Raw genomic sequence first — 288358 nt, 5'->3', positions numbered from 1 at the left:
TAAGTAAACCTCCAATTGAGATGATGCCGCTGGAGGGTAGGCCTGGAGGGTTCGTAACTTAACTTACATAATGTTGCTGCTACCGTCTCCTATGACCGAACAGAGCTTCTAAACATCAGAACTGGGATTGGTCACCTCAAACTGGACAAAGAGTTTTTTTTCAGTGAGTCAGACGTGAGGGATATACTGTTGACACCAGACCAGGCCCCGATCCTAGTGATTCACTGAAGAAGGAAATGTAGATTTGGAGGCAAAAGATCAGGGTGCCTTGTGAGGAAAAGGCGACAGGTGGCTAATCTGCCCTTGCCCCCCCCGTTCTGCTAGCTAACGTTCAATCACTAGAATATAAATGGGACGAACGTATATCCCACCAACTGGACATTAAAAACTGTAATATTTTATGCTTCATTAAGAACATAGAGCTGGCGTGTTCCACACTCTATCGGCAAGACAGAACAGCAGCCTCTGGTAAGACACGGGGTGGGGGCCTATGCATTTATGTAAACAACAGTTGGTGCATGATATCTAAGGAAGTCTTACCCAGAGAGTTTTCATCAGTTTTTTTCGTAGCTGTCCATATACCACCACAGAGCGAGGTTGGAACTAAAACCGCACTAAATGAGCTGTATTCCATCATAAGCAAACAGGAAAACGCTCATCCAGATGCGGTGTTCCTAGTGGCCAGTGACTTTAATAAAGGTAAACTTAACCCTTCCACGTGTGAGTTCCAAATATCTCCAACAGTCGCCCCAGCGTGAGTTTTTTTTAATGCACATGATGTTAGAATGTTCTCTCCATCCAGAATGTGATTGTTACGCAACAGTACATTTAATCCGCGCTGCCCTCAAACCAAGGCAAGCAGCCTGTTTTTATTTATAGGCTGTTTTCAACTTGTCAATTTCTAATTATTTTCTAACAAGTGTTACATTTTCTAAGAACAGTTTAAATTGAGGTGGGTTCCGCCTCATTCATTCACACAACAGTAGTCATTTCTACAACATTTCTATCCTGGACAAAATTCCCCAAACACTTCCCTCATCTCCCGTCCTGCACACACATGTTAATATTTTCCGTCTGTTGCCTGCATCGCAGTCATAGTTGTTTTCGTTACCAATAATAACTTTGGAAAATGTTTGCGTTTCTATCAAAGTAAGTGCCTTATTACATTATAATCGTTTTTGCATGTCATGTCGTTTCTACTGCAGCATAATATTTTTGTGTATATTCCTTATAACTGCGGAAACGTGAGGTAATGTTACTAATTTCATAACCTTTATGGTGTTATACTCAATGCTCAGGTAGCGAGCACGTTATTCTATTAGCTCTGGAAAACAATGCTAATTGCGTCAGAGAAGTATTAGCATATGTTGTATTTTGAAGCTACCCTGGCCTTATGATTCTCAAGTGGTGCAGCTGTCTAAGGCAACGTGTCTAAGTGCTAGAGGCGTCACTACAGACAACCAGGTTCAAATCCAAACTGTGTTTCTATCAAAGAAAGTGCCTTATTACGTTATAAAAGTTTCTGTCGTGTTATACCGTTTCTACTGTAGCTCACTGTGTGTATGGAGCATAATGTATTTGTGTATATTTCTTATAACCGCGGACAAGCAAGGTAACGTTACTCATTTCATAACCTTTATGGTGTTATATTCAATCGTGCTTATGTAGCTAGCTACATTCTTCTATTAGCTCGTTTTCTGAGTGCATTCCACAAAGCTGTTTATCATGTCCGCCTTATCCACTGCCCCAATTTTGAGGTTATAGTCAAGTTCGCAGTCTGGTTTCATTTTTCTCTCTCCCGTCAGATGCTCCACCTTCCCTGTGGCCGACATGGTTGCTGTATTGACAGTGGAGAGGACATGTATGTCTTGTTTGTCATGCCACTTTACTGCCAGCTGTTAACATTTTTTTTTTTGCATTTAGCATGGTGGAAGCATTGTTGATGAAATGCAGTCATCGCAGCACAACTAGGAAGCAGTCTTGGGAAAAGAGGGTGGCGAAGAAAGGAGTAGCAAACATAGGATATGTGCTCAAGTATTCTCTTAGGGAGTTCTTCTTTACTATCCCCATGAGAAGGACTGTCACTCGGAAGGTATACATTTCACTAATTGTGGTTGTCCACCCCACTCCTGGCTCTCTCTTCTCCTGTAGCTCCAAGGCATAGCGATTGGTCTCTGCTATGTCTCCCACCAGCTCCTCTGTCAGAAACAACTTGAAGCACTTGGCCTTAGATGGAAATGGCAAGGGGCGTTGCACTCCAGACTGAGACTCATCAAAGCAAACAGCAGGGCCAGGAGGGGTGGAATGGCTGGCAGCCTTCCAGCTTCCACAGAATTCCTGTACTTCATCAACTGTCGGTCTGCCTCCATCACCACCAGCATTTTCAAAGGGAACTGGGACTTTGTCAGTGGACAAGGGATCCTCAGATTTAGGGTTCTCAATGGCTTGGGGGCAGCTCCTCACTGTCACTGTCAGAATCTGATTTCAGACTCATTGTCAGAATTGTTTTAAATCTCCAGAATTTCCACATTTGTGAGTTGTCTCCGTTTGAAAGACGTTACTTATGCTACAGCTTAGCTCACTAGCTACATACATAAACAACAACACTGAATGGCTCAGAGTGGGAGTGAGGGGTTACGTGATCAACTACCTGCACGTGCCATTTGTATCAATAAATCGCTATCAGAAAATGTTTTGTGTGGTAATTATTGATATATTTACTACTTTATTCACATTTTCAATTACCGGTGATAAATCATGCATTCCGATTCTTGCATAAAATGTAACGGGCACATAGTATTTGTGTAAAATGCTTTTTTGAAGGTTGTACTGATTATGATGAGCTAAGCTAATTCCAGCTATGTGTGGAGCAATGTTTGTTGACATACAATGCATTCTGGGTTTCACGCAATCGTCTGACGGACCAAAGATGCTATAACAAAATGAGGAGGGTAATAGTTCACTCATTTTTTGTTAACTTCAGTAAGTGAATGGTGGGATGTGAACGATGGTAGACGACACACCCCTTCAACATGCATAGTATAAACAAACCAAACTCGTCTAGTCTTCTCTTATTATCTTTGATTTCTGCGAAGAGAAAAAGGCATGGCGGCGCGCTGACACTAATCATCGTCGGATTACTTTCGATTTCTAGAAAGTGTTTTACTCAATTTTTTCGATCCATGGTGAGCTCACCCATGATGTAATTAATTATTCATAGTAATTGCTATTAGCTAATTCATATTGTAGTTCATGTCAGCCGAGATTTATGAAATATAACAGCTTGTGTTGCATCAATCTTTCCTCAGATAGCGCTAGAACAAATGTAGCCAACATTTTTCCGGTTTGGATGATTGTGTTATGCTATAGATACTAGTTGGATACAGGGGGCGCTCTTTTAATTTTTGGATGAAAAACGTTCCCGTTTTAAACAAGATATTTTGTCACAAAAAGATGCTCGACTATGCATATAATTGACTGCTTTGGAAAGAAAACACTCTGGCGTTTCCAAAACTGCAAAGATATTGTCTGTGAGTGCCATAGAACTGATGTTACAGGCGAAACCCAGATAAAAATCCAATCAGGAAGTGCCGCATTTTTTGAAACCGCCTCATGCCAATGACTCCTTATATGGCTGTGAAGGAGCTAGGAGTCAGCTTACATTCTCCACGTTTTCTCCAAGGTGTCTACAGCATTGTGACATCTTTTTAGGCATTTCCATTGGAGAATGGCTGTAAGAGACCATATAGGGTGAGTGGTCGCATGGTGTCTCCCGGAGAAAACCTTGCGTAAAATACTGAGGTAGCCATTTTTCCAATCGTTTCTTATGAGAAACCAACTGCCTCGACGGATATATTATCGAATACATATGTTAAAAACCCCTTGAGGATGGATCCTAAACAACGTTTGCCGTGTGTTTCTGTCGATATTATGGAGTTCATTTTGAAAAAAATTTGCCGTTATAGTTGTAGCATTTTTCGGTCGATTTCTCAACCAAGCAGGATGAACAAACGGGACGTTTTTCACCTACAAAAATAATATTTTTGGAAAAAAGGAACATTTGCTATCTAACTGAAAGCATCTGAAGTTCTTCAAAGGTAAATGATTTAATTTGGTTGCTTTGGTTGCTTTTCTTATTTTTGTGAAAATGCTGCCTGCTGCCAGCAGAGCTAGCATAGCATTATGCCATGATAAACTTACACAAATGCTTGTCTAGCGTTGGCTGTAACGCATATTTTGAAAATCTGAGATCACAGTGTTGTTAACAAAAGGATAAGCTTGTGTTTGAATATATTTATTTCATTTAATTAGCAATTTTCATGAATAGGAAAAGTTGCGTTATGGTAATGCACTTGAGGCTATGATTACGCTCCCAGATACGGGATTGCTCGTTGCTAGAGGTTAATATCTGAACATTGCATCCAAAAATAAACTGCTCCCATTCTGGACATAACTTTGCAAGGACTGTGTAAATAGTTTCTGAAAAAAGTGTGGCCAGCACAAATGCTGATTGTTGGGTCATTCGAAACTAGCCATTATAAATAAGTGTGCTGTGATCATACGCTTTAGGGACCACTGTAGAACGATCACACCCGTGTGATGGTACGTGTGAAAGGGTTAAATCAGTTTTACCAAATTACCAGCAACATGTTAAATGTGCAACCAGAGGTAAATAAAATCTAGACCACCTCTACTCCACACACAGAGATGGGTACAAAGCTCTCCCTCACCCTCCATTTGGCAATTCAAATAACTCTATCCTCTTGATTTCTGCTGACAAGCAAAAATTAAAGCAGGAAGCACCAGTGACTCGGTCAATAAAAAAGTGGTCAGATGAAACTGGTGCTTAACTACAGGACTGTTTTGCTAGCACAGACTGGAATATGTTCCGGGATTCTTCCGATGGCATTGAGTACACCACATCAGTCACTGGCTCAGTCACGAGGACGTCGTCCCCACAGTGACTGTACGTACATACCCCAACCAGAAGCCATGGATTACAGGCAACATTCACACTGAGCTAAAGGGTAGAGCTGCCACTTTCGAGGAGCGGGACTCTAAACCGCCCGGAAGCTAATAAGAAATACCGTTATGCCCTCCGACGAACCATCAAATTGATGGTTTGATGCAAAGCATCAATACTGGACTAAGATCGATTAGTACTACACTGGCTCCGACACTTGTCGGTTGTGGCAGGGCTTACAAAGTATTACGGACTACAAAGGGAAGCAGAGCCAAGAGCTGCCCAGTGACACGAGCCAACCAGACAGATGAAATAACTTCTATGCTCGCTTCGAGGCAAGTAACACTGAATCATGCATGAGAGCATAAACTGTTCCGGATGACTGTGTGATCACGCTCTCCGTAGCCGATGTGGGTAAGACATTTAAGACATCTGCTGGGCCAGAAGGATTGCCAGGAAGTGTACCCCGAGCATGCGCTGACCAACTGACAAGTGTCTTCACTGACATTTTAAACCTCTCCCTCTCAAAGTCTGTAATACCAACATGTTTCAAGCATAGTCTCTGTGTCCAAGAACACGAAGGTAACCTGCCTAAATGACTACCGACCAGTAGCATTGACGTCTGTAGCCATGAAATGCTTTGAAAGGCTTATCATGGCTCACATCAACACCATTATCCCAGAAACTCTAGACCCACTCCAATTTGCGTACCGCACCAACAGATCCACAGATGATGCAATCTCTATTGCACTCCACACTGCCCTTTCCCACCTGGACAAAAGGAACACCTATGTGACAATTCATTGACTACCACTCAGCGTTCAACACCATAGTGCCCTCAAAACTTATAACTAAGCTAAGGACCCTTGGACTAAACAGCTCCCTCTGCAACTGTATCCTAGACTTCCTGACGGGCCGCACCCAGGTGGTAAGGGTAGGTAACAACACATTCGTCACACTGATCCTCAGTACGGGGGCCCCTCAGGGGTGCGTGCTAAGTCCCCTCCAGTACTCCCTGCTCACGCAATACTCCACAGACAGACACAACTCCAACACCATCATTAAGTTGGCTGTTGACAACAGTGGTAGGCCTGATCACCGACAACGATGAGACAGCCTTTAGGGTGGAGGTCAGAGACCTGACCATGTGGTGCCCGGACAACAACCTCTCCCTTAACTTCTTATGGCTGCAGGGGCAGTATTGAGTAGCTTGGATGAAAAGGTGCCCATTGTAAACGGCCAGCTCCTCAGTCTCAGTTGCTAATATATGCACATTATTATTGGTATTGGATAGAAAACACTCTAAAGTTTCCAAAACTGTCAAAATATTGTCTGTGAGTATAACAGAACTGATATTGCAGGCGAAACCCTGAGGAAAATCAAACCAGGAAGTGGCCTCTATTTTTGAAAACTCCATGTTCCATAGCCTCCCTTTGCTCCATTTAAAGGGATATCACCAGAATCATTTTCCTATTGCTTCCTCAAGGTGTCACGAGTCTTCAGACATAGTTTCAGGCTTTTATTTTGAAAAATGAGCCAGAAAGATAACATCGCGTCAAGTGGTAGCATGAGTTTTGCTCGCGCAACAGAGTTTGGACAGCCATTGCTTTTCCCTCTCCTACTGATAAAGACATTTGCGGTTGATATATTATTGAATATATATTTTAAAAACAACCTGAGGAATGATTATTAAAAAATGTTTGACATGTTTCTGTGGACATTCCGGAAACTATTTGGAATTTGTCTGCGTTGTCGTGACCGCTCTTTCCTGTGGATTTCTGAACATAACGCACCAAACAAAGGTATTTTGGATATAAAAATAATCTTTATAGAACAAAAGGAACATTTAGAAGAATGAAAGAATATAAGATGTGCATAGTATTAGTAGATTTGGATAGGAAACACGCTGAAGTTTCTAAAACTGTTAGAATCATGTCTGTGAGAATAACATAACTTATGTAGCAGGCAAAACCCAGAGGACTAACCGTTCAGATTTTTTGTTGTTGAGGTCTGTTCACTGAGGCCTCATTGGCAAATGATATTTCTTAGGAACTTGTTTTCAGTTCCTACCGCTTCCACTGGATGTCACCAGTCTTTGGAATTTGGTTGAGGTTATTCTTTTGTGCAATGAAGAAATAGGGCCAACTAGGAACTGCGTAACACTGCTGAGAGTTGCACAAGACTTGAAAAGTAGCTCGGTTTGTTGTACAGTTCCTCTATTGAACACAGATAGACCAGTCTTCAATTTGATAGATTATTAACTTTTAAAAATACCTAAAGTTGTATTACAAAAGTAGTTTGAAATATTTTGGCAAAGTTTATAGGCAACTTTTGAAATAATTTTTAGTGACGTTGCGCATTTTGGAAGCTGTTTTTTTGTGGATCAAACGGCCCAAATAAATTTACATTTTGGATATATATGGACGGAATTAATCGAACAAAAGGACCAATTGTGATGTTTATGGGACATATTGGAGTGCCATCAAAAGAATCTCGTCAAAGGTAAGGCTTGTTTTATATTTTATTTCTCCGTTTTGTGTAGCGCCTGCAGGGTTGAAATATGATACCCTCTTTGTTTACTGTTGTGGTATCATCAGATAATACCTTCTTATGCTTTCGCCGAAAAGCCTTTTTAAAATCTTTAATTGAGTATCTTACATGTGTGATTTACTGAAATTTTGAAATCAATTTATTTGAATTTGATGCGCTGCATTTTCCCTGGCTTTGGGCCAAGTTGGACGCAAGCGTCCCCTATACCATAAGTATTTAAACAGTTAATCTAATGGCTACCCGGACTATTTGCTTTGTCCCCACCCACAGAGACTACACTGGCATTACCATCATCTCTAGGCTTTGCCGAGTTCAACGAGATGCCCCGCTTGACCGTAGCTTGCTCGGTCTGAGCTCAGCGTCCGTGAAAAAAAATTGTCCCATAATAAAGCCTGGCCCTAAATTTCAGGTGCTTTTGGGGGACAGCGGGAGAACCGTTAGGGTTAGAAGCACAATTTGACCTCTGGAACGTGGTCGAATTGAGGATATGTGCTTACCGGAAGTGCCTTACATTGGGGTCATAGGGGCTGTTTCGAAGGGTTAAAAAGGATCTTTCCAAAACTTCCTATGTGTGATTAGGTAACCCTCATGAACGGTAAATCGGTCATTTCTCCCATCAGATTTCCAAGAAAATCTCACACACACACACAGCAAGCATGAAGTGACACAGAGCCTGCAATAGTTACCTTCATTCAAACTATCAAAGAACCGTCAGACCTAGAGCTCTGAAACTTTAGAAACCTGTTCTCCATCGCTCGTTGTGTTGATTTCATCATGTCCATTTGGTGATGTTTTTTTCACTGTTGAATCTTATTGCAAATGTACTGTCCATTTGCAAAATGTTTTAATGGGCATTTACCATCACGAATTTGACATGCTCCAAAACAACTGCAGTAATTCTAAATTGACTGGCCCGATGAACTCGGGATGGCCGGGCACTGATAGTGGTTCTTCTACATCGCCCGATGGATGACACGAGAGAAGTGGGACTCTGACGTCTGTTAATGATTTTTTGAAAATGTCCAAAATGACCAGGCGCACCCCCTATTGGATGTTCATGGTTGGGGGGTGCTCCCTACCCGACCGTGGACCCCTTGCACCCCCCTAAAGTCATTAAAAAACATTTTTTAGATGTGCTCCTGGTAACCCGTTCCAATCACCAGGCCCCCGGCTGTCCATTTGCAATATGTTTCAATAAGCATTTACCATCACGAATTTGACATACTAAAATAAAACTGCAGGAATGCGAAAATGACTGGCCGGGCAGTGATTCTGGTTCCTCTCCATCGCTCATTGGTGTTGATTTCAGAATGTCAATTTGGTGACAATCTATCACTGTTCAAACATATTGCAAATGGACAAAAGTCAGCCAGCATGTCACCGTCCATCAGTCAATAAGAAATCACTCTGACACCATAATGATATAAACTGTCCCCCACACCCACTTTTTCCAACTCGTTTAGAAGCCAACTATCACATATTTCAGAGCAGGCCCATAATTCACAGAGCCTTCAGTTTAAACCTGTATAGTTGGTTAAACTACATGGTACCTCTAGGGGTACCCTCCCCCACTGCTCAACTGACACAGTGGCGCACAGAACGCAAAAATATTCTTAGAAATATTTAACCTCCACACATTAACAAGTCCAATAGCTCAAATGAAAGATAAACACCTTGTTCATCTAGCCACCAAGTCAGATTTCTAAAATGTTTTACGGCGAAAACATAGCACATATTTATGTCAAACCACCACCAAAGATAGGCTAATTTACATAGCCATTTTGTAGAACAATAGATGCAATCACAAAAGCAGGATTAAAATAAAAATAATTCACTAACCTTTTGAAAATCTTCATCAGATGACAGGAATAGGACATGTTATACAGTACATTTGTTTTTTTCAATAATATGCAATTTATATCCATAAATCACGCTTTACATTGAAGGTCATGGTCAAAAAATGCTACAACAATGCCCGGAGAAATTATGATAACTCTGCCAGATAACAGAAATACACATCATAAACGTTGACTAAATATACATGTTCTACATATAGTTAGAAAGATACACTTCTTAATAAAACAGCTGTGTTACATTTATTTTTAACGTTACAGAATTCGTTCACTTGTCAATAATATGAGACGGCGCTCATAGATTAGCAATATGGCTTCGCTATTTCGGAGTCCACAGAAACACATAATAACCACATAAATATTCCCTTACCTTTGCAGTTGTTCGATCAGAAGTCGTGGAAGAAGTCATACTTACCAAAACCAGCGTTTGCCTTTCAAATGTGTGTCTTTGGGTTATCAAACGAGACTAATTTCGGCTGATAAGCACTCAAAAATCTATGGGTTGCGCATCGAAACTTCAAAATTACATATTATATGTCGACTAAACTGGTCAAACTAAGTTCAGATTCGAGCTAAAACATGTTTTAATCATATATAAAATATATAAGCTCGAAAGGAGAAGCCTACATCGTTTGGTGGATCTTGGAACAAAGAGAGAGAAATTGCAGACGCGCGCACGTATTATTGCGTGACCGGAGGGTTTCGTCCCGCCAAAGGGTGAGGGAGCACGCAATCTTCACAATGACACGCCCCATTGAAAGAGGACATCGCGCTGAAGAGATAGAAACTGTTTCCAGATCTGTAGCTGGTTGGGAAGGGTGGGGGCTATGACGTCAAAGTTGGGCCAACTTTTCTGATGACAGAAAGAGTTTGGAAGAATGGATGCCCTGTGAGTTCTGCTTTACATAGAGACATAATTTGAACGGTTTTAGAAGCTTTAGAGTGTTTTCTATTCAATAATATTTATTATATGCATATATTAGCAATTGTTTTACAGATTTTTTGTCAGTTTACTATGGGCACGCATTTCTCCGTATTCTGCCACAGGTTTTAAGGGCTTGTAAGTAAGCATTTCACACCTGTTGTATTCGGTGCATGTGACAAATACAATTTGATTTGGATGTCAGAATGCACTCACTGTTCCAAAATGTGATTGTTACGCAACAGTACAGTTAACAAGCACTGGCGGCTAATTATACATAGGCTATGTTTCAACTTGTCAATTTCAAATTATTTTCGAATTAATTGTATTTTCTAACAGTTTGAATTGAGGTGTGTTCCGGCTCCTCAGTAATTCAAATAGATGAAGCCCATTTCAGTGTTGCAGACAATTTCTGTTTGGGGCTTTACTGAGCAGAACAAACTTAAATGTAAATTTAAAAAGCTGTGGCTCTCAAGAGGAGCTGTGCATCCCTGCTCTTAGGACACATTAAAGGTTAGATTCTTCCCAAAACAAAGATGGCATCTCCTATGATCCGGAACAGGCATACATAAATTCACATATCGCCAAAGTCTAGCAACTAACACTCACGGTTTCTCTACAAACATTATGTAAATTCGTTTGCATTAAGTGTCTCATCTCAGAACAAAGTATTGTGTCATAGCGGGTCTGCTAACAGTGAGAAACAGCATTTTAATGTGTCACTTGTTATGCCTCAGAGACTTCATTCACACTTGCCAATTACACTGCATCAAGACCATCCTAGTCCAGTGGTGGCAGTGATTCACAGGTTTGACTATATGCACTTTAAGTTGTATAGCAAATGGAAATGTAATGGTTTCCACTAATGCCATGTGCACTAGCTCAGTGTTTCCCAACTCCAGAGTAAATAACTCACGGACACTGGAGAAGCTTAACAAAGTTTAATTCTTCCCAAAGGGTTGATGCTGCAGGATTCAGACAAAAACATGTTTCCACCACCACAAGTATATACTGTATACACTCCACTTTAGGCATTCCTCCTTCTCTCCAATCCTTACATGTTATGGTTTGACTGGAAGAGGGGATCTGACCTGACCTCAACTCCTCCTTCGCCTAAACCACAGATGTCAAGCCACTTCCTCTATAGCAATCCTGTGACTTCCTCCCGTCCACCCAACACATTCCAAAGCCATTTGTCTCCTACAGATAACCATTAACTTCTGATGCAAAAAACAGTCTCTTTCACTCCTTCATATACTATGCTTCTGCGTATAACAATGTTTCAAGTTTCACGCAGACTCTAACAATCCTAAACTCTCTTCCAGTCAGTAATTGACCTATAGCTCTGCAGCTGACTCTATTGTTCTGAACATTATGCTCCAGGTCCTGGAGTGGACAAACATACATTGGAAATAACTGCTCCCACCCACAAAAGAAAAGAGACCCGACACATGAATACATATATACTCATGTACATACTCGTACACAGACGCACACGCACGTAGTAGAGGCAAACAGCCACAAACAGCCTCACATGAGTTTTGTTTTTATAAAGTGTTTTAATTTCCATGATGAAGGGCAGATGAGTGGTAAGTCTCCCTGGATGGGCTGCTCTGAGACGTGTCTTTGTCTGTGTGTGTCTATCAGATGTGGGCTCACCTGAGCGCCGGCACCACCTGTTGCTTTCCTGATTGCAGTGAGCTGAGATTCAGGACTGGGTCACAGAGGACTGACAGAGACCTAAACACTACTGGCAGGCTCTGCCAAAGAAGCAGTCAGCAAGCAGTCAGCCACTCAACAACAAACACAACCACAACAAAAACAACAACAGATACAGTTCATACATCTCTGTCTTTTAAAGACACCATGCTTCGCTATCTTGTGGTTTGATCACTTTTTAGCTATTGAACTTAGCAGTCACGTCTCACCAGCGTCTGAATATTCCTGCCTTTGCCCTCCTCCAAATGAAACTACAGCAGTTGGTCCTGCTAAGGAGGGTGTTACAGTGCGTGGTTTACGGATGGCTGTGACGAATTTGAGGTGTTTAACCTGCTTCATTATTTAAGTATTACCAGTTGACAAAGAACAACTCCATTTTCATTCATAATTGAACATTTGTCTAGGAATAAGTAAGAATAAAACAGTTAAAACTTCTTAGATTTGATGGAGACATTAAACATCTTAGTACCTTATCAATTTAACATTTGTATCAACGTGGACGAGAGACAGGGGTGCAGGAACAAAGTATTTTTGCCGAGTAATGCAACGAAGCTGGATCATTCTGGCAATGATACCAGCACCATCTACACGCTGCAAAGACTCTTCGACATTGTACATGATGGCCCATTGCTCTGAGACTTCCTTTGACCATTCTAAAGCCTGCATGGGGCATCCTTGCCTTAATGATGCTGACTTTCTGGTCTAACTCTTCATCTGACATATCAGAATAGCAGTCCCTGACAGACATATTGTGTTCTGTCATCCTCCTGTAAACAAAGCTAACCGTTACATTGTCATGAAATATGATTATATATCGACTATGAAACAAACACGACATGGCCTTCTTATGAGTTGCATGAAAGAAAGTTTGATTAATTCAACTGAAAATGGCGAGAACAGGCATTCGTAGCGAAATGCTTTTGGTTAGCTTGAGAATAATAATTACATGATGTATCAATCTACGATATGTATTGTCATGACGTTGGCCTGTGGGTGAGGACCCCCCCATAAATACCTTTCTCCCTTCCCTCTCTCTCTGACTCTACTGAAGGACTCTTGAATAGCCTTTGTTAAACATAGAAAATATGGGAACATCAAACAAGTGGGTGGAAAGTATCCATATTTCGGTAATAGAACCAGTTGAAAATATGCGTTGGTACTTAATAAATATGATGTCAGTTTGGTTGTCATCTGAGTTATTATGACTGATGACAGGACAACACAAACTGTACCTAGGATAGTCTACACATTCTAGTTATCAGATTCACATGGAATTGTTGTGCACTTTAAATGTTTGAATATGAAACTATTTGTGAAAAGATTAAATGTAATTTTAGCTTCCAAATTAGAATTGGATTTTCATAAGGTTAGAGCTCTGCTCAATCAGTGGCCCGCCCCTGTGAAGAGACATGGGTTATAAACTATGAAACACACCCTTCTCTCCCTTGACGAAAACATAACCTTCTGTTCCGAGGACGATACCTTAAAAAGGACTAACATGTCAACTACAGAACTAAGCCAACCTTAGCGTGAGCTTTGGTTGTGAATGGTATGAATTTTGAACTATTATTCACTAAAGAAGTGAGACATCCTAGCCGTTGAGTTAGCAACAGCAGCTGTAAACGTGGGCTAGGAAAGGACGGACGACGTATCCAGTCTAACACACAACGAAGATACTACAACGTTATTAATTTACCACCACAGACATTCTTCCGAGGACAGGAAGATCTCTGTTGGCCAACACCTACGAACAACCTACCGAAGCACAGCTCAGAGTAAATATTTATTGCATTTTCCTTTTCCAAATGGGCGGTAATTTAGAATGCATAAGATACTGTATTTACGATAGCATGGCTTCTCCCTTTGTTCCTCAGTCTTCCCGCTCTTTCACTTAAACCCAACCCCCTTTCCTTTGTGTAACCAGAAATTATGTTGGCTCCGTCCACCAGAGACATTTTCTGTATGACATAATTTGCATTCAGTGTATATGTAATTCTGTGTGATTAGTTAGGTATTTAGTAAATAAAGAATTAAACCCAATTTTGCATTGCTGATTCAACTTGTTAGCCAGGGTTCATGAAGACCAAGAATGTACAACGTTTAGATGAGACTGAAATAAGGTGACGATTAATATTGACTGCTATTGATGTAAAATATTACTAGGTATTTAAGGGTTTATTCAGAAGATAACAGCTCTATAAACACTCTTTCATGGGGCCCCGACTTTCCAGTTAATTACATTTACATGATTAGCTCAATCAGGTAATATTAATTACAGAGAAGGGATTTTATAGAATAGCATGTCATATCACTTAGTCCGGCATAGCCAAAGACACGACAGTATGTATCTATGTAATATATTACATTGTTATGAACCAACACTGAATCGTAGGAGCTATGTAAAAGTTGGATGGAAGAATGCCCAGTGCTGCTTACCTGAGATGCCATCATCACACAGTCATTCTTCGTAGGTGTCCGCTATGACTTCCTTTGTGTCTGTCACGACTTCCACCGAAGTTGGCCCTTCTCCTTGTTCGGGTGGTGTTCGGCGGTCGACGTCACCGGCTTTCTAGTCACTACCGATCCATTTAGTTTTGTTTTGTCTGATTACACACACACCTGTTTTACATTCCCTCATTACATTCCCTATTTAACCATCTGACATACATTTCTGTTCTGTCCGTGATTGTTCATGTCGTTAGTGGTTGTGTTAGTGTTAGAGTTGTGATGTATGTTCCTTTTTTGGGGAATTTTGCTTTATTCTTTGAGTAAACTATTTTGGATTACTCTATACCTGTGTCCTGCGCCTGACTCCGCTTTCACTCTGCACCCAATCGCTGACAGTGTCGGAAAGAAAGGCTGACCAGTATTGGTTGTAGCCAAACTGACACTCCAAAAATGGCCAAAATGGGGGGTGGTTGATAGCAAAAATAAATTGGAGTTTTGTTCTCAAATACATTTTTTGTTGTTTAAATATTTTTGGAGAATAACAAGTTTTGCGCTCTATTACAAAATATTTCATTGCGCCTAATTTTTTCTTTCAGAACAATTGTTTTTGACATGAAAATTTTATTTTTTTGCTCTCGACAAAAATACATCCATATGTTGCAGGTTGGGGAGTGGGGCTAATAGCTGAACAACAGATTATTCAACCTACTAAAAAAGAGTCTAATAGCCGAGCTAGGTGTGAAAATCCCCCGTCCTATCACAGACCAGATTTGCCTTAACGACCAAGGGGGAGTTAGAGCGCTGATTATGCGTTTGGGTCCCAATGCACTACTGTCTCTAACTGACAATGAATGGGCAATATAAACCAAATAGTAAACTGATAATTGTGCACGACTTCAAATGAAACAAGTAGGGAGCAGGATTTTAACCCTCAACCTTCTTCCACGAAGTCCAGCGCGCTATCAACAGTGCACCAAAAGCATGCTCAAGCCGCAGAGTCGATAGAGCGTGTCCTCGCGGTAGCTTGCTAATCAATGTAGTAAAGTAATGACTTTTCAAATAAGTTACCTTACACGTTATGTTGACTGACAGTTTGTTAGCTACGCTGTCCTTACGAACCACATAGCAGTTTGTACCGGTATGTTAGCTATCTACCTAACGATAGTAGTTATACATCAAACTAGATAGCCTAGAGTTGATATGCTATCTAACTACCCAACGTTTATTGACTTGATTATTCCTGTCATTCTTAGCTTAGCTACATGGTATAGTTGGTGTGGATATTCGGGTGCTTTCGTAAATTCACTCTGGCTATCTACTCCAATTTCAGAGTACAGAATAATGCATTTAGGAACGCTTAACATTCGTTGAATATGGCCGGTGTCGGTTAAACGTCGGCAAAAAAACGTAATTAAATTGTTTCCCGCAGCACAGTTACAGTCACCAACGCTCTGGTTAAAACGAAAACTGCCTCACCAGCACTGCTAGGGCAGATAAAATGGTCACATTTGTGTCTGGAAGTAGATAGCAAGCCAGCCAACGTTAGCTTGGGTGCTTGACTGCCTCCGCCCAAATGTCCAGTGTGCGCTCCGAGAGCGAAACGGTCTGAATATTTATATTTTCCATTTCATCCTAACAGAAACCCAGAGGGTTTTTGCATTTTTCATGGAATAGAAAAACCATAATATTAATCAAATTAATTAAGCAAGTATCAGTCAAAAGTTTGGGCACACTTACTCATTCAAGGATGTTTGTCACGCCTTGGTCTTAGTATTTTGTGTTTTCTTTAATTATTTGTTCAGGCCAGGGTGTGACATGGGTTATTGTGTTGTCGTATTGGGGGTTATTGTAGGCATTGGGATTGTGGTTGATTAGGGGTGTGTCGAGTGTAGGCTTGGCTGCCTGAGGCGGTTCTCGATCAGAGTCAGGTGATTCTGGTTGTCTCTGATGGGGAACCGTATTTAGGTAGCCTGAGTTTCACTTTGTATTTGGTGGGTGATTGTTCCTGTCTTTGTGTCGTGTTCACCAGATAGGCTGTAATTAGGTTTCACGTTCCGTTTGTTGTTTTGTATTTATTATTAGTTATTTCATGTATCGTCACTTTTCTTCATTAAAGACATGAGTAACCACCACGCTGCATTTCGGTCCTCTCTCTCAACAAACGAAGAACGCCGTTACAGAATCACCCACCACACACGGACCGAGCAGCGTGGTAACAGGCAGCGACGGCAGGAGCAGCGAAAGGAGGACGTTATGGACAGAAATGGCATGGAGTATACGACGTGGGAAGAAATCGACAGGTGGGCGGCCGACCCAGAGAGAGTGCAGGAGCCCGCTTGGGATTCGCTAGAGCAGTGTGAAGAGGGCTATAGGCGAATGGAGTCGAAAAGGAAAACACGGCGGCGCAGAGCGAAACCCGAAAGTCACCCCAAAAAATGTATTGGGGGGGGGGGGGGCTCAGGGAGAGAGTGGCAGAGTCAGGAGTCAGACCTGAGCCAACTCTCCCTGTTAATCATGAGGAGCAGCGATATAAGGACTTCTGGTCTTGGGAGATGATATTAGACGGAAGAGGACCCTGGGCTCAGCCTGGTGAATATCGCTGCCCCAAGGAGGAAGCAGAGGCAGCAGGAGATAGGAGCCGACGATACGAGGGAACACGGTTGGCAAGGAAGCCCGAAAAGCAACCCAAAAAACTTATTGGGGGGGGGCTTACAGGGAGTATGGCTATGCCAGGTAGGAGACCTGCGCAAACTCCCTGTGCTTACCGAGGGGCTAAAGAGACCGGGCAGGCACCGTGTTATGCTAGTGAGCGCACGGTGTCTCCAGTGCGGGTGCATAGCCCGGTACGGTTCATACCAGCCCTTCGTATTGGCCGGGCTAGAGTGGGCATCGAGCCAGGTAAGCTTGGGCAGGCTCGGTGCTCAAGAGCTCCAGTGCGCCTGCACGGTCCGGTCTATCCAGAGCCACCTCCACACACCAGTCCTCCGGTAGCAGCTCCCCGCACCAGGCTTCCTGTGCGTGTCCTCGCTCCAGTATCACCAGTGCCCGCACCACGCATCAGGCCTACAGTGCGCCTCGCCTCTCCTGCGCTGTCGGAGTCTCCCGCCTCTCCAGCGCTGTCGGAGCCTTTCTCCCCTCCTGCGCTGTCGGAGTCTCCCGCCTGTTCAGCACAGCCAGAGCCTTCCTGCCCTCCTGCGCTGTCGGAGTCTCCCGCCTCTCCAGCGCTGTCGGAGCCTTTCTCCTCTCCTGCGCTACCGGAGTCTCCTGTCTGTTCAGCGCTTCCAGAGCCTTCCTTCCCTCCTGCGCTGTCGGAGTCTCCCGTCTGTTCAGCGCTATCAGAGCCTTTCTCCTCTACAGCGCTGCCGGAGCCTCCTGCCTGTTCGGAGCAGCCTGTGCTGCCAGTCTGCAGGGTGCTGTCAGCCTGCATGGAGCAGTCAGAGCTGTCAGTCTGCAAGGAGCTGACAGTCTGCAGGGAGCTGTCAGTCTGCAGGGAGCTGTCAGTATGCATGAAGCAGCCAGAGCTGTCAGTCTGCAAAGAGCTGTCAGTCTGCAAGGAGCTGTCAGTCTGCAAGGAGCTGTCAGCCTGCATGGAGCAGTCAGAGCTGTCAGTCTGCATGAAGCAGCCGGAGATGCCAGTCTGCAGGGAGCTGTCAGTCTGCAAGGAGCTGCCAGTCTGCAGGGAGCTGTCAGTCTGCAAGGAGCTGCCAGTCTGCAGGGAGCTGTCAGTCTGCAAGGAGCTGTCAGTCTGCAAGGAGCTGCCAGTCTGCAGGGTGCTGTCAGCCTGCATGGAGCAGTCAGAGCTGTCAGTCTGCATAGAGCAGCTAGATCCGCCAGTCAGCCATGATCTTCTAGATCTGCCAGTCAACCAGAATCTTCCAGATCAGCCTGTCAACCAGAATCTTCCAGATCTGCTAGTCAACCAGAATCTTCCAGATCTGCTAGTCAACCAGAATCTTCCAGATCTGCTAGTCAACCTGAATCTTCCAGATCTGCTAGTCAACCAGAATCTTCCAGATCTGCTAGTCAACCAGAATTGTCCAGATCTGCTAGTCAACCAGAATCTTCCAGATCTGCTAGTCAACCTGAATCTTCCAGATCCGCCAGCCAGCCAGGATCTACCGGAGCCTACTACCTACCTGAGCTTCATCTCAGTACTGGGCTTCCTCTCAGTACTGGGCTTCCTCTCAGTACTGGGCTTCCCCTCAGTTCCGGGCTGCCCCTCAGTTCCGGGCTGCCTCAGTCCCGAGCTGCCCCTCAGTCCCGAGCTGCCCCTCAGTCCCGAGCTGTCCCTCAGTCCCGAGATGCCCCTCAGTCACGAGCTGCTCCTCAGTTCTGTGGGGTTCTGGGTGAGGACTATTAGGCCATGGTCGGCGGCGAGGGTGGATTATCCCAGGACGCGAAGGGGAGGAACTATGACATTTATGGAGTGGGGTCCACGTCCCGAGCCGGAGCCGCCACCATGGACAGACGCCCACCCGGACCCTCCCTATGGTTTTGAGGTGCGTCCGGGAGTCCGCACCTTGGGGGGGGGGGTTCTGTCACGCCTTGGTCTTAGTATTTTGTGTTTTCTTTAATTATTTGTTCAGGCCAGGGTGTGACATGGGTTATTGTGTTGTCGTATTGTTTTTTTTTGTAGACATTGGGATTGTGGTTGATTAGGGGTGTGTCGAGTGTAGGCTTGGCTGCCTGAGGCGGTTCTCGATCAGAGTCAGGTGATTCTGGTTGTCTCTGATGGGGAACCGTATTTAGGTAGCCTGAGTTTCACTTTGTATTTGGTGGGTGATTGTTCCTGTCTCTGTGTAGTGTTCACCAGATAGGCTGTAATTAGGTTTCACGTTCCGTTTGTTGTTTTGTATTTATTATTAGTTATTTCATGTATCGTCACTTTTCTTCATTAAAGACATGAGTAACCACCACGCTGCATTTCGGTCCTCTCTCTCAACAAACGAAGAACGACGTTACAATGTTTATATATTTTTACTATTTTTGACATTGTAGAATAATAATGAAGACATCACAGCTATGAAATAACACATATGGAATCAGTTAAGAACTCATTCCTATTTACAAGGACAGCCTACTCCTTCCTCTCCATTGGGGGATTGAACCACGGTCTCACGCATATTAGCAATATTGGGGCAGCGGGTATCCTAGTGGTTAGAGTGTTGGACTAGTAACCGGAAGATTGCAAGATCGAATCCCCGAGCTGACAAGGTAAAACTCTGATGTTCTCCCCCTGAACAAGGCAGTCATGCCACTGTTCCAAGGCCATCATTGAAAATAAGAATTTATTCTTAAACTGACTTGCCTAGTTAAATAAAGGTAAAATAGAAAAATATGGAAGACTATAAAATGCTTCTCAAAGATGCCCTCTGGTGGTCAAACTAGCAATAACTTGCAGTAACAGAAAAAATGGCAGAGAATTAAATGACATGCCACAGAATGCTGAGGCAGCATGCAAGGTGCGTTGCAGTATGATGAAACTTTTAAAGGAGGAATCACAGCATAAATACTCTTAGTTGTTGTTGGAAGACTTCACAGGCCCTATTTTGGGTGCCATTTTTTTTTTAAATGACAGTTGAAGTGTTTCAAAGCCTGAGCTTATCACACATTACAAAAATAGCTAATTAAGATTTATTTCATTGAAAATAACTTTAATAATAAGGTAACACAATTACATGATATCAATCAGGGATATGAAAAATACTAGCTTGACGATCAAATTATAATTGATACCCCAATCTTTCTCTCACATAAAATTGGCAAAGTCCTGCATTTCTACCTATTCTAAATGATCAGTTACCGAGTTTAATGTAACACAGTTAGACAGGCAAATTACATTTAAAGGGATACTTTTGGATTTTGGCAACGAGGCCCTTTATCTACTTCCCCAGAGTCAGATGAACTTGTAGATACCATTTCTATGTCTCTGTGTGTAGTTTGAAAAAAATGTGCTCACAAGAGAGTGCATTTGCTAACTAGCGTTAGTGCAATGACTGGAAGTGTATTGTATCAGCTACTATGCTAGTAGATAACATAGACTTTCAGTGTGAAACTACTTCTAACTTCCTTCATACTGCACACAGAAATAAAAAAGACATCCACAAGTTCATCGGACCCTGGGGATGCAGATAAATGGCCTCATTGTCAAAATCCCAAAGTATCCCGTCAATGATGACACCGTTGTATAAAAGTAATCTCATGAAGATATTTCCACTGATTATATTACTAATATTTAACCAATATATTTTAAGGATGACAAAAGCATAATTTGTCTGGAACAAAGACGGATTCTAAGATTGTGACCGTTAAAGTTTGTTATTTCCTGATATTGGGAGGCTGATGTTTTTAAAGCGATGACCCAAACAGAGAAGTGTAGACATCTTTCCATGGTTGAGTGGGTGCATGTCTGAGCAGGATAAAGCTGGTGATTAGCACACTAAAGAGATTTAGCCAGCAAATGATCAGACACAGCTATGGAAGCGTTGCCAGCAGGGCAAGGAAACTGGTAGAAACGTTGATATAAAGCCTATGTCAGCCAGTAATATTTCAACAGTGCTTAGATTGTAGGTCTTGCTTGCTATGAATCCACAAAGAAAACTGGAAAATATTGTTTTGGTTGCGGTCTGTTTGTTTGTGATCTGTCATGAGTGAGTGGAGAGGATGGGAGTGGACTGTTTTGTCCAACCTGGATAAAGTCAGCCTAAACAGTCCTGTGTCTGGAGCTGATGTAGGTGAGGAGACTATATGATTTGGCTGGCAGTAGTGTAGGAGAAGTCCGTGGGAGTGGGGTTATGATTGAGTGAGTAGGTTGAAGGGATGCAGAGCGTTTTTTGGCAGACCTGGGTATGAGGTCTGCTGATAGTGTAGAGTGAAGCTCACCATGCATGCACAGGCAATGGCACAGTCATTATTAAGATGAATGCAGAACTGCACCTCAGTCTCCAGGTGCCTCAGAAAAGGAGAGAGGGGAAAAAGAGGGAGGGAAAGAGTGAGAATATTTCTCTATCAGTTAAACACAGAGTGAATTTTCAAAGCATAATAAGCAGGCATTACAGAATTATTATTTAAGAGAAACAAAATGTGACCATGGTATCTAATCTATATTCAGGCTTTTCAAAATAATACGTTTATTGCCTGTATTATAGTCAAGTTGGTCCTCCATTAATAAAAAAAAGTACAGATTAATGCAGCACTTAATGTATTAAATGCTGCTGTAGGTTTTACAAGTGGGCTTGGATATTCTCACATTTCTATCCACCATAACTCTGTGGTAGAGATGTTAGATCTTGTATGGTTTTTTTCTCACTGCTGGGTGTCTTTGTCCCCCTTTGATTTCATGCTAGCTCTCGCTCAAGAACACACCTTGACATGTATTTCTTAATAGGTTAAACATTTCACTTTTAATTCCAATGTTTTTTTTTCAAGATACAACAGGTAAGTATATTATTTTGTATACATATTGCATATTTCCCATCAACTAATGAACAACCACTATACCAGTCTGGTGTTAAGCTTTCTGTGCTTTATTGACGTATCCTGAAAATGGCATCTGCTCCTTTAGATTGAACGGTTATATCTCAGTTATTGTTTTCATATCTACAAAAAATAAGCAATTTTCTTTACTTACAGAGTGCGAGCTGATTAAGGGGTCGAAAGTGTAGATATTGCCAAAAGTTCACTGTCCGAGGAACAGGCCGTGGGAGCTTTATTGCTGGCAAAAGTGTCCATAACCAGAGGAAATGAAACTGGTCTGTGTTATTTTTCTCTCTTCCTCTGTCTTGTTGTTCATGGAACCTGTCTCACATGCAGTTTGGAGAAAAAAGGATACCTTGACCTGTCGAATTCTATCCACTTCTTCTGTGTGGGATATGTGTTCCTACCTCGTCTGCGGGCAGATCTGCAGCATTTCACAGAGAGTTGGAATAATCACCCTTTAATTTAATGCCATTCAGACTTGAAGTTGATACAACAACTATGATAACGGAGGTTCATAGATTGGTATGAATATTAGTTCAGAACCTAACGTTTTTGGGTCCCTACACAGATCGGCTACATACTGCAGCTAGCTACACATCCATAGGCATACAGTTATTTTTATCCTCCACTACAGAATAAGCGAGTAAATAGTTAGCTAAAGTTAGCTATGTTATTTCAGCTGCACTGGACGGCAAAGCAAGCTTACACAATTGTACATTCAATTTGCTGTAAATGTTTTAGCCAGCTAGGTTCTTTAAATCCACGGTGTCCCAAGATGACAGCCTGGTTTGCTGGTTCTCAGGAGTCCCTAAAACATTAAAACATTAATTACAATATCATACTGTACTCATGTACAGCTCTCATTGAAATTACAGCAATATATGGATGAGTTTTCACTTCCTACGCCTTCCACTAGATGTCAATAGAACTTTGTCTGATGACTAATGTGAAGCGGGGTCGATTGACACAGGAAATAGTCACCACAGCCATGAGTGGACCATGCTTTCACCAGGCGCGTTCACAGGGGAAGGACTTGCATTCCACCGCTCATCTGAAGTAATTCTAATTCTCCGGTTGGAACGTTATTTAAAATATATGTAAACAACATTCTAAAGATTGATTCAGTACATCGTTTGACATGTTTCTACTGACTGTTACGGAACTTTTGGACATTTCGTCACATTATAGTGGACACGCTTTGTGACTTTGGAATTGTTTACCAAACGCGCTAACCAAAGTAGCTAATTGAACATAAATAACGGACATTTTCGAAACAAATCAAGCATTTATTGTGGACCTGGGATTCCTAGGACTGCATTCTGATGACGTTCATCAATTTGGCTACTGTTCTGAGTTCTGTCTCAGATTATTGCATGGGTTGTTTTTTCCGTAAACTTTTTGAAATCTGACACAGCGGTTGCATTAAGGAGAGGTATATCTATAATTCCATGTGTATAACTTGTATTATCATCTACATTTATGATGAGTATTTATGTTGAAACGATGTGGCTATGCAAAATCATGTTTTTGGAACTAGTGAATCTAATACGCCAATGTAAACTCTGATTTTTTTTATATAAATATGGACTTTATCAAACAAAACATGCATGTATTGTGTAACATGAAGTCCTATGAGTGTCATCTGGTGAAGATAATTCAAAGTTAGTGATTAATTTTCTCTCTATTTCTGCTTTTTGTGAATGCTATATTTTGGAAAATGGCTGTGCTTAGTGTGGTTTGGTGGAGACCTAGCATAATCGTTTGTAGTGCTTTTGCTGAAAAGCCTATTTGAAATCGGACACTTTGGTGGGATTAACAACAAGATTAACTTTAAAATGATATAAGACACATGCAAGTTTTAGGAATTGTGAATTTGGCGCCCTCTATTTTCACTGGTAGTTGTCATATCGATCCCGGTAGTGGGATTGCAGCCATAACAAGGTAACTACTTCACAGGGGATCCATTTGAACGGAAACTTTTTTCTCTCCAAAATGCGTTTTTTGGCAGAAATGCCTTCTGGAACATGTAAACTTTCATGTGCCTTAATAACAAACTTGTATGCCATCTGTAAATACGAATACAATTGTTAAATTACAAACCTAGTTGGTAGCCATGAATGGGTGAGATAATGAGTGAGCTTGACATGCCGAGAGATGAGTTCGGATTGGTCTGCCATATAGCACATTTCTGTCTATTTGAGCCGGTCAGTATGTATTGGTAATCCTGTCTAACGTGGCTTTAAAAAATATATATCGCATTGTAGATCTGCATAAGGCAGATCGTTAACCTCTTGCAACAAGCAATCCCGTATCCGGGAGCGTAATCATAGCCTCAAAAGCATTAGCATAATGCAGCGGACATAAATACCCTAAACTTTTCCTATTCATGAAAATCGCAAATGAAAGGAAATAAATATATTCAAACACAAGCTTAGCCTTTTGTTAACAACACTGTCATCTCAGATTTTCAAAATATGCGTTACAGCCAACGCTAGACAAGCATTTGTGTAAGTTTATCAAGGCATAATGCTATGCTAGGCTCTGCTGGCAGCAGGCAACATTTTCACGAAAATAAGAAACCAAATTAAATAATTTACCTTTGAAGAACTTCAGATGCTTTCACTCAGGAGACTCCCAGTTAGATAGCAAATGTTCCTTTTTTCCCAAAATATTATTTTTGTAGGCGAAATAGCTCCCGTTTCTTCATCATGCTTGGCTGAGAAATCGACCGGAAAATGCTACAACTATAACGGCAAACTTTTTTTCTAAATTTGCTCCATAATATCGACAGAAACACGGCAAACGTTGTTTAGGATCCATCCTCAAGGTGTTTTTAACATATATATTCGATAATATATCCGTTGAGGCAATTGGTTTCTCATAAGAAGCAATTGGAAAAAATGGCTACCTCAGTATTTTACACAAGATTTTCTGCGGGAGACACCATGTGACCTCATGCTATATATGGTCCCTTACAGCCATTCTTCAATGGAAATGCCTAAAAAGACGTCACAATGCTGTAGACACCTTGGGGAATACGTGGAAAACCTAAGCTCATTCATAGCGCATTCACAGCCATATAAGGAGTCATTGGCATGAGGCAGTTTTAAAAAATGCGGCAGTTCCTGGTTGGATTTTTATCTGGCTTTCGCCTGTAACCTCAGTTCTATGGCACTCACAGACAATATCTTTGCAGTTTTGGAAACGTCAGAGTGTTTTCTTTCCAAAGCTGTCAATTATATGCATAGTCGAGCATCTTTTCGTGACAAATTATCTTGTTTAAAACGGGAACGTTTTTCATCCAAAAATTTGCGCCACCTAGACCCTATCCATCCCGTTAGCGGGATAATTTTCGTCAGCACCTGCTGAATAGCATAGCACCACAGTCAAATAAGATTACTAATAAATATTCATATTCATTAAATCACAAGTGCAATATTGCAAAACACAGTTTAGCCTTTTGTTAATCCACCTGTCGTCTCAGATTTTGAAATTATGCTTTACAGCGAAAGCAATCCAAGCGTTTGTGTAAGTTTATCAATAGCAAAGCAAAACATTATGTACACTAAGCATTAAGTAGCTAGGTCACGAAAATCAGAAAAGCAATCAAATTAATAGTTTACTTTTGATGTTTGCACTCACGAGACTCCCAGTTACACGACAAATGTTCCTTCTGTTCCATAAAGATTATTTTTATACCCAAAATACCTCCATTTGTTTGTCGCGTTATGTTCAGAAATCCACAGGAAAGAGCGGTCACGACAACGCAGACAAATTCCAAATAATATCCATAATGTCCACAGAAACATGTCAAATGTTTTTTTATAATCAATCCTCATTTTGTTTTTAAAATATATATTCGATCATATATCAACCGGGTGTGTAGGTTTTTCAATAACACCGGGAGAAACAATGGCTGCTTTACTCTGTAGCGCAAAACTCACTCTGAGAGCCCCCACTTACGCAATGTGATCTTTCACGCTCATTTTTCAAAATAAAAGCCTGAAACTATGTCTAAAGACTGTTGACACCTTAGGGAAGCCATAGAAAAGGGAATCTGGTTGATAGGGATGCATAGGAACAGGGAGGTTTGAAAATAAGAGGCACTTCCTGATTGTATTTTCCTCAGGTTTTCGCCTGCAATATCAGCTCTGTTACACTCACATACAATATTTTTACAGTTTTGGAAACGTAGAGTGTTTTCTATCCTCATCTGACAATTATATGCATATTCTAGCATGTGGTCCGGAGAAATAGGCCGTTTACTTTGGGAACGTTATTTTTCCAAACATAAAAATAGTGCCCCCTAGCTTCCTACACGCAAAAGGTTAAGGCTAATCTGAAGATGGTGCTGGCTAAAGCTAAAACTGGCGAGTGTAGAGAGTTTAGAGATATTGTTATCCATGTCGGCACCAACGATGTTAGGATGAAACAGTCAGAGGTCATCAAGTGCAACATAGCTTCAGCGTGTAAATCAGCTAGAAAATGTGTCGGCATCGAGTAATTGTCTCTGGCCCCCTCCCAGTTAGGGGGAGTAATGAGCTCTCTCACAACTCAATCGCTGGTTGAAAACTGTTTTCTGTCCCTCCCAAAATATAGAATTTGTAGAATTTGTAGATAATTGGGACTCACCGACAAACAGCACCAAGCCTGACCTGCTGAGGAGTGACGGACTCCATCCTAGCTGGAGGGGTGCTCTCATATTATCTACCAACATAGACAGGGCTCTAACTCCTCTAGCTCCACAATGAAATAGGGTGCAGGCCAGGCAGCAGGCTGTTAGCCAGCCTGCCAGCTTAGTGGAGTCTGCCACTAGCACAATCAATGTAGTCAGCTCAGCTATCCCCATTGAGACCGTGTCTCTGCCTCGACCTGGGTTGGGCAAAACTAAACATGGCGGTGTTCGCTTTAGCAATCTCACTAGGATAAAGACCTCCTCCATTCCTGTCATTATTGAAAGAGATTGTGATACCTCACATCTCAAAATAGGGCTACTTAATGTTAGATCCCTTACTTCAAAGGAAAAGTTTCTGTCTCCTTTTCCCTCCTGTCTCAGCCTCCAGTATTTATGCTGCAGTAGTTTATGTGTCGGGAGGCTAGGGTCAGTTTGTTATATCTGGAGTACTTCTCCTGTCTTATCCGGTGTCCTGTGTGAATTTAGGTATGCTCTCTCTAATTCTCTCTTTCTCTCTTTCTTTCTCTCTCTCTGAGGACCTGAGCCGTAGGACCATGCCTCAGGACTACCTGCCATGATGACTCCTTGCTGTCCCCAGTCCACCTGGCCGGGTTGCTGCTCCAGTTTCAACTGTCCTGCCTGCGGCTATGGAATCCTGACCTGTTCAACGGACTGTCCCAGGCCTATTATTTGACCATGCTGGTCATTTATGAACATTTGAACATCTTGGCCATGTTCTGTTATAATCTCCACCCGGCACAGCCAGAAGAGGACTGGCCACCCCTCATAGCCTGGTTCCTCTCTAGGTTTCTTCCTAGGTTTGGCCTGTCTAGGCAGTTCTTCCTAGCCAACGTGCTTCAACTCCTGCATTGCTTGCTGTTTGGGGTTTTAGGCTGTGTATCTGTACAGCACTTTGAGATATCAGCTGATGTACGAAGGGCTATATAAATACATTTGATTTGATTTTATAAGTGTTGCTCTCCACGTTTTGGAGGACCGAGTTTTGAAATCAGTGAAATTCGAGAATGATAGCTAAGGAGATGGAGAAAACACCTCCTGATTACATCTTCAAACTAAGGGTAATCATGCCATCCATGACAGGGAGAAGTGTCCATTCCATCTATACGGGGAAGATTGTCTAGCTAGCTACATTTTCAGATATTGCACATTTCTAAATAACTGTAATTTCAAGTTAAAGTGTACCATTAGCTAGCTAGCTAATGTTAGCTGGCTGGCTCACTAGCTAACATTACATGTATGATCTTATTCGTATCTCAGAGCCATTTGCTTTGCTAGTTATAGCCTAATGTTAGCTAGCTAACATTGAACTTGGTTAGTTAGCTACCTGCAGATTCATGCAAGTTAGTAATGCCATTAGTTGGGATTATGGTTCATTGTTTAGTTAGCTAGCTAGCTAGCTACATGTCTTTACAAAAGACACCACTATGCAAGTAACAATTTTAATAGAATGTCGCTGCGACAACTGTTGATAGATGTAGCTGGTAAATTCGCTCTGGCTATTTACTCTAATTCCAGAGCACTCTCTTCTGAGTGTGCCAGAGCACAGAATAACTGACAAATTTACAAATGCTCATTGAATATGGCTGGCGTCAGTAAACGTTGGCAAAAAAGTTCAAATTGTTGCCAGCAGCACAGTTGCAGTCATCAACACTCTGGATAACATAACAGCCAAACCAGCTCTGCAAGGGCAAGGAAAATGGTCAGTGAGCTGTTCTCTCATTTGTGTCTGGAAGTAGCTAGCAAGTTAGCCAGTTAGCTTGGGTGCTTGACTGCAATTGTTACTGCAGAAAGCTCATATCAACCCTTAAAGAGATGGGTGAGCCTATAGCTTACGAGGGTGTTAACGATGCTGAATGGATGTAGACAAAGAAGAGCTCTCTTGTAGGTACCAACACATTCAAAGGCCATTTTCTCAAAGTGAGGTTACAAGTTTATCAGCTTTCAATGCAGAATTACTTTCCCAATGCTCCTCAAATGCAGTGTATAAGCGTTGTATCTCTGCTTTTATTCAATGTAAAAAACTAAATTTCAATTTTTGCTACATAAGACCAAATCAAGTCGGTTGGTCACATATGGTATAAGAGTCCTATAATTTTCACAGTTCCCCAACACATGGACATTTGACAGTGGGCTACAAGGGGTCCACGTGAGTAAAGAATAATTACTCACTTATGCAAATTGATATTCTGAATGTGTGCTGCCATGTAGGACAACAACAACAACTAATTAACCTCACCCGAGAAACAAGAAGTGTCACTTTCAACATCAGTTAGTAAAGCATACCCCAAACAATTAGCTGTATGAGACAGACAGCAAAGCCTCCTATTCTAGAAGGAGATCATACAGTACTAAGAAAGGCACTTGAGTATTCCTTACAGCAATACATGCAATATAGCCGTCATAGATTTAAACTTGCTTATTACTATATTTCTGAATTCAGTATTCTACGATATTCATACCTATTTTAAACCACGTTAATGAGTTATGCCCCAGCTAGCATCTTGCTGTTACATTCTGACAAAGACAAATGTCCATGTGAGATTGAACAGAGAGGTGACTTCTATACTGTATGTTCCTACATATTTTGTGTGCAATGTCCCAAGGTGGGAAGTGGATCGGAACAATAAAATGCGTCAGAGCCTGTCACACTGATGTCACAGGCGTTGCTGTCACGGCAATGCGTTGCGGGACATCAAACAGCGAGAGAGGAAGTGGAGAGGGCATGGTTGTCACTTATTGTCTCAGAAAGGCATAAAGTGTGTTGACGTGCCATCATACTTCATAACGTCAAATGGCGAAGTCCCACAGAATGAGTCAGTGACAATAGATGTACTCAGAGACCGATCGCTTACCTCCCTTTGGTTCTCACATTGATGTCTCTATGGAGCGATTCACATTCCACCCATCTTTCACTTTCCCCAAAGCAACTCTGTGGCTAATCAACAGAGGACAAGCAGCTGTGTATGGAGAATATGCTGCATTAAATTCACCATGAGAGACCATGGAAAACACATTAAAACTATGACAAATCATAAATAGAGCATCAAATTCACAGCTAGATTTATCTCTTATCCAAGGGTGCCATTAGGATGAAAAGTGCTTTTCGGCACCTCAATGCACCACGATTGACATATAAACAACCAATTTACTTGCCTTAGGAAAAGTGATGCTGCAATAAAAACCTGTATTCAAGCTCAACTTTACTCTCTCACAGCAGAGGGGGACAGGAAATCTATCAATGCCAAACACCAGAGAAATCAATGGGTAAAACAAACTAGCAGGCCTCTTAGCAGCTATTCATTATTAATCCAGTGTTTTAAAGCTGAGGACCTGGAGCAGATGCTCAGTTCCCCTGTTTACCTGCTGTGTTAGACTGTGGTGCAAACACACACACTCACGATAACATTATCAAAGCGGCAAAGTGGAAGAAGTTGCATAACACAGTTGTGGCTGGGGCAGCTGGCATCCCTCGTGGGTAGGATAAATCAATGATAGGCTAAAAGCTCATGTGTGCATGTCAATGTCTTTGATTAATCTGAAGTTGGATACTGACACAGTGCTGTTACAAACATCACAATTTGCTGACTTATTATGACAGCACAACAGATTTTAATATTGCAACATCAACAAATATTGCAACATCAACGAAAAGAGATTATACAGTGCGCATAGATGGAACGCAACAAAACATTTAAACCTTGCCATTCTGGCCATTCTGCCGCCCTTGGTGAGATAAAAAAAAATCCTACCCCCCTCAAAACTAGAATAGTGCCAGTAAGCAAAATTACATTACAAAGATGTCTAAAATACATATTTTCCAGATGTTGAAATCAGATTAAATTTAGGTTCTGAAGGAAAGGTGAAAATACGTACTGAGGTGTAGCCTACAGTGTCACCTGACATTTTATTTTAGGAATGCCCATTGATGTGATAAACCTACTGCTTGTAAAACACTAAAAAAAGATGGCCGGTCTGCAGTACCACCAACGTTACCAAAAAAATACTTTGGCGTTGGTCCGCACTTACTGGGGTATAGCTTACAGTACCATTTCAATCAAAATGCAATTTTGAGAATGACAATCCATAGCTACACAATAAGATAGGGTGCAGGCCAGGCAGCAGGCTGTTAGCCACCCTGCCAGCTTAGTGGAGTCTGTCACTAGCACAGTCAGTGTAGTCAGCTCAAATATTGCCATTGAGACCATGCCATTGAGCAAATTTCAATTTACAAAAAGAAAATGACTGTTTGTCTTTTGAGCATCAAAAGTCATGAAATCTATGCAGCCTACTCAATCACATTTTATAGCTGCTGTTCATAGGCATCCTGGGCCGTATACACCATTCCTCACTGAGTTCCCTGAATACCTATCGGATCATGTGAGTTATGACAGATAATATTCTAACTGTTGGTGACTTTAATATTTACATGGAAAAGTCCGCAGACCCACTCCAAAAGTCTTTCAGAGTCATCATCGACTCAGTGGGTTTTGTCCAACATGTCTCCGGGCCTACTCACTGCCATGGTCATACTCTGGACCTAGTTTTGTCCCGTGGAATAAATATTGTGATCCTAATGTTTTTCCTCATAATCCTGGACTATCGGACCAGCATTTTATTACATTTGCAATCGCAACAAATAATCTGCTCAGACCCCAACCAAGGATCATCAAAAGCCGTGCTATAAATTCTCGGACAATCCAAAGATTCCTAGATGCCCTTCCAGACTCCCTCCACCTACGCAAGGACGTCAGAGTACAAAAATCGTAACAACATTTAACCTTGCGTATTACCCTAGATACAGTCGCACCCCTAAAAACAAAAAAACATTTGTCATAAGAAATTAGCTCCCTGGTATACAGGAAATACCCGAGCCATGAAACAAGCTTCAAGAAAACAGAGATTGGGTTACACCAAACTGGAAGTCTTTTGTCTAGCTTGGAAAGACAGGACCGTGCAATATCAAAGAGCCCTCACTGCTGCTCGATCATCTTATTTTTCCAACTTAATTGAGGAGAATAAGAATAATCCTAAATGCATTTTTGATACTGTCGGAAAGCTAACTAAAAATGATCTTTCATAATAAATTGACCCCTATCCACTGGATGAGTACCAAACTCACTAAAAGTGGCAGTTATAAAGCCTCTCTTGAAAAAGCCAAACCCTTTCCCAGAAAATATAAAAACTATCGGCCTAAATCGAATCTCCCATTCCTCTCAAAAATGTTAGAAAAGACAAATAATGTATACAAAACGATTCAGTCTGGTTTTAGGCCTCATCATAGCACTGATATTACACTCATGGTGGTAAATGACCTTTTAATGGCATCAGACCAAGGCTCTGCATCTGTTATCGTGCTCCTAGACCTTAGTGCTGCTTTTGATGCCATTGATCACCACATTCTTTTTGCGAGATTGGAAACCCAAAATGGTCTACACGGACAAGTTCTGGCCTTGTCCGTGTAGAAAAGCAATTCTTTTGAAAATTAAAATATCAAATTGATCAGAAATAAAGTGTATATTAAGTTCTTATTGTTGTAAACGACTATTGTAGCTAGAAACTGCAGATGTTTTTATGGAATATCTACATAGGCCAATATTCAGCAATATTCACTCCTGTGTTACAATGCCACATTGTGTTAGCTAATCCAAGTTTTTCATTTTAAAAGGCTAATTGATCATTAGAAAACCCTTTTCCAATTATGTTAGAATAGCTGAAAACTTGTACTGATTAAAGAAGGAATAGAACTGGCCTTCTTTAGACTAGTTGGGTATCTGGAGCATCAGCAGTTATGGGTTTGATTACAGGCTCAAAATGTCCAGAAACAAAAACCTTTCTTCTGAAACTCATCAGTCTATTCTTGTTCTGAGAAATTAAGGCTATTTCATGCGAGAAATTGCCAAGAAACTGAAAATCTTGTACAACACTGTGTACTACTCCCTTCCCAAAACAGCACAAACTGTCTCTAAGCAGAATAGAAAGAGGAGTGGGAGGCCCCGGTGCAGAACTGAGCAAGAGGACAAGTACATTAGAGTGTCTAGTTTGAGAAACAGACGCCTCACAAATCCTCAACTGGCAGCTTCATTAAATAGTACCCGCAAAACACCAGTCTCAACGTCAACAGTGAGGAAGCGACTCCAGGATAACTAATCCGACTAACTAATCAAGTTGTAGACTAATCAAGGGTGATTAATGGAAAACACCTGAGCAAAATGTTGAGTCTCATAGCAAAGGATCTGAATACGTATGTAAATAAGACATGTTTTTATGTTTAATACATTTGCAAACATTTCTAAAAAACGTGTTTTTGCTTTGTCATTATGGGCTATTGTGTGTAGATTGAGGAAAAAAAATTATTTAATACATTTTAAAATAAGGCTGTAATGTAACAAAAAGGATTTGAATATTTTCCGAATGTGCTTGACATACCATTTTTTTTTCAAATTATATGCTGTCTATGCACACCACATATTTATTTTCAAAATTCTCACATGCTCACTCTAATATCTACTTTGGATTGTTTTCTTGATTTGTTGTATTATTTGTCTATTCGTATTTGAGAGACATTCTACTGCACTGTTGGAGCTAGCAACATAAGCATTCACTGCACCTGCTATAATACCTGCAAATCTGTGTACCTGACCAATAAACTTTGACTTGATTTTAAATGGAAATGTTTTCATTTCACACATGACTAGAAATCATTTCCAATCTTTAGGTGGCATATTGAAATGCCATATAACTGTGAGATTTTGGATGCAGTAAGTGCAGAATTGCAGTTACAGTACCAGTCAAAAGTTTGTACACAGCTACTCATTCAAGGGTTTCTCTATATTTTCACTATTTTATACATTGAGGAATAATAGTGAAGACATCAAAACTATGAAATAACACATTTGGAATCATGTAGTATCCAAAAAAAGTGTTTAAATAAATTAAAATATATTTTATATTCTTCAAAGCAAACTATCCGCCCTCCAGGACACCTACACCACCAAATGTCACAGGATGGCCAAAAAGATCATCAAGGACATCAACCACCCGAGCCATTGCCTGTTCACCCCACTATCATCCAGAAGGTGAGGTCAGTAAAGGTGCATCAAAGCTGGGACAGAGAGACTGAAAAACAGCTTCAATCTCATGTACATCAGACTGTTAAATAGCCATCACTATCACATTAGAGCCTGCTGCCTATAGGCATAGACTAGAAATCACTGGCCACTTTAAGGAATGGAACACTTGTCACTTTAATAATGTTTACGTAGCTGGCATTACTAATCTCATATGTATATACTGTATTTTATACCATCTACTGTCACAGCTGTTTGAAGGAGCGGACCAAGGTGCAGCGTGATGAGCGTACATTTTCTTTATTAATCCAAATGACGCCAAACAAAACAATAAGCACGACAAAAACAAACCATGAAGCTCACAAGCAAAGTGCTCTAAACAAAGTCAACCTCCCACAAACACAGGTGGGAAAAAGGGTACCTAAGTATGGTTCCCAATCAGAGACAACGATAGACAGCTGTCCCTGATTGAGAACCATACTCGGCCAACTACAAAGAAATAGAAAACAGAGCACAAAACATAGAATGCCCACCCTAACTCACTCCCTGACCAAACCAAAATAGAGACATAAAAAGGATCTCTAAGGTCAGGGCGTGACAGTACCCACCCCCCCCCCCCCAAAAGGTGCGGGCTCCGGCCGCAAAACCTAACCCTATAGGGTAGGGCCTGGGTGGGCATCTATCCGTGGTGGCGGCTCTGGTGCGGGACGTGGACCCTCGCCGCCAACCCCGGGCTGGAGGGCGACTCTGGCAGCTCGGGGCAGGTGTGCGACTCTGGCAGCTCCGGGCAGGAGGGCGACTCTGGCAGCTCCGGGCAGGAGGGCGACTCTGGCAGCTCCGGGCAGGAGGCAGGCACAGGACTCACCAGGCTGGGGAGACATACAGGAGACCTGGCTCTGGGAGCAGGCACAGGACTCACCAGGCTGGGGAGACATCCAGGAGGCCTATTCCTTGGCCGAGGCACCGGATACACTGGGCCGTGGAGGCGCACTGGCGGTCTCGAGCGCAGAGCTGGCCCCACCCGTTCTGGCTGGAGGCCAGCTTCCACCCGGCAAATGCGGGACGCTGGCACCGAGTACACCGGCCTGTGAATGCTCCGCCTCGACACCGTGAGCATTACCCCATTGCATGGGGCCTGACCAATCCCATGCTCGCCACGGTAAGCACGGGGAGTTGGCTCAGGTCTACTACCCGACTCTGCCACACTCCCCGTGTGCCCCCCAACATTTTTTTTTTTGGGGGGGGGGGGCTGCCTCTCAGGATACTTGCCAGCCGTTATTGTGTCACCAAATCCACTCTCCGGTATCCCTCCTCGCACTGTTCTAGAGAATCCCAGGCGGGCTCCGGGCACTCTCCCTGGGTCGACCGACCACCTCTCTATCTCCTACCAGGTTGTCTCATACCCCAGATAGCACTGCTCACCTGTCCAGGAGTTCCTTTCACCACGCTGCTTGGTCCTTTGGTGGTGGGAGGTTCTGTCACGGCTGTTGGAAAGAGTGGCCCAAGGTGCAGCCTGGTGAGCGTACATTTTCTTTATTAATCCAAATGACGCCAAACAAAACAATAAGCACTACAAAAACAACCCGTGACGAGCGTCACAAGCAAAGTGATCTCGACAAAGTCAACCTCCCACAAACACAGGTGGGGAAAAAGGGTACCTAAGTATGGTTCCCAATCAGAGACAACGATAGACAGCTGTCCCTGATTGAGAACCATACCCGGCCAACCACAAAGAAATAGAAAACATAGAACACAAAGCATAGAATGTCCACCCCAACTCACGCCCTGACCAAACCAAAATTTAGACATAAAAAGGATCTCTAAGGTCAGGGCGTGACATCTATTGCATCTTGCCTGTGCCGCTCTGCCATTGCTCATCCGTATATTTATATGTACAGTTAAAGTCGGAAGTTTACATACATATTAGCCAAATACATTTACACTCAGTTTTTCGCAATTCCTAACATTTAATCCTAGTAAAAATCCCCTGTCTTAGGTCAGTTTGGATCACCACTTTATTTTAAGAATGTGAAATGTCAGAATAACAGTAGAGATAATGATTTATTTCAGCATTTATTTCAGCTTTTCATCTTTCATCACATTCCCAGTGGGTCAGAAGTTTAAATACACTCAAATAGTATTTGGTAGTACAAAAAAGGTATGTGGACACCCCTTCAAGTGATTGGATTCGACTATTTCAGCTCTACTGTTGCTGACAACTACATAACATCTAGCACACAGCCATGCAATCTCCATAGACAAACATTGGCAGTACATTGTTCTTACTTAAGATCTCAGTGACTTGCAATGTGGCACCGTCATAGGATGCCGCCGTTCCAAACTGCCTCTGTTCATAGGGAGTTTCATGAAATGGGTTCCATGGCCGAGCAGCCACACACAAGCCTAAGATCACCATGCGCAATGGCAAACGTCAGCTGGACTGGTGTCAATCTTGCCACCTTTGGACTCTGGAGTAATGGAAACGGAGTGATGAATCACACTTCCCCATCTGGCAGTCCACGGACAAATCTGGGTTTGGCCGATGTCAGGAGAACACTACCTGCCCCAATGCATAGTGCCAACTCTAAAGTTTAGGGGAGGAGGAATAATGGTCTGGGGCTATTTTTCATGGTCTGGGCTAGGCCCTTTAGTTCCAATGAAGGGAAATGTTAATGCTGCAGCATACAATGACATTCTAGGCAATTCTGTACATCCAACATTGTGGCAACAGTTTGGGGAAGACCCCTTCCTGTTTCAGCATGATAAAGCCACTGTGCAGAAAGCGAGTTCCACACGGAAATGGTTTGTTGAGATCGGTGTGGAAGAACTTGACTGGCCTGCACAGATCCCTGACCTCAACCCCATCTTTGGGATGAATTGGAACGCCAGATGCGAGCCAGGCCTAATCACCCAACATCAGTGCCTACCTAACTAATTATCTTTGGCTGAATGGAAGTAATTCCCTGCAGCAATTTTCCAACATCTAGTGAAAAGCCTTCCCAGAATAGTGGGTCCTGTTATACCAGCAAAGGGGGACTAACTAAGGGCCGTGATTGTGGTATGAGATGTTCGATGAGCAGGTGACCATATACTTTTGGTCATGTAGTGTAGCAGAATTGGTCAGGAGCCTTAAAACAGCTGCTATACATTCCAGCACATTGGTAATTTGCTAGGTTGCTAAACGACAGATTAAAATGCCAATTTATATAATGTTTACATACCCTACATTACTCATCTCATATGTATATACTGTACTCTATACCATCTACTGCATCTTGCCTATGCCGTTTGGCCATCGCTCATTCATATATACTTATGTACATATTCTTATTCATTCCTTCACACTTGTGTATAAGGTAGTTGTTATGAAATTGTTAGATTACTTGTTAGATATTACTGCATGGTCGGAACTAGAAGCACAAGCATTTCGCTACACTCAGATTAACATCTGCTAACCATGTGTATGTGACAAATACAACTTGATTTGATGTTCCTATGGTTTTGGGATTTTCTTGGCTCCAGAAACACAATCCTGTTACTGACTGGACCACGAGCTCCATGCTGGGTTGGAGCCTGTGTTGTCATCCCCCTCAGGACGTTACCCCCTACCACTCCTATCCTCAGCTTTCAAACCTCGCCAGGGGTCCTTCTGAATGCATACCACCTGGTTCGGACACGCGAAGGAGATGGATAGAAGAACGCATTTAAAATCTTCTTCCTATTTGGACTGTGATCCACAAGTTCTTCAGTAAATGTTTCCGATCTGGCAGTAATCCAGACAGTTCTTTCAGTAACATGGTCAAAAAACAGGAAGCACATTTTAACCTGTGGTTTAGCAACCTAGCAAGCTTTACCAGATCATAGCTGGTTATTATTTTTGACCAATTACTGTAGCCTACACAGTCAGCTGGAAGTCCCACAGTCCCACAAACCCACAAAAACAATGTGAATCCAAGCATCAAAACATCAACTTTTTAGAAACTGAGAGATTTTTCTGGAATTGGTTGCAATGCACCATGGTGTTCACCTCTGTTTGGACTAAGTCTTTGTTCAGGACAAAGTGTTCCAACTCCCACAGTGCATCCAAAAAATGTGGAATACTTACAAAAGATAAGATAATAAGGAACAACTGCTGAGGGTAATGTCGACAGTTTCTTATGATTGACTGAAGATAACAGATTGCATGAGTTGTCTGTGACATTTTATTTGAATAAAGTGAAAATTTGTTTTACTGACAATGAGAAGAAAAGTCAACAACAAACACAGTATGAAACTTTCACAAAAGCAGCCCTTTCAAAACACCATGAACTCCCTTTTGTATGGTTGGCAACACTGACGTCTGTGCAAAGAAACATGATCTTGGGGCTTTCTCCCTTACATGCCCTGACACCATCCATCATTATAAAGTTTATTATCAAGATGTTTTCCTGGGCCATCATTAGACCTGGGTAAATTGTGGTGATTGATGTGGCCTGGTGCTGACAACACCGCCGGATGATCCCTGTCATTAATCTACATTTTAGCCTGTGTCATCCCCAGAACCTCTCTTCCTCAAAGTGCATGATAATCGCTCCACCACTCTCAGAATCAGAAAAACAGGTGAGGAAGGCAGTGAAAATGAAGAGGAATTTTGCCTGAATACAATGTGATAAGATATTAAGCTAAACTCAGGCTACTGTGTTACTCTACATGAGTAATGTATGGTGTTTCTTTGTGCATCGTTACAATAACAGTGTATGCTAAAAGGAAACTTTGCAGAGAATCTCAAACAACATTTGGATGGGAAATTTGTCCTCCCTGGCATTGTGCTTTGTGCTCCCTGTACAGTAGCTCTCCTCTGTGTAGCAGCTTGAGTGAAATTTATGTTTTCACTATTTGATTTGACTGTTAATGAAGTGTGAAGGTGTCTGTCAGGCAAGTATGCAGTGTTTAAAGGAGTGATTTTGATCTAAATGGCAAATTACAAAGTTTATCCATTTCGAACTATGATCCTTTAAGATCATAGGCACCTCATTCTAATTGTCATCCCATAAAATGTTTTAGAAATGTCAACAGTCTCTAATTCAATCCACCACCCACCTGTTTTAGACTCCTTTGAATAAATAAAGGCCCTATTGCACATCATGATAAGTAGCAACTCTCTTAGTTAATCATTTATACAGCACACAACTAGATTCAAATACCCATATTCCACCACACAAGAAGATCCATCACAATAAATCTATTTTATGTAAGAATTCAATTTACTGCACACTATGCTCTCCCCCTGTCCTGATCAATACGATTACATAATTATTTTAAAGTCTACACAACAAAATGCCAGGCTTCAATTTGCATCATGGTGCTTATCTTATGATTTCTAAAACTCCAATTAAGATGGAACTGTGATAACAGTCAGGCTGAACATGTCTTAGCAGTGGTTTGTCAATCACCCACAGTTGTCACACCCTGATCTGTTTCACCTGTCCTCGTTATTGTATCCACCCCCTCCAGGTTTCATTTGTCATCCCCAGCGTATTCATCCCTGTGTTTCCTGTTTCTCTGTGACAGTTCGTCTTGTATGTCCAAGCCTACCAGCAGTTTTCCTGTTTTCCTGCTTTGCCTTTTCAAATTTTTCTGGTCCTCCTGGTTTTGATCATTGCCTGTTTCTGGACTCTGTACCTGCCTGCCTGACCACTCTGCCTGCCCTGGCCCAAGGGTAAGAATTAGGATGGCTAGGGAGGAAAAAAACTGTGAAAGATAGTAGCTAGGAAAAACGCTGGTTGACTTCACAAAACAAGACAAACTGGCAAAGAGAGACAGGAAACACAGAGAAAAATATACTGGGGATAATAAGTGACACCTGGAGGAGGGTGGAGACAAGCACAAGTACAGGTGAAACAGATCAGGGCGTGACAGTACCGCCCCCCCTCCAGGGGCGCAACCTGGCATCCTACCTGGGCGCATACCTGTTGACCGGGGTGTCGGCGGTGGAAGTCGACGATGAGTGCTGGATCCAGGATGTCTCTAGCGGGAACCCAGCACCTCTCCTCCGGGCCGTAAACCTCCCAGTCAAACAGGTATGGGAAACCCCTGCCCCATGGTCGAACACCCAGGAGGCATTTCACCGTGTATGCCGGTAGGCCATCGATGACATGGGGAGGAGGGGTGGGCCTGGAGACAGAAGACAAAGGGCTGTGAGACACAGGCTTAATCATAGACATATGGAAGTAGGGTGAATATGGAGGGTACGGGGTAACAAAAGACGGACAGCAGTGAAACTAAGGACTCTAGAGATTGGAAAAGGACCAATGAAACGGAGGGACAGTTTACGGGACTCCAACCGAAGGGGCAGGTCCCGTGTGGAAAGCCATACCCTCTGCCCAACGCGGTAACGGGGAGCTTGAGTCCGGTGGCGGTCCGCTTGTCGACGGTACCTGGAGTTGGTCTTGAGAAGTGCCACCCGAGCTCTTCTCCAGGAATGTCCACAGCGGCGGACAAACATCTGGGGAGAGGGTATGTTGACCTCCTGCTCTTGTCCTGGGAAGAGCAGAGGCTGATACCCCATAGATCACTCAAAAGGAGAGTCCCATGGCTGAACAGGGAAGGGTGTTCCAGGTTGTCGGCTCCAGGTAGTGGGGTTGGTTGAAACCAGGCATCTTAGTGGTTTCCAGGTCCTGGTTAGCTCGCTCCGACTGGCTGTTGGATTGGGGATGGAATCCGGAGGACAGGCTGGCTGACGACCGAAGAAGGGTGCAGATCCTTTTCCAGAACTGAGACGAGAACTGAGGACCCTGGTCAGAGACCATGACCACCGGAAGTCCATGGGATCCGGAAGACGTGCTGCACCATAAGCTGGGCCATCTCCTTGGCAGAGGGTAGTTTGGGGAGAGGGATGAAATGGGCGGCCTTGGAGAACCGATCCACTACTGTCAGAATGACGGTGTTACCATCAGACGGAGGGAGCCCAGTGACAATGTCCAAATAGATATGAGACCAGGGACAATGAGGGACAGGTAGTGGCTGTAGGAGGCCAGAAGGAGCTTGCCATGGAGTCTTGATCTGAGCACACACTGTGCACATGGCGACGAAGGCAGAGACGTCAGTAACCATTGTGGGCCACCAGAAACGTGGTCGGAGGAAGGCTAGGGTATGACGGGAACCTAGATGACAGGTCAGCCTGTAGAAATGAGCCCATTCCAGGACCTGGGACTGGACTGAGTTAGGGACAAACAAACGGTTAGCCGGGCCCCCTTCAGGTTCAGGCTGGGAAAGTTGTACCTTGCGGAACAAGGTTTCAATACCCCAACCCACTGAAGCCGCAAGGCATGAGGTAGGGAGAATGCCACTCCTTTCACTTTTTCAGGATTCATTTGGACATATCTATCAGCGATGACATATCCCAGAAAGGAGATTGTAGAGCGATGGAACTCACACTTCTCTGCTTTCAAGAACAATTGATTTTCCAGGAGGCACTGAAGGACTTTTCTGACATGTTCTTGGGCAGACCGGGAAAAAAACAGGATGTCGTCAAGTTAGATGAACACAAATCGGTTTAACATGCCCAGGACCACATAATTTACCAGAGCCTGGAAGACAGTGGGGGCATTGGTGAGTCCAAACGGCATGACCTGGTACTCATAATGTCCACTGGCTGTGTTAAATGCGTTCTTCTATCCATCTCCTTCGCGTGTCCGAACCAGGTGGTATGCATTCAGAAGAACCCCTGGCGAGGTTTGAAAGCTCAGGATAGGAGAGGTAGGGGGTAACGTCCTGAGGGGGATGACAACACAGGCTGGAACAGGATTGTGTTTCTGGAGCCAAGAAAATCCCAAAACCATAGGAACATCAAATCAAGTTGTATTTGTCACATACACATGGTTAGCAGATGTTAATGTGAGTGTAGCGAAATGCTTGTGCTTCTAGTTCCGACCGTGCAGTAATATCTAACAAGTAATCTAACAATTTCATAACAACTACCTTATACACACAAGTGTGAAGGAATGAATAAGAATATGTACATAAGTATATATGAATGAGCGATGGCCAAACGGCATAGGCAAGATGCAGTAGATGGTATAGAGTACAGTATATACATATGAGATGAGTAATGTAGGGTATGTAAACATTATATAAAGTGGCATTGTTTAAAGTGGCTAGTGATACATTTATTACATCAATTTTTCATTATTAAAGTGGCTAGAGATGAGTCAGTATGTTGGCAGCAGCCACTCAATGTAACTTTTTTCCAAATATCGACAGAAACATGGCAAACGTTGTTTAGAATCAATCCTCAAGGTGTTTTTCACATGTCTATTCGATAATATATCCACCGGGACAATTGGTTTCTCATTAGAAGAGAGGAGCCATTATGTGACCACTTGCTCAATGTGGTCCCTTATGGCTATTCTTCAACATAAATGCGAAAAAATACGTCACAATGCTGAAGACACCTTGGGGAATTACGTAGAAAGCGTACGCTCATTCGTAGCCCATTCACAGCCATATAAGGAGTCATTGGCATGCAGTGCTTTCAAAATATGGGGCACTTCCTGATTGGATTTTTATCTGGGTTTCGCCTGTAACATCAGTTCTGTTGCACTCACAGACAATATCTTTGCAGTTTTGGAAACGTTAGAGTGTTTTCTATCCAAAGCTGTCAATTATATGCATAGTCGAGCATCTTGTCGTGACAAAATATCCCGTTTAAAATGGGAACGTTTTTTATCCAAAAATGAAATACTGCCCCCAGAGTTTCAAGAGCAGTCTTAATTCCTTGAAATATAAGCTTTTTCAGTCTCTCGGTCCCCGCTTTGATGCACCTGTACTGACCTCGCATTCTGGATGATAGCGGGGTGAAAAGGCAGTGGCTCGGGTGGTTGTTGTCCTTGATGATCTTTTTGGCCTTTCTGTGACATCGGGTGGTGTAGGTGTCCTGGAGGGCAGGTAGTTTGCCCCCGGTTATGCGTTGTGCAGACCTCAATAACCTCTGGAGAGCCTTACGGTTGTTGGCGGAGCAGTTGCCGTACCAGGCAGTGATACAGCCCGACAGGATGCTCTCGATTGTGCATCTGTAAAAGTTTGTGAATGTTTTTGGTGACAGGCCGAATTTCTTCAGCCTCCTCAGGTTAAAGAGGCGCTGCTGCGCCTTCTTCACCACGCTGTCTGTGTGGGTGGACCATTTCAGTTTGTCCGTGATGTGTACGCCGATGGTGACAGGGAGTACAGGAGAAGGCTGAGAACGCACCCTTATGAGGCCCCAGTGTTGAGGATCAGTGGGGTGGAGATGTTGTTTCCTATTCTCACCACCTGGGCGTGGCCCGTCAGGAAGTCCAGGACCCAATTGCACAGTGCGGGGTCGAGATTCAGGGTCTTGAGCTTAATGGCGAGTTTGGAGGGCACTATGGTGTTAAATGCTGAGCTGTAGTCGATGAACAGCATTCTTACAAGGTATTCCTCTTCTCCAGATGGGTTAGGGCAGTATGCAGTGTGATTGCGATTGTGTCGTCTGTGGACCTATTGGGGCGGTAAGCAAATTGGAGTGGGTCTAGGGTGTCAGGTAGTGTGGAGGTGATATGGTCCTTGACTCTCAAAGCACTTCATGATGACGGAAGTGAGTGCTACGTGGCGATAGTCATTTAGCTCAGTTAACTTAGCTTTCTTGGGAACATAAATAATGGTGGCCCTTTTGAAGCATGTGGGAACAGCAGACTAAGATAAGGATTGATTGAATATGTCCGTAAACACACCAGCCAGCTGGTCTGCGCATGCTCTGAGGACGCGGCTGGGGATGTCGTCTGGGCCGGCAGCCTTGTGAGGGTTAACACGTTTAAATGTTTTACTTACATTAGCTGCAGTGAAGGAGAGCCCTCAGGTTTTGGTAGAGGGCCGTGTCAGTGGCACTGTATTGTCCTCAAAGTGAGAAAAGAAGTTGATTAGTTTGTCTGGGAGCAAGACATCGTGGTCCACGACAGGGCTGGTTTTCCTTTTGTAGTCCGTGATTGACTGTAGACCCTGCCACATACCTCTTGTGTCTGAGCCGTTGAACTGTGACTCCACTTTGTCTCTGTACTGATGCTTAGCTTGTTTGATTTCCTTGCGAAGGGAATAGCTACACTGTTTGTATTCGGTCATGTTTCCGGTCACCTTGCCCTGATTAAATGCAGTGGTTCACGCTCTCAGTTTTGCGCGAATGCTGCTATCAATCCACGGTTTCTGGTTGGGGAAGGTTTTAATAGTCGCTGTGGGTACAATATCACAGATGTATTTGCTAATAAACTCGCTCACCGAATCAGCGTATTCATCAATGTTATTGTCCGACGCTATGCGAAACATATCCCAGTCCACATGATCGAAGCAATCTTGAAGCGTGGAATCTGATTGGTCGGACCAGCGTTGAACAGACCTGAGCACGGGTGCTTTCTGTTTTAGTTTATGTCTATAGGCTGGGAGCAACAAAATTGAGTTGTGGTCAGATTTTTCAGAAGGAGGGCAGGGGAGGGCTTTGTATACGTTGCGGAAGATAGAATAACAATGATTCAGGGTTTTGCCAGCCCGGGTCGCACATTCGATATGCTGATCAAATTTAGGGAGCCTTGTTTTCAGATTAGCCTTGTTAAAATCCTCAGCTACAATAAACACAGCCTCAATATATGTGGTTTCCAGTTTAAATAGAGTCAAATTAAGTTCCTTCAGGGCCATCGATGTGTCTTCTTTGGGGGGATATACACGACTGTGATGATCGAAGAGAATTCTCTTAGTAGATAATGCGGTCGGCATTTGATTGTAAGGAATTCTATGTCAGGTGAACAAAAGGACTTGAGTTCCTGTATGTTGTTATGATCGCACCACGTCTCGTTAATCATAAGGCATACACTCCCGCCCTCCTTCTTACCAGAGAGATGTTTATTTCTGTCGGCGCGATGCATGAAGAATCCAGCTGGCTGTACCGACTCTGATGACGTATCCCGAATGAGCCATGTTTCCGTGAAACAAAGAATGTTACAATCTTTGATGTCTCTCCGGAAGGCAACCGTTGCTCGGATTTCGTCTACCTTGTTGTCCAGAGACTGGACATTGGTGAGTAGTATGCTCGGGAGTGGTGCTCGATGTGTCCGTCTAGGGAGCCTGACCAGAAGACCGCTCCGTCTGCCCATTCTGCGGCACCATTGTTTTGGGTCGCCATCTGGGATCTGATCCATTGTCCTGGGTGGTGGACAAAACAGAGGATCCGCTTCGGGAAAGTCGTATTCCTGGCCGTAATGTTGGTGAGTTGACGTTGCTCTTATATCCAATAGTTACTCCAGACTGTATGTAATAAAACGTAAGATTTTCTGTTGTAACAATGTAAGAAACAACACATAAAAATAAAAAAATTGGTTCCTAGGAACACGAAGCGAGGTGGCCATCTCTGTCGGCGCCGGAAGTAATAGTAAGAAATTGATGAGGACGAACTGTATGGTATCACTGTGTTTCCTGATACCCATATATGAATGGGCACTGTGCTATGGGTGACTCTTCCAATCGAGCAGCCGTCCAGTGCCCTAGCATCCATGGGGGCAGAGAGAAGTTGAGTGGAAATACCTAATTCAGAAACCATAGTAGCATCCATAAAACTTTCATCAGCTCCAAAGTCAATGAGCACCCGGAGAGACTTAGACTGGTCTCCCCACAGCAGAATCACAAAAAAAGGCGGGTGATGGAATTTAGGGGACTCCCAGTCTGGCTCACCAGAGTACTTGTACCCACTAAAGAAATGGGTTTCTTAACCGGGCAGGTGGCTATATAATGTCCCGCCCCTCCACAATACAGACTGTACAGACCACAGAACAGTTAGAATTCAACCTACGTGAGCGTTCCCCAACCGATAACATGGCTCTTCCCAGTTGCATGGGCTCAGGAGTATCTAACTCTCACTTCGTGATGATTCTCGGGGAACCTTGGGTGTTTTCAGCTTTCCTCAGAAATACAAACTTCTGGGATTTCCGGATTCCTTAAGACATGCGACATAATCAGCAGACGAACGAGTGTTCCAGAGACCCGACCTCCTCTGACACCGGCGTTCCTGTAGGCGCCCATCAATCCTAATCGCCAGGGTGATGAGGGAATCGAGGTCCTGTTGGTATATCTCGAGTTGCGAGCTCATCCTTTATCCACTCTGACAGTCCGTGGAGGAAGGTGTCAAACAGAGCCTCTGGATTCCAGAAACTCTCAGCGGCCAATGGGCAAAAAATCTACTGCGTAGTCTGCCACACTACAGGAATTCTGATGTACCTGCTGTAGCTTGAGCTGCCTCCCTCCCGGGTACTGGAGAATCAAAAACCTTCCTCACTTCTGCCATGAATTCCTCCAGGCTATGGCACACAGCGGATTGCCCAGGAGAGCACCCTTCCGGACATTAGCGTGATTAAATACGCTATCTTTGATCAGTCCACCCGGAAAGAAGAGGGCTTGAGTTCGAAAATGAGGGAGCACTGGGAAAGGAACGTCGGCAGGTACCAGGATCGCCTGCAAAATGCTCCGGAAAAGGTAAGCGAGGTTTTCGGTGAGCTGGGGTAGGTTGAATAAATCCCCTAGTAGTAGAAAGGTTACTGGGTGGTTGGGAGGTCTCAGATATGGCGAGCTGCCTATGAGCTAATTCACAGATTTGCTCCATTTTAGCCTTGAACCCTTGGTCGTGGTGTTCCGTCAGGGAACAAAGCCCTCCCAAAAGGTCCCACATTAGCTCCTCATGCCTTCTAATGGTGGCTCCCTGCAAGGAGACAACATGACGTAGATGGTCCATGTCTGTTATGTCTGTCATGGCCAGTTCATACTATAAGGGCATAAGGCGAGACCCAAATGCAGACACAGGAGGCAGATGGTTGAGCTCCAATATTTATTATAACAAAAGGGGTAGGCAAAAGACAGGTCAGGAACAGGCGAGAGTTCATATGCCAGGTCAGAGTCGAAACAATACCAGGCGATAGGCAGGCTTGAGGTCAGAACAGGCAGAGTGGTCAGGCAATGGTCAGAACCAGGAGGGCTAGGAAAAAACAGGAGCTAGAAAAAATGCTGGTTGACTTGGCAAAACAAGACAAGCACAAGGACAGGTGAAACAGATCAGGGCATGACATTTCCTTTTTCTCTAAAGTAATCAGGGAGATTGCAGCTTCACCCCACTGCCACCATCTTAAATATTCAACAACTGGGCACTTGGAGGGACGAGGAATCAAAATGTGTAATATAATTATATTTAAAGCTTTATGTGGTTAGGAAAAATGATGGGGGAAAAGCATATCCTGGTTCTGCTTTCTGTGTAGAAAACACCCATGGGACTTATGAATAAGGAATGCTTGCAGCTTGGTTTATGCCAGTATCCACCATACTGTACCTTGATAAATAATAAAACTAATCCCTGATTGGCAGGCCGAGCGATTTACATTTCAAGGTGTTAATAGCTTTCCAGCACTTACGGCTAAAGTTAAGAGTAGTGAGATTAAATAGACATTCAGACCTCACTCTGCAATTTAATTTGATCTGTTTCCCTATAGCGGTGCACCAACATCTCACATTTTACTTACTAAGCATGGCCATGGATTATAGCCCTTGTTTTTTATCATGCTTTTTTTTCGAAAGGGAGATGATGTGTTAAATAAATGTGACCTAGTTATGTCTGAAAATATGAAATGGAAAAGGTTTTTCAAAGTTGCCAGAAGATCCATTGAGATGCTTCAGGCCAATCTAGCTTTTCAAGTGGACTTGTAAATAATACAGATACATTTCTATCAGTTGTAATTTTCTCCACATTAAACAGCTCTCAGGATGTGTCTGTGTGAATTTCATGTCAAATGTACAGTCACTATTAAAAGCACACAGGCGAAGCACAGCAGTTTGAGCTTTTGTGGTAAATAAGGACACCTCTTGGAAATGTTGTACAAATTTGAGCTGGTAACTGAATGTTTGAACAGGCATTGACATAAAATAGAGATGAGCTACTTACTTAAATTGACTCCAGAATGAGATGCCTCATTAAGTTATCCTGTTAGGTGCCACAGATTTCCCCTTCTACCAGTTTTACTGGGGCAAGGTCAAACAAGCTGTGACTCTATGGATGGGGATGCTGTTTTATTGGGGGTAAAGAGACATTGGAAAGGGGGATAGGTTATTATAATGTACTGTTAATGTAAAAACTCAACAGTAAATCTAATCTACAATGTTATTTATTCTGTGTGACTGCTATTGAGGACACTTCATTTGTGCTCTGAATGCTCATATCCAGGGCTCGTATCCCTGGTAGAAATAATTCAACAAGGCTGAATTTGAAGTAATGTATTTGACTTAATCTCCAAAGGTGTTTGATTAAACAGCGCAAAAACACATTTCCTCCGTGGAGATTAGTGAACACAGAAGAGGAAGTGTCAATCTTCTGTGCCTGCCACTCTGTTGTCTTGGAAACAGAGGGGATCAGCATCTCTCTGCTATCCAAAGGTGTTACAGTCATTTCTGCTGGGTCATGAGAGGAAAGAGAGGAACCATAACATACTTTATTTACATAAAGGTATGTCTGCTTTCCTTCTCTGATTGGGTGCTATCACAACGCCTGGGTTATAACCTGCTAATTTGGTAGAGGATTTGTGCACATGGTCTTCAAATCACAAACACATGCACAAACACACTCACACATGTAGGCACATGCATACATATCCTTAGCAACTTTGTTAACTTTGTTGTACTCTTTAATTTATTCACACCATAACACCTTGGTTATAATAGGGTAATTGAGCTGAGTTGTCGGCAGCTTCACAACCCATTAGGTTTAAAAGTTTAGTTCTGAGAACCTGAGGGTGGCAGAGTAATGTATTGTACCTTGGAAATGAAGGGTAGAACATGTATCTTTGTTATAATAATGGTTATCTTAAAAGGAAACACTAAACTGGTTTATTAAGGATCTATCATGGTCCACACACAACAACACAGTCGTAAAGAGGGCACGACGACGCCTCTTCTCCCTCAGGATGCTGAAAAGCTTTGGCATGGGCCCTCAGATCCTCAAAATCGTATACAGCTGCACAATTTAGAGCATCTTGACTGGCTCCACCAATCCTTGGTATGGCAACTGCTTGGCATCCGTCCGCAAGGCGCTACAAGGGGAAGTGTGTACATCCCAGTACATCACTGGAGCCGAACTCCCTGCCGTCCAGGACCTCTTTACCAGGAGGTGTCAGGCCCCTAAACATTTTCGAAGACTCCAGCCACCCAAGTTATGTTCTTTCTGATAACGGCAAGTGGTACATATGCACCAAGTCTGGAACCAACAGGGCCCTGAACAGTTTCTACCCACAAGTCATAAGACTGCTAAATACTTAGCCAAATAGCTAGCCAGATTATCTGCATCCACCATTTTTGTACTTTTTTGTCTAATCACATACGCTGCTGCCACTGTTTATTTTATATCAGTTTTTTACTAGTCATATGTATATCTACCTCATTTACCTCGTACACCTGCACATCGACTCGGTACTGGTACCCCGTGTATATAGCCAAGTTATCGTTACTCATTGTGTAATTATTATTACTTAATTATTACGTGTTTTAGTTTTCAATTTTTTCTCTATTTTCTTTCTCAAATCAAATCAAATCAAATTAATTTATATAGCCCTTCGTACATCAGCTGATATCTCAAAGTGCTGTACAGAAACCCAGCCTAAAACCCCAAACAGCAAGCAATGCAGGTGTAGAAGCACGGTGGCTAGGAAAAACTCCCTAGAAAGGCCAATACCTAGGAAGAAACCTAGAGAGGAACCAGGCTATGTGGGGTGGCCAGTCCTCTTCTGGCTGTGCCGGGTGGAGATTATAACAGAACATGGCCAAGATGTTCAAATGTTCATAAATGACCAGCATGGTCGAATAATAATAAGGCAGAACAGTTGAAACTAGAGCAGCAGCACAGTCAGGTGGAAGTTGAAACTGGAGCAGCAGCATGGCCAGGTGGACTGGGGACAGCAAGGAGTCATCATGTCAGGTAGTCCTGGGGCATGGTCCTAGGGCTCAGGTCCTCCGAGAGAGAGAAAGAAAGAGAGAAGGAGAGAATTAGAGAACGCACACTTAGATTCACACAGGACACCGAATAGGACAGGAGAAGTACTCCAGATATAACAAACTGACCCCAGCCCCCCGACACATAAACTACTGCAGCATAAATACTGGAGGCTGAGACAGGAGGGGTCAGGAGACACTGTGGCCCCATCCGAGGACACCCCCGGACAGGGCTCTCTGCATTGTTGGGCAGGGCCCATAAGTAAGGGTTTCACTCTTAGTCTACACCTGTTGAAACGTGACGAATACAATTTGATTTGATGTTTCTTCCTAGGTATTGGCCTTTCTAGGGAGTTTTTCCTAGCCACTGTGCTTCTCCACCTGCATTGCTTGCTGTTTGGGGTTTTAGGCTGGGTTTCTGTACAGCACTTTGAGATATCAGCTGATGTACGAAGGGCTATATAAATAAATTTGATTTGATTTGATTTGATTTGATGTGATTTATAATGCCTTTGACAATCGGAATTGAAAGTCCTGCAAATTTGGTGAAAGCCTAATTTCTATCAGTGGGTAAAATCCACATTTTTGTGGTCCACCTGTGAATATCAGAAAATCGTCTCGGAATGTGTCATAGCTATATCATTATTGTCACTTCAGATAGGGGATTACAAACTATCACATTTCATAACTCTTTTAAAACAATTACCTGTATTCTAGATCGCCAAATCAACCAATAGACGGTATGGCCATACTTTTCTAGAACACATCCATAGACATCCACACATCCATAGACTTCGCTTAGATGTGCTCAATCTAAACAGTACACCAAATGACCTTTGTCATGACTTCTACCGAAGGTAACTCCTCTCCCTGTTCGGCGGCGCTCGGCGCTCAGCGTCGCCGGTTTACTAGCCGCTACCGATCTCTTTTTCTTTTTCTGGTTGTTTTGTCTGTGTTCCTTTTCACACCTGGTTTCAATTGCTTTGATTTCTGTGGGTATATAGGGCACCTGTTACCTGCCGTAATTCGTGCAGGATTAAGTTTGTGAGTATTAGCGTTCAGTATTCTATGCTGTTTATTGTTTTCGCATTGACGTATGTGTAGGTAGTGTCGGAACTGTGGTTGTTCCTCCGTGTACTGACACGAGTTTGCATTCCTTCGAGCGCGTTGTTTGGACATTCATCTGGGCCAATTTTGTATCGGTGGACTATGTGTACAGATCTCTACATTAAACACGCTTCTCAAAAAAATCCCTGCTCTCCTGCGCCTGACTCCTACACCTCTCACCCAGACGCACTTTATCACACACCTCCATGTCACAATACAATAGAAGGCCGATTGGGTCATAAAGCATGGTCAAGATGCAATATTTTTAATGCTAAGTGTGTAAAGTAAGCAGGTGCAGGCGCTAAATTAACGTCTTCACGAGATAAGTTAACGCCTACACCCGTCAAAAAGTGAGTGGAAATGTGCTTGCAAGCGCTCCAACGTGCTAAATAAATGGCTGCAAGTGGTTGTTCACACGTCAAATGAACGTCTAAAGCTGCTAAATATACACCTACACACGCTAAACCGTTCTTTAATATGCACATTTTACCAGGCACTTTCCATAGTTCCTCCTTTCAACCAGATTTCTTTAATTGGTGTACAGTCAGTTTGAAGCAACAACAGCACAGTTGAAGATGGTGAGAAGGAACTTCCTTATCCGCTGCAAACAGACCCTAAATAACTGCACTCGGCTTCTGCTCTCCGATAATCTTGGACTTGATGCCCTTCTGTCCACGTTAACCTGTAGAGTGTAAGGGGCAGTATTTTGATGTTTGGATGAAAAACGCACCCAAATGAAACTGCCTATTTCTCAGGCCCAGAATCTAGAATATGCATATCATTGCCAGATTAGGATAGAAAACACTCTAAAGTTTCCAAAACGGTCAAATATTGTCTGTGAGTATAACAGAACTGATATTCTAGGCGAAAACCTGAGGAAAATCCAAACCGGAAGTGCTGTTTTTCCTGAAAGCTCTCTGTTCCATTGCCTGCCTTCACTCCATTTAAAGGGATATCAACCATATTCCTTTTCCTATGGCTTCCACATGTTATCAACAGTCTTTAGACATAGTTTCAGGCTTTTATTTTGAAAAATGAGCGAGAAAGATCACTTCGCGTCATTGTATGGCTGGGTGGCAGCAGCGTTTTGCATGCGCAACAGTTTGGAGCAGACATATTCTCTCTCTCTCCTATTGAAGAAGGTAGAGTCCAGTTGAAATATTACCGATTATATATTGGAAAAACAACCTGAGGATTGATTATAATTGTTTTTTGACATGTTTCTATGAACTTTACGGATACTATTTGGAATTTTCGTCTGCCCGGTCGTGACCGCTCGAGCCTGTAGATTTCTGAACATAACGCGCCAAACAAATTGAGGTATTTTGGATTTTAAAATAATCTTTATGGATCAAAAGGAACATTTATTGTGTAACTGGGACTCTCGTGAGTGCAAACATCCGAAGATCATCAAAGGTAAGCGATTCATTTGATTGCTTTTCTGACAATCTACTTGGCTGCTAGCTGTTTGTAATGTTTTGTCTGCTGAGAGAGATGTCCTTACATAAATGCTTGGTATGCTTTCGCCGAAAAGCTTTTTTGAAATCTGACACACCAGGTGGATTAACAACAAGCTAAGCTGTGTTTTGCTATATTGCACTTGTGATTTCATGAACATTTTGTTTTTAGAAATTTGAATTTGGCCTTCTGCAATTCAGCGGATGTTGACGAAAATGATCCCGCTAACGGGATGGGTGCATCAAGAAGTTAACCAGTTGATCCTAGGGCTGAATACTGCCCCCTTTGGAGGAAGTGCGTGCCCATAGTAAACAGAATTTTTTTTTCTCCAAAATTGCTAATATATGCATATAATAATTATTATTGAATAGAAAACACTCTGGATTTTTGTTTTAGATTCTGTCTTTCACAGTTGAAGTGTACCTATGATAAAAATTACAGACCTCTACATGCTTTGTAAGTAGGAAAACCTGAAAAATCGGCAGTGTTTCAAATACTTGTTCTCCCCACTGTATATACAGTATATATACTGTATATATGTTTTAATGAATGCTAGTATTTAAATGGCAGGATTGCTAAATTAGTTACTAGTTAGCTTGCTAATGTTCCTTAGCCTCAAACCATGGCCATAACCTTAGTTTTTAGGCAAAACAATAGCTGAAGGTCTAAAACTTCAGGCAGGCAGGCTGGCTAGCTATAATTTAAATGCTATAATGCCATAATTTCAAAACACCGCCTTAGCCGCGCTAGCTTGCGAATAGCATGAAAACATTTACAAAACTCACATAAAGCTCATTTGACTTAGGACAACCCTGTAAAAACACTGATAATATCTACAACATATAGACTTCCAACAGCACAGATATTACTTTTGAATACCCTTTGAAATATTCATATTTCATCTAAGCCTATGATGTAGAAATGAACAACTTCAGACATACACCAAGAACGTTAACGTTACTACTATGGCACTGTTTGAACAGGAATCGCAGTCCCATGGTCTCTCAAAACTGTTGTTTTGCAGAATGGAAACCATGCAGAGGAGCCTTGAGTGTGCTAGGGGGAGGCTGATAAATGTTGCCTCAGGAGATGACCTAATTGATCAATTATCTCAGTTCATTCAGGAGATTCATACCTCTGGCTGGCATGCACAACAAGGTAAGCAGCATTGTAGTGGGTGTGGTTGTGCTTACTGTTGAGCATTCAAACCAGGCAATGTTGATAGGCTGTATATTTTTTTTAATTCTTCATTCTCTTGCTGCCCATTGTATTCATTCTTGTTAAAATCCAATATTATAAAAACATTACTTGGCCACAATTTATGACAATTACTTTAATTTAAAAGTGTTTTTGGAATGAGGGGGGCAGGCGGTGTCACAATACATTAAGTAGCATAAACACAGTTTTGTATTATTGTTACAGCCAGTTCCGGTTTCCTAGCTCCTCGAACTTGGAGAGGAGCTGGAGGTGCACCTTGTTATGCCATCACTCAAGAGCAACTGAGTTTTCTGATGTCCTGTGCTTTCATTGTGCCTCAGATGGCAGATATTCTACATGTGTCCTGATTGACAGTCAAACATTGTCTAAGGTCAGTTGTGCTTGGGAGTAATGCTATAAACTAGATGCATGGTTTCCATTTTCTTAACAATCAAACGATTTAGAATGACTATAATCAAGACAGGACTTTAACATTTCTATGATGATATACATTACCTCATTCCTGGCCATTGTTACTCTTTTTTTTTCTTTTTTTTTTCTACAGACACTTCAATCTGTCACATGCACCGTTATATTCTGACATGTCAGACTTGGCTCTGGAGGAAAGGATTAAGGGCTTGGCCCCACCTCCACCAGTACAACTTCCTGTGTCCCCCCTCCAACTATACGTCTTCCTGTGGCCTCCCCTCCACCATTCTCTGAGGCTTATTGTCCATATTCACCACAATATGTGACCTCCCCTCCACTCTCGTCTGTTGATGTTGGTGATGATGACAATGAGTAAGTCATCCCTGTAAATAATTAAATGTCTTGTTATTGCAGATGCAATGTGGGAAGTATCTGAGGTTTGTCATTCTCAAGTTCTCTTTTTTAGTGTTGACCTCCAAACACTGCTGAAGTTAATGAGCAGCAAGGTTGACTCTGCTTTTGCCCCTGATAACAATCAAATAATCGTGGTGAGGAACAACGTTTATGATTATGCAATGAGAGTCTTTAAGAGAGCACACTTTAAAAATAGACTTGGTTTTTAGGGATGCTGACGGAGTTGGCGAAGGGGCAGCTGATGAGGGTGGTACCTCAAGATAATTTCTCTGGCTGCTAATGAGTGCCATCCATTCCTCTGCACAATTTGAGGAACCTGATTGGCAAAAATGCCTTTCTTGCAACTCTCAAGTTGAGTTACACTTTTATACCAACAAAGCCACGTTTGTTTATGGCAATATGTATATGACTTAAGTAAGACGTGATTTTTGCATGTTATGTAATGTGTTCTTATTTACTGTTTGTCTTCTGCGTGACAGCGCTCTATGATGGCGTATACAATTTTTTCCAGATAGGCTATACATGCAAGTGTGTGGCCTACAACCTTCTGTGCCAGAACTGAAAGAAATTGCGGAATATGACTTCAGAGAGAAGTTGGAGAAAGTAAGTCACTTTATACTGTGATGGATGTTGTTACTGTTAATTTGCACTAAGTAAAACAAAATATTAGAGTTGTAGTTGTTAATAAATATTGGTTTCCTTTTGTTGACAGACAATATTTTTATGGGTAGTGATAAACAGTTTGGTGTTTTGTCCTTAAACACTGTTATTGAACTATCTAAGATCCCGTTAGTACAAACTCTTAATGAGGCACAGGAAGTGGTCATGGAGGTCTCTGAACTAGCTTTCATGTTGGGTTCAGTGCGATTCTTTCGTACATTGGAGGAGAGGGTTGCCCTGGTGGAGTCAGCCACAAAGTTCTACTTAGAAAGTAGGCTATGGGATACTCTTGAGCAGTGAGTATCCATATATCTAATGAATCTCATAAGCTGAGTTAAATTCTTCACAGGAAATTCGTTACGTGACTTTTTTTGCTTTATAGATTCAAAGAGGGTCTGGAGTGTCTAAGTCTCCTGTCTTACATGAATAGACACTCAAGCCTCTTCAGAGAGGTTTTCATCTACGCTGAGAAGCCTCTTTTGGCCAAAGACATAGCTTCTCTCTTCAAAGCACAGCGCTCCCCACCTGGTACCAATCAAAGAGCAATAGAGATCAGAGTCGTATGTTTCTGGAGGGACTGGCTGCTGGAGGTGGAAGGTTAGATGCAAACCATGATCAATGAAGTAACATGGCCCACGTCAGTAAAATATATCACCTAATCACTCTCACAACTGTGGGACAGCATTTTATAGCCTTATTCTTTCATGGGCCCCCTAAAAACGTAATAGATACATTAAATCCCAAACTACGTTTACTTAGAGTATCGTGTTCTTCAGTAAGTGTTGCTTATGGACTTTAATGTCCCCTCCTTTCTTTTTTCAGATGGGAACGCATACCCTTTAACCCTGGAGAAGGTTCTCATTTTCACTTCGGGGGCTTCAGCCATTCCACGGCTGGGATACCCAGTGGAGCCACAGCTACAGTTCTTACATAAACAAGAGAATGAGGCTGCCAGGATCTACACGGAAGCAAATACATGCAGCATTGCTTTAAGGCTGCTAATACACCCAAATTACGCAGACATGAGGCAGAAAATGGAGAGTGGAATTGTACAATCATCAAAATGTGTCATTGTTAAAGACTCCAGCCACCCTAGTCATAGACTTCTCTCTGCTGCCGCATGGCAAGCGGTACTGGAGCGCTATCGAGGTCCAAGAGGCTTTTAAACAGCGTCTACCCCCAAGCCATAAGACTACTGAACATCTAATCAAATTGTTACCCAGACCATTTGCATCCCCCCCCGCCCCATTTTATGCTGCTGTTACTTTCTGTTATTATCTATGCATAGTCACTTTAATATCTCTACCTATATGTATATATTACCTTAATTACCTCGAATAACCTGTGCCACCGCACATGGACTCTGTTCCGGTACCCCCTGTATATAGCCTTGCTATTATTATTTTACTACTGCTCTTTAATTCTTTGATACTTTTATTTCTTATTTTTTAGGCATTTTTCTTAACTGCATTGTTGTTTTTAGCGCTTGTAAGTAAGCATTTCACTGTTGTATTCGGAGCATGTGACAAATAAAATTTGATTGGATTTAAAGGGAATTAATTTCAAGGGGAATTATCCAAAATGTTTATTGCATGACTACTGAAATACTGCAGCTTATGTTTGGATCGGCCATCAGCAAAAAAATGTTTTCAAAAACATTACAACCAACCAGTATCAATTGGACACAGTAATAAATAATGCAACTGTAATATTTTAATAAATGTATGACTTCTTAGTAGAGTGGGTAAACTGAGCATTATGCAAAGTACTTAAGTCATGTACTGTATGTCAAGGGAATATAATGTTACAATATGTGCAATGTTTCCATAAATAAATCTTACAGTAAATATGGACCACATTTCATTTACATGTGTTATGGCAATAAAAACAGACACTGTAGTTGATACATAGGTCATGGTGCAGCAAGTTGATGAGGGTAGTGGAGAAGTACTGGTGGGACTTTTTGAGGGAAGAGACTGAGGGCAGAAAAGGATATCAGGGTGCCCAGGACCTTGAAGCTGTTGATCATCTCCATGTCAATGTACAGTAGATCGGAGAATGGTCATTAAATCTTTGCATCTACTTTGTTTTGCTTACGCTGAGGCTGTTGTCCTATCACCGTTATGTCAGGTCCCACAGCTCCTTCATGTACTCATGACCAAGTGTACCATGGTAGTGTCGTCAGCAGGTTTAGGTGTTGGGTCCATTCTGGGAACAACATTCTTGTGATAATGGGAAAAAATGGTTGGTTCAAAAATAAACATATCCAGGTGTTAGAATGGCCAAGTCAAAGTCCAGACCTGAATCCAATCGAGAATCTGTGGAAAGAACTGAAAACTGCTGTTCACAAATGCTCTCCATCCAACCTCACTGAGCTCGAGCTGTTTTGCAAGGAGGAATGGGAAAAAATGTCAGTCTCTCGATGTGCAAAACTGATATAGACATACCCCAAGCGACTTACAGCTGTAATCGCAGCAAAAGGTGGTGCTACAAAGTATTAACTTAAGGGGGCTGAATAATTTTGCACGCCCAATTTTTCAGTTTTTGATTTGTTAAAAAAGTTTGAAATATCCAATAAATGTCGTTCCACTTCATGATTGTGTCCCACTTGTTGTTGATTCTTCACAAAAAAATACAGTTTTATATCTTTATGTTTGAATCCTGAAATGTGGCAAAAGGTCGCAAAGTTTAAGGGGGCCGAATACTTTCGCAAGGCACTGTAGCACCCCCGCTCTGGTGCCCATGGAGTTAGGAGGTGCAGCACATAGGGAGACTGGAGGAAGAGCCATCACGTGCGCCATCTGTGGCCGCAGAGGACACACTGCCGGTCGGTGCCGTGTTGGTTCCTCTGGGAGTCGAGGAAACAGGCAGGGCACTCTGGCATCACCCCAGGTGAGTTTGCACCACACTCATCCAGAGTCCTCTGTTGATCAACTGTTTGTGCCTGTTTGTTTCCCTGAGTTTTCCCCACATTCCAAGCACAAGGCGCTTGTCGATTCAGGCGCATCTGGGAGTGTTATCGACAGAGAATTAGCCATTAGGTTAGGGATACCCATTTTTACTACAGTTAGACCCTTCCCGGTACACGCTCTAGATAGTCGACTATTAAGGTCCGGACTAATCAGGGAGGCCACCATCTCCTTAGCCATGGTTATGCAGTGGGATCATGATGAGAGAATCAGTCTCTTTCTCATTGTCTCTCCTGCATTTCCTGTGGTACTAGGCCTTCCCTGGTTGGCTCTGCATAACCCCACTCTTTCCTGGTAACTGTAAAAAGAAGGCGACTCAATTACTACCTCATCGACGGGATTGTGCGAATCTCCGGGCAGATGCTGCGCTTCCCAGGAGTCAGGTGTATCCCCTGTCGCAGACAACTTCCTGACTGATATCTTGAGATGTTGCTTCACTATTTCCATGTAATTTTCCACCCTCATGATGCCATCTATTTTGTGAAGTGCACCAGTCCCTCCTGCTGCAAAGCACCCCCCTACAACATGATGCTGCCACACCTGTGCTTCACAGTTGGGATTGTGTTCTTCGGTTTGCAAGCATCCCCCTTGTTCCTCCAAAAATAACGATGGTCATTATGGCCAAACAGTTCTATTTTTGTTTCATCAGACCAGAGGACAGTTCTCCAAAAAGTATGATCTTTGTCCCCATGTGCAGTTGAAAACCGTACTATGGCTTTTTTATAGCGATTTTGGAGCAGTGGCTTCGTCCTTGCTGAGCAGCTTTTCAGGTTATGTCGTTATAGATACTTTTGTTCCTGTTTCCTTCAGTATCTTCACAAGGTCATTTGCTGTTGTTCTGGGATTGATTTGCAATTTTTGCACCAAAGGAGGTTCATCTCTAGGAGACAGAATGCATCTCCTTCCTGAGCGGTATGATGGCTGCATGGTCCCATGGTGTTTATACTTGCGTACTATTGTTTGTACAGATGAACGTGGTACTTTCAGGTGTTTAGAAATTCCTCCCAAAGATTAACCATACTTGTGAAGGTCTACACATTTTTTTCTGAGGTCTTGGCTGATCTCTTTTGATTTTCCCCGATGTCTAGCAGAGGCACTGAGTTTGAAGATAGCCCTTGAAATACATCCACAGGTACACCTCCAATTGACTCATGTGATGTCAATTAGCCTATCAGAAGCTTCTAAAGCCATGACATAATTTTGGGGAATTTTCCAAGCTGTTTAAAGTCACAGTCAACTTAGTGTATGTAAACTTCTGACCCACTGTAATTGTGATACAGTGAATTATAAGTGAAATAAACTGTCAGTAAACAATTGTTGGAAAAATTACTTGTGTCATGCACAAAGTAGATGTCCTAACAGACTTGCCAAAACGATAGTTTGTTATCAAGAAATTTGTGGAGTGGTTGAAAAACGAGTTTTAATGACTCCAACCTAAGTTTATGTAAACTTCTGACTTCATCTGTAGACACACCCAATGTGTTTTAAATAAACAGTGTATGCATTGAGCTTGTCTGATGCATTAAGCGCACTGTTTGATGAAATAAAAGACAAATGTCTCAAGAGGGAGCCAGAGATCAAGGTAACTAGAAGAAAAAAACTTAACCTGACCCGACCATCCTCCCCCCGCTCCTACTGGCTTTGGCAGATTCTGTCATTACTTTCCTGAAGCTGCCGGTAATAGGCTACATGAGGAATTGGCAACCTTTCTCATGTGGAATGCCAATTCATCTTACCATTTCTACTGATCTGCGTGCCAGTTATTGCTTTCATATAAACATTTTCATGGAACAGTTGAATTTATTTATACTAATGTCTTCGTATCTGAAAATGATCGTTATGTGGTTAATCACAATTCTATCTAAATCTCAATGAAAATGATACAAACCTAAAAAGTAACTTTGTATAAACATTGTATAAAATATTCTGGGCCCTCAGAGTTTCCCATGCCAGCAAGCTCACACACAACTGTAGGCCATCAGACAATAAGGCCTATTTTATGACATTTCCACTGGATCAGAGCATGACATTTTTCCCTTTCACACTGAGTGGTTATCGAAAGGGTGAGAGATGGAAAGATTTTTCAAATACATTGAGGAACTGTTGTCATTCTCCAAGGATGTAAAAACAGACTTAATTTGCTTGCTGTATGAGGTGAAGAAAACATTTCTTGAAGAAGCTCCACAGCTCATTAGTGGTGGTGCGTTAAGCCACCTTACTCAGGTGTCAACATTGACATGAGCACTCCAAACAATAGACAATGGCTACATTGACAAAACTCGTAAATGGAATGAAAAAAAACCAAACTTGTTTATCACAAGTGTAGCATTTTTATTTTGCTACTGCTCAACTACTGTAGGATGACCAACAACCTATCGACCAGAAAATCAAATAGTTGTCTAATTGGGGTCAGCCCTACAGTAGACAGAGCTGGCTTGCGTGATTATTATTCATAGTGTCCAGCATGCTGCTGGCACTGGTCATGCTGAGAAGTCTAAAATATGGTCCAACTAGCAAGTGTTACACTAGGAAAATATTCTCAATACCTTGTTGAATGAAAATCACCCACAATTCCAGTTTTCATTCAGAAGCTCAGGCTAGCAACATCAAATTAACTTTGTAATGACAGGACCTCCAGTGTTTTCAAATCTGCACTCCTGCATATCGTCAGCTCTCGCACAGACAGGCAGACTGACAGCCAGGAGCCAATATTATTAACAGTTATAACATGGCATTTGTTAGCTAAAGTACATGTTTATTTTGTATCACTCAACTCTCATTTATGTGGCTTGTTTGTATTGTAGCTAGAAATGTATTATTGATGTGTTGCTGTAGCTGTGGATGGATCAGAGGGACAGATAGAATGTACATGCGAGAACTTATCAATAAGCCTATGCTTCATAAATACCAGGCGAAATCTTACCTGCAATTTGTAAACAAAGCTGCTGTACCTATAATTAGTTCAAACTTAATTTGTGATCCAAATGGCAAATTCATCTTTCATCTGTACATTTCAAGATATATTCAACCGGAAAAAAAGTGACATTTTAATTTGAACTTACTGAGTCTGGCTTTAAGTGGAAAAAAACTAAGTACGATGGTTGGTCGGTGTGGATGGGTAGGTTATAACATGAACTTATTTTTGCTCATTTGCAAAATTTGCAAATATTTTGCTAATTAGCTACTTTTCAACTGATTACAACCTATTAGCTACTTTGCAACTACTTAAAATGTTAGCTAACCCTTCCTGTAACCCTAACCCTTCCCCTAACCCTAATCTTAACCTATTTTAGCTAACCCTTTCCCTAATCCTAACCTTAACCCTTTACGCTAACTCCTAAAGATAACCCTAATCCCTAGCCTAACTAATGTTAGCCAGCTAGCTGACATTAGCCACCTAGCTAGAATTCGTAACCTATTGTACGTTTTTTCAAATTTGTAACATATAATACTATACAAAATATTATGTGAAATGGGTGATGGGAATCCACAAATTAATACATACCATAGGAAACGTAACATATCATACTTAATGGATTGTCTCGGATGTTCGTACAGAATAATACAAATGATCTGAGACCAGGTTGTGTATGAACACAAAGATGTGACACAATGTACTATGATGTTGAATTCACATTTATTTTAGCACTGTGATTGACACTAGAACTTTTGTGCTTCATGATAGTTTTTAAGTTGTTCTTCAGTCCTTGCATTTGAATGCACTTGTCACTCATAAAAGCGCATTCTCAATCACTGATGTGTAATAAATAGTACTTCAGTGTCATCAGAAAATCAGTGTATGTTGTCATTATGGGCTACTTTGAAAGTTAAATCTATTTCTAGAAGCACTCATTAATTTGCATCAGCTACTGTACTTAATAATCAAAATGGCATCACATCTCTTTAGATCATTTTAAACATAATTCTCACGGACAACTCTGAACATTACATCAATTCAGCGATTCAGCACCATTAGTGTTTTGTCACAGTGGGTGAGTGGAGAGCATTAAAGGTTGCCCTGCTGTTGGACTGAGAAGCTGTGATGGAGTCACCTACTGGGAAATGCCATCAGATCACTTCCTGCAGGATCCTCATGACCGAGCCTGGAACAAAACTCACCCACATGCAATGTGCATATTATTCATGACAGAACGAGTTACATTCACCACTCATTTTTTGAGAAATCTGATAGAAATTTGATATGGATTTTTCTGGAGAAGCAACTAGTTTTATAGGTAGTGTAGTAGCAATTTTATAGAGTTTCTGATACTCCCTGTCCACCCATCTTGATACACAAATCCCTGCCTCCCTCCAACCAATGGTGCTAACATTACAGCCAACCTATTTACAGGTTAAATTATACCTGGCAGAGGGCATTTCAAGACACTGACACTCTTGCGTCTCAATAAAGTGTACTCTTTCCTCTGAAATGATGTGAAAACACAGGATAGGTGAAAGCACCATGGTGGACAACTACTGTAAATTTGCTTTAACCGTTCTAGTTTTGTCACATCAGAGCCGATGGAGTAAAGGAGGTTTCGTGGAAGTTTGTCTATTTAGATGCACACGCTGTGAGCTGTGCATCCCATTCATCCAACCATCCATTAGCCACCCACACAGGCTTGCGCTAATGATCTGTGGTTCACTCAGAGCACCGCCATGCCAATAACATGCTCGCTTTCTCAGCCCCATGACTTCTTCAACATCACCTCCAGCAACACACAGCCAAACCACTGCAACATTGACTTATTACAGTCTAAATGGAAATATTAAAGAAGAAAACATTATCATGAGTATGGTTTCGCCTTGGATTTTTCAAATGTAGTTTTTATGAGTCTTTGTTAATGGAATGAATAGGGAAAGGGTTGCTAGAACCTGAGAATCTGAATTTGGTATGTATTGTGAGTGATGAGGGATACAATTCAAAGCTACATTGTGTTACAGTGCAAGCCTTTACAGAACAACAATTGTCATCATCCGGTTCCTTTCACATTAGTTTAGAAAATGGTTAATCCTCCATCTTCCACCAATATGTGACTAGAGATATCCATGTTACACATCACTTTTGTTAACATCTCGCTCTCTTTAAAGCACATTTTTTTAAGCTAAACCGAAACAGTAGTTCTCTCTTGCTCTCTGTGTTAGTCGTTTATTAACCAGGTGAGGTTTTGCTCTTTATTCATAGGTGCAGCAGAGTCCTGCTGCAGTGCAGAAACACAGTGAGTAAATGAAAGCAAAAGGGCAGAACAGAACCTGTGTAAAATGAGCTCAACACACTATGCCTGTAGTGTGGTGTTGAGGCCGTTTTCTTTCATTTGCCAATGTAGCACATGGGGATGTGTGAAACTTACTCCTAAATCTGAAGTGTCCTCAATTGCACCAGTGAATAGCTAGTTTTTCGCGTGGTGCCGACTGGAGGGTGTTCACATGTGCTAGCAAGGCAGAGGTCCTGGGTTTGAGCCTCGTGTGAGTCAAAAATCAGGAGGAAGTGATACTCGCTAAGCAAGCAGCATGACATCCTTTACAGTGGTGCCTAGTGACTCGGATCTACAGTTGTGTTCAGCTCAACTCTGGGGTCGCTGTTGGGTAAGTTTGAGTTAAGGCAGAGCATCTGTGAAAAAGGAGCTCTCCCCTATAATGCACCTGTTAAACAGACTGGTACACTGACAGGAGAGAAGTTAGAGGTGAAGGAAGGAGTAGGGGGTCAGGAGAGAGGGGAGAAGAGGGAGGCAGGGCAAGACCCGGCATGGCAAGATAGACAGCCAGGCAGGGAGGAGGTGGCAGTATCGGGGGAGAGGAGTAAGGCAGCAGAGGATAGGTGCATATAGAGTTGAGGTAGGAAGGGGAACAGAAGATGAAGCCAGGGGGTAAAAGGTGTGACATGACACTGCTGTAGCTTTCTGTGTTCCAGCAGTTACGGTTCCTGGCCTTGGCCATGTCACAGTAAAAAAGAAAGAAGGGAACTTCTTCTTCTGCCCAAGGTTGTGTTTTGTTAGCTTGTTTGCATGGATTAAACCTGATTTCAGTTGCTTAAACAACACTGAGACACAAACAAACCCTCATATCCACCACAATCATCCAAACAATGAATACCACAAGCCTCCTGTCATTTTTTGCCTTAAGTAACCTTCTGGGCTTTATTTTAACAAACCTAATGCAATGGTCATTCTAAGCACTGGCGTAAGTGCAATAGGTTTGATCGAGACTTGGCTCCTCACTGGCCAATCAGAACCTGCTCCATGGTTAAATATGTGGTTGCTTGAAGTTGTGTATTTATGTATTGCCTTGGAATCAACTCCATTTCAAATGATAGTCTGTTATAGTTCGTTAAGCAGCATACAGAAAGAAAATAATAAAATGTAGACCTACAATGTCTTGCAAAAGTATTCATCTCCCTTGGCGTTTTTCCTATTTTGTTGCATTACAACCTGTAATTTAGATTGATTTGGATTTCATGTCAAGGACATTCAGAAAATAGTCCAAATTGGTGAAGTAAAATGAAAAAAATTACTTGTTTCAAAATTTTCAAAGAAATTGAAAAGTTGTGTGTGCATATGTATTCCTTACCATGAAGCCCAAAAATATGATTTGGTGCAACCAATTACCTTCAGAAATCACATAATTAGTTAAATAAAGTACACCTGTGCAATCGAAGTGTCACATGATCTCACTATATATACACACCTGTTCTGAAAGGCCCCAGAGACTGCAACACCACTAAGGAAGGGGCAACACCAAGAAAGTGGCATCATGAAGACCAAGGAACTCTTCAAACAGGCCAGGGACAAAGTTGTGGAGAAGAACAGATCTGGGTTGGGTTATGAAAAAATACCAGAAACTTTGAACAACCTATGGAGCACCATTAAATCCATTCTTAAAAAATGGAAAGAATATGTGACCACAACAAACCTGCCAAGAGAGGGCCGCCCACCAAAACTCATGGACCAGGCAAGGAGGGTATTAATCAGAGAGGCAACAAAGAGACCAAAGATAACCCTGAAGGTGCTGAAAAGCTCCACAGCGGAGATTGGAGAATCTGTCCATAGGACCAATTTAAGCCATACACTCCACAGAGCTGGACTTTAAGGAAGAGTGACCATAAAAAAAGCCATTGCTTAACCTCTCTGGGATATGTGGGACGTCCCACCTGGCCAAAAGCCAGGGAAAATGCAGAGTGCCAAATAAATTACTATAAAAATCTAACTTTCATTAAATCACACATGCAAGATAGCAAATAAAATCTAAACTTGTTGTGAATCCCGCTAACATGTCAGATTTCAAAAAGGCTTTTCGGCGCAAGGAAACAATGCTATTATCTGAGGATAGCACCTCCGTAAACAAAGAGAGAAACCATATTTCAACCTTGCAGGCGTGACACAAAATGCAGAAATAAAAATATAATTAATGCCTTACCTTTGACGAGCTTCTTTTATTGGCACTCCAATATGTCCCATAAACATCACAAATGGTCCTTTTGTTTGATTAATTCCGTCGATATATATCCAAAATGTCCATTTATTTGGCGTGTTTGATCCAAAATAACACCGGTTCCAACTTGCTCAACGTGACTACAAAATATCTCAAAAGTTACCTGTAAACTTTGCCAAAACATTTCAAACTACTTTTGTAATACAACTTTAGGCATTTTTTTACGTAAATAATCAATAAAATTGAAGACGGGATGATCTGTGTTCAATACAGGAAGAAAACAAACTGAAACATGCTTTCGGGTCACGCGCCTCTATCTAACGTTACACTTCAAGTGACCCTCATTCAAGATGGCCGTACTTCTTCATTACACAAAGGAATAACCTCAACCAATTTCTAAAGACTATTGACATCCAGTGGATTCGATAGGAACTGGAAGAAAGTCCCTTAGGAATCTGGATTCCCAATGAAACCTCATTGAAAGAGAGTGACCTCAAAAAAAAATCTGATTGGTTTGTCCTCGGTGGTTTCTACTCTACTTTATACTCACAGACATGATTCAAACAGTTTTAGAAACTTCTGAGATGTTTCTATCCAAATCTACTAATAATATGCATATCTTATCTTCTGTGGATGAGTAGCAGGCAGTTGAATATGGGAATGCATTTCATCCGGACGTGAAAATACTGCCCCCTGTCACCAAGAAGTTAAAGAAAACATAAGTGAACACGTTTGGCGTTCGCCAGAAGGCATGTGGAGACTCCCTAAACATATGGAAAAGGTACTCTGGTCAGATAAGACTAAAATGTAGCTTTTTGGCCATCAAGGAAAATGCTATCTCTGGCGCAAACTCAACACCTCTCATCCCCCAAGAACACTATCCCCACAGTGAAGCATGGTGGTGGCGGCATCATTCTTTGGGGATGTTTTTCATCATCAGTGACTGGGAAACTGGTCAGAATTGAAGGAATGATGGATGGCGCTAAATACAGGGAAATTCTTGAGGGAAACCTGTTTCAGTCTTCCAGAGATTTGAGACTGGGACGGAGGTTCACCTTCCAGCAGGACAATGACCCTAAGCAACACTTTGTTGATGGTCTTGACTAGCCTACTTGATTATATTGGACAGAACAAAAAGTAAACATACCTCTTTGAGAAGAGGGGGAGGCTATGCTCGGTTTTTCCACAAAATAAAATGGGGAATAAACATTAGTGTTTACCTTTCTAAATACGAAGTATACAGACATCAAATCACATGTTATTCCATGTGCATATGGGCAGTGTGCATCACAGCTCGATAGGCTGCGTTTCTGCTGTCAAAATTAATTCCATAACCAACTGCGTTACCGCTAAAACCAGCTTTTGGACACCTCAAATATTTCCACCTCTACCATCTGAGCGCAAGCGTGCTGACGTTAGACAGGTAAATGACCAAACCTGGAATTAGGGCTGGAATATTCTAGTGCGCCAGTTTTTACATGACGAAATTGCAAACTAATGTGAGTTTGACACTAGCGGCACATTAAAGCCAGCCAAAATAAAGCCCTCTGTCACCAAACCAAACATAACATTTGCCACTATGGCCTATTTATTGCCTTAGTTCCTTACTTCATTTGCACACACTGTATACAGATTTTCTGTTGTGTTCTTGAATGTATGTTTGTTTATCCCATGTGTAACTCTGTGTTGTTTTTGTCGCACTGCTTTGCTTTATCTTGGCCAGGTCGCAGTTGTAAATGAGAACTTGTTCTCAACTGGCCTATGTGGTTAACTAAAGGTGAAATGTAAAAAAAAAAAAGTGTGAGTGTCCACGATTTCCGTCTAGTCTATGAGACCAGGTTGCATTCTTCCTCTTTCACTCACACTTAATCCTAATCACTAAAACCCACCATATACAATAAGCAGGGTGAGAAGAGGAGACAATAGCGTGGAAGATGCCTGAAGCAGCAGTCTCCAAGCATCTAAATATCCCTATGCACTATGAGGTCTGTCTCTCTCAACCGTGGAGCAGAACAGTGGGTGACCTGCTTCAGATCCCTCAATGATTCATCAAGATAAATGCCTGAGTAACCCCCCCTTCCCAACACACACACTCCTCCACCCTCCCCAAGCCCTACCCGCTCTCTTACCTGTTTACTGACAGGAGCGTGTGTGTGTGTGTGGCGATCACTGGCTGAGCGAACGCAGCTCGCCAGAGAGGCAGCTCAGTGACAGTGATGGATGGGACCTCGTCCCCTCTCCTCCCGCTCACTTGCTGACTGGGCCCTATGCCTTATTCATGAGATTTGGTGCAGGAAAGAGATGCCAAAAGGTTTAAGAATATATTAAAGAACTCTTTGAGATGTCAACTGAATTGTCAGGTAGTGTTAAGCAAAGAGTCTGAGGCTCTACATCCAAGGCTGTAGAAGAAAGGATAAGGGACATGGTTTATTTTTCCCATCATGCTTTATGTGGATAGGAACAAGCAAAGAACAAAACAGACTACTGATATGTATTGTATTTGCTCTTCTGAATCTATCCTTTAGTCTGATGCAGTTATAGTGAGATAAGGGCAGATCAATGGAAATCTCCCCTAGGTGTGGGCATCAGCTGTTAGTCATGCATTTGTGTGAAGTACAGTTCAATCAAGAGTCAATCAACCTTTGTTTTCCATACAGTCAATTGGTAATAAGAAAATGCTGAGAGGCTTTCCCTTTGAAAGCCACAAAGTAACAACATGTCAGTCATTGTGGGAGTTGACTGATCCCAAGGTCTCTCCTTTGTTGCAATTATTTTATAACCATTTAATCTAAATTACCGTAAGACAGTTGGAGAACAGGCTCAAGACAGTATTTTCTGCCATGAACATAACTACTTCTGTAAGTATGTCAACACACAATACCATCGGGTCTTTTATCAGTGTCAGTCACATAACTTTGATGACGTGTTCTGGCATAAATGCATATTCTTCATATTGATCAAGGATGGTATTATTGGCCTGCGAACAGTAGCTGTAGTTGCCTACCATTTTGTGATTTCACATTGATCACTGCCAAGCCAGTTAGGAGGCTGCCTGGTTTTGGGGAATTTCTACAAGAAGCTTAAAGTGGTGAATCCCAATGAAAGGAACAGACGAGAGTAAGAGTATGCCTGCAGGTAAAACACGTTGCAGAAATGACACTGGCAAGCCGCTAGCCTCCAGCCAAGCTAGGCTTTGGGAATACTTTTCTGTTCTGAATGTTGGTTTACCTGAATAGCTGTTTTTCCCCTCTCTTACAGCTTAGCAAATAACCATTCAGACAACAGAGAAGGAGCCGGAAAGGAAGGAAAAGGCTCCTTATTGTGTAATAGGATATACACCATGTCGGAAGAAAATGAAATGGGGAGAAATTGTAGATGAAAAGTAGCTTTTATATGTTGCCAGAGGTGATGACAAGAGTACTGAGCTGTTCTTTTGACATCCCCCATTTTGGAATACGAACGCTCCTGCATGTTTGAATTTGGGGTTTGAGAGATTTAGCAGATAGGCTACACACAGGAAGATGAGCAGGTGCACGAAAATCAGAAGCAGGGATAAATAAACATGTTGGCAGTGTCACCACAACCAAGAGCAGATCGGTGCCGCGTCAGTCTCCCCTCCCCATCTCCCCCACTGCGGTAATGTGTTGTGTCAGACACCTGTCACTACTGAGTCTGCCTGAACATGGATGAGTGCTCATAGAATGAGAAATGCCATATTTGAGACATTTGTGATTCTGGTAACGTGTGAAAAATTGTCAAGCTACCATTGCAGATTGCTTTATAAAACAAATTGTATACAATATCATATTGGGAGAGCTTCAACTGATGGTCTCCAATATTCTGTGTATGTAGTAAGCTACCACACCTTTTCCAAGTGTCTCTTCATTTGTTTGATTTGAATGAGAACAGTGTCTTTGACTGGCAACAAAAATATAGTAAAACCTTACTTTTCAGTCAGAATCCAGATGTGGAAGGATGCATAGAGATTCAGTAACAAAGGGTCCATATTGGATGAATTGTCAGACACCTTTTTGGTGACGTATTGAGACAGTAGCACTATGAGCAGCATATCTCTCATACGCTCCATCAGGCCTCCAGTCGTCAGAGTCACCCAGAGAGAGGAAAGAAGCACTTACCTCTCTCTGAGAAGGCCACAGAGCCCCAGAGGGGCGTTAGGCCATGGCTGTCCCTGGCTGCCCTGCTTCCTCCCTGGGCCTGGGTGGGTGGGGACCCAGCTGTAGGCCCTTTTCAACTAAAGCCGCATTAGTCTGCTTCCCCTCATTAATTGGGTGACTAATAACAAGATTAAAGAGACTCCATTAGAAAATATGGCACACATGTTGTTTCTAATGATCATGTTAATGACCTTCTCTAAAGCGATGGAGGTTGCTTTGGTATCTCTCTCCCTCCAAATGTGGACCGAGTTACCCGATGGATCTTCTTATCTTGGGGGTATATTGTATATTGCCATAAAAAATGATAGGGATGTAATTCAATGTATAGACATGGTTATCAATTCCAAGTGACCAGGGAACCATCCTCAGTGTCTGTAACTGTTGGTAATGTTGTGCTTTCTGAATAAGCCAGACAGCTGATCTAGGCGTTTGTGCACTGTTCCCTCCCAGTTTGTTAAAACTTGTGATATGAGTCAGAAAGCACACGGCACTTCGCAAAATTGGAGTTGGGCCACCCCCCCCTTCCCTCCCTAAAAAGACTTCTAATGTGTCAGACACTATAGACTACCAATTGCTGTCCATGGTTCTTGAAATTGAGATGTCTACGTGGCTGCCTATCAATAGGCTTTCAGATTATGTGGTACTAGTGCCTGTAGTAGCCTATAGCTTTGCTTTAACGGATACATTAAAGTGGAAAATTCAAACATTGCAGATTGTAAAATGAATTTTCGATGCCACAGCATACTAATCAGTAACCAATATCTATATGTTTGTTTATATACAATTGTCCTGTAAGCCTACCTTAACCGTCCTCGCGCTCGGATAGAACTGTTGTGCTACCAGTCTATTAATGCCAAATAATACAATAATTCCACTGTCAAAACAATAGCTTACTAGGGATTGTCTCATTATGCAGACAATGTAGTCTAGCCTACTATCCTATCTTTTTATATTACACTCTGGAACGCAGACTTCACTCTACAAGGGCTATGCATCTCATCACTCACAGGCTTACCAGTGTTCACAGAAGGGGGGGTCACTCTCATGAGTGCACTTGGTCTCTGGCAGTCATCAGCTTGGTTTTCTGGGAGATGAGGAGAAGGCAGGCCAGAACTGTCACTATTCTCAAGTGGAAGAAGAAGAGCAAGGCCACTGTCATTTGGAAGGGGATACCTAGTCAGTTGTACAACTGAATGCCTTCAACTGAAATGTATTTTCCACATTTAACCTAACCCTTCTGAATCAGATAGGTGCAGGGGTCTGCCTTAATCAACATCCACAATTTCAGAACCCAGGGAACAGTGGGTTAACTGCCTTGAGAAATAGGATAATTAGAATCATGAAAACTATATTACCTGTCTGACTCATTCTACTATCATGTAGATTGGACAACGCAAACACGTCACTTGCTACATGGGGAAATTAAAAAAGAGGGTTACTTTCAAAATGATTCATTAAAACTGTTTATAAAATGTAAACATACTGTAGGTGTGAGATGGCGGGTGCATGGGACACAAGAACTCATGCCACATTTGTTGGTCAACTTGTCTATATTTAGATACATGCAGCTGCGCTTCTGTCATTACTTGTTGCCCTAGATCAGAAGACTGAATAAACCCCTGCTCACCAGAATAATGTCATAAATCGATAGAATGAATGTTTCAATCTAGTTGACATCGTTAAAGTTGTTTTTCTGCTTCTCTCACACAGCAAAGATGTTTAGGGACCTGGTAGAAAATGCAATAACTCCACAACAACAAAAACTGGAAAGATTTTCTGCAAAATTTCCAAATTACATCAGTTTGACCGGGTTTTAAGGAAATAATAATAATAAGATCTCAGTTCTGCTTGGATGTATATTTTATGTGGTTGTAATATGATCAGCTTTTATGATGCTGATAAAGATAGCACCACCACCTTTACGTACAGTCTCTAACCGCACATTCGTTCTCTCAAGATGCTGAAAGAAATAATCATATTTCTCCACTCCTGTTCCTGAGTCCAAATTACACTTTGGTGTATCATTTTAAGGTAAGAAATGCTTAATTCTGCAGGAGTTAATATTATATAAGGCTATGTGAGAGGTTATAGACCTACAGTCAGTGTCCAGATTTCAGTTAGCCTACTATTCCATTTAACCAGTCTGAACAGTACAGTTCCCTTTTGAAGTCCCCATCTTGTGACTGTCAAATTTGTATTGCGCTTCACAATTATCACACATAACACTGCTAACATCCTCTTTTACCACTTCACCAAATCTGTTCTGGCCCTCCCTTCATTTTAAAGCTTATTCAATTAAAGCCTGATTAAAATAATGAAATAAACACCTCACTGTAGTCTATAGCAGGTAGCCTAGTGGTTAGAGCGTTGGGCCAGTGACTGAAAGGTTGCTGGATTGAATCCCTGACCTGACAAGGTACACATCTGTAATTCTGAGCAAGGCAGTGTTCCCCGGGTGCCGAAGACATGGATGTCAATTAAGGCAGCCCCTTGCACCTCTCTGATTCACTTGGGTTAAATGTGGAAGACACATGTCAGTTGAAGGCATTCAGTTGTACAACTGACTAGGTATCCCCCTTTCCCTAGATATGAATTGCAGAATAATTATACATGTATTGATTTTTTTATGCATTGTTTTCCCTTTATTCAACCCATCCGCCCGCTACCCAGCCGGTCTTCATCCACACAATATTTCATGACCCTAAACCTGCCCGTCTGCCTCACGGGGAATGCGGGTTATGAGTCAACACACGTGCATCACTAACACACAAACACGCTCAACAATACAACAAACTCCACAGGCAAAAGGAGCCAGGAGTTAGTGTGGCGTGCATGCAATTCATCTGGGGGATAGTGGAGCTTTAAAGTGCAGCGCCAACTGCCTGAGAGGGTTTGTGGACTTCAGGCAGCTCCATGCTGTTTATGATTTCACAAGCATGTAACTCATTACACATCCCTTTACGCAGTGTGATCCGCGCCACACTCCCCATACTCTCACAGATCCCCTCAAAGAAGGCAATTTGCTGTTGCACAAAGAAACAGAACACACACAGACACACACACATACACTGCTGCTTAGTACGTACTGAAAGAAGATGCAATAACCTAGCTGTTGACTCCTCTTGAGTATGCCGTCAATATGGTTTTATTATTTTGAGGCAAAATTTGTTCATTAAGGACAGATGAATAAAGCTCCAGATTGTGATTTAGAGAGCCATAAGCGGCAGTCACTGCTCACTCTGAAAAGAGCTGCAAGGTTTGACAGTCATTCTTCATAGACAGAGATCATAATATATAATTGTATGACTTTATCCTCTCTTACAAAGTCAGTGTTCTGCAGTAGAGCCAGGGATGGCAGTGTTCATAGAGTAGGAATATGCAGGGTTCCATTGTGTATTCTCACAACTAACCCACCCCAAATATTTTCTCTCTTTCTTTCTTTCTTTCTTTCTTTCTTTCTTTCTTTCTTTCTTTCTTTCTTTCTTTCTTTCTTTCTTTCTTTCTTTCTTTCTTTCTTTCTTTCTTTCTTTCTTTCTTTCTTTCTTTCTTTCTTTCTTTCTTTCTTTCTTTCTTCCTTTCTTGCTTGCTTTGTATAGCATACAATAAAGCACATCAATACCTACAGTACAGTACATGAAGGTCTATGTGTGACGTGTAAACAAACACTTTACTTTGATGTACACTACCGCTCAAAAGTTTGGGGTCACTTAGAAATGTCCTTGTTTTTGAAAGAACATTTTATTTTCTGTCCATTAAAATAACATCAAATTGATCAGAAATACAGAGTTCCTCTGTTCAGTGTCTTTTACCCATCTTAATCTTTTATTTTCATTGGCCAGTCTGAGATATGGCTTTTTCTTTGAAACTCTGCCTAGAAGACCAGCATCCCGGAATTCTCCTCTTCACTGTTGACGTTGAGACTGGTGTTTTGGGGGTACTGTTACTGTTTCAAGTTTTACTTCCAAGTGCATACAGGAATACTGAAAGTGTATGACAACCAACTGAATTTTTTTGTTAGGTGATGTTGTGGTTAACCTATTGTTTGCATACAGAATCGAGCAGTTGTGGTTGCAGTATGGATTCCAGTTTTAATGTGAAAGTACAGAAGTCCAACAGCTTGGAGAATTCGACCAATCTTTATACGATGGTTGCTGTATCATCTGCTGGGTCACTCTAACATAGCCTATCGATCGTGTTCCATTTTTTGTCTCATCTCAATAGCTTGTGTATTTCTAAACCCAGAAATGTCTTACAATTGCACACATCATTGTGCCTCAGCTGATGAACTGTTAAAGTATATCCACATAAAATAAATAAGTTCTGAAAGCATTGCTCTCTGGATGTTTGTCATGACAACCATAATATAATACAATATATCATACTATAAAACACATGCATTCAGCAAATATTTTGTATTTATTTAACTACAATAAGGTATACCATGTCTAAGTAATTCAGTGTTTTTATTTTATTGCAGTCAAAAGCCTGTTAATATACTTTGAAACAACTGACATTCGTGTTTAGTTATCTATAACAATCCTTATTGTAGTGTCCTTTTAGGTAGAGAGGAATTCAGGCATATGACAACTGTCCACCAGTAGATGGAGCAAACAAGTTGTGCAGAACGTAATTAAAATATCCAACATAATGCAAGCAGGCGTTCACAGTCAGTTGCTTGGCAGGGGGTACGGAGAGAGAGAAGATATTGTTGGCTAGAAACCGCAGTCATTTTGTCCACTCTGCATCATTCCTGTGGCTGTCTGGTAGCTGGCAGCGTCCCCATACACTGACCTGTGGTCCTGCTCTCACTGTGTGGCCTGTAAATACAGATGCACTGCAACCTGCCATAACTCCCATCCAACTGCAGTATAAGCCACGACTGCTTTAACATCTACTGTTCCAAGTTGTATATAGGACAGACATTTACCCATAAATACTGTGAACAGATAGGTGCACTAAAGTTGGGGCTACAGATTCAACATGGTGGTGCGAGGAATATATTATTATTATGATGGGGTATACATTGCCTTGCACTGACAGTGAATCTGAGTATCCCAGAGTAGAGAGTGGAGTAGCACACTAAAATCAGTGCAGCACCAGTGTGCTGTCATTAACTGACTCCTCCCTTTGACTCTGTGAGTCCTCTAATTTTAATTCAGGCCGACAAATTACCAGCTAAGCCCCAGAGAAGCCCAATGGGAGATGCCATCATGGCCCCAAGCAATTACCAAACTTAACAAGCCACGGAAAAGTCTCAGAACCTGAAAACATGATTTAAGGGCTGTTATTAAAGAGAACAGCATAAACCCGAAAGCACAGACTCATATTTAGATTAGTATGCAACACACAGTAAAACACATGTATTTTACAGTCTCTTTAATTGCATCTCTGTTTTCATCAGTGGAGGCTCCTCAGAAAAGGAAGGGGAGGACCATCCTACTCAGTGAATTTCAGAAAAATGTAAATAGTGAAACATAAAAAATATATCCTTTTTAGATAAAACTATACCAAATACATTCACGTCACCAAATAATTGATTTAAACACACTCAACAGCACTTTTTAGTGTAGCACTATGGTGTAACCGGGTGAGAGGACAGCTCATTTCTGTCCTCCTCTTGGGTACATTGACTTCGATACAAAACCTAAGATGCTCATTGGTCTCACCCCCTTCCCTAGACTTAAACAGTAATTATGAGAACTTCCGGAGGATGTCCTCAAACCTATCAGAGCTCTTGCAGCATGAACTGACATGTCCATTTCGTCAGATAGTTAGATAGATAGATCTAATACTGAAAGCATAAACTACAGCTAGCTAGCACTGTAGTGTATAACAGGTGGTGATTAGTTTACTCAAAGAGAGAGAAAGACAGTAGTTAAACAGTTTCAAACAAATTAATTTCTTAAAAAATTAATAAAAAGCAAGAGCGAGAGAGATATTTTGTATTTTTTTCACTTTCACTTACAAGGCTAGCCAATGCAGCTAGCTAGTTTAGCCTATTCAAACACCCGGCTCAAACAGAGAGGGATGCTATTTTACCTAACTGGCTATGGCTATCCAACACCGGAACTCTTCCAAGTCAAGGTACATTTTTTATTGTATTAATTTATTTGCCACTGGGTCCCGCCAATGTAAATGCTAAACTGCTTGCTAACTGTACACTGTACTGCATGATTGTAGCAGGTTTACTAACGCGTTAATTATAGAATCTATGTTGTTGACTTGACGTTAGCTAATAATGGTGACAACTACAGTGCCTTGCGAAAGTATTCGGCCCCCTTGAACTTTGCGACCTTTTGCCACATTTCAGGCTTCAAACATAAAGATATAAAACTGTATTTGTTTGTGAAGAATCAACAAAAAGTGGGACACAATCATGAAGTGGAACGAGATTTATTGGATATTTCAAACTTTTTTAACAAATCAAAAACGGAAAAATTGGGCGTGCAAAATTATTCAGCCCCTTTACTTTCAGTGCAGCAAACTCTCTCTCCAGAAGTTCAGTGAGGATCTCTGAATGATCCAATGTTGACCTAAATGACTAATGATGATAAATACAATCCACCTGTGTGTAATCAAGTCTCCGTTTAAATGCACCTGCACTGTGATTGTCTCAGAGGTCCGTTAAAAGCGCAGAGAGCATCATGAAGAACAAGGAACACACCAGGCAAGTCCGAGATACTGTTGTGAAGAAGTTTAAAGCCGGATTTGGATACAAAAGATTTCCCAAGCTTTAAACATCCAAAGGAGCACTGTGCAAGCAATAATATTGAAATGGAAGGAGTATCAGACCACTGCAAATCTACCAAGACCTGGCCGTCCCTCTAAACCTTCAGCTCATACAAGGAGAAGACTGATCAGAGATGCAGCCAAGAGGCCCATGATCACTCTGGATGAACTGCAGAGATCTACAGCTGAGGTGGGAGACTCTGTCCATAGGACAACAATCAGTCATATATTGCACAAATCTGGCCTTTATGGAAGAGTGGCAAGAAGAAAGCCATTTCTTAAAGATATCCATAAAAAGTGTCGTTTAAAGTTTGCCACAAGCCACCTGGGAGACACACCAAACATGTGGAAGAAGGTGCTCTGGTCAGATGAAACCAAAATTGAATTTTTTGGCAACAATGCAAAACATTATGTTTGGCGTAAAAGCAACACAGCTCATCACCCTGAACACACCATCCCCACTGTCAAACATGGTGGTGGCATCATGGTTTGGGCCTGCTTTTCTTCAGCAGGGACAGGGAAGATGGTTAAAATTGATGGGAAGATGGATGGAACCAAATACAGGACCATTCTGGAAGAAAACCTGATGGAGTCAGTAAAAGACCTGAGACTGGGATGGAGATTTGTCTTCCAACAAGACAATGATCCAAAACATAAAGCAAAATCTACAATGGAATGGTTAAAAAATAAACATATCCAGACCTGAATCCAATCGAGAATCTGTGGAAAGAACTGAAAACTGCTGTTCACAAATGCTCTCCATCCAACCTCACTGAGCTCGAGCTGTTTTGCAAGGAGGAATGGGAAAAAATTCAGTCTCTCGATGTGCAAAACTGATAGAGACATACCCCAAGCGACTTACAGCTGTAATCGCAGCAAAAGGTGGCGCTACAAAGTATTAACTTAAGGGGGCTGAATAATTTTGCACGCCCAATTTTTCAGTTTTTGATTTGTTAAAAAAGTTTGAAATATCCAATAAATGTCGTTCCACTTCATGATTGTGTCCCACTTGTTGTTGATTCTTCACAAAAAATACAGTTTTATATCTTTATGTTTGAAGCCTGAAATGTGGCAAAAGGTCGCAAAGTTCAAGGGGGCCGAATACTTTCGCAAGGCACTGTATGTACACTGTGGGTAGTGGTTATAATATCAAGGTTTGGCTTGGAAAGGTTTTTTCACCCGGTCACAGACAGCTGATATGTTGTGCACTGAAGTCTGCAAGCGAAGGGAAAACGTGAAAGGAGGAGAGCATGTAGATGCAAGAAAGAATTATACAATGATCTGGCTGCTTGGAAAGTGAACTGTGTTTGCGTGTGATCAGGGGTGTATGCATTCCACCAATTCTGTTGAAAAAAATATTCTTAAACAGAAGCAAAAGGAACATAACAGGGATAAACATACCTGAATTTGTCCAATAGAAACTTTTGTTTGCAACTCTTGGACTAGTCATTACAGATTACTAGATGCAGGCAAGATTGCAGACACGATTGTGGAAGGCGGTACTGAATGTGTCAATATCTGTCACCTTGATTAAAAAATATATCTTGACCTGTTCACTTACGTTGTAAACATTCATTTATAGGTTAGGTTGTAGCAACCTCATGATTAGGATGGGCAAATTCGAGTATCATGTAAGTAGCCTAAACCAATCAATGATACATTGAGCTGGGTGAATGGAATATGAATGACAGTCATCCAATATGTTGTAATGGATATAAGGCCATGCTCATAAAAAATACACATTTTCCTCCCTCATCTTAATCCGCACTGATCGCCACTGATTTTCATCTAATAACAGCACAAACAAGAGCACACCAAAAGGTGAAATTACCTCCAGTACTTTCCCTGCTTGTATTTCTTGTTTGTGTGACTTTCCAAATGTTTTTTTTAAATAGCATGACTCAGAGTTGGTGCTCTTTTCTGAACTCTTCCACTGTAGCATGCTGGTAGAATGCTAATTAGCTTTCATGTTGAAGCTGGAGAGTGGTAAATATGTTTCTACACTTGTACCTGCCGTAGATTTTTGGCAGGAGATTACGCCACACTCAGTTTGTGGAAACAAAGGAACAGATGGAATTTTGTCAACAATGGGCGTACAGCTAAATATATTTACAGTAAGTCCAAATGAAAGTATAATATCTGAAAAACATGCAAAATATGGTATACTGTGCATACATACTACCACTATATATACAGTACCAGTCAAAATTTTGGACACCTACTCATTCAAGGGTTTTTCTTTATTTTTACTATTTTCTACATTAAGACATTAACACTATGACATAACACAACACATGTAGTAACCAAAAAAGTGTTTAACAAATCTAAATCTATTTAATATTTGAGATTCTTCAAAGTGGCCACCTGTCACGCCCTGGTCGAAGTATTATTGTGTTTGTCTTTATTTATTTGGTCAGGCCGGGGTGTGACATGGGTTTATTGTGGTGTGTTTTGTCTTGGGATTTTGTTAGTTATTGGGTGTGTGGCTTAGTGGAGGTATCTAGCAAAGTCTATGGCTGTCTGGAGTGGTTCTCAATCAGAGGCAGGTGTTTATCGTTGTCTCTGATTGGGAACCATATTTAGGCAGCCATATTCTTTGAGTGTTTTGTGGGTGATTGTTCCTGTCTTTGTGTTTGCACCAGATAGGGCTGTTTCGGTTTTCACATTTCATTGTTTTGTAGTTTCTTTATGTATAGTTTTTTCCTTCATTAAAATATCATGAATCATCATCACGCTGCATTTTGGTCCGATCCTTGTTCTACCTCTTCGTCAGAGGAGGAGATAGAAGAAAGCCGTTACACCACCCTTTACCATGAGGACAGCTTTGCACACTCTTGGCAATTCTAAAAACCAGCTTCATGAGGTAGTCGCCTGGAATGCATTTCAATTAACAGATGTGCCTTGTTAAAAGTACATTTGTGGAATTTCTTAACCTTCTTAATGCTTTTGAGCCAATCAATTGTGTTGTGACAAGGTAGGGGTGAAATACAGAAGATAGCCCTATTTGGTAAAAGACCAAGTCCATATTATGGCAAGAATAGCTCAAATAAGCAAAGAAAAATGACAGTCCATCATTACTTTAAGATATTAACAGTCAATACAGAACATATCAAGAACTTTGAAAGTTTCATCATGTTCATCAAGTGCAGTCGCAAAAACCATCAAACGCTATGATGAAACTGGCTCTCATGAGGAACGCCACAGCTGTAGAGGATACGTTCATTAGAGTTACCAACCAATTGCAGCTGAAATAAATTATTCACAGAGTTCAAGTAACAGACACATCTCAACTGTTCAGAGGACACTGCGTGAATCAGGCCTTCATGGTCAAATTGCTGCAAAGAAACCACTGCTAAAGGACACCAATAAGAATAAGAGACTTGCTTGGGCCAAGAAACACAAGCAAAGAGACATTAGACTGGTGGTAATCTGTCCTTTGGTCTGATGAGTCCAAATTTTCTGCAGCGATACGCCATCCCATCTGGTTTGTACACACACCTCTGTGTGTTGGGCTATTTGACCAAAAAGGAGAGTGACGTAGTGCTGCATCAGATGACTTGGCCTCCACAATATTATATTGTATCTATATTTAACTAGGCATGCCAGTTAAGAACAAAATCTTATTTACAGTAACGGCCTACCCCGGGCAAACCCTAACCGGGACGAATCTGGGCCAATTGTGCTTGAATGAGTAGGTGTGTCCAAACTTTTGACTGGTACTGTAAATATATTGGTAAATCAATACTGCCTGTGAAACTAAGTCTTACAACAGACAGTCAAAACCTAGTTCAGATATTCTTTATTTGTTTCTGTCACAGTACTCATTTTATAAAGAGCACTCATAATACCAAGATTACAATTTAGTGTACTGTATGACGTTACAGCCGAGAAAGAAATCAGAATACCTGCAAAATTATTCAGCGTTGTTTTCCCTGCAAAGTTTTGGCCACAGTGATATTTCACAAAATGTAATGTAAAACTGCACACCTTTAATGTCTGCTGCATGTGCACACACTACCTTGAATTTATGTCTTGATTCAATCCGTATTGCGGGAGTTTTGAGCTATAGTGTGATTGAAATTTAAAGGCAATGTTCCCGCATTCGCGGAGACTGTATTCTCAGTAAACGCTGCATATGTCGGCTCAATCGGAAATTACCTTTACATTTAAATCGCACTATAGAGCTGAACATCCACAATACAGATTGAATCGAGCCCTAGGTATCTGTCAACAGTTGAGACTCACTTTTTTCCCCAGGGGCTAACCTTTTAGTCAATACCGGGAGTTCTGAATGCCAAGAATGTTCACTCTCTTGAAAGGAATAATACATTGCTGTTTTACAGATGTCAGCGGCCAAAGCCTACCATGACATTAATGCAGTACAAGTTTCAAGAGTAGCACTTGACATAAAGCCAACTTGTATATAATGCAGTGTGATAGGTTATGCTGCATAATAGTGTTGGCTTTCAGTATGGTGGTATTACAGCGTGTTATATGGTGGTATTATATAGCTTGCTATATAAAGCAGACAAATGTTGCTAGATATACATGAATTTGAAGTTGAATTGTATTGTATTGATTTATTTCTAGATAGGTATACATGCTTGTGAGTTAAATATACAGTATCACAATAACATCTAAAGAAAATAAATGGTACTTCAGCAAAAGTATTTACTTGTATGATTTTTCCTGTGTCTGATTTCCATTACAGTTGAGTATTATACCAATGCATGCCATCATGTTTGAATCTAGGTGATGAATTAATGGGTATAGATTGTATGAGGATTTCACCTAATTGGCTTTCTATTTCACCATAGCTTCATAGTCATAAATCAAATGGTGGTTAAGCTTGAATATCAGACGATTCATAAATAATGAGAGATCATTCAAAAGTAGTCTGCAACAGTTTGGCAATGAGTGTGGTGGTAGGTCTAAGGAGTTCTGTCAATGTGACCACAATTACTCCAGGACATCCTAGGCAGGGCTGCTTTGTTGCTGTAGAACTCAGGGGTGGACATTATGGGGATGCTTTAGTCCTGACACACTGGGGATATACTAATGAAACATTTATCAGCTCTTTATGTAAAAGCCCATAATAAACAGTATGGGGTGGATGCTTTAGATTAGGTACTGGGTGTACGGGATGTGTTATTTTCAAAATAGCTTTCCACCTGGCTGTTGAAAGATGTTTCATTTTGTGGAAATGATAAAAAGCAACAAATTGTCTGTGTTGATCAAATTCCTGAGTGGCGCAGTGGTCTAAGGCACTGCAATTCAGTGCAAGCGGAGGCGTTACAGTTCCTGGTTTGAATCCAGGCTGTATCTGGCTGTGATTGGGAGTCCCATAGAGTGGTGCACAATTGGCCCAGCGTCGTCCGGTTTTAGCCGGTGTAGGCCCGTCATTGTAAATAAGAATTTGTTCTTAATCAGCTTTTTGATAAGCCACATCTGTTATGTGGATGGATTATCTTGGCATAGAAGAAATGCTCACTAACAGGGATATAAAGACATTTGTGAGAAATAAGCTTTGTGTGTATGGAACATTTCTGGGATCTTTTATTTCAGCTATTAAAACCTGGGACCAACAATTTACATGTTGCATTTATATTTTTGCTCAGTATATACAACATCTCACTGTATCTCTATTTTCTACTCCAGATTGCTGAAGTAAAGCATAGATTCCAAATGATGATTTCACGGCAAGCTAGCCTACATACTCGTAAAGGTTGTTACACATTAAATGGTTAGGTTTCATACAGTGTGGAGTGTAAGCTCATAGATTGTAGATTTTCCATAAACATGTATAGATGATTATAATGTTATATATTCCATTGCGTAAAGCCCTTTTTCAATGTATCATACTATTTTATCCCATTAACAGTGGTGCACTTGACCTCTCTCAAGTGTATTTAAAAGTCAAGAAACGTGGAAATGTTGCTGTTTATGAACAGAATCAGGATGCTTACAGGTTTTTGTTTTGCTGTCTGACCAGCTGGCCTGTGAGTTGGAGGCTAATGCATAAACGTTGTATTGGAAGCAGTAAAAACCTATTTCATAAGATACAAAAGAGAAAGGTCAAGGATAGAAGGCATAACATTGCTGAATGTAGCACTTTTATCAATTTCATTGAGGTCACACGTCAATCATCTCGCTGGAGTTCCACCTCTTGCCTCTCTCTCTTTGCCTGCTGCATGTAGAAAAGCAAAAACACATGCAATGATGAAAGCAACTAGAGTACAAAATCTCTCTCTCCCTCTCTCCCTTTCTCCCTCTCTTTTACCTTACTTTCTCATAGCATGTGGGGTTCAAGTGACATGGAACTCAGGCAGGTGTGTAGTGATGATTGAATGAAGGCATTAAGAAGGCAAACTATGTCGTCATTTCATAAAAAAGGTTTACAACTGTTACACACTTAGGCTGCGTTCACACAAGCAGCACAATTCTGATCTTCTTTTCACTAATGTGTCTTATCTGATGAGAAACAATCTGACGTGATTCTTCAAAAAAACAATGAGTGGAAAAAATATTAGAATTTGACAGCCAATGTAAACACTGCCATAAAATAATCAGCTAAACTATTGATTTTAAACAATCGTCATAGGCATAATCGTCAACAAAATGTTAACGTTTGTCACAAAAGCAGTTTTCAAAACCAACAGAAAGGTATTTGGCACAGTTATTATTCCATACCATTTTAGTACAGCAAACAAGAACAATACTTTGTTTATCTGCAAAGCTAGGTCTCGTTTATAATCTCTGTTTACCAATATTGTCCAACACAATACAGGCCACACATACCAACCACAGTGTTAGAGGAGTCGTTTCTTCACTGTTTAAAGGGGTTTATATTTCTGCCGTGACCAACACTCTGCGATAATCAATTTGATATTGCATAAAGGTCATATGATCCTCTTTATACAAATGGAAAACTCTGGTTAATATTTCATACATGCATTGATTCTCTTTGACCTTACATTGCACAGCGGTCAATTATCTTGTGGAGAAAATAGCAAATTAAAGAATTCCTTCTGTTCTATTAATGCTTTAACTAAAACATTTATCATATTTACCAGGATGGGATAAAAAATTGAGATAGAAGCACCATTATTCTACTGGGCTTCCTTACTACATGGTATGATAACAACAAGTGGTTTTGTTTACTCGTAGCTAATTCCAATGTATCTAATGCATGGTGTTTGGAATAATTAAAAGAAGTGGATCAGGAGCTGGGTCAGGCTTCTCATCTAACTGAGAATGAGGCTGGCATTAGATTTATCAGAGGGGACCTGAGTGAGAACACCTCAAGAGCGTGGGAGCTGGTCTGCTGTGAAGCAAAATAGTTAGAATATAATATATGCCATTTAGCAGATGATTTTATCCAAAGCAATTTACAGTCATGCACGCATACATTTTATGTATGGGTGGTCCTGGGAATCAAACCCGCTATCTTGGCGTTGTAAGCTCCCTGCTCTACCAGCTGAGCTACAGAGGAGAAAAAGAACACCTACATTCCATCCAAGAAGTATAGTGTAAGGAAGCAGGTCTAGATTATTGTTAACCAGTGAATCTACAGGTTTGACTACACTGGACACCACTATTAAGAAAAGCTGCATTTGCATAGGACCATCAGCGATGAAGGTCACATAGACAATTTATTTTATTTTACTAGGCAAGTCAGTTAAAACCTCTGAAGGATCCACCCCTTTGTTTTCAATTCTCACCTAAAAAGACATACCCAAATCTAATGTGCCTGTAGCTCAGGCCCTGAAGCAAGGATATGCATATTCCTGGTACCATTTGAAAGGAAACACCTTGATGTTTGTGGACATGTGAAAGGAATGTAGGAGAATATAGCACAATAGATCTGGTAAAAGATAATACAAAGACAAAATCAACCGTTCTTTTGACTTTTTTTATACCATCATTTTTGAGATGCAAAAGAAAGGCCATAATGTATTATTCCAGCCCAGGTGCATTTAGATTTTGGCCACCAGATGGCAGCAGTGTATGTGTAAAGTTTTGGACTGATCCAATGACTGTTGTATCAAGACTGCCCAAATGTGCCTAATATGAAATGTAACTCAGCATAATCGTTGAAATTGTTGCATGTTGCGTTTATATTTTTGTTCAGTATATCTATTATATTTTTGTACAGGGGGTCAGGTTTAGCAGATATCTGAAAATCTTATTTCCAAGCAAATCACCCATGGAGGCACAAACAGGGGAATGACGGAGATAATTGCGATGATTGGTGTTGTCTCCGACTCACTGAGGAAATGGCTGTAAATCCCTGAAACCATCTTCTGATCACCTCAGGTTCGCTGCCAATGAAGAAGAGCGAGGGGGGAAGAATATAGCTCTGATACCGTTAGCGTTCTATTTGAATGAATATCAAGTCACTCTCTGTATTGCAGAAAAGCCTTCAGGGAACTGTGAATGTTAGCATTTTAATTTGAGCGCTTTCCCTCCGTAGCTCCCCCTATCTTTTCTCTTTCACAAGACGCCGTCTCTCCCAGGCAATCAGCTTCAGCATCACTGATGAATCAGGCCTGGGAAAATGCATCCGGATCTCCCTCGCAGTTTGTGTGCCTGCTAATCAGAAGTTGTTACACATACTATACAAGACAATGTTATTATTACTTGTCATCCCTACTATGTATTTGTTTAAGGGTCAGAGGCCCTTTGGGGCAATAGTAAGGGCAGGGACAGTAACTCAAACAGAGGCCCATGCATGTTTTCAGGTACTGCTGGCAACAGCTGAATAGAAACTGTGCATTCAAGCAAGGGAGGGGGCTAAGGATTTGCATTGTGGGGGAACATGTTAACACTATAGAACAACTAAATCATTCTTGATAATGTCCTAAAAAGCTACAGTAAAAGGGATGGAAACAAAGGGAAATTGTTTGTGTTTGGAGGATCAGTTCACAATGTGCCAAGGACCAACCATACGTAGGTGAACACAACGTATTTACTTTGCTTGAACCCTCTGACGCAGGTCACTGCACAAGCTTACCTGAATATTGGTTAGTATTGTGACTGTGTATTGTGGCAAGTTGTCATAAGCTGACATCAGCTGTCATAACAGTTTAATGACATCTGTTATGACATCATTAGAACAACATTGTGTAGGTCCTATGCCATAATGGTTGAATTAAAGTGTTGGCCATCTGACTGAACCATTGAAGAATTCCCAACAAAGGCTCCCACTCAGGTCTGTTTTTCTCAATTCACTTTTTAGACCTTTCTACTCTGAACAGGTACTTGGCAAGCTTTCCCTAGGTCATTGACTATCTGACCACTATGTAATCTTTGGGATGTGAGTGTGCTTTGTGCCAGTGCCAATGTCCATAGAGTTCTCTCTATATGGAATGGATGATAAATACACGTACTGCTCTGATAGCGTTCGTTTCACGCATTAATCAATATATGTTAGACACAAGTAAACAGATTAATCCACTGGTTGACCTTGTGTTCTATTCAAATGTTTCCAGATAAAATGTCAGGCCCATGGGCAACAAGTTTTTAACAAAAAAATATATATACATATATATTTTTTAAATATAGCCTTTATTTAAATAGGCAAGTCAGTTAAGAACAAATACTTATTTACTAGGATGGCCCACTCCGGACAAACCCGGATGACGCTGGGCCAATTGTGCATCGCCCTATGGGACTCCCAATCACTGCCGGATGTGAAACGATACACAGATGAATGTGAACATTCAAAGTTGGACTGAGGTGAACAAGGTCAAAAAGTACATCTGGGCTGTAATTCATGTTACAAAATGTCCATTAGCAGGACAAGGTTTGCAGACAGAAAGGAGAACTAAACGGAAAATACAGCTATTTTTTCCAAACACAAGTTTTAAGCTCCATGACCTGAACTGTGCTTGAGACTTTTCTAGAAACTCTTGAATTTCTCCCTCCAGTGCACAGGCAGACGGCGGCAGAAACAGAGTAATGAAAAACGTGCACGTGGATCCGTGCAGACAGAGTTCAGTGGACCAGGTGTTGGTACTGGCAGGGTTAGGCCTGTCCGCCACGCACGCACGCCCTCCATTTATGGAGAATGAATGAGCTCACAGCCCCCAGTCCCTTCCTACAAGCCAAATCACAATTCCTTTCAGCAGACCTCTTTCGGGGACACACACGTACGACAGGAGCAAGTGGAACAACTGTGGAAATATGCAGCCATCTGCACTGAACCCCGGCCACAGAGGCACTGGAGTGATAAATGATCCAGCGATATCACCCAGGTTCAAATCACATTCCTCTTTTTCCCTGCCTCAGCCACGAAGGGTACACTAAAATTAACTCTCCTTGAGTACACACATTCAGAAGGAGGAGGGTCCCTAGGTGAATCACTGATAATAACATTTCCCTGTAAATATATGTGCTCCCTTCTTCACCCTCATCCAATGTGCCAGTGAGATGCTCAAGTTCTGGTGCTCTTCGCCCTGGGGGTGAGATCTTGAACTGATATCTCATACAGTGGAGCAGCTGATGCAACCCCACACATGTCCTTTTTGCTTTCACACACACAATCCACCAAGGGATTCACAATGGAGACCCTGCTACACTGCTTCACAACACCCACCAACAACCACATTAACCCAGCCTCAGCGTTAACAGCATTAGCAGTTTCACATTCCCTGTAAACGCCTGGTAAAGCCTCAGTCACATCAAGCCCAGGATGAGTAATCATCCTGTCTATCCCTCAGACCAGCCTTTCACTCACAGAACAACACACCCCATTTCATGAATGACCTCTTGCTCATTTATAAATTACTGCACACGGCAGAAATCCTAAGTCCCTGTGTAAAGGACCTTCACTATAACTCCTCTGAGCAGTTTGTGTGTCTCAACACTTTCCTGCAGATAAGAGGATTTAACATGCCACATAGGGATTAGAGTTCACAGACCTTAAATAAAAGAAGCTGGCTTTAAATAAAATGTATATTTTAACACATCATTAATCGATTCTATGCAGAACACAAAGAAAGTGTGAGAATTTGCCTGATGAATCACCTTCACCACAGAATAAGAAGTAGGCACATTTTTACATTTTTTCATTTAGCAGATGCTCTTATCCAGAAAGACTTACAGTTAGTGTAGTAATCTTAAGATAGCTAGGTGAGACAACCACATATCACAGGCAGAGTAAGTACACGTTTCCCAAATAAAGTACTTATCAGCAAAGTCAGAGCTAGAAGTGAAAGTGTTGGTTCAATAAAGTTTTTATTTCATGGGGGGTGGGGGTTATTTAAGATACTCTTTGAAGAGGTAAGGTTTCAGGGCCAAGACAGAGGGCCAAGACAGAGGTAGCAGAACGGAGTGTTCAGGTTGGGGTGTAGGGTTTGAGCATAGCCTGGAGGTAGGAAGGGGCAGTTCCTCTCTCTACTCCGCAGGCAAGCACCATGGTTTTGTAGTGTTTCATGAGCATTAATCGTTATAATTTAAACATCAATATACAGTACCAGTCAAAGGCTTGAACACACCTACTCCTTCCACTGTTTTTCTTTATTTTTTACTATTTTCTATACTGTATAATAATAGTGAAGACATCAACACTATAGAATAGCACATACGGAAACATGTAGTATCCAAACAAGTGTTAAACAAATCAAAATATATTTATATTTGAAGTTCATCAAAGTAGCCACCCTTTGCCTTGATGACAGCTTTGCACAATCTTGGAATTCTCTCAGCCAGCTCCATGAGGTAGTCGCATGGAATGCATTTCAATTAACAGGTGTGCCTTGTTAAAAGTTAATTTGTGGGATTATTTTCTTCTTAATGTGTTTGAGACAATCAGTTGTTCAAGAACTTTGAACGTTTCTTCAAGTGCAGTCACAAAAACCATCAAGCGCTATGATGAAACTGGCTCTAATGAGGACCGCCACTTGTAAAGAGAGCCAGAGTTATCTCTGCTGCAGAGGATACGTTTTTTAGAGTTAACTGCACCTCAGATTGCAGCCCAAATAAATTATTCACAGAGTTCAAGTAACAGACACATCTCAACATCAACTGTTCAGAGGAGACTGTGAATCAGGCCTTCATGGTCAAATTGCTGCAAAGAAACCACTACTAAAGGACACCAATAATAAGAAGAGACTTGTTTGGACCAAGAAACACGAGCAATGGACATTAGACTGGTGAAATCCTACCTTTGGTCTGATAAATTCAAATTTGAGATTTTTGGTTCCAACCGCCGTTACTTTGTGAGACGCAGAGTAGGTGAACGGATGATCTCTGCATGTGTGGTTCCCACCGTGAAGCATGGAGGAGGAGGTGTGATGGTGTGGGGGTACTTTGCTGGTGACACTGTCTGTGATTTATTCAGAATTCAAGGCACACTTAACCAGCATGGCTAACACAGCATTCTGCAGCGATATACCATCCCATCAGGTTTGTGCTTACTGGGGCAATGATTTGCTTTTCAACAGGTCAATGACCAAAAACACACCTCCATGCTGTGTAAGGGCTATTTGACCAAGAAGGAGAATGATGGTGCTACATCAGATGACCTGGCCTCCACATTCACTTATCTCAACCCAATTGAGATGGTTTGGGATGAGTTGGACAGCATCGCTCAGCATATGTGGGAACAAAACTGTTGGAAAAGCATTCTTCATGAAGCTGGTTGAGAGAATGCCAAGATTGTGCAAAGCTGTCATCATGCAAAGCTGTCATCAAATTCAAATTATAGTTTTATTTGTTTGTGTTATTTCATAGTTTTGATGTCATCACTATTCTACAATGTAGACAATATTAAAAAATAAAAACTTGTTGTGTCTAAGCTGTTGACTGGTACTATATATACAGTGCATTCAGAACATTTTCACGCCCCTTGACTTTTTCCATATTTTGTTAAGTTACAGCCTTATTCTAAAATTGATTGAACTGTTTTTCCCCTCATCAATCTACACACAACACTCCATATTGACAAACCGAAAACAGGTTTTTAGACATTTTAGCAAATGTATACTCCCCAAATACAGGTGTGCCAAGCTTGTAGCATCATACCTAAGAAGAATCTAGGCTGTAATCGCTGCCAAAGGTGCTTCAACAAAGACTGAGTAAAGGTTCTGAATACTTACGAAAATAAGATGAATCAGTTTTTATAATTGTAAAAAAAAACATTTCTAAAAACCTGTTTTTGCTTTGTCATTATGGGCTATTGTGTGTAGATTGATGAGGGGAAAAAAACGATTTAATTAATCTTAGAATAAGGCTGCAACGTATCAAAATGTGAAAAAAGTTAAGTGGTCTGATTACTTTCCAAATGCTCTGTCTATGTACAAAAACATATATGGGGGATTGGAAATGATGCAGACAATTACATTGATGGAATCTACACACTATCTGCATTATTAAAGCTGATCTAACCCTAAACATCTTTTAAAACAACATTGCTATGGATACATTCATAGCAATGAGCTAATGAGGTGCGATTTTGCCTGGTATGTGCTAACTCATCAGGACACTGTTGTTCAGATGAGCTAGCCAACAACACAGCTAAAACAATCACTTCAAACTGAAGCTGGAAAGACAGCAAACTAGCTGCACTTCGTTTCGTTGAACCTTTTTTCAATTGACATTTCTTTGTATATATCAATAAAAATGATGCCAGCTGATTCATGATTTCAACTGGCTGCCTGTCTGTCCGTCTCGTCCTGACTCCCGACACATTCATTACTATTGGACAGCTGGAGAACAAATTTTTATATTGAAACAATGTTGCAAATGTCAGAGAGATAGAGAGCAAAGTTTATACAAATCTCCACTGTTGAAAACTAAATGTTAGTCTAAAAGAAATGTGAGATATATCTAGATGCTTTTTATAGTGTAGACCAAATGTATAAATTGCTTGGCTGGGCTGATGGGACAGTGGATTGCACAGTCAGATGGAACAGAGAAAATAGGCATTTTACCGTCATAGATTTTGCAGGTAGTAACTTGTGGAATGACACCGGCTGGAATGCGGTTTTAACCAATCCGCATCAATGAACCTACCAGGTACCTCCCCAAAACCTTAAACACGGGCACCCTCATAGATATCATCCTAACCAACTTCCCCTCTAAATACACCTCTGCTGTCTTCAACCAAGATCTCAGCGATCACTGCCTCATTGCCTGCATCCGTAATGGGTCAGCGGTCAAACGACCGCCACTCATCACTGTAAAACGCTCCCTGAAACACTTCTGCGAGCAGGCCTTTCTAATCGACCTGGCCGGGGTATCCTGGAAGGATATTGATCTCATCCCGTCAGTAGAGGATGCCTGGATATTTTTTAAAAATGCCTTCCTAACCATCCTAAATAAACATGCCCCATTCAAGAAATTTAGAACCAGGAACAGATATAGCCCTTGGTTCTCCCCAGACCTGACTGCCCTTAACCAACACAAAAACATCCTATGGCGTTCTGCATTAGCATCGAACAGCCCCCGTGATATGCAGCTGTTCAGGGAAGCTAGAAATCATTATACACAGGCAGTTAGAAAAGCCAAGGCTAGCTTTTTCAAGCAGAAATTTGCTTCCTGCAACACTAACTCAAAAAAGTTCTGGGACACTGTAAAGTCCATGGAGAATAAGAACACCTCCTCCCAGCTGCCCACTGCACTGAAGATAGGAAACACTGTCACCACTGATAAATCCACCATAATTGAGAATTTCAATAAGCATTTTTCTACGGCTGGCCATGCTTTCCACCTGGCTACTCCTACCCCGGACAACAGCACTGCACCCCCAACAGCAACTCGCCCAAGCCTTCCCCATTTCTCCTTCTCCCAAATCCATTCAGCTGATGTTCTGAAAGAGCTGCAAAATCTGGACCCCTACAAATCAGCCGGGCTAGACAATCTGGACCCTTTCTTTCTAAAATTATCTGCCGAAACTGTTGCCACCCCTATTACTAGCCTGTTCAACCTCTCTTTCGTGTCGTCTGAGATTCCCAAAGATTGGAAAGCAGCTGCGGTCATCCCCCTCTTCAAAGGGGGGGACACTCTTGACCCAAACTGCTACAGACCTATATCTATCCTACCGTGCCTTTCTAAGGTCTTCGAAAGCCAAGTCAACAAACAGATTACCGACCATTTCGAATCTCACCATACCTTCTCTGCTATGCAATCTGGTTTCAGAGCTGGTCATGGGTGCACCTCAGCCACGCTCAAGGTCCTAAACGATATCTTAACCGCCATCGATAAGAAACATTACTGTGCAGCCGTATTCATTGATCTGGCCAAGGCTTTCGACTCTGTCAATCACCATATCCTCATCGGCAGACTCGACAGCCTTGGTTTCTCAAATGATTGCCTCGCCTGGTTCACCAACTACTTCTCTGATAGAGTTCAGTGTGTCAAATCGGAGGGTCTGCTGTCCGGACCTCTGGCAGTCTCTATGGGGGTGCCACAGGGTTCAATTCTTGGACCGACTCTCTTCTCTGTATACATCAATGAGGTCGCTCTTGCTGCTGGTGAGTCCCTGATCCACCTCTACGCAGACGACACCATTCTGTATACTTCCGGCCCTTCTCTGGACACTGTGTTAACAACCCTCCAGGCAAGCTTCAATGCCATACAACTCTCCTTCCGTGGCCTCCAATTGCTCTTGAATGCAAGTAAAACTAAATGCATGCTCTTCAACCGATCGCTGCCTGCACCTACCCGCCTGTCCAACATCACTACTCTGGACGGCTCTGACTTAGAATACGTGGACAACTACAAATACTTAGGTGTCTGGTTAGATTGTAAACTCTCCTTCCAGACCCATATCAAACATCTCCAATCCAAAGTTAAATCTAGAATTGGCTTCCTATTTCGCAACAAAGCATCCTTCACTCATGCTGCCAAACATACCCTTGTAAAACTGACCATCCTACCAATCCTCGACTTTGGCGATGTCATTTACAAAATAGCCTCCAATACCCTACTCAACAAATTGGATGCAGTCTATCACAGTGCAATCCGTTTTATCACCAAAGCCCCATATACTACCCACCATTGCGACCTGTACGCTCTCGTTGGCTGGCCCTCGCTTCATACTCGTCGCCAAACCCACTGGCTCCATGTCATCTACAAGACACTGCTAGGTAAAGTCCCCCCTTATCTCAGCTCGCTGGTCACCATAGCATCTCCCACCTGTAGCACACGCTCCAGCAGGTATATCTCTCTAGTCACCCCCAAAACCAATTCTTTCTTTGGCCGCCTCTCCTTCCAGTTCTCTGCTGCCAATGACTGGAACGAACTACAAAAATCTCTGAAACTGGAAACACTTATCTCCCTCACTAGCTTTAAGCACCAACTGTCAGAGCAGCTCACAGATTACTGCACCTGTACATAGCCCACCTATAATTTAGCCCAAACAACTACCTCTTTCCCAACTGTATTTAATTTTAATTAATTTATTTATTTTGCTCCTTTGCACCCCATTATTTTTTTATTTCTACTTTGCACATTCTTCCATTGCAAAACTACCATTCCAGTATTTTACTTGCTATATTGTATTTACTTTGCCATCTTGGCCTTTTTTGCCTTTACCTCCCTTCTCACCTCATTTGCTCACATTGTATATAGACTTGTTTATACTGCATTATTGACTGTATGTTTGTTTTTACTCCATGTGTAACTCTGTGTCGTTTTATCTGTCGAACTGCTTTGCTTTATCTTGGCCAGGTCGCAATTGTAAATGAGAACTTGTTCTCAACTTGCCTACCTGGTTAAATAAAGGTAAAATAAAATAAATAAATAAATAGAATTTGACTCACCTTTTGTGTACATAGTATGTCTGGGGAGTGTACCAAATCAGATGTATTCACAGTTATATTTAAGCAAACATCTATTGAGAAAAATACATATATTGAAATACAGCCACTCTCAGCAATCTTGGATACAGCACCTTTGGAGTTCTTCGTAGCTGGGAATAGTGAAGATTACGTGGATCTGAATAATACCTTGTTATACCTATGGGTCAAAGCCACAAAACCAAATATATATAATAAATCTTAAATCTTATATAATAAATCTTGATAAATCTTGATGCCCGAACACCTTGTTTTCACAGGTTGATGTTTGCTTGAGTAGTCAGAGTAGCAGTACTTACCCATATAGAGTCATTATAGAAAGAATTTTGAATTATGGTGATGACACTTCGGAGAATCAATTTTCATCTGGAATGTTTTCCAAGGACACAGCTAGTCAAATGGACGTGACCAACCCCGCAGGGGCTAACGGCGGACTGACTAAAAGGGCTGCATATTCATCGGATAGTACAATATTTGAAATGTTTGGGGCTATACACTGTGAAATTTTATTTAGAGAGAAACTCATGTTGAACGGTTTGGAAATTAAGATTTGCGTGGTGCACTGTAAAGATGTGTTTTGCCTGATGGGTGTTGGGAATGTATGTATCGTATTCACATAGTATCAGTGTCACTTTTTGTCAAGAAGGTATCTGTATAACCAGGTGTGAAACTTGGACAGCAACTCCAAAATACCCAATTGAAACAGTGTATATGAACACATTTAGCTTAGCTGCAGGTAACCGCATGTGTAATCAAGATCATTTGTTTCTAGGACCACTAGCAAAATGCATAGTTATTGGTCTGGTGGACAATGATAGTTTTACAGGTACATAAAATAAGAATCCATTTTACTTAAAAAATAATCATTTGGAATCCTTGTCTATGTATGTATACAGACAACAGTTCCCAAACAAACCATTCCAGACAGATTATGGTTCAGGATCCGCAGTGCGCAAATTTTATCAATTGGCCTTGGCTTCCGGGAAACACTTAACTTCTTATGGCTGCAGGGGCAGTATTGAGTAGCTTGGATGAAAGGTGCCCAGAGGTTCCCAGAGTAAACGGCCTGCTCCTCAGTCCCAGTTGATATTATATGCATATTATTATTATTATTGGATAGAAAACACTCTGAAGTTTCTAAAACTGTTTGAATGATGTCTGTGAGTATAACATAACTCATATGGCAGGCAAAATCCTGAGAAGAAATCCAAACAGGAAGTGAGAAATCTGAGGTTGGTCGATTTTCAACCCAGACCCTATTGAATACACAGTGGGATATGGATGTTGCATATGGATGTTGGAAGTTGCACTTCCTAGGGCTTCCACTAGATGTCAACCATCTTTAGAAACTTGAATGAGGCTTCTACTGTGTTGTAGGGCTGAATAAGAGCTGAATGGCCATTTCCTGGTCATGCGCATTTCACATGGTATTGACCTGCGTTCCATGGCTTCTCTAGACACAAAGGAATTCTCCGGTTGGAACTTTATTGAAGATTTATGATAACAACACCCTAAAGATTGATTCTATACTTAGTTTGAAATGTTTCTTCGACCTGTAATATAACTTTTTTAAGTTTTTGTCCAAAGTTATGCTGGACTTGCATGAGCATTTGGATAGGTGTACCTAACGCAAAACCAAAGTAGCTACTTGGACATAAATAATGGACATTATCGAACAAATCAAGCATTTATTGTGGAACTAGGATTCCTGGGAGTGCATTCTGATCATCAAAGGTAAGGGAATATTTATAATGTGATTTCTGGTTTCTGTTGACTCCAACATACGGATAATTATTTTAATTTTCTGAGTGCCGTCTCAGATTATTGCATGGTTTGCTTTTTCCGTACAGTTTTTAAAAAAATTGACACAGCGGTTGCATTAAGGAGAGGTATTTCTATAATTCCATGTGTATAACTTGTATTATCATCTACATTTATGATGAGTATTTCTGTTGAATCGATGTGGCTATGCTAAATGCTATTTCAGAATGTAGGGGGGACATGTCATGGTTGATTATCGTTAGATTAAAACAAATAACGTGGTGTTCAAAGCTGTTATGGATCAAATTTCATTCAAGACTTATTCCTATGGTGTACTAGCCTGCGAACAACTACCTAAGCAACCTATAGATCTACCTACAATAATGATTATTAATACACATCTGAAAAATCAACCTTGGGAGCATTGGTTGGCAATTTATCATGTTGTTACAGGAAGATTTTCTGACAGTTTTGGGCATAAAGTCCTTCGACACTTTTCTGAAAACGTGTGAGTGTGAAATACAGTTCAAACCAAGTTCAAAACATGCTCTCTAACACGTGGACACTATTTTGTATTATTTATTTCTCTATGGCCTGTGGACTCACCTATAAAGAAACTATGTTAATGCGGTGGCGACCCGTCATTCAGGGCAGGTGGGGTAGAGCCAAATTATTTCGCCAAAAAATAGTATATAGTAATAAAACATTATTGGGGGACTTACCTATTTTACATGTTATTTTGGCATTAATACGTGTCAAATATCCGTTTGCAAACTACGTAAAAAAATGTTAATAAAGCCGCATTCAAACATGGTCTTTTTTTGTTTTCTTGAGTAAGGCAGCTCCATAATGCAGGTGTTTCAGCCTAGCTCAGTGCTTACTGTGGTGGTGGGGCAGCCAGCGGAAATTACGGAGCATAGGTGTTGGTAATGTTCTCTGGTTGCGCCATGATTAGCTCAGTGTTCAGTCACACGTGGGGGCAGTACGTCACCACCAAGTCTAAGGGTAGACCTCGAAAATTCAAGCCCCTTGAGTGCTGCCATAGAGTTACATTAGAAGTGCACATCCAAGAAGGCTCAAGGTCATTGGCCACAGATAAAATGACATCAAGTCATGTTATATCTACAGCAGCTTTGATTGGACTGATCATGTCAACATCATACTTTCAAAATCTTAGTCATAATCATGAATCAAGTTTTCAATCTACTGGCAAATCCTTTTTAATCCTTGTCATATGAAGAGGAATAGTGAAGAGAAATTATAGATAACTGCAAGCATTGCAAAGCAGTCGCTAGCCTGATATTCAGTGGAGTGGCTGTGTGGTCCCAAATCTGGGATTTTGTCTCTTTTCCAAGTTTAAAATGATAAACATTCAACATTGGCCATGCTGTCAATGAAGCATGATTTGTGCAATGCTCAAAACAGCTGTTAACTCAGGAACTGCAAAAACGTGACTTCAGTGAGTTCAAGACAACTGGGAATTACAGAAAAAAATTACCTCTGACTGAAAGATACATTTTCAAAGGTCATCCAACTCGGAATTGTAAATAAAGAACTCAGACCTCTTTATAAAGCTACGACCTGAAGATCAATGACATCATCATGATTAAACAGTTTTTCTCTGAGTTTCCATTTGTCTTGAAAGCACCATAAATCCAGAGAATGCCAGACTTTGATGACAAAATTTGGCCACGAAAGACCGCTGTCCCTTCATCCTGTTCAAGTGGGCACAGCCCAACAAGGTGAGTCCAAAAATGTATTGTATGCTGCTGCATAAATTATGTAATATGCCAGGGAGATATGTATACTGCTAAGAAAGTAATACTAAGTGTATGTTTTGTAGTAAGCTGTTTGTAGCCCATGTGCCTCACCCTAATAATTTGGTCTATTTACCCCTCTTAATTTTGCCTACTGTTTTGACTTGGTGGTGCACATGTAGCCTATAACCTGTTTTAGAGAAATGTAATCATCTAATTCTGTAAGAGCTTTCATTGTCTGCGTATACGCCCCCTTTATTTATCCTACAGTTCTGACTTGTGTACAGGGAGAACACTGTAAGAATGGCCCGTGTTCTGAAATCTGTCACTATACATTTCAAAAGTGCTAAACAAATAGTTATATTAATTATGTCTGTCCTAGCTCGCTCATGAATGTCTTAATCGAAATTACAGATGGCCTCTTATCCTGCTTGTCGTCCCCTTATGCCGTAGTTTGTACATCTCAATTGTCATTAGAAAACACATTTTTTTAAGCAAGTCAGTCATATCAGCTATGTTTTTTAAAAGGCAGTAAATGACGCTGAATGAACTGGTGATAGCCAAGTGTAGCAGTGGTAAGATGATGGGACTGCTGTTGGGACAGGTTTATGTAGGCCCTAACAGTTTGTCACCATTATAGTGCAATTAATGTATTGTTTAGTGGTTGTTGTTGTTGCCTCACCAAGATTTGCATGCTAAAATTGCCAGTGTCAATGTATAGTAATGATTTACAGAGAAAGTATGCAATGGTATTTATGGTCTCTGTGTAGAATATATCCCAATGTATGTGATAGTCAAATGTTTAACTCTGTACAACATGTTCAATCTGGTGAAATGCTGAAATTGTGTCATGGCTGTTAATAAATGCACACACACAAAATATACTTTCATGTAATCTTTTATTTGAAAAAAAAAACCCATAGCAAATAACATCAATATTTGCATAGTATTATTCATACAGTGACTAGTTATACATACATTAGAAATATGAAATTACATATCCCCTGAGATGAATCTATGGCAGGTGGTCAAAACACAGGTTTAGGGGTTTTATAATCTGGTGATGGGGATTGTGAATTCCGACCATGGGAGGGCACCTGACTAAACGCTTAAAAACTCACCCCAACCTAAAGCTCTTCTTTCATAAACATTTAACATGCGTTACCCCTTTACCTTATAAAAAAATAATAATAATGAATTCACCGTTTCCACTCCATGAAGCCACATCTTTAGATTTCATCATCCTATTTAGGATTTAATGTATTTTTACTTTTGATGGGGCATTTTTCATAATGTTAATCACAACATCATCATCTTGTCTTCCACATTATACCTCGTGTCCTGCTAAAGGTTCATCATTAACCTCTGATCTTGGCATTGATCGTTTTAGACGGTTTAACTCATGCTCACCCTGTTTAACTAAAGTCAACCATTTTTGTAAGATAGCAAATGACCTCTTAGCCTTCTCATTTCTATCCATATAATTCATAATCAATATACCTCGTATAGAGGAATCCAAGTTATTTTCAACAGCATGTCTAATAGAAGTATTTGGGTTGGATTCCCTTAGTCTTTCCAACTGCGGTTGTGGTACCAAGAACATCTTCTTTGCATGCTCCATTTAGTTTCAAACCGAAGCCAATAAGCCGCTTATAAAGACTACAGCAATGCTTAGTAGTGGTAGTACCACCTTAGTACCACCTGACTGATTCATGGTTTTCCTTTTTCTAGTGATAGATGTATTCTTTTTAGCAATAGGTTTAATATTAGATTTTTACCTCTTTAATTTCTGTTTGTGTTAAGGGTATGTTCCGACACAGTAAATTAAGAGCTATTTCACAGATTGTAAGAAGGAGGTCTGTGGAGGCTGATTGTAGAATAACTTTCCTCTGAGTTACTGTGGACCTAAATAGTATTTTCAAAAACTGCAAGTTTCTGCAATTGTGAGCTGACATGATCAACATTTGTTAGGAACACACACGACAGGCCACTCCCCTGAACACAACCCCATTCTTAGACAATAGTCCTCCAATGTTATAGCTCTTAGGTTAATGGTCCTACTTGATTTACCTTGAACAGAAATATTTTGAACCAAGTAGATTGCACTAAGATTTCTATGGTGTGTAGTGAAGACCTTCTCAACCTCCAAACTCTCCGATGCACTTTCATTAAATCATCAATAATCAAAAGGTTATTTTTCTGTGGGGGTAAAAGGATGTCATCACACAACGATGGAGGGAGTACTATAAAAGTGATATCCCTTATTTTCATCAAATCATCATACAAGGACTGCCAAAACGAATAAATCAAAATAATGATTTTCCAGAGTTACTAGGTCCACTCACAACACAGCTGAAAGGATGTCGTAATAGTGTGTAAAAAAAACAACTCTTTAACATCACCATTATAGCCTTTAGCACCCATCTGGTCTCGTACTGTAATCAGGGAAAAGCACACGATTGTTATACACAACTCTGAAACGTTTACTAACTGATCTGTTTTTCAATGTGAAAGCAATTTTATCCCTCAAAATTGTCTCAGCATTAGCAAGACTATGTTCATCACCTCGGTACTGCACATACAGTGCATTTGGACATTATTCAGAACCCACATTTTGTTACGTACAGACTTTTTCTAAAATGTATTGAATTATGTTTTTCCTCATTCCTCAAGCAAAAACAGTTTTTTAGACCTTTTTGCGCATGTAAAATTTATTAAAACTGAAATACCTTATTAACATAAGTATTCAGACCCCTTGCTATGAGCTCAGGTGCATCCTGTTTCCATTGAACATCCTTGAGATGTTTCTACAACTTGATTAGAGTCCACCTGTGGTAAACTCAATTGATTGGACATTATTTGGAAAGGCACACAACTGTCTAATTAAGGTCCCACAGTTGCCAGTGCATGTCAGAGCAAAAACCAAGCCATCAGGTTGCAGGAATTGTCCGTAGATTTCCAAGACAGGATTGTGTCGAGGCACAGATCTGGGGAAGGGTAACAAAGTATTTCTGCTGCACTGAAGGTACCAAAGAACAATGTGGTCTCCATCATTCTTAAATGGAAGAAGTTTGGAACCACCAAGACCATTCCTAGAGCTGGCCGTCTGTCCAAACTGAGCAAGGGCCTTGGTCAGGGAGGTTACCAACAACCCAATGTTCAATCTGACAGAGCTCCAGTTCCACTGTGGAGATGGGAGAACTTTCCAGAAGGACAACCATCTCTGCAACACTCCACCAATCAGACCTTTATTGTAAAGTGGCCAGTCCTCAGTAAAAGGCACATGACAGCCTGCTTGTAGTTTGCCAAAAGGCACCTAAAGACACTCAGACCATGAAAAACAAGATTATCTGGTCGGATGAAACCAAGATTGATCTCTTTGGCCTGAATGCCAAGCTTCACGTCTGGAGGAAACCTGACACCCTACCTACGGTGAAGCATGGGCGTGGCAGCATCATGCTGTGGGGATGTTTTTCAGGGGCAGGGACTGGGAGACTACTCAAGATCAAGGGAAAGATGAATGGCAGCATCATGCTGTGGGGATGCACTGAGAGATCCTTGATGAAAACCTACACCAGAGCGCTCATGACCTCAGACTGGGATGAAGGTTCGTCTTTCAACAGGACTGTGACCCTAAGCACACAGCCAAGACCGCGCAGGAGTGGCTTCGGGACAAGTCTCTGAATGTCCTTGAGTGGCCCAGCCAGATCCCGGACTTGAACCCAATCGAATATCTCTGGAGAGACCTGAAAATAGCTTTGCAGCAATGCTCCCCATCCAACCTGACAGAGCTTGAGAGGATCTGCAGAGAAGAAAGGGAGAAACTCCCCAATTACATGTGTGCCAAATTTGTAGCGTCATACCCAAGAAGACTCGAGGCTGTGATCACTGCCAAAGGTGCTTTGACAAAGTACTGAGTAAAGGGTCTGAATACTTATGCAAATGTGATATTTCAGTTTTATTTTTTATACATTTGTAAGAAACAGTTTTCTTTTGTCATTATGGGGTATTGTGTGTAGACTGATGAGGAAAATATAATCCATTTTAGAATTAGGCTGTAACATAACATTTGTACAAAGTCAAGGGGTCTGAATACTTTTCGAATGCGCTGTAGTTATCCGCTAAGTGAGTAAGAGACTCCAAGATTATAATAGACATGTTGTGACTGTGTAGAGTTATGCCTTTTGCTTTAAGACATGTCAACCCCTTAAGAGTTTTATAGCTATACATTTTAGTACCACCACTAACAAATTGGACAATGCTGTCACGTTCATCCAACTAATCAGTGTAGATCACCCTGGTGTCTAATCATTCCAACATGGAATACAACACAAGTCCAGCATAAACTGTGGTGAAAGCTGCAATGTAAAGATTAACATAATCCCCTCTGACAGGCGTTTTACTATTATAATGCTACTGAATCATAGCGATGTCGTCTGAAAGAAAATAAAAATGGTTGACCTCTATTTCACTGAAGAACATTCAAACGTTCAAACTCCTCTGGATCCTTTATTAGGACTGTGTTGTACAGATTTGTCCTTTGGGACAGTTTACCCCAAAGCAAATTCAGAGCCAATTGGGCCATAGATCTCTTAGCCTTATTCATTTTAATATTTTCAACAAGTTATTTGATCTTTTACAAGATGTTCTTTGACATCTTCTGTCAGTGATGGGGGAAAACCACGATCCTCCTGTTTGTGTTTGAGAGGTGTGTGCACAATGATCTGTAGACTATCAGATGTGTCGGGAAAATGCTAAACTTCATATATTTTCAAGACGCGATACACCAATTCAATGCTTTCCCCAATTCAACAGAAACCCATGTACCTGTTAGAGCACCACTGTCAATGCTATGTGAACAGTCAGTTATCTGTTTTTAATACTCTGCACAGGACCAGCTTACCACCAACCCTGTAAGGTAATACAGGGTGAAACAGACCTTTCGGCGGATACACAGTCACCCTGACAACACCAAAGTAGTTCTCCAGATGTTCAAAGTCACAAAAAAGGATGGTAGGATGGCCTACCATCAGATATGTCTTTTATTTATACACCGATAAATACTGCAAACATCGTAATATTTGATCAACTCTCCTTCTTGAGCTGTATACTTGAGCTGAATTGCGTTTGTTTGACCACCAAACAGAGCATCTCGTGGGTTCAACCATTCTGGTACATCAAAGGACTCCCAGAATGCTTGGACCTCGAGCAAAATATGTTTAAGGCGATTCCATTCACACCGCCAACTATACACCACATGTACATTCGACAACCATTGTTGGTACATCAAACTAAATCTTAGTCACAGGGTTAATATTAGTCGAACAATGGCATTCAGGGTGACCATGCAAAAACCCATCTGTATAGTATGCACTGAATTTCATCTCACATGCATGGTTCAAATCATGATGTATGAACACATCATGACGGGGAATGATGGGGAATGTTTTCTGACTTTCAAGGTAATTATCTGGGGGTGACCAAGCAATTGTGTCTTTGGTAAGGAATTTGGTTCAAAACACTTTCATACAGACTGATGCTTTTGTAATATACTGAACAAAAATATAAATGCAACATGAAACTATTTCAAAGATTTTATTGAGTTATAGTTCATATGAGGAAATCAGTCAATTGAAATAAATTCAATCTATGGCTTTCATTTAATTTATATTGGTTACAGATACAGTACCTTAAAAATAGTCCTCACAATGGGCCTCAGGATCTCGCCACGGTATTTTGGTGCATTATAATTGCCATTGATAAAATGCAACTGTGTTCTTTGTCCGTAGCTTATGCCTGCCAATACCATAACCCCACCTCCACCATGGGGCACTCTGTTTACAAGGTTGACATCAGCACACTGCTCGCCCACATGATGCCATACACATGGTCTGCGGTTGTGAGGCCGGTTGGACGTACTGTCAAATTCTCTAAAATGACATTGGAGGTGGCTTATTGTAGAGAAATAAACATTCAATTCTCTGGCAACAGCTCTGGTGGACATTACTGAAGTCAGCATGCCAATTTCACGCTCCCTCAAAACTTGAGACATCTGTGGCATTGTGTTGTGTGACAAAACTGCACATTTTAGAGTGGCCTTTTATTGTCCCCAGCCAAGGGGCACCTGTGAAATGATCATGCTTTTTACTCAGCTTCTTGATAGGCCACACCTGTCTGGTTGATGGATTATCTTGGCAAAGGAGAAATGCTCACTAACAGGGATGTAAACAATTTTTTGCACAAAATTTGATAGAAATAAGCTTTATGTGTGCATGGAAAATTACTGGGATCTTTTATTTCAGCTCATGAAACATGGGAGCAACACTTTACATGTTGCTTTTATATTTTTGTTCAGTGTAGATTTGATAAAAATTACAGACCTCTACATGCTTTATGTAGGAAAACCTGCAAAATCGGCAGTGTATCAAATGCTTGTTCTCCCCACTGTAAATGATGGAACTTTATGGAACAAATCAGTCATTTATTGTCGAACTGGGATTCCTGGGAGTGCCTTCTGATGAAGATCATCAAAGGTAAGTGAATATTTATGGTGTTGTTTCTAACTTTGTTGATTCCAAAATGGCGGATATTCCTCTGGCTGTTTTGGGTTCTCAGATTATGCTTTTACCGTAAAGTTTTTTGAAATCTGAGACAGCTGTTGCATTAAGGAGAAGTCTATCTTTAATTCTGTGAATAACACTAGTCTTTTATCAATGTTTATTATGAGTATTTCTGCAAAATCACTGTATGTTTTGGAATAAAAAAATTACTGCATGTAAGGTGGCAATGTAAACTGAGATTTTTGGATATAAATATGCACATTATCGAACAAAACATACATGTATTGTGTAATATGATGTCCTATGAGTGTCATCTGATGAAGATCATCAAAAGTTAGTGATTCATTTTATCTATATTTCTGCTTTTTGTGACTCCTATCTTTGGCTGGAAAATGGCTGTTTGTTTTTTCGACTTGGCTATGACCTAACATAATCATATGTTGTGAATTGCAGTGTGCCAAATTCAAATTAAATTACAAAAAATATTTAATTTTCATGAAATCCCAAGTGCAATATAGCAAAACACAGTTTAGCTTGTTGTTAATCCACCTGGATTTCAATACAGCTTTTCGGCGAAAGCATAACAAGCATTTATGTAAGAACATCTCTCTCAGTAGACAAAATATTACAAACACTAGCAGCCATGTAGATTGGTCACGAAAGTCAGAAAAGCAATAGATTAAATCACTTACCTTTGATGATCTTCGGATGTTTGCACTCACAAGACTCCCAGTTACACAATAAATGTTACTTTTGTTCCATAAAGATTTTTTTATATCCAAAATACCTCCATTTGTTTGACGCGTTATGTTCAGAAATCCAATTCCAAATAGTATCCGTAATGTCCACGGAAACATGACAAACGTTTTTTATAATCAATCCTCAGGTTGTTTTTAAAATATATAATCGATAATATATCAACCGGGACTGTCGCTTTTTCAATACGAGAGGGAGAGACAATGGCTGCAAAACTCTGCGAACACCCAGCTATCCACTGACGCGATGTTATCTTTCGCGCTCATTTTTCCAAATAAAAGCCTGAAACTATGTCTATAGACTGTTGACACCTTGAGGAAGCCATAGGAAAATGAATCTGGTTGATATCCCTTTAAATGTAGGATAGGCATCCAATGGAACAGAGAGCTTTCAGGAAAAATAGCACTTCCTGGTTTGATTTTGCTCAGGTTTTCACCTACAATATCAGTTCTGTTGAACACACAGACAATATTTTGACAGTTTTGGAAACTTTAGAGTGTTTTCTATCCTAATCTGATAATTATATGCATATTCTAATTTCTGGGACTGAGAAATAGGCCGTTTCAAATGGGTACGTTTTTCAGCCAAAAACCAAAATCCTGCCCCCTACACGCAAGAAGTTAAGTTATCTTTCATTTGCTGTATTGGACTTGTTAATGTGTGGAAGTTACACGCGCTGCCTTTTCAGCGGAATGTTGTCGAGGGGTTCCTCTAGCAGAAAGGTTAAAGCCCTGCGCTAGAAAGGTTCAAGCCCAAAGCAGCAGACATCGCGAGTTTCATTTGAAGGAAGCAGTGACTATGATTGTAACGCTGTTTGCAAAGTGTGTTTGTAAAGCACATCATTTTACTACTTTGAGCAATGATTGAAGGAATAATGCCATTCTGAACAAGATACTTGTTCAAAATGTAGCCATCAGATGCTTTAGAATGATGTGTAAAAATGTGTAGTCACTATATTTTGGAAGAATGCTGCTACACAATCATCATCCTCAGCACACTACTGCTTATTGTCAAAACTTGTAGCGCAGACATAGTTAGCTAAATGAAGACTACCCTGAACACGAGATTCAAAATCGGAAGACACATATATCTCATTAGGGTCTTCTATTTTTATCAAATCAAAGTGTATTTGTCATGTGCGCCGAATACAACAGTCAAATGCTTACTTACAGACTCTAACCAGTGGTGCGGGGAAAAAAGGTATGTGTGTGTGTGTGTGTGTGTAGGTAAGTAAAGAAATAAAACAATAGTAAAAAGACATTTGAAAAAAAGACAAAAAGAGTAGCAAGGCTATATACAGACACCTGTTAGTCAGGCTTATTGAGGTAGTATGTACATGTAGGGATCGTTAAAGTGACTATGCATATATGATGAAAAGAGAGTAGCAGAAGCATAAAAAGAGGGGTTGGCGGGTGGTGGGACACAAAGCAGATAGCACGGTTAGCCAATGTGCGAGAGCACTGGTTGGTCAGGGCAATTTAGGCAGTATGTACATGAATGTATGTTAAAGTGACTATGCATATAAGATAAACAGAGAGTAGCAGCAGCGTAAAAGAGGGGTTGGGGGTGCACACAATGCAAATAGACCGGGTAACCATTTGGTTACCTGTTCAGGGGTCTTATGGCTTGGGGGTAAAAACTTTTGAGAAGCCTTTTTGTCCTAGACTTGGCACTCCGGTACCGCTTGCCATGCGGTAGTAGAGAGAACAGTCTATGACTGGGGTGGCAGGGGTCTTTGGCAATTTGTATGGCCTTCCTCTGACACCGCCTGGTGTAGAGGTCCTGGATGGCAGGTAGCTTTGCCCCAGTGATGTACTGGGCCGTACGCACTACCCTCTGAAGTGCCTTGCGGTTGGAGGCTGAGCAATTGCTGTACCAGGCAGTGATGCAACCACCAGTTGGCTGTATGAAGTGTTCATGCTTTATTTTTGGGGCTAGCTATTCCTTGCAATGGACACACAATTTAACAACACGTTTGTGCTGTTTGGGGCTGTGAACTTTGTAATGATGACCACAATCAGAACAATACTTCTTCATGTCACACTGACTGACTCAACGCCCAGTCTCTTTGTGATATGTCAAACGACGGTGTTGGTCGAGACTAAATTGTGAGTAGCAAATGCGTTCTGCAAATCCTCACATTGCACTGTGTGCATGATCTGTACACAACATTCCTTATGAAGATAGACACTAGATCTATGATCACCCATTGTGTTGAAACCAGTGTAACAACACTCACAAACATTTGAAACAGAGAAAGCCTTTTCAAATTCAAGATCCCATGGTAGTGTTCATTTTGCAGGCATAGAAATAATGTTTTAGGGTGTTTCTCCAGTTGCAGAGGGAGGTGTTTAGTGCCAGGCTCCTTAGCTTAGTGATGAGCTTTGAGGGCACTATGGTGTTCAATGCTGAACTGAAGTCAATGAATGGCATTCTCACGTACAGTAGGTATTCCTTTTATCCAGTTGTGATATTTTTTTACAATATCACTTTCGATGAGGGTTTGCACTTAACGGCGAACGCCGCCGCCACTCTTAGGGTTTTAACAATTTGGATGACCAGATCCAAGGTCTCATCAGTCCTTCATTGATTTATATCGTACCTTCAAGCATAATTCAAAAAGTACACTCATTTTATCCATCAAGTGTCACACGTGATAACAGTGAATCACCAGACAATTCTATCTGTAAATGGTCACCTGGACCATCTGCAAACTCTGAGGCTCTAAGGACCAAGTCATCCAAAGTCTGTATCGTGAGTAAATAAAAAGTTGCAAAATCATCTATTCCAGCATTTGCAAAGACTGTCTGAGTTCTACATTGTCAAAACGATTACGTTATGTAATCCTCACATCTTGAACAAGGAGAGAAATCGTGACACTCTTCTTGCCTTGCGTCTATTCGTAAAAATGTGTTTGTATGGTCATTTAGGACCCATTTTTAATAATAGCTATAAACAATGTTTTTAACAACATAACCCCCTCCCCCCCAAAAATTACATGGAAAATACTGCCAAAGTTTGCATTAATATGATAAAGCTTAAAGGGACAAGCAAGTCATAGGCAATAACTGAAATGTTATCATGTATTATTAATAATTATAAACCATTAACATTAGCTGTAACCAAACAAATGTGTACAAATACAGACCAGAGTGGGTTAACTGCATTGTTCAGGGGCAGAAAGCCTCATTTTTATCTGGTCAGCTCGGGGATTTGATCCAGAAACCGTTCAGTATTTAGCCCAACGCTCTAACCACTAGGCTACCTGCCGCCCCAACTCCAAATGTTGGGGAACTTATATGATAGTATTTGTGAGAAGATGAAATGTGATGTTAGCCTTCTAAATGAGAGAATTGTTTTTCATATAAAGTCAGTGACCACACCCACGTAAGCACAGACATTATGTCAGCGTCATGGAACGCCCCCTTTTCCCAGTGCATAAAACCCACTTCTAGCGAATTTAACATTGCACAAAGCAGGTGGACGGTCTTGAACCAGACGTCACAAATGGTTAAACTCTACAAGACCAAAACACCCTGGGTTGCTACTGGTGTGGAAAGTGGTCTTAGCAGTACCCAGAAGAAAATCTCTATAGTCCAGAAAACTGAAGGATGGGAGTCCCCACGTTGAAATGTGTCGTGGAAAACTCAGTACCGAGAGAGACTTGGTCATTTCTTCAAACAATCATCTTTATTTAATATTGATTAATTATTACAATAATGAAACCGTCAGCCCAACAGTCTTGACTGCTGGACTGAGAGTATACCATTTACAGACAATGCACAGTTTATATAGCTAATACCCAGAATGCTTGATTCCACCCCTCCCATATAGGTTGGGAGGCACCATAAGTCCACTTGGGGCTCATCCTGTCTTCACCCGACCCTGGCCTAATTTCCCAGATGCCATGATGTCTATGCACCATTGAGGCCGTTGTTCTATTCCTCTCTATCCCAGTGACAACCACCCCACATCCTGTCACTGGAATGCTAGCTTTATGTTTTGTCACTAAGTCAATCAATTGTCAGCTCAAGCCATCTCTAGTAAAACCATACGCCCAGATTAGCTGCAGAGTGCTAGAGTGGAGACCATAAAACACAGCATTAGCAGGACAGAAATATCTTACTGTTGGTAAAGTAAATCATTGTTACATATACAGTAGTCAGCCTGTAATTTTCATCATAGGTACACTTCAACTATGACAGACAAAATGAGAAAAAAAATCCAGAAAATCACATTGTAGGATTTTTTATGAATTTGTCTACAAACAAGCAAGATTTCTGGCTCTCACAGACCTGTAACTTCTTCTTTAAGAGGCTCCTCTCTCCTCCACTCGTTACCTGTATTAATGGCACCTGTTTGAACTTGTTATCAGTATAAAAGACACCTGTCCACAACCTCAAACAGTCACACTCCAAAGTCCACTATGGCCAAGACCAAAGAGCTGTCAAAGGACACCAGAAACAAAATTGTAGACCTGCACCAGTCTGAAGTTTGCTAGAGAGCATTTGGATGATCCAGAAGAAGATTGGGAGAATGTCATATGGTCAGATGAAACCAAAATATAACTTTTTGGTAAAAACTCAACTCGTCGTGTTTGGAGGACAAAGAATGCTGAGTTGCATCCAAAGAACACCATACCTACTGTGAAGCATGGGGGTGGAAACATCATGCTTTGGGGCTGTTTTTCTGCAAAGGAACCAGGACGACTGATCCGTATAAAGGAAAGAATGAATGGGGCCATGTATCATTAGATTTTGATTGAAAACCTCCTTCCATCAGCAAGGGCATTGAAGATGAAATGTGGCTGATCCCAAACACACAGCCCGGGCAATGAAGGAGTGGCTTCATAAGAAGCATTTCAAGGTCCTGGAGTGGCCTAGCCAGTTTGCAGATCTCAACCCCATAGAAAATCTTTGGAGGGAGTTGAGTCCGTGTTGCCCAGCAACAGCCCCAAAACATCACTGCTCTAGAGGAGATCTGCATGGAGGAATGGGCCAAAAACCAGCAACAGTGTGTGAAAACCTTGTGAAGACTTACAGAAAACGTTTGACCTCTGTCATTGCCAACAAAGGGTATATAACAAAGTATTGAGATAAACTTTTGTTATTGACCAAATACTTATTTTCCACCATAATTTGCAAATAAATTAATTAAAAATCCTACAATGTGATTTTCTGGATAGTTTTTTTCTCATTTTTTCTGTCATAGTTGAAGTGTACCTATGATGAAAATTTACAGGCCTCTCTCATCTTTTTAAGTGGGAGAACTTGCACAATTGGTGGCTGACTAAATACTTTTTGTATCCCACTGTTCAACAAATAAGGTGAATACATAATTTTTCTATCACAAATGGCTACCACACTATAGACCAGTACTTGGACAGGGTGAGCTGAAAGGCACAAAATGGTTAAAAACTCTGAAACTTTGAATGAAGAAGATGAAGACCAAACAGAAACATTCAGTCTGCAGCTGTTTAAGTACTTTAGTCTTAAACTCGACCAAGAACCAGCAGGCGGTACTCTGAAAGATCCATTCTAAAGGACATTTCCCTATCAAATGACCATTGGTACGTCTGATGTATGCTTAATAACTGAGCTACAACTACGAAACACTTTGATCTCTGGGGAAAACAGAGACTTCTGATGAATTACTCTTCACAGTAAATGGACTGGGCTATTTCAACAGAGAGAGAAGACAAGACGGGTGGCAGCGTAGCCTAGTGGTTAGAGAGTTGGACTAGTAACCGAAAGGTTGCAAGATTGAATCCGCGAGCTGACATGGTACAAATCTGTCGTTCTGCCCCTGAACAAGGCAGTTAACCCACTGTTCCTAGGCTGTCATTGAAAATACTAATTTGTTCTTAACTGACTTGCCTAGTAAAATAAAGGTATAATTAAAAGATTAAACATACAAGCGTAAATATGTACATTGCAATTATTTTTTGATTGAGCGGCTGTTCATGTGCAAAGTATTATCATTTCCATGAGCATAGTTAGCAACTGTATGTAGTGGGTCAATTCTGTCATTCCTGCTCTTTATCTGTCCCCACCCCTTTCCGTTGTCTACCAAGCTGTCATATCAGATTTAGTCCACTTGGGACTTTTCATTGCGTTATGTAGTATTCAATGTGTAAGCGATTCTGTTTGTGTGTTTGTGTAATTCTGTGTGATTAGTTAGTTAGTAAATAAATAATTAAACCAATTTGTATATCGCTGATTCATCATTTATGCTAGGGATCGTGCAGATTTCCAAGGATTTTGCAACATTCAGAATGAGACTGATAGGAGTTAACAATTAATGAATGACTGATTGATAACTGAAATGTATGTGATCTTTAAGAGTTCATTCAGAAAATGGTAACTCGTTAAAGAAACTTTTTCCGTGGTCCCCCAAGATTGTTAATGAGTTAATTGTTACGGGATTAATTTGATTATCGTAATAATTAAACATAGTTAATTGATTTGATACAATAATCGTCATCACATTAATGATAGTATAGGCACGACAGGGCTAAACTCACACACTAAACCCTAAGCTTATGATTTTCTTCCCGAAGAGCATGAATTTCAGCACGAAGAGTACGGTTTTCATACGTCTTCATCCTTATGTTGCAACTGTGTGTGTGTGTATATAACCCAGTTAATTCTGTTGAATTGTGTGTAAATTCTCCCTACGGATTCACGCAATTCACAAATATACTAGTGATTGTTGTCCACAGCAATGTTACATGCTTCGATCATTTAATTTGCAGCATAGGTTCATCTCTTACTCTATCTGGGTCTAGAGAGTTGTTATTCCTTAAACTTTCATCGATGGGTTGAACCCCTGATTTTTCCGAGCCCTCAAGATACTGGTCATATTCCTATTCATAGACACTGCGACCTCTTCAGCTTGGAGAATCCGGAGATTCTCCAAGCTGTGTTGAAAACACGGCTACAAGAGAAGGTGTTACACACATTTTAATATACATGAATAGATCATATTTTATCCGACATCATCGTCATTTTATACAAACAATATGAACAGGGTTACTAACCATCACAAAAATGTATCTTTTTCACACACTTTTTTTTCTGGGTGTGCACTTTCTAAATGTACTATGCCAGGCTCTGAAAATCAAGTCTCCACACATCCTTGGTTCTCAGGTGTAGTTAATAGATCTGTAAAAGAAAAAAAGAGGCACCTTACAAAGACAACAGGCCTTGATGAACTATTGAATTATTAACAGAAGGTATCTGTATTTACAGATTTCTGTAAACTCTCCCAGTGTTGCATTTATAAGATCAAATGACAATTTCTAAGAACTTTTAAAAGTGAGAAAGATTTACAATAATCTGGTTTTAAATCTCAATCACCCCACATTCATATTAAATATTCTGATTGAACACACTGTTCAATAGTGTGACGGTTTATTTTTTATTTTTTAAATAATAATTGAAATACAGGTGGAAAAATGAAAAGAGAGAAGTATGTTGTTACCTGGCCCACAAGATAATCACTTTTCAACCAGATAATACAGTGGGATCTGAAAAATGTTTTATATTAACAAGGTCATACAGTCACACTTGGCTACATACACACACATACCCTCACATCCAACAGAGACACTTATATACAAGAGCCTGAAAAACAACCTATTGTCCAGCTGGTGTATGTTGGATCCTCCATTGTATTAAAAATTGTTAACTTGATCACAGGATACCCCTTTTCACAATGGATTCATCCTCTCAGCTTTGAGTGCCTAAACTAATCAAAGTATAATGGTACACACACATGCACACACACACACACACACACACACACACACACACACACACACACACACACACACACACACACACACACACACACACACACACACACACACACACACACACACACACACACACACAAACAAACAAAACCTACATCAATAGTGCTTACATATACAGTACAAGGTGACCACGTGGTTACCTATTGTAATTACCCCTCAGGACAAACTCCTTCATAAATCACGAGGCATGAACTAGAGTTTGATGCAAACAGCCCTAGATTAACCACAATATAGAATGGGGTCTAGAGAGACGTGTCTTTGATGGTGAGGTAACAGCGAATCAAAAGTGCTTATGCAGATTTAACCTTTCAAAGGCTTCTGTATACTGTATACCGTGACTGAAAAGACCATGTAAAAACTACCCAACAAACTCCACACCATGTTTTCTCCAAAATATCCCTCTGTAGAGAATAAGTGGTATATTAACTTGTAGATTGACAGGGAGCCTTAACAGATTAAGACCTGTCAAGTGATCACTGGCAGGACTGAGTTCTTGACATAAGCTTCTCTGACTGTGATGTCAAAGATTATAAATGTGATGAAGTATATCTTTCAACATAAGACATTTTCCATCACCAGTGTAATTTTATTGAAAAATGTTGTCTGCAGCATCAGTGGATAGAGTTATGTTGGTATGGTCAAGAGATCTTCATTGATGTCACCCCCCAAAATATATACATATTTAATATGTGTAACATGATAACCCTAATCACAGATTTGACATCTATGGTCATAAATCACGACTCCCGGGATAGGTTCTACCTAACGTTACAACATCTGATATAAATATACTTCAATCACAGACAACCCCCACACAAAACTATTTCACTCATATGTATCGTATTAATTAACATAATTACAGCCAGTGGAGAACATTTCCAAACATTGGGTTTGTGAGGAACTGATGTTGGGGGACGGTACTTGTGGGATGGTACAGGTGAAACCACCTTATTTATTTGATTTGCCCAATTGTATTACCACATCATAAATCAAGAGATGTGCAATACAGTTTGACACAAACCTCTGTACATTACCTACTTCCTCTGAATCAAAGAGGAGGCTACCTTAATTAACATCATCAGTGGCCGTAAAGAAGCAGTTGTTGTTGGTTAACTACCTTGCTCATGGGTAGAACTTTCTACATTGCCAGCTCAGGGACTTCAACCAGAAACCTTTTGGTTACTGACCCAACACTCTTAACCTCTAGGCTAACTGTCACACATCCATAACCTGCCCATTATACAGCGAATGAATTACCAAGCTCAGCGCTGAAACTAGATGCTCTTCAGTTAAGTGGTCGCTTAGACATTTTTTAAATATATTTTTTTACAAAACTCCAAACCAAACAAAAATGTGGAGCTAAATTCCTCAGCTAATGCACCCCACAAGCTTAATTCAGCTGTAATAACAGAGCACACACACACACACAAATGCTATGATTCGTTTCATGGGCAGACATGTCAGGGACTTCAGAGAAGTATGCTGTATAGATGCTGAATCACTTTTTGGATCATTAAGGCTGCCATACTCTGTTTAGTTGGGCTCATCTGTAAACTTTACAAAGGCTATTTTCTGTTGAAGCGTTTCAGTGGAGGTAGAGGTACAGATCAAAGGCCCATTTCCATGGCCGTCTAGGTCTCAGCTGTCCACCCCAGGGAGAGAGGTGTCACTGGAGGGAGGGAAAGAGGATGCTGACTGGATATGTGGTTTCTATAGACATGTGTGAAACACTGCAGACCTGCAGTACTTCTGACAACACAGCTGATCTGTTGAGCTTTAACACGTCAGAAGGCCAATAAAGAACGACTGAGTATAGGCTACTGTGCCACACAGCTTTGGCCATCACAAGTCCTTTCATGTGTTATGAGTATTGCAAGTATTGATGTGGTATTGCTTTGAGATTACACCTTTTTTTTCACCTTCAAGCAACCTTTAATTTCTTGCAGTCCTTTTTACACGCTATGGGCTATGAGTTGAGTTAACTGCATTTCTATTATAAAATAAGGACTTTTCACAAATATAAGGGAGTTATACTTTCAGAGGCCTTCGATATGGTAAAAGAAAGGAAAAATGCTGATTAGAGAGAAATGAACAAAGTTGCTCCCATTTATTGTAAGACAAAGTTAGGAGCTAATTATGTTAGAGTCTGGGGAGTAGAATGTTGCTGTAATTTTTCTCTTGCTCACACTCCGGGGAGAACAGTTTGAGAGCCTTCATAGTGGAGCGGTCCGTTACCTTGTCGTTAATGTCACAGTGTGTAACCCAGAGGGCAGGGGGTTGACATGTTATTGGCACCACGACCCATGGGTATCACAGCCAGGGGAAACTTCAGCCCTGAGCTGTGATGGCATAGGCCAGCTCCATGACGGCTTACATAATCACTTTATTTTCTTAGCCACAGGCAAACAGCATGCTATGGGCCCCTTGGACCTTCCCCAATCTCCTCTAACATAATGTCTTTTTAATTAATTTAAGCAGCTTTGAAGATGTATTTGGGAATTCATATATTTTTTCTTTCTCTCCCATAACTAGCTATGATTCATAAACCAAAACCAGAGGGAGGCCGGTTCTGATTACATTTCTTACTGTTTTCTGTTGAGCACTCACATTCTAGAAAAGTGCATTTATATTATTTTAATCATTTTTATTTTCCTCTTTCAGAATGTGAATGTTTGACGTACCACACATCTCTAGATGAATCATATAATTTCAAAATGTCATGCAAAACAACCACTAGCAGAATCACTGGCTTAGCATTAGTCTTAAGATGTTAGACCTCAGGGAATGCTCTTCCAAAGGAATACATTCTTACACTTAGAAGAAGTGAAATTCAGTTCAACATTGAATGAAATGTTTATCATGCCATGGATATTCATGATCTGTTTAAGCTGAAGTAAAAATGTTCAACAGTCATATGAAATTAAGGGAACACACTGAGACACATTTCAATAACTGTAGCACTGTGGATGTCAAAACAGTAGAGACATATCGGCTTTATTTTCACTTCTGCAACCAGTAATGGCCGACTGAATATAGGCCTACCACTGAATCCCATACAACCTTGTTTTCGCCTATACTGGTCAGTGAGTTACTGGACTCAACATTGCTAACAAAAAAATAAGGGAGGGCACAAATGTCATGGAACATTTGAGCATTTAGGCAGAAATATGCTTTGTAAAACTAACATACCTTTGACGTGTAGAATAAGGAATCAAGTCGGCTCAATTCATGGCATTCATGGCAATTCATGGCATTAATATCTGTAACGTTTGACAGCCTATTGAACTGGCCCTGGAAGTGATGGGTGTGGCTAGGTAGTGACTGGGCAGAGCCAACAGCCTATACATATCCTTGTTCAGTGTTTATACACTGAACAAGGAAAAAACACAAACACTACATAAAGATTCATGACTGCTCAAACACATCACTCCTAAAAACATTCCGTACACTAATGACTCTACCCATTCAAGAACCTGGATCCAATTTGAGAGAAGAATATATAAATAGATAGGGAAACAACGCAGACCATTTCTGACAGCCCTCCCTGTGTGCAGACTTGTCACACTATATTCTAGCTCTGATCAGGATGTATTTCTCTTTGCTGCTGTTCTGTTCACTGGTAGAAACTGACAGATATGTGGAAGTGATTATTGGCTGAAATAGTGTGTTCCTATTGTTAACATAATAAGTAATATTAGGAAGGTGAAAATGTAATATGATAACACTGCTAGCAAACATTCATATTGAAGACATGAGCACAAACATGAGATAAATTGTTGGAGATGTGAATCTCTTCCATGCACTCATACCCATAGGAGTAGTAGAAACCGCTGTGCAATAGGCTGCACATTACACCAAAAACATGGCCAGGGCTTAAATAACCAGTCATAAAAGAGGTTACATCACCTTTCGCTATTTTATTCTCGTCCACATAATTATGATATTTATGAATACATCCTGGGGGAAAGAGGAGAGGTACCGTTACCGAGGTCTGTACACGGTTTCCCATAATGTACCAATAATGGAAAGCACATGCATTTCAAACCAGAAGATGCATATCTATCACTGGTAAATAATGATAGTTATGTTTGAGGTCTCCATCCACATTTCATAATGAACTCCCTTGCTGACATCCCTGATGGTCCAGGGATATTATAATTTGAAAAGAAGCTGAATGACTCAATGCACAGTATAATTTACATTCAATGATGGTGGAAAAAGGAAGGAAGATGAGTTTTTCGCATAACTGAGGTGACTCCTCTAGTGACTACATGGGTGGCCAAAACACACAAGATACAACTATGATTCATGTCAAGGGATCTATTGCCCCGTTAGGACAGAATATACACTACCGTTCAAAAGTTTGGGGTCACTTAGAAATGTCATTGTTTTTGATAGAAAAGCACATTTTCTGTCCATTAAAATAACATCAAATTGATCAGAAATACAGTGTATATATTGTTAATGCTGTAAATGACTATTGTAGCTGGAAACTGCAGATTTTTAATGAAATATCTACATAGGTGCACAGAGACACATTTTCCCTCCTGTGTTCCAATGGCACGTTGTTTTAGCTAATCCAAGTTTATCATTTAAAATGCTAATTGATCATTAGAAAACCCTTTTGCAATTATGTTAGCACAGGTGAAAACTGTTGTGCTGATTAAATAAGCAATTAAACTGGCCTTCTTTAGACTAGTTCAGTATCTGGAGCATCAGCATTTGTGGGTTTGATTACAGGCTCAAAATGGCCAGAAACAAAGGACTTTCTTCTGAAACTCGTCAGTCTATTCTTGCTCTGAGAAATGAAGGCAATTCCATTAAGAAATTGGCAAGAAACTGAAGATCTCGTACAATGATGTGTACTACTCCCTTCACAGAACAGCACAAACTGTCTGTAACCAGAATATAAAGAGAAGTGGGAGGCTCCGGTTCACAACTGAACAAGAGGATAAGTACATTAGAGTGTCTAGTTTGAGAAACAGATGCCTCACAAGTCCTCAACTGGCAGCGTCATTAATAGTACCCGCAAAACACCAGTCGCAACAGTGAAGAAACTACTCTGGGATGCTGGCCTTCCAGGAAGTGTACCCTCTGTCAAGTGTCTGTGTTCTTTTGCCCATCTTAATCTTTTATTTTTATTGGCCACTCTGAGACATGGCTTTTTCTTTGTAACTCTACCTAGAAGGCCAGCATCCTGGAATCGCCTCTTCACTGTTGACATTGAGACTAGTGTTTTGTGGGTACATTGAAGCAGCATCTCAAGACATCAGTCAGGAAGCTAAAGCTTGGTTAGAAATGGGTCTTCCAAATGGACAATGACCGCAAGCATACTTCCAAAGTTGTGGCAAAATGGCTTAAGGACAACAAAGTCAAGGTATTGGAGTGGCCATCACGAAGCTCTGACCTCAATCCTATAGAAAATTTGTGGGCATAACTGAAAAAATGTGTGCGAGCAAGGAGGCCTACAAACGAGTGTCAGTTACACCAGCTCTGTCAGGAGGAATGGGCCCAATTCACCCAACTTATTGTGGGAAGCTTGTGGAAGGCTACCCGAAACATTTGACCCAAGTGAAACCATTTAAAGGCAATGCTATCAAATACTAATTGAGTGTATGTAAACTTCTGACCCACTGGGAATGTGATGAAAAAAATAAAAGCTGAAATAAATCCTTCTTTCTACTATTATTCTGACATTTTTAAATAAAGTGTTGATCCTAACTGACCTAAATCAGCAAATTTTTACTAGGATTAAATGTCAGGAATTGTGAAAAACTGAGTTTAAATGGTATTTAGCTAAGGTGTATGTAAACATCTGACTTCAACTGTAGTTTAAATAGTATCAGTAAATCGTTGTGATGAAAACCTCTAATCAATGTTCAGTAAAAGAGTCTTTCTCTTGAAATACAAGCAAAACATTAGTCAGAGAATTTCCCAGAAGCCAATCTCACAATGTTATGTACACTTAGTTTCAGACGATAATTTAAAGTGATTCATGGTGCCATTGCAGCAGTGGCCTGGTAACCCTATGAAAGATGTTGGTAGTCATTAGACCCTTTAACCATGTCAGAGAGGTAATTAAACCATACCTCAGTAAATAGGAACTCTCCAAGTCATCCATTTAATATAATCCGGACGTGGATTCTAATTGGAACTTCGTTCCATAGCATGTGAAATGTATTACATCGTTATTCTCTAACTAATTATATTCAATATGCTTTAATGATATCCTATTATAATATGTGCCTACTAATTATTTAATATTACGATCAACCACAAACCTTTCAAATGAAAGCGATTTTATAAGGGACATTTGAATGGAGGTAACACAGTGTTGGCCCTGAAGCGAAGGCCAGATAAGAACTCTGTAGTCCTGTCTGCAAGGCTATATTCTTCTCTCTGTGTGGGGAGGCTTAATCTAACTGGACCCGTCTTAGATGGATATTCTCCCCCAACTCTTTGAATTATTACCCTTGAAAAAGCCCTCATGCTTAATAATATTGTTTAAAATTCATAGGGCCTTTTACAGCTTGATTAGCACTAGAAAGCCATGGGCACAGCCTCTCACACATTATATATCAATGACAGAATTGTATTTCTGCATCCAGCTGAGAAAATAGCAAGACTGACATGTTATTCCAACATCGATACAATAAAGAAAATCAATGTAACCTTCTGCTGTGTTATTCATCAGGCATAACCACTGGGAATTAATCCATTACTGTGGTCGTTGTGTCAATCATCATGACATGTTATGGAATGTTGACTAATGGTAGAGTTCAATTCACATTGTTTCTTATTGTCCATTTTTCAACACTGTATCAAAGCGCTATTCTATTTCTGTTACACGGTGCAGCACAGGGGTACCCAAGAGCAGACTCAGATGAGGAAACAGATGAATGAACCAAGGTATTTATTGTAACACAGGGAGATATGGAGTGCAGATCCGGGGAAACTTGGATGAGTTGTAGGAAACCAAATGTGGAGGCTGAAGTTGGAGTGTGCTGAGTTGGGACAGGGTAAACAGGTCCGGAGGGGAATCCAAGGAGAGGTGGTGTGGTGAGTCCAGAACAGGGTAGCAGGGTGGTGAGATGTGGAACAGGAGACAGGAGCCAGAGTCAGGGCGGAAAAACTGCAGTGAGAAGATAAACAGCATCAGTCAGGGAAAAGGAACAGCAGGGTAACAGGATCTTGAATAATAATAATGGCTAGAAGCATAAACTGACTGAGAAGAGATTACAATCTGGCAGAGTGGAAGTGGCAGAACTGAGTATTTGTGGAGGTCTTGATAATGGAACGAGTTGCAGCTGGTAGGGATCTGCTCTGACTCCTGTCTCCAACCACAAAATCACACACAAATAGAAAGGGAGGGGAGAGAGAGAGTGTACTGGGGGAATGGCTGCAGGTTAAGCAGACACCGGATGACCACTAGGGGGCGTAGCACGAGCAGATGTGACAAGTACACCATCTTGATCTCACATTCGGTTTCCGTTTAACCTCGCAAGATTATAGTGGTTCATACAAGGCTACCAAATCCCAGTCCTTGGACTCCTTGGCAATGCTTTTATGCACTTTACAGTTGTGATGAAGGATGTGAAAGTGTTAAAGCAAAATAAGAGTAGGAAAGCTTTTCTAAATATGTTACGCACCTTTTCCCACTGATTAATTTGAAGAGACATTTTTTTTAACCAAATCACATACTTACAGTACACCACATATATAGTGAAACCGGCAGCAACAACATATTTTCTTTCCACTGCCATTTCCTGACCCCCAGCAATGTGAAGCAGATCTACTGCCTTCAGCTAACTCTTGTTGTCTCCTACGGCACACTAAATCTGATTTGACAATTTCACAGATCCCAGAGCAGCTTTTCCTCTTTATTAACCACGTTACTGTCATTATCTGCTGGTTTTTAGTTCTGCTTTGCATAGATGTGCCCACATTCATTTGCTTATTTGTGACTGTAAGGTTTAGAGGGCCTTTAAGTTATGAGCCCTCTGCAACTGAATCCTGGACTTCCTGACAGGCCACCCCTAGGTGGTGAGTATAAGCAACAACACCTCCGCCACGCTGACCCTCAATACGGGGGCCCCTCAGGGATGAGTACTTAGTCCTCTAATGTACTGCCTGTTCACCCACGACTGTGTGGTCAAGCATGACTACAACACCATCATTAAGTGTGCTATAGGGAGGAGGTCAGAGACCTGGCAGCGTGGTGCCAGGAAAATAATATCTCCCTCAACACCAGCAGCTAGTTTGATGATATTACTAGTTTATCAAGCGTGTTCTGAGTTGCATATAATCGATGCGGTGCACATTCGCGGAAAAAGGACTGTCTTTGCTCCAACATGTACCTAACCATAAACATCAATGCCTTTCTTAATATCAATACACAGAAGTATATATTTTTAAACCTGCATATTTAGCTAAAAGAAATCCAGCTTAGCAGGCAATATTAACCAGGTGAAGTTGTGTCACTTCTCTTGCGTTCATTGCACGCAGAGTCAGGGTATATGCGATAATAATAAACATTTTGTTTTCTAAATGATAGTTTCCGGATTCGACCATATTAATGACCAAAGGCTCGTATTTCTGTGTTTTATTATGTTATAATTAAGTCTATGATTTGATAGAGCAGTCTGACTGAGCGGTGGTAGGCAGCAGCAGGCTCGTAAGCATTCATTAAAACGGCACTTTTGTGCGTTTTGCCAGCAGCTCTTCACTGTGCTTCAAGCATTGCACTGTTTATAACTTCAAGCCTATCAACTCCCGAAATTAGGCTGGTGTAATCAATGTGAAATGGCTAGCTAGTTAGCGGGGTGCGCGCTAATAGCGTTTCAAACGTCACTCGCTCTGAGACTTGGAGTAGTTGTTCCCCTTGCTCTGCATGGGTAATGCTGCTTCGAGGGTGGCTGTTGTCGTTGTGTTCCTCGTTCAAGCCCAGGTAGGAGCGAGGAGAGGGACGGAAGCTATACTGTTACACTAGCAATACTAAAGTGCCTATAAGAACATCCAATAGTCAAAGGTATATGGAATACAAATTGTATAGAGAGAAATAGTCCTATAAATACTATATTAACTACAACCTCTTATCTAAAACCTCTTACCTTGGAATATTGTTAAAAGGAACCACCAGCTTTCATATCTTCTCATGTTCTGAGCAAGGAACTTAAACTTTAGCTTTTTTACATGGAACATATTGCACTTTTATCTTCTTCTCCAACTGTCACGGTCATCATAAACAGGAGACAAAGGTGCAGCGTGATAAGCGTACATAACTCTTTAATGAAAGAGAGAACACTGAACAAAACTATACAAAACGAACCGTGAAGCCATATGGGAGGGTCTGGGTGGGCATCCATCCTTGGTGGCGGCTTTGGTTCTGGATGCCGCCCCCCTTCTTTACACTGAGTCCGCTCTTGTAGCACTGACCCGTGGATCATCGCCGAATGATCTGGACTGCGGATTCTCACCGTAAGCCCAGGACTGGGGACCCTCGCTGTGTGGATAATCGCCGGATGTTCTGGACTGGAGACCCCTGACTGTGGCCCGTCGCTGGAGACCCCGGACTGTGGCCCGTCGCTGGAGACCCCGGACTGTGGCCCATCGCTGGAGAACCCGGACTGTGGCCCGTCGTTGGACGCTCTGGACTGGGTACTGTCGCCGGACAATCTGGACTGCCGAGGCGCACTGTAGGCCTGGTGCGTGGTGCCGGCACTGGTGGTACCGGGCTGGGGACATGCACCTCAGGGCGAGTGCGAGGAGCATGAACAGGGCGTACTGGACCCTGGAGGCGCACTGTAGGCCTGGTGTGTGGTGCCGGCACTGGTGGTACCGGGCTGGGGACATGCACCTCAGGGCGAGTGTGGGGTGCAGGCATAGGACATACTGGACTGTGGAGGCGTACTGGAGGTCTGGAGTGTAGAGCTGACACAACCCATCCTGGTGTGGCACAGGACGCACTGGGCTGTGCAGACTCACCTGAGACAGTACGCAAAGTCGGCGCAGGATATCCTGATCCAAGGAGGTACACTGGAGACCAGGAGCGCTGAGCCGGTACCCTCCTTCCTGGCTGGATGCCCATTCTAGCCCGGCCAATGCGAAGAGCTGGAATAGAGCGCACCGGGCTAGAACAGCGCACTGGAGATACCGTGCGCTCCACCTCAACACGGTGCCTGACCAGTAACATGCTCCCCACAGTAAGCACGAGGAGCTGGCTCAGGTCGCCGACCTGACTCATGCAATCTCCTCGTGTGCCCCTCCGCAAAATAATATTGGGGTTGCCTCTCGGGCTTCCGTGCCAAACGTGTACCCTCATATTGACGCCGTTTGTCCTTTGCTATCTCCACCTGCTTCCATGGCAGGGTCTTGTCCCCTGCCTTTACCTCGTCCCAGGTCCAGGATGTCCTCCACTCCTCTTTCTCCCGGGTCCAAGATGTCCACTCCTTTTTAGCACGCTGCTTGGTCCTTTCTTGGTGGGTTGTTCTGTCATGGTCGTCATAAACAGGAGACCATGTTAAGCGTACATAACTCTTTAATGAAAGAGAGAACACTGAACAAAACTATACAAAACTATACAAAACAACAAAACGAACCTTGAAGCTATATGGTTAGTGCAGAACAGGCAACTAAACATAGAATAACATCCCACAAAATAACCAAGGGATATGGCTACCTAAATATGGTTCCCAATCAGAAACAACGATAAACAGCTGCCTCTGATTGAGAACCAATGTAGGTAACCATAGACATATAAACACCTAGACTAGGGAACCCCAAGACATACAAAAAGCCCTAGACAATACAAAAACTAAACAAACCACCCTTGTCACACACTGACCTAATCAAATAATAAAGAAAACAAAGATAACTAAGGTCAGTGCGTGACACTCCAACACTTTGTTTTTGAATTATTTAAACCAAATTGAACATGTTTCATTATTTATTTGAGGCTAATTTGATTTTTATTGATGTATTGTATTAAGTTGGTGATGAGGGTAGGCAACAACATCTCCTCCCCGCTGATCCTCAACACTGGGGCCCCACAAGGGTGCGTTCTGAGCCCTCTCCTGTACTCCCTGTTCACCCACGACTGCGTGGCCACGCACGCCTCCAACTCAATCATCAAGTTTGCTGACGACACAACAGTGGTAGGCTTGATTACCAACAACGACGAGACGGCCTACAGGGAGGAGGTGAGGGCCCTCGGAGTGTGGTGTCAGGAAAATAACCTCACACTCAACGTCAACAAAACTAAGGAGATGATTGTGGACTTCAGGAAACAGCAGAGGGAACACCCCCCCATCCACATCGATGGAACAGTAGTGGAGAGGGTAGCAAGTTTTAAGTTCCTCGGCATACACATCACAGACAAACTGAATTGGTCCACCCACACAGACAGCATCGCGAAGAAGGCGCAGCAGCGCCTCTTCAACCTCAGGAGGCTGAAGAAATTTAGCTTGTCACCAAAAGCACTCACAAACTTCTACAGATGCACAATCGAGGGCATTCTGTCAGGCTGTATCACCGCCTGGTACGGCAACTGCTCCGCCCACAACCGTAAGGCTCTCCAGAGAGTAGTGAGGTCTGCACAACACATCACCGGGGGCGAACTACCTGCCCTCCAGGACACCTACACCACCCAATGTTACAGGAAGGCCATAAAGATCATCAAGGACAACAACCACCCGAGCCACTGCCTGTTCACCCCGCTATCATCCAGAAGGCGAGGTCAGTACAGGTGCATCAAAGCTGGGGCCGAGAGACTGAAAAACAGCTTCTATCTCAAGGCCATCAGACTGTTAAACAGCCACCACTAACATTGAATGGCTGCTGCCAACACACTGACTCAACTCCAGCCACTTTAATAATGGGAATGGATGGGAAATGTAAAATATATCACTAGCCACTTTAAACAATGCTACCTAATATAATGTTTACATACCCTACATTATTCATCTCATATGTATAGGTATATACTGTACTCTATATCATCTACTGCATCTTTATGTAATACATGTATCACTAGCCACTTTAACTATGCCACTTTGTTTACATACTCATCTCATATGTATATACTGTACTCAATACCATCTACTGTATCTTGCCTATGCCGCTCTGTACCATCACTCATTCATATATCTTTATGTACATATTCTTTATCCCCTTACACTTGTGTCTATAAGGTAGTCATTTTGGAATTGTTAGCTAGATTACTTGTTGGTTATTACTGCATTGTCGGAACTAGAAGCACAAGCATTTCGCTACACTCGCATTAACATCTGCTAACCATGTGTATGTGACAAATACATTTGATTTGATTTGATTTTGACCAGCCCTCCCCCCGATTGCTCCGTTTGGCCAGCTCCTGGATGAGTCTTGATTGTTCCAAACTTCTTCCATTTAAGAATGATGGAGGCCACTGTGTTCTTGGGGACCTTCAATGACTTTCAGATATGTGCCTCTACACAATCCTGTCTTGCAGCTCTACGGACAATTCCTTCGACCTCATAGCTTGGTTTTTGCTCTGACATGGGACCTTATATAGACAGGCTTTCCAAATCATGTCCAATCAATTTAATTGAGTTTTTGTTTTGTCAATATGGAGAATTGTGTGTAGATTGATGAGGAATTGTCACGCTTGCTCCCGCTCCTCCTCTCCATTAAATATTAATTCCCAGTACTTGCTTCTTGTCTCCAGTGTCGGTCCGTACAGAATGATGACACCAATATTTGAAGCATCGAGGAGGTTTCTGTTATGTTGGTGATGTTGGGTCCGGGTGCCGCTGCAGTAAGAACCGGGGGTGCTTCAGCTGGCTCGTCAGGCTTCCACGCCTAAGGTGGCTCGGCAGGCACTCATTCCATGTCATTCTTCAGGAAAAATCCATCAGTTTAAGTTTGTAGAGATTATTATTATTTCAATCCACCAGCGTCGCGCTTCTGAAACTGCGGTGAAAGGTAGCAGAGCTAGAGCAGTGTTTGTCAGACCATGAGATATCCTGAAAATTGGTCTTCTCACATACAAGTCTGTAGAGTCCAAACGATTTAACCTAGAAACTATTATGACCAGAAAGGGGAGACTATAACAAACACAATGGTGTTTCCAGGACTCGTCTGAAGGTAACCGGTACTGGTAAAAAACTAATGGTATGAAGGTAGTATTTTTCCTACCCCAAAAAGGGGTTAAATGTGTGTAAAAACTTTTGTAATATCTTCTAGATTTAGGACAGACACTTCAAACCTTGTTTCCTATGATTTATTTTTTGGCTGTCCTTTTTGCCATTTATTCAATGTGTTATTCAATGTGTTTAGTAGTAAAGGCCCCCAAAATATTTTACCCCCCCAATATATATATATATATATTTGTTTTATTCCTAAAGGGGTCCAACAATTCAAAATCAAATGACTGAATAATTCATATTATGATTATCTTAAAACTGAGAAAATGGATGATGTATCTACAATATTGTAGTTACACCACCACTCATCAAATCAAATTGTATTTGTCACATGCGCCGAATACAACAGTGAAATGCTTACTTACAAGCCCTTAAAACAAACATTGCAGTTTAAGAAAAAGGCAAAAATAGATAAGTTAAAAAATTGAAAATAAAATTAACAAATAATTAAACAGCAGCAGTAAAATAACAATAGCGAAGCAATATACAGGGGGTACCGGTACAGAGTCAATGTGGGGGCAACGGTTAGTTGAGGTATTTGAGGTAATGTAGGTAGAGGTTTAAAGTGACTATGCATAGATAATAATCAGAGAGTAGCAGCATCTTAAAAGAGGTGTCCTTTTAAGCTAGACCTTTGATTAGCTGTTCAGGAGTCTTATGGCTTGGGGGTAGAATCTGTTAAGAAGCCTTTTGGACCTAGACTTGGCACTCCGGTGCCGCTGGCTGCGCAGTAGCAGAGAGAACAGTCTATGACTAGGGTGGCTGGAGTCTTTGACAATTTTTAGGGCCTTCCTCTGACATCGCCTGATATAGTGGTCCTGGATGGCAGTGATTTACTGGGCCGTACGGTCGGGGGCCAAGCAGTTGCCATACCAGGCAGTGATGCTCTCGATGGTGCAGCTGTAGAACCTTTTGAGGATCTGAGGACTAATGCTTTGTTGTGCTCTCTTCACGACTATCTTAGTTTGTTTGGACCATGATAGTTGGTTGGTGATGTAGATACCAACTTGAAGCTCTCAACCTGCTCCACTACAGCCCCGTCGATGAGAATGGAGGCGTGCTCGGTCCTCGTTTTCCTGTAGTCCACAATAATCTCCATTGTCTTGATCATGGTGAGGGAAAGGTTGTTATCCTGGCACCATACGGCCAGGTCCCTGACCTCCTCCCTATAGGCTGTCTCATCATTGTCGGTGATCAGGCCTACCTTCTGTTGTGTCATCGGCAATCTTGATGATGGTGTTGGAGTCGTGCCTGGCTGTGCAGTCATAAGTGAACAGGGAGTACAGGAGGGGACTGAGCACACACCACTGAGGGGCCCCTGTGTTGAAGATCAGCGTGGCGGATGTGTTGTTACCTACCCTTACCACCTGGGGGTGGCCCGTCAGGAAGTCCAGGATCCAGTTGCAGAGGGAGGTGTTTAGTCCCAGGGCCCTTAGCTTAGTGGGGAGCTTTGAGGGCACTATGGTGTTGAATGCTGAGCAGTAGTCAATGAATAGCATTCTCACATATGTGTTCCTTTTGTCCATGTGGGAAAGGGTAGTGTTGAGTGCCATAGAGATTGCATAATCTGCTGGACCTGTTGGGGCTGTACGCAAGTTGGAGTGGGTCTAGGGTTTCTGGGATAATGGTGTTGATGTGAGCCATGACCAGCCTTTCAAAGCACATCATGGCTACAGACGTGAGTGCTATGGGTCAGTAGTCATTTAGGCAGGTTAAATTAGTGTTCTAGGCACAGGGAATGTGGTGGTCTCCTTGAAACATGTTGTTATTACAGACTCAGTCAGGGACAGGTTGAAAATGTCAGTGAAGATACTTGCCAGTTGGTCAGGTCATGCTTGGAGTACACGTCCTGGTAATCCATCTTGCCCTGCGGCCTTGTGAATGTTGATCTGTTTAAAGGTCTTATGGAGACCGTGATCAGACTGTCATCCAGAACAGCTGATGCTCTCATGCATGTTTCAGTGTTACTTGCCTCGATGTGAGCATAAAAGTAATTTAGCTAGTCTGGTAGGCTCCTGTCATTGGTTGACTCGCGGCTGTGTTTCCCTTTGTAATCTGTAATAGTTTGCAACCCCTGCCACATCCGACGAGCACCAGAGCCAGTGTAGTATGATTCAGTCTTAGTCCTCGATTGATACTTTGCCTGTTTGATGGTTCATCGGAGGGCATAGCAGGATTTCTTATCAGCTTCTGGGTTAGAGTTCCGCTCCTCGAAAGCGGCAGCTCTACCCTTTAGCTCAGTGCGGGTGTTGCCTGTAATCCATGGCTTCTGGTTGGGGTATGTACGTATGGTCACTGTGGGGATGACGTCATCGATGTACTTATTGATGAAGCCAGTGACTGATGTGGTGTACTCCTCAATCACATCGGAAGAATCCCAATACAACCTAATTGACAAAGTGAAAAGAAGGAAGCCTGTACATAAAAACTATTCCTAAACATACATCATGTTGGCATTAAGGCAGTAAAGTACATCAGCAAAAAAAAATGCAAAAAAATTACATTTACACTTCAGTTAAAAAACTTGGGCTATCGGGATAATGTCGTATTGTGAAGTCCCTGGCAATTGCTAGCCCTAATTATGGGCATAGCAGCTTAAAGTAGCCTACTTGATGGATAAATACTTAAAGAGGGTCTTTACCTGAGAGTTTAGTTCAACTCTTTCCTCAAATCGAAAGGCTCTGCTGCTATCTCCTCCTCTGTTCTCCACTTGGAGGGGACATCATCATTCTCACGGCCATGCTTCTGGAGCAGCACATCACCTAGTCCATTATTTTACTTTACTTACAGTCGACTACACATAAACAAGCACATGTTTGCCCAGACATACCTGCACTTATGCACACACATAATCAGCTGTTTACAATAGTAACTGGAGGGAGAATCTTATCAAATTTTCCTGCATGAATATGCACCAGTGAATAAAGAACTCGTTCATTATAGCAGTACAAACAAAGCTGTTGACCGGGGGTTAGCAGAATCATTAGTGCCTGATAGTCTATATGCACCTAATTGTGCCACCAGATTATAGACTATCAAAGATGGATGCCCAGGGGTACGAGGGCACTAGTGAAATTCCATGAAATGCACAAAACAAAAACAACAAACTCACCCCTCATTTAGTATTTTCAGACACAAGCGGAGTTGACGTCTGAAATAGAAATGTCTTGCCCTTCCAATAATGCAAACAAGAGGGACCCATTATGGTTAATTGAGTATAGACATAGAGGGGGAAAAGTGTGACTGTGACACATTCTAACAGCCACTCCTTTTGTTGCTGTTTTTGTGCCATACAGAGATTCATCTCACCAATGTCTCCCCCAGGACAGAGGGGCTAAAAGATTGAGGTTCGGGATGTGTAGTGTGGTAAACCTGATGCATACATACCCTCTCGTAACCATAACAGCCACAACAGCAGGGGGTGGTTTTAACTGCTAAGGCTCCACATTAGGATCTGTCACATGTGGCTGTTGTTTAGATGATGTTAAATTGCAGGGAAGCCCTCAAGGCTAGTATGCAGTGTTCAGAATGAGATGTCTTTCAAGCCACACTAAATACATAAACATAAAAAGTGCAGAATGCTTGCACTGGTTGGTGATATTGCTTTTTATGTCCTTGAGTTATTTTCACAGTACATCTAACATGTCTGTGGCTAACTTTGTTAGATCAGGTAAAAAACGATGCCATAAAAATACCCACCAGTTGCAGATACCTAACCATCGAGGCACAGAAGAGAGGGATGTTTTATGTTCTCAGAGAGCGAGGCAGTAAATGATTCAACATGTAATAGATTTCAATGTTTCCCCCGTCCCACTCTAAATCGTCTGGAAGCTAAAACACCAGGGGGTCATTATTTCAATACATTGTTTCCTTCCAACATTGACAAGTGCTGTTCTGTTTTGTTCCATGTTGTTTTTGTAAGATGCACAAGAGAATATGACCCTGGCTTGAAAGCTTGTCAGATTTGTTCCCGTAGAAAGCAGAGGATGGCCATTTGGAAAATGTGGACATGGAGGGTCATCTCTCTTGGGCCCTTGGGAGCCATGGTGGCCTCTCTGCTAGGCTAGGCTGTACCCTCTGCCTGTTCACGTGGGTTATCTGGGACCACACCAAGACACTGCTCAAACCCCAGCCAAGCCTTATCTCAGCCCTTCACACTGCATTAGGATCTAGTCAATTTACCCCACAGGACATTGTTACAGCAACTGGACAATGACATTTTGTTGGGAAGGAGTTAGGGGTGGTAGTAATGTATTTCAAGCGTAGGAAACATACATCAATATGGTATTTCACTGTAAGCAAAGCAATGGGGGAAGGAGAGATATGTCTTTCTGATGTAGAAGCTTTTATTTTTATCTGGTAGAAAATTATTCCACAGTAAGATGAATTGCACACAGTTTTAGTATGGCATAATCAACTTAGCAATGATTTAAAATGCATTCAGTAAGTCACATAATTTGTCCCAAATTGATTTTCATGGGGAAATTATGTATTTATGGAGCTCATATTGGGTTCTTGCAACACAAAATACCAGCTGACACCTCATATTATGTCATTAGAGACACTAATATGCCAATTTAGCCCTGAGCTGGTGAATAGCCTCCAAACATTTGCTTGGGCATCAGACATCATATCAAGGCAAAACACTTTTTTCTCTAAAATAGTTTTGCAGTAAGTTACCATGGGCAATTTTAAACTAAAATAGGCTGACATTATTCTCCTTTCACTTAACAGTGTTGATCCATGGAGCAAACATACACTGCTCAAAAAAATAAAGGGAACACTAAAATAACACATCCTATATCTGAATGAATGAAATATTCTTATTAAATACTTTTTTCTTTACATAGTTGAATGTGCTGACAACAAAATCACACAAAAAATATCAATGGAAATCAAATTTATCAACCCATGGACGTCTGGATTTGGAGTCACACAAAACTAAAGTGGAAAACCACACTACAGGCTCAGTAGTGTGTGTGGCCTCCACGTGCCTGTATGACCTCCCTACAACGCCTGGGCATGTTCCTGATGAGGTGTCGGATGGTCTCCTGAGGGATCTCCTCCCAGACCTGGACTAAAGCATCCGCCAACTCCTGGACAGTCTGTGGTGCAACGTGGCGTTGGTGGATGGAGCGAGACATGATGTCCCAGATGTGCTCAATTGGATTCAGGTCTGGGGAATGGGCGGGCCAGTCCATAGCATCAATGCCTTCCCCTTGCAGGAACTGCTGACATACTCCAGCCACACGAGGTCTAGCATTGTCTTGCATTAGGAGGAACCCAGGGCCAACCGCACCAGCATATGGTCTCACAAGGGGTCTGAGGATCTCATCTCGGTACCTAATGGCAGTCAGGCTACCTCTGGCGAGCACATGGAGGGCTGTGCGGCCCCCCAAAGAAATGCCACCCCACACCATGACTGACCCCCCGCCAAACCGATCATGATGGAGGATGTTGCAGGCAGCAGAACGTTCTCCACAGCGTCTCCAGACTCTGTCACGTCTGTCACGTGCTCAGTGTGAACCTGCTTTCACCAAACTTGGTGTTCTCTGGAAAATGCCAAATGTCTTCCACGGTGTTGGGCTGTAAGCACAACCTCCACCTGTGGACGTCGGGTCCTCATACCACCCTCATGGAGTCTGTTTCTGACCGTTTGAGCAGACACATGCACATTTGTGGCCTGCTGGAGGTCATTTTGTAGGGCTCTGGCATTGCTCCTCCTGCTCCTCCTTGCACAAAGGCGGAGGTAGTGGTCCTGCTGCTGGGATGTTGCCCTCCTACGTCCTCCTCCACGTCTCCTGATGTACTGGCCTGTCTCCTGGTAGTGCCTCCATGCTCTGGACACTACGTTGACAGACACAGCGAACCTTCTTGCCACAGCTCGCATTGATGTCCCATCCTGGATGAGCTGCACTACCTGAGCCACTTGTATCCGTCTCATGCTACCACTAGAGTGAAAGCACCACCAGCATTCAAAAGTGACCAAAACATCAGGCAGGAAGCATAGGAACTGAGAAGTGGTCTGTGGTCACCACCTGCAGAACCACTCCTTTATTGTTGCTAATTGCTTATAATTTCCACCTGTTGTCTATTCCATTTGCACAACAGCATGTGAAATATATTGTCAATCAGTGTTGCTTCCTAAGTGGACAGTTTGATTTCACAGAAGTGTGATTGACTTGGAGTTACATTGCATTGTTTAAGTGTTCCCTTTATTTTTTGAGCAGTGTATATTGAGTAAAAGCTGAATTGACAGCAGCAGTAAGAACTGGAGGATTGCAGAACAATTGCTAATAGCATGCAATGTAATCATGTAATATTACCAAAGTCTTGTCTTTGACTTGTCTTTGTCTATCTGAATCATCATCAGGCTCATCAAGACTTAATTAAGTTTGTGCGTGTGTGTGTGTGTGTGTGTGTGTGTGTGTGTGTGTGTGTGTGTGTGTGTGTGTGTGTGTGTGTGTGTGTGCGTGCGTGCGTGCGTGCGTGCATGTATATGGGTGGGATGTTCTCTTTGCGGTGTCTTGGAGAGAAGGGAAAAGTGATCCACTTGTGTCTTGTGTACTCACTAGCAACTGTGTGGCAGTGGAGGTTGGTGCTGTTCAAGATAAGGGAGGACACATGTTTTTTTATGAGCACGGTCTTATCTCTATTTCTGTTCCATTCACCCAGCTCAACTTAACATCAATAGGTTTAGGCTACTGCATGATACTCCAATTTGTCCTATACCCATCATGAGGTTGCTGCAAACTACAAATTCAAGTTTAGAACTTGGTGCAGATGTAGAGCGACAAATTGGATTAATCAAGGTGACAGACAATGACAAATTAAACACCACCTTGCACACTCTTGCCTGCATCTAGCTGATCTGGGGTGTACTCTTTAGTCCAAACAGTTTCTATTGGACTATTTCAGGTAGGTCCCTCCCTGTTTCGTTCAGTTTGCTTCCTTTTAAGAAATGTTTTGCAACAGAATCAATATAATTAATAGACTCCTGATCACTGGCACACGCAATTCATTTTCATAGCAGCCACATAGCATCATCACTTTGGACTTCAGTGCACAACACAACAGCTGTCCGTGACCAGGCACAATAACCTCTCCAAGCCAAACCTTCATGCTATAACCGCTAATAGCTATACAGCCTAGCTACATCATTGTCACCATATTAACATCCTAGTCAACAAACTAGAACTAACGCGTTAGTAAACACACGATCCAATTAATGTGTACAATCACGCAGTACAGTGTAAAGCAAGAAGTTTAGCAGTTACACCGACGGGACCTAGTGGCAATAAATTAATAAAATCAAAAGCTTACTCTGTCTTGGAAGAGTTTCATTGATGGATAGCCTTAGCCAGCTAGCTAACATAAATAGCATTCCTCTCTCTTTGAGTGAGGTTGAGTATGCTAAATTAGATGAGTTAGCTTTTTAGTCAGATCAGTAAATAAATATCAATTACAGTCCCATTCTCATTTGCTTTTAACAGAACCAATAATTAAAACAGGTCATGGTAGAAATAGATTGAGTTACTCAGCTACATGGTCCTGGAATTTTGTCCTGAACATTCAAAAATTTGATGATCTAGTCATGTTGGTGTTTCAAACACTTGGTCAGTGTGATTGTCTTTAGGTCAGCTGATTTTTTAGTTATTACATTTGTATTTCTTTACATACTATGTAATTGTTGTACTGTATGTGTGTCTATAATTTTGTTCAATGTTGTGTTAGTGTATGTAAGTTGTTTTGTCTGAAACTTTGTTCCCCTTGCTGCTGTTGGACCAGGGTTTTCTTGAAAAATAGATGTTATCTCAATGAGAAAAACCTGTATAAATAAACGTTTACAAAATATATTTAGAAAAGTGATAATCTTAGACAAACAAGCAACAAAATATAGCTAGCACTCTGTCACATTTGTCATAAGAAGGAGACCAAGGTGCAGCGTGGTATCCGTACATTCTTCTTTATTGAATGAATGAACAAACAAACAAAATAACAAAATGAACCGTGAAGCTAATATGAGTAGTGCAGACAGGCAACTAAACATAGAACAAGAACCCACAAATACAAAAGGGAAAATGGCTACCTAAATATGATCCCCAATCAGACACAACGATAAACAGCTGCCTCTGATTGGGAACCATATCAGGCCACCATAGACATACATATTACCTAGACATACAAAAACCCTAGACAATAAAAAAACTAGCATACCCACCCTAGTCACACCCTGACCTAACCAACATATAAAGAAAACAAAGATTACTAAGGTCAAGGAGTGACAGTACCCCGCCCCCTCAAAGGTGCGGAATCCCGACTGCAAACCTGAACTTATAGGGGAAGGTCCGGGTGGGCATCTACCCTCGGTGGCGGCTCCGGTTCTGGACGCAGTCCCCCCTCTTTACACTGATCCCGCCACCTTTGTAGAACCGGACCGTGGATCATCGCCGGAGGCTCTGGACTGCGGATCATCGCCGGTGGCCCCGGACTGGGGACCGTCGCCGGAGATCCCGGGCTGGGGACTGTCGCTGGAGACCCCGGACTGGGGACCGTCGCTGGAGACCCCGTACTAGGGACTGTCGCTGGAGACCCCGTACTAGGGACTGTCGCTGGAGGCTCCGGACTGGGCATCGTCGCTGGCGTGTCCGGACTGGGGACCGTCGCTGGAGGCTCCGGACTGAGGACCATCGATGGAGGTTCCGGACTGGGGACCGTCGTTGGAAGTTCCGGACTTTGGCCCATCGTTGGAGGTTCTGGACTGTGGCCCGACGTTGGAGGTTCCGGACTGTGGCCCATCGTTGAAGGGAGAGACAACGATAAACAGCTGCCTCTGATTGGGAACCATATCAGGCAACCATAAATATACATATTACCTAGACCTACAAAACCCCTAGACATACAAAAACCCTAGACAATACAAAAACTAGCATACCCACCCAAGTCACACCCTGACCTAAACAAAATATAAAGAAAACAAAGATAACTAAGGTCAGGGCGTGACACATTCTCCCTTTGCGTCACTTTAATTTGTTAAAAACGATTGTATTTTTCTCTCTTTGAGTCATCTACTGACCACACTTTATGCACTGCAGTGCTAGCTAGCTTTAGCTTATGCTTTCAGTACTAGATTATTTATTGGATCTTTCGATTGGATGGACAACAACATGTTAGTTCGTACAGCAAGAGCTCTGATAGGTTGGACGTCCTCCAGAAGTAATTACTGTGTAAGTCTATGGAAGGGAGTGAGAACCATGAGCCTCCTAGGTTGCATATAAGTCAATGTACCCAGAGGAGGACAGAAAATAGCTCTCCTCCAGCTATACCATGCTGCTATCATACAGGGTGCTGTTAACCTCTTTAGTACAGCCCCACTTCTCAGGAGTGACCCTGAGAATGTAGACACAGAAACCATGCTAACTCTGTCAGTGACAAATGTTACCATGAATAATATCTGGTATATAGCTTCATTCTTGAGTATTTTATTCCTCTTGTGTTCATATTTTTTATTATTTTTATTAATATGCATCATTGGGAAGAGATCGTAAGCATTTCACTGTAAAGTCTACACCCGTTGTAGTCGGCGCATGTGACAAATACAATTTGATTGGGTTTTTATTTGACACTAATGCTGGCGAAATGACTCACAACATGGCCACAACACTCACGTCAGGTCATCTGAACAATAGTTACAGTACAGTAGCTGGCTAGCTGTCTCACAGTGTGTCAAGGAGTTCACACAGCAACTGTCTGTTCATATTGGCGGGAGCAGCATGTGTGAATTGTCCCCCCATGGCGCCTTTTAATGTATCAATTTCTGCCCCTATTAAAGACAATGTGGAGCCAAGGAATATAATGGGTTTTGTTGGAGCTCCTTGACATTTAACACAGTACTCTGGTAAATGGAGACAGACCTCCGCTATCAGCATAGCTCTTCACTAACAGGACCCTGACATACATGCGATGGCATTACAATGTCACACTAGAGGTCATCTGATAATTACTTGTGAACAAAAGTACTTCAGAGGACGAGCCTTTGTTCTCAGCACGAAGACAGACTCCTCATTAAATTGTCACACCCAATTTACTCATAAATGGACATTTGTGGAATTCAAATTCCTCTGGGTGCATGCAGGGTTCTGAATAAATAGGGAAAACCGCATTTGCTATGGAACATACGTCAATAAAGAGAATGCACATCCAATAAATTCTAAGGTGTTCTTACAATATCCCTTAAAATATGATTGAAGTAAATTCAAGATCCGGACCTCATCATAAAATTCAAAAATCTTAACGTTTCAAATGGTTTAATTAAAATATTTAGTTATGTGTATTGAGATATTGATAATTCATGGTTCCATTCAGTCTCCCATTGAACCTCAGAGACCATGATAGAAATGACAGCTGCATGTGCATATCTTTTAATCTCCACTGATAATTACCTTTGATAATCAGCTTCTGCAAAACACATTTCCATGAATCTAATTAACTGAAACCTGATAAAGTCTTTGGTTTGTATTTTTAACAGGGTGGATGGTGATTTCATATGAGATTACTTCTGTAGCTCACATCTTGAACTTTTAGAGCACATTTCACTCCTAACTCTCTCAGATTGATTCAAGTAGGTTGTGTTTTCAGGATATGTTCGGACACATTGGTATTACAAATCAAACTATTGGCAGCTTATTTAAAACATAATTTGGTTTGTTGTGTTAAAATATTACACATAATATGCTAATTAAATCAAAGTGCCTGTAGTTGTTCAGACACGGTTGGTAGACAAACTGCCAAAATCATAATATTAAACTGGTTGGTTTGAGCCCTGAATGCTGATTGGCTGAAGACGTGATATATCAGATCATATACCACGGAGTATGACAAAACATAACTTTTTACCGGTCTAATTACATTGGAAACCTGTATATAATAGCAACATGGCAGCTCGGGGGATTGTGGTTTACTGCCACTATACCATGGCTAAGGGCTGTATCCAGGCACTCCGCGTTGCGTTGTGCATAAGAACAGCCCTTAGCCGTGGTATGTTGGCCATATACCACACCCCCTCAGGACTTATTGCTTAATTATGTCCTTAACCATATTCGTACTGTTTGCTATCAAGACAGTTATAGTAGGCGTGATAGGATGTAGGAAGCACATCGAACTACATTTTAAGTTAACATTAGACAACGTGTTTGGGAAGCATAGAAGTAGAGTGACACAAGAGGCTGCACTATGGGATTTAGCCTTGTGAAACAGTGAAAGCCAGCCCACTCAAGTAGAGCATATCATAGACAACAACTTCCGAGACAGAGAGGGTCCACTTTAGAACAGAATTGTGACTCGTTTCATGAAACTAGGCTTGTGTCACGTGTCACAACCTCACAGGAGCTCCATTTGAATGTAAACTTTTTAAAATCAAAATGTGTTTTTTGGCAGAAATGCCTTCTGGAACTTGTAAACTTTCATGTGCCTTAATAACAAACTTGTATGCCATCTGTAAATACAAATAAAATTGTTAAATTATGAGCTTAGTTGGTTTAGCCACAGAAAAAGTAAGCAACCTTCCTGCTAGCCATGATTGGCTAAGATATATGGACATACCGAGAGATGAGTTCGGATTGGTTTGCCATGAATCACGCTATAACATGAAATGGTCAGTATGTGTAGGTAATCCTTTCTAACGCAGCTTTTTTTTAAAGATATCACTTAGTAGAACTGCATAAGTGTTGCTATCCACTTTCTGGAGGACCGAGTTTTGAAATCAGTGGAATTAGAGTATGATAGAAGGAGATGGAGAAAACTCTGGCATTTGACTGCAAATGTGCAGAGGGAGTCGAAAAGAGAACACACAAAAGGCTCTTGTATAAAACACCTGTCTCAGGATTACATCTTCAAACTACATTTTCAGATATTACACATTTCTAATTTTGTCAGAAAGTGGTTTTATTTTCCAGTTAAAGTGTACTGTTAGCTAGCTAGCTAACGTTAGCTGGCTGGCTCGCTAGCTAATGTTACTTGTATGATCTGTGTAGTAATATTATTCATATCTCAGTATCCTTTGCATTGAAGGTTATAGCCCAATGTTAGCTAGCTGACATTGAACCTGGTTGGTTGGCTACCTGCAGATTCATGCAGGGTAGTAACGTCATGAGTTGAGATTATGGTTCATTGTTTAGCTAGCTAACGTAGAATATGGCCGGTGTATGTAAACGTTGGCAACAAAGCATAATTCAAATGTTGCCAGCAGCACAGTTGCAGTCACCAAAGCTCTGGATAACATAAAACAGCCAGCTCGCCTAGGGTGAGTAAAATGGTTAGAGTGAGCTGTTCTCTCATTTGTGTCTGGAAGTACCTAGCAAGCTAGTCAACGTTATCCAGTTAGCTTGGGTGCTTGACTGCTGTTGTTAGGTCAGAACGCTCAGATCAACCCGACTCCTCGGCCAGAGCATCAGTGTGTGCTTTATACGTTCTGAGACGAAACACTCTTAATTTACAAACGTACAATCTGACACACTCTGAGTTAACGAACGCCCAGAGCACACTCTGGCACTCCAGAATAAATTTACGAACACACCCGTAATATAAACCAGCCGTTAGTCTTGAAATCTTTGGTTGTTTAGTACATAGCCACACATGTGAATCCTTAAAGAGATGGATGGGGCTAAAGCTTAAGAGGGTGTGAACGATGCTGAATGGGTGTAGACGAAGAAGAAGGTACCAAAACATTGAAGGGACATTTTCTCAAAAGTGAGGCTAAACGTTTATCAACTTTTAAAGAATAATTACTTTCGCATGTTTCCTCAACTGCAGTGTATGATATACAATTTTGTCCTTTTATTCAATGTAAAATTCACAATTTCAAATTTTGCTACAAATTTTGCTACAATTAGAATGTTTTATTTATTTAACTGTACCATAGGGTTTTATTACAACAAGGACATACTGATGTTACTTGTGAAATGCATAGAAAATACTGTACCACTGTAAGAGGATTCAGCATTATTATCAGCACTATTATCCAAAACTGCTGGCCCCTATGAAAGCCACAAAACGTAAACACTACGTAGGATTCATGGAAGATATAAAACAACATTAGACATTTAAAATATGAATGATAATGAACTTACAGAACTAGGCTCTAGATATGGTTGCCGGGGGCAAGAATACTACACATTTCCTCCAAACCATAAAATGTTAAAATTGCACTTCCTCCAATGATGTGAGCTGGTGGCTACTGGTAGGAGTCAGTATGGCAGCATGGGGCCGGCAGTGTTGGATAATAGTGCTGATAATAATGCTGAAGCCTCTTACAGACGTACAGTATTTTCTATGCATTTCACAAGTAACATCAGTTTTGTGCATATAACTTCCAAACTCTCCAACATATTTTAAATGAATATCCGATTATAGCAACCATCTTATATGTGTCAGTTGATGGTTTGAACAAGGTGTTTACAGCGCTGTACATACAAATGGTATTCAAAGATTAAGATTTTATCCCTAATGTATTGCTCCAAGCCTCACTGATTCTGCCTTCTGTTTGACAGTCACATCTTCTGGCCAACCATAAAAACCCAGAAGAGAATTTCACACAACCACAGTAAGAACAGATTGCCCTAGCTTCTCTCCTCCTGTCCTCCCTCTGTGGCAGAAGCCATCTTGATGGCATGTAAAAACATTTTAGCAGCTGGTGCGGTAATTACCCAACAAAAATAATATTCCCCAGATTTGATAAAATACCCTTTTTCTGACAGGCTGTCAAACACGCGCCTCTATTCTCAGACACACTGATTAAGCTCGAGAGGTTTCTTGATGCAGACCCATCAGACGTTCGAGAGAACACACACAGAGATCCTATTGGCTGTCTTCTTGGCCAACCTCTCCACATGCTCGTGTCCTCCCATGCTGAGACCGCCACAAGGAACTCAGAGCACAGCCAGTCTTTGGGAATAGCCAGATTTAATTTGTGATCTCAGGTTCAGGGTTAAGACTGCACTCAAAGTACAGTAGAGTACAGTCACATGGTGCCAATGAGAAGGCTCCTCAGACACCCATGAGACAGCAGGCGTGTGTTAGGCTCGGGAGGAGAAGATATGGCACTGTTACCCTGATGAGATGTTCCAAATTTCGTTTAGTCGCGTAATCTCAGAGTACTACTGTTACCAATATAATGGTCTTCTGCAATGCATTGTAGGCCTGTGTACTGTATTGGAGGTGAAGAGACCCTGATAGTATAGCTCTGTATGAGGCCAAAACAAATAGTGTATAGCTCTTTTTTTGAACAATCAGGGATCCACCTCAAAGTCAAACAGGTAATATCATTTTGCAAGCAGAGAGAGGAATTGCACTTGATTAACCCCTGGTAACCCCATCTCTTGTGGGGACTCCGTGTCATGGCACATGCAGTGCAAGACCCCATAAAATGTAAATAAGTCAGACAGTACATGCTTTCATTAAGCACTGACCTCAGGTGGTTGTGGTCACCATAACCCAAGAGTCAACAATAAAGAGCAATCTATAGAAACGGTCTTATATGTGCACAGGCCCATTCAGGGCCCTGCACTATAGCCTGTCAAATGGAAATTTGAGCAGATTGCCAATTTAGACTGGGTGACATAAAGAGATGACACCTTGGCTGTCCATCAAACTGCTGAGCGATTTGACTTGTCTATCTTTTCTCTTTCCATCCTTCATTGTCTCTTCTACTATTATAGCCTGTCTCTTACTGTGTCCTCCCTGATTCCTTTGCTCTTTCTGTTGCTGATGCTAAAATACTGTATACGTTCATGTACATGGGTTTACACCTTGAATCACAACACCCTCTCAACAGTCATGTAAGCATTATCACGTTATCACGAGGGACATGCCCCACACCATGTAATTACTTTTTACTTGCTTGATTGAACGTTTCTACTTTTCTTATTCTTCAATTTATTTCCATAACTGCAGGGTAGACCTGGTGTATTTCAAAGTTGAATGATATTGCCACGATAAGAAGAGTTACTGTATAAAATAAGTAACACATTCACACACAGTTCTATTGTTTTTAACACAGAAAAGTAGTAGCCTACTGTTGAATAACAGATTCATGTTAACTATATGTTCAGTTTGAATAGAACAAGCATTGCTTCAAGCACACAACGATTCTATGTAGTAGCTGAGATGAGTGGTGTAATGGAGGCTATATGCAGGTATACACTGTACAACCACATTTTCAGTGCGCATTGCATATACTCACTTCTTAATCACCACTGATGCATATCAAAGTAGTGTAGTGGAGGTATAAGTCGTATCAATTATGGAGTACAATACAGAAATAATGCACAGAGTAGGCTACACAGACAAAAAGCATGTGAAATATATTCACATGCACACCGCACACAACCTAGTTTCAGTGCAATATCATGTTGGAAGCAAGGGCGCCGCAGCTCTCAACTGATTGTTGCATGGAGCAGCTCACAGAAGAATGACATCGGTAGCCCGTATAATACTGTAGGTGGTAAATACGTTTCAACCAGTGGAGGAAGGGGAGGACCATGCTACTCAGTGAAGCAGTGAAATAGTACAGTAAAACAATTATCCTCTTTTACTGTACTACATATATTCACATGTCACCAAATAACTGATTGAAACATACTGTTTTGCAATGAAGGTCTACAGTAGCCTCAACAGAACCCTATATGATAGAACCATTGTGTAGCCGGAGGACACATATTTTTCATCCTCCTCAGGATACATTGACTTCCATATGGTTCTCACCCCCTTCCATAGACTTACACAGTAATTATGATGACTTTCGAAGAATGTCCTCCAACCTCAGAGCTCTTGCAGTATGAACTGACATGTTTTCCATCCAATCAAAGGATCATAGAAGTAATCTAGTACTGAAAGCATAAGATACAGCTAGATAGCACTGCAGCGCATGAAGTGGGGTGCGTAGTTGACTCAAGCAGAGAGAAATACAATGGTTTTGAAAAAATGCTTTTGTTAAAAAATTTAGAAGCAGCAAAGAGAGAGAGCTCTAGTTACATTTTGTTGTATTTTTTCGCAGCCAATTTTGCCAACTTAGCATTCCACTCTGTTATTTATGATAGCTAGCTGGCTAAGGCAATCCAATACTGCAACTCTTGCAAGTTAAGGTAAGCTTTCAGTTGAATTAACTTATTGCCACCGGGACACGCAGGTGTAACTGCTAAACTGCTTGCTGTAAACTGTACTGCGTGATTGTACATGGATTGTATGTTTATTAACACATTAGTTCTAGTTTGTTGACTATAATGCTAAAACAGTGGTTGCTCCACTAAAAGTTTTGCTATTATACTGCGGGACTTAGAGGTAATTTATGGTTTAGTACGGTACCCTGCGTCACCACTATATTGCTCCAGAACAGCGCAAGGGAAAGTTAGAGCACTGATTATGCTTTTGGGTCCTACTATGTCTGTAACTGACAATGAATGGGTGACATAAACCTAAATAGAAACTGATAAATGTGCACAACTTCAGTATTACTTACTAAAACTGTTGTTACACTAAGGTTTTAATTATTTTATTTTGTTAGGATTATTTTGGTCTGAGTGGCACAACAGTCTAAGACACCACATAGCAGCGCAAGGTGTGTTGTTACAGATGCTGGTTCAATACCCGTGCTGCCCTTGACTGGGAGACCCATGAGATGATTGTAGGTTTTTGGTTTCTCTCCCTCTAAAAACATAAATAAATCATTCTAAAAAGCAAACTGGCTTAATTTACAAATAAGTAACAATGGCAATTTTCTTGCTAATTTTACGTTATTTGAAAACATAATAATCTCCAAAATATTGCTATTTTTTAAACAAAGCGATTATTATTATTATTATTATTATTAATTTAGAATTATAATAAAGCCCATTAGATATTCTCACAGATACATTATTAACCCTGTTATTAGCAGGACAATACACTGTATATTGGTCACATTGTTCATGGCTCCCTAGTGGTGCACAATGGGATTGTCTTGCAGTTCTCCAGCTGTATCCACTGAAAGCGTGTGAGGTTCAAAGCACGAGGGCAGGGGGCACGGGATGGGCCGAAGAGTCGCATACAGAAGACCGACCTAGCCCATGGGGAAGGGAGGAGGATGAAGGGGGAGGGGGTAGACCCCCACCCCTCCACACTGGCAACACTTTAAGGGACATCGCTGACTCGGGAAACGTTCCCGCTGTTCTGTTCTTAGTGCCAGTCTGCACGCTCAAACAAAAACTATGTAACTAATAATGGCATCTTTATGCTTTCGTTAATAAAATAATGATAAAAATACTCTTTCAAAATGCCGATGTTTATTTAGTTATGGATCCATATCAATTTACTATGGGAAGAAATATCCGCCAATCCTCTATATGTAATTATTGGCGGAGTGTCACGTCATATTTTTCAATACGATATAGGCTTTATGTTGGCGACATGAGTCTCACTAGTGTTAAGTAATGTGTAGGTCTTATTTATTTCAAGAGCATATTGAAGTTAGAAGCAGTAGGATTTGAAGCCTACAACTATTTTAGCACTGTTTCGCACTGCTCTGAGACAAGCACGGAGACTGCTATTGATAAATCAATGAGATTTTTATTTTCACTGAATCTCCATTTGGGTATTGGTTAGACTAGAATTAGAAAATTAGGGTGTAGAAATGTTATGCTCTTAGTGTAAGTCAGTTAAGAGCAAATTCTTATTTACAAGGACTGCCTACTCCTTCCTCCCCGTTGGGGAATTGAACCCCGGTCTCCCGCATGCCTGCATTCTCCAGTATAGCCACTATTGAAGGCTGTCAAATGCTTCTCAAAGATGCCTTCTGGTGGTCAAACTAGCACTAACTAGCATTAATGATATCAGTGGTTCACACTTAAATAACGTGCCATAGAATTCTGTGTCACCATGCAAGCTGTAACATTTAAAGGACAAACCAGTGTATGGTGACAACGATGTAGCTAGGTTGTATAGCTATTAGTATGAAGGTTTGGCTTGTTGAGGTTATTATGCCTGGTCACAGACAGCTGTGACACGCCTGCTCCCTCTCCCCCTCCCTGGTGCTCGAGGACGCCAGGCTGCCTACCCATCTTTACACGCACCCATCACCATCATTACGAGCAGCAGCGCTCATTGGGCTCACCTGTACTCCTTCAAGCGGTTGATTGCTCCTGTATATCTGTCTGTTCCTCAGTGGTGTTCCCTGTGTCCGCATTAATAGTTCTTATGTGTTCCTGTCCAGATGCTGTTCCTGTTCCGTTTCATGTCCGTCAGTTATTAAACCTTCACTCCCTGTACCTGCTTCTCATCTCCTGCACCGATTCTTTCAGAATACGGACGCCATTACAAGAAGCATCAGAGAGTTTTTTATTGTTTTGTTTTGTTGGTGACGTAGGACCCGGGGGCCTAAGCTGGCTCATCAGTCTGTCATGCCCTAGCTGGCTCGAGAGGTTTCCTTGCCCTGGTTGGCTCGACAGGTTCCCATCCCACGTCATGCTTCAGCTGGGCCATGGGGCTTCTACGCCGCAGCGGGATCGTCTAGCTGTCATGCTTCGTCCGGCTCACTCATCTCCTGCGTCGATCCTTTCAAGCTGTTGTGTTGTGCGCTGAAGTCTAAAGTGATGATGCTGTGTGGCAGCTATGAAAGTGATCTGCGTATGCAGGTGATCAGGGGTCTATTCATTCCACTGATTCTATTGTAAAATGTTTCTTACAAGGAAGCAAATGGAATGCAACGGGAGGACCTACCTCAATTTGTCCAATAGAAACTTTTGTTTAAGGAATGCTTTACAACTGTTTGGACTAATGATTACACCCCAGATAAGCTAGATGCAGGCAAGAGTGTGCATGACGGCATTGACTGACTGTCATCTTGAATACATGCACTCGATGGCACACATTGGTTGAATGAAATGCGAATGGCAGTCATTCAATATGCTGTAATGGAAATAAGGCCAGAAATCCTTCCTAATCTTTAACGGCACGGACCACCACTTGTTTCAACTTCTGATTTCTAGGCAAAAATGGGAATGCAAACCAGGTTTTGAAAAAGTTTGATTCGAAGTCTTGGTTGAATCTTTGCAGTGCGCAATTCAGTCATCATGCGGTGTTTGATTGAACATTTCTAAAGGCCTTCCCAAGAAACCGTCCAAATTAAATGTTGACTGCAAAGCAGAATGATATCATGATCATTTGTATCAATTAGGAGGGCATTGTTTTGAAAATTCTGCCATCACATGTAGGGCATTGTATATGACAGAAAAACTGCTAGCAAAAGGTTCTCTTGCTAGGGGCACAATTGAATTTAAGGACAACTACACCCTCCCAAAATATTTGTTTTTCACAGATGTAAACAATTGTCTCCTGATGTGGAATACTGGAAAACGACTGGAAAACGACTGGAAAACAGTTTACACAGGGCACCTTTCCTTCACCGGGCCGGCCGTTTGTGAAATTCTGGGCAAATTTAAAGTATACCCACTTCTCCAGGCACAACAACACCACTGGCAGTCATGTTAGTTAAAGAATAGACTGTCAACCATCTACCAACAAAGGTCTCCTCTTTCAGGAAATCTCTGGCTCACAGCCTGACAAGATAACCCACCATTTTAAACTTTTTTTGAAAATCCAGCAGCTCAATTAAACTCCATCAAACGGAATCTCTAAAACTTCTGGCCATTTTATTTATTTATGACTTTTTCTGGATTCCCCTTTTTGTTGAAACGGATACAACCCACACGATTACAACATCTGGGATGAATGGTTAAACAGACGCGCCCCATTTGACACATGGTAACAGATTACTATTACTATTTCTTCAGTTACGTAAGGAATGCCACTTCTCCCACTGTGGAGACAGCATCCTTGTGATGTTCTGAAGACAGAAGAGGACAGAAGAGGTATGTACTCTTTGAAAAAACTTCAGCTTAAGGTCATGTTCCACAGCTCAGACATTGCTGATGCAGATCTTACAACGTCTGGATAGGTATTTTACGTATTAGCTAACCACATCATAAGTTATAGCAATCTGGTGCATGACTGCACAGTCGAGTACATGGCACGCAAACATGCATGCAACGCCTGGGCAGAGGAACACAACTAATATGTTTTTTGATGCCTTTTTCAGGAGGAAAAACATGCTATGAACAGGCTTTGATGGGGGCTGATGAATTAAGTGATATGGCATGTGCTTCAACATGTAGCAAATCAAATTGTATTGGTCACATACACATATTTAGCAGATGTTATTGTGGGTGTAGCGAAATGCTTGTGTAAGTGTATGAGTGCTTTTAAAATGGGTTGTGACATGTCTGAAAGCTTTATGTGCAGAAATACAAGTATAATGTAAAACAGTTGATAAGAAGTTTATTTTATGAGAACTTCTGACATTATGATTGATTGAGATGCATTGAGATGCATTTGAATGTTATTTATTCACTGGTTCTAAAATTGAATTAAAATAGTCAACACCCTTCTACAAACACTACAGTTGGTTTACCTATTTTGCTGGAAAATACGGTATAAGTAGTGTAATGCCTCATAATCAGGAGGATGGTGGAAAATTCCGAGTCGAAAACAAAGTTTCAGTGAAAATATCTCACACATACAAGTTGCTGTCCTTTTTATTAGGAGGTGTGATGAATGTATCATGCCTTATTAGAAAGTTAGTCACATCTTTAATATCTTCTCAAGAGTTAGTTTGCCTAATCTATTGACATTTTTCAACATACTTTTGAAAATGAAAGTCTGTAATAAGAAAAAACATTCAGGATGGCTAGAAGTCAGAAAATAATTAAGTCTTATAATTATTAAGTCTTATGCACTTTCATGCAGAGAACAGAAAGGTTTGATGGGTTTGATGGGGAAATTCCTGGATGATATCCCCATCCGATTGTATTCAGGAGCCAACTGGCTAACATGGGGAGAGTAATGATCTTTATAAAGGCCCTGAACTTCTAAGTCTCTCTCTCTCTCTCTCTCTCTCTCTCTCTCTCTCTCTCTCTGTCTCTCTGTCCCGTCATCTATAGTTTTGGCAAGTTGTTTAGGACATCTACTTTGTGCATGACACAAGTAATTTTTCCAACAATTGTTTACAGACAGATTATTTCACTTATAATTCACTGTATCACAATTCCAGTGGGTCAGAAGTTTACATACACTAAGTTGACTGTGCCTTTAAACAGCTTGGGAAATTCGAGAAAATGATGTCATGGCTTTAAAAGCTTTTGATGGGCTAATTTCTTATTACCATTTATTTCACCTTTATTTAACCAGGTAGGCTAGTTGAGAAGTTTTCATTTACAACTGCGAGATACACATGGAATAAACAAACATACAGTCAATAATATAATAAAAAAGTCTATAAACAGTCTGTGCAAATGAGCTAGGATAAGGGAGGTAAGGCAATAAATAGGCCATAGTGGCGAAATAATTACAATATAGCAATAAACACTGGAGTGATAGATGTGCAGAAGATGAATGTGCAAGAAGAGATACTGGGGTGCAAAGGAGCAAAATAAATAAATTAAATAAATAACAGTATGGGGATGAGGTAGTTGGATGAGCTATTTACATATGGGCTATGTACAGGTGCAGTGATCTGTGAGCTGCTCTGACAGCTGGTGCTTGAAGTTAGTGAGGGAGATATGAGTCTCCAACGTCAGTGATTTTTGCAGTTTGTTCCAGTCATTAGCAGCAGAGAACTGGACGGAAAGGCGGCCAAATGAGGAATTGGCTTTGGTGGTGCCCAGTGAAATATACCTGCTGGAGCGCGTGCTATGGGTGGGTTCTGCTATGGTGACCAGTGAGCTGAGATAAGGTGTGGCTTTACATAGCAAAGACTGAGAGAGCTGGTGTAACTAGTCAGGTTTGTAGGCCTCCTTGCTCGCACACTTTTTCAGTTCTGCCCACAATTATTCTATAGGATTGAGGTCAGGGATTTGTGATGGCCACTCCCAATAACTTGACATTGCTTATCCTTAAAAAGCCATTTTGCCACAACTTTGGAAGTATGCTTGGGGTCATTGTCCATTTGGAAGACCCATTTGCGACCCAGCTTTAACTTCCTGACCGATATCTTGAGATGTTGCTTCAATATATCCACATAATGTTCCTAACTCATGATGCCATCTTTTTTGTGAAGTGCACCAGTCCCTCTTGCAGCAAGCACCCCCGCGACATGATGCTGCCACCCCTGTGATTCACGGTTGGGATGGTGTTCTTCGGCTTGCAAGCCTCCCCCTTTTTCCTCCAAATATAAAGATGGTCATTATGGCCAATCAGCTCTATCTTTGTTTCATCAGACCAGAGGACATTTCTCCAAAAAGTACAATCTTCATTTACTGTGGATATAGATACTTTTGTACCTGTTTCCTCCAGCATCTTCACAAGGTCCTTTGCTGTTGTTCTGGGATTGATTTGCACTTCTTGCACCAAAGTACATTCATCTCTATTAGACAGAACGCGTCTCCTTCCTGAACGGTATGACATCTGCGTGGTCCCATGGTGTTTATACTTGAGTACTATTGTTTGTACAGATGAATGTGGTACCTTTAGGCATTTAGAAATTGCTCCTAAGGATGAACCAGACTTGTGGAGGTCTAAAAAAAAAATATTAGGTCTTGAGGATTTAAAAAATGCTTTACGGCGAAAGCATACCTTATGATTATTTGAGAACATAGCCCAGTTGACAAATTATTACAAACAGTAACCAGCCAAGCAGAAGCGTTACAAAACTCAGAAATAGAGATAAAATTAATCCCTTACCTTTGATGACCTTCATATGGTTGCACTCAGCAGACATTCATTTACTCAATAAATGTTCCTTTTGTTCGATAAAGTCTCTTTATATCCAAAAACCTCAGTTTTGTTCGCACGTTTTCTTCAGTAACCCACAGGCTCAAACGCAGTCAAAACAGGCAGACAAAAAAATAAAAAATTGTATCCGTAAAGTTCATAGAAACATGTCAAACGACATTTATATTCAATCCTCAGGTTGTTTTTAGCCTAAATGATCTATAATATTTCAAACTGACAATAACATCGGCAATATAAAAGGTAAACAAGAAATGCACTCTCTCGGGATTGCGCATGAAAAAGCTCTGTGACACGTCAGGGTCCACTCATTCATACTGATCTTACTCCCTTATATAGGTATAGGGGGCAGCATTTTCACTTTTGGATAAATAGCGTGCCCAATTTCAACTTCCTGCTACTCATGCCAAGAATATAAGATATGCATACCATTAGTAGATTTGGATAGAAAACACTCTGAAGCTTCTAAAACTGTTTGAATCATGTCTGTGAGTATAACATAACTTATGTAGCAGGCAAAAACTGAGGATTAAACCGTTCAGAATTTTTTTGTTTTGAGAAGTACGGCCATCTAGGAACTGCGTAACACTGTTGAGAGTTGTGCAAGACTTGAAAAGTGCTTGGTTTGTTGTCTTCCTGTATTGAACACAGATAGACCCGTCTTCAATTTGATCGATTATTAACGTTTAAAAATACCTAAAGTTGTATTACAAAAGTAGTTTGAAATGTTTTGGCAAAGTTTACAGGCAACTTTTGAAATATTTTGTAGTGACGTTGCGCAATTTGGAACCTGTTTTTTTCTGGATCAAACGCGCCAAATAAATACACATTTTGGATATGTATGGACGGAATTAATCGAACAAAAGGACCAATTGTGATATTTATGGGACATATTGGAGTGCCAACAAAAGAAGCTCGTCAAAGGTAATGGATGTTTTATATTTTATTTCTGATTTTGTGTAGCGCCTGCAGGATTGAAATATGCTACCCTCTTTGTTTAATGTTAATAATAGCTTCTTATGCTTTCGCTGAAAAGCCTTTTAAAAATCTGACATGTTGGCTGGATTCACGACGATTGTAGCTTTAATTTAGTATCTTACATGTGTGATTTAATGAAAGTTAGATTTTATATCATTTATTTGAATTTGCTGCGCTGCATTTTCCCTGGCTTTTGGCAGAGTGGGACGCAAGCGTCCCCTATAAGCGTCCCCTATACCTATACCATAAAAAATAAGCAAACACATTTGGTGTTCGCCAAAAGGCATGTGGGAGACTCCCCAAACATATGGGAGAATGTACTCTGGACAGATGAGACAAGAATTGAAAAAAACATGAAACACAATACAGTATGACATAATACAGAACATCAATAGACACGAACAGCTCAAGGACAGCACTACATACTAAAGAAAATTCCTTGGACCTCATGGCTTGGTTTTTGCTCTGACATGCACGGTCAACTGTTGGACTTTATATAGACAGGTGTGTGCTATTCCAAATCAGGTCCAATCAATTGCATTTACCAACGGTGGACTCCAATCAAGTTGAAATAACATCTCAAGGATGATTAACGGAAACAGGATGCATCTGAGCTCAATTTCGAGTCTCAAAGCAAAGGGTCTGAATACCTACTGTACCAGTCAAAACTTTGGACACACCTATTCATTTAAGGATTTTTCTTAATTTTTACTATTTTCTACATTGTAGAATAATAGTGAAGACATCAACACTGAAATGACACATATGGAATAATGTAGTAACCAAAAAAGTGTTAAATAAATTAAAATATATGTTTTATTTGAGATTCTTCAAAGTAGCCACTCTTTACCTTGATGACAGCTTTACACACTCAAGGCATTCTCTCAATCAGCTTCATGGTGTAATCCTGGAAATGCATTTAATTTAACAGGTGTGCCTTGTTAAAAGTTGATTTGTGGAATTTCTTTCCTTCTTAATGCGTGTGGACCAATCAGTTGTATTGTGACAAGGTAGGGGTGGTATACAGAAGATAGCCTTATTTAGTAAAATACCAAGACCATATTATGGCAAGAACAGCTCAAATTAGCAAAGAGAAATGACAGTCCAGCATTACTTTAAGACATGAATGTCAGCCATTCTGGAAGATTTCAAGAACTTTGAAAGTTTCTTCAAATGCAGTCGCAAAACCCATCAAGTACTATTATGAAACTGGCTCTCATGAGGACCTCACAGGAAAGGAAGACCCAGAGTTACCTCTGCTGCATAGGATACATTCATTAGAGTTAACAGCACCTCAGATTAAAAGCCCAAATAAATGCTTCACAGAGTTCAATTTACACATCTCATCATCAACTGTTCAGAGGAGACTGCGTGAAACAGGCCTTCATTGTGGAATTGTTGCAAAGAAACCACTTTTAAAGTACTCCAATAAGAATGAGATACTTGCTTGGGCCAAGAAACACGAGCAATGGACATTAGACGGGTGGAAATCTGTCCTTTGGTCTGATGAGCCCAGATTTGAGATATTTGGTTCCAACCACTATCTTTGTGAGACGCAGAGTAGGTGAACAGATGATCACTGCATGTGTGGTTCCCACTGTGAAGCATGGAGGAGGTGTGATAGTGTGGGAGTGCTTTACTGGTGCCACTGTCTGTGATTTATTTAGAATTCCAGGCACACTTAACGAGCATAGCTTCCAGCACATCACGTTTGCGCTTCGTGGGACTTTAATTTGTTTTTCAAAAGGACAATAACCCAACACACCTCCAGGCTGTGTAAGGGCTATTTGACCAAGAAGGAGAGTGATGGAGTGTTGCATCAGATGACCTTCCCTCCACAATCACCCAACCTCAACCCAATTGAGAAGGTTTGGGATGAGTTGGACCGCAGAGTGAAGGAAAAGCAGCCTACAAGTGTTCATCATATGCAGGAACTCCTTCCAGGAGTTGAATAATCTCAAATAAAAAATATATTACGATTTGTTTCATACTTTTTGTGTTATTTCATTGTTTTGATGTATTTACTATTATTCTATAATGTAGAAAATAGTACAAATAAAGAGAAACCCTAGAATGAGTAGCTGTGTCCAAACTTTTGATTGGTACTGTATTTAAATATGGTAACATTTCTTAAACCTTGTTTTCACTTTGCCATTATTGGGTATTGTGTGTAGATTGCTGAGGACATTTGTTTTGTTCATTTTAGAATAAGGCTGTAACGTAACAAATTCCGTAAAAAGTCAAGGTGGCTGAATACTTTCCGAAGGCACTATGTGACTATACATTGTGATCTAAGAATATACACACAGTAAGCTAATGAGGATTATGCTACTCACTCCCTCATCTTCACAGAGAGTTTGGTTAATTTAATTGTGTGTGTTGGCTGGAGCCCAGCTATTCTGAGGAGGAGGGATGGGAAGGGAGGAAAGTGGTCCCTGGACTGGGCCCTCTGGATGGTGACAGGGCCTCTCAGTGGACTGCTGGACAATCTGGTGTGTGTCACAACAACCTGGCGCCCTTCTTGGCCCATGAAAACAAATTACTCAGTGTGACAACTTGTCTTGCTCTCCTTTTTTCTCCATCCCTCCCTACGAGAAGCCAACAGGACAACCTTTCCGGCAGGCTGGTAAATGGGGACAGAGATATACAGTGCCTTGCGAAAATATTCGGCCCCCTTGAACTTTGCGACCTTTTGCCACATTTCAGGCTTCAAACATAAAGATATAAAAATGTATTTTTTTGTGAAGAATCAACAACAAGTGGGACACAATCATGAAGTGGAACGACATTTATTGGATATTTCAAACTTTTTTAACAAATCAAAAACAGAAAAAATGGGGCGTGCAAAATGATTCAGCCCCCTTAAGTTAATACTTTATAGCGCCACCTTTTGCTGCGATTACAGCTGTAAGTCGCTTGGGGTATGTCTCTATCAGTTTTGCACATCGAGAGACTGACATTTTTTCCCATTCCTCCTTGCAAAACAGCTCGAGCTCAGTGAGGTTGGATGGAGAGCATTTGTGAACAGCAGTTTTCAGTTCTTTCCACAGATTCTCGATTGGATTCAGGTCTGGACTTTGACATGGCCATTCTAACACCTGGATATGTTTATTTTTGAACCATTCCATTGTAGATTTTGCCTTATGTTTTGGATCATTGTCTTGTTGGAAGACAAATCTCCGTCCCAGTCTCAGGTCTTTTGCAGACTCCATCAGGTTTTCTTCCAGAATGGTCCTGTATTTGGCTCCATCCATCTTCCCATCAATTTGAACCATCTTCCCTGTCCCTGCTGAAGAAAAGCAGGCCCAAACCATGATGCTGCCACCACCATGTTTGACAGTGGGGATGGTGTGTTCAGGGTGATGAGCTGTGTTGCTTTTACGCCAAACATAACGTTTTGCATTGTTGCCAAAAAAGTTCAATTTTGGTTTCACCTGACCAGAGCACCTTCTTCCACATGTTTGGTGTGTCTCCCAGGTGGCTTGTGGCAAACTTTAAACGACACTTTTTATGGATATCTTTAAGAAATGGCTTTCTTCTTGCCACTCTTCCATAAAGGCCAGATTTGTGCAATATACGACTGATTGTTGTCCTATGGACAGAGTCTCCCACCTCAGCTGTAGATCTCTGCAGTTCATCCAGAGTGATCATGGGCCTCTTGGCTGCATCTCTGATCAGTCTTCTCCTTGTATGAGCTGAAAGTTTAGAGGGACGGCCAGGTCTTGGTAGATTTGCAGTGGTCTGATACTCCTTCCATTTCAATATTATCGCTTGCACAGTGCTCCTTGGGATGTTTAAAGCTTGGGAAATCCTTTTGTATCCAAATCCGGCTTCAAACTTCTTCACAACAGTATCTCGGACCTGCCTGGTGTGTTCCTTGTTCTTCATGATGCTCTCTGCGCTTTTAACGGACCTCTGAGACTATCACAGTGCAGGTGCATTTATACGGAGACTTGATTACACACAGGTGGATTGTATTTATCATCATTAGTCATTTAGGTCAACATTGGATCATTCAGAGATCCTCACTGAACTTCTGGAGAGAGTTTGCTGCACTGAAAGTAAAGGGGCTGAATAATTTTGCACGCCCAATTTTTCAGTTTTTGATTTGTTAAAAAAGTTTGAAATATCCAATAAATGTCGTTCCACTTCATGATTGTGTCCCACTTGTTGTTGATTCTTCACAAAAAATACAGTTTTATATCTTTATGTTTGAAGCCTGAAATGTGGCAAAAGGTCGCAAAGTTCAAGGGGCCGAATACTTTCGCAAGGCACTGTAGCTACTACAGGAACCCACATGTGCTAATTTAGGGTCAGTGCTGGTTGTTGGTGCTCACTTCCCTTTCCAGCTTTCAACAAAGAGACCAGTACTGGCATGGAAGTTGTGCCCCTCCTGTGATACTCTTAAGGCTTTAACTCCTGACATACCTGTGCTGCCCTGCACATCCAATCTTCCTATTTGGCACTTGGGCTGTCTGTTTTCTTCACAGAGAAGGTACGTAATAATAAAAGTAAAACAAATAAAAAAGGAATAGATGAAGACCGAGGTATGCACTAAAATGGCTCTAAATACAGGACTGCAAGGGGTTACATCGTTCTGAAAATCTATGTTAACCTCCTGCACTTGTAATTTGCATAATAATATCAAACATTTTTCAGGCACGGCTTATACATATTGAAGCACTACTTACGGTTGTGTGGGCACACAGTTTGTAACCTCTTTCTGTACATCAGTGCAGCTGCCTGGCTCCTTATGAGTCAACTTGACATATTTTAGATGATAAAATATTCACATCACCCTAGGCAATTTTTTTTACAGGATTCCCTGTAAAACAAAATCTGATTAGAATCCGATAGAAAGTCCTATCAGATTTTGGAACCTATCCTATCCTTCTATAGGACAGAATCCTATACACCCTAGCCTATAGCATTTTATCCTATAGGACTGGTTTCAAAATCGAATAGGATTTTTCTATTGGATTCACTTATTGGAATCATATAGGATCCAACTATAGGATAAAACTCCATAGGAGTCCAAAGGACGGGTTCCAAAATCTGATAGGATTGAATCACTCCCATATTGTGGTGGTGTGTTGACGTTTGAGGACCTCAGGGAATTATCATTGGTGTGAGTAGGCAAAGAGATGGTGGTTATGTTCCGGAGAGACGCGGGAGAGAGACTGTTCTTCAGTTTACTGGTCATTATTCTTGATTACAGCTTAATGTACATTTTCAGGTTTCTGTGCCATATTAAACTGTGAGATTGTCCAATAAAGCTTCATAATATTACGTAAAAGGGTTGTGTAATTACCCTCAATTCAATGTAGTCAAAACACAAGTTGTGTAATTTAGTAACACATACTGTCCACATACAGGAAAGTGTTCAGATCTCTTGACTTTTTCCATATTTGGGTACGTTACAGTCTTATTCTTAAATGTATTAAATACATATTTTTTCTCATCAATCTACACAGCCTAAAATAACAAAGTGAAAATAGGTTTAGATTTTCTTGCAAATGTATAAAAATGTAAAAACAGAAATACATTATTTACATAAGTTTTAAGACACTTTGCTATGAGACTCAAAATTGAGCTCAGGTGCATCCTGATTCCATTGATCATCCTTGAGATTTTTCTACAACTTGATTGGTGACCACTTGTGGTAAATTCAATTGATTTGACATTGTTTGAAAAGGCACATACCTGTCTATGTAAGTTGACAGTGCATGTCAGAGCAAAAACCAAGCAATCAGAAAACCCAAAACCAAGCCATCGGGTGGAAGGTCCGCAGAGCTCCAAGACAGGGTTGTGTCGAGGCACAGATCTGGGGAATGGTACCAAAAATGATCTGCAGCATTGAAGGTCCCCAAGAACACAGTGGCCTCCATCACTCTTAAATGGAAGAAGTTTGGAAACACCAGACTCTTCCTAGAACTGGTCGCCCAACCAAACTGAGCAATCTGGGGAGAAGGGCTTTGGTCATGGAGGTGACCAAGAACCCAATGGTAACTCTGACAGAGCTCCAGAGTTCCTCTGTGGCGATTGGAGAACTTTCCAGAAGGACAACAATCTCTGCAGCACTCTACCAACCAGGCCTTTATGGTAGAGTGGCCAGACGGAAGCCAATCGTCAGTAAAAGGCATATGACAGCCCGCTTGGAGTTTACCAAAAGGCAACTAAAGGACTCAGATCATGAGAAACAAGATTCACTGTTCTGATTAAACCAAGCTTGAACTCTTTGGTTTGAATGCCTAGTGTCACGTCTGGAGGAAACCTGTCACTATCCCTAGGCTGAAGCATGGTGGTGGCATCATCATGCCGTGGAGATGTTTTGCAAAGGCAGGGACTGGAAGACTAGTCAGGATCGAAAGATGAAAGGAGTACAGAGAGATCCTTAATGAAAACCTGCTCCAGAGCGCTCAGGACCTCAGACTGGGGTGAAGGTTACCCTTCCAACAGGACAACGACCCTAAGCACACAGCCAAGACAATGCAGGAGTGGCTTCGGGGCAAATCTCTGAATGTCCTTGAGTGGCCCAAGCAGAGCCCGGACTTGAACCTGAGTGGTGCAGCGGTCTAATGCACTGTATCTCAGTGTGAGAGGCGTCACTACAAACCCTGGATCGATTCCAGGCTGTTCCACATCCAGCCAAAATTGGTAGTCCCATAGGGCGACGCAGAATTGGCCCTTAGGTCGTCCGGGTTATGTTTTTGCTAGGGTAGGCTGTCAATGTAAATAAGAATGTGTTCTTAACTGACTTGCCTAGTTAAATAAAGGTTAAATAAATTATCTGGAGAGAACTGAAGATAGTGGTGCAGTGACGCTCCCCATCCAACCTGATAGAGCTTGAGAGGACCTGCAGAGAGGAATTGGAGAAACTACCCAAAAACTTATTATGGGGTATTTTGTGTAGATTGTTGAGGGAAAAAAGCAATTTAATCCATTTTAGAATAATGTTGTATAGTAACAAAATGTGGAAAAAGTCAAACGGTGTGAATACTTTTCCGAATGCACTGCAATCTTAAAAAATCTAATATTATTTCATTTGCATTAATTTCCTGTACGTGGACAGTATGTGTTAGGTTTTAGTTTTTAGCACTATATAAAAGTTGCTGGCCTCAGACCAATACATGAATTTGAGAGTCAAACTGTCACTCAAATAACAGCCAACCCTTGCCACTGTTGATATCTTATGACGGGTTGTGATTCGTTGAAGTTAAATTACAAAGCAACTGATTTGTTTCCTTCCCCATTTTGACAGCCTAACAAAAACTCTCATTCAAAGTTTTAGAGTTTAGATGACTATCCTCTCGCAAACTGTCTTCTAACCAGTGACATGTGAATTATTCTCAGAATCACTGTTACCTTTGAATAGTGTGAGTAAACAGAGCATACATGTCGGCCCCCGCTTTATTGATTTCAAATTGAGATCCATATGAGTGATTAACAAAACAATATTGTGTTTAACTTTTTGCATTGGAGAGCCATTTGAAACAAAATGCAACAAATCAAAATGTAGGTGGCTGTCATCTACAAGTTGTCCCCTGACCAGTGTTATACATATTATTCCCATATGCCGTGATTTTTTTTAGGTTAGTTTGAATAGGACATGCAACCCAACTCCCCTCTCTCATTCTATTGATTTGAAAGCAACACCCAAATCAAAATTCCTCACTACAAAATGTAGCTGGTGTCACAAAATCCTACTGGATTGTGAGAATATATGACATTTTGACTAGGGTAGCCATTGTCTCCAAGACTACATGCAGGTGCATGACATTTCATTATCCTAAAAAACCCTGCAATTATGAATCAACAAATCAATTAATTTGATTAATACTGTGTTTCTAGACAGTTAGCTGCATACTCTTTCCATGAATTAAAGACAAAAGTAAAGGGGAGACAGTGTTGTGTCTTATATTGTTTTCAAGGTACATTTTTTATTCTTAACTGTCTCTGAAGGAGTCTTTGCGAGAAAAAAAAATACTTTGAGCTAAACAGTTTTAGGAATTATCTTAGATTGACCACTAATGGACTACAAAAGCCAAGTTTGCAGTGCATTTAGGTGATGATAAAGAAACCCAAAGGGCTGCTATTAAGATTGACATTTGAGTTTGACGTACATTTTTGTAATGACATGCTTGAATAGCTGTGTTGATGGAATAGCAGGATAAACACCAGATGTCCAGACAGATGACACTTTTCCAGGAAGAGAGCTCAGCACATTTGTGGGTATATTATAGGGAAATCAACATTGCCTGCTTGTGTACCTACTCTATCTTTAATGATCTCCACCAGGAGAGAGCGGCTGCCTCCTAAATGATTTGAACAGAAGGGATTTAATCAGCATACTACAATAGCGACTGAAGTGCCACAAAGCTTCTGTCATTGTGAAAAAATATTTTTAACTCTGCTTCCTGATATGAATCACATCTCATGCTAATCTCTTGACAGGTAAAATGTTCAAACACTATGCAACTGAGTGATGCACGTGTGTGGCCGCAAAGTCAACTCTGTCCACCCTCATGGTAGCTTGACGTTAGTGTTGGAGATCAAATACAGCTCTGGGGAAAAAGCAACAGCTGCTGTTGTCAATGAAAACCATCAGAACTTTTTAAACTCAAGATGTTACTTGTGTAAATGAGCAATGAGTCAGACATGATGGAGCAAGGTTCATATCGTAACCTACTGTTATAGCAAACATTAACACCGCTAAGTGTCAAACTCATTCTTTGGGCTTAATCGTCACGTAATTTGCATAAATCATGCATTTATGTTAATGACAGATTTTCACCAAAGTTTGAATTATATTCAAGCATCTAACTTAACTGACCTCATAACTCATCTGTATAATGCACCTGATTTTTGTGAATGGGTCTGGTAAGGTCACCTTGGACTGTATGAACATAGCACCCTATATTACTCTATATCACCAATGTACAGTGCATTCGGAAAGTTTTCCCAAACCCGACAGAGCTTGTGAATATCCCCAGAGTAGAATGGCAGAAATTCCCCAAATACAGGTGTGTCAAGCTTGTAACTTAATGCGTTTGAGCCAAACATTTGTGTTTTGACAAGGTAGGGTTGGTATACAGAAGATTGCCCTATTTGGTAAAATACCAAGTCCATGTTAAGGCAAGAACAGCTCAAATAAGCAAAGAGAAATGACAGTTCATCATTACTTTAAGATATGAAGGTCAGTCAATGCGTAAAATTTCAAGAACCTTTACCGTTTCTTCGAGTGCAGTCGGGAACACCATCAAGCACTATGATGAAACTGGCTCTAACAAGGACCACCACATGAAAGGAAGACTCAGAGTTACCTCTGCTGCAGAGGATAAGTTAAATCAATATCAATAACATGCTGACCAAACCACACGCCCAGTGTGTCCACCATCACCCATGTTGATATTGTTACCCCACACCAGACTCGATGAGAACACACACACAGGTTGAATATCAAACTCTGAACCAAGTACAGTATATTCATTTGGGGACAGGTCAAAAAGCATTAAACATTTATGTCAATTTAGCTAGCTAGCTTACTGTTGCTAGATCATTTGTTCCGGGTATATAAACATTGGGTTGTTATTTTACATGAAATGCACAAGGGTCCTCTACCCTGACAATGAATCCAGATAAATGGGTAAAAGTTTGTTTTCTAGTAATCTCTCCTCCTTCAGGCTTCTTCTTCTTTGGTCTTTATGTGGGTATATTCTCCTAAAAACCAATGAGAAGGTGGGAGAGGAAGGACTTGCAGCACGCCCAGTGTCACAAATAGAACCAATTTCTATGTTAGCACCTGGCTACGCAGACAATTATTGACGCACACAAGCAGTGTGGGTACAATGATTGAAAAACATGTGTGTGTAAATTTATTTTGCAACGCTCGCTTAAGTGTGACGTGTGCTGTCTGTTCAGCATGTTAGATGACACCCTCTGTCCCCACCTCACTATATAACACTTACAACAGTATGGCATGTCAAGTCCAAAACAAATTTGCAACAATGCAGCATTTCTACAATGTTTACTTCATTCAAATCTGCATGAATTATCTTCTATATAAATCCCACTGCAAACATTGTGAGTAATTTTATTTCGCCTTTCATTGTTGTTCCAATGGCTGCAGTCCAAACACATTATTTTTTACCTCCTTAGCACTTACGCTATCCACTTTCCTTCAGGGAATCCCAGTCGAAACCGGATGCAGTTTGATTGCCATCTGAAGTGGAGGTCCAATTCACTAATGTTGCCCCCTCGGCCCTCAATTTAGCTTGAGGGAGCGAGTGAACAACTTTGGTCACATGTAGGGTTGATATGACCCACAATTCAATACAAACTGCATACACATCTCTAGCGGCCGTGAAGTGTCAAACGTAATCAACAGGGCTGCATTGTAATATATATATATAACATTGATTTTAGAGTTGGAAAATTGACTTAGTCTCGTAGTGAGTTGCCATTTAAAAATTGCTAGATTCATAAACATATTTTTTGCAATTATGAAATGTATTGGAATAAATTACCAAACTAAACTCAGAAATGTCCTCTCACTGTCAACTGCGTTTATTTTTAGCAAACTTAACATGTGTAAATATTTGTATGAACATAACAAGATTCAACAACTGCGACATGAACTGAACAAGTTCCAGAGACATGTGACTACCAGAAATGGAATAATGTGTCCCTGAACAAAGGGCGGTCAAAATGAAAAGTAACAGTCACTATCTGGTGTGGCCACCAGATGCATTAAGTACTGCAGTACATCTCCTCCTCATGGACTGCACCAGATTTGCCAGTTCTTGCTGTGAGATGTTACCCCAATCTTCCACCAATGCAACTGCAAGTTCCGAGACATTTCTGGGGGGAATGGCCCTAGCCCTCACCCTCTGATCCAACAGGCCCAGAATAGCTCAATGGGATTGAGGTCCGGGCTCTTCGCTGGCCATGGCAGAACACTGACGTTTCTGTCTTGCAGGAAATCATGCACATAATGAGCAGGATGGCTGGTGGCATTGTCATGCTGGAGGATCATTAGCTTACCTGGAACATTAATAGCTTCAGGTTGGTTGTTTTTAAGCTCAACTTCAAGTTTTCCACCAAGGACTTTGCCTCTCTGATCATCACTCTCCCTCGCTTGGGCATGGGGCATTTAAGGTACACTCAGATGTGACGATGTAAAACGTCATTCAAGGGCTGAGGGTTAAGGGCCGAGGGCCGAGGGCTGTCTACTTTGAGTTTGAAACGCAGCCAAGGATAGAAAATGTAGCCCTCAGAGTTCCGTTTGGAGGGACAGAATAACATACTTTTGTTTCATATATTAGTTTTTTTTTTTTTTTAAGGGAAAGGCAGAGCGGCTTATTTTAAAACATCCCCTCAGCGTAGGAAAGGTGAATGTCAAGGGGAGAGAGAAAGTCTAGTATTTAATAAGAGGGACACCATATTACCGCCCACACAGGTAACTATTCAAAAGGGAAATTACATAATTATTCACAATTACTGGAAACATGGTCTTAGATAAAGATGTGCAATACTGTACGTAATTCAAAGAAGTAAGATAAGTTTGTTCGTCCAATTCGTATACTATTGTACAACTGGGTAGGACGTGTGAGACTATACAAGTTTCATGTTTAATTAGTCATATGGAGAGGATACACATGGTATACACCCCTCAAACTCAAATCTGGATTTCGAAGCCAGTTCCACTGTGTTTTTTCATTGTTCTCCTCTAATCAGGGACTGATGTAGACCAGGGACACCAAGTCGGTGCAATTATTTATCAGATACAACAGAAAACCATCAGGCTCCAGACCCCATAGGGTAAGAATTGAATACCCCCAGTATACATTGTCCAATGAAATGCTTACTTCCAGGTTCCTTCTCAACAATGCAACAACAATAAGATATAATAAAATATTAGAATAAAGTAAATGGCTCAGTAGAATACCATTTTTTTTCAGCATAAGTATAAGACATGAAGGCACAATTTACACCACGTTTTGGGGAAGGGGGGAAGGATTAGGGGGTAAGTGTTTAAATTGTGCAGTATTTAGCAATACTAATAATAAGAGTCTGGTTGCAGTGTGTGTGTGTGTGTGTGTGTGTGTGTGTGTGTGTGTGTGTGTGTGTGTGTGTGTGTGTGTGTGTGTGTGTGTGTGTGTGTGTGTGTGTGTGTGTGTGTGTGTGTGTGTATATATATCTGTTCGGGATGTTACTTGAATATTTTAATATCAAAACGGACCTTAGTAGTTGAATACTTATGTGAGTATTCATTTTAGCAGATTTTTTTATTGGCCTATTATTATTTTATTGGTCTAGAGTCGATGTCCCCAGCCCAGCGGAAATCTAATTAGCCTAATAACAAAATCCCCATCAAAATCCGCCAGTTTAAGCTAGAGATATCTGATTTCAATCCACTGCATCCGCCGATGCTGCCCTTTCACACCTGCTGTAAAAGGTGCAGAGCTGGCGTGGTTTTTGTCAGACATCCCAAATATCACTCTTCTCACAAAAATGTCTAACTTCGGTTTTCCAAAAAGTTTGGTCCATAAACTATTATTGGTTCTAGAGGGTTAAACTAAATGATCCATATGACATTGTTATATACAAGAATATACAATGACATTTCAAATGATTAATTTCATAAAATAACAAACTTTTCAATTGAGTGTTTATGGCATGTGTCCCATAACAAGGTAGCCGACCGGTAGCCTTCATGTGTGTAGCTTGCTGTTTACTGTATGTGTTGTTGGTTATGTTGGCCAATCAAACCAGAAAAGAGACTCAATGTGTAGCAAGTGGAGTGAGAGTACACTAATGCAATGCTGAAAGCACAGCATGTGGCCTCAATTAGCCTAGCTAGCTATAACTGGCTAGCTAGCGAGCTTATCTAGACTCCTCCAGCCAAGACAGGCACTGTTATTTGGGATGATAAATAACATTGTGTTTGCTACAAGTTAGCTAGTCTTAGATGTAGCTGAGTTGCCTTGGGTACTGCGTCTCTGTCTCTCTCTCTGCCTCTGTCTACTCGCTCCCATCTCACCTGCCCCTCTGCAGGCTGCAGCAATAGAGCAACAGCCTCTCTCACTCGCACAGCAGTATTCAGGTTATAAACGTAAGTAAAGAAAACACATGTGTTTTGAATATCCGGATATCTGACAAAAAATCTTACTATTTGAATTGTGAAATGATTTCATACCCCCATCCCTGGTCCCAACCAATGATTTATATATACATATCATTGGTATGTAACCTTCTCTTTTCTTCTCTTTTCTTCTAGTTCTCCTGATTTGTTGCGTCGGTTTATTTGTGTTGAGCTAATTTTAATATTCATGCTCTGCAATATACATTTCTACCTGAGCGGTTACAACCTGAATGGCTCTAGCTAGTTTCATTACATACATCCTGTTACGTTTAAAGTAATGGTAAGCTGCACTTGTTACTGTTTGACCTTGGCACTCCAATTTGATAAACTATGTGGCAGTCTAGCAATCACACAACTCTACTTTACTCATGTTTTGGTTACTGTTGTATAATGTATTTTCAGGATCTACATGAAGGAGTGTGAACTGGAGTGACAGCTGTCACCTGCATGGGTGAAAAAGAAGTGGGACAAACATAAGCAAAAATACATGGTATGCTACTGTATGTTAGCTTTGCATTTATTGCTGTGCTGTACTTGGCTAATACAGTTCCCCTTGATTTGAGAACACCAATACTTTCCCATCTATTTCCTATGCTTCACCAGCACATTCATCTATGTGTGAAGATATACATTTTAGAAAACTATTCTGGAGAAATGTACTGCAATTGGCATATTACCTTTTACAGGCCTTACCTGTAATATATTTGATCCTGAAAGTTCTCCTTTTCCATATTTTCCAGGAGTTGAAAGCTCCCCCCATCGGAGTCAGGGGCTGCCACTCCATCACCCCACTGGTCATCATCTCCTCCTCTCCCTCCCAGAAGGGTCCAGATGTGGAGGCGGGAGAAGGAGGTGACTGCCAGGGTGGCACGCCTTATGGCCCTTTTAGAGGCCATGATTAAGAAGAATTTCTGGATATATAATTTTTGGATACCATTTTTAAATATTAAAGCATTAAACCTATCACTAAAAGCTTCAGTCATACAAAAGTTATACTTAAACCCAAACTGGTTCTCCAGTAGATTAGTAAGAATGGCTCACTCCTCATTAAAAAATTGCATTTTTTACTTTATCCAGAGGTATGTCACAAGTGCAGTTAACAAAAATGTATGGAAATGTTTGCTCTATCCAAAATTACAACCAATCGATTGCAGCATTATGGAGGAGAAATGGAAGACGTGGAAGGCGGAGAAGGTAGGGAACTTGTTTGTCTGCCTTTTATTAAAGACCAAATTGTCTAAATTGTTTTGGCATAAATAGACAAATGTACCGGTTTCATTTGAGGACCCAAATGTTGACAGTGGGGCCCGTACAGGTTGCAAAATAGCTGGGAAGAGATTTCCGATGTTCCGTTTTCATAGCACATAGTTTATGAACTGATACATAAAACAACGCTTGATTCGAAACTCAATTTGAATTATTTTACAAATTTTTTCCACCAACAGGATGTTATGTATATGGGGCATACAAACAGCTCAGTTATGCATAGTTTGCTGCGAAGCGACCGAATCATTAGATCACCTATTCTGGTATTGCAGGTAGCCTAGCGGTTAGAGCATTGGGACGGTAATGGAAAGAAGGCTTGTTTGAATCCCCGAGCTAGCAAGGTGAAACAAATCAGCTGTTCTGCCTTTTAGCAAGGCAGTTAATCTGGACGTCAATCAAAGCACCTCTCTGATTCAAAGGGGTTGAATCCATTCAATTGTGCAAATGACTAAAGGCCCCTTTCCCCCCTATGTAGCTTGTTTCTGATCACAGGTTCAGGAATGGCTGACAAATCACAGCATCTACCTGACACCAACTGGCACAGTTGGAAGATTTGAAAAGCCAACAATATAATACCACTCTTAGTAAAAATTTGAATCTTTCATTTACAATCTGTAGATACTGTGTAATTCAGTGGAGGGTCCTCAGAGGAAAAAGGGGAGGACCATCCTCCTCAGTGAATTTCTTAAAGATAAAAAATAATGAAACATTTACAAAAAAACTTTTCAGATAAAACAACACTAAATATATTCACGTCACTGAATATCTGATTAAAACACACTGTTTGCAACGAAGGTCTACAGTAGTCTCAGCAACATGGTGTAACTGGAGGACAGCTATTCCCTGTCCCAGCTATTCCCTGTGCTCCCGAGTGACGCAGCGGTCTAAGGCACTGAATCTCAGCGCATTAGATGTCACTACAGATCCTGGTTCAATTCCAGGCTGTATCACAACCGGCTGTGATTGGGAGTCCCATAGGGCGGTGCACAATTGGCCTAGCACCTTCCTGGTAAGAGTTTGGCCGGCGTAGGCCGACATTGTAAATAAGAATTGGTTCTTAACTGAGTTGCCTAGTTAAATAAAGGTTCAATAAAAATAAATAAATAATATGGCTATATTGACTTCAATACAAAACCTAGGAGGCTTGTAGGCCTACATGGTAATTATGACCACTTCTGGAGGACGTCCTACAACCAATCAAATCTTTTGCAATATGAACTGACATGTTGTCCATCCTATCATAGAATTGGAATAAGAGAATAAACCTATTGTGGTGTACTGGGTAAGAATGAGTTCTTAACTGAAAGAGCATTATGGGGATTCTATGTGTTGAGAAGCTTGGTGAGTTGATGAAATATTGGATAGATATTGAGAGTGAAGAGTGATAGTTGAGCATTTTTAGGATATTTTTCGATTAAAATGAGTTTCTTCAAATTATATTATTTTCTTGGTTTTAGAACTATTTTGTGTGGAGTTTTTTGGGAGCAATTTATTTCAATTTGCCTGGCTAACTAGTAGCAAATGCTAATGTTATCAAGCTACTAGAGTGCAGTGTTCTCTGCCAGAATGGCTAGCTAATGCTAATAACACTGTAGTGGACTTTTTGTTGAAGTGCCCTTTTCATTGCCCAAATCAGATTCAAGCTTCTCGGAAAAAGCTGCATCATGTAATGGACGAACGTTTGAGTGTTCAAGCTGTGCAACACAATGAGAAGGTAAAAAGTCACAAGCAGCTTATCGGCAAGAGTTGGCTTTTACTTAGGGGCACGATGAGAGGGAAAGTTCAGCTAACAAGGGCAACTACAAGGAGCTTGCAAAGGTAATTGCACGTTACGATGCTTATTATATTAAACATTTAGGTACATACAAGTGTTATATTGGTTAAAAGCTTAAAGTATTGTTCATGTAATTGCATTGTCTGATTTGCAATAGGCGTTACAGCGAAAGCATGCCACGCGATTGTTTGAGGATGGTGCCCCACATCAAAATATTTTTCAACCAGCACATGCTTCATAAAATCACAAATAGCGATTAAATATTCACTTACTTTTTGAAAATCTTCCTCTGATTCACAATCCAAAGGGTCCCAGCTACAACATGCATGGTCGTTTTGTTAGATAAAATCATTTTTTATGTCCCAAAAAGTCAGTTTAGTTGGCTCCATAGATTTGAGTTATCCACTCGTTCAACATGCAGAGAAAGGAATCCAAATAGCTACCGCTAAACTCTGTTAAAACAATTCAAAATATGTTTCTATTCAAACCTCAAGTACCCTTAAATGTAATTAAACTATAACATTTAATACGGAAATAAGTATGTTCAATAGAAAAGCAAAATTATCAGGTGCACGTCGTCTTCGTCGCGCATTCACAGACTGATTTCCAACTCTGACTCCCAGTACTAAAACTCAAAATTCTTTCCCGTTTGGGAAGAAACAAACCTGAAACATTGAACAAAGACTGTTGACATCTAGTGGAAGCCATAGGAATTGCAATCTGGGAGCTGGATTTGGAAATTACTTTATACGTTCCATTGGAGCATGGGCTCTCAAAAAAAAACAATTTCAGGTTTGTTATTCTTTGTATTTTCTCCTACCATATCAATTGTGTTATAGTCTCATACAATATTTTCTACACTTCTACAAACTTCAAAGTGTTTTCTATCCAATGGTACCAACTATATGCATATCCTGGCTTCTGGGTCTGAGTAACAGGCAGTTTACTTTGGGCACGTCAATCAGACAGGAAGTGGATCAAAATAGACCCTAGCCTGTTAAAAGTGATATTAAAAAGAGAGGTTGAAGCAGAACATTTTTTTGCATGCACTTAAGTAGGCTTTACACTTTCCTCATGTATTTATTTAGCAAAGGTGATAACCAGAGGTGTTGACTCGAGTCACATGATTTGGACTCGAGTCAGACTCAAATCACAAATATGATGACTTGCAACTCGACTTTGACTTTAACACCCATCACTCGTGACTTAACTCGGACTTGAGCCTTTTGACTCGAACTGACTTGATACCCTCCAAGTCCAAATTTTTTAAATGATGCTATTTAAAGTGTGCAGCACATCAACTCTTCATTTAACGGATTACAGTTTGAATCGGACAGCAGCCAATCAAATTGTGCCAGCTGAGAAAAAGTTGCATGTGGCAGTGCAGAGAAACGTTGGCGAGTGAATTCAGATGGATCACTTGGAAAGATGATACCCAAAGTTATTATTTTCGGATATAAAACTATGCTGTATCAAAAAAAACGTATTGCAACTTGCAAAACATGCGGGAAGAAAATTACAGACAGAGGTGCAACAACCTCCAACTTTGTTCGACATTCGAAGCTGCACAAAGAACGGTAAGTCGTGGCTAATATAGCTATATCATTCATAAAATTGCCAGTTTTTGCATGTTGGCTAACGTAACGTTAAATCAATGAGCCTCCACATAGTCAGTCAGTGCGGGAATCTTGCACCCAAGATTGAGCTACAACTGGCTAGGCAGTTGGTAGCCTAAATCCTGCCTGATGTTACTGCTGTTCCTAAAGCCATTGACATATGTTAGCCTACTGTAACCACACACACAATGTGTGTGTGTGTTAAGGTTGGGCGATTGTGTACAAGCCTACATCGCCCGATTGCACCACATAGCGATCCTCGATAGTCGGGGGGGGGGGGGGGAATATGAAGTTTATTTTGAAAGTAATACATATATTTTTAAAAGGATTCGATATTTGCGTAAATGTAATATACTAACTATTACTCTTGTTAAAAATATGAAATGGTACTACATATGGTGAAGAGCACAATATGACTTGTTTAGGACTCGAAACTCAAAGTTTAGGACTTGAGACATGACCTGATACTTGTCTGTCTTGACTTGGGACTTGACTTGGGACATGAGTGCTAAGACTTGAGACTTACTTGTAAAACAATGACTTGGTCCCACCTCTGGTGATAACACATAATAACTCGGGACAGACATAAGCAAAAACTCATTACATAAATGTTGCAACAGCCTAGGCTACACCTAAACATTAGAATCTGAAAAGCTGAATGTCATGAAACCGAGAGGATTTTTCATTTTGATCAACTGTAGGCTACTGATCAACTGTTCATCTGGTCAGGCTAAACAAATTGGTAATGGTATGTATTTATACCCCATTTCTTTGTCAGGAGAAAATGTGAATGTGATCAAATTTGGTTTATATTAAAACTTGGGATGGCTAAGCTGCCTATACTGTACCTTTGTGTCGAGGCACAGATCTGGAGATGAGTACCAAAAAATGTATTCAGCATTGAAGGTCCCCAAGAACACAGTGGTCTCCATCATTCTTAAATGGAAGAAGTTTGGAGCCATCAATATTCTTCCTGGAGGTGGCCGCCCGGCCAAATTGAGCAATCAGGGAAGAAGGGCCTTGGTCAGGGAGGTGATCAAGAACCCGATGGTCACTCTGACAGAGCTCCAGAGTTCCTCTTTGGAGATGGGAGAACCTTCCAGAAGGACAACCATCTTTGCAGCACTCCACCATTCAGGTCTTTATGGTAGACTCATCAGACCAAAGGACAGTCACACAAAGACAGTGCTTGGAACCAAAACTCTCAAATATGGACTCATTAGACCAAAGGACAGATTTCCACCGGTCTAATGTCCATCGCTCGTGTTTCTTGGCCCAAGCAAGTCTCTTCTTTCTCTTAGTGTCTATTAGTAGTGGTTTCATTGCACCAATTTGACCAAGAAGGCCTGATTCACGCAATCTCCTCTGAACAGTTGATGTTGAGATGTGTCTGTTACTTGAACTCTGTGAAGCATTTATTTGGGGTGCAATTTCTGAGGCTGGTAACTCTAATTTAAAAAAATGTAATAGCTCTCACATTTTATTTAAATAATAGAGTGCTGCTTTTGCAAAGTCTCCCCACTGTCTTATTCAGATATATAACAGTAAAAAATGTAATCAAAATAAAATCAAATGTATTGGTCACATACACATATTTAGCAGATGTCATTGCGGGTGTAGCAAAATACTTGTGTTCCTAGCTCCAACAATGAAATAAGACAGTAAGACTTCCCATTGTGAGATTCAGTTATATTCCATGGCATTTTAAACTTGCCTGAAAGTTCAATGATCCACGGCAGGAACTATTGTTTTAAAAGCTGCCCATTAATAACAATCAGACAATACTACAAAGAGCTGAGACTGCTTTAACACATTACTAACAGTAAGACTTTGCTACAGAGAGCTGATACCGCTAAAACACAGCCAGATTTTTTAAAAAAGGGCCCGATGAAGATACAAAAACCTGTCTCAAATAAGAGCTGTCAGAAAAATTATGAGTACATTTAGAGAAGTTATTAAGCACCATTGGTTTTGTAGTCTGAATCACACACTAGTGGAGAATGGAATTGCTCTCTCTCTTTCTCTCTATCCTTCAGTGAGTATTCACAACAGAGCTCTCCCCCTCATGTCTGTTACACTTAATACCGATGATCTGTATTGATATTGATCTGATGTATACATGATTTAGCTCAACTGGAATGCTCCATACAGTCCAGTCTGGGAAACGGATGTAGACACTGCTCTCTGGCTCTTTGACTTTGATCTAGTGGCCTCCATCATTCTTAAATGGAAGAGTTTTGCAACCACCGAGACTCTTCATAGAGCTGGCCGCCCAGCCAAACTGAGCAATAGGAGGAAACGGGCCTTGGTCAGGGAGGTGACCAAGAACCCGATAGTCACTCTGACAGAGCTGCAGAGTTCCTCTGTAGAGCTGGGAGAAACTTCCAGAAGGACAACCATCTCTGCAGCACTCCACCAATCAGGCCTTTATGGTAGAGTGAGTAGACGGAAGCCACTATTCGGTAAAAGGTGTATGACAGCCCGCTTGGAGTTTGCCAAAAGGCACCTAAAGACTCTCACACCATGAGAAACAAGATTCTCTGGTCTGATGAGACCAATATTGAACTCGTTGGTCTGAATGTCAAGCCTCACGTCTTGACATTCATGGCACAATCCTTAAGGTGAAGCATGATGGTGGCAGCATCATGCTGCGGGGATGTTTTTCAGTGACAGGGATTGAGAGACTAGTCAGTATCAAGGCAAAGATGAACGGAGCAAAGTACAGAGAGATCCTTGATGAAAACCTGCTCCAGAGCGATCAGGACCTCAGACTGGGGTGAAGGTTCATCTTCCAACAGGACAACGACCCTAAGCACACAGCCAAGACAATGAGGGACAAATTCGGGACAAGTCTCTGAATGTCTTTGAGTGGCCCAGCCAGAGTCCGGACTAGAACCCGATCTAACATCTCTGGAGAGACCTCAAAATAATTGCGCAGCAACGCTGCCCATCCAGCCTGACAGAGCTTGTGAGGATCTGCAGAGAAGAATGGGAGAAACTCCCCAACTACAGGTGTGCCAAGCTTGTAGCTTAATACCCAAGAGATAGAAGCTGTTTTTCAGTCTCTCTTTCCCAGCTTTTATGCACCTGTACTTTCTCTGCCTTCTAGATGGTAGTGGGATGAACAGGCTGTGGCTCGGGTGGCTAAGGTCCTTGATGATCTTCTTGGCCTTCCTGTGACAACGGGTGCTGTAGATGTAGAAAGTTTGCCCCCGGTGATGCGTTGGGCTCACCGCACCACCCTCTGGAGTGCCCTGTGGTTGAAGATGGTGCAGTTGCCGAAGATGGTGATACAGTCTGACAAGATGCTGCCAATGGTGCATCTGTATAAGTTTGTCAGGGTCTTAGGGGACAGGCCAAATTTCTTCAGCCTCCTGAAGCTGAAGAGGCAATATTGCGCCTTCTTCACCATACTTTTTGTGTGGATACATTTTTTCAGGTACTCAGGGATGTGCACGCCGAGAAACTTGAAGATTGTCACTGCGGCTCTGTAGATGTGGATGTGGGTGTGCTCCATCTGCTGTCTCTTGAAGTTCACAATCATCTCCTTCATTTTTTTGATGTTGAGGGAAAGGTAATTTTCCTGGCACCACTCCGCGAGGGCTGTCTCGTCGTTTTTGGTAATCAGTCCTACCACAGTTATGTCGTTTGCAAACTTGATGCTTGAGCTGGAGACGTGCGGGGAATATGCAGTCATGGGTGAACAGGGAGCACAGGCAGGGACTGATCACGCACCCTTGTGGGGCCGCATGTGTGGAGGATCAGCTTATCAGAGGTGTTGTTGCCTACCTACACCACCTGGGATTTTCCCGTCAGGACGTTCAGTACCCAGTTGCACAGGGTGGGGTTCAGACCCAAATCCCTGTGCTTAGTGATGAACTTGGAGGATACTATGGTGTTGAAGGCTGAGCTGTAATCAATTAACTTCATTTTTACTTAGGTATTCCCAGTGGTGGAAAAAGTACTCAATTTTCATACTTGAGTCAAACTAAAGATACCTTAATAGAAAATGATTAAAGTAAAACTGAAAGTCATCCAGTAAAATACTTCTTGAGTAAAAGTCAAAGTATTTGGTTTAAAATATACTTAAGTATCAAAAGTAAATGTAATTGCTAAAATGTACTTTGTAATAAAAGTAAATGTAATTTCAAATTCCTTATATTAAGCAAACCAGACGGCACGATATTGTTATTTATTTTTATTTACGGATAGCCAGGGGCACACTTCAACACTCAGACGTAATTTACAAATGAAGCATTTCTGTTTATTGAGTCTGTTAGAGCAGAGGCAGTAGGGATGACCAGGGATGTTCTTTTGATAAGTGTGTGATTTGGACCATTTTCTTGTCAAAATCATACGAGTTCTTTTGGGTGTCAGGGAAAATCTATGGAGTAAAAAGTACATTACTTTCCAAAAGAATGCAGTGAAGTAAAAGTAAAATTTGGCAAAAATATAAACAATAAAGTAAAGTACATATACCCCCCAAAAATGACTTAAGTAGAATTTTACACCACTGGGTATTTCTCTTTTCCAGATGGGATAGGGCATTGTGCAGTGCGATGGTGATTGCGTAATCCGTGGATCTGTTGGGAAGGTATGCAAAATCTAGTGTCGGGTAAGGTGAAATTATCATTAACTAGCCTTTCAAAGTGCGTGCTATGGGAGCAAGTGCTACGGGAGCAATGGTGGGCATCTTTAATCAAGTGGTAGTCAATGAACAGCATTCTTACATAGGTATTCCTCTTGTCCAGATGGGATAGGGCAGAGTACAGTGTGATGGCGATTGCGTCGTCTGTGGACCTATTGGGGCGGTAAGCAAATTGGAGTGGGTCTAGGGTGTCAGGTAGGGTGGAGGTGATATGATCCTTGACTAGTCTCTCAAAGCACTTCATGATGACAGAAGTGAGTGCTATGGAGTGATAGTCATTTAGTTCAGTTACCTTAGCTTACTTGGGAACAGGTACAATGGTGGCCATCTTGAACCATGTGAGCACAGCAGACTGGGATAGGGATTGATTGAATATGTCCGTAAACACACCAGCCAGCTGGTCTGCGCATGCTCCGAGGACACGGCTAGGGATGCCATCTGGGCCTGCAGCCAAGCGAGGGTTAACACGTTTAAATGTTTTACTCACATTGGCCACTGTAAAGGAGAGTCGACAGCCTTTGGTAGTGGGCCGTGGGCCTGAAGGTACTAATAATACAGGGCTGTAGAAATGTACTGTATTTGCAACACCCTTTCTATTCCATGTGGCACTGATGAACTCTTTCTCAACTCTGCCTCTTTCTACAGATGGAGAAGAATGTAGATGCTTTTGCCAGATGCCAGCCTCGATCGTTTGATGGGGAGACCACAATTGGGTAGCTTTTATCTGACCTGTTCAAACTTCAACATAGTACTTATTTGTGTGTCAGATGTCACCTATCCTAACTGCCATTTGAAACAGTGGCTATGAGTATGTGTTCACAGAAACATGTATGGAGTGTTGGATTCTGGCTTGAAATATACTTATTCCTGTCATCATATTAGAACTGAATGATTACTTTACATGTATAAGAAATGTACTGAAGATGTTAGGGGTCAATGAAGAGTGAATATGAACTTGGTGTATGGAGAGTTGCTGAGTGGGGCAAGGGGAAGTATAGAAAGTTCATGTTCGGTACAAACATGCTATTGCTGAATATTAATATTTCTAAGGAAGGAGGTAAAGGGTAACAGTCTAATCGCAGTTCCTGATGAGGCAGGCCAGCTGCTCTGGAAATAGGACAAGGAGGGATGTTGAAATCATCTCGAGATAAGGTCAACAGTTGAAGAGAGAAGAGCCCCCTGGGAAGAGGGCCAGAGGGCCCATCCTGAAGACAATGTAACTATAGTCCTATCTCCCACACACACACTTCCATGCCCATGAGGGTCATAGCATTAGGCAGGGCCATGACTATACCAGTAAGAGGAACATATAACATATAGAGTTTAAACATAACAACAGAGATGGATTATTTTCTTAGATATGCAAGCAGGTGAATTTTACTTGTATTGTATTGTTTTAATTAATTGAATGGTATCAGCAATATGGGGAGGGAGAAACATGTGTATTATGCACCATCATCGGGGAGCTCCTGTTGTATACAGGACACCACACAGGAAGGTATGACCACTGACATGTTTGCCAAGGTAGCCACATTAGTACCTAACAAAATGCTGATAGGCTCAGTGTCTGTATTGGCTGGTGCGCATTGTTATAGTAGCAGAACACTGCTTCCTTTAATTAGGGAGTCTGCAAAACTGTGCTCAGTCATTAGAAGAAGTTTCATTAGGCTGGGGAACACTAGGTGATAGCATAAATATTGTATACCACACGGATGTGTGTGTGTGCGCGTGTGTGTGTGTGTGTAGTAATATTATTTAAAGCAGAGTTGCCAGGGTTCAAGCAAGGCAATGGTATTCATTGTTGGTAAGTGGAGTAGCTGTTATACGGTATGATAGAAAAGGTGTTAGTAGTACAAGTGGTGCAAAAGGGGTATTGATTAAGTATTGAGAGGCGCATCAGGAGCATTGACACACACACAACGGCCCCATAGTGCCACCATCAGGACAAATTGGACACATCACCTTAAGATGAGCTACTTCAGTACTCCTTACCACGCTTGCCAAAAATCAGAACAGAAAATCAAAACATATTGATACAACAGTAGCTAAAATGGGGAGAAGTCTGTCCATAATAAACCGCTGCTGAACCTTAAGGCAGGTCCTACAGGCTCTAGTTTTGTCGCACCTGGACTACTGTTCAGTTATGTGGTCAGGTGCCACAAAGAGGGACTTAGGAAAATTGCAATTGGCTCAGAACAGGGCAGTACGGCTGGCCATTGGATATACACAGAGAGCAAACATTAATAAAATGCATGTCAATCTCTCCTAGCTCAAAGTAGAGAAGAGATTGACTTCATCACTACATGCATTTGTGAGAGGTATTGCCATGTTGAAAGCACTGATCATCCTGTTTAAATGACTAGCACACAGCTCAGACACCCATGTATACCCCACTAGACATGCTACCAGCGGTCTCTTCACAGTCCTCAAGTCCAGAACAGACTATGGGAGGCACACAGTATTACATAGAGCTATGACTACATGGAACTCTATTCCACATCAGGTAACTGATGCAAGCAGTAGAATCAGATTTAAAAACATAGAAAAATACACCTTATGGAACAGCGGGGAGTGTGTAGCAACACAAACATAGGAACAGACACATGCATACCCACACATGATAACATACACACCATACACACGTACACATGGATTTTGTGTTGTACATATGTGGTAGCGAAGTATGGGCCCGAGGGCATACACTTAGTGTGTTGTGAATTCTGTAATTAATGTATTGTAAATTAACTGCCTTCATTTTGCTGGACCGCAGGAAGGCAGCAGCTAATGGGGATCCATAATAAATACAAATACAAATCTGATCATGCAATATGCTTTTGATGTACACTCAGTGGCCAGTTTATTAGGTTCACCCATACAGTACTGGTTCGGACCCTCTTTGCCTCCAGAACAGCCTTATTTCTTCGGGGCATGGAAATGTTGCTCAATTGGTATCAAGAGACCTAACGTGTGCCAGAAAAACATTCCCCACACCATTACACCACCGTCACCAGCCTGTACCGTTGACATCAGGCAAGATGGGGCCATGGACTCATGGCATGATGCAACAGGAACCGGGATTTGTCGTACCAGGCAATGTTTTTCCACTCCACATTTGTCCAGTGTTGGTGATCCCTTGGCTACTGGAGCATCTTCTTCTTGTTTGCAGCAGCTTGGTCGTCTGCTACAATAGCCCATCCGTGACAAGGATCAATGAGTCGCACGTTCCGAGATGTCGTTCTGCACACCACTGTTGTCCTGCCCCCCCTGTCTGTTGACTGCCTGTTAGCTTGCATGATTCCTGCCATTCTTCTTCGACCTCTCTTCAAAAAGTTGTTTTCGTCCACAGGACTGCCGCTGACGGGATGTTTTTTGTTTTTCACACAATTCTCAGTAAACCCTACACAATGCCATGCATGAAAAGCCCAGAAGGCCAGATACTGGAAGCATCACACCTGGCATTGACTATCATACAACAATGAAAGTCACTTAGTTCACCCATTTTGCCCATTCTAACATTCAATCAAACAGTAAGTGACTGCTTCAATTTCTGTCTGTCTGGCCATGTGACTCACTATCTGTAGTAGAAAACCATTTTTCTGAACAGGGTCTTGTACCTAATAAACAGTCTACTGAGTGTATTTTGGACAATTATTTATGATATTGACTACTTTGAACAACTTCTCCAGAACCTCTGGACTGATCAGCACCATATTTGGTGAATAGTATCTATGGATGCACATCTTCAAACAGATCTCCTGTCCAACAACATCACCATAAGACCAAACTGAACCATACTTTACAGTTTGGCTAGACTCATGTCCCTGAGCATGTGTGCCAAATCACTTTGTGTCAAATAGATCATGATATATAAACCTGTGCCCGTTATAGTGGCTTGGTGTGGTCGATCTGAATGTGAATGCATATGTTGAGTCTTCACAATGCTTGGAATATGTACGTGTACCAAGTTTTGTTACAATACGAAAATCTGTGACTGATTTGTATGCATTTATGTGCCAGACCACACCCAAGTGAATGCTTATTGGTCTGCTTTTTAAAGTTATGCTGTTTTAGGTATTAACCAGGAAAATATTTTATTGGGTGAACTTTGTCCATAGATGCCACATATCAAATTTCATGCAGGTCGGTTATTTAGTGCTAGAGGACTAGTGTTTTAAGTGTCTTCAACAAAATTCTAAATGGCAGACAATTCATCATGGTGGACAATATGGGTCTTTGAGGCAAATTTGTTCCTTGTGAGGAGAGAGACCTACGTACCAAATTTCAGGACTGTAGCTTAAATGAGGTGAGGGGCGTGAGCTTTCAAAGTTTGCATTTTCAATTGCTTGTTACAGTGCCACTATGTGGCTAATTGACTTGGCATTGCATGAGAGGTTGTGGCTCTTGGGCCTTTACCATCCTGCCAGGTTGCACCCTCCTAGGCCTTACAATCTCACAGGAAATTGGCAATTTAAAATAAAATGTGGAAATTCATTAAACAATTTAGCCACACATTAATGTTTCATCTGTTCACAACATCCACATTTTAAAACAAATGCTTACATCATAATTGCAGTAGCATAAGGACATTCATTCAATTTCTTTTAGCATTCTAGTTGGGAAAACATGGAGGCAACATAGAAAGACTGTATTTCCTGGCAATTATTTTCAGATTTTCCTATATTGGTTTGACTCACTATCTACTGTAGGTGAATCACCATGAAGGAGGGCCCTCAAGTTGGTTACACTAATCATGCACATACACACAACACTACCAGAACAGAACATGCTATCGACCCAGGCAGTTTAATTAATTTAATTATGGGTAAGAATATTTTTCCAGTAATCTCTCGTAGGCAGACGCACATAACATAATGGGATGTGACAACTAACAAGGAACTTTGATCCGGTAAGCTCATTTTTCCACACTGATCATTTGGACAAATGATGATTTTGCAGGTGTTCGCATCTTTCATATTTCAGAAGGGGAGGGGACATTTGGCCCATAGACTTGCCTGAAAACTTGCATTGAGTTTCCGTTTAGGGGGGTGGAGTCTTTGCAAGTCGGGCTGCTTATTAAAGTCATTGCTGAAACAAAATACATCCCACTATAGCAGTTTATTTTAATTGAACTCTTTCAGAGGCTGATTCATTCTGTCATCTTGTGATAACACAGAGATCTGATAGATCTCTGATCTCTGATAGAGACTAATTAACATGTAAATTCATGGGGACTTTATTGGTAATGGATTTTTGTGTCTACTATGAACCTGTCACCTGTTCAATAAGTGACAGACAGGGAGCAGGAGCCACAACAATCATGTGTGATTTACCTTCATCATGCTGTCTGTCTGGGAGTCAATTTAGCCTGTCAGTGAGGGGATTTGATTATCTGATCCTTGTTGCTCCGGTGGGGGAGTTTGCACTGGGTGAAAAGTGATTGCATTCATTTTGGAACAGGGCTGCCTTCCAGGCGTGAGCCAGGAGTCCCGCTCTGGCTGACACCTAGGTCAGCTCAAAACAACAGTGACAGCACGTGGAGTAACGAGTAGGATTCTATGTTTTCACATGCAAAAGTAATTGCTTTTGTTAAAAACGCTTTACCTGCCTTTCCAATTAAAATTACTTTGAAAATTCAAACATACGCTACCGTTCATAAGTTTGGGGTAACTTAGAAATGTCCTTGTTTTGCCCATTACAATAACATCAAATTGATCGGAAATACAGTGTAGACATTGTTAATGTTTTAAATGACTATTGTAGCTGGAAACGGCAGATTTTTTATGGAATATCTACATAGGTGTACAGAGGCCCATTATCAGCAACCATGAACAATTTGATGCTATTTTAATGGACAAAAAATGTGCTTTTCTATCAAAAACAAGGCCATTTCTAAGTGACCAAAAACTTTTGAATGGTATTGTATATGTTCTGGAAATATATGTTGCACCATGCAAAATCCAAATTTTATTGGTCGAGTACACGTATTTTGCAGATATCGCGGATGTAGTGAAATTCTTAGGTATTACTGCAACAGTGCAGTAATACCTAACAATACTAAGCAATACACGCAAATATTTTTTTTTTTTGTAAATAAAGAAATATTAGAACGAGCAATGTCAGCATCCGGAATGTAAATATACAGTTGAAGTCGGAAGTTTACATACACTTAGGTCGGATACATTAAAACTTGTTTTTCAACCACTCCACAAATGTATTGTTAACAAGCCATAGATTTGGCAAGTCGGTTAGTACATCTACTTGCAGGATATAGCACTTGTGTAGCCTAAGAAAGTAGCAGAAATGTGCAGAATGTTGTTTTGAATGCATTTTGTTGAAGGGAAACATTAAGAGTCTTGAACTCTCGTGGCAACATAGTGAAATATTTTTATATACTGTATTGTTGTTGGCTACTGCCAACATACTGACTCAAATCTCTTGCCACATAATAATAAAAAATATGATGTAATAAATGTGTCACTAGTCACTTTAAACAATGCCACTTTATATAATGTTTACGTACCCTACATTACTCATCTTATATGTATATACTGTACTCTATACCATGTACTGCATCTTGCCTATGTCGTTCGGCCATCGCTCATCCATATATTTATATTTACATATTCTTATTCATTCCTTTGCACTTGTGTGTATAAGGTTGTGAAATTGTTAGATTACTTGTTAGATATTACTGCATGGTCGGATCTAGAAGCACAAGCATTTCGCTACACTCGCATTAACATCTGCTAACCATGTGTATGTGACCAATAAAATTTGATTTGATTTAATAATAGATACAAAACAAAAAACGTGAAGAACATAAATCAACCAACTCTAATTAGCACATGTAGGACATTGTGCAAGTGAATGTGCATGGAATTGCAGATTTATTTCTCACATGTGCAACACATAGTAATTGTTTTACAGTCCTTCTATGGGGGGCAGAATTGGCATCTCCTCCTCTTGCCTGCCCCAGCTGCAGCCTCATGTGAATGAGGACAAGATGCAGCCCACTGAACAGCTTTCACAAGTGCTGCAGAGGCTGCTGTGCGGGGAGGTGCTCCCTTCTTTGAATGTGTTGGGTTACAAGTGGCTTTCCCAGCTGCTCCAGGAACACCCTCTTCTTGTTCCGCTTATCCAGGTAGGGTTGATTTTGTTCCATATTACAAAGGCATTGTTTGAGGACACATCAATAATATTATGAAAGATGGCGAGGGGCCAGCAGGCAGTCATCCTCCTGCAGCTGTAAGTTCCAATCACCTTGTCCAGGTTGTCCAGGTTGTCCACACCTCCTTTGTTGTGGTTGTAGTCCAGGAGGATGGCTGGTTTCCTGTCCTCACTGATCTCAGCCATTTTGTGCAGTGTGCTCAGGAAGACCACATTCTTGTTCCTCTTTGAGAGGTAAGAAACTAGAGTGGTGGTGGGGGTGAAGGCAAAATTTGATGAGAAGGCCTCTCTCCCCCTTGTTACGAATAGTGCAGGGGGAGCTCAGGCTTGTTCTTTCTAACTGTGCCAACCATGGTGATCTTCCTCTTCAGGAGCTGCTGGCTGAGTTCATCCAGTAGCACACATAATCTCAATTTCTCATTGTGTGTGTGTGTGCGTGTGTGCGTGTGTGTATGTGTCTTTGTCGGTTTTGTGGTGTATAATTGATTTTATAACTGTCCAGTCAAAAATGACCCTAAGACAATCTTTGTACCCTGGTGGTGTACAGCTTTCAAGGAAATATGAACAAAGATGATGTTTCACTTTTTCTAATGTTGTCATTCTAGTAAAAGTCATCAAATTTAAATTTGATAAAAGATCATTTAGGAGGTTTTCTCTGCTGTTAATAAACAGAGAGGCGGGTCATTTTTGACACTTAGGATACCACAAGGGTATCACACAGGGCCAGGAAACGCACCCTGGTCACATTCTCCATCTTATTTGCAGTGGTGTAAAGTAACTAAGTAAAAAGACTTTTAAGTGCTACTTAAGTCATTTTTTATGTATCTGTACTTTACTTTAATATTTATATTTTTGAAAACATTTACTTTTACTCCACTACATTCCTAAAGAAAATAATCTACTTTTTACTCCCATACATTTTCCCTGACACCCAAAAGTACTCGTTACATTTTGAATGCTCAGGCATAACAGAAGTACGGTCCAATTCACTCTCCTACTGTATCCATATAATTGTCATCTCTACTCCCTCTGATCTGACGGACTCACAAAACACAAATACTTCATTTGTGATGTCTGAGTGAGTGTTGAATGTGCCCCTGACTGTCCAAATAAGAAAACTATAACAAAATTGTGCAATCTGGTTTGCTTAATATAAGGAATAGATTTTATGATTTTTATTTAACCTTTATTTAACTAGACAAGTCAGTTAAAATAACAAATTCTTATTTACAATGACGTCCTACCAAAAGCCAAAAGGCCTCCTGCGGGGACTGGGGCTTGGATTAAAAATAATATAAAAATACTGGACAAAACACACACCACAACACTACAGAAAGAGAGACGTAAGACAACAACATAGCATGGCAGCAACACAACATGGCAGAGCACAACATGGTAGCAGCACAACATGGCAGAGCACAACATGGTAGCAGCACAACATGGCAGAGCACAACATGGTAGCAGCACAAAAACAAGGTACAAACATTATTGGGCACAGACAACAGCACAAAGAGCAAGAAGCTAGAGACAACAGAAGGTAGAGTGGATTTAACAAGTGACATCAATAAGGGATCATAGCTTTTAACCTGGATTCACCTCATTTGACTATCCCATGTTTTGTATACTTAAAATCAGATACTCATATACTTTTACTCAAGTAGTATTTTACTGGGTGAAGTTCACTTTTACTTGAGTCATTTTCTATTAAGGTATCTTTACTTTTACTCCAGTATGACAATTGGCTACTTTTTCCACCACTGCTCATTTGCAAGTTCGACAGGAACAATGGGCATCATAAGAGCAGCTCAGTTAATGATAGGGCTTCTATAACTAATAGAATAGAGTAGACAAAAAGCAGACAAAGCAGTTAATGTCTAGGTTAGATGTTCAAAAAAAGCAGAAAAAAACATCCAGTGTTGCCACATAAAAACAATGATCTTTTTGTTCTTGAGAACAAATGGTAGCAGGACAAAGTATACATACACAATCCTTCATTTTGTGTCTTTCATTCGCTGAGCGACAGCAGAGTAAACAGGTGTTCGAGGATTAATCAACAGATTTGTGGGAAAACAACGAGCAGGAGGAGTGACACAGTGTACAAACAGGGCTTTAAAGCTCTTTAGCAGTGATTAGACACAAAGGGAACAAAAGCTAGATGTGACCTTGGTGTTAGAACCCAGAACCCCAGCTCCAGAGGCTGGAGCACAGCGGGATGGAGATATAGATGGTGTAATGGGCCGGCCTTGGACAGTTGGACAGGAAGTGGCTTGGCTTGGTGTGGCACGGCAGATGCCCAGACTAACAGCCCTAACACTGGGACTGGGGTGTGGGCCAGGCTGGGCAAGCAGATGCTGACTGGCACCATGCTGGCACTGAAGTCATGTCAGTGCAGGTGTTGGGCTCAGATGAGGCCGGGCTCAGAGAATGCTCAGTGGGGATGTCACTGGAACCGATTTCTCTTTTTCTTTCTCTCTCCGGATTTGGAACTGGATCCAAAACATCTCCATTACCCCTTCCAACAGATGTGCGAGATGGCATGCAATTAAAACCTCTAGACAGGAATAAAGGGTGAACGGACATAGCAAGTTCAACATATGTAGGCTACAGCATGGTATGCTTGCAGAATATTAAATACTGATCAATGAAAAGAATCAGAAATGTTAAAGTTTTTTTAATTGATTGCTGCCACTAAAATTCAAGAACAGAGTTGTTGCATAGTTATAAGTCCCCATTCTCTCCACATTTCTGTCCAAAAAACGTTAATCTCCAGTTAAATAATAAGCAGCAGTCTCAATTAGAACAGAGAAAAGTCTAATTACAGACCCTTCTCCTGCACTAAGATTATTAGGCTGCAACTGATAAAAGGCTGGGCCCGACTGTCTCTCTCTCTTTCCCATATCCCCGACTATCTCTCACTTTGCACTATATTACCTTTCCTGAAGAGAGGAGACCTCTGGCACTCCTGTTCTTGGCAGTAATCACCTTTAATCGCAGGATCTTAGAGAATAACTATCCCAGCAATTATTTAATTTCACAGTGATGGCATGGGTTGAGGGGCTTTCTCTTCACTCACACACTGTCATCAGGAGGTGGTCAGCTACAGTGGTCAGGCTACAGTATACACACACACACACATTCCAGGATCGTACCCCTCATATCTCCACGTTTTTCTCTGATCTGTGATCCTTTCCAACCTGCTGGTTTGCTAATGACCATCACACTGGCCGTCCTGTCTGTATTAGGGAAATGGAGAAGTGAGGCACTCGGCAGGAGGATCAGAAGTCACAATTAGAATATACTCCCATTCTGGGCAGGTGTGATGCTCCATTTGAAGATGTAGTTCAATATTTTAGAGCTGTACTGCAGAAGAGGTTCATTTTAGCACGATGGCACTCTTTAAATAATTAATGTTGTTGTATTGTATTGTTGTATGGGTCACGTCCTGACCGTAGCTCCTTTTTTATGTCTCTGTTTTAGTTTGGTCAGGGGGTGGGCATTCTATGTTTTGTAGTCTAGGTTTTGTATTTCTATGTGTTTGGCCTGGTATGGTTCCCAATCAGAGGCAGCTGGCAATCGTTGTCTCTGATTGAGAACCATACTTAGGCAGCCTGTTTTCCCACTATGGGGGTGGGTAGTTGTTTTCTGTTTTGTGTGTCTGCACCAGCCAGAACTGTTTCGGTCGTTCGCATTGTTATTTTTGTGATTTCAGTGTTCATTAAATAAATATGGACACATACCACGCAGCACCTTGGTCCTCTCCTTCCAACAGCGTTACAGAACTACCCACCAAATAAGGACCAAGCAGCGTAGTAACCAGGGGCAGCGTTGAATGGACTCATGGACATGGGAGGACATTCTGGACGGGAAGGGTTCCTACACATGTGAGGGGATCCTGGCTGTAAGGGATCGCCTCCCATGGGAACAGGTGGAGGGAGCCAGGAGAGCGGAGGCAGCAGGTAAAGGGAGCCAGCGCTTTGAGGGAACACCGCTGGCAATGAAGCCCGAGAGGCAGCCCCAAAAACCTATTGGGGGGGGGGCACACGGGGAGTGTGGCTAAGTCAGGTAGGAGACCTGAGCCAACTCCCCATGCTTACCGTGGAGAGAGGTTGACCAGGCAGGCACCGCGTTATGCTGTGAGGCGCACGGTGTCCCAGGTGCGCTACTTCACAGCTCCTTGTATCGGCTGGGCTAGAGTGGACATCGAGCCAGGAGGAACGAAGCCGGCTCAGTGCATCTGTGCGCCTCCTCAGCCCGGGTTATATGGCACAAGCCCTACGCACGGTGTCCCCGGTTCGCCAGCACAGCCCAATGCGGTCTGTTCCACCCCGCTGCACTTGCCGGGCTACAGGGGGTATCCAGCCAGGACAGGTTGTGCAGGCTCGGTGCTCGAGACCTCCAGTGCGCCTCCACGGTCCGGGTAATACGGTGCCTCCTCCACGCACCAGGCCTCCTGTGGCATCCCCACGCACCAGGCTGTCTCTCCGTCTCCTCCCTCCAGGTGCTCCCACCTGTCCAGCTCTTCCAGAGTCTCTCTCCTGTCCAGCGCTTCCAGAGCCGCCCGTCAGTCAAGAGCTGCCAGAGCCGCCCGTCAGTCAGGAGCTGCCAGAGCCGCCAGTCAGTCAGGAGCTGCCAGAGCCGCCCGTCAGTCAGGAGCTGCCAGAGCCATCCTTCACTCCGGTGCTGCCAGAGCCGTCCTTCACTCCGGCGCTGCCAGAGCCGCACTTCACTCCGGCGCTGCCAGAGTCTCCCATCTATTCGGGGCCCGATGAAAGGGTCCCCAGTCTGGGGTTGGTGGTGAGGGTCGCCGCTCCAAAGGCGCCACCTAAGTGGGCCCAGACTAAGGTGGAGTGGGGTCCACGTCCCGTGCCAGAGACGCCTCCACGGACGGATGCCCACCCAGACCCTGCCCTATGGGTTTAGGTTTTGCGGCCGGAGTCCGCACCTTTAGGGAGGGGTACTGTCACGTCCTGACCTTAGTTCCTTTTTTATGTCTCTGTTTTAGTTTGGTCGGGGCGTGAGTTGGGGTGGGCATTCTATGTTTTGTAGTCTAGGTTTTGTATTTCTATGTGTCTCTCCTAGTATGGTTCCCAATCAGTGGCAGCTGGCAATCGTTGTCTCTGATTGAGAACCATACTTTGGCAGCCTGTTTTCCCAATATGGGGGTGGGTAGTTGTTTTCTGTTTTGTGTGTCTGCACCAGCCAGAACTGTTTCGGTCGTTGGCTTTGTTATTTTTGTGTTTTCAGTGTTCATTAAATAAATATGGACACATACGACGCTGCACCTTTGTCCTCTCCTTCCAACAGCCGTTACAGTATGTTTTAATGATGTAATGCGTTGATTGTTGCTGCCTTCTTGGCCAGGTCTCCCTTGAAAAAGAGACTCTGGGCCTCAATGGGCTTTTCCTGGTTAAATAAAGGTTAAAAATGAAAAATACAAATAATTAATTAAAGCTATATTCTCTTGTTGTTTTGCAGCGCATCTGTCTCCCCATCTGTTTAAAACAGACAAGATCGCACACCCAGTGTCATTATGTGACACATGAACAATAAAGCATCCCAACTGCAGGGAAAATACATCTTATGCAAAAAAGGCCATACTATTTTTAGGAAAACTATCAAGAGCAATACTTGTGTATGAACCAATGTGCCCTTGACTTCACATATTATAGTTCAAGTCAAAGGTTTTGACACACCTACTCATTCATTCATTTTTTCTTCATGTTTACTATTTTCTACATTGTAGAATAACAGTGAAGACATCAGAACTATATAATGACACATTTGGAATCATGTACTAACAAAAAAAGTTTTCGACAAATCAAAATATATTTTATGTGAGATTGTTTTTCAAAGTGGCCACCCTTTGATGACAGCTTTGCACACTTGTCATTCTCTCAAGCAGCTTCATGAGTTAGTCACCTGAAATGTATTTCAATTAACCGGAATGCCTTGTTAAAAGTTAATTGACGGAATTTCTTTCCTTCTTAATGTGTTTGAGCCAATGAGTTGTGTTTTGACACAAGGTAGGGGTGGTATACAGAAGATAGCCCTATTTGACAAAAGACCAAGTTCATATTACGGCAAGAACCGTTCAAATAAACAAAGATATACAATAGTCCAGCATTACTTTAAGAAATTAAGGTCAGACAATGCAGAACATTTCAAGAACTTTGAAAGTACCGTTGCAAAAACCATCAAACGCTATGATGAGGACTGCCACAGGAAAGGAAGACCCAGAGTTACCTCTGCTGCAGAGGATGAGTTCATTAGAGTTACCAGCCTCAGAAATTGCAGCCCAAATAAATGCTTCACAGAATTCAAGCAACTGACACATCTCAACATCAACTGTTCAGAGGAGACTGCGTGAATCAGGCCTTTATGGTGGAATTCCTGAAAAGAAACCACTACTAAAGGACACCAATAAGAAGAAGAGAATTGCTTGGGCCAATAGACACAAACAATGGACATTAGACCGGTGAAAATCTGTCCTTTGGTCTAATGAGTCCAAATTTGAGAATTTTGGTTCCAACCACTGTCTTTGTGAGACGTAGAGTAGGTGATCTCTGCATGTGTAGTTCCCACCGTGAAGCATGGAGGAGGAAGTGTGATGGTGTGGGGGGGCTTTGCTGGTAACACTGTGATATACTTAGAATTTAAGGCACAATTAACCAGCATGGCTACCACAGCATTCTGCAGCGATACTCCATCCCATCTGGTTTGCGCTTAGTGGGACTATCATTTGTTTTTCAACAGGACAATGAACCAGAACACACCTCCAGGCTTTGTAAGGGCTATTTGGCCAAAAAGGAGAGTGATGGAGTGCTGCATCAGATGACCTGGCTTCCACAATCACCCAACCTCAACCCAATTGCCAAGAGTGTGCAAAGCTGTCATCAAGGCAAAGGGTGGCTACATTGAAGAATCTAAAATAGTAATAGTAAAATAAAGAAGAACCCTTGAATGACTAGGTGTGTCCAAACTTTTGAATGGTACTGTAAGTACATGTCCTGTACACACTGTGTCCTGGAAGTCCACTCCACTGTGCCATTGTGTGTTTGTTTCAGAGGGCATACCGTATACATCAGCCCACATTTGCATCCCGTCCTTATAATTAAGCCACATGAGTGTAGACAAGGGTGTGATCTAAGCCTTAGAGCCTGCAGAAACATGGCAGAAACCATAAGGATTTGAACTGGTCTCAATAACTATCCCAGGCCATTCCCTTCATACCCCAGTATGTACTATTCCTGTTACTATTCCAGCTGGGACAGAAAAAGGAAGCCATTTTCGCATCCTTCCTCCCAGTTTCCTTTGCCACCATCAAAGTCATTTGCACTACAGAGACTTAAGGGAAGGCTAAATATCCCTGACTGCGCTCTGGATTCCCCGAATAAAAAAAAAATGCAGAACCACTGGTTTATCATGTCTTGCCCAGCTACTACACAACTGTGACAGTCGCCACCGGACATGATATACATGGGAGCTTTTTAAGTTCACAATGTTTATCTGGTGAAAAAGGTAGACCAATCTAGTGGGAGGGGAGGGGGGGGGGGGGGGGGGGGGGGGGGGGGGGCGGCGGCATCGTCCACTCTCTGCTCTCTTTGTTGCTGCCTGTCGCTTCCGAGCAGCCAGCTCTCCTAATACAACCACAATATTAAACAATTTGACTTTCTACCCCTTTTCTTGTACGAGTCTGGCTAATGTCTATCTCAGTGACATGGAGCTTAGCTGTGTCTAGGACTCTGTGTGTGTGTGTGTGTGTGTGTGTGTGTGTGTGTGTGTGTGTGTGTGTGTGTGTGTGTGTGTGTGTGTGTGTGTGTGTGTGTGTGTGTGTGTGTGTGTGTGTGTGTGTGTGTGTGTGAGAGAGAGAGAGAGAGAGAGAGAGAGAGAGAGAGAGCAGTTCAATCTACCGCAGTGATGGCTACCAGACGGCTCTCACCTTATTGCTGTCCCCACCCACTCAGCAATGATGGCAGTTAATGCCGTTTTTAGGTTCTCTGCAGTGCCTCTCTTCCATGTTCTCAGTGGTCAGTACATGGGACTTCATGTCCCATTTCTCATCAATGCAATGGCTCGTTGCAGTGATATATAACAGCTTGTTCACTGACCACATATGGGGTGTTTAAGAGCTCATGCTTTGTATTGCAGAGCAGTCATTGTACAATTTCTCCATTCGGGCAGTGACGATTTTTCAGGGCATTGTAGCCGACATCCTCTACAATTGACAATGGCTGCATATCAACTGCAATAATTTCTCTAATTAGCGCTGTGATTTTCTCAATCCGTCCCTTATCACACTTATTTCTTAAAAAGAGCCTGTTTAATGTCTGTTGTTGGGGGATTGTATACCTGCCAGCAACGGTTTGGGTATCACGGTGCTTCCCTTTCAGATGGTTTTGCACCTGTACTGTCATTGTAGCTCAATTCCACCACGCAAAGTTTGCATTTCACCACGCTCTCATTTAAGTTCTCAAAGTATTGCCATACAGGACTTCACTGCTGTAGCTTCCCTGTTTCACTCTCTGCCATTTTTCTAACTGTTAACTACGATGACGTGCGGATAATTTGAAAGATGCATATCTCATCCTTCTAACGTTACAGCATTGTTGCATTAGTTATTTGTTTAATTTTATTTTTACTTTATGATGATGATCAGGACCTGTTATTGATAGTTTTGTGATGTTGTGGGGGGTTTCTTCTAAACGCTAACAGTCCCAATTCCGTTTAAAGATGTCACACTTCTATCTACTATTATGCCAACTGAATACAACACCGGCTGAGTGTACAGCACATGAGGAAACATGAGAAAGGCATCTGCAGTGACATGCTGTATCAAAAGATGACAGAACTTTGCTAGAGTTGCATGTAGCTTTCTGTATCACATTACAGACCTGGACCTAGATGTCTGGCTGAATCTGTCTGCTGAATCGCAGCACCGCCATGCTTCTCTGAGTCTCTAAACACAGTGGGGGACATTTTGACAGTGTATAAATCCAGAGATGTTACCCAAATCAAATCAAATCAAATTTATTTATATAGCCCTTCGTACATCAGCTGATATCTCAAAGTGCTGTACAGAAACCCAGCCTAAAACCCCAAACAGCAAGCAATGCAGGTGTAGAAGCACGGTGGCTAGGAAAAACTCCCTAGAAAGGCCAATACCTAGGAAGAAACCTAGAGAGGAACCAGGCTATGTGGGGTGGCCAGTCCTCTTCTGGCTGTGCCGGGTGGAGATTATAACAGAACATGGCCAAGATGTTCAAATGTTCATAAATGACCAGCATGGTCGAATAATAATAAGGCAGAACAGTTGAAACTGGAGCAGCAGCACAGTCAGGTGGAAGTTGAAACTGGAGCAGCAGCATGGCCAGGTGGACTGGGGACAGCAAGGAGTCATCATGTCAGGTAGTCCTGGGGCATGGTCCTAGGGCTCAGGTCAGTTGAAACTGGAACAGCAGCATGGCCAGGTGGACTGGGGACAGCAAGGAGTCATCATGTCAGGTAGTCCTGGGGCATGGTCCTAGGGCTCAGGTCCTCCGAGAGAGAGAAAGAAAGAGAGAAGGAGAGAATTAGAGAACGCACACTTAGATTCACACAGGACACCGAATAGGACAGGAGAAGTACTCCAGATATAACAAACTGACCCCAGCCCCCCGACACATAAACTACTGCAGCATAAATACTGGAGGCTGAGACAGGAGGGGTCAGAAGACACTGTGGCCCCATCCGAGGACACCCCCGGACAGTGTACCCAATATGACCCTTTCATTTCATATACTCAGCACGGCACTTATGTTGAGGTGATTTGGAAAACTGCAGATCCCGATTGCATTGCATGTGTCATATGGTTTAATTTAAAGCTGTCTAAGTCATGGACATTTTGTCAAGGATTTAGTAAAAAAAAATTGGGGAGGAAATGCAGTCTTGTTTGGTAACATACAAGTTCTTTCACTCATAGATCTATTCTAGTCATACATATGTAGGATCTTAAAATAAGACAGTTTGCTACAGCAGGAAAATAATCCTGTAGCAACGGGAAATTTGAATTATTAAATGGATTATAATTAATGCATATTTTTTGTCGGAGTTAATACATTTTCTGTTAGGGCAAATCAAGTCCGATATCTTTAAATGGAAAATATAAACTTTACAAGCCTTTTTAAACATTGAATACACTACATATTTGCATTTCCTGCTTTGCAGGAAAATTCTCATCAACAAAAGAGTGATCAAATTAAGATCTTACATCTGTATATCTATGTGGAGGTGTTACCTCTTTCTCAGCATAAGCTTATGCTAAGAGATACTTGAGAACTAGCAAATAATACATCTGATAATCACAACTATGTTAACAATGCTTCATACATATATCTGAATTCCAAATTATATGCAAATAAACACTTTTCTGACATCTCCTGAACCTCTCTCACACTTAGCAAACAGCGAGAATTGTGTTCAAGCTGTAAACGCTTGGGCGTATGCCCCACATCAGATGGTTCCTGCTTTATTGGGCAATTTACCACAGGTCCTCCATGAGTACAGCAAAATTATCATATGGAGAGAGACAGAGAAGGACGGGGGACTATATAAATTGCTGCTTTGAAAAAGTACAGCAACTTGATGGTCTTTCCATATGCTCAGCTAAATTAGCTCAATACATCCCACAGTCAGTAGAATAATTAACAGTTTCATCATCGGCGGGCATTGTCAATAGCGGATTATGGCAAACCCATTTATAAACTTGACAAAGCAAAGTACCCCATGGGAGGCTAGCTGTGCAGCTAAATCGCTTGCCTTGTCTTTTTCAGTAGGGACAGATGGGCGCACGAGGGAACAGAGAAGCTTTAACACAGACTTGGAAAAGAAGAAGAGACAAGAAAGTGGATTGAAAGCTGAAGATAGGAATACATACATGTGTTTAAAGGGATTTTTTTCCCTCTACAGAAGAATCGATACATAACTCAAACAGTGGTCCTGCCCTGAACTGTTGCAAGCCTGACCGAAGACAGGGCTTCATTCAAAACTAGTTTGAAAAACAGTTTTCTTTTAAAAAAGGAAACAAATGTATAATAAACAAAGCCAGGAACTGACTCTTCACAGGGAAGTATTGATTATTAGTGAGAGTCATTAATCAAAAGTGGATAGTGATAAAGTACCACAGACATTGAAATCTGTTCAAAACTTCAACGTAAACTCCAGAACTCTGATGAGTCAGATAGTTGAGTACACCTCTCTTGCATATATACAACGGTAAAAAGACTAATATGCAGGGGCGTGCACAGACCTTTCAGGGGGCATGTGCTTAAAATGAAAAAAAGTGACCCCTATGTAGCTAGCTACAGAAACACTCACACACAAATGGTGACAGGATCTCTTGGGACACTTGGCGTGCGAAATCTCTGTACAGTGCAGACTGGGAAACAGGTGCAACCCGGGCGTGCCTGAGCTCCGTACAGGGCAGACCAACAGGTGCAACCCGGGCGTGCCTGAGCTCCGTACAGGGCAGACCAACAGGCGCAACCCGGGCGTGCCTGAGCTCCGTACAGGGCAGACCATCAGGCGCAACCCGAGCGTGCCTGAGCTCCGTACAGGGCAGACCAACAGGCGCAACCCGGGCGTGCCTGAGCTCCGTACAGGGCAGACCAACAGGCGCAACCCGGGTGTGCCTGAGGTCCGTACAGGGCAGACCAACAGGCGCAACCCGGGCGTGCCTGAGCTCCGTACAGGGCAGACCAACAGGCGCAACCCGGGCGTGCCTGAGCTCCGTACAGGGCAGACCAACAGGCGCAACCCGGGCGTGCCTGAGCTCCGTACAGGGCAGACCAACAGGCGCAACCCGGGCGTGCCTGAGCTCCGTACAGGGCAGACCAACAGGCGCAACCCGGGCGTGCCTGAGCTCCGTACAGGGCAGACCAACAGGCGCAACCCGGGCGTGCCTGAGCTCCGTACAGGGCAGACCAACAGGCGCAACCTGGGCGTGCCTGAGCTCCGTACAGGGCAGACCAACAGCCTCAACGGGGTGGGGGTGGCAACATCACAACTACTTGCGGGCAATGGGTTCAGAACAACAATTACAAAAACAAATAGAATTATTCCACCACCCAAAAGGGCACATGGCAAGTGGGAGGGCAAATGGTCTTGGGCTCGGCACAGGTAGAGTCCTCTGTGCACGTGCCTGCTAATATGGTCAAAACATATTATTTTCAAGACATAGTTCTGCAGTTAAACATGTCCCTGCCTATCATCCTCTGCTTTATTGTGTTTGTATGGGCCTTACTGCAACTCATACTCAAACTGTCCTGAGATACATGTTCCTGAGAGGTGTGTGTGTTCCTCTGAATAATGCCTGTCCTCATGCACAGTATAGGGTGGTCCACCCTGATACATGTTACGATGAGGTGAACAACATACCATGAAACCAATGGGCTAATCGTTTCCCCATGGTAAACATTACTTACTATTCGACACCCCCTCCCCCCTCCCCCTCACTCTATCCAACACAATAGGCTACAGTGCTGTATTAGAAAGATGAGGGCCGCACTTCAGAACAATTGCTCATCATTTGCACAGGGAAGTGTGGGTCATGTTCTGGATCTTTCCCCTTTATCTACACTATTGGCGAAAACTCCTACTCCCTCCCGAGGAGGGAAAATGACAAATCTTGGCCCTTTGATAAAAATGTTAACTAGGTGAGTGTCAGAGAGATGGATAGTGGCCTGTCATACCAGGCAAGAACATGAGGATCCATTGATATTTCTCATTACATGGCGCTATCCCCCTATGTTCTCGAGTAACACTTCTTAAAGGATGATAAATCACAGCCAAATAACACACTGCCTCCCCTGAATATGATCGCTCTGTCTGGGTATCTTCAACACGCGGTGGAGGGGAGCGCCATCGATAAAGATCTAATGAACAATGCTATCAAATGACATCAGGGTTGAGAGAGCTAGCTGAGCGAGAGGGACCGACTACATTTCATACCCAGGGTACGTCAGCATGGAGCCGATGAGGTGGCTGGCTCGTAGAAATGGAATGGAGAGCGGAGAGGGGATTTATTGATTGGGAGGGTAGATACTGGAATGAATCATAATAATAATTGGGAAGCTAAATAAGTTAAATTCATTCTGTTCCCGAGTGGCACAGTGGTCTAAGTCACTGCATTGCAGTGCTAGCTGTGCCACTAGAGATCCTGGTTTGAGTCCAGGCTCTGTCGCATCTGGACGTGACCAGGAGACCCAGGAACCCCTCCCTAACCCGGACGACGCTAGGCCAATTGTGCGTCGTCCCACGGACGACGGGTTAAGTGGGCATTGTGTCAAGAAGCAGTGCGGCTTGGCTGGGATGTATTTCTGGGGATGCGCGGCTCCTGACCTTCGTACGGGAGTTGCAGCAATGGCACTGTAACTATCAATTGCATACCATGAAATTGGGGAGGGAAAGGGGAAAACATTTTTACAAATAAAAAAATATAATTCTCATAGGGCCTCCCGGATGGTGCAGTGGTTAAGGGCGCTGTACTGCAGCGCCAGCTGTGCCACCAGAGACTCTGGGTTCGCGTCCAGGCTCTGTCGTGACCGGGAGGTCCGTGGGACGACGCACAATTGGCCTAGCGTCGTCCGGGTTAGGGAGGGGTTGGCCGGTAGGGACATCCTTGTCTCATCGCGCACCAGCGACCACTGTGGCGGGCCGGGTGCAGTGCGCGCTAACCAAGGTTGCCAGGTGCATGGTGTTTCCTGGCTTCCGGGTTGGATGCGCGCTGTGTGCGGCTTGGTTGGGTTGTGTATCGGAGGACGCATGCCTTTCAACCTTCGTATCTCCCGAGCCCGTACGGGAGTTGTAGCGATGGGACAAGATAGTAGCTACTAAAACAATTGGGTACCACGAAATTGGGGAGAAAACGGGGTAAAAATTGTAATAAAAAAATTCTCTAGGGCCCCTGAGAGACTCGTAGTCTTTGGAGTGACTCGGCACATAAGCAGAGCAGGCGCAAGTTGGGTTAATTTAATAGCTGCCGATTCCACCAACAAGCAGCTAGAAACAGTAAAATAACGTTGCTGCTTTCCCTTGTAATGATCTCCTTAGCTGATCCATACAGTATAAATAAATATTAAATATGACTTAACCAGATAACGAGCAGTTGTTATTGAACTGTGTAAATTAATTGTTTGAAGTGAATAATTTGTCAAATTTTCACCCGCATTATCCAGGGGGTAGATTCAAGCCTTGACCCTGAAGTAATCACCTGCTCATTTATTGTAGTAATTTCAGAGCTGTGGCGAATATACTCACCCCTCTTCAAATCAATTAGCCTGTATCAAACTCATGTTCCTGCATCTGTGTCAATTGCCACCACAAATAAGCAGAGGTGTGTGGACTCAAGTCACATGACTTGGACTCGAGTCTGACTCACGTCACAAATTTGATGACTTGAGACTTGACTTGATAGAAAATAATATAACTTGACACTGAACTTGAATTTGGAGTCTCAAGACTCTGGACTCGACTTTAACTTGAGACTGATGACTTGAAATTATCTGGCCAGGTTTTGTAAAGTTTTGTCACTCATTCTGTGGCACAGAGCTTCCACTCTCCATGCAGCCAGAGACAGTATTGCACTTGCCCCCCAAAAAATGGGCAAGTGAAACTCACACTCTGGCCTTCTGATTGGACCAGAAAACTGTCAATCAACACAGATCGGGTAATATAGCTCAGTAAAATGGTTTTGGGGGGTTGTGTGTGAAACTGAATGGATTTTTGTTTTCATACATATTTTAATAGGCTATATATAGCCTACCATTTTGTATTTAATATTTCTACCTTTGCTTATTCAATCTGGTCACTAACATGGGCCAACGGCATTGCACCAAATTCTTGTTTGAAATACATCTAAACTGTGCTTCAGAACCAAAACGCTGCAGATCTTGACTGTTGACCAATGACCTGTCATCAGCATTGGCACGCAAAGGCAGGCGCACACATCCAGATCAGTAACCAGAAAGAGCTTGTTTATTTTTTTCTGGTTTTGCCTGGTTTTTAAACAGAGTAGCCAACCTATGTTAAAATTACCTATATACTGCAAAGTACCATTTATCAATGAATTATGGACGCATCTTTACCACAATAATAGGCTACCTGGTGATTTCATTGATCATTTTCATATTTCAGATAGGACTAGTTTGGGTGGGTTATAATTATGTATCTTAGTAGTGGTACTGGCTATTTGTCTAAAGATATCTGTAACATTGCACTACATTCAATATTCTGGCAAATGAATTACGATATTTGTGAGCAAGAAAAAGGCTGTATACGGATCATAGAATATATGTCATTAAGCAGACGCTTTTATCCAAAGCGACTTACAGTCATGCGCACATACATTTTACGTATGGATGGTCCTAGGAATCAAACCCACTACCCTGGCATTACAAACGCCCTGCTCTACCAACTGAGCTACATGCTTTCCATCTGATCCTGAAAACTCCGCTGAATACAGGTAGGCCATACGATCCTGCTTGCTCTGGACTTCAGAGAAGTGACATGATATCCCAAGTTGATATTGGCTGTTATCATAAATGACTTTCAGCTCAAAATGCGTGCAAGTGCGTTTGCGGTGGTTGCAAGCATTGATTTAAAAAAATTGGGGGATAACGGGTTAAAAGTTATAAAACCACTTAGCTAGCAAGGAGATTGCTGATTTGGTGCACAGCTATAGGATTGTGTGCAGTGCAAACATCGAATTGTAGGGAGAGAGGATTGCCATAAATGAATATGCAGCTCCAAACATTTTCAAATGAGAATATGAATTGTTTACTTTGCAAGCTCACCAGCAATGGGACATCAAGCAAATTATATAAACAGTTGTCACATACATCTAGCATAGATCTTGTTACTGGTCTTTTGGTATGTCAAAACTGCATGATATTGATAATGTACTCATGAAGCTTGCATTTGGAATTTGTTGTTAAAATGTATTGTTACATAATCCAAATGTGGTATAGAAAAAATTATTAAAAGGGCTGTCTGGTAGCCTCAATAAATAGACAAAGTTATTGAGTGTATTTTCTTTTATTTGACTTGAGACTTTACTTGAAAAACTTGTGACTCAACTCGATTTGACTTGCTCTTAGAATATAGGGCTTGGACTTGACTCGAGACTCGACCCTTTCTACTTGGGACTCGACTTGAAACTTGGACCTTGTGATTTGAGACTTGCTCGTGACTCGAATAATAGTGACTTGGTCCCACCTCTGCAAAGAAGACAGAAACCAAAATGGAAAACATTTACAGTAGCTGCCTATCAAGCTATCTCCATTCAGAGCCATTCAAAACCCACAAACTGCCTTCAAAACACTACGTTCACAGCATTCTCTTCATCTGTCTGTCATTTCTTTTCTCCCTAGAGAACCTGGAGAGGCATTTGAAAAAACCTCACACGGCCTAATTGGAGAAAATAACATCATTACAACTTATAATCACAAGCTGACACATTGTTCCCCGCTAACAAGCGTGGCAGCGACGTAATTGAGTTCCCACTGATCTCTGAGGTGGCTCAGAGTGAGAGCAGGGGAGAGGAGAGGATAAGAGAGAGGAGTGGCAGAGCCTGGTGTCGTCTTACGGCTTTTTCCTCTGATAAGAATGCCTCTTGTCCACAAGGCCGGTGTTCTTAATAGGAGTGAAGAGGAGTATTGGGATCCTTACGACAAAGCGCTGTGGTTATTAACGCCAGCCCACGACTAGCTGCTACAGTACAGCTCTCAAGCTCCTGTGTTGAAATGGTGTTCCAGGCACTGAGAGTGAGTGAGTGCAGACTTCATTATAGAAAGAACACACTTGATTTTCATTTACATTTTCGGAGCACAAACACATACTCAATCAGCACTTAATCAGTTGAAGGGGGTGGATTAGGGAGGGCATAAGGACACACATATCTGAGGCACCATTCAAAAGTTTGAGTTTTGTCAGCAGCCCAAATAAATGCTTCACAGAATTCATGTAACAGACACATCTCAACATCAACTGTTCCGAGGAGACTGCGTGAATCAAGCCTTCATGGTAGAATTGCTGCAAAGAAACCACTACTAAAGGACACCAATAAAAAGAGGAGACTTGCTTGGGCCAAGAAACACAAGCAATGGACATTAGACCAATGGAAATCTGTCCTTTGATCTGATGAGTCCAAATTTTTGATTTTTGGTTCCAACCACCGTGTCTTTGTGAGACACAGTGTAGGTGAACGGATGTGTGGTTCCCACCGAGAAGCATGGCGGAGGAGGTGCGATGGTGTGGGTGGGGGTGCTTTGCTGGTGAAACTTTCTGTGATTTATTTAGAATTCAAGGGACACTTAGCCAACATGGTTACCACAACATTATGCAGCCATACGCCATCCTCATCTTCACAATCACCCGAACCTCAACCCAATTGAGATGGTTTTAGATGAGTTGGACCGCAGAGTGAAGGAAAAGCAGCCAACAAGTGCTCAGCACATGTGGGAACTCCTTCAAGACTTTTGGAAAAGCCTTCCAGGTAAGCTGGTTGAGAGCATGCAGAGCATGTGCAAAGCTGTCATCAAGGCAAATGGTGGCTACTTTGAAAAATCTCAAATCTCAAATATATTTTGATATGTTTAACACTTTTTTGGTTATTACATGATTGATTCCATGTTTGTTATTTCATAGTGTTGATGTCTTCACTATTATTCTACAATGTAGAAAAAAACTTTTGACAGGTACTGTATATACAATTTACATACTTACAATTGGAAAGGACCTATGGTTATAAAATAGAAAAAATACAGGAATTAGATCCCATTAATGTGTTAAAGTTGTACCAGACTAAAGAGTTCTGCAATTACATTTTGGGTCATGGTCACCGTGTATCTGCTGAAGTAGCTTTAAAGGGCACATTCCATGGGTCTAAATTGCACTCCTTCATCCGCATAGAAGGATTACAACAAAGATAGAATATGTGTTAGGCGAATGCCAACTGTGATTTCATGTTTTTTCCCCCATGGTTGATTAAAAGGTCAAAACACTTATTTTTGAAAAGCGTTGACCTTTAAACTTTGTAATGAGTGGTGTCTGGGCAGAAGGCTACCTAGGTGTAAATATACAATGCTTGCCATGATGTGGGGCAGGCATCCAAATCTCTATGCCTTTCAAACCCTCTTTTTTTTCTCTCTCCCTCCCTCTCTCTCTCTCTCTCTCTCTCTCTCTCTCTCTCTCTCCATCCAACCAACTCTCAAAGCCCCCAGAGACTATGGGTTCCCATATTCATAAATGGGATCTATTTTCAGTTAGTAGACAATTGGGTGTTGGATATGATTCATTGTAAGTGTATAACTTGACCAGTGATAGGCATTACCAAGGTCAAGATGATTTGTGATCTTGTTATTGGTCCACTGTAATGACCATTACAACAGCAGTCTACACAGTGATATCCTTCACCTCTCCAATCATGTTGAACTGATATCTACTCAGACCATTTGGAACAAGTTCTTTCAATGCAGGGCACACTACGGCACATGTGGCTACTGCACACCTACGCACGAACACACAGCATTACAACAATATATCTCTGCTAAGAACCCATACTGCCAGGAAAGCATATATAAATTGTAAAGATATCAGACGAACTTGACAAAGTATTTATTGTACAGTGCACACTTCAAGTAGTGCATATTTATAAAACTTTATATAACTACAGCATCTAGTTTTGTGAGAGAGAAAGACAAAAACTGAGCACATTATGTCCCCATTGTGACTACTGACAAGCTCGTACATTCATAGCACAAGACAGAACCGTGAAAGAAAGAGAAATTACAAAACAAGGATCATATGCCATGACAGCATTTTGGGGGGCAAAGTGACACTGCAAAGAACATTGGAAATGTCATGTGGTATATGAGAGGGAGAGAGAGAGCGAGAGAGAGAGAGAGAGAGCGAGAGAGAGAGAGAGAGCGAGAGAGAGAGAGAGAGAGAGAGAGAGAGAGAGAGAGAGAGAGAGAGAGAGAGAGAGAGAGAAAAAAGGTAAAAGGGTTGCTGCTGACTATATCTCTCAGAGAGTGGCTGTCAGGCAGGGGGACAAGCTTTTTATGACCACGCTGCGTGAGTCTACCACACTGTGTCACTTCGTCTAAATAAAGTGACAAATAAAATCGAACTCCGGAGTCCCATCCCTTTCTCTGCGAGGATAAACCTCCCATACTGTGGCGCCTCAGTGTCTGCACCAAATTCAGCGATGACAGGCCTTGTACTGAGCACGGCCACTGAATGATTATCTGGTGTAATTGGCCTAGTCACTGACATCAGAGAAATCATCCAATCATTAGGTAACATCCTAATCAGAAATTCAGCCAATCAGAAACTGTGATTGGATGACGTGGGTCTGAAGTTTAGATTAAATTGTCTATTCACTAACCAAAGTATAACACAAATAGATGAGATTGGAAACCCCAGGCTATATTTCTTACGAGTTTCACACTGTGAGGAAGGAAAGTGGTTCAACTATTCTATTGCCTCTTAAATAGTCTTTATGAGAGAGTAAATGTGCACAGTTTGAGTTATAAAACACTTAACAGTGGCAAGGTATGTGGGAGCCAACACTGGGTGATTATTCATTGTGAAGAAAAACACCTCAGAGAAATGTTTTTCTCATTTGCATAGCTGCTCTCACAATAACCCTTATGATCACATGCAAATTAAAAACAAACCTATTTATATTTGGCTGGTGGGCCACGGCTGTGGATGCGTTCTATTTCCCCCTCTGGCTCTTTAGGGAACTATAGTCAAGCTATTTTTTATTAGATGTGGTTATTAGAATATTCATATCAAACCTAGTCATTGATATTCATTTGGTGCCGCCTCTTTTGTTACAAATTCCAAATGTCACAGGGAAATTTAAATGATCCTGAAAGGCATGTTCGTATTTTGTGTATTGAAGTATTGTGGTTCATTGATTTGGTGATTCTACTTCCAAAAGGCCTTAGTGTGTATTGCTATTTGTTCAACCAAATCTACATTGGAGTTGCTTACCAAGAAGACAGTGAATGTTCCTGAGTGGCTTACATGTTTAATTAAAGCTATTATTTTGAGCTACAGGTGAGTTAGTGCATTAGCTGCTAAACATAAGACGACTGTATGATAAAAATAACTCCTACCCTAGAGGAATTTAAACAGCCAGTGTGTCATATTGAATATCAATATTTGGTCATAGGAGCTCAATCCAATAGATTGCCTTCTGAACATATTCACCCCCCCCCCCCCCCCCCCATATTTTGTTAAAATACATCAAATGTTGATTTTGTCACTTGCCTAACTCATTCCCCATGTTTTTAGAAATGTGTACAAATGTATTAAAAAGGAACATCTGTAATGTCTTGAGTAATGCCTTGAGTCAATAACTATTAAACCCCTTTGTTATGGCAAGCCTAAATAAGTTCAGGAATACAAATTGTTTAACAAGTCACACACGTTCCATGGACTCACGCAATAATTGTGTTAAAGATGATTTTTGAATGACTATCTCGTCTCTGTACCCCACAAATACAATTATCTGTAAGGTCCCTCAGTCAATCAGGAGAAAACTGAGGATGATCAACAACATTGTAGTTACTCCACAATGCTAATCTAATTGACAAAGTGAAAAGAAGGAAGCCTGTATAAAATAACAATATTCCAAAACATGCATCCTGTTTGGAACAATGCACTAAAGTAATATTGCAAATAATGTGGCAAAGCATTTAACTTGTTGTCCTGAATACAAAGTGTTATGTTTGGAGCAAATCCAATACAACACATTACTGAGTACCATTCTCCAAATTTTCAAGCATAGTGGTGGCTGCGTCATGTTATGGGTATGCTTGTAATTGTTAAAGACTAGGGAGTTTTTCAGGTAAAAAAATTTATGGAATAGAGTTAAGCACAGGCAAAATTGCAGGGGATAGCCTGTTTCAGTCTGCTTTCCCCCAGACAATGGGTGATGGATTAACCTTTCAGCAGGACACAAGGCCAAATCTACATTGGAGTTGCTTACCAAGAAGACAGTGAATGTTCCTGAGTGGCTGAGTTACAGTTTTGACTTAAATCTACTTGAAAATCTATGGCAAGACCTGAAAATGGTCACCAACTAGGCTTGGGCAGTATCCAGATTGTCATAACTTCATACCATGCCATGGTATTTTGTTGTCTTAGGTCTGTCATTATGTAGAGTTGTGGTGTCTTTCTTGTCATAACGTGTGTTTTGTCCTATATTTTCGTTTTTAATCCCAGCCCCCGTCTGCTCAGGAGGCCTGTTATCTTTTGGTAGACCATCATTGTAAATAAGAATTTGTTCCTTACCGACTTGCCTAGTTAAATGAAGGTTAAATACATAAAAATACCAACCATGTGCCATTCCGGGATATTCAGTATTACCGGCACTGACCACAAGGGGCGCTATTGTAATCTGAAGGTTAGCAAAACTAACAAGTACATATAAAATTATATACGTATAGAACACTAAATTAATTCTACCAAGGGCATTGCAAACATTTTATAGTCTCTGACCTAAAGTATTTTTCAGGACAGACATCCCAGATCATAAAGTTATACAAGTAACAAAAAAAATGATACTCACAGTTTGCTGCAAGACTACCTGGCTGCACAACAGTGAGTGACAAGGCTCTGGTCTCTTATCGTTGTGTGCTTGTAAACAAACACCACATGACTTGGGGACTACCGGTAAGCCTCACAATGAAAAATTATGTGCAGGTTCAAATTAACAATGTGATCTTCTTAATCTCCTAACATATTGCACAAGTTGACTGTAGTTATTTACTTAAAAATGTGCAAATATAAAACATACCGTATTGACGGTATTGAAAAACCTTCATGTGGCTATTTTCAGATACCCCTACATACTGCATACAGTATATGGGATATACCATCCAAACAATACATTTGACAAATATTGAAGAATTTTGAAAAGAATCACGGGAAAATGTTAAACAATCCAGGTGTGGAAAGCTCTTAGAAACTTAGTATGATGGCGCTGGAGAGAATGGCTACCGTTATACGGTCTCCTAACCAATTGTGCTATTGTGTGTGTATTTTCATGTTATTTGTAACTTATTTTGTACATAATGTTTCTGCCGCCGTCTCTTATGACCGGAAAGAGCTTCTAGAAATCAGGACAGCAATTGAAAGGACAACGTATTGAAAGACAATTGTTTCTTTAACGAGTCGGAAGAGAGGGAGTTACTCCAGACACCTGACAAGGCCCTCATCCCTGTCAGTGGCAGGAGAAAGAGATGGACATAACGAGGATGAAGGTTGGGGTGCCTTTGTAAGGATCCGGCTCTGAGTGGGTCATTACCCTTTACCATCAGTCCTATTAGCCAACGTACAATCATTTGATAATAAAATAGACAATCTACAAGCATGTATACCCTAACAACGGGACATTAAAAACTGTAATATCTTATGTTTCACCGAGTTGTGGCTGAACGACAACATGAATAACATACAGCTGGCAGGTTACACACTGTATCAGCAGGATAGAACAGTAGCCTCTGGTAAGACAATGGGTGGTGGTCTATGTATATTGGTGCACAATATCTAAGGAAGTCTTGATGTTTTACTCGAGTGAGGTAGAGTATCTCTTGATAAGCTGTAGACCACACTATTTACCAAGATAGTTTTAATCTATATTCTTTGTAGCTGTATATGAACAATAATACATTTTATCCTATTGATTCCTGCTTACAAGCAAAAAGTAAAGCAGGAAGCACCAGTGACTCAGTCAATAAGAAAGTGGTCAGATGAAGCAGATGCTAAGCTACAGGACTGTTTTGCAAGCACAGACTGGAATATGTTCCGGGATTCTTCCAATGGCATTGAGGAGTACACCACATCAGTCACTGGCTTCATCCATAAGTGCATCGATGAAGTCGTCCCCACAGTGAATGTACGTACATACCCCAACCAAAAGCCACGGATTACAGACAAAATCCGGACTGAGCTAAAGGGTAGAGCTTTCAAGGAGCGGGACTCTTACCCGGAAGCTTATAAGAAATCCCACTCTGCCCTATGACGATCCATCAAATAGGCAAAGCATCGATACAGGACTAAGATCGAATCGTACTACACCTGCTCCAATGCTTATGGGATATGGCAGGGCCTGCAAACTATTACAGACTACAAAGTGAAGAACATCTGTGTGCTGCCCTGTGACACCATCCTACCAGATGAGATAAATGACTTCCATCCTCGCATCGAGGCAAGTAACACTGAAATATTCATGAGAGCATCAGCTGTTCTGGATAACTGTATGATCTCGCTCTCTGTAGCTGATGTGAGTAAGACTTTTAAACAGGTCAACATTCACAAGACGGACGGGCCAGACGGATTACCGTGAGGTGTACTTTGAGCATGCGCTGACCAATTGGCAAGTATCTTCACTGACAGTTTCAACCTCTCCCTGTCTGAGTCTATAATGCCAACATGTTTCAAGCAAACCACCATAGTCCCTGTGCCCAAGAACACTAAGGCAACCTGCCTAAAGGACTACCAACCCGTAGCACTCACGTCTGTAGCCATGAAGTGTTTTGAAAGGCTAGTCATGGCCCACATCAACACCATTATCCCAGAAACCCTAGACCCACTCCAATTAGCAAACCGCCCAAACAGATCCACAGATGATGCAATCTCTATTGCACTCCACACTGCCCTTTCCTACCTGGACAAAAGGAACACTTATGTGACCATGCTATTCATTGACTACAGCTCAGCATTCAACACCACACTGCCCTCAAAGCTCATCACTAAGCTATGGAACCTGGGACTAAACACCTCTGCAACTGGATCCTGAAATTCCTGACGGGCCTCCCCCAGGTGGTAATTGTAGGTAACAACACATCCGCCACGCTGATCCTCAACACGGGGGCCCCTCAGGGGTGCGTGCTCAGTACCCTCCTGTACTCCCTGTTCACTCATGATTGCATGGCCAGGCAGGACTCCAACACTATCATTAAATTTGCAGGCAACACAACAGTGGTAGGCCTGATCACCGCCAACAAAGAGACAGCCTATAGGGAGGAGGAAAGAGACCTGGCCATGTGATGCCAGGACAACAACCTCTCACTCAATGTGATGAAGACAAAGGAAATTATTGTGGACTACAGGAAAAGGAGGACAGAGGACGCCCCCATTCTCAACAATGGGGCTGTAGTGGAGCAGGTTGAGAGCTTCAAGTTCCTTGGTGTCCACATCACCAACAAACTATCATGGTCCAAACACACCAAGACAGTCTTGAAGAGGGCATGACAAAAGCTATTCCCTCTCAAAAATATTTGACATGGGCCCTCAGATCCTCAAAAATGTTCTACAGCTGCACCATCAAGAGCATTGCATCACTGCGTGGTATAGCAACTGCTCGGCCTCCAAGGCACTACAGAGGTTAGTGCGTACGGCCTAGTACATCACTGGGACCAAACTTCCTGCCATCCAGGACTTCTATTCCAGGCAGTGTCAGAAGACCACCCTAAAAATTGTCAAAGACTACAGCCACCCTAGTCATAGACTGTTCTCTCTTCTACCGCACTGCAAGCAGTACCGGAGCATCGAGTCGTCTAGATCCAAAAGGCTTCTCAACAACTTCTACCCCCAAGCCAAAAGACTCCTGAACAGCTAATCAAATGGCTACACAGACTATTTGCATTGCCAGCCCCCTCTGTTTTACACTGCTGCTATTCTCTGTTTATTTTCTATGCATAGTCACTTTAACGCTACCTACATGTACATATTACCTCAATTACCTTGACTAACCGGTGCCCCCGCACATTGACTCTGTACCGGTAGCCCGTGTATGGCCTCGCTATTGTTATTTTACTGATGCTCTTTAATTATTTGTTACGTCTCATTCTTATTTTTTACTTATCATGTATTTTTCTTAATACTGCATTGTTGGTTAAGGGCTTGTAAGTAAGCATTTCACTGTTGTATTTGGCGCATGTGCCAAATAAATTGAGTTTTGATTTGATTTGATTTGAAAGACTCAGCTGTAATCGCTGCCAAAGGTGATTTTACAAAGTATTGACTCAGGGCTGTAAATACTTATGTAAATGAGATATTTCTGTATTTCATTTTCAGTAACTTTTCAAACAATTCTTAAAACATGCTTTTTACTTTGTCATTATGTGTATTGTGTGGAGATGGGTGAGACATTTTTGTATTTAATAAATGTTGAATTCAGGCTGTAACACAACAAAATGTGGAATAAGTCAAGGGGTATGAATACTTTCTGAAGGCACTGAAGTGGGAGAGGCAAAAAAATGTAACATTAAAAAGCACATCTTTAACTCATCGTAGACGTTATCGTTCCTCTCCAAGTCATCTGCCTTCCTGGGGAGGAGGTGCAGGTGAACATGCCTTCAAATACTCAATGACAAAACAAAAGAACATGTTGTAGTTTGAGATATTATCTTATTCACCCATCCAAAGACATACATACTACCCTGTGCCAGGTACTTTTATAAGAAATTGAACTGACATCAGCCCTATCCAGAGACATCTTTCATTAATTCACAATCTGGTGGTGAGGCAGAGCCGAAGTTTATCACAACGCAGTAAATCACAGGAGGATTACAGTACATTCCGCCAAGCGTACCACCTGTATACCACCGAGACTCCTTAATTGTATGGTTTTAAAACTTAAATTGACTTTGTCAGACGTCCTTTTCTGTTCCCCCTTGCCTTGTGCTGTCACAAACTTGCCCATCCGCACAGTTAGTTTCTAACTTTCAGCCTTCCTTCGGTGCTTATTAGTGTGGTAATTTCCCGGAACAACTGCTACGTATTTACACAGAAAAAAACCCACCCTCACATTAAAACAGGAAAGATAATTAGATGATGCAAACATTTATCTTACACTATGCAAATCTGCAACAAAGTTTTACAGATAAAAAATGTCATTAACTAGTGACAACATAATACAGGACAAGTAGAGGTAGAGAGATTCTTTTGAAAAGAAAGAACACACAATCAAACTGAAGAAAAAATGTCCTCATAATGCAAACATCCCCAGCACTTATGTGTGCTTGAGTTCTAATCAGCAATCCACATGGCTCTAGAATGTTTTAATAAAAGTTTGCATACCTCAAATAATACCATAGAAATCCACTAAAATGGCTGAATACAACTAAATGTTAGTTAAATGAATAGTTCATAAACAGTGCACCTAACACAACAACCACATGATTAATTAATGGAGTAAGTCTTGTACATTGAAGTTACAAAGTTTTACATGCAATTTTGTATGAATGAATGAATTACATTTGATTTTTGTGTCAAATTGCCAGTTTGCAATTACAATAATTCACTTGTGATTATTCTCCCGGTGTTCTATGCAGTGCACACCACATAGGTTGAAAAATAAATCAATACATATTAGTAAATAAGGTTATCCAAGCAATAATTAAATCCCTAGAGCAATAAAATATATAACTATTCAGATTCAGGTTCACATTGTTTATTAATAGTCACATTTACAGGGTTGCAGGTGTGATTGCAGAGTACAGTGAAAATGCAGGACTAACACCATTATAAAACCTGTTTCAATACGATGAGGCAATATCCCTGATCTTACCTGTGCACATAGCGATCTCTTGCTTTTAGGTAGGTTATACATAATACACTACATGATGTGTAGTATTTGGACACCTGCTCATCAAACATCTCATTCCAAAATCATGGGCATTAATTTGACGTTTGGTTCCCCCTTTGCTGTTATAACAGCCTCCAGTCTTCTGGGAAGGCTTTCCACTAGATGTTGGAACATTGCAACGGGGAATTGCTTCCATTCAGCCACAAGAGCAATAGTGAGGTCAGGTGCTGATGTTGGGTGATTAGACCTAGCTCGAAGTCGGCGTTCCAATTCATCCCCAAGGTGTTCGATGAAGTTGAGGTCAGGACTATGTGCAGGCCAGTTAAGTTCTTCCACACCGATGCCGCACTTCAGCATCTGCGTTGAAAGGTGGCAGAGCTAGTGTGGTGTTTGTCAGACCATGAGACATCCCAAGAATTGGTCTTCTCATGAAAACGCCTGTAGTGTCACAAACGGTTTGACCAACAGCCTATTATGACCACTGTATGGAAAGGGGAGACTCTCCGTTTTGCTCTACGACCCCCACAAATGCCAGGGGAATCGTCTCAAGGTAACCGGTACCAGTTCAAACAAATTTAATTATGAAGGTATTTTGTGTCTATCCAAAAAAGGGTCTAAATATGAGTAAAGAAAATATATATTTCCTGAGCTTTCTTATGTCTCCTAGATATAGGAAAAACACTTCAAAACTTTGTTTCTTATTATTCATTTTTTGACTGTCTTTTTGCCATTTCTGAATGTGTTATTCAATGCGTTTCTCTGGACTATAATAGTAAAAGCCAAATTATATTTTTTTCAAGTATAAATATATATATATTTTTCTTTATACCTTAATTAAGAGGTCCTAAAATTCAAAATCAATTAGCTAAAAGATCCATTGTATGACTATCTTTAAACAATTCCATTTGTCAGCTTAGAAACACCCCCCCCCACCCACATCAGACTTTTATAAGAATTTTAAACACATATGTCACGACTTCTGCCGAAGTCGGTCCCTCCCCTAGTTTGGGCGGTATTCGGCGGTCGACGTCACCGGCCTTCTAGCCATCGCCGATCTACCTTTTATTTTCCATTGATTTTGTCTAGTCTTCCCTCACACCTGGTTTCAATTCCATCAATTATATGTTGTGTATTTAACCCTCTGTTCCCCCGATGTCCTTGTTGGGAATTGTTTATTCTAAGTGCTTGTGTACGTATTGTCTGGTGTGCGTTGGGGTTATGTACCCATTTATTGATTGTTCTGTTTTACTTTGGGTTTTTGTTATTTAACTGCGCCGTTGGAAACAGTTTTTGCTCTCCTGCGTCTGACTTCTCTGCCGCCAGTACGCACCCCTTACAACATGTTCCATTTTGCAAGTTATCAACTGTCATTGTCTTCCTGCCACTGGCATTGTGGGAGAACAACACATCGTCTTGTTTGTATAAGCATCAACGTGAATAGAGCAAGTGTTAATGTAAAGGTTATTCAGATTTAAGAAAACACTCCCACACAAAGCTGCCTCTTGGGCAATTTGAATACTTGAAACAGTTCTTAGAGTACACAGCATATATTCTCTGAAGTATCTTCAAAACAGTTTGATTAGCTGACTTGAATTGAGGTTCATTAACATACAGAACATAAATGACAGCGCCTCCTGTGTTTGTTAGGATCATGTAAGCAGACTGTCAACTTTGTACATGTTAAAAAAAAGTCAATGATATGATGCAAACTCAGCAACATTTCACTGATCTCATAATTCTCAGAGTTGACAGCACGTTGAGGAACTAAGCTGATGGGCAATTAACTGACAGACAAAACTGATATCCAAATGTAAGTGTTCTACAGTATATCAGGAACTTTGCATACTTAACAAACCTGTAAATAAAACACTTTGCATACTTAACAAACCTGTAAATAAAACACTTTGCATACTTAACAAACCTGTAAATAAAATATCAAGAACTCATTTGAACTCTGGGGCTCTATTTTATTTACCGAACCTCAAACATCTGATGTGAATTAAGTCCTTTCAAATTGACCAATTCACAGCTGGTCAATTTGTAGTTGGAACAAAACAACACACTCTGAAGAACTAAAATATGACAGATGACTGTCTGTCTCTTGCTCTGTACCAGCAGTAAAGTTGTGTAGTGAACCTAGTTGTGGGGGTGAGACAGGCAGCTGTGACTGCTTCTAAACCTTCTCACTGCTAAAACCTCATCAGTGTTGAGTCTCACGAAACACAAGACAACAATATCATCAGCTGTCAGCCAGCCAGTTTAGCAGGGGGTCTGTGCAGTATAAAACACTAATCTAGGGCATAATAACCTAATTGTCGTCTTTTATTCATTTTTCATTATTCTGCTATGATAAACAGTACAGGCTGTGTGAATAATGTTTATAAATGTTACAAACAAGATAACATGTTTGGAGGCATCTGCTTTGTTGCCACACATTTTCTATTTAATGAGTCGATTTACATAATGTCTGCATTATTACGTTTGCCTACCTTGAGGAAAACTTTGGAGAGAAGTCGGCGGCAGCAGCATTCATCAAAATACATTTTAAATGGTGCTGGGCAAGGGAGGCAAAGGCCGGGAGGAGACATGGAGTGTGTAAACGGCAGCATGCCAGAAATGTGAAGGGTGGGATGGGAGATCAGAGGCCCTGACTGACACTGCAGCGTGTATGGGGTGAGTTTCAGACAGTTTGATGTCAAAATGTACAGCAAGGGGCCACTGCATGGGCTCAATATGTCTGCCCTCATATGACATGGCAGCTGTCATGCATGGCCTTAGCTGGGATTCACACTGGTAAAGGAATTAGAACCTGCAAGGTAGTGGAAATCTCACTTCCTGCATTAGATTTACTGTACATCAGCAGTGTCATCACTAGATCACCATTAGTGCTATGAAATGGGAGAATATAGTATCACAATTTGAAAGTGTACCTATGTGGAAACAAAGCAAAGCACCCACAGGTGGTACCAACATTTCCTCATACCCCAACTAATATAGGGTTTTATCAATATTTATAAAGCTAATAGAAAAGCATTACATCCTAGTTGTTTTCCATCAAGTCTGCTACATGTCCTTGGCATCAGTCACAATCTCACTTATATCTGTTCTGTCTCATTGGCTCCCTGATTAGATGAATGCAGAGGCTGGGGTCAAAGTTCAATGTCATTCAATGTCATCAGTCTCCGGATGGCTACTTACTTATGCTTTATTTTCCATCCATAATTGGTCACCATACCTTGTTCAAATGACTCACACACAGCACAGCCCTACTCATTTAGAACGTCCTTCATACAGAGGTGTGTGTTAATCTGCCTGTGCTAGCCTGGATACAGATTGCCATTGAAAAAGTTTATCCAAACATAATTGAAACAGATGTCTATTAATTTGTTTCTGACTGCAGAGACAAATGGGCAAAATGGCTACAGAGCGATTTATATTGTTGAGGTGAAATCTAGTCAGACAGGCAGACAAATGTATTTTGTCACAAACAGCTGTGTTCCCATTAAGGCAGGGGGTGCAGGAGCCACCGTTCCTCCAAGCAGGAGCTACTTCCACAGCCAAACCACCTTCGCAACGACAAAAAAACAACAGCCAGCAATTTACAGGAAGATTCATCTTGCTTTGTGTTTGATTGGTCCACTTTGCTTTTGTCTTCCACACTGCTTCGATGCATATGCTCTCAATTTCTCACTCTATAAAGGGCTCATACACACTAAAGCGTGCCACAATGAAGAATGTTTAATGAGTCTAATGCTTACATTTGAATAACCCATTATGTTTGCAAAGTCCATTGTCATGCCTCTGCTAGGAGCCCTGTGTAAAAGGTGTGTGTGTGACTATGGCTTACCATGAATGTGATGTGTTGTGACTGTAACATGAGGGTTAATCACCAGCCCCAAGACACAGCATAACCTCAGTATTCTACTCCAACTACATAGTCTTTACTGAACCATGGAAAATGACTGTATTTAACATGTCACACTCTAAAGATCAGGTATATTTACTTACCTGTAGTCAATGCAAGGCACCATGTTGTACACTCATTAGCTTTAGACATTACTTACAGCCTAATATGTTCTTCATTTCAACACCCACTCTTCAGAGTGAGGTACCAAACTAACATTCATTGTGGGTGTGTTGAAAGATATTCAAACCCTACTGTACTGCATTGCTAAACAATTGCAATCTGCCATCCGTGGTGGTAATAAATGGCCTACTTTGCCGTTCTTGGGTCACCTGAAGCCCTAATTAACTCAGAAGCATGTGGCAGAGATCTGTTTTAAAGTGGTCTGGGTCATTGGTCAAGTCCTTAGGTTATCTCATCATCATATCCCGCCACACACAGCATTGCAAACAGTGAGAGTGCTGCCAGTACAGAATGCTAATGACTGGTAGGAATATAGCAATTTAGCAAAAACAGGACCTCTGCAACTGTCAATCAAATAATGAGAATGAACAAGCTTTTAAATAAACAATGAATGTGCCATCAAATCAGCACAGATATATTTTATACCAACGTCTACTTAAAAAAACATGAAGTAGACGGTGGTATAAAAGATCTAAAAGGTCACATGGCAACAAACATGCACCAAACAGAGCCGTCCACATGATGAATTACTATAATCACCCCTACATTTTCCATAAGGTAAAAATAAACTCGAATCCATCATTCTAATACAAAGATTTGTCTTTGTGAGACTCCAGACAAAGAGTTGATAAAAGTGCATTTGCCTTCATAGACTATTCGATCAAAAAGTCATTTTTTATTGCCAGTGCGAGAGCACCTGATTGCAATAATCCAGTTGATAGATGGAAGTGGCGCAGCACTGTAGCAGGTGTGCTGTGTGCACCAGATAATCTGTTCTCATAAAGGGACCAGGCAGGCCTCTAATTCAGATTTACTGCATGTTCAAAATTACTGGATAAAATATGTAGATTATTTCAATGGGTTAAGGAACAGTAAGAGAACAACTTCTCTTTATTGCTGACTTTGGTACAGGGTTGAGAGCCATGTTGCATTTCCCTGTGATGGCACTCACTGACATGGGACTGAGAGAATATTTGAGGCAGGTGATTTCACGATAATCCCAAAGACAACCTAATCCCGAAGACAACCTTCCCTTTGGTTTGGATCTAATTGAACATAGCAACAAATACATTGCGATTTGACCTTGCTTGTATTGACAGACAAAAACAATTTCATCTCAAACAATCACTGAATGAAAAATTGGTTTTGAGAAAACCAATGGCAAAGCTTTGTTTCTCTGAGGGGTAGTATGACCACCATCTTATCTCCACACACACAAGTCTGGTTTTGGGGGCATTCTCTGTAAGGAGATCAAATCTGCCTGCAAAATGACCTGACTGCAGGACTTTGCATTCAGTTATTATTCAGAGTATGCAGAGTACATTAATTAAAGTTGATTTAGATTAGAAACTGGTCAGGCTAAATGGCAGCTGGCTAAGGGGCACATTTGAAACCATGACCAACACTGTTAGAAAAAAAAAACACACAAAACAGCAAAACTCAGGCCTCCTGAGCCCAAGAACACACATCTCAGCGTTATTCAAGTCGAAGAAAGAGAAAAATCACCAAAAGAACAATTAAGAAAGGCCGTCCTTAGGACATTTTATTTATTCTTTATTTAACTAGGCAAGTCAGTTAAGAACAAATTCTTATTTACAATGATGGCCTACCCCGGCCAACACTGGGCAAATTGTACGCCACCATATGGGACTCTCAATCACAGCCGGTTGTGATACAGCCTGGAATCAAACCAGGGTCTGTAGTGACACCTCTAGTACTGAGATGCAGTGCCTTAGACCGCTGCGAAACTCGGGAGCCCAGGGTAGAGTAGGCAATGTGGAGCGTTGTTAGTGAGGTGATGCTGTGGCTTTCAGCAGTCCTATTAGCAGATAGACTGTGAAGATAGTAAAGGGTTGGGGTAGGGAGGATGGATGGATGTTCCTAGCATGCAGTGTGAGGCTAATGAGCATGAAGAAGAGAAGGCGGGGGAAAAAAAACAACATTAGCGATGGCGACAACAACAAGAAGCAATGGAAAACAACAGCCTCCGGAACCATCTATTATGAGATGCTGAATTCTAGTGCTCTAAATTTGCTTACTGATGGAGATTACTTCAATATAAACTAAGCGTTGATGGTGAGCAGAAATTAGAAAAGGAAACATTGCACAACACAGACTTTTAAAATAAGTGATATAGGAGTCTCTTGTTGCTGAAGGCCTTCTGAGTAATAGAGCATATAACCTTCTATTCGAGGTGGAATACAACAAAACAGAGTGGTTTGAATAAGTTTTAAGGTTAATAGATATTTCAGTGCAATAACATGGATGGTGCATAAAGCAGATACTTCAACAATGCAGGATTCAGTCAATATGAGTCCCTCTATTCAATCAGACAACATGAAGCTTCTGAGGCGTGGGCTCACCTATTGTTGAAGAGTGGTCCAAGCGGTTCTGAAAGCTAACCTTTACTTCTAAAAGGCACACCAAATGCACTATGACAGAGCGACCTAAAGGTACCCCACCTGAGCAGGGCCGCTAAGCGCACCTATCTGACTGTCTGACATTTCACAGGTTCACAAGAAATTAACATTACCCATAAAAATATCCCCTATTTAGATAAGAAATCCCAAGAGCCGCAATGCTTCATTGAGACTGTACATATGATGTGATGTGACGAGAATATAAAGAGTATCAGAGATAACAAACCTCACTGACCTGTTTGTAGCACATACCCCTAGGCAACCCACTGAGGAGACTAAAAAGATAGATCAAAAACACTACTGACCTCTTACAGTAAATAGCAGCACACACTTTAGAAGTATGAAAAGGCTTTTGACTTTAAATGCGCTTCTTGGGTGATTAAACATTTCAATGGCGGAGGCATTATCAGGGGACCGGGTGCCATTTGAAGAGGATGTTGCACTTATTCAAAGACCTCTTCAAGTAAGCACCTTTGTTCACAGGCAAATTCCTTGGATGCCCATTAAATTCTTCAGCGTGCAGAAGACGCCAGAGCAGGTTGGGAATGTGCTGTGGATCTGACAGTGGTTTCGCTTTAAATGTCTTTCAGCTTATAAAGGCTTCATAAAGCCTTCATAATGTCTTCATAAGCAGTACATAGATGTGTTACAAAGCATATTTAACTTCTATGTCATGCCGAGCTGTCTTCTATTATTCACGAACGTAATCTAGCCTGGGCTAAAGCCCTGATGCTGATTGGCAACTTTTTAAGCAGTGACGAAACATGTGTTATTTTCTTCTCAGGAAGGCCAAGTCTGAATATTTTATGTCCGTTACCACTGATAACCTGAATGACCCTAGAGAGTTTTGGAAGGCTATTAAGTCTGTGTCTGGAAATAGTAATGATTATGAATTAGCGTCATGTGTATTGAAGGACTTTGTTGCTGTATATGACAAAACTGAAATTATGAATTGTTTCAATGAGCACTTTGTATAATCTGGTAGGCTGTTTGATTCAGTGTCCTCTGTCTCTGTACAACCCTTGTGGATGAACCAGCGAGGGCTGGTCAAACTTTTAGCTTTTTACCATTCTCAGTGCAGGAGGTACATGAATCCCTGAAATCCTTAGATCAGAAAAAGCCTACAGGTCCTGATCTTCTTGATCCCTGGCAGCTCAGCTTTATAAGCTGTATGTCATTTAAAGTGGGACCAAATGATCTGAAGGTATGCACTGTGTTATGAAATATACTGGAAATATTCAAATCAAATCAAATCAAATCAAATCAAATTTATTTGTCACATACACATGGTTAGCAGATGTTAATGCGAGTGTAGCGAAATGCTTGTGCTTCTAGTTCCGACAATGCAGTAATAACGAACAAGTAATCTAACTAACAATTCCAAAAAAAACTACTGTCTTATACACAGTGTAAGGGGATAAAGAATATGTACATAAGGATATATGAATGAGTGATGGTACAGAGCAGCATAGGCAAGATACAGTAGATGATATCGAGTACAGTATATACATATGAGATGAGTATGTAAACCAAGTGGCATAGTTAAAGTGGCTAGTGATACATGTATTACATAAGGATGCAGTCGATGATATAGAGTACAGTATCTACGTATGCATATGAGATGAATAATGTAGGGTAAGTAACATTATATAAGGTAGCATTGTTTAAAGTGGCTAGTGATATATTTACATCATTTCCCATCAATTCCCATGATTAAAGTGGCTGGAGTAGAGTCAGTGGCATTGACAGTGTGTTGGCAGTAGCCACTCAATGTTAGTGGTGGCTGTTTAACAGTCTGATGGCCTTGAGATAGAAGCTGTTTTTCAGTCTCTCGGTCCCAGCTTTGATGCACCTGTACTGACCTCGCCTTCTGGATGACAGCGGGGTGAACAGGCAGTGGCTCGGGTGGTTGATGTCCTTGATGATCTTTATGGCCTTCCTGTAGCATCGGGTGGTGTAGGTGTCCTGGAGGGCAGGTAGTTTGCCCCCGGTGATGCGTTGTGCAGACCTCACTACCCTCTGGAGAGCCTTACGGTTGAGGGCGGTGCAGTTGCCATACCAGGCGGTGATACAGCCCGCCAGGATGCTCTCGATTGTGCATCTGTAGAAGTTTGTGAGTGCTTTTGGTGACAAGCCGAATTTCTTCAGCCTCCTGAGGTTGAAGAGGCGCTGCTGCGCCTTCTTCACGATACTGTCTGTGTGAGTGGACCAATTCAGTTTGTCTGTGATGTGTATGCCGAGGAACTTAAAACTTGCTACCCTCTCCACTACTGTTCCATCGATGTGGATGGGGGGGTGTTCCCTCTGCTGTTTCCTGAAGTCCACAATCATCTCCTTAGTTTTGTTGACGTTGAGTGTGAGGTTATTTTCCTGACACCACACTCCGAGGGCCCTCACCTCCTCCCTGTAGGCCGTCTCGTCGTTGTTGGTAATCAAGCCTACCACTGTTGTGTCGTCCGCAAACTTGATGATTGAGTTGGAGGCGTGCGTGGCCACGCAGTCGTGGGTGAACAGGGAGTACAGGAGAGGGCTCAGAACGCACCCTTGTGGGGCCCCAGTGTTGAGGATCAGCGGGGAGGAGATGTTGTTGCCTACCCTCACCACCTGGGGGCGGCCCGTCAGGAAGTCCAGTACCCAGTTGCACAGGGCGGGGTCGAGACCCAGGGTCTCGAGCTTGATGACGAGCTTGGAGGGTACTATGGTGTTGAATGCCGAGCTGTAGTCGATGAACAGCATTCTCACATAGGTATTCCTCTTGTCCAGATGGGTTAGGGCAGTGTGCAGTGTGGTTGAGATTGCATCGTCTGTGGACCTATTTGGGCGGTAAGCAAATTGGAGTGGGTCAAGGGTGTCAGGTAGGGTGGAGGTGATATGGTCCTTGACTAGTCTCTCAAAGCACTTCATGATGACGGATGTGAGTGCTACGGGGCGGTAGTCGTTTAGCTCAGTTACCTTAGCTTTCTTGGGAACAGGAACAATGGTGGCCCTCTTGAAGCATGTGGGAACAGCAGACTGGTATAGGGATTGGTTGAATATGTCCGTAAACACACCGGCCAGCTGGTCTGCGCATGCTCTGAGGGCGCGGCTGGGGATGCCGTCTGGGCCTGCAGCCTTGCGAGGGTTAACACGTTTAAATGTCTTACTCACTTCGGCTGCAGTGAAGGAGAGACCGCATGTTTTCGTTGCAGGCCGTGTCAGTGGCACTGTATTGTCCTCAAAGCGGGAATTCAAGGCTGAGATGAATTCAAAAGAGTTGCATAAGCTAATATGTACAATTTTTGTTCAGTGTATAAAATATGTGTATAAAATATATATATAAATGTTTGTGATGAGGTTATAACAGATAATACACATTATCCAACAAGCTAGCCATATATTTTGTCAAATAAAAAAAAAACGAAGCAATAATGCACATTTCTTACTAATAGTGCATAACCATAATTTCAATGAATGCCATTTCAAACTATATAAAAGTTCGATTAAATTGATTAAAATATTCAAAATGATGTTGTAGTAGGTATGGTATTATAAAAAATAATGAAGCAATTCCTTATACACTTGTGCATTAATTGTTTAAAACCATAAAACAAACTGCAGTATATTTGGGCATACAGTGTTTCAGTCTTTTTAAATATATTCTGCAAAGACTGACTTTGATCTCTATGTGTTAAATCCCACTGGAATGCAGTCTTCCACACATCCATTGACTTAATCAAAGATGCAATCCACAATAGGGGAAACAGCTCCACTGTCAGCCTTAAGGCCATTGTCATTGTTTCTGTTTTGTTGACGAAGCATAGCTGGGGATCATTGAGCATCGTCCTAAAAAAACAATTGCAGTACATATGGTACAGTTCTATCACGCGTGCAATGATGTCAGAGGGGAAACAAACTGTGTGTGTTGTTTGCAGTAACTTCTTTGTTGTTGTTAAATCGCTAACAGACATGGCAGTTTCACCATTAAGGATTCCAGCTTTAATGTCTTCTGCTCAAATTACACCATTAACATTTCAATATTCTTCCACAGTTCAGGCTGAAGACTGCTCTCATGGCAACTGCCATAAATGTATAATTAAGCTCGTGTTCCATATGCAATATGAAATGAGTGTGTGGGCTTTGGGGATAACACAGTTTGAATAAAAAGAAGAGGATGAAAACTTGAACTACAATTTGTTACTGAACTTATAAACACTGTGGTATATAATAATGCAGTGTGCATTCATAATGTATACTGAACAAATATATAAATGCAACATGCAACAATTTCTCAGATTTTACTAAGTTACAGTTCATCTGAGAAAATCAGTCAATTGAAATGAATTCATTAGGCCCTAATCTATGGATTCCACATGACTGGGAATACAGATATGCATCTGTTAGTCACAGATACCTTTAAAAAAAATGGGCCTCACAATGGTCCTCAGGATCTCGTCACGGTATTTCTGTGCATTCAAATTGCCGTTATTCGTTATTAGCTTATGCCTACCAATACCATAACCACACAGGCACCATTGGGCACACTGTTCATGACGTTGACATCAGCAATGCGCTCACCCACACGACGCCATACACGTGGTCTGCAGGTGTGTGTCCAGTTGTAAGTACTCTCAAATTCTCTAAAACGACATTGGAGGCGGCCTATGGTACAGAAATGAACATTCAATTCTCTGGCAACAGCTCTGGTGGACATTCCTGCAGTCAGCATGCCAATTGCATGCCCCCGCAAAACTTGAGACATCGGTGGCATTGTGTTGTGTGATAAAACTGCACATTTTAGGGTGGCCTTTTGTTGTCCCCAGCACAAGGTGCACCCGTTTGTTTATTGATCATACTGTTTAATCAGCTTCTTGATATGCCACACCTGTCAGGTGGATGGATTATCTTGGCAAATGGGAAATGCTCACTAACAGGGATGTAAACACATTTGTGCCCAAAATTTGAGAAAAATACGCTTTTTTGTGCGTATGGAACATTTCTGGGATCTTTTATTTCAGCCCAGGAAACATGGGACCAACACTTTACATGTACAATTTTTGTTCAGTGTATAAAATATAAATGTTTGTGATGAGGTTATAACAGATAATACACTTCAGAAATATAATTATCCAACAAGCTAGCCATATATTTTGTCAAATAAAAAAAAACGAAGCAATAATGCTATCATATAATTAATCTCAAAGTGACCGATAACTCACTACAGACGTAAAGAGTAGGAAAGGTGAGGAAAGTTATTGTCAGGCAGACCCAGGTCTAAGCTATTGTCAGTGCTGGGGGCAAGGGTGGAATCCCCAGACACCCTTCACCCCCTTTAGTGTGGCAGCCCACCCAGCCACTGAGTCAGTGAATGTCATTCCATCTTCCCCCAAAAGATTATAGGAAAATAGATCACGCACTGGCTATAGAGAGGTTTTTATTCTCTATTTTGGTTAGGCCAGGGTGTGACTAGGGTGGGCATTCTATGTTCATTTTCTATGTTTTGGATTTCTCTGTTGTTTGGCCAGGTGTGGTTCTCAATCAGAGGCAGCTGTCTATCGTTGTCTCTGATTGAGAACCATACTTAGGTAGCCTTTTCACTCCTGGGTTTTGTGGGTAGTTGCTTTCTGTTTTTTGTGTCTGCACCAGACAGAACTGTTTCGGTTGTTCTCTTTGTTGTTTTATTATTCAGTGTTCAGTTCAACTAATAAAAGATGAACATGTACCACGCTGCACCTTGGTCCTCACCTTCTTCCAACAGCCGTTACAGAATGATTTAATGTGCAAAGAGTTTGGGACCTGTAAATTAAATACCATGATTATTTAATACCGTTTAACTGTTGCAGAGGCCACATGATACATTTAAAGGGAGGGCATTATTAGGTCTCACCTTCACGGTTTGTCCGGATTCAGGACCATCCTGGTGGGAACAGAGCGAGATAATTAGGAACGTTTGGGAATTCGGGAATACCTGCGTTAATAATTCAACAGGATTTTATTTCAGATTTATCGTGGCAGCACCTCCTCATCCTCACTTGTATCTCAAAGGTTTCTCATTTGTTTGTTTTGTTTCTGTCCTTCGGCATTGAGCCCTATTCACACTTTAGTGTCTCTGTCACATGAAAGCTGTGTGTGGCAAATGATTCTCTTTGGAAAGTTGGCAGATTCAGTTAACAGCATCATCACCCCATGCATTTACAATACAGTTAAATTAGAGCACATGTATATATATATATATAATTCATTTTCCATAGTAGGCATTGGGAATTGAGGATACAAATGTATCACTAAGAGCAATGAGAGACCTCATAGGATTATCTGTATGGGAAAGAATTATTTGGTGACAATATGGAAGTCTATGAAATTATGATTTGTAACATATCTCCTTTCTCAGGTTAGTGGTGTGTGATTTAGTTTGTCACTCGTGTGGCACATATCGCAGAGAGCGTTGCTTGATACAATGCTGCAATATTAGGACTTTAGGTCACAACTAATCTCACATCATCACTTCTCTAATTCAAATCAAATTGTATTTGTCACATGCGGCGATTACAACAAGTGTAGACCTTACCGTTGTAACGCTCATCCTCTTCTTCTGATGAGGAGTAAGAGATATCGGACCAATTTGCAGCGTGGTAAGTGTCCATTCTAAAATGTAAAACTGAACACTACAAAATACAAACGTGAAAGAACAAAATAAACGAAACAGTCCCGTGTGGCACAAACACTGACACTGAAATGAATCACCCACAACTCAAAAGTGAAACCAGGCTACCTAAGTATGGTTCTCATTCAGGGAAAACGAATGACAGCTGCCTCTGATTGAGAACCATACCAGGCCAAACACAGATATCATAGAAAAAGGAACATAGAAAACCCACCCAACTCACACACTGACCATACTAAACAAAGACATAACATAAAGAACTAAGGTCAGAACGTGACAACCGTGAAATGCTTACTTACAAGCCCTTAACCAACAATGCAGTTCAAGAAATAGAGTTAATAAAATATTTACTAAATAAACTAAAGTTAAAAAAAATACAATCAAAAAGTTGCACAACAAAATTACAGAACAATAATGAGGCTATATACAGGGGGTACCGAGTCAATATGCGGCGGTACAGGTTAGTCGAGGTAATTTGTAAAGTGACTATGCATAGATAATAAACAGCGAGTAGCAGCAGTGGTGGCCGGACTACTTAAATCTAGCCCCTCAAATCAAAGAAAATTATATTATGAGATTATTCCCAGCTTTTTGCAAACACATTCAATTATTTTCTGTGTCGGGCCGCCAAGCGAGCTAGGTGCCATTTGAACATTACCATATATATCACAGGTTATGCAGAATGACAGAGCCTGTGAAATGATAAGCTGCCTGCCTGTCAGACCCTGCCTGGGATTGCAAGGAGTACCTGTTCTTGTATTGTTCCAGCAGGTGGGGATCTTCTGTTGGCTCTCGAGGCAACTAGCCTGAGTAATGCCTCTTATTCCAATGCAGATCTACAGGCTGAATAAGTGTGAGGTTGATGTAGAACTGTTCTCTCTAAGCCTCTGTTGCTGTGTTGTTTTACTTTCTTTCACTAACCCACTCACACAGGCGCCGACTCACTTCAATTCAATTAGTTATTCACATAGTCACTCAGTCATTAATTATTTACTCATTTTCTCTCTCTCTAACACACCCAATAGAACATTAAGGATATATGGCTTACATTATTCTAAATAATGTAGTACTTGAATAGTAATTAACTTTTTATTCTTTTTTTGTCTGATATGGACCAGAAATGAGCAACGGAAGCAAGATTACCAATGAATGTAGATCTGAACTTAAATTCAGACCCTATGCTGTAAATGTCAGCTACAGTATTACCTGTATGGCGATGGTGAGGGAGGAGGCCTGGAAGTGTTTCTCTACCTAGTTAGCCACTCTCTGGGTGGTTGTAAAGAGGTCAGCCACCTCGGGCCGCAGCAGACACACCATCAAATCTGAGAGGCAGACTGGTTAAGGAAACCACAGACTGCGAGAGAGGTAAGGGAACAAAGTCAGAGAGAAAAATAACTGGTGAATGAGATAAGGCGGAATCCTAAATTGAGACACAAGCATGTTATTTCAAATTGTACTTTCTGTTTTTGCTGCCATTGCCTTGAGGCGAGTCAAATTAACTCATATGTGATGGTTTATTAGGGAGTTTTGTACAATTTGTTCAACACGATAAGGCATTTGAACATTAACATTTTTTTTATCAAAATGCGTTTTTTGGCAGAAATGCCTTCTGGAAAATGTGAACTTTCATGTGCCTTAATAACAAACCTGTATGCCAACTGTAAATATGAATACAAATTACAAGCTCAGTTGGTTTAGCCACAGAAAAAGTGAGAAACCTTCCCGCTAGCCATGTTTGGCTGAGATAATGGATGTGCAGGAAAAGATTATGGGAAAAGATTATGGTTAATTGTTTAGCTAGCTCTCTAAACAAAAGATTCCACTATGCAATAAACCATTTCACTACACCTTCTGTATCCTGTGCATGTGACAACAAAACGGATTTTATTTGATATAGCATGTGTTTACCACAGATGGTAATGTGAAGAACGTCACTTGCACCAATGTCAAATTAGGATATAATGTTAGGCCAACGTGTCAGTATCCAAGTACAACAGTTCTCCAGTAGAATGTCCTGCTTTTATTTCATCACACTCACAACGTAAGCTATTTTCTGCAATTCGCTTGCCAATAACTTATGAATAAGAGTAGAGTTGTGAAAGTGAAGGCGTTGTCAGCTATTTGAACAGTCATTATTTGAACTGGCTAGCCAGGTAACTTAACATTAGTTAGCTAACAAGCTAGAAACGAACCAAACATTGTTTAGAATGTTGCTTTTAGTTGCCTGGTTTGCTAGACTGACAAATACTAAATTCATTTTTAAACGGTGGGTTTATTGGTGTTAAAATACACTAGTTATGCTATTTTGGACCATCAGACTGCTGATGTCATGCAGTAAGTAGTTTTTGTGTTTATACTTTTTCATAACAACAACGCCAAATTTGATGTCAGACGACAATAGAATGTGCATGATGTCACTGCAACATCAGTTGATAGACGTAGTATAATCCAGCCATTAGTCTTTGGTTGTCTAGTACATGGCCTCATGTGAATCCTTGTTAGAGTTAGGGTCTAGTTTCCTGAATTTCCGCCTGACTGACGTGCCCAAAGTAAACTGCCTTGTACTCAGGCCCAGAAGCCAGGATATGCATATAATTGGTAGCATTGGATAGAAAACACTTTTGAAGTTTCTAAAACTGTTAAAATAATGTCTGAGACTATAACAGAATTTATAAGCCAGATTTTATTTTATTTTGAGGTCCCAGGCTCTTAAAATGGAAAGCTATGGGTCCATTGTAATTCCCAGCTCCCAGATTGCAATTCCTATGGCTTCCACTAGATGTCAACAGTCTTTATTCAAGGTTTCAGGCTTGTTTTCTTTAAACAAGCAAGAATTTGGAGTTTTGGTGAAGAGAGCACCGGAACAATATCAGTCTTTCGGCGTGCGTGGAAGAAGGCGCGTGCTTACTAATTTTACTTTCCTTTTGAACATACTACTTTCTGTATAAAAAATTATAGTTTATTTAAATTTTAGGATACCTGAGGATGAATTAGAAGCAACGTTTGACTTGTTTGGATGAAGTTTAGCGGTAGCATTTTGGACTCCTTTATCTGCATGTTGAATGAGTGGATTACTGAAATCGATGGCGCCAACTAAACACACTTTTTGGGATATAAAGAAGGATTTTATCTAACAAAACAACCATTCATGTTGTAGCTGGCATACTTGGGATTGCAAACAGAGGAAGATTCTCAAAAGTAAGTGATTTATTTAATCACTATTTGTGATTTTATGAAGCCTGTGCTGGTTTAAAAATATGTTGATGTGGGGCGCTGTCCTCGGACAATCACATGGACTGCTTTCACTGTAAATCGGACAACGCAATTAGATTAACAAGAATTTAAGCTTTTAAATTATATAAGATACTTGTATGTTCATGAATGTTTAATATTACATTTACTTATTTGAATTGCGCGCCCTGCAATTTTACTTCATGTTGTTGACAGGTGTCCCGCAAGTATAAAAAATATGTGTGGGGCTGAGGCTTAAGAGCATCTGAACAATGCTGAATGGATGTAGACAAAGAAGAGGTCTTCAGTAGGTCTCCAAAGAGAGGTTACACGTTTATCAACTTTCAAAGCAGAATGACTTTCCCATTGTTCTCAACTGTAGTGTATGATATACATTACAAGTCAAAAGTTTTAGAACACCTACTCATTCAAGAGTTTTTCTTTCTTTTTACTATTTTCTACATTGTATAATAATAGTGAAGACAGCAAAACTATGAAATAACACATATGGAATCATGTTGTAACCAAAAAAGAGTTAAACAAATCAAAATATATTTGATATTTGATATTCCTCAAATAGCCACCATTTGCTTTGATAACAGCTTTGCACACTCTTGGCATTCTCTCAACCAGCTTCACCAGGAATGCTTTTCCAACAGTCTTGAAGGAGTTCCCATATATCCTGAGCACTTGTTGGCTGCTTTTTCTTCACTCTGCGGTCCAACTCATCCCAAACCATCTCAATTTGGTTGATGTCGGGGGTTTGTGGAGACCAGGTCGTCTGATCGTCTGACACCATCACTGTCCTTCTTGGTAAAATAGCCCTTACACAGCCTTTAGGTGTGTTGGGTCATTGTCTTGTTGAAAAACAAATGATAGTCCCACTAAGCCCAAACCAGATGGGATGGAGTATTGCTGCAGAATGCTTTGGTAACCATGCTGGTTAAGTGTGCATTGAATTCTAAATAAATCACTGACACCAGTAAAGGAACCCCACACCATGTCACCTTCTCCTCTATGCTTTAAGGTGGGAAATACAAATGCAGAGATTATCCATTCACCCACATCACGTCTCACAAAGACACAGTGGTTGGAACAAAAATCTAAAATTTGGAGAACAAACAACAAATTTCCACTGATCAAATGTCCAATTGCTCGTGTTTCTTGGCCCAAGTTAGTCTCTTCTTCTTATTGGTGTCCTTTAGTTGTGGTTTCTTTGCAGCAATTCGACCATGAAGGCCTGATTCATACAGTCTCCTCTGAACAGTTGATGTTGAGATGTGTCTGCTACTTGAACTCTGTGAAGCAATTTATTTGGGCTGCAATTTTTGAGGTTGCTAACTTTTCCTCTGTACTATAGGTAACTCTGGGTCTTCCATTCCTGTGGCGGTCCTCATGAGAGCCAGTTTCATCATAGCGCTTGTGTCATGCCTGCTCCAGCTCTTCCCTCCTGGCGCTCGAGGGCGCTAGGCTCCCCAGCATTGCACACTCCTGCCATCATTACGCACATCTGCTTTCCTCTCATCATGCGCATCAGCGATTATTGGACTCACCTGGACTCAATCACCTCTGTGATTACCTTCCCAAAATCTGACTGGTTCCCCACTGTGATCCCTGCTTCTGCATTAATATTCTTATTTCTTTGTATACCCGTGTGCTGACGCTGTTTCTGTCCTGTTACCTGTCTGTTCCGCATTAACCCTCCTGTTGTGTTCCGGTCGAATTGGACCCATTTAAAAGTTTTCTCTCTGAAAAATGTCATTCATTTAATCTGATTGTCAAGTTTCCATGACTTTGTGCACACAGGGCATCTGAACACACACAATAAATGTTTATGATTTTTATTGAATTTTGGGTGTTTTATTTAACTTTGGTACACCTGTGGTGTTGCCGGACAAAAAAGGCTGGTCATTAGAAATGAATGGGTGAGACTACAATCAGTGTATAATATTTAGTTCAGGCACATGCCCATTCATCAGATGGACGCAGTTCCTCTCCCAGACCCCCACATGCATTTGTGTTTGAGCACACACACATCACTTCTTGGCTTCCATGGCAACCCCCACGGGAACTATTCCCCAATGGGAACCACACCTGTTGGAATTCTCACAAACAATCACAATACTGTTTCAATAATATATATAACTTTTCTCGCAGCACTGGTATATAAAGCTTTTTTGAGGCCTTGCTCACAATTCACTCTGTGGCAGCACAATGACCAAACGATATACTGTATGTGAGGCTCTTGATCATATCTTTGATCATGACACTGGTGAGGAAGAGAGTGTCCTTGTTAAACTTTGACACAAAGTTGTCTGTGATAAATAGCACAATATGTTTCATCTGAGTATTTGTTATAGTCAAAATAATCCATACATTATGCTTTTTTTACTCAAAAACTAATTGTATGAGCTCAGGTCAATTAGGCCTACATGCCATATATAGCACATAGAAGTTCAGAAATTGTAATTTTCACAAGAACGTAAGTTCACAAGACCTAACACAACATTAGGTGATAATATATGGCTTATTATGGATTTATCATCAGCTATAATGGGGGGGTCATTTTGGACTGGTAACACAGAATGAATTAACTTGAAACGAACACAACAGGAGGGTTAAATGTTCAACTCCCCGTACCTGCTTCTCATCTCCGGTGTCGGTCCTTACAGAATGCAGAAGCCATCATACGAAGCATCAGGGAGTGCCGACGTTCTGGTTGGTGGTGACGTAGAGTCCAGGGCCCGACAATGATGGAACCAGGGGTGCCTCGAGAGGTTTCTTGCGGAAGGCGCCCATCCCACGTCAGGCCTCAGCCGGATCGTCAGGTTTTCACGCCCAGCCGGTTAGTACATGATTCCATATGTATAATTCCATAGTTTTGATGTCTTCACTACTATTCTACAATGTAGAAAATCGTTTTTTAAAAATAAGATAAACCCTTGAATAAGTAGGTGTTCTAAAACTTCTGACCGGTAGTGCACATTTTCTGGGCTCTGAGTCTCAACTTTTATCCAACGTAAAAAAAAAGACAATTTCAAATTTCATAGGACCGGATCGAGCCGTAATCAGGTTAAAGTGACTGCAGCAGGATAAATACAGTATAATACAATAAATAGTAACAGCAGAGAGTATTGTGATTGTGTGTGTGCATGTGTGGTTGAGTGTGAAATCCCATTTCTACCTGACAGGCTGTTTCTGTAGATTTGTGTGTAGTGTGAGGGTGTAGTATTTGAAATAATAACAGTGTAGAAACACTCTTAGTTGCAATAGGTTTGAGAGCTATATGAAAATTCAACGACCAACACTTATACAAACTGAAACTCAAATAAAAAGCAGCAGAACTTTCAAAAACAGCTGTGTTATGGATAGAGTACAAACTGGTGAGATAGAATTGAGTATGCCTGCTTTCATTCAACTGAACTCTGTATGAGTGAAAAACATGCATTGTTCGGAGAGAATAGAGAAAACTCTACAAAGAAAAGAAAACACAGCAGATATGGTCCACAAACAGAGAGAGAGAGAGAAAAAGAGAGAACAAGAGAGCAAGATAACATAACAGTCTATAAAGTATCTACAAACCATTTACAAGTCCATTATAAAGTCCCTATTGAATAGCAAGGAAAGGGGATTGAAAGCAGACTCAGTATTCTGGCCTTGAAGTAACAAAAAAGAGAAAAGTACCACGTTCATACCTCTCATAACTTAAGTACAAGAGGACGTTTTGTCATGGAACAAAACTTATACATTTCAACTGAGTTAAAGGTCATGAAGCATATATGAAGCACAATCCACATCTCAGTGCAATTTCACACTGAAAAGTAATCAAGCTTTGTTACTAAAGCGAGACATGTTGATGACAGATGAAAGGACTTTTAGAGAAAATGTCCAAAGGCTGAAGGACATTTTTCCCTCAGACTCAGGTCATTGGATCAATAACAGTGTTCTGACAACACTACCCGGGAAACAGTTTTCTGAGAAACAGGAGCCAACAATTAAGGAGAGATCGAGGGAAAATAGGAACACCATCTGTTAGACCATCTGAAAACCATCTTGGATTGAAAAAAAGGGAAACTTGAGATAGGATATGCAGTAGGTACTCTTTTCTCCACAAGTGTGTAACAGACTCACATGACAGAGACCAAAACCAGGAACATAGGATTCATGATGTATGTTAATTTATTGCTTAAAATTACTTTCATATAAGCAATCAAAAAATAACATTTTGGATCAAATGTTGTTGATGCTCCCTTGACTCACCCTTTGATTCAAAACACTTTACAGCCAGACATGTTTTGAATACTGACATGAAGAATTACAAAATTATCTCTATATTCTATTGCACCACGGCAGATATAATTTGTAAAGACAAACAGCAGTGTTGCATCTAAATGAAAGTCAAGCGAAGCATAGCAATCAACTATACCAAATATACTTCTATGAAGCAATCAACTATACCAAATATACTTCTATGAAGCAATCAACTATACCAAATATACTTCTATGAAGCAATCAACTATACCACATATACTTCTATGAAGAACTGGACCATTATGAAACAAGAGTTGGCACATATTGATTTCATATGCAGGCCAGATTCATTCAAAAAACATCTAAAGTGTTGAATCGCTGATGCGAGAAAGAAAATCTAAATCTCAGGCACAGGCGATAAAAATGAAAGAGACATCCGAGTCCAATACCCAACATAAAATCGCATCCTGTAGTGTTTGGAGAGGATGATTACATCCTTGCGTTTCACGGCACAATGGCCGCGTCTTGGCGCCATTCATCTCACGAGTCAGAAACAGTGGCACAAATGATCAGTTTGCTCCCCTTTTCATGTGCAACACACTGGAATGAAATCAGATATCATATTAACTGATATCTTTCTTGCTGAAGTGTCTATGGCAGAGCAGTCACCGAGGATGAAAGATTAGGTAGGGCTGGGGCTGAGGGTAGAGAGTAGGCAAACAAACCTTGTTTGCTTCAGGATGGCTAACATTATGTGCATATGAATAACGTACCATAACAAAGGTATTAGCTGTTCTTCAGTCACAGTAGGTCTTGTTGTATATGTGTATTGAACGTTTCATCCTGATCCATGCTAAAACTGTATTAAAAACGGTTTGACCTGTACTGATTGGGAACTAATCTAGCTACTAAGTAGTTTACTCTTCTGATAGTTGAGTGAAAAAGGGCAACAGTATCGACCCAGTATCACAGATTATTATGAAATAGACACAAATTGCTTATTAAAAATGTGTGACAGGCACACAAATTATTGAAAAAATTTGGTATACAGTACACTATTTTGTATAAAGTGAATTTCAAATCACAGATAAAGACAGTATCTTACTTAAGACAGGAGGGAGGTTCATTAGGCATATAACGTGAACGTCTTGTAGCGGTTTTCCTCCTCTTCTGAGGAGGAGTAGGAAGGATCGGACCAATATACAGCGTGGTAGGTGTTCGTCATTTTAATCAATAGCACTGAACACTAAAAATACAAAGTAACAAAAAGAACAGCCGAAACAGTTCCGTCTGGTAAACTACATACAACGACAGAAAACAACTACCCACAACCCGTTGTGGGAAAACAGGCTGCCTAAGTATGGTTCTCAATCAGAGACAACAATAAACATCTGCCTCTGATTGGGAACCATACCAGGCCAAACACAGAAATACAAAAACATAGAACACATAAAATGCCCACCCCAACTCACGCCCTGACCAAACTAAAATAGAGACATAAAAAAGGAACTAAGGTCAGGACATGACACATCTAGCAACCGAAAAGGTTGCATGTACGAATCTCCTCACCAATAAATTAGCAACTACTTTAGCTAATTAACATCTTTGTAACTACTTACTACCTTTTAGCGATCTTGCAACTACTTAGAATGTTAACTAAACCCTTCCCTTAAACCTAACCCTAACCCTAACCCTAACCTTAACCCTTTAACCTAACTCTTAACCTTAACCTTAACGTTTTTACTACTTAGCTAGCATGTTACCTAACCCTAACCTTAACTCCTAAAGCCGGGTGTACACTACATGATTTTTGCCCCGATTTAGCTGTCCCAGACAAGTTTTTGAGATCAGAGACAAAATCCCCATGTCGTTGCCTACTTGGGGTGTGAAGCCGTCACTAACGCTCATTTACTGTGAGCGGGTCAGAGCCTCAATCTGAGGGCTACCGATCCCATCTTTGGGCATTCCCAGACGTCCCGATATTTTTAAACATGTTTGATTGTATCAGCATAAAATCTGCAATGGTCTTGTAGCGTGAGATATGCAATGCCAGGTTTTGAGAAAGGTGATCAGCAATTGCCAATGAGAGCTCGCCAGAGAAGAAGCCAGTGAGATGATGACATTGTTTCACATCACACAGCATGTGAAGACTCTCGAGCAGGATCGATGACTACTACTATTATGTGATTCTACTTTGCTTTTAACCATAGCCAAAGTGCCCAATTGTTACAGCTCTGAAGTTAACGGCAATGTTATTCAATTCAAAACCTTGGCTAAATATTTCAACTCTATATGGCAGGTGTGAATGTCTGACTGAAAATGTTTTAGGCTGCTTTGTTCTAGCTACGTTAACAATCTAATCACATCATTGTTTTTGCGAGACAGTGTGGTGGTATCGAGAATACTCATGACCAAGTGAATAATCTTGTAGCATGTGACACCCAACCCCATCTGTGCCTCATTGTGTAGTGTGTGCACCACTACGTTGGCAAGACAAAAATTCTACAGGAAAGACAGTCGTTTAATGTGAGAGGATCAGCTATGTTAGGATTTTGAAAGTCGTGTAGCGTGCACCCGGCTTAAACCCTAAACCTAACCCTAACCCCTAACCCTAATCTTACTCTCTAAGCCTAGCTAACGTTAGCAACCTAGATAGCCTAGCTACTGTTAGCCATCTAGCTAGCCTTCGAACATTAGCGACAACATATTGGAATTTGTGTAATGTACACAAATACGTTATGAAGAAAAAAAGTGGTATAATACACACGAAAAGCGTTGTGATGAAAATAGTGTAATTAACACAAAAAAAACTTTACGTGTGCCGGTCCCTAATTTTGAATAAGTAATATGTGTCTGTTTCACAATAAGCAGTGATAGTATGTTGACAGTATGTAGCCAAGAAATGTGCTGAATGTACTTACTTGCCATTTAAAATACACACAAAAATGACACAAAGGCAAAAACAGGCACACATAAATCAAGACCGACTGCCAAATGATAAATGGTCAACTTGGGATTTGTGATATACAATACCTACATTTCAGAAAAGTAGTGTAAAAAAAAAAAAACATCTGAATAAATTGCAACTGAAAAACAAGAAATAGGAAGAAACACAGACTTGCCTGGTGGAAGGTTTCCGTTTGAAAAGAAGTGAATCAAATACTTTCAACATTCTTCTTTTTGCTGCAAGACTTTGTGAAAGAGTGGGCTTAATATAAGAGCACACAGGGGAAGAGTGGCACATCTAAATCTAGCACTCTCAAAGGACAAAAGGAAGGAAACAACAAGATCATGCTACAGTTAGTTTGATAATAAAGAAAACACTAACGTGCTGGCTAATAATAGCCCATGTGTCAGACGTGTCGATCCTATGTCTGCAGCATCATCATCACAATCATTCCCCTTATTTTAAATCACAATCCCTAAAGGCCACACATACACCATTTACTGTACTTACTGTATTTTTACCGTATTTCAACTGCATGCTAGCCATGTATTTTAACTATGAGCTAAACCACCACCTGTTTTCGCTGTCTACAAACCAAACAAACTTCTTGCTTCGTGCAAGCCCAAAACATATTTCCACTGTGTTGGGATTGTCTAGTATGCATTGACTAGCTGCTGTTGGTTGACAATACATTATTATTATTATTCTATATATACATTTTTTTTCAACCAGGCAAGTCAGTTAAGATCAATTTGCAATGACGGCCTACCCCGGCCAAACCCGGACGACGCTGGGCCAATTGTGCACCGCCCTAAGGGACTCCCAATCAAGGCTGGATGTGATACAGCCTGGATTCAAACCAGGGACTGTAGTATGCCTCTTGCACTGAGATGCAGTGCCTTAGACCGCTACGCAACTCGGGAGCCCCTAAGCATGATCTTCAGTCGTCCTCCTACTCATTGAATAAGCACAATACCCGTGCATCTTTTTACTGCGTGCCAACCCAGTGGCTTCATTACATTCTACAGCGTCTTACAGGTGAGGAAGAGTTCATATGGCTCTTCCTAAGCCCATCAAATCTCTCAGCGGAGGACGACCAGTTGGCCACACTCCCTCTCTGGGCTACACATATGGGGGCCGGGGCGCCGTGCGAGAAACCCCATTGTGATCCCATTATTATCTGACATTACAGTTATTTGACTGCTTTCATCTGATTCACTCTCGAGGTCACACTGCATGTAATAAGAACAAGGCATGTAGATTGGTTTTACATTGCAAATGCAATCATTTCTTTGAGGGAAAACATCTGCCCCTGAACGTTATAATTTTCTACTGTGACATCGACTTGGGTCTGGGTCTATGAGAATCAACCCCTTCGACACCAGCCACCAACCCTAACTAGTCTTCCCCCTAAGCATTCCGAAGCCCCCTCCCTTTTCAATATGTGGTGGGAAAATGTAGTAGCTGGAATGAATAACGGCACCACAGAATTGGATATCAAATTCCATGATTAGGCCCAGAGAAATGATCCAGACGCATTTTATACAGGCTGAGAAATTAAAATGGCAAGCAAGTGTAATGACATCGAATATAACAATTACAGATGTGTGCACAGAGTGTGACAGAGCAAATGGTGTGGGGCTGAAGGTCCAGGTTTAATTTAGGTGTGGGGGAGCAGGCCACTCCGGAGGTTCTGGCTTTCACAATCAGTGTGTTTCTAAAAGACACATATGAACACCTGCACACACACGCCCACCTACCCGCCCACACAAGCACACAAACAGACCGCACACACACTTTCTAACATATACCTGGTCTGTGATGAACACAGCATGTTTTGACTGAATAAAAGTCGCTCCACAGCTTAGAAATAAGGCTGCCAAAACAAGGGGGATCCGTCACTGGAGCAACAACTCTGTATGTCTTCTTGATTACAGCTGTGGCCAAATGATCCCCATCACCTCCTCAACCTCCAAAGTGGCATTGATCTGCTGGCAAAGGGATTCATTTCTGAAGAGGGCTCTTATTTTGAGAAGTACAACTTACCCAAGGACTACAATGTTCAGCAACACATGTGAGACTGAAGGAGGAATGAAAGGATAGGAGTGTTTCTCTGAAGACTGAACAACACATCTTTATTGTCGGTTTCTTCTCTACCGTATCTGTGAGGTGAGATGACACAAATTGCACTCATTGGGTTTAATTACTATGTGCAGTCGATATTGAAAAAATTGCCATGCTCTGGAATTGGTTTTTATTTAAGCCCAAATACCTCTAATCAAAGCTTATGACATAGTTTTCATCAAATATTTACGCTTTTAATATGAGCCTTTCAATGGAGTTACGGCTGGGGCAAGGAAAATAAATCATGTTTATTTCAACATTTAATAGAATAAACTTGAACTCAATCTCATCGCTGCAATATTGCCCTGACACTCACAGTGTTGGTGTCAAAAGGATATGACAAGGCTCGGTTTCTTAACATGCTCCGCTCCACACCCCCAGCAGCTTGCTGCACTGTATTCTTTATCCCTTGAAGCACACAAGCTTCTAGTAATTAAAAGCAAAAACATCTAATTAAAAGTTGAATCATATGAAATTAGTCACAGGGAGGGATGGGAGGAGGTGGGGGTGGTTGTCTTGGTAAGGAGTGGGAGAAGAGGGGTTGGTAGTGGTGTGCATTCTGTTGCCAAAATAGAGATGACAGACAAATGAATAAGGATTTAGACAACAGTGGAGCTGGAAGACTATACATATCACAGTGCTTTCTCCATCTGATAGACGATGGATGGCAAGAGACAGGGGTCAGACAGTCCTCCAGAGATGTGCCCTATATGTCTGCTATGCCCCCCCTCAACCCTTCCACATGGAGCTGGGAGTTCTGCCAGCCTCCGCCAGAGAAAACCAGGATGTCTTAGACAGTGAGACCATCCTGGAAAATTGCAACAAAACAGCCCCTCCACTCCCCATTCAAAAGATGTTGTTTGATTTAATCAGATTAGTCCTTACTGTCATGAGAATCCAGCAGCACATCCATTTAGTGCACTAAAACTGCACTATGAAGGGGGAGTCTGGTGGAAACTAAAAATAGGAATATGTCTGGGCTGTCATTGCAGCTACAGCTGAATCCATGAAATGACTGTCATAAACATAGATACAGATAACATGTGGGATTGAACAATGTCTGTCCTTAATGTTGTATCAATATGAATAATTAAAGTTACTCAAAATAGAGAGAGACAAATCCAGAGACATGGACAGACATGGGTGCAGTCAACATTCAGGGGGATAATGGTAAATGGTGTGCAGGCGTTTCTTCTCCCTTCTTGAGAATTATCTTTCTCCACTCTTCAAATGCTCTTCACACAAAATATTGTCCACTTTCAACCTCTCTCAGAAGGACTACTTAATATCCAAGGCCCTGCTGAATTGCAATTCAAGGATGTCTCTCAATACAAATCAAATCAAATTGTATTTGTCACATGCTCCGAATACGAATATTACTGTGAAATGCTTACTTACAAGCCCTTAAAAATAACCAACAATGCAGTTCTGAAAAATAAGAGTTAAGAAACCAGCCATAAAATAACTATCGTGGTAGGTTTTGTGGTTTTTACACTCTTATGTAGGTGTCAAAACCAGCCATAAAATAACGCAATATACAGTATGTCACAACAAGTCTAAATATGTGTCTTGACAGTGTTATGACCATAAACTGGGTGGTTTGAGCCCTGAATTATAATTGGCTGAATGCCATGGTATTTTTTTATTAAATTGATAACCAGTTTATAATAGCAATATGGCACCTCAGGGGTTTGTAAAATATGGCCAATATACCACGGCTAAGGGCTGTATCCAGGCACTCCGCATTCAGTCAGGCAAAAGAGCAGCCGTTAGCCGTAGTATATATACCACAGCTCCTCAGGCCTTATTGCTTAATTATAACAGGTTCTGACAAGTGATTTAATAAGCTGTTATGACAAATAATGACATAGTTATGACTGTGTCACAAGGTGTTATGACGCTGGGTGTCAAGCAAAGTGTTACCACACAAAGAAAGAAAGAAAATATGTAATCCACTTTTCAAGTGGTATGCTCTTGGGATAATGGAACCATTCATTCACTGGAAGTTCCAAGGCCCTCTGTCTTATTCCCACCGTGATGGACACCTGCACTGGACTCAACAACATAATCCCCCAGACATGATGATTACAGGGAGAAAAAATGGGAAAGAGAATGGAAGCAAAAGAAGGTGCAGGCTGGAGAGCTCTTGATGTAACATGTAGAGTCCTGTAAAAAGTATGGCCTCTTGTCTCATTGACAACAGGCACTTTAAAATAAATCCTCTCTGGGATAGGGTCTAGTTTCCTGAATTTCCTCCTGACTGACATGCCCTGTTACTCAGGCCCAAAAGCCAGGATATGCATCTTATTGGTAGCATTGGATAGAAAACACTTTGTAGTTTCTAAAATGTCTGAGACTATAACAGAATTGATATGGCAGGTGAGTAATCTGAAGAAAATCCAACCAGAATTGTTTTATTTTAGCTCCCAGGCTCATATAATGGGAACCTCTTGTTTCTATCTAAATCCGTCTCCCAGATTGCAATTCCTATGGCTTCCACTAGATGTCAACAGCCATTATTCAAGGTTTCAGGCTTGTTTTTTGAAAAACAAGTATTTGGAGTTTTGGTGAGAAGAGCACCGGAGCAACATCAATCTTTCGGAGTGCAAGGGAGAGGGTGCACACTTACTAATTTTACTTTCCAATTGAACATACTACTTTTTGGATGAAATATTATAGCTTATTTACATTTCAGAGTAACTGAGGATTAAATAGAAATGTCGTTTGACTTGTTTGGATGAAGTGGTTGCTTTTTGGACTCCTTTGTCTGCATGTTGAACGAGTGGATTACTGAAATCGATGGCGCCAGCTAAACTGACTTTTTGGGATATAAAGAAGGATTTTATCTAACAAAACGACCATTTGTGTTGTAGCTGGTGCCCTTGGGATTATTTAATCGCTATTTGTGATTTTATGAAGCCTGTGCTGGTTGAAAAATATGTTGATGTGGGGAGCTGTCCTCAGACAATCGCATGGTATGCTTTCGCCGTAAAGCCTTTTTGAACTCGGAAAACACAGTTAGATTAACAAGAATATAAGCTTTTAAATGATATAAGATACTTGTATGTTCATGAATGTTTAACCTCTCTTGGGTAAGGGGAAGTATTTTCACGGCCCAATGAAAAGTGTGCCTGTTACTCAGGCCCAGAAGATAGGATACGTATATAATTAGTAGATTTGGATAGAAAACACTCTGAGGTTTCTAAAACTGTTATAATAATGTCTGTGAGTATAACAGAACTGACTTGGCAGGCGAAACCCCGAGCACAATCCATCCAGCGAATTTTGTTGTTGTTGAGGACATTGTGTTTTCCAATGCTTTTCTATGGGATTCCTGATTTATTAGGGCCAGATTGAAGTTCCTATGGCTTCCACTAGATGTCAACAATCTTTTAAAATTGTACGTGTCACACTGAAGGTCTTTATTATTTTGGTGCACGTGAACAAGAGCACGCTCCATGTTATTTTTCTTCGGTAATGGAAACAGATTATCCCATCTTAAATTTGATTGATTATTTACATTTTTGGATACCTGAGGTTGGATTAGGTACATTGTTTGAAATGTTTGGACCAAGTTTATAGGTAACCTATTAGATACTTTGTATTCATGTTGGGAGAGTTGGAACCGGTGTATTTCTGAATCAAAATGCGCCAAATACAGTGGGGCAAAAAAGTATTTGGTCAGCCACCAATTGTGCAAGTTCTCCCTCTTAAAAAGATGAGAGAGGCCTGTAATTTTCATCATAGGTACACTTCAACTATGACAGACAAAATTTGATTGTATCACATTGTAGGATTTTTTATTAATTAATTTGCAAATTATGGTGGAAAATAAGTATTTGGTCACCTACAAACAAGCAAAATTTCTGGCTCTCACAGACCTGTAACTTCTTCTTTAATAAGAGGCTCCTCTGTCCTCCACTCGTTACCTGTATTAATGGCACCTGTTTGAACTTGTTATCAGTATAAAAGACACCTGTCCACAACCTCAAACAGTCACACTCCAAACTCCACTATGGCCAAGAACAAAGAGCTGTCAAAGGACACCAGAAACAAAATTGTAGACCTGCACCAGGCTGGGAAGACTGAATCTGCAATAGGTAAGCAGCTTGGTTTGAAGAAATCAACTGTGAGAGCAATTATTAGGAAATGGAAGACATACAAGACCACTGATAAGCTCCCTCGATCTGGGGCTCCACGCAAGATCTCACCCCGTGGGGTCAAAATGATCACAAGAATGGTGAGCAAAAATCCCAGAACCACACGGGGGGACCTAGTGAATGACATGCATAGAGCTGGGACCAAAGTAACAAAGCCTACCATCAGTAACACACTACGCCGTCAGGGACTCAAATCCTGCAGTGTCAGACGTGTCCCCCTGCTTAAGCCAGTACATGTCCAGGCCCGTCTGAAGTTTGCTAGAGAGCATTTGGATGATCCAGAAGAAGATTGGGAGAATGTCATATGGTCAGATGAAACCAAATTTAACTTTTTGGTAAAAACTAAACTCGTCGTGTTTGGAGGTCAAAGAATGCTGAGTTGCATCCAAAGAACACCATACCTACTGTGAAGCATGGGGGTGTTAACATCATGCTTTGGGGCTGTTTTTCTGCAAAGGGAAAGAATGAATGTGGCCATGTATCGTGACATTTTGAGTGAAAACCTCCTTCCATCAGCAAGGGCATTGAGGATGAAACATGACTGGGTCTTTCAGCATGACAATGATCCCAAACACACCGCCCGGGCAACGAAGGAGTGGCTTCGTAAGAAGCATTTCAAGGTCCTGGAGTGGCCTAGCCAGTCTCCAGATCTCAACACCATAGAAAATCTTTGGAGGGAGTTGAAAGTCCGTGTTGCCAAGCAACAGCCCCAAAACATCACTGCTCTAGAGGAGATCTGCATGGAGGAATGGGCCAAAATACCAGCAACAGTGTGTGAAAACCTTGTGAAGACTTACAGAAAATGTTTGACCTCTGTCATTGCCAACAAAGGGTATATAAGAAAGTATTGAGATAAACTTTTGTTATTGACCAAATACTTATTATTGTGAACAAGGCGCAGCAGCGCCTCTTCAACCTCAGGAGGCTGAAGAAATTTGGCTTGTCACCAAAAGCACTCACAAACTACAGATGCACAATCGAGAGCATCCTGTCGGGCTGTATCACCGCCTGGTATGGCAACTGCTCCGCCCACAACCGTAAGGCTCTCCAGAGGGTAGTGAGGTCTGCACAACGCATCACCGGGGGCAAACTACCTGCCCTCCAGGACACCTACACCACCCGATGTCACAGGAAGGCCATAAAGATCATCAAGGACAACAACCACCTGAGCCACTGCCTGTTCACCCCGCTATCATCCAGAAGGCGAGGTCAGTACAGGTGCATCAAAGCTGGGACCGAGAGACTGAAAAACAGCTTCTATCTCAAGGCCATCAGACTGTTAAACAGCCACCACTAACATTGAGTGGCTGCTGCCAACACACTGACTCAACTCCAGCCACTTTAATAATGGGAATTGATGGGAAATGATGTAAAATATATCACTAGCCACTTTAACAATGCTACCTAATATAATGTTTACATACCCTACATTATTCATCTCATATGTATATGTATATACTGTACTCTATATCATCTACTGCATCTTTATGTAATACATGTATCACTAGCCACTTTAACTATGCCACTTTGTTCACATACTCATCTCATATGTATATACTGCACTCAATACCATCTACTGTATCTTGCCTATGCCGCTCTGTACCATCACTCATTCATATATCTTTATGTACATATTCTTGGTTGAAAAATTATTTGCATGTGTTTGTATGCGGGGCGCTGTATGCGGGGCGCTGTCCTCAGATAATCGCATGGTGTGCTTTCGCCGATAAGCCTTTTTAAAATCTGGCACAGAGGCTGGATTAACAAGACGTTAAGCTTTATTTTGATGTATTACACTTGTGATTTTATGAAAGTTGAATATTGATATTTCTATAGTTTGAATTTCTTGCTCTGCAATTTCACCGGATGTTGGCCGGTAGCGTCCCACCTGCCCATAAGACGTTTTAATATTACGATTATTTATTTGAATTGCACGCCCTCCAATTTCACCGGATGTTGACGGCTGGTTTCTATCCCTAAGAAGGTTTTAACCCTGAGGGTGTTATTGTTCTCCAGAATGACTGATATTGTCACGTTCTGACCTTTATTTCCTTTGTTTTGTCTTTATTTAGTATGGTCAGGGCGTGAGTTGGGGTGGGCAGTCTATGTTTGTTTTTCTATGTTTGGTTTCTGTTTCGGCCTAGTATGGTTCTCAATCAGAGGCAGGTGTCATTAGTTGTCTCTGATTGAGAATCATACTTAGGTAGCCTGGGTTTCACTGTTGGTTTGTTGCCACACGTTACTGTTACGGTTTTTGTAGATTTCACGTTATCGTTTATTGTTTTTGTTTGAGTGTTCATTTGTCTTTATTAAAAACATAATGGACACTTACCATGCTGCATCTTGGTCCGATCCTTACTCCTCTTCAGACGAAGAGGAGATATGCCGTTACAGAAACACCCACCAACCAAGGGCCAAGCAGTGTGGTAACAGGCAGCAGCAGCAGCGACAAAGTACACAGGACTCCTGGACATGGGAGGAGATTCTGGACGGCAAAGGACCCTGGACTCAGCCAGGGGAATATCGCCGTCCCAAAGCAGAGCTGGAGGCAGCGAAAGCAGGGAGGTGCCGGTATGAGGAGGCAGCGCGGCAGCGCAGCTGGAAGCCCGAGAGGCAGACCCAAAAATGTATTGGGGGAGGGCACATGGGGAGTGTGGTGAGTTCAGGTAGGAGACCTGCACCAACTTCCCGTGCTTACCGGAGAGAGAGAAGGACCGGGCAGGCACAGTGTTATGCGGTGGAGCGCACAGTTTCCCCAGTGCGTGTGCATAGCCCGGTGCGGTACATTCCAGCTCCTCGTATCAGCCGGGCTAGCGTGGGCATCGAGCCAGGTGCCATGAAGCTGGCTCTATGCATCTGGTCTCCAGTGCGTCTCCTCGGGCCGGCGTACATGGCACCAGCCTTACGCATGGTGTCCCTGGTTTGCCAGCACAGCCCAGTGCGGGCTATTCCACCTCGCCGCACTGGCCTGGCTACCGGGAGCATTCAATCAGGTAAGGTTGGGCAGGCTCGGTGCTCAAAAGCTCCAGTGCGCCTGCACGGTCCGGTCTATCCAGTGGCACCTCCACCACCAGCCCTCCGGTGGCAGCCCCCCGCAACAGGCTGTCTCTCCGTCTTCTGCCTACAGGTGTTCCCGCCTGTCCAGCGCTGCTAGAGCCTTCCTCCTCTTCCGTCTGTCCTGAGCCGCCAGAGTCTCCCGTCTGTCCTGAGCCGCCAGAGCCGCCAGTCAGCCAGGAGCCGCCAGAGCCGTCAGCCAGCCAGGAGCCGCCAGAGCTGTCAGCCAGCCAGTAGCCGCCAGAGCCGTCAGTCAGCCAGGAGCCGCCAGAGCCGTCAGTCAGCCAGGCGATGCCAGAGCAGTCAGTCAGCCAGGCGATGCCAGAATCGCCCTTCACTCCGGCGCTGCCGGAGTCTCCCTTCCGTCCGGCGCTGCCAGAATTTCCCGTCCATTTGGGACCCATGGCTAGGGTCCCCAGGTCGCCGATCATAAGAGGCCACGGGGGCGGTTCAGATGTTTACTGCAGGGAAGTGTTGGTGATCTCCGGTGGTTTGGTGTGTCGACGGCCATTTTCTTACTGTGGATGGTACACTTATAGAATAAAGGGTTCCAAAAGGGTTATTTGGCTGTCCCCATAAGATAATCCTTTTTGGTTCCATGGCAAACCCTTTCTGGTTCCAGGTAGAACCCTTTTGGGTTCCATTTCAAACCCTCTGGGGAAAGGAGTTGACATGAAACCCAAAGCAGTTCTACCTGAAACGAAAAAAAAGATTATTCAAAGTATTCTCTAATGGGGACAGCCAAAGAAAACTTTTAGGTTCTAGAGTGCATCTTTTTTTCTAAGAGTGTACAGTTGGGTGGGGGAGTTTTGTGTTAGAGTGAATGTGGCGACTTGTGATACTGTAGAGAGCCTAAGAGATCTGGAAGGAGGGCTGAGACAGGGTGGGGATGTGGAAGAAGCTGCGGATGTCAGCAAAGCCTGGAGTCAGACAATATTGCCTGCTTCCTCCATGAGGAAACATTCCCAGAACCAATCACAATCTTCTAAAATGAGCCTAATATGCCTATAATCCTGCTCCTTTCTTTGGTCAGTGTTTGGGATTTTCTAAACATATCTATTCACACTCATTTAATGGTATTATTTTTCACACCGCTCACCCATCGCTCTGCAAAGAAATTATGATCCAAGAGCACCACCAAGGCCAGACAGAAGTTATAGACAGGGGCAACCCACTGAATGATTTTGATTAAATTAATTTTTGTGACCATTAATATATTGTGGTATTCCGCACCATACGTGCCGCGCCGTTAGCTCCCTCTACTGGGACTACCCATGGTGGGCACCACTGTCATGCCCTGACCTTAGTATTCTTTGTTTTCTTTATTATTTTGGCTAGGTCAGGGTGTGACATGGGTGATTATATGTTTTGACCTGTCTAGGGTTTTTGTATGTTTATGGGGTTTTCCCAGTCTGTCTAGGGGTTTTGTATGTCTATGGTTGCCTAGATTGGTTCTCAATTAGAGGCAACCTAGAGAAATTATGATCCAAGAGCACCACCAAGGCCTCTCTGGTTGGGAACCATATTTAGGCAGCCATATTCCTTGAGTATTTCGTGGGTGATTATCTATGTCTAATGGATGTTGCATGTTTTGCACTCAGTGTTGATAGCGGTCACGTTCATTTTGTTATTTTGTTTGTTTAGTGTACTTCATGTTATTTCGTCTTACATTAAAAGTATGTATTCACATCACGCTGCGCTTTGGTCTCCTCACTACGACGAGCATGACAACCCTGACGCTGATGGCACCAATTAGGTGCAATTAGGGGAGAGTGCCAACCAGCCGTTCAGGCCACATAAATGTTGCAACAAGGTACACCGTGGGTGAGGAAAAGAGAAGCAGGGAGGGAGCCTACAGACATGGAACTGAAATGAGGAGGAGGCCCTGAAGAAAGACCATGCCAACCCTAATTTATTTTGTTGTTATGTTTACTTCATGTTGCCCAGTAAAGGCGTATTTTCTGACTAGCACCTCCCTGTCTCTGTGTCAATCTCTGTGTGCTCAAACCCAACACCCCACGGTTTACCACAGCAGGTACAAAGAAAATGCAGCTGACATCATTTGCTTGCTTGAGCCAAGGTGTATTGGGAACATATATATTGTCATGTTACCACAACCTTATTAAACATTCTAAGAACCTTTAACCCATCAGAGTCTAAGCCTGGTCTAATCTGGGGGAAGGGGGGTTCTACTAAGTTAGTGCCTTTGAAAAGTATTCAGACCGCTGGACTTTTCCACATTTTGCTATGTTAAAGCCTTGTTCTAAAATTGAGGAGAAAAAACATTTCCACATCAATGTACACACAATAGCCCACAATGACAAAGTGAAAACAGGTTTTTAGAACATTTTGCAAATGTATTAAAAATAAAAAACAGATATACATTTTTACAGAAGTATTCAGACACTGAGATTCGAAATTGATCTCAGGTGCATCCTGTTTCCATGGATCATCCTTGAGATGTTTCTACAACTTGATTGTAGAGTCCACCTGTGGTAAATTCAATTGACTGGACATGATTTGGAAAGGCAAATATCTGTCTTTATAAATAAAGTCCCACAGTTGACAGTGCATGTCAGAGCAGAAACCAAGACATGAGGTCGAATTAATTGTTCCTAGAGCTCCTAGACAGGATTGTGTCAAGGCACAGATCTGGGGAAGGGTACCAAAACATTTCTGCAGCATTGAAGGGCACCAAGAACACAGTGGCCACCATCATTCTTAAATGGAATAAGTTTGGAACCACCAAGACTCTTCTTAGAGCTGGCCTCCCGGCCAAACTGTGCAATCAGGGGAGAAGGGCCTTGGTCAGGGTGGTGACCATGAACACGATGGTCACTCTGAGAGAGCTCCAGAGTTCCTCTGTGGTGATGGGAGAACCTTCCAGAAGGACAACCATCTCTGCACCACTCCACCTATCTGGGCTTTTTGGAAATTTGGCCAGGCTGAAGCCACTCCTCAGTAAAAGGAACACTTGGAGTTTGCCAAAAGCTGTCTAAAGACTCTCAGACCATGAGAAACATGTTTCTCTGGTCTGATGAAACCAAGATGGAATTCCTTGGCCTCAATGCCAAGCCTCATGTCTGCAGGACACCTGGCACCATCCCTACGATGAAGCATGGTGGTGGCAGCATCATGCTATGGGGATATTTCTCAGTGGCAGGGACAAGGAGACTAGTCAGGATCGAGGGAAAGATGAACGGAGCAAAGTACAGAGAGATCCTTGATGCTCAGGACTTCAGACTGGGGCAAAGGTTCACCTTCCAACAAGACAATGACCCTAAACACACAGCAAAGACAATGCAGGAATGGCTTCGGGACAAGTCTTTGAATGTCCTTGAGTGGACCAGCCAGAGCCTGAACTTGGACCCGATCGATATCTCTGGAGAGACCTGAAAATAGCTGTGCACCAACGCTCCCCATCTAACCTGACAGATCTTGAAAGGATCTGCAGAGAAGACTGGGAGAAACTCCCCAAATAGCGTCATACCCAAGACGACTCAAGGCTGTAATCACTGCCAAAGGGTCTGAATACTTATGTAAATGTAATATTTCATTTTTTCATTTTTTATACATTTGCAAAAATTTCTAAAAACCTGTTTTTGCTTTGTCATTATGAGGTATTGAGTGTAGATTGATGAGGGAAAAATCAGAATTTGGAAAAAGTCAAGGGTTCTGAATGCTTTCTGAATGCCCTGTATAAGGAGTTGTATTAAGAAGGTCATACCAAGGATCATTTAGCTTTTTGTTTTGTCATTTTAAGACCCATTGAAGTATATAAAACGAAACATTTTGATTCACTATTTTGGGCCGTACTGTATTCACCCATACAAACGCATCGAATAACAGATAGTCCCAAGAAATGACTCTCCAATATCTGAGCGATATGAGAAAGATTAGGAAACATTTGTTAGTTGTTTGTACATGTATTTTGGTTTTAAACTTCTCCATACTATACTTCCATTCCTATTTTTTTACTGTTACAGGGGGACCTTCAGACAAGTGTTGTGAGGCCTGTGGGCGCCCTAGAGCAAAACAACTGATATGTAAATATTCGTGAGAGTCTCGCCTTTGCACAGAATGTAGCCCAAACGGTTCGGACGCTACAGACAGAAGTTGGCAAATCAGCTGTGAATATGTTTTGCACCTTAAACTTCTTGCGACTAGCAATCCCGTATCCGGGAGCGTAATCATAGCCTCAAGCGCATTACCATAATGCAACTTTTCCTATTCATGAAAATCGCAAATGAAATGAAATAAATATATTCAAACACAAGCTTAGCCTTTTGTTAACAACACTGTCATCTCAGATTTTCTAAATATGCGTTATAGCCAACGCTAGACAAGCATTTGTGTAAGTTTATCATGGCATAATGCTATGCTAGGCTCTGCTGGCAGCAGGCAACATTTTCACGAAAACAAGAAAAGCAACCAAATTAAATAATTTACCTTTGAAGAACTTCAGATGCTTTCTGAGACTCCCAGTTAGATAGCAAATGTTCCTTTTTTCCCAAAATAATATTTATGTAGGCGAAAAAGCTCCCGTTTGTTCATCCTGCTTGGCGAAAAATACTTAAACTATGAGTGACCACTCGCTATATATGGTCCCTTACAGCCATTCTCCAATGGAAATGCCTAAAAAGACGTCACAATGCTCTAGACACCTTGGGGAACGCGTGGAAAACGTAAGCTCATTCGTAGCTCATTCACAGCCATATAAGGAGTCATTGGCATGAGGCGGTTTCAAAAAATGCGGCACTTCCTCATTGGATTTTTATCTGGGTTTTGCCTGTAACATCAGTTCTGTGGCACTCACAGACAATATCTTTGCAGTTTTGGAAACGACAGAGTGTTTTCTTTCCAAAGCTGTCAATTATATGCATAGTCGAGCATCTTTTCGTGACAAAATATCTTGTTTAAAACGGGAATGTTTTTCATCCAAAAATAAAAATAGCGCCCCCTATATCCAAGAGGTTTTAATTAAAAGAAACATTGTATTATCATCCACACAACTGGACAGATTTTGTGTTTGGGAACATATCTTTTGTGATGTCCCCACATTGTTCTCACCAGACCGTTTCCACAACCTAATGGAGTATTCTGGGAACCTTTAAAGAACAGATTAAATGTGGACAGTTTTTGTGTCATGAGAACATTTGCCACGACCTAACAAATGTTCTGGGAACTTTCACAGAACCAATTTTTGTTTGTTTGGAATAGACTTGTCTACATCATTACTAATTTATTTATATTTTCAATGTGTTCTTTTGTAAAATGGGGTATTGGCTGTGAGAGATCAGTGTAGAAACAGCAGCAGAGAGAGGTGTGCCGACACTGCCAATGAGTGGGTATAGGCATGGTAGACTCATACAGCAGCCAGAAGTCAATGCTGACAGGCAGTGCATAGAGAATAAGAGAATGGAATGCGAATAGGTGCTACCCATGATTTTCCTTTCAGAAGAACAAAGCCTTGTTATGTTAGGCTGGGGCTGAGGCTGCCTCTGGCACAAGATGTCTGCTCATTTTAACATCCAGTCAAAAACATACACCATTCAAGGCAACACAAAAACAACAGGAAAAAAATATATTTAAAAAATCTGACTTTCATTTCAACACCCTCCGTCAGACTACTTGACAGGTATTGTGGTACTGTTTGTACATGATTCTTGGATGGTTCGAGCTGAGTAACTCTTTGTGTGCCTTCAGACTGCACAAGGCATGCAAAGTTTCAAGAGAAACAACATATTTCAGATAACCTCACATACATCTGTCATAGAAAACTTGAGCTAAAACTGAATCAATTCATTTACAAACACAATTACTTTATTTGTTCTTATTCTTCTGACAGATTGCCTAAATTCATAGCCAATTATCACATCATTATATAAGGCCAATCAAGACTAGTCAGGCTCTATTTTTCACTATATAATTGTCCTATCACACACAACCACCTTACATTATGGAATCTGTAGCTCAAAGTGTGATACAGATTCGAAGACAAAGCCAAAATCAAATCAGCTCCAACCTACGGTATGTATCAATCAAACATAAATGACACACCTCAGCCCACAATAACGAGTGTGGGTCGTGTGAAAGCTGTTTAGCTCCTCTGTGCCAGGGGCTGTATACGTGATATATGGTATAGATTGAACCTCTACCTAAACACAAGGGCATGCAAGAATGCCATTACACCCCTTTGCAAATACACAGCCCATCTTGGGTGAGTGAATTATTAAAGTGCTGCATCTCTTTGGTGATTTACGACAGGAAAATCCCCCTGGCCTGAAACATACCGGAACTGAAGGATAAATAATCATATTAGGGTAGATGCAGTGCTTGAAATTACGTCTGGGCAACTTCATATTCAGTCCATAAAACTGACATGAGCCCCTTTAATTCATGACAAATTGACTGCAGGTCTTCAATGAGAGTATCCATGCAGTGCATAATAACAGGCCTGAAATGCAATTTATAGGATATAGCCGTAATATGCATGGGTGGGAGTTCAAGAGATGATCTGCCATATTGAAAGATTCTACCAAAAAATTCAAATTCAACAACACAACGGTTGCAATGTCAACCGTGACCGAAAGTTTTTAAATGGTGGCTCAATTGTGCTTTATTTTTCAATCTGCAATAGGCTATTCTTCCAGAATGCAAAGCACTATCCCTCAGCAACATGTGGTTGAATGTGTGTGTGTGTGGGGGGGTATGATTTCTCACGCTACCTCACTAGCCTTTCATTGTTAAATAGGATTTCCCATCTCTCTTGTCAATGGCTAGTGCAATTCTCATTCAATAGCAAGTGTCTTGGGCAAAGCTTTCCACTGCAATTATCACTTAACTGTCAGCAAGGATTTGACAGTCATAAGCCGCCCTGAGCGATCTGCATCAAAAATAAAAAGTCAAGACGATATCCTGTGACATCTGCACTCTTAGGAGTACATCTCTGGATGGAGAGAATATAGAAAGGTAGAGTAAATCCCTAGGACTCTTCCCAGATAACAAATACAACTCTCTTCTCTAACTCTTTATCTCTGCAGGATCACGGTAGGCTTTAAACAGCCAGAGTACGGGTGTAAAGGCTTAATGATACTTTCAGATATAGTTACACCACCAACAGAAGGCTGAGGGAAAGCTCGCCCAGTGGACCTTTCCCATAGAAGCATGGAACAGAAACAATGGATAGACTTTGTTTCCTTTCAATCTTCACAATAGGTGACTATGCTAGGACACAGAGACAGAAAGTACACCTAATATTATATAATATATCATCTATTCTACTGTACAAAGAATCATAAAAATTACCAGGATTTTCCATGAAATGGACTATCAATTTACAGTATGATTTCTTGTTCCATATCAATGCAATATGCAGACAGAAATGCCATAGTATGTTTGTTATTATCTCTAGACAAACTGCTCTATCTGCAGTGATGTAGTAGCTAATTGCATATAGTGAGAATAGAGGGTCGTATAAAAATCTAATTTGCAAAGTGAATTTTGGAAGAAAAAAGGCTGCTAGAATAGAATAATGGGAATTCTTTTAAAGTGGTCCATCACTGCAAACAGACTACAAACGACATCGGCACCGATCAAAGTTTTTCAAATATCCCCTTGATGTATTCTCTAAAACACATCGATTTTGTCATGTCAAATAAAATTCAAGCGCTCTACATACAGTCTCAAAAACAACCCTTAGACAGGAATTGGCAGTCTTATCTTGGGCAATCAATTTTATCAATGCTGAACCAACCTCCAAATCTGATATGATTAAACAAAGACGGGGGTGGTAGGGATGAGAATAAATCAATATCTGTGGTAAACGCTTCCTGTTCGATGTTGAGACTGTCAGGGAGCAGCGGCTGCTTTTCAGGATCACAGGGTTAAAGTAGTCGAGAACCCGAGGACCTTGGAGACAGAGAGTTGTCAAAGCATTAAGCCTTCTCTGTCCGTTTTCTGTAGAACACGGACCCTCTGAAACACCCACTAACGTCCATCATCCATACTGCCTTGACAAGAGGAACACCTATACGAGAATGCTCTTCATTTAATGCTGTTCATTCATTTTTGCTTTGTAATTAAGGGGTATTGTGTGTAGATTGATGAGGAAAAAAAACATTTTAATCAATTTTAGAATAAGGATATATGGTAACAAAATGTGGAAAAAGTCTAGGGGTGTGAATACTTTGCAAATACACTGTACATAGCAAAGTTATCATTAATCATTGAGTATTTATTATTACGTGTTTAACTTTTCTATTATTTCTCTATTTTCTTTCTCTATGTATTGTTGAGAAGGGCCCATAAGTAAGCATTGCACTGTTAGTCTACACCTGTTGTTTATAAAGCAAGTGACAAATAGCATTTATTTGATTAGAGTTTTATCCTTAAGATGAGGGCTGCAGCAGACATAATGCTCGCAAAGAGATGATCCGGCTCCAAATATTTTAGAACTAATTTCTCTAAGGGAATTTGGAATGTTGTACTGAGTGATAACCATACTGAGAGCTGAACATGATCCGGTGTAGCTGTATGACAAATGCAGGCAGAGCATTTTGATGAGATCTTGACATGTCTTATAAAGCCTAATCCAGAAGCCTTGTTTGTCGTGTCCCCTAACGGCAAGCCTGAGGTGGTAACTTGAATCTGTCAGATATTGTTTGTTTCAGGGAAATGCTATCAACAAAGCAGCATCAGTCTTTAAGGGGCTATTGTTTCCACTCAAACATTAAGCTGGGAAGAGGTTGCCTGTTTTCTGAATTTGTTTCCCATCTGATGATAACAGACAACTGGGGCATGAATGCATGGATGCCGTTTGTTCTGGGGAGGCAGTTGTGAGGGATGACAAAATGGCTCCCTGTGTTTTGTTTTTGCCCATCTGGAGCTGCGTGGAAATTAAGTATTGACCAAAGCAGGAACACTGAGGAAAATGCTTAGATGACAACAAATAAATGTATTTCATTATGAAAGATTGGTCTTTCTGGACAGGTTTCATAAGCTTTTGAGGATACGCATTCACATTTTGTTTTGTAACATTTATTGTAGCTGAGGTGATTTTGGTTCTAAAGAGCACTGTTGTGTTTGTGTACAGTGTGGAGAAACGTAAAGGGATCAAGGGTAGTGGTAGGTGCAATGTTCATTTACATTACATTTTTTTAATTTAGCAGACACTCTTACCCAGAGCAACTTACAGCTGCACTCACAGTGCATTCATCTTAACCTAGATAAGCTAAGACAACCACAACATCTCAGTAAGTATATTTTCCCGCAATAACGTAGCTATCAGCAAAGTCAGTGATAGTAGTAAAAAGTCAAGTGCGAGATTTAGTTCACCAAAGGCAAATGTGTTCATTTTTTTGGAGTTCAAGATGACTGTTTTGATTTTTAAGTTATTTAGGCTTGTACTTTCAATTAGCCAATTTGCCTATTTCAATTTCATTGACTGTTTAGACATATCTAATATCTGTTTTCAACTAATGCACTTTTATTTGAAGGTATTGAAAACAGTATCATAATGTACATAGTCGTGAAATCTATCTAGACTTTCTTACACAAATGTTTATCAGGACAATCCTTTTGGAGAAATGTTTTACAGTGTGCCAAGCTATTACACATACAATTGAATGATGCCTGATATACTTCATACACAAGTCCGGAAATGGCTTTCATGTGTTCTTTATTGCAGTCTTCTTTCAGTTGACATATTTGTCTTTTCTTTTCTGTAACTATCAGCCAACTGAGATGCAGGGGGAAAGAAGAAGAGCATGTATACTGCAAATCTGTCCTATGGAAGGTCCCACATGAGAAGATATAACGTGAGAACGTTTAGATTGATTCACATTTAATAAAGAGCATTGCGATTTTTTACTCACCTGCATTGGTATCCATCTTCTATTTAGTAAACAAACCATTTTAGGATCCCTGTCTCCCAGACTCACTATATTATTGACATGGAGCATATTAAATGTTTGAATTGCATTCTTTATACAAATGTTGAGCACACAATGACAGAACACAATGACAGGATAGAAACAACATACTTCTGATAAAATTGGCTGATTCAAATTACATTTTGCATAGGTGCAGAATATTACAGAGGGGCTTTTCACTTGAAATGCCACGTAATAGGCAATATTCTAAACAATCTTGAGAGAAAGAAGATTAGATTGTTCATGCGTTCAACAAATGAACAGGGCTAAATGTCTTTCTTCTTTAGTTTTATCAGCATTACAAGCAACTTCTTTCTGAGCAGGGATGCGGTTTTGTTTTTGCTTGGAGGCTAAGGGCAAATCCGCAAGGGAACGCAACACTGATCAAAGCATTCATCCTGCTATCAAGAAAGAGAAATGTCCCTGGTGGTTCCCTGGCATTCTGGAGCATGTTGTATTCCCTCGCGGAAAACCAACAATAATAAAGATGAAGAAGATCGCGGGAGCGCCCGGATCACTGTCACCCTCGTTTGGTGGTGTGACGCCAATCCTCAGGGGCCCCGGGGCCCCAGGAAAGCAATCCATATTTTAGCCAGATAATGATTTCAAAAGCACAAGCGCATACGCGCCTCAATGACCCTCACAGCAGCTGCCCGAGATGAACAAGATTAGCAAAAACATAGCCACAGTTACCAGCTGTTTCAGCTTCCACTTGTAAAGAAACAAGTGAAGTGAGATCGAGAAGAAAGAAGAGAAGCCAAAAAGTTGGAATGAAGTGATGTAACTTTTGAACCAACACCAAACTGATATGCTAACATAGATTGGCAGTACCAGCTGCTTTGGGTTTGTTTAGATCTTCAGTCATCATGATCACTGGTCACCAACAATTTACAGTAGTGTCAGGATAACGATCTCTCATAATCTGCACTATCACTGCACCCCTTCAACAATCAAATCAGCAGTGCATGGTCTAAAAACATCATGTTATGTATTCAGGGGCAGGGAGAGAGAAATGGAGAGAGTGGGAGAGAGCGTTATACAGTAAAATACATTTTCCGTTAATGTAAAATGAACAAGATCCAGAGATGAAATAATAACTATGATTTTTTTTTTTACTTATCTGAATTCCACCAGTTTGAAGTACTTGAACTACTTTATTTCATATCATGTGTGTCTTTTCAAGTTATTTTTAATCCCTCTCAAATGGAATAACAGAAAACAAGACGTTATGCGGGGTAGACTATGTGTTGGCTTGTCTACATCTATTTTGAGTCTGCACTGTGTCGAAATTGCTTTGTGTTTAAATTTTATATAATTTTTTTCTGGTGTCTTAATAAATGTTCCAATAAAGTTACGACCGACTCGGCTGTCTCTGATGCTACAAGTGAAGAAATAAAAATGGTACCTTAGCCTCGAGTTATAATGAAATCAAACTTCAGATTTTTCATTAAATCGTACTGTTCCCAGAATTTCTTTCACCATAGCCTTGAGAGAGACATTCTCTTCTGCTCTGATAAATTAAAAAGATTGGGGTAGAAATGTTTGGAGCTACAGTGATGTACCTGAATGTTGTCTACATTAGTGATCAATAAGACCTATCTGCTAGCTCATTATTAATTCAATCTTGATTTAAGCCCTTAGCTCTTGGATGGACAATAAGCCATTGTTATAAACACATTAACAACTGAAACGTTTTTTTGAAAGCTAGATTGGCACAGAAACCACCTGGATATGAAGAGATTATTCCCATACCCAATTTTTCACATTTGTGTTTTTTCCTCAGAAATAATTGCTTACGGGTACCTTTCATGTGTATGTAAAATATAACTGTTCTCAAATCTTTAATTTATAGATTTTAGACGTGTATGAAATGTTGTTTTCTCTTGTTCAAAACATTAGGTACACCTGCTCTTTCCATGACATAGACTGACCAGGTGAATCCAGGTGAAAGCTATGATCCCGTATTGATGTTGCCTGTTAAATACACTTCAGTCTGTGTAGATGAAGGTGAGGAGACACGTTAAAGAAGGATATTTAAGCCTTGAGACAGTTGAGACATGAATTGTGTATGTGTGCCATTCAGAGTGTGAAGTTTTTTTTTATGCTCAACAGTTTCCTGTGTGTTTCACGAATGGTCCACCACCCAAAGGATATCCAGCCATCTTGACACAACTGTGGGAAGCATTGGAGTCAACATGGGCCCGCATCCATGTGGAACACTTTCGACACCTTGTAGAGTCCATGTGCTGACGAATTGAGGCTGTTCTTAGGGCAAAAAAAATGAAAAGTAGAAATGTCTTCAGTCAAAAAGTATTTAAACCTTTTGTTACGGCAAGCCAAAAGAAGTTCAGGAGTAAAAATGAGCATCACAAATCACATAATATGTTTTTTGAATGACTACCACATCTCTGTTCACAACAAATACAAGTATCTATAAGATCCCTCAATCGACTAGTGAATTTCAAGCACAGATTCAACAAGAAAGACCAGGAAGGTTTTTCAATGCAAGGGCATTGATTGCTAGATGTGACATCAGTCACTGGCTTCATCAATAAGTACATGGATGACGTCGTACCCACAGTGACTGTACGTACATACCCCAACCAGGAATACAGGTAACATCAGCACTGAGCTAAAGAGTAGAGCTGCCGCTTAGAAGGAGCGGGACTCTAACCCGGAAGCTTATAAGAAATCCCGCTGTGCCCTCCGACAGACAAAATGTCAATACAGGACTAAGATCAAATTTTACTACACTATCTCTGACACTCGTTGGATGTGGCAGGGCTTGCAAACTACTACAGGCTACAAAGGAAGCACAGCCAAGATCTGCCCAGTAACACGAGCCTACTAAACGAGATAAATTACTTCTATGCTTGCTTCGAGGCAAGTAACACTGAATCATGCAAGAGAGCATCAGCTGTTTCGGACGACTGTGTGATCACTCTCTCCGTAGGCGAGGTAAGACCTTTAAACAGATCAACATTCACAAGACGGACAGGCCAGACGGATTACAAAGACGTGTACGGCGAGCATGTACTGACCAACTGGCAAGTGTCTTCACTGACATTTTCAACCTCTCCCTATCTGAGTGTGTAATACCAACATGTTTCAAGCAAACCACCATAGTCCCTGTGCCCAAGAACACTAAAGTAACCTCCCTAAATGATTACCGGCCCATAGCACTCACGTCTGTAGCCATGAAGTGCTTTGAAAGGCTGGTCATCAACACCATTATCCCAGAAACACTAGACCCACTTTTATTTGCATACCACCCCAACAGATCCACAGATGATGCAATCTCTATTGCACTCCACACCTCCCTTTCACACCTGGACAAAAGGAATATGTATGTGAGATTGCTGTTCATTGACTAAAGCTCAGTGTTTAACACCATAGTGCCCTCAAAGCTCATCACAAACTTAGGACCCTGGGACTAAACATCAAATCAAATCGAACTTTGTCACATGTATGTGTCGAACTGCTTTGCTTTATCTTGGCCAGGTCGCAATTGTAAATGAGAACTTGTTCTCAGCTTGCCTATCCTGGTTAAATAAAGGTGAAATAAATTAATAAATAAAACATGCACCGAATACAACAAGTGTAGATATTACCATGAAATTCTTACTTACAAGTTCTTAACCAAGTCCCTAAGAAAATATTTACCAAATAAACTGAAGTAAAAAAAATAAAAAGTAACACAATTAAATAACAATAATGAGGCTATATACAGGGGGTACCAGTACCGAGTCAGTGTGCGGGGGTACAGGTTAGTTGAGGTAATTTGTACATATAGGTAGGGGTGAAGTGACTATGTGTAGATAATAAACAACAAATGGAGGGGGGGGGGGTGTCAATGTAAATATTCCGGTGATCATTTGATTAATTATTCAGTAGTCTTATGGCTTGGGGTAAAAGCTGTTAATAAGGAGCCTTTTTGTCCTAGACTTGGCGTTCCGGTACCGCTTGCAGTGCGGTAGTAAAGAAAACAGTCTATGACTTGGATAACTGGAGTCTCTGACAATTTGATGGGCTTTCCTCTGACACCACCTATTACATAGGTCTTGGATGGCAGGAAGCTTGGCCCCAGTGACGTACTGGGCCATACGCAGTACCCTCTGTAGCGCCTTACTGTCAGATGCCGAGCAGTTGCCACATCAGGCGGTGATGCAACCCTCTGCAACTAGATCCTCAACTTCCAGACGGGCTGCCCCCAGGTGGTAAGGGTTGGTAACAACACATCTGCCATGCTGATCCTCAACACAGGGGCCCCTCAGGGGTGACAGCCTATAGGGAGGAGATCCCGAGACCTGGCCGTGTGGTGCCAGGACAACAACCTCTCTCCAACGTGATTAAGACAAAGGAGATGATTGTGGACTACAGGAAAAGGAGGACCGAGCACGCCCCCATTGTCATTGACGCGGCTGTAGTGGAGCAAGTTGAGAGCTTCCACATCACCAACAAGCTAACCTGGGCCAAGCACACCAAGACAGTTGTGAAGAGGCCACGACAAAACCTATTCCCCCTCAGGAGACTGGGTACTCAGATCCTCAAAATGTTCTACAGCTGCACCATCGAGCGCATGCTGATGGGTTGCATCACTGCCTGGTATGGCAACTACTCGGCCTCAGACGGCAAGGCACTACAGAGGGTAGTGTGTACGGCACAGCACATCACTGGGGCTTAACTTCCAGCCATCTAGGACCTCTATACCAGGTGGTGTCAGAGGAAGGCCATAAAAATTGTCAAGGACTCCAGCCACCCTAGTCATAGACCGTTCTTTTTTTTTAAATATTATAAATTTTACCTTTACTTATACAGGTTTTTTCTCATTGAGATAACATCTCTTTTCCAAGAGAGACCTGGTCCAATAGCAGCAGAGGGAACAATGTTTCAGACAAAACAATTTACATACACTAACACAACATTAAACAAAACTATAAACACACATACAGTACAACAAAAACACATTGTACATTAAAAATGTCTTGACTAAAACAGCTGGCCTAAAATCAATTACACTCTTCTATGATATATACATCGATCAAGTGTTTAAACTCCACCAACGAAATTAGATCATCACATTAAAATGTTTATGACAGAATTCCAGGACCACGGAGCTAAGTAACTAAAACTATTTCTACCACGTCCTGTTCTAATTTTTGGTACTGTTAGAAGCAAATCAGAATGGGACCGTAATTGATATTTATTTACTGACCAGACTAAAAAAGAACAGAGTGGCATTTTACCCAATATGGCCTTACAAATCAGTGTATACCAGTGTTTAACCTCTCTAGGGTAGGGGGCAGCATTCGGAATTTTGGATGAAAAGCATGCCCAAATTTAACGGCCAGCTACTCAGGCCCAGAAGATATGATATGCATATAACTAGTAGATTTGGATAGAAAACACTCTAAAGTTTCCAAACCCGTTAAAATTGTGTCTGTGAGTATAACAGAACTGATTTAGCAGGAAGTAGTTTTGTTTTGTTTTGTAGTTTTCTATTCAATGCCATTACAGTATCCATTGACATAGGACTCCATTTACAGTTCCTATGCCTTCCACTAGATGTCAACAGTCTTAGAAATCATTTCAGGCTTGTATTCTTATACATGAGGGAGTAAGACCAGTGTCACGCCTTGGTCATAGTGTTTTGTGTTTTCGTTATATATTTTGGTCAGGCCAGGGTGTGACATGGGTTTACGTGTTGTGTTTTGTATTGGGGTTTTATAGGATTGGGATTGCTAATGATTAGTGGTGTGTCTAGTTAGGTTTGGGCTGCCTGAGGCGGTTCTCGATCAGAGTCAGGTGATTCTTGTTGTCTCTGATGGGGAACCGTATTTAGGTAGCCTGAGTTTCGCTTTGTATTTCGTGGGTGATTGTTCCTGTCTTTGTGTAGTGTTCACCAGATAGGCTGTATTAGGTTTCACGTTCCGTTTGTTGTTTTGTATTCATTAGTTATTTCATGTATCGTCATATTTTCATTAAAGACATGAGTAACCACCACGCTGCATTTCGGTCCTCTCTTTCGACAAACGAAGAACGCCGTTACAACCAGTCTGAACGAGTGGACCCTAACGTGTCGCAGAGTTTTTTCGGGCGCATGTGCATTTCTTGTTTACCTTTTATATTGACAACGTTATTGTCCGGTTGAAATATTATAGATCATTTAGGCTAAAAAACAACCTGAGGCTTGAATATAAACATCGTTTTACATGTTTCTATGAACTTTACGGATACGATGAGGATTTTTTGTCTGATTGTTTTGACTGAGTTTGAGCCTGTGGATTACTGAAGAAAACATGCTAACAAAACAGAGGTTTTTGGATTTAAAGAGACTTCATCGAACAAAAGGAACATTTATTGAGTAAATGAATGTCTTCTGATTGCCACCATTTGAAGATCATCAAAGGTAAGGGATTCATTTTATCTCTATTTCAGAGTTTTGTAACGCTTCTGCTTGGCTGGTTACTGTTTGTAATAATTTGTCAACTGGGCTATGTTCTGGGCTAGGTATGTTCTGGGCTAGGTATGCTTTCACCGAAAGCATACCACTGTGGTTGGTTTAACAAGAAGTTCATCTTTAAACCTATGTAAAATATGTTTTGTTTTCTGAATTTTTATAATGAGCATTTCTGTAATTGAATTTGGCGCTCTGCAACCTCACTGGATGTTGAATGCGCTGTGGTAGTAAGTAAGAAAAGGCTAGTTCAACATCAGGGATTTATTCCATTCAATGCCAGATACATCAAGTAAAAAACATTGAATATCAAACTGCTACCAGTGTCTTTTCGTAATAACACGTGGAGATTTCTTAGGAATTTTACCATCTCTCACACAATCAATAGCACAGTGATCATGTATGTCATTTGCAAAAATACCAGAAGTTCCACTGTTGACAATCTGAGCGAGGTTGCACAGAATTTTGAGTTGATCAGAGCTAGAATTTAGCCAGTCCTGATTCAGATCACCCATCAGGACAAACTCAGAGTTGACATTCTGTGATAACAATTTGAAAATACAACCCAGAGAGCCAACAGTAGCAGATGGAGGTCTTTAACAACAAGATACAACAATATTTAAAGATGAGCCAAGGTTTAGGTTCAGAGACAAATATTCAAATTGCTTAGGTTTAGTAACAGAGGTCAGAACGACCACCGAGAACTTGTCTTTTACATATACAGCAACACCACCACCCTTAGATTTACGATCTGTACGAAACACATTGTAACCTTTTATGCCAATATTATTGTCAGTAATAGATTTTTTAAGCTAGGTTTCAGAAAGCATAAATACATCAGGGTCGGCAGTTTTTATCCATATATTCACAAAATCAAGCTTCGGCAGAAGACTTCTCACATTTATATGCAAAAACTTCAGGCCACTCTGACTACTTAATTCGGCAGGGGTAAGAATGTCAGGACCTGGATTAGACTGGACATTTCCAGACAACCGAAGCAGAAAAATAATGGCAAGTCTAGATCGAGGGTTACAACGTGGATTTACAGACAGCAGTTGAAAGAGAATCCAGAGTCACCCGAGTCTTTAACGCCACATATTTCAGGAGATGTGTAAAGTCCAGAGATATGGTTAAGTACCAAGAGAACAGTCCTGGCATGTAAGCGCAAGAGTCCGATTTCTCCCATATTGTTTGGGAGAAATGTGCATAGTTCTCATATGCATTTCCGGAGCAAGGGTGGTGGGGTGTCTCACAATACTCGAGGGAGAAACAATCATATATTTCCTCATTCACAGTACAACGGGATCTAAAAGTATCGCCAACATTGTAAAAGCAAAGGGTAGACACCAGCCAAATTAAGAACAGCATCATGTTTGTTAAATGCCCTAAAAGTCACTAATCAAATAGTTCACCCGCCTTTCAATAAAAAGTCTGCGATGTATGAGTATGATTTAGGCGAGCAAAGGTCCGGGGAGAGAGAGAGAAAGTGGCGAGGGCACAAGAATGGGAGAGACAGACCAGGGCAGGCGTCTCAAAACTTGCTGCCGTGTTGGCGTCTCAGGACTCGCTGTCGTGTTGGTCGTCTCTCTGCTATCGTACCGGAGCGCCAATTCTAGTTCCAAGAGGCTTCTAAACAGCTTCTACCCCAAGTCATAAGACTCCTGAAAATCTAATCAAATGGCTACCCAGACTATTTGCATTGCCCCCCACCCCCCTCTTTTATGCTGCTGCTGCTCTCTGTTATTATCTATGCATAGTCACTTTAAAACTCTGTCTACATGTCCATATTACCTCAATTACCTTGACTAACCGGTGCCCCCGCACATTGATTCTGTACCGGTACCCCCTGTATATAGCCTCCCTATTATTATTATTTTACTGCTGCTCTTTCATTATTTGTTAATTATATTTCTTATTTTTTTGTTAATTTTCTTAACTGCATTGTTGGTTAATGGCTTGTAAGTAAGCATTTCGCTGTAAGGTCTACACATGTTGTATTCGGCGCATGTGACAAATACAATTTGATTTGATTTACAAAATGTACATAAAGCAGACGCTGAATATCCCTTTGAACATGGTCAAGTTATTAATTAGGCTTTGGATGGTGTATCACCCAGACACAACAAAGATACAGGCGTCCTTCCTAACTCAGTTGCTGGAGAGGAAGGAAACTTGTCAGGGATTTCACCATGAGGCCAATGGTAAGTTTAAATCCCAAAGGTCGATGTCCGTGCCCCCTTGAAAATTGAATTAGCGTAATAAAAAACTTCTGAAAAGCGAAAATATGTTTTTAGAAATGTATGCAGCACACTTTGTAACACAACACAACGTTGAAAAAGTAATTGAACAACACTTAACACACACACACACACACACACACACACACACACACACACACACACACACACACGTACACACACACACACACACACACAAATATCATTGCAGACAGCTCTCCAATCTTGCCCCAGGCTCTGTGTCTATGTTGCTGTCTGAAGTGCTTTACATCTCTCCCAACCCAGGGAGCCTTGAGGCTGGCTTTTCAACTGGTCCTGCAGTCGCCCCGGGGGGCAATGAGGAGCCCAGGCTCAGCTGGCCATAGTCAACCTGCCTGCCTTTCACTGGAAACTCACTCTCCTCTTCAGTCCCCAGCCCAGGCATGGGGAACCAGGCCTAACCACCATCCCTCTGGATCATGCCCGAGAGGGCCCATGTGTCACGGGGCACAGAACCTCTGGCTCCAGCCAGCAGCGCCACCCTGGGGTCCCTGTTGTTAACTAACACTCTGACACCCTTCATCTGGATCCTGAGAGGAAGGAGGTAGAGAGAGGGGCAGGCTGTTACCGCCAGAGTCATCACACAGCCTGCTGGGCTGAGTTTTGGGAAGCCACAGCAGCACGCCTTTAAACACAGGATCTGAAGTAAGGGCCTAAAACCACGTCAGCAGGATGAGAGGCCCGCTTTGCTCCCATCCTGCTGATGCTTTAATGATTTTAAGTGAAGGCTCATCCGTCGTCAGCCTGAGGCAGGGAGAGAAATTAATACTTCATTAGAATTCATGTCATACTGCAAGTTTTCATACCTTGAGGTGTCACGATTGGAATAAATCTACATTTCCAGGTTTGGTACCCATGGAGGTATACGGAGAGGAGTAGAGGGAACACATAGTCAGCTTGGATGCATCATTTATTTAAAGATCCTCCTAATTCCTCATCAGAAGTAGACAGAAGAACAGCAACTTATTTCTCTTAGGGATACTGGTGGCAGTTGAACTGACTAGCCTCTAAGCTAAACAAGCTTTAATTCATGTATCCTAATGAACTCTGTAATTAAATCAAATGAAGACCCTATTACTCCAGTGATATTAGGTCTGGTCATGTGAATCCTTTCACAGAACCTGGTCTCCTGCCCTGTAATAGGCTTTGGCTGGGACAGAATTTGAGCATTTACTTGTCTACTATAATCGCCGTGCCGACAATGAAACATGGTTGACAGCCATAGCACTAACAATAAGGCCATGGAGGTCCTCTGAGCGGGAGTCACTTTAATAGACAATCATATGAGCTCCTTCATGCCTCTATGAATAAAACAGGACTCTCTAATGGCCTCCAAGGGCAGCACAGCACTCTACATAATAAGGGTGTGAATGTTAAAACGTTAAAACGTTTAAACAAAATTGGGATTCTTAACGCTAAGAAAAAACCCTAACGGAAAAACATAGTTTTTCAGTTTTTTCCCCACAAAATGTTAATCACAGTGAAGATGGCTCGCCTGCTCTTTCTCTTCACTAATGATGCGAGTGTGTGTTCAGTCTTCGGCCTGTTGCGTGTAGAATATCCTAGCCGATTAATTGATGATAGGCCCTGCTTTACTGAAGTTACAAGAGATTGCAAGCCAAGAAATTGTGAAATATAGCATTCCATTGCGAAATACAGCTTTTGTTTTGCTGGCCTAGTGCACGGTGCTGACTCTGTCGGCCTTGTGGCCGATCTGCCTATACTGTGCCCCTCCCCTCTCTCTCCGTCCCTCGCTAGCAAGTGTTTGTGTTCTCGGAAGTGCAGCAACTATCCAGTCTCCTCCGTTCCAAAAATACTGAATCTTAGTAGTCACAGTATTTCATTAACTTTAAAGTACTTTTTTAAGAGAGAGTGGTCTGCAGCCAGCCAGGCTGCGCAAAGGCAGCTCAAGGTTATTTGATTGACACGTCTGTTTGCCAAGTGATGGACTTTAGTCCCACATCAGAAGCGGCGTTCCTTTACAGACAAGTAAAATGCATGTTCAGTGGCGCCTTCAGAAAAGGTTTTCTGTCGGCATTTTAAAAGCTGTACCCTTACAGACAGACAAACATACTGTAGCTGAGGCACTTTCAAGGGTATATGACTACACTAGATATAGTGGTCCCTAGCCCTAGTGGTCGTACACAGGTAATAGGTCATTCATCTGCATTGTGAATTGATGTGGAATTTTACATTTTTTTCTTATCGTTTCAACGTTAAGCAACATTTTTAATTTGTCTTATCCCTGCATGTAGTACCTAACCTTCACCATAGCCTGGCTCCCTTATTGATACAGTACACAGTGTATACAGAAAGTGAATTTTAGATGACTTTACTGGAGGTGCAGTTTACAGTATGACTGCCCAACCAGTAGCTTGACAAACTGTTAGCAAAACATCCCAAAACCATTGCCTGTTGCAGCTTCAATTTCTTAACATAACACATTTCGTTACACACAGAAACACATGAGAAAAGGTGTGGCTTAGGTTATTTTTGTATAAACTTAAATGGCTGGTATCTTTGAAACGCCTCTTCTCCACTGGCCAGAATCTCCACCAAGACGTCTGGCTTACAAGTCACACGGATGAGCAGACTGAATTAACATCCTTTCTCTCTCTCTCTATTCACTCTCTAGGATTTCTCCTCCAGCGAAGGCAGACGGCCACATCATCATTCAGAGTGAGTCACAGCGGACAATGAGTTTGTCTTCAGACCTGGCATCCTAGGTATAGACGTTTCTCTTTGTAGAAGCCGGCTCCAGTAACATAGACCACAGTCACAGTGAACTACGTTCACACAGGCCTCTAGAGACACTATTAGTGGAGAAGGGAACACACAATTTGTGAGGACAAGATGTATATTGGAGAGTTAATCAAGCTGACTAATTTACTGTGGTCCATTACTCTCTGTGGCTTATTGTGTGGTCAAACAAGACAAACAGAGGCACTGTGCTGTGCACAAATACACAAATAACGTGCTTCATCTTTTTTTAGGAAAGTCACAACCTACCCTAAACACTTGTCACTCAACCAAATTGCGACATGCTTTTCATTAAAAGTTTAAGAAGTCATCAACATTGACAAACAACCTCAGAGTGCTGCCCTGCAAACTGTAAACACCAACTGTCCACCGCAACAAACCATTTGACTTTTAAATGTAATCTAGCCCATGCCCCATTTAACCGCGAACACAGTTATACGGCAAATTAAAAAATGTATCCACCTGTGGGTTGTCGCTCATAAATAAACACGTCCAAGAAAAGTGATTACTGGGTTATCAGCGCCCGTCCTGTGCCACAGTGCCATCCCAGGTGAGGGATGGAGGAGATAGCTGTCAGGAACTCAACTCATTTCCTCCCATCGCAGACATAGCCTGAGGACCTGAGGCCCCTGCCATCCCCACTCTCTCCACCATCTCTCCCCAGTCTCCCTTCTGCCTGTCCCCCACGCAGCTGCTCTTGCTGTTGTCAAGAGCTGCTAGTTGTGGGGCTCCTGGGATTTTCACCAGAATCTCTCATTAATCTTAATCTCCCATTCCTCTTTCCTGAAGCTGCGAACAGAAACCACAATAACATACAGAGGAGCATCCAATGAAGAAGGAAGGATAAGCCTGGAGTTTTTTTAAATGATTTGTTTTCTAATGTTGTTTCTTTTACAAGTGAGATACAGTATACTGCTTGGTGAGGTAATTCAGTTTAAGGAAGATAATAAACCACTATTAGCCCACAAACCTTATTTATGGTCTGTAATTGACTTCTTCATATCTATGAAATATGTTTCTCCGTTCCTAAAATAACACATTCCATTTGAATGTCATCTCTTTCACTGCCATGGTATTAGATATTGACTCTGTAAAGGAAATAATGGACTAGCATTGTTTAGCAGTCGAACAAACAGAGGAGTTAATCAATGCTGAATTCACATTGAAAGTGCAGATGCCGGATATATCTATGGATTATTCCATTTAACTCCCCTCAGGAGGTCATTGAGCCCCTCCATAGAAAACAGACCGTCTATTTCTATGACAAGAAAGTACAATAGGTACTAACCCAGGTCAAACTAGAGCAAATAAAGAAGTTCAGCTCTTTACATATACTGTAAGTCCTCTGAGTTTCCAAGCAATATCTCACTGTGTTTCTACCACCCTGGACCTTTTAGTTCAGGGGAGAAGCCTTGGCTTCAGTAACCTCTGGGCTGGTGGATTACATGGCAGAGATTGCACGTAGGTCTTCTCCAGACAGGAAATTAACCCCTGGACACTCTCTCACTGACCTGGACCAACACCTCCATGTTGCCCACTGCTGTAATTGAGATACCTCTATTTCTTTCTGGGTTTTTTCATACTTCCTTTTTTTCTTACAATTGTTGACCAATTCTTAGGGGTTGATGGGTCAAGACCTGATGTTATAGATTAAACTTCACATTCCCTCCACTCATGTACACAGGCTGAAACAGAAACATGCTCACAGAAACACACATTGACAAAATGCGCAATCCCTCCTCGTACCCAATCAAGTCTATTAAAGTGTAATATTTGTTTTGTATTCTTACAGTAAACAACTCCAAATGGATACACTGTCAACAATGCCTGTATCAAATAAAGTTTTTTTTAAAATCATGGTTAAATCAGTCAGTGTACTTTGGCCTCTTTGATTATCTTCTCCCCCTGGATTCAGTGCATTTCCATTCACATGCATCATGTTGATTTTCTGATCAACTGTGTATTAATTAGAGTAGAATTAGATCATCTAAACTTGAATATTTCTCTGATGGAGTATGTTTATATGCAATGTAAGTGGCTTAGCAGCTGTTATACTCAAAGAACCATTAAAGCTTGACTTCAAAAGAACCTTCAGAATGAAAGGCTTCGTTGCCTGCCTATTTTCAATGAGAATGATTAAGCAAACTTAAATCCTCTAAAGTCAAGCTTTTATCCACTGCCTGGCTGGCTGCAGCCAGCAGACCAAAGACGAGAGAAATAACATTAGCTTAATAATTTAATAACTATTAGAAAGTCAGGTATGCTCTCCATGTGGTAAAATAAAGGTTTAAACAGTGTGATTAAATCTATGTCATTACAATAACAGGAAGAAAGACCTTGGCCTGCTCTTTTGAGAGGAGAATCATAATAATCTGGACAAAGCATCATTAAAAGATGCAGAGACAAAACCTTTTGTAACATACAGTAGTTTCTAACGAGAGTAGAAGTCAAATAAAACGTTGCTGTCTGCGGGTGTTTGATTCTGAGAATCTCATATTAGTGAACAGCACAATACATCTTCTAATGAATACACTGCAATCCCAATACGTTTAGCACCGCTTATCGCAATACATTTACATTAATTTAAATATATTTAAATACTTCAATGTTTCCTCTTGGTGATTTGCATGGCTGGAACACAGGAGGCATATCTTTGGGGGACTTTGGGGAAAACGTTCCAAGTTCCAGGTGACTCTGCCTTTGATGGACAGGTTAGTGTTATTTAATAATGACAATCATCCATAATCTACATATAGATTCATACAATCTATAATTAACACCTGGGGGTATAAGGTAGAAGGCCTAAAGTGCCCACCTATTCTACTGCTTCGACCACCATTACCATTACACTAACTTACATTATGTCTTGTAGGATGTGATACTAAACCATGGGCAAGACTTCTGGGTTTCTGAACTGGGGGAATTGGTATGGGACTGTATTAAAGCATAATACATCATTTTGCAAAACATATTATGCCAGAAATCATGAAACAGTTCCACATAATTAATGGACAAAAACAAAGCCACAATCATATAAGTGCCATTGGATAGTCGAAATGCCAGACATAGAATTCAAAGACATGAAGCAATCATGTGAAGTCCCCTCTTACATACTGTAGCTAAATGTTGCTTCATTAGGTTAGCTCCTCAGATGTACCCTTTCATTTAGGGCCGCCCCTGCTGTGTCCAGTTCAAATGAGAAAGCGCTGAATGTCTCATCTCAAGTACTAATGAGCTCCAAGCCACTATTACTCTCTCTCGCAGATGATAAGGTATTCTATGTATTCCTTTCTTTCTGTCAGTTTACCCATCTGTCCTTCCAAACACCCATACATCCACATATCCATATATCTCTCTCTCTCTCTCTCTCTCTCTCTCTCTCTCTCTCTCTCTCTCTCTCTCTCTCTCTCTCTCTCTCTCTCTCTCTCTCTCTCTCTCTCTCTCTCTCTCTCTCTCTCTCTCTCTCTCTCTCTCTCTCTCTCTCTCTCTCTCTCTCTCTCTCTCTCTCTCTCTCTCTCTCTCTCTCTCTCTCTCTCTCTCTCTCTCTCTCTCTCTCTCTCTCTCTCTCTCTCTCTCTCTCTCTCTCTCTCTCTCTCTCTCTCTCTCTCTCTCTCTCTCTCTCTCTCTCTCTCTCTCTCCCTCCCTCCCTCCCTCCCTCCCTCCATAGGAGTGGAGTGATTCATCTCGCATTGAAAACAGAACCAAACAGATTCTAGCGCTGTCCCATCACAGGCCATTTACTGGAGCTCCATGAGAGCAGATTAAAATCATTATGTATCCCCAGAGAGCCAGGATCCATCTCCCTCCTCCTTACGGGAGGTGTAGGAATGATGAGTGACATTTGGACTTCATTAAATCAATTAAGTAGCTCATTAGTGTGCTTAGGGATAGAGTGGAGGCTAAATAACGCATTCAACAGGGGAGGCTGGCTCCTATTGACGTTACCAGGCTTAAAGACAGTGGGGCACCCTCTATATTCTATTTGTGACTCTGTGTATGGACATACAGTAACCTAATGAGATGTCGAAGGGAAAGGGACATATGTGTGGGTTGACATATAATCCATGGATAAATTGATGGATGCAGCTGATGGACTGTGTGTAATGTCAAAAGGCATGGCTAACATGTTGGTATGACAGAGTGAAGTTTGAGTAAGGAACCCCAGGACATGAGGTATAGAGTCTAGATACACTGTGTATAAATACATGAGAACAGGAGAAAAAGAGAAAGAGAGAGCGTGAGAGAGAGAGAGAGAGAGAGAGAGAGATAGATCCACACAAAATCAATCTAAACCTGGAGTCCCCCACTCCTCTGACCCCGATTGCCTCTTATTCTGCCACATTAGCATGCACCAAATTAACGGCTCTGCTCAATGTGTTTCAAGTCTGCTTCCCTCTCCGCTCATCAGTGACCTTCACAGCCGCAACACCAGAGCCTTTGAGTTATGCTTTTCCCTCAGTCATAAAAGGAGGCCAGAACAGTACTTCTGAAACAGGATTAAAAGCCATGTAAAAGGCAGATAACTTCCTTAACGACCTGCCCTCTAACGATTTCATGTATTATGGCTTGGAACATGTGACGGTGGGAAAAAAGTGAGAGAAAATATGTTATGGGTGAAACGATTCTGAGGGAGTGGGATGTTAGAAATGGGGGAGTAAAATGGATGCCTGACAAATGGCGTTTTTAATTTTATCTACACACGGAGAAATCACTTAGAGCCTGCTGGTTGGAGCATACTGAATATCATATAATGGCCTTGGTGCTTCATATCCAGATGGGTCTAGATGATGGCCCTGCCAAACACACAGCTACATTATACATCTGGTGCGTCAACAAGGCAGTGTCGCCAATACTTCATTTATTAGACAGAGCCCAAGCAGCCATTCCATATATGTCTCTATCCTACCATGCAATGCTTACCTCACTAAACTGAGTGAATGGAGCCCAGCTTATTTTGGAGTCATTAAAACTCGTTTTTCAACCACTCCACAAGTTTTTTGTTAACAAACTATAGTTTTGGCAAGTTGGTTAGGACATCAACTTTACACAAGTAACTTTTCCAACAATTGTTTACGGAAAGATTATTTCACTTGTAATAATAATTCACAATTCCAGTGGGTTAGAAGTTTGCATACACTAAGATGACTGTGCCTTTAAATAGCTTGGAAAATTCCTGAAAATTATGTAATGGCTTTAGAAGCTTCTGATAGGCTAATTGACATAATTTGAGTCAATTGGAGGTGTACCTGTTGATGTATTTCAAGGCCTACCTTCAAACTCAGTGCCTCTTTGCTTGACTTCATGGGAAAATCAGCCAAGACCTCAGAAAAAAAATTGTAGACCTCCACAAGTCTGGTTCATCCTTGGGAGCAATTTCCAAATACCTGAAGGTACCACATTCTTCTGTACAAACAATAGTATGCAAGTATAAACACCATGGGACCACACAGCCCTCATACCGCTCAGGAAGGAGACGTGTTCTGTCTCCTAGAGATGAACGTACTTTGGTGCAAAACGTGCAAATCAATCCCAGAACAACAGCAAAGGACCTTGTGAAGATGCTGGAGGAAACAGGTACAAAAGTATCTATATCCACAGTAAAACGAGTCCCATATCGACATAACCTGAAAGGCCGCTCATAATGGATAAAGCCACTGCTCCAAACCGCCATTAAAAAGCCAGACTACAGTTTGCAACTGCACATGGGGACAAATATCATACAAATGTCCTCTTGTCTGATTAAACAAAAAATAGAACTGTTTGGCCATAATGACCATTGTTATGTTTGGAGGAAAAGGGGGAGGCTTGCAAACTGAAGAACACCATCCCAACCATAAAGCATGGAGGTGGCAGCATCATGTTGTGGGGGTGCTTTGCTGCAGGATGGGTTGGTGCACTTCACAAAATAGATGCCTTCATGAGGAAGAAAAATTATGTGGATATATTGAAGCAACATTTTCAAGACATCAGTCAGGAAGTTAAAGCTTGGTCGCAAATGGGTTTCCAAATGGACAATGAGCCCGAGTATACTTCCTAAGTTGTGGAAAAATGGCTTAAGGACAACAAAGTCAAGGTATTGAAGTGGCCATCATAAAGCCCTGAACTCAATCCTATAGAAAATCTCTGAGCAGAATTGAAAAAGTGCGTGCGAGCAAGGAGGCCTACAAACCTGACTCAGTTAAACCAGCTCTGTCAGGAGGAATGGGCCAAAATTCACGCAACTTATTGTGGGAAGCTTATGGAAGGCTACCTGAAACGTTCAACCCAAGTTAAACAATTTAAAGGCAATGCTAACAGATACTAATTGAGTGTATGTAAACTTCTGACCCACTAGGAATGTGATGAAAGAAATAAAAGCTGAAATAAATTGTTCTCTCTACTATTATGTAAACTTCTGACTTCAACTGTAGTTATTCAGACTCTTCACTTAGTACTTTATTGAAGCACCTTTGGTTGTGATTACAGCCTCGAGTCTTCTTGGGTATGATGCTACATACTTGGCACATATGTATTTGGGGAGTTGCTTTGCATTTCGACCAAAGAGCTTCCTTCTGTCCATTCTACCATAAAGGTTTGTTTGATGGAGTGCTACAGAGATGGTTGTGTTCCTGGAATGTTTTCCCAACTCCCATCTCTAGACCTTTGTCAGAGTGACCATCAGGTTCTTGGTGACCTCCCTGACCAATGCCCTTCTCACCCGATTGCTCAGTTTGGTTGGGCGGCCAGCACTAGGAAGAGTCTTGGTGGTTCCAAACTTCTTACATTTAAGAATGATGGAGGCCACTATTTTGTTGGGGAACTTCAATGCCTCAGACATTTTTTGGAACTCTTCACAGATCTGTGCCTCGACACAATCCAGTCTCTGAGCTCTTCGGACAATTCCTTTGACCTCATGACTTGGTTTTGCTCTGACAACACCGTCAACAGTGGGACCTTGTATAGACAGGTGTGTGCCTTTCCAAATCATGTCCAATCAATTGAATTTACCACAGGTGGACTCCAATTAAGTTGTAGAAGCATCTCAAGGATGATCAATGGAAACAAGATGCAGTAAAGCTCAATTTCAAGTCTCATAGCAAAATATCTGAATACTTATGTAAATAAGGTATCTAGGTTTTGTTTTTTTAACATTTGCAAAAGTTTCTAAAAAACTGTTTCCACTTAGCCATTGTGGGGTATTGTTTGTAGATTGATCAGGATTTTTTTATTTAATCCATTTTAGATTAAGGCTGTAATGTAACAAAATGTGGAAAAAGTCAAGGGGTCTGAATACTTTCTGAATGCACTGTATAATTTCTTAAGATTTGAAACTATAACACCATTGTATAATAGACCCCTGATGAGCTAATAGACCGAAAGGCTGATGGGTTCTGACAGTCCCAGTGCTCCTCTCTGAGCCTACTGATACCCTGTGAGCCATCTGTATGGTGATATTAGATTAATAAATGAATGTGATTCAGCGCAGAGGCAAGAGGCATGAAATATTATGCATAATGCACAGAAATGGGTCCTGGATGAGTCTGAAGAGAGAGAGTCCCCTGTGGCCCTATCGCTGCAGCGTCCTCGTCCACAGATCCATATCAATGTCCCTGTTTTTCTTTAGTGGCACATTCAAAGCCATCACTGAATCTCTCCATCACAATTACTTCATTAGTGAGGCCCACCATCTCAATCATTTACATCATTCGGGATGGCATTCAGAATCATTTATAAAAAATAAAATGCCTGACTTGCCAGTTTGGTGTCATTCAGTGTAATGCGTTTTGACATCTAAATCGTACATTCTTGTTCAAGGGCTGCATGCTGTGGTCACTAATTATCCACCATTCTGGACAAGAGGTACACAGTGACAGGGAGAGATGCTACTACTACACCCATGACTCTGTCTTCTCTGGATATCTGATCATATCTCTTAATCTGGTGTTGGCAGGGATTTAGTGTTCATTTACTCAGGCACATATACAGATATTCAAACAACCCAACCCATGTCCTGGTAATGATGTCCTTCAGGTCCATTGAGGGTTTGTTTTGTGTCTGCAGCTAGCGACTTGTTTGTTATTGTTTTCTCTGCTATCTGGTTTGTTGTTAACCGCCACGCGCTGACCTTTAGCTGCTACTCAGTGAACCTCACAGTGCAGCCTGTTCCTCTCCACGCTGAAAATAAACCCCACTCCACTCCTGCCTGCTGACGTCTGTGTGGAAAAGCCATTGCATTTCCAAGGTCGATGGGTATCATATTCATTACGGTTCACAATAACAGAGCTGGATGGAGGAGCGATGACATCACATATTTCAGTTTCAGTGCACCGTGACCTAGTTGGGTTAGGGGTATCTACCTGAACCTGAAGGCATTTGGTGCTCCATCTGCTAAGTCTCCTCGCCCTGTTTTACCCGACTATCTCCCTCTGGTACAAACCATTCCCACAGTCCGTCATAAACACAATGAGCAATCTTTTGACACACACACACACACACACACACACACACACACACACACACACACACACACACACACACACACACACACACACACACACACACACACACACACACACACACACACACACACACACACACTCACAAACTGACATTACATCAAACACTGATTCTCCTCATAACCCTGAATAGTCCTCTTTTCTGTTTGATCAAGGCCCTCCATACTTGTGTCACCAAAGGGTATTAGTGCTGGGATCCACATTCACTCTTCATTCGAGGTAATCAAGCAGATCTGCTCTCCTATCTATCTTCCATGGCTTCTACAGACTAGCACTTTGATAGATAAAACACAACAGGGCCTTGATCAATGGATAACCAATCATTAGCAGCACCCTTCAAAACCAGCCTGCTGCAACAGATGTTCACAGTGTAAATGCTCATAATCATTCAGCCCAGGGATTTGTCGAGAGGTCTGCTCAAATGATTATTCAAATATGAAACCTACCATCAAAGAGTACAGAAAACTCTCAATCACTGCACAGTGTGTAAACTAGTGACTAGCTGATTTCTATGTGCACCAGGTCTATAAGAGTTTCATGGCATGTCAAAATAGATTTACTTCCTGCGTTGTACTGTATTAACACTTGCTACACTGTACAAAACTGGTGGGCTAGAATTGAGGGGCTCCGTCTGGAAGCAGTATGTCTACAGTATAGCCTGCAGGGTCAGAAATGTAGACACTGATTTCTTTTCATTTACAGCAAATGTACTTTGAGACATGGAGGGGATGGTCAGTGGGCAGAGGAGTTCATTGAAGCCAAGTGGTCAAACATATGAGCTAAATTATACTTTTTGTCCAATGGTTATTAGTTGAGTGTATATTTCAGGGCCATGAATAGAGTGCCAGGTTCGTCAAGCAGCACTGTTGCTGCCTGATTGCCCATCCCCGTACATTAGCTTTAAAAACAAGGCATCCAACTATCTATTATTCATAGTAACCGAAACATGAAATTTGCATGAATATAAAAGCACAATGGAATAAAATCACTTTACTGATGTGTAAGTGTCTCTTTTCTCAATGCGACATTGGAGATCTATAAACAGGTGAAAATATGGGACTACCGGATAATACTTAAACCTCATATGAGATCAAATCTGACAATGGTTTCACATATGCTTTTCAAAGATGATTTAATGACTTATTAAATGTTGGATCCCCTAATTTGGCCATGTACTGTTAGAATACAGGGTGACCTACTAAACGGTCAGAAACTATCTTCTCTGACCAGTGTCATAACGGCTGTTGAAAATTATTTATATAATGTGCGGGGGAAAAAATGATGGTGACAATTTATAGAAAGACATAACTCCTCTGTCATGTTTTTATAATTTCAAGGACTCTCATGCTGCATATTGTGATGGTCAAGGAGGACTATAATGTTTCACAACAGTACTGTTATATATGAAGTATAATATGTAATGGCTAAAGGATAGGTTCTTGTGCAATGATATTTTTATTATCAATACCTTCTGGTTACATCAAATAGTTTTGAGCATCTATAGATCTTGGAGCAAGCCATTCTGAAGAGAACAAACACATCCAGTGTGCATTATGGGGACAGTGCTCCCGCTGGGCAAACACTGTTAGAGTCAACGTTCTTTCCATGCCGTTTCAACAAAATAATTAAATGTGATGATGTTAAACCAACATGGAAAACTGATTGGATTTTCAAAAAGTCATAATCATAAGGGAATTCCGGGGTTTTTTCACCCAAATTTAAACATAAATCCAATGACATGGTGACATTTTTTGTTGATTTCATGTTGCTTTCACATTTGTTGACAACCAAGTGTAAATCAAAACTAGACGTTGAACTGACGTCTGTGTCCAGTGGGCTGTGTGTGTAGAAAGGAGATAGTGGTGATGCAGTGCTTACATTTGAACTGATTTGTGTCATGAAAACATGTCTCCATCAGCGAGAAGACAGAGTGAGCAGAGCAAGTCACTTTGTGAGTCCCCACATTTCCATTTCTCAAGAACGTCCCTAAATGGACGTCTTGAAGAAAGACCTAATAATATCTCGGTATCTTTGTGCCTTGTTTGTGGTGTCTATTTTGAGAATAGAGGATGTATCTGTCATTTAGGACATTCTTGATATCTGAAATAAATGAAAAAGGTGAGGCAGACGCAACAAAGAGGAGGAAGATGCAGCAAACACATTTAAAATCACTCCGAAGTGCTAATTGAATTATGCAGATAGTGGGAGCTGATTGCTGGAATTTTGAGATGCTTTGCTTTCCGGGGAGTCAAACAGGAAGAAATAAACTGCATTAATTGACAAGAGATGAAAAATGCTCAAACATTGCTTCGACTTTCTGGCAGGTATTTGTTTACTCAATTTGAATATGAAAAATATCCATCATAGAATATGACCTGGAGCCACAACCGGATACGATGATTCTGTCTCGAATTTTGCCATACTTGGAGTAGAATGGAAGTCCTCTATAACCAGCAATAGTGTAACAACTGTATTGTACCAAATCCTGAATCTAAATTGGACATTTATACTATCTTTCTCCTGGAAACAAATATGAAATCGTTTTCATCAAACATTGATAGTTGTATCTAAGAGTCCAATCAAACACAGAAGGTGAGACCCTCACACATTTCCCAGTTCCAAAAACAACTCCTACTTCTCACCCACCATTTTGGGTTTTATACAATTGAAGGGACTGGGGAAATGTCAGCAATATGGTTCCAATTGGAGCATCTCTCATATTTCTCACACCTAGTTGGTTACTTCAGAGGTCAAACTTCACTGCTGTGGTCAAATTATCTGTATGAACAATATTTTTGTATAGCCTACACCACAACAGCACCCATCAACAGTAGTCTATAGTACACATCAGAGCACATAATATACCAGCCCCACTCTCCTATCCTCAGTATAAACTTCAACAACAGATGCTTTCCAGCTGCTGCTACACTCTATTCCTTGGTGTAACGCTGCAATGTTAGTGGAAGAACTGAGACACTTATCAGTGCATTTCAATACACTACCAGGGGAGGTTGATTAATGTGGAAAGGATATGGTCTTATCTACACTCAAAAAATTTACATTGGTCGAGCATTTCAAAATATTATGGTACACTATGGATATGGTTATATACATTTGATTGAGAATATTGCCTCTACTCATAAGAAAACTGCATAGTATGCATACATCGATTCATGCATGTGTGTGCCCGCATGCATGCATACAAGGGCGAGAAAGAGAGAGATAGAGAACTCTTGAATACTAGTTTTAGGTTTTCAAAAAATAATTGATTTTGACAGTTATTTTAATAGCATACATATCTTCTACTGGGTTTGTCTCTGTATTTTTCCTGTTGAAGTCATCATCTGCATACAGTATTAACTCTGCTACCTGAATATCAAACAAAGCATGCTGGAGATAAGCAAACTGGTTTATTGCTGCTCACATAAAGATAGCAACTTTTCACAGACATAGGAAGTGAAATTAGCATTTAAATAGCAGGCCATAATTATTCTATCGGCTAACTTGATTTGACGCCACCACAGTTGTCACCCAGTACAACAAAACAAAAACAAGAACCTCTTCCAAAGTGATGACACATCTCTATTGTCCTCGTTGGTCCATAAGGCTGTCAGCTTTGCAAGAGAGTAAAAGAGTGTAAAACAATAGTTAAGCAGATGATACTGTAATCAGACTGGACAAGAATGGAAAGGCTCGGAGATTGACAGGTCCTGAAGACTAGAATGGGTTCACAATCACAATGACTGTCAAAGTCATCAAGATGTAGCCTAAATGCACACTGTCACCAGAGGTACTTCAGACTTCTGTTTGCAAATTGGGGGTGGTGGGAATGGGAGGGGGCATACAGTTTCTAGAAAGCAACATCAACTGAGTTTGTGCTTTTTGACAGCTGCTATGTGCCACTTCAGAAAACAGATGTTGGGATGTCAACAGCCAGAAAAGACTCCACTTACTCCAGCAGAGCAGCAGTGAAAACATTGATGGTTTGGCGTTGTGGTTCTCGTGGCAGTAGGTATGAAAGGGTGGGGTTCCCCAGTCCCCTCATTCATAGTACATTTACAAATGCACATCATGAACCAGACATACAGTCCTCTCTTCTGTTGCTCAATAGAGGCTTGACTGCCTCCTGTGTAGCTTAAATCAGAAAAGGCAAGGCAGACACAACCTTGCTAAACATACAGAGGGGTCTGAAGTGATTGACACCCTTGATAAAGTTGAGCAATAATTACTGTATAAAAGAAATAATTCAAATACTGAGCTATATTGTATGCAAAAACATTTAGGAATTATATACTTTTATACTAATAAATTTGCTAAGAGAAAGATTTTGTTTAACAAGTAATATATGTTTTCTTCTCAAAAAGATAGCGGTCATGTCACGACTTCTGCCGAAGTTGGCTCCCCTGCCTGTTCGGGCGGTGCTCGGCGGTCGTCGTCAAATCAAATCAAATCAAATTTATTTATATAGCCCTTCGTATATCAGCTGATATCTCAAAGTGCTGTACAGAAACCCAGCCTAAAACCCCAAACAGCAAGCAATGCAGGTGTAGAAGCACAGTGGCTAGGAAAAACTCCCTAGAAAGGCCAAAACCTAGGAAGAAACCTAGAGAGGATCCAGGCTATGTGGGGTGGCCAGGTAGATGTATTACTAGTAATAAGTGATGCGGTAAATTGCTCAATTTCATAAATATGTTTGTGACCAGAGTATTTAAACCCCCCCAAAAAAATTTGACAACTTTTATATGCGCAGCGCTTCTAAACATTTCTTCACTTGAATCACAGTGCGCACAGCTCCCCAGCCAGGCAGTGTTGATGAGAGAGGTGGGATATATTTAAGCAATAAGGCCCTTAGCCCTGGTATATTGGCCATATATCACAATCCTACTGTCACCATCCTACTAGCCGCTACCGATCCCTTTTTCGTTTGTCTGTTGGTTTTGTCTTATTAGTTTCACCTGTGTGTATTTTGGTTTAATTAGCTTCCCTATATGTAGTAGTTTGACCCACCCTTGTTTTGTGCGGGATTGTCTTTTGTTACATGTGTACATATTAGGTCGTGGTGTATTTTGTTTTCTATACTGGACACCCTGTGGTTTTGGGTTGTCTGGTATAGTGTCCTGCGCCCTGTATTTTATTGGGCTTATCAGTTTGGTGTGCAATAGTAAAGGACTTTACTCCGTTACTCTCTCTCTGCGTGTGATTCCTGCACACACACCTAGTCCCGCGTGACAGGTCAGTGTGGATGCCACCATCATTACGGATAATCATGAATGATTGGTAAATAATGACGAGTGAGAAAGTTACAGAGGCTCAAAGATCATACCCCCAAGACATGCTAACCTCTCACCTATACCAATAACAGGGGAGTTTGCATGTCTTGATGGTATGATCTTTGACCCTCTGTAACTTTCTCACTCATCATTATTCAAGATTAATTCACAATTATCCGTAATCATGGTAGCATCCACATTAATGTAGAAGTGTTTAGAAACATGGTATATTCTTATTTCTAATAGAATTGACTCCAAAATGACACAATACTGACTGTAATCAGACTGCTCTTTAGATCAATGTCAATCTATAACCAGTCAAACTGACCTGGCAGCCAACTCATGCAGTTTGAGTTATAATGGCTCAGTTGGTGAAAGCAGGGCAGAGAACCATTTCCCTCCATACCTACTGGCCCAGATGCAGCGCAATAACCAAGTCAAGACATTGGGGATGTGAATGATCACTTACCCTTTCCAAACCTCAACCCTAACAACATTGGCTGCCCCCCTCATCACCCAACTTGTTCATATGTTTTTTCACTTTTCTTATCAATGAACACACTTAATCATGACTTTGGCACTAAAGTAAAACTATTCATGCATTTTTTAAATGAGCACTCCGCACCATTTGATGTATGTCCTTTTAATTTGGCTGCAAAGTGCAGCACAAGCCTCAACATCCTTTAATAGTCCATCATTTACATTCAAAGGAACTGGAGTCAAGGGCATCTGTCGCAGTGCTCAAACCCAAGGTCAGTGAGGCAGTCATCACCCTGCAACTAGGATTCAAGAACCAGGTGCTGGATTGTAAGTGTGTATTTGATCTGGCTAGCTCTATTACACAGCACTGTTACTGCAATGGTCACATTGCCCTGGAAAGAATTTGAATATAGTCACTGTATATGAAAGTGGCGATATGGGAACACAGGGCAGTACATGGGAACACAGGGGAGGACAGATGAGGACATGGAAACACAGGTGAGGACTGGGGAGGGCATGGTAACAAATGGGAAGACATGGGAGGACAGCGGAGGACAGGACAACACATGGGAACACAGGGGAGGACAGCTTGTCAACTTCCAAAAAGAGACAAGCAGTGAGAGAGCTTTGTTTGCAGTGTGTGTGAGACCTGTGGACCCAGGTGAGCAGAGAGGACGGAAGGCATAATATTACGTTATTACCAGCACATCACTATCAGACAGAAATGATATATTAGCAGATGACTGGCTGAATGGACAGGCTTGAAGATTGACAGGTCCTGAAGACTAGAATGGGTTCACAATCACAATGACTGTCAAAGTCATCAAGATATAGCCTAAATACACACTGTCAACAGAGGCACTTCAGACTTCTGTTTGCAAATTGGGGGTGGTGGGAATGGGAGGGGGCATACAGTTTTTAGAAAGCAACATCAACTGGGTTTGTGCTTTTTGACAGCTGCTATGTGCCACTTCAAAAACAGATGTTGGGATGTCAACAGCCAGAAAAGACTCCACTTGCTCCAGCAGAGCAGCAGTGAAAACATTGGTGGTTTGGCGTTGTGGTTCTCGTGGCAGTAGGTATGAAAGGGTGGGGTTCCCCAGTCCCCTCATTCATAGTACATTTACAAATGTACATCATGAACCAGACATACAGTCCTCTCTTCTGTTGCTCTATAGAGGCTTGACTGCCTCCTGTGTAGCTTAAATCAGAAAAGGGCAGGCACATACACCATTGCTAAATGTAAATGTACTCTATCCAGTATTCTGGAGAGCCCGGAGTTACAGTACTGTAGAGGAGGAAAGCTGAAGATGCCTGTTGATTGAAATGTCATGTGAAAAGCATCTGCGTGTTAAACACAATCGGTTGTGACACACAAAGAAAGAGGGTCTGAAACCTCCTTCATATACCTCCAACAGCTGTGCCACGACTGTGTGTGTGTGTGTGTGTGGGGGGGTGGGGGGGGGCTTGGTGTAAGTGTGTGTGTGTGCGTGCATATATGCATGGTGTGTGTGTACGTGTGTGCGTACGTTGTATTGTGTGTGTGTGTGTGTGTGTCTCACGAAAGGCAAATCAAGCTGAGAGTGCTGGTGTGTCTTCATCTCCATAAGTAGGGAGAAGTAGAGCTCGAGCCTATCATTCATTTTTTATCCAAGATTTTCAAAACCAAACAGTCCATATAAGCAACGATGCTCAAACTGGAGCAGAATTTTCTTTGTTTTTGTCCAACAATAGGCAAAAACATGTCAGTCTAGCATTTCAATGTTACCATGACTGATATGATAAAAAAATAGATATATACATAACTGATTTGGTAGATGTCCTGTCATGTTGTTTGCAAATACTGTGCACTTCTGCAATAATACTTTTTTGGTCCAGTTCCATTTCTATATTTGCATGAGCAGATGTACAAATTGAACCCTTTTCTTGATCTCTTCTCAAGTATGAAATAGATTTCTTGAATATGAATCGCATATAATGAATAGTAATGTATCATTCGGGTCTCATGTGAGATTCAAAAGCTTGTCCTTCAAATTCATAGGAGGACTCAGAACATCCTTTATAAATGCAATATCCAGTAAACACATCCTCCAAAAGAACCTCAGAAACAAACTTGAGGGAAGTTAAAAAGCAAATCACATCCTATTAAAGAGGCACATCTCTCCAAAATGTTGCTTTATCTGTTTCACTGAATCGAATTCCCGCGTGTCCATTGGGGCATTAAATCAATGAATAATCCTATGCAAAGATTCAATATCCATCTTTTTAATATATACTACATATTTGTTCCTTTTCTGTAACTTTACACAATGACTTACAATTCTAACTGCAATGCATTAGCTAGTTATGATATTGCAATTTATTTTTGAATGATTGTTTCCCTATAAAATTATATGTACAACTGATATTGACAGTTACCCACTAATGCTTAAACACTCATGTAGCATCCCCAGCACCGCACTCATGTACCCCTCTTACCCAGGTAGTTGTGGCAAATGAACATATGTTCTCAGTCAACTTTCCTGGTAAAATAACCTATAAATAAATAAACAAATATATAAAACTATCTAAAAGAGACAAACATATTGCTGTCTTTGACCCCCACTGCACCAAGCCAACTCATTATGAGGTTTATTGTTATTTAAGTGCCTCAGCAGTGACACATTGGCTTCTCTCTGTGTGGCCCAACCCTTCAAACTGAGTCTCATTACACTCAGCTATACGCTGCAGCATTCACCCACTCCCATTCTTCTGCTCACACAGAAACTCATTTACTTAATGGATGACTGCCATTACTTACAACAACCACAATATGATGAACATAACAAAGTGGGCCGGGGGTTCATTAAACTGATATTTTAATGGAATCATTGCGTGGCGTGAGATAACGAGTCAGAAGGACTGGCTTACTGAGAGATAATGGAACTTCACCATGCCCGCTTTTCAAAAAATACATTCATGAATAGCAAAAAATAAGAACATAAGAAGCCTCTATCGAGAATCAAGCTCAACTTTGAATGGAGCAACTTGGTTATGAAATCACACTAAGTAGAAGGAGCCCGCTAAGGTAGGAGTGAGTTCAAATGAAGCATTCCACTGCTCTAAAGCTGCTCTTAGATAATTTCCTGTGACAGCTTCTACACCAGGGAAGCTGATGTCCCTCTCCCACTTTGGATGTGCCTTGGAGTCCTGCGGGGAAATAAATGATTCCAGCTATGAGAGAGTGAGGCCCATGGGACTACTGTGTTCTGTACCTTTTCTACCCTTCAGCCATTGCCTCCACATTGACTAGCTTAACTCTAAGTGAACTGTGACACATCGTAAAAGGTGTGCCACAAGTCTAAGGATGATAATTGTAGCAAAAGAGAGAAGACAGTTTATATTTTGTCCTTTGCTTTCACCTTGGTTCAGAGACGAAAACCAACAGAAAACCTGTTTTCCCAAGAGAAATCAATGAATTGTGTGAAAGTTGTCGGTAATTACTGATCAAAGCAGGTGCTGAATTGCAGTCCTTAAGCTTTGAAGAAGTTTAGGAGCATCACAAGCCTAGGAGCATCACCCGCTTATCAATTAATTTTGGCCTTAATGAGACACTAAGATTATCACCTCCCCTCTTCACTCCCTGGAGAGAGACAGAGTTTCTGCGCTCAGCTTGCGTTGGATCGACAGACAGATGGCTGGGGTAAAAACCCACACCTTCAGTACAGTCGACCTCAATGGCTGCATAGCTAACCACACTACTGTATTTATCGTCATAATTTCCTCTGCAGCTCCACACCTCCCAAGCCCTTTGCAATGGGAACGGTGACACCAGATACAGATTAGGAATTGCATGATGAGGCCTGGGAGATCATGCTAGAGGAGAGAGAGATGGAGTGAAAAATCACGGATGACCCTATCCCTTTCCCCTGGAATAAACTCTCCTAAATTAGCATGACAGATTATCTCAGAAACACAGTGGCTAATTATCAATGTCACAAACAGAAGCTCAGGTGGCAGAGGGCCATTCATTTGTGAACAGCCAACGCTGCAGAAACCGTGGCATCATTGGTTGAATATTATTCTAGAACAATTTGTGCAAGAGTCACATGTGATTGATGTCAGTAGGGGGAAAAGACAGCTTGCGTCTTATCATAACTGACAATGGCTAACTGAACAAGCTGACATGATTACATACATGGATTAAGATGAATTAGCAGTTAGATGTCATCGGCAACGTGAGGTGAGTCAGGTCTGATGGACAGAGCGGAAAGTTTGGGAAGTTGCTGACATCTGGAAAGCACATATTGGAGAGGTGAAAATGAATCTAAAAAGCTATAGCAGTTGTGTGTAGAATTAAAAATGGGTTCTGATTGGGTATATTTCATAACTACAGGATTTACTGATAATTCTCAGATAATGTTTTATATTGTGTGCAGACTTCTAAATTGTCTCCTCAGAACGTCCCTAACCCATCCTAACTAGTTCTCCCACCCACCAAATGTGTCGCCCCCAGCCTACCACTCTGTGCTCTATTTGAACAAACCTAACGCAATGGTAAATCTCAGTGCTGGCGGTATAGGGCTATAGGTCCGTGGGTGTGTGAGAGATATATTTGTTATTTTCATTGCTGGAATTGTGAGCGCAATGGTTAGTAGCCTGTGGCAGGATAGGGCTGGGTTTTTATGAATAAATTATTATATGTATGATGAGGGCTTGACCACTCACTGGCCAATCAACTTGTTTCATGGCTTACTACTGCATGTGTTTGTCTCAAGTTCTGTAGGTTATTGACGGTCTTTGCATTGTCATTGACTCCAATTCGGCTGGGGGCACAGAATATTCTCTTCCTAGTCCATTGTTGATTGATACATGTTATTAAATAGCATAGGCTACTGTATCGAGTAATAGCAACAGTAACAAAAATGTAGTGCTTGCTCAATATGTTTTGAATGTTCCCAGTCAACATAGCTGTATTTGGCTTCATTGAGTATAGGCCTTTACACATTGCGCTTCTCCTCAAAAAATGTAATACTAGGTTCCCGTAAATGTGATGTATGTTTTTAATTAGCAAGATATAGCCTAGGCATACATTTTATATGGTGTTTTAGGAATGAAGCATTTGAATAGCCTATATGTTTGGACGAGTGAGTCTTTGGTAACCAGACAAGAGGCACTCTTTGGATACGGGGATGGATACAAGCCTAAGGGAGTAGCATATGCACTGCAGGTAGGCCTATGTGAAAGTGAATAATGCTAAAGCATGATGACAAAAGCCTCACTAGTAGACCATGTAGCCGTAATGGATAGGCTACTTGGCTGATGCATGGCCAGGATAAGAAAGATACCAGAAGCATTGCTGTTGAACCAGCTTTCATTATAGTAGGGTAAAGGGCTAGTTTTCAACAATTAAACAAAATGGAAAAAACAAGCTATTGTTACAAGTTTCAAGTGTTATTTATTACACTCATATAGCAGTCAATACAAACTGAAATCAATGAGCATACCATATATTCATGGATAAGAGCGACTCATTAATCAATGAGCAGAAATATGGGTTTGCTGACCTCAAATACCATTCAGTTCCAGACGTTGGTATAGTCAGCTTGTTTTGGCTGCAGGTGTTCCTGCCTGTCACTCTGATTCAATCAGGGGGTACTAGCCACTCTCTGAATTGAGATTTTCAGAGGCTGACAGTAAAGTCAGTGCAAAGTTGTCTGCCTGTCATGAAGCCAGGGTAGGGACAGAGTGTGAAGTGCCTCAGTATACTGTAACTGGAGTATCCTCCTAGGATGTTGTGACATGATGCTCTCATAGGAGTGTCACTGGGTCAACTCATGTCTGGTTCCATGATGGGCATATAGCCTACATGCAGGGTTTTTTATGCACACCCAAAATAATAACATCAGCTGGCTAAAATAATGTGCAATAGTCTATATAGATAAAAAGGGGATGCTCCGAAACTTGATCTTTTAATAAAGCTTTGGTGATTAAGATTTATTTCATTGCAGTCTCACGAGCAAACCCTTTATGACAGTCTTGACTACTTGGTGAACGCATTGGGCAGGACAACAAAATCTGCCTTCATTGAGAGGAGTAGAGGCTTGGTTTTTAATTAATCAAATGTTTCTACAGTAAGTAACAGTGACAAGCACAATACAGAAGAGGTCCAATGAAGTGAATGCTAAGCTAGAGGACTGTTTCCCTAGCATAGACAGGAGTATGTTCCGGGATTCATCCGATGTCACATCAGTCACTGGCTTCATTTTTGAATGCATCGATGACATTGTCCCCAAAGTCACCGTACATACATATTCCAAACAGAAGCCATGGATTACAGGCAACATCGGCACTGAGCTAAAGGCTAGAGCTGCTGCTTTCAAGAAGCAGGACACTAATCCGGACACTTATAAGAAATCCCGCTATGCCCTCTCTACGAACCATCAAGTAGGGAAAGCATCAATACAAGAGTAAGATCAAATCCTACTAAACAGGCTCTGATGCTCGTCGGATGTGGCAGGGCTTGCAAACTATCACAGATTACAAAGGGAAACCCAGCCGTGAGCTTTCCAGTGACACGAGCCTACCAGACGAGCTAAATATCTTCCATGTTCGCTTCGAGGCTAGCAACACTGAACTATGCATGAGAGCACCAGCAGTTCCGGATGACTGTGTGATCACGCTCTACGTAGACCTTTAACAAAAGGCTAAGCTGTGTTTTGCTATATTGCACTTGTGATTATATGAATATAAATATTTTTAGTAATATTATTTGAATGTGGCGCTATGCAATTCAGCGGTTGTTGATGACAATTATCCCGCTAAAGGGATGGGTAGCGTCAAGAAGTTAAACAGGTTAACATTCACAAGACGAATTACCAGGAAGCGTGCTCAGAGCATACGCTGACCAGCTGGCAAGTTGCTTAACTGACATTTTCAAACTCTCCCTGACCCTGTCTGTAATACTTACATGTTTCAAGTAGACCATCATAGTCCCTGTGCCCAAGAATGCCAAGGTAACCTGTCTAAATGACTCACCGCGTAGCACTCACATCTGTAGCCATGAAATGCTTTGAAAGGCTGGTCATGTCTCACATCAACACCATCACCCCATACACACTGGACACAATTTTCATACTGCCCTAACCGATACACAGATGACACAATCTCTATTGCACCTCACACTGCCCTTTCCCACCTGGACCAAAGGAACACCTACATGAGAATGATGTTCATTGACTACAGCTGTTCAACACCATAGAGCCCTCCAAGTTCATCACTATGCTAAGGACCCTGGGATTAAACACCTCCCTCTGCAACTAGCTCCTGGACTTCCTGACTGGCCATCCCCTGTTGGCGAGTGTAGGCAACAACACATACACCATGCTGACCCTCAACACGGGGGTCCATCAGGGGTGCTTGCTTAGTCCTCTCCTGTACTCTCTGCTCATCCACGACTCTGTGGCCGTGCACGACTCCAACACCATCATTAAGTTTGCAGACAACACGGCAGTGTTAGGCCTGATCACCAACAACGAGGAGTCAGCCTATAGGAAGGAGGTCAGAGACCTGTCAGTCTGGTGCCAGGACAACATCCTGTCCCTCAACGTCAGCAAGACAAGGGAGATGATCGTGGACTGCAGGAAACAGAGGGCTGAGCACAACCCCATCCACAGACGGTGCTGTAGTGGAGCAGGTTGAGAGCTTCAAGTTTGTCTGTGTCCACATCACTAAGGAATTATCATGATCCACACACGCCAACACAGTCATGAAAGGGCACGACAAAACCTATTCCCCCTCAAGAGGCTGAAAAAAAATGTGTAATGGGCCCTCAGATCCTCAAAAGTTCTACAGCTGAACAATTGAGAACATCTTGACTGGTTGCATCACTGCTTGGTATGGCAACTACTTGTCATCCGACTGCAAGGTGCTACGTACAGAGGTTAGTGGAAAAAAACATGACTTTTATGTACATCAACAGATCATGTTAATTTGAATCATTTATGAACTGTAAAATATGAGCAGTTATCATCAGTCGGTTTCAGTATCTTCTTCTCGCCATGTTGACTACCCAGCACATCACTGGGGCCGAGCTCCCTGCCATCCAGGACCTCTATACCAGGCGGAGTCTGAGGAAGGCCCTAAAAATGGTCAACGACTACAGCCACCCAGGTAATAGACTCTTCTCTCTGCTACTGCACAGCAAGCGGTACCAATGCAACAAGTCTGGAACCAACAGGACCCTGAACAGCTTCTAACCCAAGCCATAAGACTGCTAAAAAGTTAAATACACTGAACAAAAACATCAATGCAACATGTAAAGTATTGGTCCCAGAGTGAACAGAGTGCTCCATGATAGTTGTGGGGTTATGGTATGTGTAGGCATAAGATATGGACAACAAATACAGCTATACCGTGACGAGATCCTGAGGCCCATTGTTGTGCAATTAATCTGTTGCCATAACCTCATGTTTCAGCATGAGAATGCATGGCACCGTGCCGCAAGGATCTGTACACAATTCCTGCAAGCTGAAAATGTTCCAGTTCTTCCATGGCCTGTATACTTACCAGACATGTCACTAATTGAGCATGTTTGGGATGCTCTGGATCAACTTATAAGACAGCGAACTGTAACTCAGTAAAATCTTTTAAATTGTTACATGTCGCATTTATATTTTTGTTCTATGTAGTAGTTAACCAATAGCTACCCGGACTATGTGCATGAACACTTTTTGCACTAACTCTTTTGACTCATCACATATGCTGCTGCTACTATTTATTATCTATCCGGTTGCCTAGTTACTTTATCCATAACTACAGCATATGTACATATCATCACACAATAAAGCAAGTCTATTCAGTGGTTAGCTAACAGACATTGTTTACTTCCTGCAATAGTCCAGCTAGCCTCATGGATTCAATTGCCGTAATTGATAAATGTGTCTATCTCTGCAGGGTTCTCTGGGGCTTGAGGGATAGTCACCCATGTGTTTCTTTCCCTGGCGGTGAAGGTTAACATTCACACCACTGAAAGCTCATTAAATATCTCCTGTCAACGCCCATCTGCTGAACATTCAGCCAACACATCAGAGGAGAGAGGAGAACAAGCTGTCCACTAACTCACTCAGGCATTCCCTAAAAATGATCTTCCATCTCTCTTTACTCCTCTAGCTAAGCATGGTTTCAGCCTCTCGGCAACTCATTCTGGGAGTAGGAGTAGTCACTGTTTGCCTTTCTTCCAGCCATAAAGACAGCAATAATGCACAGAAAGATTAGCATTATGATTATGCCTTGTTTATGGTTGTGCTCAGAGCAATCCCAATGCCAGCCCTCCAGGAACACAATTCAGAGCAGGCTTTTTCCCAATAGACACTTTAAAATTCTATTTTCTTTATTGGGTATGCCTTTGCATTATTGTTTTGCATTACACCCACTCACTTTTTCTCCCTGCAATCCCCCTTCCTCCACCATTCCTCCCCCAGCCACTCCTACTCCCCTCTCCCACCATCTCTATGATGGGCAATCAGCAACTTCGTTACCTGAGCATCATGGGAAAAAACAATCCCTCTGCCACGTAGCCCCTACTGAATGCTAACTGCAGTCTCTCCCTCCTTTTCCTTTTATCTCCTCCTTTCTCTCGCACTATAATTTTTCCTCTCCCTCCATTCTTCCCTCTCTCATCCTTTTATTTGCTCTCATTTAACTCCATCTCACTTCCTCCTAGCTTTTTCTTTCTTACCGTCTTCCACCCACTCTCCCTCTCTCCCTCCACTTTCTATCTCTGTCTCAGTGGTGGTGAATCACTAGGCAGACAGAAAGGAGATAAACTGCAGTTTTATTTCTGTCAGCAGCCTTGACAGGGTGTAAATAGACGAGGTCAGTGCAGGGGCCAAGGTGCTGGGTGAGAGCTGATCTCTGGTCTGACCCTGGTGCCAACGCCTGGGGGACCAGAGCTGTGTCAACCTCGGCCTGACGCCCCGCCAAACTTTTTAATGAGACAGTTAGGCGTGTGGCGGTGGACTTTCGAGGGCGTAGGTTGGCTGAGCGCTCTGATGAGAGGGATTATTGATAAAGCTGTCTGTCCGACCAGCTGTGTGCTTAACAATCCCTGCCATAAGAAAGTTAGAGACAGAGGAGCGGAGCAGACATGTGACTAATGCACATGACTCTTTCTGTTGGTTTCCCCTGTGTCATGTAGACACAACTCACGCTCCTAATGAAGCTAGCTGTCAGCTTCCTTTTGCTGTGTGTGTGTCTGTGTGCGTTTGTGTGTGTGTGTGTGTGTGTGTGTGTGTGTGCGTGTGTGCGCACACTTGTTTGTCTATGTTTGTTTGTGTGTGAGTTTATTTTCTGTTGCCTGATAAGGTCATTTCAAAAGCAAACAAAAAACACAGGAGCAATGGACTGAGACCACCAATATCATGATACTAATGAACATGCATAATAATGCAACAATAATTTAAATTCATGAGTTATTATCCATATCCATGCCACATATGAACAAATGACCAAAATCAACTCATGTATTTTGTTATGTATTTTGAAAATACAATTAAAATGGACCATTTCTATGCATGTTGTGAGCAATGAATGCCATCATGATGTGGAGGATTAAATATGTAAGACAGGTGTGTGGCAGAGCAGATCTCACTGTGACTTTCTTCATCTCTGTCTTTGTCAGTCTTCACATCTCTCTCTAAATCACAACTCAGCTTTTTACTCAAGAGAGAGAGCTGGCGTTTTACTGATCCAGGCTCCTCTCTCCTCTCCTTTCCTCTCCTCTGCCATCTGTACCAGCTATCTGCATTACAGATCTCTTACTTCCACAGATTAATACAATAAATCTAGAGTTCACTCTGGGCTGCTACCTCTGTCTCCCTTATTACACAGCCCCAGTTTTATTAGTTTCACACTGCAAGTAACACAGCCCACAGACCAATGGGAACTTCTTTAATTAGGATGCCCACCACAACCCCTGTGTTTAACAAAGCCTGTTTCACTAATAGGTGCATTGGGAAACGGCTCTAAAATATCTGGAAATGCTATCATAGTGGAGCAGAAAACCTATGCATGGATTGTCTGGGTGGTTATTGTCTTCTCCCAATAATAACCAATGTAATTGACTCTCGGGCTTAAACCCTGTGCACACACTTCAGACAACTCTGATCCTGCACTACAGCAGTGTGTTACTGAACCCCAGGATGAATAGCTGCTGCTTCGGCAAAAGCTAAATGGCGATCCGAATAAACCAAACACTAGCATACTGTACTGTACGCCTGCAACTAATGTGACATCTCCCTGTGCTATTGTCACATGAATCGTTTTAATAACCATGTTTAAGATACGACTTTTTGGAATATATCAGCATTATTAGCAGGATCAAGGCCCTGTGCGGATGTGAGAGAGTTATTCATAATGTAGGGCCACACTACTCACTCTCTTACTAGCTGGCCCATGGGAAGATGTCAGGTTACACACACTTAAAGATGCTATCCAGCTACATACCCAGAGTTTGACGTTTATATCTATACCTCTTCTGCCTGAGCTCGGGGACTGCTGGTTTCTCAACACACAAACAGGCTTTGAGATGAGCTGAACAGGATTATAAATTAAGCAGGAAGCATAACAGGTACAGGTTTGAAACAAGTGGAGCTGGTTTTAAATCACTGGAATTACTAATGAGGGGTTGATATACTTGGTTGACAGAGACAAGTATCAATATCAACATTCACAAAATGTAGTTTGAATGATGGCTTGAGAATAACTAAAACTGCTGAGGCATGATCACATCACTTAAATAACATACCATGTGATTAAGAGGGGTCAAAATATTCATGACTACACAATCTTTTAAACATGAAAGCTCCTGAATTGCAACATATGTGTCACGCCCTGGTCTCAGTATTTTGTGTTTTTCTTCATGTATTGGGTCAGGCCAGGGTGTGGCATGGAGTTTTTGTATTGTGGTGTGTTTTGTCTTGGGGTTTTGGTGTGTATGTATTTGGGATTGTAGCTAGTGGGGTTATCTAGCAAAGTCTATGGCTGTCTGGAGTGGTTCTCAATCAGAGGCAGGTGCTTATCGTTGTCTCTGATTGGGAACCATATTTAGGCAGCCATATTCTTTGAGTTTGTCGTGGGTGATTGTCCTTAGTATTGTTGTTCCTATTTCTTTCTTTATTTACACAAGTATAGGCTGTTTCGGTTTTCGTTACGTTCTTTGTTTTGTATTGTATTGATTCGTGTTACGTTTGTTTGATTAAACATGGATCGCAATCTACACGCTGCGTTTTGGTCCGACTCTCCTTCACCACACCTAGAAAACCGTTACAATATGTATGACATTATGTATTAATTTACATTATATATAGGCAAGTCAGTTAGGAAACAAATTCTTATTCTCAGTGACGCATAGGAACAGTGGGTTAACTGCCTTGTTCAGGGGTAGAACGACAGATGTTTACCTTGTCAGCTCGGGGATTCGATCTAGCAACCTTTCAGTGACTAGTCCAATGCTCTAACCACTAGGCTACCTGCCGCCACGTCTAAGGCACTGATCTCAGTGCAAGCGGTGTCACTACTATCCCTGGTTCGAATCCAGGCTGTATCACATCCGGCAGTGATTGAGAGTACCATAGGTTGGCGCACAATTGGCCCAGCGTCGTCCGTTTTTGGCCATTGTAGACAGACATTGTGAATTAGAAATTGTTCTTATCTGACTTATCTGCCTAAAAATATATATTTTCTAGAAACAATAAAATAGAGAAATAAAATAGAAAAAAAAATCTAATAAAAATTGGGAGAAGCATTGGAGTCAACATGGGCCAGTATCCCTGTTGAACTCTTTCAAGACAGTCCATGCCCTGACAAATTGGGCACAATATAATCAAAACATAACCAAAATAAACAGCAAATGCATCCAACAAATTTGTAGTCACAAGCTTGATTTAGTAATGTTGTGCTATGAATATGGGACCAAAAACTTAACTTTGTACTACTTTAATAAACATATGACTGAATTTGTCCCAACAGTTTTGGTCTCCTAAAATGGGGGGACTATAAATAAAAGAGTGCTGTCATTTCTAAATGGTTTACCCAATATGGAATAAAATACCCTGAAATTAAAGCTGACAGAATGCAATTTAAACTCATAGTAATTGTATAATTTCAAATCTAAAGTGCTGGAGTACAGAGCCAAAGCAAAAAATACTTTTGGAGCTCAAGAAGGGGTGTGGTATATGGCCAATATACCACGGCTAAGGGCTGTTCTTAGCACAACACAATGAAGAGTGCCTCGATATAGCCCTTAGCCGTGGTATATTGGTCATATACCACAAACTGCTGAGGTGTCTTATTTCATAAACTGACCTTTGCTATTATAAACTGGTTACCAACTTATTTAGAGCAGTAAAAATAAATGTTTTGTCATACCAGTGATATAACATGGCTTTCAGCCAATCAGCATTCAGGGCTCGAACCACCCAGTTTATAATAAGTGTTATACACCTATCGGTGCCCAACCCTCCTTTGGCTTACAAGAAACTACAAAACAAAATAACATTTTTCAAATTAACAAACTGTAACACTTCGTCTGGGGAAGGAGAGGAGGACCAAGGTGCAGCGTGGTCAGTGTTCATATTATTTAATGAAGTATGCAACACTAGACAAAACAACAAACACGACAAACACACAGTCCTGTAAGGTGAAAGCATAGACAACCCACACAACTCATGCCCTGACCATGCTAAAACAAAAGACAAAACAAAGGAACTAAGGTCAGAACGTGACACAAACAATAATCATGAACAATACAGCTACCATCTAGCCTCGGTACACAAACAGTACATTTGTCCTTCTCCTCCAGGCATTATGAACAAACTGGGCAATCTCGAACACTCCCTGTTAAAAACTAAATGTAAGCTTCTGCTCATCCCATAACCAGAATACTTCAAGGTTATCACCAAATTGTTTACAAAAAAACATGAAAGGGCAGTAACAAGGGCAAAAAAACTGAAAATGGATTTAATTTAAGATTTACCGAAGATCACACAGAACGCAAATGTTCTTCCCTTCAGTCAGTCTGTTAAATCTACCCGTCTCAATAGCCAGAGGGAGGGTGCCGGATCTGTTGTGCACAAAATAACCTTTGTTTTTTGTTAGGTCCAGGCGGACATATGGTTCAGGGGTGTAGTTCTCTTTGATGAGAGTGTACCTTCCAAGTTTAGGTTTGAACAAAACATAATCTGCACATTTTTCCTTGTGGATGGACCACATGGTGATTTGTCAGTTTCACAAAAATGTATAACAATTTTCTAGCCCAAAGATATGCGTAAGGTCCCAAGGTCGAATAATTGTTTTCTTTATTCTGTGTTCTAGCATATTTACCAGTCTGTTCCATAGACTTGCCATTTCAATTTTTTGTCAAACCACGCATGGTTCCCAACCCATATCTCCACACATGGTTCCCATCCCATATCTCCACACATGGTTCCCAACCCATATCTCCACACATGGTTCCCAACCCATATCTCCACACATGGCCAGGTTTCGAGTCAGTTTAGACACACCAAGAAAACAGTGGATTGCTCTGTTTTGAACATTGGTACTATTAGTACGCACTTTTGATCCCCCTTCTCCAGCAGCATAGTCCATCACCAGACACACACATGATTTATACAGCTGAGAGTAAGCACAGTAACCAAGATCCTTACATATTTTCATGTTGTTTAACACTAACCCCAAGGCTCTACCTGCCGAATCTGCCAGTTATCTAATGCCATCTTCAAATGTCATGTTTTCATCCATAGTGAAACCAAGGTATTTATAGAGCCCAGTGTAGAATAATGGGGTTGTTACGAAA

The 288358-nt window shown here is 41.5% G+C and overlaps 1 protein-coding gene across 1 annotated transcript; it reads left to right on the top strand.

The window, feature by feature from the left end:
• The first annotated feature begins 53291 nt into the window (after positions 1 to 53291).
• LOC116374095 (G2/M phase-specific E3 ubiquitin-protein ligase) lies at positions 53292 to 56811 on the top strand. The gene is made up of 7 exons (XM_031823882.1): positions 53292 to 53416; positions 53681 to 53846; positions 54021 to 54256; positions 54508 to 54901; positions 55161 to 55254; positions 55341 to 55555; positions 55781 to 56811. Coding segments are annotated over exons 4-7 (654 nt in total). The 5' UTR covers positions 53292 to 53416; positions 53681 to 53846; positions 54021 to 54256; positions 54508 to 54900; the 3' UTR covers positions 56125 to 56811.
• The last annotated feature ends 231547 nt before the right edge of the window (positions 56812 to 288358 follow it).

This window comes from Oncorhynchus kisutch, linkage group LG5, assembly GCF_002021735.2.
Source record: "Oncorhynchus kisutch isolate 150728-3 linkage group LG5, Okis_V2, whole genome shotgun sequence".
NCBI classification, from domain to species: domain Eukaryota; kingdom Metazoa; phylum Chordata; class Actinopteri; order Salmoniformes; family Salmonidae; genus Oncorhynchus; species Oncorhynchus kisutch.
Note: the sequence above shows the minus strand (reverse complement) of the source record. Positions and strands in the feature narration are given on the sequence as shown.

What these genes read in the sequence shown, in the direction of transcription:
- LOC116374095 (XM_031823882.1), top strand. An exon ending in CTATGGGATACTCTTGAGCA is followed by an intron (nt 55,255 to 55,340) that starts GTGAGTATCCAT and finishes TTTGCTTTATAG; the next exon opens with ATTCAAAGAGGGTCTGGAGT. An exon ending in CTGGCTGCTGGAGGTGGAAG is followed by an intron (nt 55,556 to 55,780) that starts GTTAGATGCAAA and finishes TTCTTTTTTCAG; the next exon opens with ATGGGAACGCATACCCTTTA.